This window comes from Centropristis striata, chromosome 9 (assembly GCF_030273125.1).
Source record: "Centropristis striata isolate RG_2023a ecotype Rhode Island chromosome 9, C.striata_1.0, whole genome shotgun sequence".
Classification (NCBI taxonomy): domain Eukaryota; kingdom Metazoa; phylum Chordata; class Actinopteri; order Perciformes; family Serranidae; genus Centropristis; species Centropristis striata.
Genome location: NC_081525.1, coordinates 32,684,440 through 32,972,797, shown reverse-complemented (window position 1 = coordinate 32,972,797; position 288,358 = coordinate 32,684,440). Strand labels below are relative to the sequence as shown.

Sequence of the window (288,358 nt, the reverse complement as noted above, 5' to 3'; positions counted from 1 at the left end):
GTTCAGAGGGTTAATGAGTAGGTCATGTTTGGTTTCAAGGAATTTGTTGCCACTGACACAAATATAGAATATCACCAGTCCTATGCTTTAAATTAACATGCTTTACCAGATACAAACCATGAGGTCACTCAAAAGTTCCTTAACTTGGTCCTTCCACTCCGTTTGAGTACATGATCCTCACCACCATCATCGCCAACTGTATCGTCTTGGCTCTGGAGCAGCACCTTCCTGGAGAGGACAAAACCCCCATGTCAAAGAGACTGGTGAGATATTCACACAAAGTAACATCTGCAAAGACAACAACACTTCACACTTTTCTGTCAAGTTGCTGAAATTAAAAGACAAGTCTAAACTGGGATAGAATGTACAGTTCTGAAAGATAATTATCACTCTTGTTCTCTGCTTTGCACTAACAGGAGAAGACAGAGCCCTACTTTATCGGGATGTTCTGTTTCGAGGCTGGCATAAAGATCATCGCCCTCGGTTTTGTATTTCATAAAGGCTCCTACCTCAGGAACGGATGGAACGTCATGGACTTCATTGTGGTCCTCAGTGGGTGAGTCGAACAGTGTGTGTGTGTGTGTGTGTGTGTGTCTGTCTGTTTGGATGCAGATCTGTGAAACAGGATTAGCGTTCTGAATTCAAAGGGACTGTGATTCTGTGAGAATCAATGTTCTTAAGCTATGTTTAAGGCTCCCAGTTATTTCTAGCTGGTTTGGTTACTTAAGGTTGGTGGACAGTTTCCTTGTTGCTTGTTGGTCTTTACAATGATACAGTGTTTCATTTAACGCTTTTATCCAAAGCGAAGTGCATCTGATCAGAACCAAGAGTGGATAACTTAATATGACATTACTGAATATTAATAGAGATTTTGGCCTAAATTCTTAACTCAAAGTCAAGTTAAAAGGGATCCAAGGCCCTTAGAGAGAAGCCAAACAAGGAGGTTGTTATGGGCATCTTTATATTAGGTGTGATTGATTCGTACCGTGCCTGAGTATGGTTGGTCCACCTCTCCACACCGACCCCGCCCTGTTTTCACATTATGTTGTTCTGTACCTGAGTATAGGTGTGTCGTCATTGATGTGATACTAGTGTGGTGCCTGTTCACAATGTGCCTGTTTGGAGCGGGCCGAATGCTTGGCCTCTCCTATTGTTGCTTGTAATTTCAACACTGGTGAAATACTCTCTGGTTCATATTTGCGGCCAGAAACAACAGTGAAATACACATAGTAGAAGTATTAATTACCAGATAGGTATGCTGTAAAGGAAAAGGCTGCAGTTTTGTTGAATTTACGCTACTAAACCACTTCTCTAGATTCAGGGCAGAAAAAAAAGTCCTGGTAAGGCTGGAAAAATAATAATTCTTTAACAAAAATAAAAGACATTACTTCTGGATGAGAACTTCAGGGAGTCAGCAACCTATAACAAAACAACAACAACAACAAAAACAAAAAGGATCATATCAGCCAATATCAGCTAATTATCATGATTTTATTGTAATTTGTTTTTGTTTTTTTATAACTGTCTTTATTTCTTTATTTCCTTTCCAAGCCTCTTCTGCCGTCTGTTATCAATCTCTATATTCACATTAACCTGGTGGCCTTTTCTTGTATTTGGTACAGACTATGTCAAAACACACAATATTTACAGATCTGTAAATATAGCAGACTATATAACATAGCCTGGGATTTTGGAAAATGCCTCTTTAACTAGGATGTGCCACTACCTGAGCACAATGTTGGATTAATGTCCAGATGCGGACTGTTGTGGGGTAGTTATAGCTTGTAAACAATCAGCTTGCTCTGTGTACTTACAACCCATCAATTACATGGCAGTTAAAAGCTCAGGGGGGATTACCTTTACATTAGTCTGTTCTGTGGGTTAATGTGAGTTATACTTAGGGGCATTTTACAGCAGTTTCTGTACTAGAGAGGTAGGTGCTTTACCGTCAGAGCAGAGACAGAAAATGTTTACGGTTTCATCAGATTAACCTCTCTCTCTCACACACACACACAAAGTCACACACAAACATGAATCAAATATTAATTCTCCGCGCAGAAGTACAAAGGGTGGCAGCCAGGTTTCTCTGAGAATCCTACATGATTCTGAGTGTTCAATAATTAATGAGCCGAGCTCGGGCTTCTTAGCGATACTCCACTCGCTGTTAGAGAGAGGAAGGGTGCGAGATTGGAGAAGGAAGGAGGAGGAGAGAAGAGAGGGATAAAGAAGACGTGCTGTGGAAGACATTAGATAAAAGAAGATATGGTCAGAGAGCTTCCTGTCCCTCTTGTCTGTTGATCAGTAGACATGTGACAGTGGCTGAGGACATTCAACCCCACGGCATGTTACTATACGACCAAAATTAGAAGCTTAATTAAAACACAGTGAGACAGACACATGCTAATGGATTGTTCTAATCTCACCTGCCTGAATGGGGACAGAGAAGAAGAGAGCGAGTCTTGTCAATGCCTCCTCCCCAAGGGTGACAGATGCTGTAATCAGACTTTACCTTTCTGTTAGCTCTGCGTATAGATCAGGCAGCACTTACTAATGTATTGGCTTCTCCCTCTATCGTCGGTCAGTGTGTGCTGAGGCTGAAATAATTTGACTCAGCCAAATAATGTAAACTAATCTAGGCTAGGCTGACACATAGAGACAGACAATTATGCTCTAATTCACACCTATGGACAATTTAGAGTCACCAATTAAACCTAAGCTGCATGTTTTTTCGGGAGGAAGCCGGAGTACCTCGAGAGAACATACAATTCAGTTTTATTTTATATATGTAGCCCCGAATCACAAATCACAGACTTTCCTCGAAGAGCTTTACAGACTGTAAAGAGTATGAGACCCCCTGTCCTTGACCCTCATAGTGAACAAGGAAAAACTCTGCAATAGATGTCGTTTGTACAAAGCAGATCAACAGTAATAGTAATAATAAAAGGAATAGGACTAATGCTAATAGTCATAGTAGCAGTGAAAATAAAATGACAGCAGAAGTGTCTGCAGCAGTAGCAATGACTACTATTCACCTAGTACTGATGAGATAATGATAGTGGGTGTCTAGCAGGACTGCAGCAGGTGCAGCAGCAAGTCAGTGACCTATACTTGTTATTTATTAGCAAAAGCTCGAAAAAAAAGTCAAGCAAAGCAATGTTTTGTAGTTTTAAGGAATGAATGAATGCTGTTTAATCATTAAAATACAATACATCTTCTTTGTAGAGTCTATTTCCAATTCTCATGAAGATAATCAAGTCAGAAAAACGACTTCCCAACTCACTAAATGGGACCATCTCAGGAGCTTGTAAATGAGGCATAAATGCATCCGCCTGTTGCATCCAAAATAGTTTTTAAATGGCAGATGTTCATTTTGCAAACACAAACTCAAAATGTTCTCTGTAATTCACTGATTCGTTATTTGGCAGTAAGATGGCAGGCATCTTTAGTTGTGGGTTGAATTTAAGCTGCCGGTTGTGACTTAGCGAGAAGACATGCTCGATCTGGATGAAATAGCCTTTCAGGTCTCATTTTATTAATATTCAGCATGATGTAGTGAGCTGCAGATAGATTCCTCTCTAAATTATCATTCTGGCCACAGCAAAGACAAATTAATGAAAATGTTCTCGCCCCCCTGCCCCCTCTCTGAAACACACACTCACACTCACACATTCACTCACCTGCAGGCCATCACTCGAGGTTTGCAACCCTATTAGAGAGTGAAGGAAGATTATGAGAGCTGCTGATAATATTAGATGAGTCACCAGTGCTGTCTATCAGTTAGTAATTAGGAGGCCTCTGCAGACGGGAAGGGTCACAGTGTTACTGATACAGACATAGACCCCCCCAAACCCCTACACACACACACACACACAGACACACTGAAGCCTTTACATTAACACTTTTACAGTTTAATGATTATTTAAAAGAATAATCAGTTTTTAATCATAACCCTTCAATATTACTGGAAAAGTCTCCCTGCTTTGAAAAGCGTTTTATAACCATATTTTGTGCTCTTAAAATAAACTTGCATAAAGCATTGAAAGTACCAAAGGGGGCCATGTGGTGTGAGCTTGAGTGAGAAAAAGACTAAATGCAGGGCCTGACCTAAAGTGCAAGAGCGGCAAGAGGATTAAAACAGAATCCTATTGAAGACAAACTATTTAAAACAGATATTCATTTTGTGCCATTATTAGAGTTAGACAACAGAGTAGAGAGATAAAATGAGGTCGGGACAACATGAAACAAAGGCAACTGGTCAGATTTGAACCAGGAACGTTGTGGTTCACGGTCAGCATACTAACTTGCAATTTTATTCTTATAGTAGTTTTCAATTTTTAGTCTTATTCATGTAGTACAGAATCACAAATTAGTTTTGAATGATTTTACCAACCTCACAACATATGACAATATTTGTCCTTGATTTCGATAAAGAAATGGGAGAAAAGCAAGAAACCTTAGGATGAGGAACTAAGCAGGGCTCCCTCTTACAGAATAGACAGATATACAGTGTATATTGTATATTACACAGTAGACACAAACAACAATAGTGAATAAAAACAGAAGCTGAGACTGACACAAGGTTTTAGCTGATTCATTAAAATATTCAAAAGTATGGATTACAAATATTGCCTTTGCACCAAGAACACCATGTGTAGAACAATGCTGAAGAGGAAAGATAAAAAATTAAGTTTTCAGACAGCAAGCTACAGGTCCTGACTGACAAGGTGCAGAAGTATTCCTCCAAACATCATGGACAGACTTTAAACATGGCAGGGTTTTGTAATTTAATATCCCTGTCTGTCAGTACTCTGTCAGTTCATTGATTTTGAAAAAGCTTTTGACAGCCTAGACCGGGCAACACTGTGGCAAATAATGGAACACTATCGAATCCCCGCAAAGATCATAAACCTCATCAAAAACTCGTATGATGGCACCTTGGGTAAAGTCATGCATGCAGGCCAGCTCTCCCGGAGCTTTGAAATCAAGACAGGCGTCAAACAGGGATGTCTTCTATCACCATTCCTCTTCTTTCTTGCTAACGACGTGGTCATGCAGGAAACAAGAGAAATGGCATCCAGTGGACAATGTGGGAGCAGCTGGATGATCCAAATGCAAGAGAAGACAGACAGACTCTCAATGCAACTGCAATAAAAGTTGGTCTCAGTCCCAATATAACAAAAACTCAAGTGATGAAGATCCAATCCAAAACCAGAAACCCCATCTTGAACAGCACTGCCCTAGTGTGGTGGATACCACTGGATGGACAGAAGCCGACATCAGAAGCAGGATTAACAAGGCTAGAATAGTATTTAACATGCTCAGAAAGATCTGGAGCTCAAACGAGTGATGCTGTATGGATCCGAAACATGGAGAACAACAAAACACACAACACACAGGCTGCAGACATCAACACCTGCCTCAGAGGGACACTAAATATCTGGTGGAAAGACAAAGTCAACAATCTGGACCTATGGAAAAGAACAAGCCAAGACCCCATAGACTTACAAATCCGGAAGAGGAAGTGGAGTTGGATTGGCCACACCCTCAGAAAGCCTGTCACAAACATCTCCCGACAAGCCCTGAAATGGAACCCACAAGGGAAAAGGAAAAGAGGTCACCCCAGGAACAGCTGGAGAAGAAGTGTGGAGACAGAAATGGCAGAGAGTGGGCTCAACTGGGGAGAGCTTGAGCCAAACAGAGCGAACAAAGTGAAATGGAGGATATTCGTTAGCGGCCTATGCACCCAAGAAGAGCAAAGGCCTTCAGTCAAGTCCAGTCTGTCAGTGCTGCTGGTAGACGGTATGATTTGAAGCAGAGGATAAAAGTAAAAATACCATTTAATGCCACTCCTTACACTCCTTATGAATGCACTTCAGTTACCTATACCTTCAATTAAACTGTCTGATATAAGGTAGTTTAGTAATATAGTATAGTAATTTAACCATCTGGAGTCTACGAATGCACCGGCACATTACCTCTTCATGATGTCACAATGTAAAAATGAAGTAATATCAAGCCCTGCCGTCAACTTCCCTCTAAAGTACTGGCATGAAATTCCTTGGGTCAAACTCCATAAGGTCAAATATATATAGTATAAAAATGTAGAATTAGATGTTATCGTCTTTTTACCTCTTGTATGTTATATTTGCGACCTGTATTCACATTTACATCATTTTAAAAATCTAATCTTATTGTGTCCTTTTCTTTGGGTTCAAAATGTTGATCCAGTAAGTCAAAGTGAAAAAATAATTATCAGGTCATATAGGTGAGATTTGGCTGAAAAAGTGTACTTTATTGTCAATTGAGAAATAATGTTTATCACAGTCCCACAGTGTGTAAGAAAAAAAAGATAAATAACAAAAAGGATAAAATCAGGAAACATGCAAAATATACTATAAAAACAACAGAAAAAACAGAATAATATAGAATGTGCAATATTTAAAATAGAAACAATAAACAACACAGGTAGTGCTCGACTGTAAGAAAGTATTGTATTAGTATGAAATGGGTATCATAGTACAGAAAGAGGTAGATTGTCACATAATTTGGCATGGTAACATTATTAAGTGGTAGAATGAAAAGTACTAAAATAGCCCAATACTCTAATGGGTCTCTTATAAATCGGGAATCAGTGTTTATTTACCTGTCAGGGTCCACACTTTGAGGGATTCTGGTTTCAGTCACTACCACCACTGACTTCCAGTTCATTAGATATAGCTTCAGTAGTAGTGGCCCTGCAGTAGCTCTTATCTTCTGTGCAGATTATAATGTTCAGTCTTGTTGACAGTCTCACAGAGGTGTTCATTCAACTCACATGAGCTGACTTTGATTGAAAGTTTACATGACAGCTTGAGTCACACAGGCAGGGACCCTCATTTAATTGTTCTGTAGGAAACGTTGCCTTCGGAGGGAGAACACACGACTGTTCGCTCAGAAGCGTGTGAACCTTTCCACAGTGGATACCCCTGACTCACTCAACATTATGTGTGAACATGTGTAATTATGGAACCATTTGCTAACGGTGTCAACGCTGGAGGCCATGATTACCTCAGCAAGCTGCCTTGGTGTTTCAAGATGGCCTGTATTACACACACAGAGAGAGAGAGAGAGTGAGTGGGAGGGAGGTATGAAAAACCAGATGGTGCTTGCTGTTTCCTTAAAGGCTGTTATCGTGCAACTGAGGATTGTTGTGACTGATATTCAAATAGAGGGTCTGTGGCTTCTTTTTTCTCAGGCCAGCATGCACACTTCATCAGGTTGAGACTACTGCTAAAATGGCAAGTTGTGAAGGGAAGTCAGAGAACAGAGCAGGAAAACAACAGAGAGAAACAAAGTAAAGAATAGAAATGAGAGAAGATAGAGCTGCAGGAAATGAGAAGGATGCCTCTATGCGTAATTGTACGTACTAATTGGCACCTTGGCAATCTCATTCGCTGGCAAGCCCTCCATTAGACTGGCAACAGTTGGCAGGGGGCGACGCCCACCAAGAGATTGTGTCACCACTATGTGCAGACACTTGGAGGGGGGATGGGAGAGAGTGGAGGAGAGATGGAGTCAGCTCAGAGGGAGCTGATGAGGGTAAAGATGACGAGACTGGGGAAAAAGAAGAACATATTCTTGTCTCTATTTCTGTTCTACAGAACAGACATTTCTGTGAATTCAGGGTGCTTCAGCTTTTCTTCTCTTTTACTTTGGAAATTGAAGCTTATTCTGCTGTTCAAATCAACTGAATACCAGAAAGGTTAAATTCCAAATGAGAAAAGAAAATGAGAAACAATTCTGATCAGGCGAAGCAACAAGAAAGGTCTTTATGGATTAGTTTTATAAAGCCTGTAAAGGGAATACTGAGAAGGATCAATTTTACACGTTAACACTTTGAATTCAAAGATGCATTAAGATGACCATATTACCAGGACTTTGAGAAATTTGGGAGATTTGATTGACATGAAGCTAATGATGTTTTTGCAGGTTGAGTGTTAATATTTATCAAATTGCATTTGTTACATGACAAGATTTGAAATGGTCTCAAGAGTTAGTTTTCTTCTCACTGCATTGCAGTTTTGTTGCAAAATAGGCAGAAAATACAACTGTAACGGTTTGTTTACCATGATAAACTTGCAAAACATGAGAAAAAATATTTTTAACTCCCCAAAGTCCTATTAAAAAAATTACTTTTTTATGCATGAGGAGAGAGAGATGATATGCAGCAGACCTCCTCAGCTGGACTCAAACTGGAGGCATTTATATTATAATTAATATTACATATTACACTCTAACTTGAACCAATAAACCAAGAAGACCCCTCTGGAGTTTTTTTTTTCAGGGAAAATCAGAAAATCCACTCAGTGAATCTCCAAAAACCAGCACATTATATTTTTGTTTTTCAAACACACAAACTGTTGGAGTCAATTCAGAGTTTATTTTCCTTTTATATAATCAGTATAGTCAGTTTTGGTGTATACCTTGTCATGTGGCCAAAGTAAGATTGGTAGAGTTTTATTCAATCCTTTCAACCTCCAGTGTTAATGAACAGAGAGAGACGTATCCCTTTGCTGTGAGGACATAAAGACACTGCAGACATCAGTCCTTATTCCTCCCTGGATGTAAAAACTGGACTATTTCTACTCGATTACCACTGCTGGTCAGGAAGTAGCAACATGAGAGCCTGCGAGTATCTAACCCTCAATTTTGTCTCAATCCTCTCTTCATCCCCATCCTTTCTTTTTAATTCATTCAACTTTTATTGAGATATCAAGAAATATTTAATGGCATGCCCTCATTTCTATTATGTCAACTCGAGAGTACAATTAAAACAGAATAAATACACATGGAGGATTGGCGTTCAATACACATTTAATTCACACAAGCTTGGTTTCAATTCTCTCATGCCCCAGAATGAATGAAAAATACATGGCAGAATGATCTTATATAGTCATGGCTGAGAGCCAGCTAATCTCACACATTTGAGGTTCCTAAAGTAAGAAGAATCTATCCAACCTGCTTCATCAAGTTTGACACTTTAGGTCTGTTCCTGAAATACACACATTCTTAAAAGCATGTATTACTGGTAGAGCACTGTTCATTTAGTTTCCTTTCATTTAGTTTAATTTCCTTTCCTTTTCATTCCTATTCCCTTTCTCTCCTCTAGATAAGTTCCTCCAGTGTTGCTCAGGTTCCATGATATTCTTATCTCAGAGAAGTTGTCAGGGTGTGAACACACTGTCACTGTACCTGACTCACTGAAAGCTGAAAGCACGGCCTGTCTGATGTGTGTGTGTGTGTATGTATGTGTGTGTGTGTGTGTGTGTGTGTGTGTGTGTGTGTGTATGTGTGTGTGTGCATATGTGTGCATGTGGCTGCGTCTGTGTGTGTGTGCGTGTGTGTGTGTGTGTGTGTGTGTTGGTGCATTCATGTGTATGAACCAAATGTGCCACGACTGCATGTCTTTTTAGCCAACAACACCGTCTGTCTGTTTGGCAGTCATACACCTGGTAGAACTGGCTATCTCAAATTGACACACACACACACACACACACACACACAAACACTAGCACAAATACAGATACACAGACAGACCTGTCCTATCCAATCTTATTTTCCATCTGCTGTCTGATCGATTGATGAGTTCAGACACAGCATGGGGTGGGCATGTCCCTCTGAGCTGTTACCGTGGTGACAGAGGACCCCGCCCCAGGTTCGGCTGTCACAGGCTCGAGTCCTGCTGCTCCTCTGGTCAATGTCTCTACAATTAGACAAGACCAGGATAGATTTTCTTATAGTCAGATAGAGTGTGTGTGTGTGTGTGTGTGTGTGTGTATGTGTGTATGTGTATGTGTATGTGTATGTGTATGTGTATGTGTATGTGTGTATGTGTGTATGTGTATGTGTATGTGTGTGTGTGTCTGGCAGCACTCCTCTTTCTCTTTTCAACAAACCTTGCTTTCACAAGTCAAACAAAATAAAACATGAATATGTACGTGAGTAAAATGAAGACAGAGTGACATTCAGATAACTCCCTCTGAGGAGAATGGTGTTTAAGCTTCGATCCTGAATTAAGTGAGTGAATAATGATAATGGTGTCGAGGAAATTGTCAGTATAACAAGCTCACTCTCCTGTCCCTGTGCGCCCGCTCTCTGTCTGCACGTTTCCAGCCATTACACAGAGGCTGTGTGCGGCGTGAAACAAAGACCTTGTCGAGGGCCTTTATGCAGTCTAGTCTGGTATCTGATCAGAGAAGATGAGGTGCTACACTGAGATGAAAGCCGTCCTGTTACCTGGTGCTCACTTCAAATTAAATTCAGTTCACCTACAAGGGAAAGTTACAAAAACTGATTCACAGGAACATTTCTCAAATTTGCACTGGCAGTTTATCTTAACAAATTCAATATCAGGCAGACAACGGTTTTGTGAGTTCAGTCTGACATTTGTTCCTTAACAGGCCTCCATAAAAAGCTTTGATTAAAAAAAATATGAGGGGAACACAGTCTTCCCACAACTTAAATCACTGTTGAACCTTTACAGACAGATCAGAATGAAATTACAGGTTTCAGAGACTGGGTGTCAGCACCGGGCAGGCTGCACGCTACACACCGCGACCTTCACTTTACAGTGACACATACACACACACTCTCACAATGCGTTGTATTCATTTCAATGTATATTACTTGATATATCATTGTGACTTCTAGAGGTGTTGTGCAGTGAAACTGTGCTATGCAAATAATCGCCTGTGGGTCTCGCTGCTCAAACTAAAGTTAAAGTCTCCCTGCATCAAACCTTGTGCAACATTTGGGAAATATGGCAGCAGTTGCCAAGCAACAAGATGAAACTCCAGGAAGTTAAAGCCTCCGGCCAAGAAATAGTCCAGCACATAACCTCCTATGGAATAGCAAATTAGTTGTTTGTTACAGTTTGGTTTGTAAGGCTAAACAAACAAAATGCAACATCTCAATTAGTAAGCTGTGGATGTGCTGGTAGACACAAAACGACCCCATAGTTTGCAACTTACTAAAACCCACCCGCGAGCAAAGGAGGAGGTGAAGGGTTGTAGTATAAAAATCAACAAAGTCTGCATAGAGACAAATAAGCAAAACACAGAAAGATTGTCAAAAGCTGCTATGTGGTAGAATGCACTACCAACAGGCTGAAGAACCCAGAACTTAGTTTTTATAAATTGCCGGACCCGGGGGGGGTTTTAGAGTACGGCGCGTGGCGTTCTGTCTCCGTAGGGAGGAGGTCACGGTGGTTGGATGTGTCAAACAAACACAGGACTTTGATCCAGGAGACTGCTGTTCGCGGGCCGTGTGAAACCAAAATCAATGTTGAGTTATTTTAACCTATGCATTAACTAATGTCGCATATGAAATACATACAGTACAGGCCAAAAGTTTGGACACATCTTCTCATTCAATGTTTTTCCTTTATTTTCATGACTATTGACATTGTAAATTCATCAAAACTATTCTGAACACATGTGGAATTATGTACTTAACAAAAAAGTGTGAAATAACTGAAAACATGTCTTATATTCTAGTAAGCAAAGGGTGGCTACTTTGAGGAATCTAAAATACAAGACATGTTTTCAGTTATTTCACACTTTTTTTGTTAAGTACATAATTCCATATGTGTTTATTCATAGTTTTGATGCCTTCAGTGAGAATCTACAATGTAAATAGTCATGAAAATAAAGAAAAACGCATTGAATGAGATGGGTGTGTCCAAACTTTTGGCATGTACTGTATATATTAGGTAGTATGTATGTATGTGACTTACATTAAGGTAACTTAAAAATGTTCTTATATGAACCCCAACTACGATTTTTTTAAAACTTTAACAAAAACCAACCAAATTGCGTCTGTTTGATTGGTTAAGTTGTTTAACTAACTAACTGCTGGCTTCATACCGTATCTACTGTACAGACATTAGAGTTGTAGCAATCCTCACAGCAAAAATTGTCATCATATAAATCAATAACAAAAATGATTAATAAAAATACACTGCTCATACAATCCTACTACATATTACCTTGTAACATCTCATTATATTGTAGAGAGATATGCAGAGCGCAAATGTAGCTGCTTTTTTTAAAATTTGCTTCCTCATTTGCCATTTATGTGACACTTTGATGCTTGTACTGGTAAAACAAGTTAAACAACACAATGCAAATCAGTTTTCACCAGATGGAAGAATGAATTAATTCGGGAAACTTTCTAGTAAATCTTGTTTTTACTTTTTGTTCAGTTAAATATAATCTAATTGGGTACCATCACAGTCACAAGCCTGCTGCGGTGCTCCACACGCTGACAAATGATGCTGAGAACAGGCCAGTGGTTGAACCTAATTGCTGTGTGTATGAGTTGAACCTTGCAGTTGTTGCTACAAAGAACCTGATTTGAAAAAATATATTTTTTATATGGTCTTTCTCATTTAAAATAATTACTTTTCTGGTGCAGAATTTAAAAACACTGGGAGATGCAATATTTATATGGCAGTCAGTTTTGTTTCATCAGAGGTTCTACTGAGAGGCGTCAGAATCAACCATCAGTGTTGCTGGCAGGAGAAAAGCATGTGCTCTCTTACAGCCACAGTTTCTCTGGAAATGCTGAGGGTTTGTTTTTTTCTACACTGTCCATATGGGAGTCTCGAGCAGAGCTAATTTGGAGGAATTGTTTTTGGGCTTTTATTATCCCAGCCAACACCCGTGTCTCCTCTCTTTACCTGGTTACAGGCCAAGGATGTTGAGAATTATTGGAGCGAGTGCTTCTGACAAGCTGCTCGATTGAATGGATGAGTGTCCAGAGGGGAGGGATGTTAAGTGCACCAGAGAGAAATTTAAGAGACTGCTGGTAGATTGAAATACCTTCAGCGTTCAGTGCAGTGTGGTCCACTGTGTAGAATTATCAGGGGCAGAAAATAAAGTAAAAAAGGCAAAGCCTCAGGATAACCTAATGAGCAATTATACAAATAAAGTTTGTCTTTACTTTAGGGGCATTTTCACAAGCCAGATGATACCTTTGATTTGTTTTGTATTTAGTCTGGTTCTCTTTCACAGCGCATAAATGTAAGTGGACCGAATTTTTAAAAAGATATGTGTAGGGGCGTGTCTATACTCACAGTATTATTTCTTATTGGTTGGAAAGTTGGTGGTGGAAAATGTAAACAAGGAAATAAACAAAGCAACAGAACTCTGATCTACATGAATCTTTTCTCCTCCAGTTGATCTCAAATGATTTTATAAACTTCATTGTTTTTGTGGACTTTATTCAGCATCTCCTTGTATGTGTTCTTTTTGTCATTCCTAACAAGCTGTGTGTTGCATTTGGCTTTTATTGTCCACAAGAGGCAAAACAGAGCTCCAAGCCATCATGCTGTCGTTTTTATGTCTCTATATTTTAAGAGTATGCAGTTTCAGAAATGTGATAATGACAAATAATTTTATTTCTCTGGATGTTTTCCAGACTCGTAGCTCACAAAGAAAACCTGAAAAGCCACTAAAAGTCATCTACATTTCAGAGAGAAATAGTGCACTACAATCATCTGACAGCTATTGCTGCTCTACAGAGGGACTTAACTAAGTCAACTACCGACAATCTTACCTTGGTGTGCTCAATAATGGATCCTACTTGATCACTCTTTATCTGAATAGGTAACGTCCCTAAACACTATTTAAGGGCTTTTTAAAAAAATAAAATAAAAGATCTGGATACTTCCCCCATTCACAATCCTCCTCTCAGGACCATAAAAACTAACATTTGCCTGTTGATAGGGTTTATAAATATAAACGTACTGTAAGAAGGCAGTTTGATTATGACATTATGCAACATTTTCAATTTTCTTTTTGGTTTTACACGCTGTACGTGAACTTCTGAGACCTTGAAAGAGTTGGTGTGCCAACGACTCATCTCTGCACTGAATTAACATATCTCACTCACTCACACTCTGTCTGTATCTCTCTCTCTCCCTCTCTCTCTTCTAACAGATGGCTAATAAATCATTTACCAAAATCAATTATTCATTCTGGCCAAAGAGCAAACATTTACCTAACTGACACATAAACCAATATGCAGGATGATGCTCAACTGATTCATATAAAGCCAGGCCAGCATCTCAGGCTGTCGATATAAGGAGTGGTATCTTTTGATCTTGCATAACAACTTCAACATCTTGTGTGTGAATGTAGAGGGTTCTGTGTGTGTGTGTGTGTGTGTGTGTGTGTGTTTGAGAGAGAGAGAGTAAAAAGGATGAGGGGGGAGTTAAAAATGAGAGAGCACACTGTGGGAGGCAGAGAGGCTTATATTAACTAAACCAACCAGAGCAGCACTGTGGGAGTTGCTCCACACAATTCCTTATTCTGTCAAGACAATCCGCTGTACACACACCACCCACTGTACTGTAGGCCACCACAGCCGTTATATGAATTCCCCGCCTTGCAGAATCGCAGGTCTTCATCAGTGGAAATGTATGAGGGGTCAGATTGTAGTGTACAGTAGTGTAGGTGCTAAACTTTGGAGGAAATGTTGACAACTCACTCAGTTCCCCTGAACAAACTTTATAAACTCGCAAAACTGAAATCTAATCAGTATAAATAGTTTCAAGGGTTGGACCAGTGAAAAAATTATCAAATGGGTTAGATGTTAAGCCAAACATCACCTAGGACTGGTATACCAAATTGTAGACTACAGAGGCAGTGAATTGGTGTGTCAACTCCAGTCCATTTGATGGTGTTAATGCGCATCTAAACACGCATCTAACACACTGCGCCAATAAACACTACTACTACACTAAATAAGAGGTCTATATTTGTTGGTTCACCTCTTTCATCAACTTAAAATGCAAAATGTTTCAGTCGGAAGCAGTGGTGCAATCTTTTCTTATCAGCCAGAACACTGAGATCCTCCAATCAGCTGCTACTGGCCACCCCCGAAACTAGACTCAAAACCAAAGGTGACCGTGCTTTGTGGCAGCCGAGGCCCGAGGCTCTGGAATAACTTGCCGTGGCACATCCCATCTGCAGGATATTTGAGGTTTTTAAAGCTTCCCTCATAAAAAAAACACTTTTTCTCCCTGGCTTTTAATCAAGTTTAAGTGGACATCTGGCAAAGAAATGATTTAAATTTAAATTTATTCTATTTTATTTTCATTCTATTTAATTGCTTTGTGTTAATGTATTTTAGTTTTTTTTTTAGTTTTCACCTTATTGCCTGCAACTGCAATATCTTAACAGCACTTTGGTCAACGCCGGTTGTTTTAAATGTGCTTTATAAATAAAGTTTGAGTTGAGTCGAGTTGAGGCAAATTCTCCTGTGTCTGATCTAGTCACCCCAAAAACCCATGAATTTTCTAGCACACAAACACAACGTGTACCCAGTGCATCTTCCCCCTCCCACCTTGGCTGAAATTCAATCATCAACCCTTCATGTTGCCGGCCTTGTCTCAGCATTAGAATATGCAGATTCTGTCAGATCATAGTGACTGTGTTAGTCCTTTATAAACAAACTAAACATTGTGTAAAACTTGCTATCATATTTGGATAAACAGTTATGGATAATGAGAACCAGAACGGGCCAAAATGACAAATGTCGGTTTAGCCGATTTTCATGAAATCAAACCAGACATCAGACTGGACCAGCAAAAACAGAAATTGACCCAACTCTATTTTGAACAGACGTACACAGTTTATCAGCCAGAAATGAGTGTGGCCCTGCGGCTGAAATGCTCTTTGAAATGTCTTAACTGCAGAAGAATCTATTATTCATATCTCTCTTTCTCTAAATTGTAATAGATGATTGCAACAACTGAGGCATTCGTGGTAGCCTGTGACCAGCAGATCCTCCAGTCCATTGTGGATGAGGAAGGGAGAGGTAGTTATTATCAGAAAATATTTGAATACCTACAAGCCAAATGAGATTCCCCCATGGAGTGGCTGGGCTCAGTCTTGGAGATCTTGTTAGGAGCTCAGATATCCAGAGGGAGCTCAGATTAGAGCTGCTGCTCCTCCACGTGCAAAGCTGCCAGTGAAGGTGGTTTGGCCATCTGATCAGGATGCCTTCTGGGCAACTCCAGTTGGAGATTTTCCAGGCACGTCCAACCGATAAGAGGCCCAGGGTAGACCCTGAACATGCTGGAGAGATTATATATCTCGTCTGGCCTGGGAACGCCTCCGGGTTCCCCAGGAAGAGCTGGAAAATGTTGCCGGGGACAGGGACGTCTATAATACTCTACTTAATTTGCAGTGAAGGAATATGGCAACAAATCACTGTTTAACAAACAAAACTTTGAAATTAATACAATATTAAGCCCTCAACAGGTGGGAAGTTGACAACTGAGGACAGACAAGGAAAACTACAAAACTTTTGCAGTAAAAGCTGCTGTCATTCTTTCATAATATTACCCCAAAATTGCACAAAAAATCGACATGAGGGGGGCGAAAATGCTTTGCATTAAAGTTTACTTTTATCTTAAGTTAGTGTTTTGTCTATGCAGTTCAGTTACTATGGTTGAGTTGCAGATGTTATACTGTAATATTTTATATCCACATCACTTAATGCAGCTCAGCATTACCATCACGGATTGTGTCTCTCCATAGTGCTTCGTGCTGCTGGATTTTTTCCTTCTGATGAAATCTACTGCAAGTCATCCTGTTGGATTGTTCACACTGAAACATTAATGACTATATACTGTATGGGATATTGCTTTTTGTTGGGTGGAAGACCTCCTAGACACCACATTTTCAAGAACAATATCAGTGTGAACACTATAGGGATCAACAAATAGCTTGCACAGAACTCCTCCAACTGACTTTAACGAAATCGTAAGAAGAAAAATTAAAAGCAGCTATTTTGATATGTTGTTGCAGGAAAAGCACAGGTGTAATCAATAAAATGTATAATGGCAGACTCTTTTTCTTGCAGAAATATGCCTCTTGTGATACACCCACATTATCCTGTCACCGCCGAGCTGAGAATCAATGATGTAAATAACACGTGCTGTGGAATTATTATCCCTACCATAGTCAGGTGCGCTCATATCATATTAGTTAGCAGCTTGACAGTGACATGGAGCATAAGTCACAACGTTATCAGTATCACAGCATGACGGTTGTCACAACAGATTTGTCACGCAGCAGCAAGCTGTCAGTTCTGCAGGGTATGTCATTGTTACTCACTTATCATGGCTGACAACTCTGACCAGAGCATCAGCTCAGTTCACTACACTGTGTCTCACATAACGCCTGCAGATATGTGCAGGGTGAACAAAGATGTTTTTCTGTGCAACAGCTTCCGGTGACTAAGAATGACTTGATTAACTTGCACCAGCCACGTGTCGGATGTGTGCTGTCTTTGAGATCAGTTAAGGTGTCTGTGATTGGGTTCAACCAATCCAAGACCCTCTTATACCCATCAAGCCCCAAACTGCAACATAAATGGTTCTATATTATCTAGAAAAGAAACTGGGAGAGGTGTGGGAACTGTGGGTTATAAAAGCCATTTCATCTTGAATTTTAGGGCTGTTTCTGAAATGTAAAAATGTAATTGTGCAGGTGTCCAGGTGGATCATCGGTAAAGTTCATACCATTAAGGCCTAGTCCTTGCAAGACGGTGGGCCCATGTTCGAATCCAGCTCACAGCCCTTTCCTCTGTGTCCCCCTTTCACTCTGTATTTCTAGCACTATCAATAAAAGCCGAAAATATGTATCTTAGAAATGATTGTAGACTAGCAAGAACATCAAGGATACTGAACAAAAGCCTTTTTTGGCAGTCTTAATTATTTTTGTTAATTTAATTTAATATTTTAGCTTACGCTGCCATCATAACCACTGAGTTTCTTTATGAATAAAATAGTACCAAGAGTGATACTATTTTGATCACAAGATGGACTTAATACAAACAACAAACACTAAAATGAATTGTCCAACATTAGGGAGAAGGGAAACTACAGGGAGGAAATAAACTGTCTGCCAAATCTTTCATTTGTGCCAAATCAGCCATGTGTTGTGCTTCCCTTGGCTGATTTACATCTGCCAGTTTCTGAGGCCAACCTTCACCGTCCTCATCGTGGTCATATAGAGGGTGCCAATGTCCAGACGGCAGTAGTGTGAAGCATAGCTGTCATAGTGATGATAGGAAAGCACTGTGATGGAAGATATGTAAGATGTTTATATACATTTTTTTTTTATTTACTGTGGAGCAGGGTTGGGCCGAATGACGGTATAAAGGTATACCACAATATTTAGAATTCAGGCGCTGCTCTTTTTATTAAACCAACAGTGATTCTGTATTTAGGTGATGTGTAGTGCACAGCACGCACCAGTGTGGTCAGTCAGTCTGTACTGGTGGAACAGGCAGATGAGCTGAATAAGATGGCATCTGTGAGTATAGCTGATAATGTTGAAGGACCAGTAAATGGTAAATGGGGTGCACTTATATATCGCTTTTATCCAAAGTGCTTTACACTACAGACTGCGCTCATTCACTCATTCACACACACATTCATACTGGTGGCCGAGGCTACCAGGGCACATGGTGCTACCTGCCACCATTGGGAATTCATTCACACACTGATGAACGCAGCATCGGGAGCATTTTGGGGTTCAGTATCTTGCTCAAGGATACTTAGATATGTAGGCTGCCATGGTCGGGGATCGAACCACCAACATTCTGATCAGAAGACGACCTCTCTACCAACTGAGCCACAGCAGCAGTAAAAAAAGAAAAGAAATTGGGTTTAGTTACATGCATACATACTAATTCTATCAAGACCAAAAAGCTATACACAAACACCATTATATACCGTAGACCTTGGTGCAATGTCAGTTGGCGGTACAAAGGAATAAAAATAAAAAAAAAGATCAAGACCAAGCCGTCAGTATAAGTAAAGTAGTAATTTCTCTTCTTTGATAGAGAACGTTAAGTTCCTGACCAAAACAGCCTGTGCAAGGTATGTTTAACCAAAAGGTCAATAACAAATCAGTGAGGAGGACGCGGGTAAGCACTTTTATTTATTTTTGTGTGTGAGAGACCCAAATCTAAGCAAGGGGAAGAGAGCAGAAAGGCCTCTTATGTTGCAGATTGGCAATCAGACCAGACCACGTCCACCTAAAGAGAAGGGACAGGAAAATGAAGCATGCTGGCAGCTCCGACTCTAAATATAGTGACATATAAAGAAAGCATTATAACATAGCACAATATGATGTATTTTACAATGCTGTTTATTGTGTGTTTTTATTATGGCTTTGTATTTGATGTGGGTTTTTTTCAAAAAGATGATAAAAATGTGGACTTCAAACAGTTTAAAAAGACAGTTTTCTATAATATAATACAATATAATACGACTATACTATACTATAATACTACAATATTAATTTGTCCTCTTCTTCAGTACCACAGTCAGCTCTTAACAGCTTTGCTTCACTGTAATTTTGTAAAATTTTATGCATTATTCTCACAACCAAACACACATCAGTATACCAGTAAAACAGTATAAAATTGAGAAATTTGATACTTTCTGAATATTTCAGTATACATTTACATATAGAAATATATACTAAATAATCAAAACAGTTTTTTCTAGTGTGTATTTATAGGCTTCAACAGGAGCTGACACTTTTATATTAGCATGGTGTAGATATTGATGTTCAGACAGCAGCCCGAGACACAGACACAAGAAAAGAGTCTCAGACTGAGAACTAACAGCAAACATTACCTTTCTGTTATGTCTCTTTCTCATTTGTGTGCACAAACACATGCAGTATCTTGGCTTAAACAAGCTGAAGACATTTTTTTTACATGATTTCTGTTTGCAGAAGTAAATGAGTTCAGTTGGACGTTCAGAGCAAAAACACTTTTTAAATTGTACGTTATTGGGGGAAAAAAAGGGTTCCAGGACATCCACTGAATAACAGCGGACTAAATGAGGAAGCCATTTTTAGACCCTCCATCCCTTTGTCTCCATAACAACTAAAGAGCAGCCAGGACTGACTAATGGTCTGAAGGAAGATTGAGAGATGGAGGAAGTGGGGGGTGAAATGACAGAGGTGGCAGGAGGCAGCAGAGGGAGTGATTGGAGTAAAAAGGAGAGAAGGAGAACAGTATAAAGAGTGTTGGGGCTCGGGTGAGAAGGGAAAGCGGAGAAAATCCAAAGGGGAATAGTTAGAGGTGTGAAACTCATGAGGATAATTCTATTTCTGTATTTGTGTGGATGATGGTGAGCTATTTTAATCTTTCTCTCACCTCATTCTCTCTCCCCCCTTCTTCTTCTGTTAATTAAATCAGATGACGCTCTGTGTCTCCTATAACACTATGGAAGGGAATAATTCTCACCACTGTATCACAGGAGTGTAATTGGGTCTGTGTCGCTGTTTTTCAAGCTGTGTGATGGTGATCAAGTGTGCCATCATCTCAGAGCAAATTACAGTGCTGCGCATAAAGCTGGTTCTTTAACATTATACCAAACATTAATCATGTGTTTACAAAGCTGCAATCTTTTTACATATCAATTACCAATTATTTAAAAGGATTTTTAAAAAATGTTTTTGTCTTCATTTTTGTTCTCACTTCATCATATATGTCATGGATGGATTACTGAAAAGGCCAAGTGTCAAGGACCCCCTGACCTTTACCTAAAAAACACAGTCCCTCAAAGAGACACATACCAACCAGACAGAAAGAGAAGCAAAATGACCACAGAAACATTAAAAGGCGAAGAACAAAAAAAGACTACAATAAAAAGGGGCCAAAGAGCCTCATAAGGACCGTAAAGAGTTACCAAATAACCACAAAGAGAGACAAATGACCACAAATAGATACAAAATTACCACAAAGAGAGTCAGATCAAACACAATGAGGGATTTAATAGCTAAACAACCTAAGGTGTCTTGCTCCTATGTAGGGGAAGTGTTGGGGCCTTCCAGTGGTGCTTTTTCTCATCATCCGCCCATGATAGAAGTGAATTTCTTACAATTACCCTTTTCATACTGCGTTTCTGCAAAAGTGTCGTAATGAGCATTTTGCCTGTTGCACTGATTGTACAACGTAGTAATTTTGGCATCCATTCACGTTGCAACCCGGCATCGTGGAACGAAGTGGGAGGAGACGGTAGTGCCGTGTAACAGAGTAGCGACAGTATCTGTCCAATGAGCGACGGCAGTTGCGAGTGCATTCAAAACAATGATTGCAGAAGTACTGCCTGTTGTGCTGTTTCTCGCTGAAGAGATTTTACAGACTCAAGCAAAGTTGTTCTGTATTTCGTACATGATTCGAATACTGTCGGACTGAAGTGAGAGATGTGTTTCTGATGATACGGTCCATTTCCGGTTCACAGTGATCCCACCTTGAACATTTAAAGCCTCTGTTGCTACCTCTGAAGGCGGTACAGAGCCGGGATCACTTGGGCTCCACATTACGCCTCTGGGACGTTCAGACTGAAGGCTAAACGTCACAGAGGCTAACAGAGGCTTAAATATCACAGTCTTATAAAACTCAAAGTCTGCAAAGTCTTGAAATAAAATGCTGCTTTAGTTTCTCCTTGGCAAAAACATTCCCTCAGCTTGCTATTTTTCTTTTGTTCCCTAAATCACTTATCCATCCATCTCTGTCCTTCTCTCAGTAGGTATCCAGGTGAAAGGGGAATAAATGTGTTCTCAGGTCAGTGGAAAATGGATAAACAGAGTCAGAGGTGCCCGTATAATTGGGAAGGAGGTTGTGAAAACAGGTGGAGGAAGAGGGAGATGAGAGGAGAGAGGTTTAGGGATGAAGAGCAAGATATGACGATATAGAGAGGAGAGAGAAAAAGCAAGCAGGAGGGCAGACTAATGAGGGCGCGGGCACTGGCTTTCTTTTTCTCATCAGTGTGAGGACTGAAAGCCACAGAGGTGTATTTAGAGGGCGGGGGAACAGACGAGAAAAGACAAAGTAAAAATGGAACTTTTGTCCGACTCTGCCTTTGTGAAGCAGATAAGAGATCGATGTGTTTGCGACATGTGTGTGTGTCCACGCATGTGTTTGTCCACAAGCTTCATGTCTCTCCAGCCTCCAGGGTGTCCTGCCTTCCCTCGACAGAGCTGCTTTCTTTGTTCTCCTCCTAAATAGCAGTTGTCACAGCCATCCTCCCACACACAGCGAAACAGCCAAAAGCCCCCCAAAACATCCCCGTTGTTTTCTCTCTTTTCTCACTGTGAGCTGGAGACCCTCACACTCTATCTAAGCACTGCAGCCGTCCGCCAACACTGTGTGCGATGGCCCTACTGTGTTTATGTGTGTGTGAGTCTCCTTTTTGACACCACTCTGCAACAGATTATACAGCGTGAAATTGTAGCATTCATGTGCATCTGCAAGACAGTTGACACAATTCTGCTCTGAGACTCTGTTTGTGTTTGTGTGGGTTTGTCTCTGCAGGATCCTGGCAGCAGCGGGGACACACCTGAACATCTCAGTGGACCTGAGGACCCTGAGGGCGGTGCGAGTGCTCCGACCCCTCAAACTGGTCTCAGGCATCCCCAGTGAGTAAAACATATGATTCCATCAATATATTTCTGTTGCTAAAGAGCCGAAGGGTCAAGTAAAACATGTTATGACGCTTCCCTAGTGCTATTTAGCCGTGAAGATAATTTTGGTGGTATTTGGTTTTCAGACATCGCCTCTGAAATGTTTTTCCTTCCATTCTTTTGAATGAATGTAGTCCTCAGACACACTAAGATATTCTTTTATTTATCCCACAACGGAGACATTTTCAGTGCTACTGCAGCAAGCTTATAGCAAATAATACAAAGAAGTATCAATAAAAAACAATACATTTTTAACAAGCAATATTAACAAAAAATCAAAAAGTATTAACAATTTAAACAAGAAGAAATATAAATAATTAGGAACAGTATATACAATATAGACGGACTCAATAGTTGAAATTGCAGCATTTACACAGAGAAAAGTATTAATATTGCACAATGGTATGATAACACACCTGACTGAAGTAAAGAAATATATATAATTCTAAATATTTTTCAAAAAAGGCTGCAACTATTGACCATTTCCTTTCATGATTAATCTGCTGATCATACTCTTGATTAATTGATTAATCATTTGGTCTATAAAATATAAGAAATTAGTAAAAAAAAAATAACAACAGTCATAATAGTAATCCAAGTCCAAGGTGATGTCTTGAAATGTTTTGTTATGTACGTCCTAAATGGCAAGAATTGACATAAAAAAGGAGGGAAGCTCAATATTTAAGAGGCTGAAAACTACATTTTCTTTAATTTCTGCATGATTTTTAAAAAATTATTATTATTATCAAATCATTAATGAATCAGTGATGTCCTCTTTTAAATTCCAGAACAAAGTCAGCATGAGGTATTGGTTTCTAATAGCTAACATGTTTAAATTGCTTGTTTTGTCTGACCAGCATTAAAAAATACAAAGATGTTCAGTTCATAATCATAAACGAAAACAACAAGATAATATTCACATTAGAGAAGCCTAAACTAGTGAATCTTTAACATTTTGTTAAATGTAATTTAATTGTTTCAGGTCTACCTAAATTTCTCTTTGTCTGCTTGTCACTGTGTGCTCTGCCCCCAGGTCTGCAGATAGTCCTGAAGTCCATCATGAAGGCCATGGTTCCTCTGCTGCAGATCGGCCTGCTGCTCTTTTTTGCAATCCTCATGTTCGCCATCATCGGCCTGGAGTTTTACAGCGGCAAACTGCACTACACCTGCACACCACAGCCTGGAATACTGGGTACACACACACTCATTGTACAGTGCGTTAAGGAAGTGATGACAAGTGTCCGTATTAGAGCCATGTGGAGGCCTCGAGATGCTCTGAATATCTCTTACAGCGCCTTTAAGAACATTTCCATTATGAATTATTTCAAAGAGATTGAAAGTGTGTGTTACAGTTCAGTTTAGATGAACACATATATTTACACAGTGCAGTGATTCATCCTACTCCCACTAATTTGTGTTGGTAGTGGATACTGACATATTATGATGTCTGTTATATGATACTGTTATTGAGATATTTGAATCATCTTAAGCCAAGATCTGATTTGAATTGAGGGGAATTATCTCAACACCTCTGTTGCACACTGATGTCATGGATGAGACAAAAGAGAGTAGTTTGTAAAATCGGCCTAAAGGGTGAATAATTTATAGAAGTGAACAGATAAAGGACCAATTTTAGTCTCATTTTAATTTAAAATGTGATCTGAACTGCATCTAAGTCCCACTTATGGAAAAGCACAATGTGTTTCACCTAATACCACACAAACAATTATAACATTTCATGTCTTTATTGAACACATCCATGAAACATTCGAAGAGCTGCTGGAAAAGTAAGTGAACCCTTAGGCATAGAACTCCATAATTTGAGTCAGAAGTTAGCAAACCTGGAGTCCAATCAATGAAAAGAGATTTGAGTGAGGTGTAGGGATACTTTGACTTTTAGAAAACACTCAGACTTTTTGAGTTTACTCTTCACATTAAGCATCTGCTGATGTGTACCATGCCTCGCAAAAAAGAGATCTCCGAAGACCTACATTCATGAGTTGTTGATTTGCATGAGACTGGGAGGGGTTAGAGAGTAATCTCAGTCTTACATTCCGTTTTGACAGCAAACTGCATCAGACAATGTAAAAAGCAAAGTGTCAGGACTGAGCTCATTGTGCTGCTGTTGTTATTGAATGTGTATCTCATGTACTGTGAGTGGCTGTGTTTTATGTACATAGTTCTTTAGGAAGTAGGGTCATTGTCATAATCACAAATGCATACACACGTACAGTATGCACAATGGCACGCCAGGCTGCACCTGCATGCTTGATCAAACCAAACTGACAGTGTTGTCCTGTATAATTAAAACCAACAATATGCTGTGCCACAATGGCTCATTGTACATTCACAGCTGTCATTAACCTTCAAGCTTCTCCCGTTACGCTGAAGCTGAACAGACAGTTAGATAACTGAAGTGAGTATTTTCTGTCACTAAATGGTCATGTTACTGTACAGACAAGCTCTCTGCTGCTGCATACAGAGGGTTTTTTTGACATGTCATTGTGACATCTTTGAGACTCAGAACTCAGTCAGACGACTCTACTGCAGAGCAGTAATGAAGGGCATCGACACTCACTGGGTACATCGACTAATATAGACTTTCTGTGCTGGAGTTTAAAGGGATAGTCTGGATTTTTGAACATAAGATTGTATGAGGTTCTTATCCATAGTACACCCTCTGTTTAAAAATCAGGCAGGACTAGAAGATAAACGATGTACTGCTGAGGACCAGTGCGGCAGCAAAAAGTATTTCAGCTACTTTCAGTATAAATGATCGTTATTTTGAATAATTTCTTGGCGTCACCTTGCCGTGGGACAGGCATGGTCTTTAGGTAAAATACCTGTTTTTATCAATGGAGTCTGATGCTTTGAAAAGAGCGTAGATAACAGTTTCAAGACCTGCCATGTAAACTTGAACAGGGCTAAGTAGGTCTGGGCAATATGACCTTATTATTACGATTTATTGAATATTTGACCTTGATTACAATTAATAAACAATTATTTTGTTTCTGTTTTTGCCCTTGTAGGTCAAAGACATGGTCTATACTGTAAATATGAATATGAATAACTATTAAAGTTAGAATTTTTTCTAATTGAAGAGTGCATACCTTTGTGATTTTAAAGAAATGATGGAGACACAAAAAATGTTTTTGTTGTTATTTATTGGAAATTTCAAACTAAAATCAAAGGATCGCTTGAAATAAAAACGTCACTTTTAAAAAAAAGTAGAAATCAACTTCTCTAAAACAGTAGGAAAATGAATGACTTGTATTTCTTGCAAACAGTTTTTCTGCAGTGTTTTCATTTGACTTCTTTTTGTTTAGTGTTGTCTTCCCTGAAGCCAAACGTGTCCAAACAGCGGGCATGTTTTCTCGCAAAAAAAACGCTTGAGTTGCTCAGTTAGCTCGGTGATTGAGTCCTGCTCAATGTTGCTTCGGTGTCGCGAATTGGACAGGGAGGAGTCACATGACTCCAACCCGTCATGGGCAAGATTACGTTTTAATTTTTGATTAATTGCCCACCCGTAGAGCTAAGTGACTCATAAAAAAACACAAAAAAATATCCAAACTATTTCTTTAAAGACCAGTAGGCATGCAAACTAAAGATTTATACTATCAGATTATGTGTGAAAATTGTTAAATGCAAGATAGCTTTAAATGACACATAGTCATTAATTGATCAGGCAATGTCTCTTGTCTTAAACTTTGGTCTTACGTAAAACGAAAAACATATTTCAGCCTTTTTGTCTCTCTCTCTCTTTGCACTTTTGTGTTCAGCAAACGAGACGGTGGATTCCTCTGAGTACGAGGTCCCGTGTGGCGTGCGTCAGTGTCCGGCCAAATACACCTGCGGCGATACCTGGATCGGCCCTAATGACGGCATCACTCAGTTTGACAACATCCTGTTTGCTGTTCTCACTGTCTTCCAGTGCATCACCATGGAGGGATGGACCACTGTACTCTACAATGTACGACAGCTCACACACACACACACACACACACACACACATACACACACATGTGCCACTCATAATATTTCTCTGAATTTCTGCAAATTATTGAGGTGCATCAGTGTTTTGTCACAATTTGGACTCCATTAACCCAAAGAACAGAAGCAGCTTCAGCTCCAGCACACTGCCGGTGGCTGAGTGGAGGTCTTAGACTGTGCCTGTGCATGGAGAACATGGGGGACAGAGGTTACAGGCTTGTGATTTTAGTGTTGAAGCTGCAGAGTGCTATGTTGATTCCTGTTGTGCTCTCAGCTTGCCATTTTTATTCCATCTATCCGAAAAAAATGTGTAACCTGCTGCAACATGCTGCAAGGGCTGAAGAGAGATTAGACTGCCCACCTACTAGTTATGAAATATGGCACGCTTCAGAATCTCTTAGAAATGTAATGTAGGATTAATGACTGTGTAAACATCTGCTGTGTACTGTGTGAATATGAACATGAAGAGTCGATTGAATGTGTCCTTTTGGCTTCTGTTTAGCCATAATTCAACTATCATGCACAGTTTATTTTTTATCAGAATCCTTCAGGCAGGTTTAGCAGGAAGACAAAATATTTTTAATCCTCCAGGTTCATGTGATATATTGGATTCTTTGTATATATTGCCACTGCGGGTGTGTAGTTTTGTCATCCTGTTTGACATCATCAAGTCGTCCTGGTCAACAACTCAGAGATGTGACTGACCGAATAAAAGCCGGCTCAAGCAGAGAGGCTCTTTTGGATTGTCTCAAGTCTAGGAAACTGAACATTTTTATGCTCATGGACTCTTAATCTAGTAGCAAAAGCTGAAGGACGTGTTGTGAATTCCCCCACGGTTATATAAAAGCAAACAGGAGAATAGTGTATCTTGTTCATAATGAGTGTTGAAACTAGTAACAATGTGATTTTCTGCTGTCAGACAGGGATGAGGTGCTGCAGTGTGCTTTATGAGCGTCTATGTCAGAGTGAGAGGAGCAGACAGAGAGACTCACAGACAGGAACACACACACACACACACACACACACACACACACACACAGTGCATAGACAGAAAGGCAAGCAGTGGCACCATTTTCTAATTTGATATATCTGTTGCCTGTATGACCATCCAACAAATCAAGTCCAATCATGTCCACCTCTGGCTGCAGCTGAATTACAAGATCATGTTCGGATATGAACATTGTGCAAAGCCCTGCCCATGTGGAAAAAATAAAGAAAAAGCTGAGTATATTGCTGAACAAAATATCATTCTGCTCACGAAGGCCTTGCAAAGTCACATTATGCACAGATAAATTATGCGGTGTGCAGCAGTATTGCTATCACAACAACTCTTCTCTCAACTTAGGTTAATTTATTGAGGACGAAATGGACCATTTTATGAAATTTTGTGCATCTTACTGTGATTTGCTTTCATCTAAACATATGAAAGAAGATTTGGCACTGGTTTTGCGTCGATTTAAAGGAAATATGTTCAAACCCTTTTGCAGCCAGACATTTTTGAATGATTCAGGCTCAAACAAATAGGGAAATACACTAATGGAGGTCCAAAGTGTTTTCCAGACATTTTGCTGAATTTTAATTAAAGAGAAGATTTAACAGAATAAACGATAATTGCTGCAACTCTTCAGTGTCATTTAGAAAAATAACAATACTAATATGATGTGATACTGATAGCAACAAAGTACTTAATTTGATCCTTTTTTTCCCACTTCATTGGAAACCCACCATGTAAGTCCCACCAGCTCCCCATCCACACTATTTTTACACAAATACATTAGATGCTGGACTCCCAACTCAGTCAACTACACCACCCTCAACTTCACCACACAACCGTCTGTATGGGTTGTAGCTGCTGCTGTATTGGGTCAATCACACGTTGAATAAAATTAAAGAATGCTTGCGGAGAACGGCTGCAATCAAAACCATAAAAAAGCTTTTTCCCTCTAGATTTTGTTACAAAATGACTGAATGCAGGTACTGTTTGACTGGAGTTTGGATACTACTTATTTGAGTCAATAATTTAAATGTATTGAATACTGGTAACCAGCCCTGCACTCCCCCAAGGCCAGAAACACTGAATGTATCAGGCTTTCACACAACTGTAGTCTAAAGGTTTCCATTAACTGAGCCAGTTTTATTTAGAAGAAAAGAAAGAAGAGTAGACATATATTTACTGTAGGTCATACTACATGTACTTATCATGTCCAGAAATGCATGATTGTCAGAATCACACAGTTAAAAGTTGAGACTTATGAGCCTTAATCACCCTGCTAATACTGAATAATTGAATGATGTTAATATTAATAAGATTATTTAGTTTGTTTTTACTTTAACCTCAGATTATCTCAGTGAAGCAACAATCATAAAGATACACACACACACACACACACACACACACACACACACACACACACACACACACACAAACAAACCCACACACACAAACTGCTGTGCCAGGGCGTAACCACGGTCGGCTGTCTGCTCTTTCAGTTTTTATTGAGATGGATGAAGGCAGACGATTTGCCAGAGTGATTGTATTATGTTGTCTAAAGTGATGCTGAATGAGCTTTGCTGATGAAGAATAAAGGAGCGAGGAAAGAGGGGGACGGCATGCTGCTGCTGTGCTGCTGTAAAAGGACTGCTGACCAGACAGACTCACTGACTCAAGTAGAGATGCAATGTTTCTATATTGACTTCATACAGTAACTTCTCCGGTGTACCTCCACTCTCCTCCACACTCTTCCTGTGAGGCCAGAGTACATCAATACGCATGATGTCTCTGTTCGATGCCCTGCCTGCTCTCTGACTTGAACCTTCAGCAGCCACCCAAACACCTACACTTGTATATTTCTGTCTTGTATGGCAGCATGAGTCTGCTCCAGTCTGATGTCATTTTACTGAATTTAGACTTTATTTTCATGTTTCAGACCGACGATGCCTTGGGGCCCAACTGGAACTGGCTCTACTTCATCCCTCTCATCATCATCGGCTCTTTCTTTGTCCTGAACCTGGTGCTGGGAGTCCTCTCTGGGTAGGTGCATATTTAGGTTTAATCCTGGTTCATTTTAAAGGTGTACTATGCAGGGCTTTCCTAAAAAACAATCTATAGTTTATTGCAAGAGTAATCCCTGTTAATCACCACTTATGACCCACAACAAGTGTGTGGCGTCTGTATCAGCAGACAGTCTGCCCTTTTCCCTTATTTCAATATTTTTATCTAAGAAATGGAGCCGTCTTCTAAACAGATTTGCAGGACAAAACTGGTGTTGCATGTCCTCTGTGGCCTTTAGTTGCCATTTTAATCCATAGCATGGTGGTCAGTTGCTTAAAGGGAAATTCGCCACTTTTTGTGTGGATGTCCAATCAATGTTGATGGTATTTGTAGTCCACTAAAGTAATAAATTCCTTAATGTGTGCTATATGGACTGAGAAAGATGAGTTCTCCTGCTTGCAGAGCTGTGCTGGCTGTGCTTACATGTACCAAGATGCATTGTGCATTTGCTACGTTACACAAGCTCTTTAACTCAAACAAATAAGCTCACAAAAAGTCAAGTCAATATTGTTTCATCTAAACACCAAAATACAACTGTCTTGATTAAATATGAAAATAAATCTTAAAGATTAACCTGCTTGGGCACTTTTCACCTTCCACTTTTCCTCACAAATTACAATTACCTCTACTGCATTCATCAAAATATGATCAATTCTTCTTCTATACAGAATTTCTATGTTCAAAGAAAACAGCCTTTGAAATGGACTACAGAAGTTCTAGAGTCAGCCGGTTTTGTCATCCTGTTGATTAAGTACACTGTAACTTTGTAACTTCACTGACTGGTTGAGTCAAACTGTGCTGTTCCAGTACACGGTGTTAAAGCCTACACAAGTTAATTAGTGTTACAGAAAGGTTAATGGGGATACACATTATAATTATCTCAACAGTGAGGGAAAAAAGACTCTCCTCTCCTCTCCTCTCCTCTCCTCTCCTCTCCTCTCCTCTTGTGGTTGAATGAACAATGCAAAGAGCTTAGCTAAAGACAACAAGAGTTTTTCCCCCGGTGATTGTCTCCAAGAGGATTTATTTTTCCATATGACTGTAAATCCCGGCACCCTCAAAGACTAAAAACATGATTCTGTGGTTTGATTTTGTTCTTCAGGGAATTTGCCAAGGAGAGGGAGCGGGTGGAAAACCGCAGGGCCTTCATGAAACTGAGACGCCAACAGCAGATTGAGAGAGAGCTCAATGGCTACCGGGCCTGGATCGACAGAGCAGGTGGCTTTAGTCCCAGTCACGGATCAGGGAGACCAAAGATTTGGCTCTTAATGAGAAAAGCAAGATCGATATTTCACTTTAAGCTTTAAGACTAATCCTTTCCATTGTGGAACACAGGACCATCTGATGTTTTCTGTCAACTGTTTGTTCCACAAAGATACAGATATAGTAACAAAAGATGTCAGTATATCTCTTTCCATCTGAGCCGTCATCGGCTGCTCATTTCTGATTGTGGTTTCACCTATTTTCCAGAGGAAGTGATGCTTGCAGAGGAGAATAAGAATTCAGGACCTTCTGCCCTCGATGGTAAGTCAGCAGAGAACTTTTTTTCTTCCTATTTTCACTGTGAACATTGTCTTTCTGCTGTCCTCACATTGCTTTACATTCTGTCTCTCTTCGACTGAATCAGTTTAATACTAGCATATCAACTCTATTCAAGCATATGCCTTTAGAGTCTGTATTAGGTATTTGTCTGTGATTTGAGGTTGACACTATTTTTTAAAATATAGGAATAAAAATTCTATGTTTCAATCTAGTTGTTTATTTTAGCTATGTTAGCTGCAGGCAACAGCAGCGTAAGTAGGTCAGTCAGTCCAAGACTTTGAATTAAATGTTTAAACAACTATTGGATGGATCACTGTAAACTTTTGTTCAAACATTTCTGACTCTAAAAGAATGAATCCGACAGACCTCTGTGATCCTCTAACTTTTCATCTAGCAACATCATCAGGTCAAAATTGTCCAATACTTTGATTTACCACCAAATACATACAAAACTTATCCTGTCAGCCTCTGTCAGCTGTTACATGCTAAACAAGATGGTAAACATGGTAAACGTTATCCCTGCTTAACATCAGAATGAAGTCTTAATTAGATGTGGCGAAAAGTTAGATGATTGTTCCTATGAAGGTCTTTCAAATGTAGGTGAGAAAGAAATTAATGTTTATAAGCATTATTGTTATTATTATACTGCAAACGAACATTAAGAATAGGTAGATAGGTAGATGCAGGATGAAAAGGAGTAATGATTCACAAGCACACAGAGTTGAATAAAAGCACGGCAGTTTTAAAGCCTGGGTATTAATCAGAGAAAATACATGCACTGACATGCACGTGCGTTTCCACACGTTGTACATGTTTTGTAAAAGCTTCGCATAAATAGGTTGTATACATGGCCGTATACAGATCAATTATGAGATCGCTTCTTGGACAGATTCCTGGACGAACAGACGGATTATTTATTCATTAAGATTTTGATGAAGGTTGGTTTGTTTACTTTCATACCACGAATGAACCACACCAGAGTCCGATTGACAGCCAACCAAGACCAACCTTTTCAAGCTGTCTGGGTTCATTTGTTTGGTGCATACTCTGGATTAATTGACAGCTTACACATTACCCAGATAACCTGTACTTACTGGCCAAATTAAGTATTTTTTTACCAAAACAGGTTAGATGTGAAAGGACCCCAAATCTTGTTAAGATGTCACTAATTAAAGTAATTAAAAAGGTACCCCAATTGCAATAAAATAAGTACAGTGTATCACTGAGTGTGGTGATCTCGCACAGATCATTTAACACCATTACATCACTCTTTACAACTCTAGATGCCTCACAGAGAGATTTAGCACTGATAGTGATAAAGCTGCGCCCCACAGACATCTATCTATAAGTGCCTGCTCTGACCCTCTCAACTCTACTGTGACCTTTCCTCCTCGATAAACCAGCAGGGCTTTTATTAAATGTTGATTGATTGGCAGCTCTCAGGAGCCTCCCAGAGTGGAGTACAGGTGGTTCCTACGGTGAGAACCCTCCTCTGTTCTGCTCTCTGCCTCACCAACCTCACCACCTCATCTGCCACACGCACACACCAACACTTTGACACAGAAAAAGGAGACAATATCCTTGCTCAAGTGTGTTTATTGTTCAGTTTATTGTTCTTTACTTGAAGAACAAAGACACTGTGACAAGGTAAATAAAGGTTGAATGATGCTGATGTGTAGTAAAAACAGATAGTGTCTCCTGCTGTTGTGATGGAAATAAATGCAGAAGCTCGGAGAGCTTTGATTAAAGGAAAGGTGGTGCACTGTGGTTGCCTTAGCAACCATTGGTCTGAAAAGGCAGTAGCGTGCGTGTGTGTGTGTGTTTGTGTGTGTGTGTGTGTGTCTGTGTGTGTCTGTGTGTGTGTCTGTCTGTGTGTGTGTGTGTGTGTGTGTGTGTGTGTGTGTGTGTGTTTGTGTGTGTGTGTGTGTGTGTGTGTGCGCGCTGACAGGACTCAGTGTTTGTGCCTTTAACAAACACTCCTGCGTTTGTGTGTGAGAGTGAAATGGCAGCAAAATGTTTGTGTGTGTTTGATCAACAGCTTATTAAAAAAAAAAAGTCCCTAAGCAAATATTGACTGCAAGTAGATTCAGAAATCACAAGGTAGCAGGAGGGTTTGAGTAGGAGAAGGTAATCGCAAACACACGAGTCAGCGTAAAGGTCATAACATGCTCATCATACTTCACTCCGGCATGTGTGCACTGCACGGCGTGTCCCCTGATGCTCTATGGCAGCAGATCAGATAAGAGAAATGCATGGACCGTCAAGTCGCCGGGGAGCATGGTTTGCCATGAAGGAAATCATAAAATAGCAGCAGAAGGTTTGCATTCAGTTGTTTGGATCATTACACTGACATTAAATGATCATTTTTATCTCATTCAACTGCAGCGTTAATGAGCTAAACTTTCCCTCTCAGCTAAAACTCCACAGACATTAGCTTCTCATGCAGATGATCCTCATTGTGATTTCTTCTTGTCATTTGCTTCATCAGTATCTTTCCATTGCATTGTAAGTTTCCACACTTGCATACTGCCCGAATCTTGTTTCCTACAGTGGTGGAAGAAGTATGCAGATCCCTTACTTAAGTAAAAGTACTAATACCACACTGCAGAATTACTCCACTACAAGTTAAAGTCCTGCATAACAAACTTACTTAAGTAAAGGTTCAAAAGTATCAGCATCAAAATGTACTTAAAGTAAAAGTACCCTTAATGCAGAATGACCCCACTCAAATTGTTTTATATATATCATAAATGTATTATTGTATTATTATTATTATTATTGATGCATTTATGTTAGTTGCATTCCAATTTTCTCAATATGTGACTCATTTTGACTACTGAATATTCTGTTTTTATTCTGAGATTTCATTTATAAACATGTGTAGTCATTTTAAATTGATCATAATTTTTCAGGTAAAATTTTGACCTGAAAAGTAACCAAAGCTGGCGGGTAAATGTAGTGGAGTAGAAGTATAAAGTTAAATAACATTTAAATAGTTGAGTAAAGTACACATATCTCAAATTTGTACTTAAGTACAGTACCTGAGTAAATGTACTTAGTTACATTCCACCACTGGTTTATTAAAGATGTAAGGCTGTGATCACACCAAGACGCGTCGCTACAGTTGCAGCCACACCAAGCGCAAAAAAAGCGCGGTGTGTCTGTAGAGCTCTCTCACTCTCCCACTAGCCTATTTAACATAATTATACTCATCTGATAGACTCACCTGGCTAGTTGATCATAATCAAATACCTCTTATATCAACATTTTGTTTGCATTTATCTACCGGCAGTTAGTGGTAAAGTAAAGCCCGCTCCTGCTTGATTTGATTAGTTGCCTGGGCCAAGTGTGACATCATTGAGTGTTTGGAGTCCACACCTAAAACATTGAGAGTATTTTAAATGTTCTGCATATCTAAAAGTGGCTGGAACACACACTGGGTGTGCTGTACCTTTGGAAACAATGTTTTTTATGGTGACATTTTTCTAGCAACACATCTTGGTGTCATTGGGACATAATGGTGGTTTTGCACAAGGCAGCTTTTTGGGCTAAATTAACATACTACCAACAAAAAGTTAAACATCTATTCACTGGTTCTGCACAATGTGAAAGCAAACTGTGTTTTGTTGCCCAAAAGTCAGCTTTGTGTCAGTATCCTCGGAGTATGTTCCCTCTTATTTCACAGAACATATTGATTTTGCAATCTGCACGTCTTGATTTGGGACTTTTCATTTTCAACCTGTTCTGTGTGCAGTGTTGAAGAGAGCCACCACCATTAAGAGGAGAGGGATGGATGTGGTGCATCGAGGGCAACCAGGGGAGGAACAATATGGTGACATCTCCTCTGTGGGTGAGTGGGCGTCCGGACAGGCTCATGAATATAGGCACATAAAGTATAAGACATGCTTGAGTTTGGTACATTGAGCTCTGCTGCAGTCTTAGAAATGCATGTCTGACACCGTTGTAAACAGACTCGGGAGCTCAGTTCAAGATTCAGAACAGGAACATGCTGTACAAGCACTGTTAGTTAGACCACAATATCTCTCTCTATCTGTCTGCTGCTCATCCCCGCAGGCATCCCCATGGCCAGAGCAAGTATCAGGAGTGCCAAGCGAGGTCCAACAGCGTATTTTCGCCGCAAAGAGCGTCTCCTTCGCATCTCCATCCGCCGTGTGGTGAAGACACACACTTTCTACTGGACAGTGCTGGGCCTTGTGGCTCTCAACACGCTGTGTGTGGCCATTGTTCACCACAATCAGCCCCTCTGGCTGTCCAACTTCCTCTGTGAGTCACACTGCTAATCAGTACACCTTTTGTCACCACAGCCAATCATTCAAAAAGCTTTGAAAGGGGTTGCTTAATCGTATCATTTTCTATTTCTAAATCTAAATACCATTGTTATTCCAGACTATGCAGAGTTCCTGTTCCTCGCTCTGTTTCTGACTGAGATGTTTCTGAAGATGTACAGCTTGGGACCACGTCTCTACTTCCACTCCTCCTTCAATTGCTTTGACTGCAGCGTCAGTACTCCGCCTCCCTCTCTGAATATTTTCTTTTCCCCACATCCAACTGTTCTGTCCTAAAGTTATGCAGCATCAGCCCCTTCTTCCCCTGTATATCTCTCTTCTTTGTCTCTCTGTCACTCCGGATTTTGTTGTAAGTATAGACTCATTTGCTCCTGTGTGTTTGTAATATGAACATATATGTCTGTAGGTGATCGTTGGCAGCATCTTTGAAGTGCTGTGGGGTTTCTTCAGGCCTGGCACTTCCTTTGGCATCAGTGTCCTGCGTGCTCTCCGTCTGCTGAGAATCTTCAAGATTACCAAGTTAGTGCCGCAGCCTTCCTCGCTCTTCACCATCTGTTGAGATGTTTCATGTTATTCACATGAAGCATTTCACTGTTGGACGAAAGCTAGCAGTCATGTAAAGTTTGTCATGGTGATGTAATGTACATTTTTCTGTGGGGACATTCTGCATAACGAGTACTTTTGATACTTTGAGTACATTTTGATGCTGATACTTTTGTACTTTTACTTACGTTTTGAATGCAGTACTCTAACTTGTAGTGGAGTAATTCTGCAGTGTGGTATTAGTACTTTTACTTAACTGAGGGATCTGAATACTTCTTCCACCACTGGCAGGATGTAAGACCTCAGTCGACACTCACTCAACTGATATTACTAGAGGCAATTTATCTTCAAACACCTTTCTCTGGAGTCACAAAATACTTTTTTAATATTACAATATATTAGAATATTCAAGTCAAATTGCCCGAACCAAGTATTGAGTGATATATATAGATGGACATCTTTTCAGAGGCCAACCTTTCCATGTTAAACAATTTGGTCTTTTGAAATATTACTTTTTTTTTGAGACACTGAATTTCAGGTCTTCATAAAATGTAAGCCATACTCATTATAATGAGAAGAAATTGAATAAATGAAGACATCAAACCTTTCATTCTGTGTGTAATGGATCTATATAATGTGTTATTTCCACTTTTTGAATTTAATTACTGACATAAACTTTTCTATGATATTCTAATTTATTACACCTGTATGCAGTAGTACTCCTCAGTGTTTATTTTTTAAGAAGTAATGTTTCACTTTTTTCACATTTAAAAATCTATTTTGCACTAATGTGTTATTTTGACTGTAAAGGTATTGGGCATCTCTGAGAAACCTGGTCGTCTCTCTGATGAACTCCATGAAGTCCATCATCTCCCTCATCTTCCTCCTCTTCCTCTTCATCGTTGTATTTGCACTGCTTGGCATGCAGCTCTTCGGTGGCAGGTAACACTAAATATTCTCCCTCAGAGTGAAGTCCTGATTCTTATGATTCTGTGCATCACTCCATATGAATCCAAAAAGAGTCAAGTGAGGAGCCACCCAGGCAGAAAGACAAATCTAATCAATCTGGCAGGAAACAGACTGTTTTTCTCTCCCACTCGGCTTGTTACTCATTTCCTGTAGTTCCAGTAAAGACACATTCACAAACATAAAAACAAGGCTGAAGTAGGCTTCATGGATCAGTGGATTCCTCTTTATTGAATGCACACAGTTTAAGGGAGATAAGATTGTCCCATGACCCGTTCACAGTTGTTTTCATTATACCAACATTATACCGACTGTGAGCTCAGTGGAGATTTCAGACTTTCTTTGTCACACACACCGATTCTGTTGCTTGGTTTTCCCCTGAGTCGGAGGCTGTTTTTCCAACAAGCTGTCACTTCAATAAAGGCAGGCCTTGTGTATGAACTGGCCTCAAGAATACAGAGCACATGGAAAAAACCCATCAGCCAGCCAGTCGGAGAGGAGGAGAATTGATTTTTCTCCGCCCGAAAAAAATAAAAACAGAATAAAACTCGACCCAGCTGTGATTTTTAAGGACCATATGTGTGTCTTTCTCACAGGTTTATCTTTGAAGACTACACTCCGACAAACTTTGACACCTTTCCTGCTGCCATCATGACCGTCTTTCAGGTCTGGAAATAAACCTGACAATTTATTGCTCTCTACCTCACACGAGTTTAACACAAATCACGATGAACAGGAAATGTAATTTTGAGTTTAACAACATTTTAGCAGGTGTGGAGATTAGAGCTCATTTTAGGATGGTTTTGTGGATGATATTCTGTGTTTTTGTGTTTGTCTTGTGTGTTTTCTCAGATCCTGACTGGAGAGGACTGGAACGAAGTGATGTACAACGGTATTCGCTCCCAAGGAGGAGTGAAGTCTGGCATGTGGTCCTCTATCTACTTTATAGTGCTCACACTGTTTGGAAACTGTATCCTTCATTACTCATCTTTCAATTTAATATCAAATGCTTTTCAGTTTAATTGTGTGTTATATTTAGAATATTTTCACCACTTCACCTTGCAGTCAGATAGTCCTGTTTCAGTTTACGAGACGGGAACTGAGGCCATTCTACGCCTTCATCAAAGCCACCAGACTCCATTGACAAAAACAGAAATTTTACCTCACAGAGCATGGGAGTTAATAGTCTACTGTTGACTCAGTCGGTTAGTTTCTCCGTTTTATTGTGTGACTTTGGTGTTTTAAAGGGTTAGGTTGAATTCACTCAAGCTACATGATAACACAAACAAACTAAATTATTTTGGCAGCAGTAGACCCGTAACTCCTGTGTTCTCTGAGGTAAAATCCCTGTTTTGTCAATGGAGTCTGATTGCTTTGATGAGCGTGTAGGTGGATATAACGGCTCCAGCTCCCTGTCCCCAAGAAACATCCATAATCATCTGTATGTGAATAAATGAGAAGAAGAGCAGTGTGGAGGCAATCCCTGCTTAAACTCTGAATGTCCTGTACAGCACTATTAAGTAGGTAATCTTAATATACGACAGTTATTACAAAAGTAAAAAATAGCCTTATTTATTATTATTTTGTATGAATCATTTTGTAAAAGCAGAGGAGACATCATTTTTTTCAAATGGAAGAGAAAGTCTACCATTCTAGTACCACTATCTGTCTCTTAACAATAATTATTATATTAATAAGGCAGTCAGTATGTTTACATGCAAACAATAAGGGAATAAACATGCAGTTTAGTAATGTGATAACTTAAAAAAAAACCTAGTTGGATTTATTTCCAGGAATATGACGTAAAAAAACATGCTTTGTTTTTTTCAAAACTTGACATCCCGTCAACAGCATGCTTAACTGTAGAAAGTGTAATATTGGTTAAAAAATAAGCTGTGTTTATCAGATTTCTGATCATCATTACCCGATAAGGAATACATGAGCATGTGAATAATCGTTACCAGATATCAGATAATAATCGATTTATTAGTGTGCATGTAAACAAGCTCAGTCTTGTGTTTCTTTGGGGTTCCCCTGTTGAACTTTGAGTCCTTAACTCAGCTGTGACCAGACACACTGCTGAATGTCTTCTTGGCCATTGCTGTGGATAACCTCGCCAACGCACAAGAACTTACCAAGGTAATAATACAAATGAGAAATAAAAGAGGTATTATTGAAAGAACAAGCCTGGTCTTATCTGCTTTTATACTTGTTAGTCTGTTACTTAATATCAAATCTTCTTAATAATCTTCCCACTCCAGCTTGTTCAGTCCTGCTCTCATCTCCCCTCATTGCTTTGATTCTGATTAATTATTAATACTCACAGACGCTACAGTTGTTCAGGCACCTTTTGCTCTTTTCCTCTTTTGATCAGGATGAAGAGGAAGCAGAGGCAGCGTTCAACCAGAAGCACGCTCTCCAGAAGGCAAAGGAGGTCGGACCGTTGTCCTCCTTCATGTCTTCAGAGTAAGTGTTGTGTGCAGCTGCTCTCCCTGCCTGACCTCCTCTTTCTGTCTCTCTCTTCCTCTCCCTCCTTCCTTCTTTCCTCCAGGGATTGTCTATATAGGACTGACCCCACAGTGCCAACACTTAGGACAAGTTGCTGTAGCCACTAGCAAATGGCGAGTCCTTCATTAAGTGCAGTAGATTCGGCTTTCTAACCGCGTTATGCAGAACAGTTATAGATGGAGGCAAATGGTCGTCAATACAGAGCTTCAGGTTGTGCATTTAAATGTCACTTAGGGCCTGTTGAGGGAATCGCTATTTGAACTGTCCCACTAGAGACTTATTGATATATCTTTACTGAAAGGTCTACTATGTAGCTTCTGCCTGCTCCCAGGGCTGTAATTTGCTCCAAACTGAAGTCTATGTCTCCATGGGGGAGGTGCTTATGATGTTTTCATGGAGACAGAGCTACATAGTGTCCATATTAACATGGTGTGTCCATTATAGTGATATACTTCTGGATATTGTTGCTGGTAAATAGTGAGTGTAAGGAAGTAAAATAAAGTGCGAGCAGTGTGTTCTCATTTGTGGAAAATCTGATAACGTGACCTTGTTTTCTCAATGCTTAGGTTTCCAGCTTGCAGAATAGATTATGTGTTTTTTTCTCAGGGATTGATTGCACAGTGCCCTGTCGTAGGTGGTGGACGTGCATGTGCATGCACAAAAGTGAGGACCTCTGGCTCTGTGTGCACGCTGTGTACTGTAATGAGAAACAAGCAGTTTGTTGCATGGGCATGTGGAAGATTTCACAAGATAATATTTGACATTATGCACCTTATTCTTTCTTGCCTTCTGTCTTTCTTTCTTTCTGGAGGCCTTGCCACTTTCCTAAAACTTACCCAACAGAGAATAAATAAGAACAAAGCAGAAAGAAAACTAGAGATGTGCATCAGTTTGGGTTTAGCCGGCTGAGGGTCAGGCTCCTGTCAGAGCCCATAGAGCAGACAAGAATACCACGGGGTCATCTGGGCCAGCATCTGTATTCAGAGAGGACACTCTGAACTTTAAGGGTCTCCGGTCTCGTCTCCGATGTCAGCTGTGAAACCCCGGTGGTACCTGCCCCCGCTGACCTTGAAGAAACTTGCATGACAGCATTTGCTCAATAAAAAAAAAAAAGAAAATGCGGCATGTTGGAGGCTGATGATGATTTCACTTTGGGAACGCATGCATCTGGTCAGCATGATCAAAGGAAGAAAAACAGAAATTACACACACATAACCCGCCTTTCACAAGAGACACTTTAATATTTGGATAGTTTTTTCCAGTGTGTGTACAGTTTTTCTTCCATTGTGAAGTCTTTAATCCCTCTCCCAAATGCTCTTGAATATAAACTAATATTTTGAACTCACACATGAACTTCCTCATTGAGCTTTACTGGCATGTCCTAAAGAATGCTAATGTGAGTGAGTGCTCTGAGGTGAGGGTGATGTTCAGAGCTGCATCCCAATGTGGTGGTTTTGTCCAAAGGGTATCTGAAAATGTATTCTTTTCTTGTGTTTGCTGATGGAGCTCATCTCTGTGTTTTCTACCTGTGCCCATACTGTAGCTCAGACTGTCTAACATCCCAGTCTTACTTAAGATGTCTTCTTTTCAATGTGGCGCTTACTGTTGATGTTTATGAATGTTGTTTAATTGTTTCTAATATTGCTACCATCTTGTTTGTCAATGTGCCGCTTGGCTCAAGTGGAGACACACAGCAAAGCATCGAGTCAGTTTTTGACCTCCTAAATTTATCATTCATTACAAACATTTAAAGAAGGGGTTTGCCCAGTGGAAATACTCTGTTGCAGACAGAATACACAGTGTTGCAACTGAATATTAAAGAGCAATGAATAACAAATTCAGTTATAGTTGTTGTGATGACTTTGGTCTTTGTGTTTCTCTTTGAGCACCATTTGCTGTGTGTCTCCTGGTTTGTTTTGTCTCTGCTCACAAAAGCACTAATGTCTTGTTTTCAACCAATCGCTCATTGATAACACGGACCACACAAGAGTCCACGTTCCAGTAAGTAACACTGTCTGTTCAGCTCTCTGAATCTCTCACTAACGCCTGTCTGATTTTTCTTTTTCGCTCTGTCCTGTACCTCCAAACTCTCCAACCACATTTTATTCCACCTTTTTATATCTCTCTCTATATATATATTCCACTGGTTTCATTCTGTGTCTTACTCTTTTGTTATTGCAGTCACACAACAATTCCTGGTTTGGTTTGTTTATCACCTAACATCTTCATCGATCCAGTAAATTGCTTCATGTTTACATGAAATAGCTCTTTGTTGTTGATAAACTGCTCACACATCAGACCAAGGCACTTGTTAGTAAATGTACTGTTGTGTTCACGTGTCTTGTTTGCTAATTTACATTTTATTAAGACAAAAAGGGGAACTTGAAAAGTAGAGTTTTGCATCCATCAAAGCAGATTCAGAAAATCTGCTTTGAATCAAATTAGACTGTTTGTGAATACACAGCATGCAAGCAATAACAGTTTTAAACATGGATCAATAAATAACAATACAAGCTAAAATGAAATGTCTCAAACACAATTCTAACACTCAGATATTAACCTTTATTCAAACCATATGTTAAAGGCACAGTTCATCCCAAAAGAAAAAATACATATTGTTCCTCTTACCTGTACTTCTATTGGTCAATCTAGATTGGGGTTTTTTTTAAATATATTTTTATTGAAGTTTTTTTAGTACAAATATTATTGCTCATATACATTCTGTGCATATCTGCACAGAATGTATATGAGAATGTATATGTCTCTGCCTTCGCAAACACTGATCAATCAGCTGATCCACATCCTCAGTATGGGGTTGTTTTAATGACACCACCGTTTTAATGCACAATTCAAGACATGTATATTATAAATAATTAAATCAAATTAAATAAAATAAGTAAATTACATAAACAAAACATTTGAAAAGAAAAGGATGTCCTATGTTTCACATTGTGCTTCTGCTTATTAAAGTGATCTATAAACAGTTGCCACATTGAGTAAAATACATACCCACCCTCTTCATGAAAATTATTTTTCCCCCCTATAAGTGCTTCATTACATCAATCAGTAAGTGAGTTGGCGGGTTTTTCTTTTTTCCAGTTCAGCAAGATCAATCTTTGTGCTAATAATGTCACAAAGCATATCACATTGTTTTGGTTATTGGAGAGCTTAATCTTGATTGTTTTAATGTGAGTTGTCAAGCACTGATGTAAGATGTCTCTCAAATATAATGGAATTAAGTCACACTCAGTTACTTCACATATTCTTAAGACTTTGTCGTGCAGGAATTATTCTAGAAAAAATGAATAACTTTGCTTCACGAACTGAAGCTATGTTCTGTGGTGTTCCCCAAGGCTCTGTCCAGGATTGGATTCTGTTTGCTTTGTATATTCTTCCTTTTTCCACAGATGATAAGTCATTTTAAAGATATCGCCTACTGTTTTCATGCGAACGATATTCAATATTTATTGTGTTTAAGCCATAAAATATTGCAAAACTGTCTAGTTTACAAACTTCCCTTCACTCCATAAACAATGGATGGTAAAACTGAAAAGAAGCCTTTATTCTCTGTCCTTCTCACGTCTTTTGTTAAACTTACCCTCTTTATACCAAAACAATCTAGATTGATAAAAAAAAGCACTATTGGTAAGAGGAAATATTTGTATTTTTGATTTCAGGGCTGAGCTGGCCCTTGAAATGTGTCAGTTCATATAATTATTTATCTGCTTCAATATGCTAACATTTGGTCTTTTCTTTCTTCTCTCAGGGGAAGTCGGAGGAGGCGGCCCTACCTGTACAGGAAAAGAGCTATCCACCGCAGTCGGCCTACCTACTCCTGCTCCCTGGAGGAGGCGCAGGGCAGCATCAGGGAGGGCCGCCCACCCCCACCACTCAACCCCTCTAACTCTTTCATGTCCAGGAGAGAGAGAAGAAAAAGGATGACCATGTCAGTGTGGGAGCAGAGGACCAGCCAGCTGCGGAGACACCGACAGATGTCCAGCCGAGAGATCCTGTTCAACAGCCCCAGCGAGGAGAAGGACGCTCCTCCTGCTGCAGCCCAGCATGGACGTCCCGTGTCACTGCATCGCAAGGCCATGACGCAAACTCAGTCCGGGAGTTTGAAGGGTCTGACGGACCCCTTGGCCTCTCCATCCAAGAACCTGGCCTCAGGTTCCTCCATGTCTGTGGATATGCCACTGGACGCCGCCCTCTCCGGTGAAATACCGGAAACCCCAGTGGTGCTGGTACCAGAGCCGGTGGATCCTACCAACGCGCCCCTTCCTGATGCTTCTGTGTCCGTGGTTATACCGGAGCCTCCTGAATCAGACCCCGTCACTGACAGTGAAAAACTGTCAGTTAATCAGAGTCATAAAACAAGCAGCGAACGCCGGAGCCCCAGACTGAATGGCGAGCGTCAACACAGGGCGGTAAAGAAGTTCAGACCACCAGATAACCTCGACACACTGACTCCTGAGATGGGAGGTCATGGTGGGATCAGGGGCAGGAAGCTGCATCACTGTGACCATCAGAGCGGGGCCAGAAGTCAGGGGTCATCACCCGGGAATGGAAGCCAATTGTCTAGTCGCTCAGTCAGCAGAGAGAGGAGGAGAAACCCAGGGAGATCAGAGGAGAAGGAGGCGGAGACCAAGAAGGAGGAAGAGGTGTCCAAACCTGATGAGAACAGGTGAGACAGACCAACATTTCAACTTTCACTAGACAGGAATAATTTGAAGAGTGGGGAATAAGAATATTATTGATACTATTGATAAACCTTGATTTAACTATGTAAGTCCCATTGAGATTACAAATCCAAGAGGGTCCTGGCCAAAATGAACCCCCTCTGAAAAAGCCCAGTTGGTCGATGTTTCTGGATCACTGCATATAGAGACGGAGCACCACGTGCCATACTCCACTCCAAGAAGACCACACCCACCAGGGGGGAAAACAAACCATCACTCTCCATTGACTCTGTATTGACAATTTTGTCCTCTAGCAAAAAAAAAAAAGAAAAATGGTCAAATTCTGCTGTGTGGTGAAATGCACTAACAGCAAATTAAAGAACCCAGAACTAAGTTTAAGTTTTTAGTCTAGTTTTCTGGTTGACAAAGAGTGCTTAAATAATCAGATGATATGTTTAAATCTAATATTTTTTAGCTAAAAAGACTTTCTTAGCATTTCAGCCCATTGTTGTCAACAAGTTAACATAATAAAGTAGTTTCGGGATCGAACAGTTTTCCCCATTTAACTGCTGATATATATACGTCTGTATCCACTTTTGTCCTCTTAAAAGTCTTTTTTTGGGTCAGCAGTTTATAAAAACTTAGTTCCAGGTTATTTAACCTGTCAGTAGTACATTCTACCACACAGCAGCTTTTAGACATTTTTCTGTTTTTTGCTAGCAGACTGTATTTCCATACAAGGTCAATGAAGATTGATGGTTTGTCTGCTTTAAAATCAAAAAGCACATGGGAATCTCACTTTTTACAATCTTAAGGGGAATTGCTCAGATCCCCCTTTGATGAATTCATTAGTGGTTCCTGTTGTTTGGAGCTGTTGCTGGCTGCTGTCCTGCCTTCTGTCCAGTAAAGTCTTTGTCTCTGTATTTTCAGACAGGATGACAGGATTGAAGGGGGAAACACAGACCCACAGGAGAACCAGAGCCACACTGGTGAGCAGTGTCCTCAGAAGCAAGAAGAGCCTCCTCAGCAGTCAGACCCGTCTCCTCCTGCCATCCCAGAGAGCAACGAAGACGAGAAGGACCAGGACAAATCTCAGCTCAGCTCCAGTGTGATCGTTGAGGTGCCTAATGTTCAGTCGTCTCTGGAGCTCTCCACGATAACAGGTAAATACAGGAAATAAACCATGTAGCTGCAGAGTCATGCTTCACTACATATCTATTCCAACTCAATCAAATTGGTGCCTCCACAGTTCAGGCATTTTGGAAGTGGTGAGTCATGTTATCTAGCCCCATTGCTCACCAGCTGATAGGCGTAGTCTTTTTTGAGTGTATATTTTCCAGATTAAAATAATTTTGAAAACTAAGTTTGCAAGTTTTAAAGTTGCATTGTCAGGCCTCCTTCCTTGTTTGTATCCACTGTACCACGTTCTCATCTGGGCTTATTCTGCTGCTGCTCCTCACACTTTTCATTGCATCATCATCTTCTTCTCCTCCTGATTTTCTCCAGTCAACAGTAAAGACCCCGAAACCTGTAAGTCAGAGAAGGAGGAGGCAGAGGAGACAAAGCCTGTCAACACTGTGACTCCAGACAGCATGTTCATCTTCAAACCTGACAACCCGTAAGTTGCAACCACAAGGATGGACTTTAAGATACTGGGAAATGATACATTTCCCCAAATGGGACATTTAATCGTTGTGGTTAAGATTTGTTGCACCACATCCATGTGTTTTAACCCACATAACCCCTTTTTTCTTTTGTATTTGTCATAAATTTATATTAGAACATTGTTACACATTATAATACATTATACAAACAATGTATTACATTGCCAGCTGACTCAATAAATGAGATCTGATAAAATAAAGAACAAATAGGAATAAAATGATAATAAATAGCTAAATAGTTAGCTATAGTAATAATCAATAGTCAATCATAGTCAATTGCTTACAATTAAAAAAAGGAAAAAAATCAATAGCTAACACCAATTTCAAATCAAGCCAAGCTAAATTGTCTGCAATATATTTTGTGTTAAAAAAAGATTTCATAATGACACATATCAGACAGCATATACACCAATACTGTTGGGCCTTTGATAGACCAATATCGATAACAATATATCTGTCAGACTCTAATGTTTTTTGCCCAAAACTGCATGGGATTAGCATAAAGTGGGTATTTCTTTCTTTTTTTTAGATTATTTTTTTGGCATTTTTTTTGCTTTTTATTGAAAGTGATAGATTGAAAGGGGGTGATAGAGGGGAAGACATGCGGCAAAGGGAGCTCAGGCCGGATTCGAACCCGGCTCCACCGCAGCAAGGACTCAGCCTTAATGGTAAGCGCACCAGTGTGAGCCACCGGGACGCCCCAAAGTGGGTATTTCTATAAAGGGGAGATCTGTGGGTACACATAGAACAGGGTCATGCCGGTTTTAACCTCAAAATGTTCCTTAGCTTTGAGCAATCATTAGGCCTATCCCCAACAAGATATCATGTTTGGCCAGCAGTGGATTTAATAGGTCTTCTAGTTTCATATCAGTTTCTTCACTGCAGCGTTTACTTCTGAAAGACAGTTCAGTTGGCAGTACTTGTTGGTCACTCTGCAGGTCTCAGATGGTTAAGATTTGTTGCACATGTTGTTTAACCCTCCTGCCATTAAAGTTCAGCCAGCTGAAGCCTACTCAGCCTCACTGTCAGTAGATGGGGTACCTGACCTCTGCATCACATCTTCACTCTGCCGTCTGCTCTCCCTCAGGGTGCGTCGAGCGTGTCACTACGTGGTGAACCTCAGGTACTTTGAAATGTGCATCCTGCTGGTCATAGCTGCTAGTAGTATAGCACTGGCTGCTGAGGACCCTGTAGCCACCTCCTCTAACTGGAATAAGGTTTGTGTTTACATTTATGTGTATCACCTGTTGGACAGCTGCAACATTCATAACTTAATAGTAGCCAGAATATTTCTCCCATCTCTTGATTCACTCTGAGATATGGTTTCAATCATTGTTTATCTGTGCCCTGGGTCTCATAGCTTCATCTACTCTAGCAGCAAAGGTGTCTTAACTTTTTTTTGAAAAACCATTTCCTTAAATTGTTTTGCAAGAGGCCACTAATGTGACTTGATGGGGGGCAGTTAAATCGCTGATGAGTAAGGAAATTGCACTAGAAGACACACTGAGCCAGCTTCTGGGAGAATTGAGCTAATAATCCTGTGTTGTACTGCCATCGTTTGAGGGCTGTTTCATACTAAACCACCAGGATGAGATTATGTGAAGTGAAATAGCTCTAAATGTCATGAAATGAAAAAGATGAAATACTTCACTTTTAATTGTAAAAAAAAATGATTTTTAAATGTTTTTTTTCTCTTCGACTGATCTTCTGTCTCACGCTCAATACAGGTTCTGCGATATTTTGATTATGTGTTTACCGGAGTCTTCACATTTGAAATGATTATAAAGGTGAGTTACTGTGCATGATTCTTATATGTCATTCTGTGATGATTGGTTGTAAGAAATTGAGGAAAAATATACAGTAAATACACCCTCTTTTTTCAAGAGTTCTAAGATGGACCTAAACTCAACAACTTAACCAGAAACTAAAAGACTTTCTGTGGCATATTTTTAGTTTTTCTGCCAGTTTAGTTAACAAAACTATCCAGCTTCATTTAACACACAGTTTCCAACCATATTGACCCCTTAAAAATAAGCACCACTGTGACCTATGAGTGACCCCTCATCTTCAGTTGTATGTTTATTTGTTGTTCCCAGTTAACTTTTTTTTTTTTTTACTTGAATAATTTTCAGAATTCCAAACAAATAAAATTATTTAAATAATTTACAAAAAAAAAAAGGACAAAGGCTCAAGGATTGTCTGGGGAAAAAAAGCAATGTTGTTGTTTTTGTCTGGACCAGAGGGACCAGCCCTCCAAGCGGGGAAGTCCGTCACTAAGTGAATGTGTGATGAAGCTACACGTTTGGTAGGCGGTCAAGGTGGTACCTTGCCATTGGTTGTTGCACTTTTAAAATAAATCAGTAGGACGCAGTGGCGGTCTCTGCCTTCGCAAACACTGATCAATCAGCTGATCCACATCCTGAGTACGGGGTTGTGTTAATGACAGCACCGTTTTAATGCACAATTCAAGACATGAAAGGGCCCACAAGGCTCAAGGGGAAAAAGTAAAATAAAAATCACAAGGAAAGAAATGAATTGTCAATTGCTGTGTCAAGATCTTTTCACCTTCTGGATAACTATTTTTAAAGGTTTTAGAGAGATGTTTGACCCTGACCCAGTCTGTGCACTTTTGATTTTACAGTCAAAAGGAATCCCGTTCTCTCATAGCACAGAAAGCCGATCTGGTCGTAGCTTTCTCTACACTCATTGCACGTTACATGCTTTTTAAAAGGATCAGCAGCAACTCGCTCCTCTGTCCTTTTCTCACAGGGTCAGAGATGTTATGTGTTTCTTTAACATAAAAAAAAAAAGATAAAAACTCCAAAGGCCCTTTCAAACCTACTGAAGCCTTTTCTGGATTTGAAGATAAAGAGTAGAGTGTAACCAATAAATACAACAATAAAATACTGAGCAAATAGGGTGATAAGGTTTAAATTTGTCAAAATAGTTATAAAAATCTATTCACTCAAAGTTGACTCCCATCCTTGACACTCATCCTCAGATGATCGACCAGGGTCTGATCCTCCATGACGGCTCCTACTTCAGGGACCTGTGGAACATCCTCGACTTCATCGTCGTGGTGGGAGCGTTGGTGGCCTTCGCCCTCTCGTCAGTCTGATCATTTATTTTAATTAATCACATGCTAAACCAATCATATGTCGAAACATCGAAGTGTCTTTGAATCAGCTTTAAATCGGCCTTTACTTGCTGTTAATGTTGTTTCACTTCATGCATTCATCTCTTCCATTTTGTTTCTAACATTATAACTGTGGATATACGTGTCCCTCCTTCCTGTTTCTCTGCGTCTGTGGGTGATGATGCCCCTGTGGGATTGACCGGCAGCAATGTGATGGGGTAAAAGAAAAATCAAAAAGTCTTCCTCTCTTAGAACAAATACAAATGTAACACAAGTAGAATATGTCAGAATAAACTTACTGTAATGATGATGAAGTGGGTGAGTGTCTAGAAATTTTATTTTTACTCTGCTGCAATGATGTGATGCTCACACTGTTTGTCTTTCTGTACAGAAATAACAAAGGACGGGACATTAAGACCATCAAATCTCTGAGAGTGCTGCGTGTCCTCAGACCGCTGAAGACCATAAAGAGACTTCCTAAACTCAAGGTCAGACATGTTTCTTGTATATTAGTTGTATATTTATGTCAATATCTCCTATTAAAAAGATATAAACTAAGCTTCAAAGCTCAAACATACGCAGGCGGATAATTCAACAAATACAGTCGTCAGTGGAAAAAGAAATAACACAAAATGGAAACTGATTTGCAGACAGGAGAACTAAAGAGAATAAAAGTAAGGAGTGACAATAAGAAATGAGAGGAGGGAGTTTAAAGTCAAGCGACTGAGTGCCTGAGTGATAACAAGTACTCATTTTTGGATTGCGACAAGAGCTGTAAGTGATACAAACCTCTTTCTATTCAGTGTGAGAGTGCAGAACATTTAGTTTACCTCAAAGTTTTTCTTTCGTTGCTGTCCTTCAGTGCTGGCGTGAAGCTAAATATCATTACATTCATGGGCTATGTGGTCAGAAAACAATAAACATTACAAATATTGCATAATAAATAGGATTGTGTGTTTTGGTATTTTCTTAAATGAACAACAGCTAACTCCAGCCTCAGATGTCTGATTATTACCATATTTGCAACAAACAAAAGCGTGCGAAACCCTCTCTCCAATAACTGCATTACTGTGCTACTGTACCAAAAATGTAACTCAATAGATAGGATTATGTTGCTTGTTATGACAGAATCTGAACATCATCACAGACCATGAACCGGATCTCACCACATGCTTTTCATCTCCCTCTTCCAGGCCGTGTTTGACTGTGTGGTGACGTCCCTGAAAAACGTCTTCAACATCCTGATCGTCTATAAGCTTTTCATGTTCATCTTTGCCGTCATCGCTGTGCAGCTCTTCAAGGGAAAGTTTTTCTACTGCACCGACAGCTCGAAGGACACGGAGAAGGACTGCCAGTAATGCTCACTTTTTTCTCTTCCTTTATTTCTTCATCCAGATTTATTTTCATTTTTTTATTCTTTCTTTACCATCTCTCTCCCCTTCCTTTTTTTCTTCCATCCTTCATTCAGTCCTTTTTCCTTTGTCTGTTACTTGTTTTCGGCACTGTTATTTTTTAAATCTGTGTCTTACTAAACACTAGACCAGGGGTAGGCAACCTGCGGCTCCGGAGCCACATGTGGCTCTTCAGGCCATTTGCAGTGACTCCCTGTGGCTGTGACATCAAAATTATACGAAATGAAACAGTTATTTCTTTACATATTAATTTTCATTTATTATTGGTGTATGCCCAAAGCAATTTGTATTCTTCAGTTGTAAAAAATGTTTCACTTATATATGACATTAAAAAATGTTTTAACGTTTAGTCAACTAAAATGCTTATGAAAGTCTATAGAACGGCGCCTTAAACTCTAAATATTTCCAACTTCAAGTCTAGTTTTGAGTAACTGCATTCTGACAAAATCATATTAAGAAATGCTCATTATGACCTATTAGTGATGTTAGTAGGCTAATTTAAACTTAGTAGGCTGTTTTATCTTCATTGTAAGGCTGAAAATAAGGTTTGTGGCTCCATTACGACATTTTTTCTCTTTTTTTTTTGCCAACAGTGGCTCTTCTGTTAGTAAAGGTTGCCGACCCATGCACTAGACACTAAGTCAATAAAGTTGTTGAAAATGTTACATAATGATACAAAATGAACATGATTTTTATTTTTTCTTAATGTTTTTTTATTTGATATATTTTTGTAACATCTTTTTCCTGTTGTCCCTGGTCTCCTTCTTCTCTAGGGGCTACTACATTGACTACGCGAAGGACAAGAAAGAGGTGAAGAGAAGAGATTGGAAGAGACACGAGTTTCACTACGACAACGTCATCTGGGCTCTGCTCACTCTCTTCACTGTTTCCACCGGAGAAGGATGGCCACAGTGAGTGTCTGACTGGACTCAGCGGACGAGTGCCAACTGTCATGCTGGTTGAGGAAAATTCAGCAGGAGCTTTCCCGCATTTCATTTCCCCGTTCTTAGAGGGCTCATTAGCTTTTATAGGCGTTATAACCTTTTAACATCTGGCTTGTTCTTTGGTAATGGTCAAATCTGACCTTTGATGAAGGAAATATAATAGATGTGATTAACTTAACAAAGATTTTGCCATTCATTATCTCACAATAAGGTTACGCCAATATTTCTCTGACAATGCTGGTGGGTTTGTACTGTTCCAACCCTCGTTAATTGACTGCTGCTGTGGCAATAAATTAAAATAATATCCTCTTCCACACAGCAAATTGACATTTGATCTCCACCCCAGTGAACAAATACTTCCAAACAGTTTCTGCCAAAACTAATAGCTGCTGTAAGTAAGCAAGTGTCTTGATTTTATGAATGATTTAGAAGGAAGTTCAGTACGTTTCAACCCTAATGGGGGCAATAGTTTTTTGAAAGTGTTCCCGTTTTGAGCAAGAGTGCTGCAGCCACCAAACAAGCTGCAAGGCCAGTTGTGCAGCGTCAATGTAACGTTATGTCTACTAAAAGTGCTTAAAGTGCTAAAAAAGCTTGCCACTTTGTCTGGCAACATTTCACTTGATCTGGTCTATTTGTTACTGTGTCGAACCAAGTCTCGCTCGAGGACAAGTCTTGTTCTCTCCAACAGGTCAGAGGCGTTTTTCCTCTATAAGCAGAAGGTGACAGCACCCAGAGGGGCACCAACAGTCTCCCAAGCTTTGCTGCCTTGCATCAGCTGGTTCGCCGTCCTCGGCCTGTTGCCCTTCTCTTTCTCTCCTTGTCCACTCTTAAATTTGTAGGAGCTCTTTTATCCATATACTCAAGCTAAAATAAATATCTCATAAAATTCGAAGACTTAATCCACTTTGTAGAAATCAGCTAAATATTCAGCCATGACATTGAAAATACTTTAGATAAAAGCTCCTTTACAACAAACTTCCCAGCACTCCTATCTCCAATTCTCTGTTTCTGCTGTTGTCTTTTGGCAACAAGTCGCCTCCTGAGACTTCAGAACACGACTTCTCTCCACTTTTTCTGTAGACTCCTTTCTATAAAGTTGTCAGACACTAATAACAACATTCTGAACCTGTAAGTGACAAAATAATTAAGAGGTTGTAATGTTACATTGACACTGCAGCCCAACAAATCAGAATCAGATTAAATACCAAGTTTTCACAGACAAAGAATTTCCTGTGGTATATTGGTGCATAAGAACAAAGAAATAAAACTAATAAATAGAAATGAAGGCAAATACAGCAGCATAAATAGAAAATAAGAAGAATAGAAAAGCAACATACAACAAAACATACAAACATTTTAAAAATATATATGAAAATGTAAACAGTAGAAACAATATGTACAACTATGATGTTATTTAAATGAGGGAAAGACTGCTGCAGCCAAAACATAAGAAAATAGTTTCCAGGTTGAAAATGACCAAAGTTTTCTTTTAAGGAGATTGGTGTGTTCTTAGTGGCTGTTACAGTAAAATGATTTCTGCTCTTTTACTGTTTCTGTCTTGCCAAACATTGAACATTTCTTCTCTGTAGTTTCTCGAGCTTTTATTAGCATTAGCATTAGCATTAGTTAGCACCGTGTCTCTGCTCTTCCAGGGTTCTCCAACACTCGGTAGATGTGACGGAGGAGGACAGAGGTCCGAGCCACGGCAACAGGATGGAGATGTCCATCTTCTACGTCATCTACTTTGTCGTCTTTCCCTTCTTCTTCGTCAACATCTTCGTTGCTCTCATCATTATCACCTTCCAGGAACAGGGTGATAAAATGATGGAGGAGTGCAGCTTGGAAAAGAACGAGGTGAGGGAGGATTGATAGAAAAACAAACAAACAAACACTTTCTCTGTTTCCGTCTTTTTTCTAATGTGTCTAATGACCCGTGAGATCCTTTCTACTCCCTTTCCTTCTGTCTAATCAGCTTTTTCATTTTAGTTTTCCACACTTAATTTAATCACACTTTTGTCTTCCCTAAAAATAGATTTACATTCCAGTCTGTGAAGCCCAAATAAATAAAATGTACTCTATGTAAAACCATAAATATTCTTGTAGGAAACATCTAAAAGAAGAACTCTGTCATTAAAACAAGTTGGATGGTTAAGACTGTGTGCTGTTTATTTACATTTTCATTCCCTTTCTCATCCTCTGGTTTTAGAGGGCGTGTATAGACTTTGCCATCAGCGCCAAGCCTCTGACCCGTTACATGCCCCAGAACCGGCACACGTTCCAGTACCGCCTGTGGCACTTTGTGGTGTCGCCCTCTTTTGAGTACACCGTCCTGGCCATGATCGCTCTCAACACCATAGTACTGATGATGAAGGTAAATAGAAACAAAAAAAACAGCAAAACTGTGCATTTTAGAAGAACCTAAATAAGAAGTGGTGTGTCCATCATCTGTCCTCTCGCTCCTAAAGGTGCCGTGGGATTTTCCACATGTCCTTGTTTGCTAATAGGAAAGAACACACCTTGTGCTGTTTCTCAGCAACATATTCTGTCACGACCTTGCGACTGTTAACACTCTGGTTTTAAAATAAGCCGAGATGTGTCACCCCTAACTGGAAATACAAATGTTTAGAAGCTGATGTGTCCTTTTGAACACACTGTGATGTTTTCATTAAGATCTGCTGATGTCTCTTACAACTATTTATCTTGTGAGCTGGCTTTTCTTGGACTGTACTGGTTGTTCAGACAGACAGACAGACAGTCAGACAGACGCATGGTGACTCAGCCTGTATTAAATATTGATCTATAATGTCCAGGGGCTGCTATTTAGCATGACCTCATTAACTGTGGCTGCCGCCCCTAGAGGAATGACTCCTTTTATAGTGCGACAGATGAGAGGTGCGGAGACTGAGGCACTATTTATGGGTCTGGAGGAATCTTCCATCAACCTGTAGATCTGCAGGGGGCAGGGCTGAAGTTCACACTGTTATGGGAGGTTGCAGAGAACTGGTTAGGGAATATTCCACCTTTTTTATAACATATTTCTCGTAGTTTAACCACTGCTGCCTCTCTATTTTTCAGTATTATTCAGCCCCGCCGGCATACGAGGCCGTACTGAAGCACCTGAACACAGCTTTTACTGTTCTCTTCTCTGTTGAGTGCGTCCTCAAGATCATGGCCTTCGGCTTTCTGGTAAGAGAAAAGAGCAACGCACAGCCTGAATGTGAATTCACAATCCTTCTTTTGAAGTAGCTCAAAGCATCTTTCCTCCTCCTGCAGAACTACTTTCGAGACACGTGGAACATTTTTGATTTCATCACCGTTTTGGGCAGCATCACAGAGATCGTGGTAGACTTACAGGTAATAAGATAAACGTGATTAAAGCTGGAGTAGGCAGTTTTATTTGTTCAGTTTGACATCAATTCAGATGGTGAAAGCCTGATTGTGGAAACAATAGCAATTACAGTTTTGGCTACAATTGCCCACACTGCAAAACAACCTAAAAAAGTAAGAAAGACTCCTCAAAAAGAGCTTTACAGTCACACAAGTTTGTGAAGAAAGTACCTTTAGGAGGAGGGATATTATTTCATATTCTGGTGGTTTTTATTGTGTTTTTTTGGCTTTTCCAGAAAACTGCCTCCCTCAGCTTTGAGTTTCATCTCTTGACACTAAAAGACAGAGTGTAACTTTTTGACTCTCTTCTCTCCTGCACAGTTTTCTTCAGTTTTAACTATTTATGTGAACATTAATGCTGTATTGTTGTGTATGACAAGCCGACATCCCTCAGCAGCACCAGTAAACAACAGTTTCCCTCCCCTCCCCTGTGTCCTCACGCCAGTTTGTTGACACGTTCAACATGAGTTTCTTGAAGTTGTTCCGAGCAGCTCGTCTGATCAAACTGCTCCGACAAGGTTACACCATCCGCATTCTTCTGTGGACCTTCGTCCAGTCCTTCAAGGCTCTGCCCTACGTCTGCCTGCTCATCGCCATGCTCTTCTTCATCTACGCCATCATCGGCATGCAGGTTAGAACGACACACGCTTGATCGGTCTCTTTCTCACTATCTACTGTCAAATTTAAATGCTTGATAGCTAAATAAGAGCCATGTCATTTTGCAATTAATCATCCGATTAGTCAAAATCAAAATCAAAATAGTTGTTAGTTGAAGCACTAGACTCCAAAGGTTTAAAAAAAATCTAAAATCTCATCACCGTAAGCTGTGGGAACCCTGCAAAAGTATGTTTGTTTCATGGTTAAATATATGCACCAAAAAAAAAGGCAGGGTACGACACTGTTCAGGATTTTATGTGTATCTGTGTGAATCAGGTGTTTGGGAACATTAAGCTGAATGAGGAGACTCACATCACGCAGCACAACAACTTCAAGTCCTTCTCTGGTGCTCTGATGCTGCTGTTCAGGTAGGACACTTTGAACTGTTCAGTCCTTTTCTTCAGCTTTGGACTTTATGCTGTTTGTTTCAGATGAGTACTTTGTGGGAGCTATTCAGTGTTCCCATCCCATCCCAGCTCTAAATCCATTGGCCTGGCTTGAGTACTCATGTGTTGCCACATTTAAATTGAGGTCCAGCAGTGATTCAAACCAAACATGATTTGCAACACTTGGTTTGCTAAGTAACACTTTTCCTTAATTCAGTCTGAATAATGTTGCTGGAGCTAGTTAGGCTTTGCTTTCTAAGTACCCAGGGGGCTCCTCAGTGTCGAGTGGTGATAGATGCTGCAGTGTACCACTTACCTCCTCAGCAAACAGCTCTGCAGACACGATGAGAGTCGTCCACAGCCGAGGGGGTCAAAGAATTAAGTGGCTATCTGGACAAAAGTGTTGATGTGTTGTTTATCTCTTCGAGTTTAAGTTCAAGTTTTCATAAGCAGTGAAGAAAGAAAGATTTTTAATAATCAGAATCATATCCCTTTGGCTCTGGCTGTCTGAAATCTTTAAAATTACACATGGCAGAGTAACCTGCTAGATGCATTATACTCATGAAACGTTTTTTTGTATTTTAGAAGAACTAAAAAAAGAAAATTCAATATATTATCTGAGAGCAAATTTGATCAAGTTTGGTATCCCTTCTTAAAAAAATTTGAGAAACCAACTACAGTCATCTCAGAGTAGCTTCTTTCACTCCAATATTATTATTAATTTATCTCTTCCTTATCCTATTTATTCACCTGTGTATTTTTTTATTTCAAGGTAAAGACATTGGAAAGTAAAAGACTATGAAACATTTAAAAGCATTAAAGGTTCAGTAGGTAATTTTTTTTTTTAAGTTCAGCACTATTGCAGTCAGAGTGTACTGTAAATGTGTACATTAGACGACATAACTACTGTAGCTCTCACATATTGACCATCTTAAAGCTTCTCCTGTGGTGTGAGTCTCGATGCTTTGATGGGACCTTCCAGGTGGCAGACGTAACTGTGAATAAACTGTGAATAAACTGTGAGCTGGACTGCTCGAGTCCTAAGCGACCCGCCCTCCTTCCACTGGGGTTATGTAACGTGTGTGTGTGTGTGTGTGTGTGTGTGTGTGTGTCCAGGAGTGCCACAGGGGAGTCATGGCAAGAGATCATGTTGTCGTGTCTGGGGGGACAGAAGTGTGAGACGGACCACTCGCTTCCTCCTGCATTACCGACGTCCGACCAGGAGGGGGGCTGCGGCTCCGACTTCGCCTATTTCTACTTTGTCTCGTTCATCTTCTTCAGCTCGTTCCTGGTAAGACGAGCAAACAAATAAGAGTGAATAAATCCTTGAACCCATTGGAGATTTGGGCTATTTTGTCTGTTTTGAATCATTTTTCCTGTAAATGCCACTTAAAAAACTAATTTCAGCACAACTGCACCTACGTGACCTGATAATTATTTTTTCACTTTGATTTACTGGATCAACATTTTTAAACCAAATAAACACAAAATATTTTTGAAAATAATGTTTTAACACAATCATGCTCAGCGAAGAATTTTAAATGTTGCAAATGCAAAAACAGGTTGCAAACATAACATTTAAAAGTTAAAAAGATGATAACATCTAGTTCTGTATTTTATAACCAACAACAATACCTTTATTGATGTGTTATTTCGGTGTAAGAGACTCTCTCTGTCTCGTGTTAGTGACTGTTCTTCTTCTCTATTCTTATGTAAATAAATGTCATGGCTTCTCCTTTTCCTCCGCTGTTTGTCTGCTGTCCAGATGCTGAACCTGTTTGTGGCGGTCATCATGGATAACTTTGAGTATCTGACAAGAGACTCCTCCATCTTGGGTCCTCACCACCTGGACGAGTTTGTCCGGATCTGGGGGGAGTATGACCGCGCTGCCTGGTCAGTGTCTCTCTGTCGTTATGCTTCACAAACATTTTATCAAAAGTGCAGTTGTGCAGATACAAATTTTATATTGTTCAGTGGTGTCAAATGATGTCATTCTGTAAAATATAAACCTCACTATTCACTTCATGGTCGTCCACACCAAGAACTTAAAAAATCCTTCCACACCACAACTAAAGCGATTGAATGGATGATAGAGCAATGACAGCCAATCAAAATCCATCCTAGTTTACAAGGCACCACGTTAAACACATCATGTTTGAAGTTGCGGCTGGCATTGCGGAGAGACTCATCATTGAGGTTCAAAAAACTACATTTTCTGTATATTAATTTTATGGCCTCTGATGCTCTTGTTAAAATGGCAATTTGTCAAAAAAATTTCTAGCCATTATGTAATAATTGCTACATCTTGTGTCTCAAAACAAGATTTGGTGAATAATTATAAGGTTGACCTCTTCGCTCTTTTGTTTCTATCAATAGTTGTGGTTCCATCAATGAATTTGATTACTACTACAGTTGAAGATTTCAACTGTATTTTTCATATGAGAATAATGATAAATAAAGGCTCAATGCAGTGCGTTATTAATAGAAAATGTAGAGAAATACCTGCAGTTTTCTGAGATCGTACAACAGTAAAAGGTCACCAATGTCCATTTTGGGGACCCAACACAGCCTGAGCACGCAGCCAGTGCTTTGTTTACAGAATATTACCGTTCATCAGTGTGAATGCTTACATTGTTGTTGTTATTGTTCTTGGTGTGGAAGATGCTTTACACCGCTGGAAATAAGAGATACTCTTCTTAATCCACATCTAACGGCTCAACATAATAATGATCTCATTGAATGTGATGCATTGCTGTAGTTTAAACCACCCTGCAGTATAAAGGAGTTAACATTAAGACATTCTTAAACATCTATAGCAGTGACATGCAACATACACACTAATGAAGCTGTAATTATTCCAGAAACATCACATTTCATAGTAAAACTTTGACAGAGAATAGTTTACTGCACAATGAGTACTTTAACTTTTTGTAAATGTTAGTACATTTTGCTGAAAATATATACTTTTACTTTACTATTGTTTTGAATGCAGGACTTCTGTTTGTAGTGGAGTGTTTTTACAGCCTGGTATTAGTTCTTTTAATGCAGTAAATATGTGAAGAATGTTAATACTTCTTCCACCTCTGCCTACAATCACTCTTTTGAGGACAAGAGGTGTGAGTCTTCATTCACCGACACTTCAAAGCTGTATGACACACAACTAAAGACGTGTGTTCTTTCCAGTGGTAGGATCCACTATAAGGAGATGTACAAAGTTGTACGCACTATCTCACCACCCCTGGGCTTTGGAAAGAACTGCCCGCACAGGGTGGCATGCAAGGTTTGGTTCCCCCATATCAACAAACTCCTCTGCTTCTTTGGTGTAGGATCCTTCCTGAACTCCTCCTATCCCTCCTTTCCCTCCCGTCACCGCCCTGCTTGACCTTTAGGGGTGTGTTACTCAGGTCAAAGAATGACGACACTCGAGTCTCAGGGGTACTAAGGCACAGGACATCCCTCACTCATGTGAACCTACATCATTTTAATTTTATCAAGGTGCTTTAAAAGCTCACTTGTTGTACAATTTTGTGGGAAACCTGTCTCTTTCTACCTTTTGGATCTGGTTTAAAGATGATTTCAGTTCTCTCACACACACACAACAATAAATAACGTAAGTATGTGATATTTGTACCAGATCCAGTGAGGCTGTCATTTCTTTGCTCCTCCTGTCCGAGGTTTTCCCCTTTTCCCAGATTTCTATGCCCTGATGGCAGCATAGAAAGAATACAACCTGTTTTATTTTCTCCTACTTTCCTGTGTGATGCCTTGTTGGAATAATTATTTCTCTTGTATCTCCTCCATTCTCCTTCCCCTCCTGTGCTCTTTTCCTCCTCCATCCCTCGGGAGCGCACTCCCCAACTCCCTCCACCGTTAATAAATTTCTCCTCCACCTCCAACAACATCCCTCTCCCTTCCTCTCCCTCTTTTCCTCTTCTTTCTCACCCCCATCTTCATGGCTCCCTGGCGCCCCCAGTGGTCGCATCCATTACACTGACATGTATGAGATGTTGACCAACATGTCGCCACCTCTAGGCCTGGGCAAGAAATGTCCCTCCAAGGTGGCATATAAGGTAGACGAATCACTAGAGCCGAACAGGCACTGCCTTCATATTTTACTCGACGAGGACAGGCGCTGTAAAAGCTCATTCTGTGTGTCACACATTGGAAAAGCAAGCCATTTTTTCTGTTTGATGCAGTATTGCTTGTTGAAGTTCCAGTGTTTTTTCATCGGCAGGTGATAAGCGCTACAGTAATAATTTGCCTGTTTTGCTTTGCATCTTGGCAGAAAAACAAGACATCATTATCTGTTTGCTGTTACCTAATTAAAAACCGTCTTGGTGGAGTTTATTTGTTAAACCAGTTCAAGAACATCAGTCAGAAAGTTGTCAAACATCTACATGCTATATCTGTCTGCTGTCAAATGTTCTCACGTCCTTCATACTTACTTCTCTGTTTCTTACCGGTCTGCATGTGCCCAGTTTTACGTGTTGTAATATGAAATGTACTGTATGTGTGTGTGATTGTGTGTTTGTGTTTGTGAGCCTGCCAGCATGCTCCATCGCAGATGAACGCTGTTCTCTTACTGCAAAGTATCAGTTTGATCTTCTTTTTTAAAATTATATAAACAGCACACACTGTTTGGACTATAGGTCGACCAATAAATCAGTTTTCGATCATTAATCTGCGTTTTTAGGACAAACTATTGTTATCTGGATTTGAAGCCTCTCTTTTGAGCATGATAGGGTTGTTGCTTATATTATGGCATTAAAATAAAGATAATTGCTGCTCTGCCAAAAGCATGTAGTCTGCGTTTAAATAGGAAGCACGGTCGTTATAATTTAACTCACAGTAAGTGCAAGACTAGCACAACTACGGGTCACATCTGATCATCTGAGGGCCACTTGTGCTGAAAATATCTGTGTGCATGTGATTAATTTGACTCACCGGATGTAGAGTGTTACTATAAGCCTGGCATTTATCACGCGGCATTTTCCTCCCCTTCCGCCATCTCTGCTATCTATTTCTCAGGGACACAGCATCCGGAGCTTAGTGCCGTCCGTGATTGGTTTAAAGAAGTACAAACAAAGTGTTTATTTCCTACATTGAACAGCCATTGTTCAAAATAGATAGTGGAGATGGTGGAAGGGCTGGAAAATAGTATATGTAAGAGATGCGACCAATAGCAGGCTCATAGTAACAGTCTACGTCCAGTGAGTCCGACTACTCATAGGCACAGTTATTTTGAACAGGCATTGTCCAATGTGGACAACATCTGAGATTTTGTTATATTCTTCTCAGCTCCATGAAAAACCTTTCAGTGCATCATCCTAGCAGCAGGTTTAGACAGTGTGGGCTAAACCTTTGCAGTCCCGGGGAACCGATTGATTTTACAGCGAGACTGACGAGTAATATCGACCAATTAATCGATCAGCTTTCTCCTGCTTCAAACTATTGTTATATTGGCCTTTAAAAATCCACTATTGGTCGACCTCTAGTGTATACCTCCATTTACAGAAGGGCAGGAGAGGGGAAGAATAATACATGTTTGTTTTTTTAAATTTATTTTATGACCTCTGATTCTTTTGTTTAGAATGCAAAATTTACATTTTACATAACAAGTTGTCAAGACAGTTTTCTAGACATCATCGAATATATCTTATGTCCCAAAACAAGATATGATAATTAATTACAGGCTTGTCCTCTCCATCCTTCTGTATCTATCAGTGTAGTCTAATTTCCAAGTAAACCTCATGTAAACAAGAGATACTATGCTCTATACAATTGTGTTTTATGTGGAAACCTTTTCTTTTGTAATGATGCCCAGAAAGGCCATGGTTGCTCATCATTTTTTTCCCAAGCTAGTTGCCCTGAAATCATATTTTGAGTATTTGATTCTCTCCTTTATATATATATATATATATATATATATATATATATATATATATTTCCCTATAAGTCAAAACTATTCAAATGTTCTTTATAATAGAGAACTACGATGGGAATTCCTGCCTATGGTTTTAAATCTCAACTGTTCATTTTCAAGTTGTCAGCTAAATGAATCCTCATCTTGAGATAGCTGACATTAAAAAATATGTACCACTAAACTATAATGTGTTATCTCGGGATAATGAGGATATTAAGTCATTATGACCACAAGATAAGAGGACTTAAAAGCATTATGATCCACCACAGCTACTCTGGGCTTCCACTTTATCACACTGATAATAGTATAACAGTTTGTTTGAATGCCGGGTCGTGTCTCACTGTGATTCTCTCTCTGCTACCACCAGAGACTCGTCCTGATGAACATGCCTGTGGACGATGACATGTCGGTTCACTTCACGTCCACCCTCATGGCTCTCATCCGCACCGCCCTGGAGGTCAAGATAGCCAGAGGTTAGACCAAACATCTAAGACACACATTGACTGTGATATTAAACTCAATAAATCACATTTAAATATGTTTTTTCAAATCTCCAGGAGGAGAGGATAGAAATCAGATGGACCTGGACCTGCAGAAGGAGATTGGTGTAATTTGGCCTCATCTCTCTCAGAAGTCTTTGGACCTGCTGGTTCCCATTCACAAAGGTGAGCACAAAGCACTCTTAACATGCTACCTCCACTAAGGCCAAATAGCTGGTCTTTAATGTTATGCAAACCTGCAAGCACAACGCAGCATCTCAATATATTTTTCAAAACTATTAGTCTTTGTGGTTGTGCACTTTAATTATGTAATTGGAAATATTTTGACATGCTGCACATACATTTGTGAAATGTGAAAACACTTTATTAGCATCCATGCATTTGTGACTGCAATGACATTATGAATATAGCAGCTTATTATCACAAACTGTGTGTTCACAAGGAAGACATTTTTACTTGATGCCTTGCATTATACTGAATGTGTGTCTTTATGTTTCCATAGCTTTGTTTGAGGAAAAAAAGCATTGTTACAATTGCACTGGTCTTTCATGTAACCACCACCCCCAAGTGCTCCAGAATGACTTCTTTCCCTATGATGTCTTTCAGTGACTCGCAGACTTGTAGACATAAGTGTGGATTGTGATCAGCTATGGCATTTATTCCACCAATGTTAATGCATTATCTCGCAATGTTAACCACATGAAAAAAAAAAATTTATGCGTCAGCCCTGTGATTCAGATCCACTCCAAAATACAATGGGCTCCTTCTTGGCTCATGCTTCAACTTACCAACTTTCATGAAAATTGGGCCAGTAGTTTTTCTGTAATCCTGCAGAAAGAAAGAAAGAAAGAAAGAAAGAAAGAAAGAAAGAAAGAAAGAAAGAAAGAAAGAAAGATCTGAAAATGGTTTCGTTCGATAATAGTATTCATGTTTATTGTCTGATTCTTTCTCCTTTTTCAGCCAGTGACATGACCATTGGGAAGATCTATGCTGCCATGATGATCATGGACTACTACAAGCAGAGCAAAGCTAAGAAGCTCCGACAGCAACTGGAGGAACAGGTTCTTTTAATTTTTTTATTTTTAGGTGTATTATGACCGATTTTGGCTGAAGTGCATCCCCATGAAGCACCCAGTAGTCACTGATGTGCAGTTGTTTTATGGCAGAATTCTGCTCTTTTCATCTTGGAGATGATTAAAATAGATCCATGTCCATGTTGTGCATTAATTCCCCGTCTTCCTCTGTGTGTGTTTCTCCCCATAGAAACATGCTCCTATGTTCCAGCGTATGGATGCCTCCTCTCTGCCTCAAGAAATCCTATGCAATGCCAAATCCCTTTCGTTCCTCAGGCACAGCGCCGGATCTGCTCTGTAAATATCCAACTTTAATTTTCCCCATAGTTATTTATATTGGATTGTGCTTATTTATGCTGGAAGTAATGGAAACTACTTGTTTTCTGTAGATGCAGTCCTTGACTTTTTACTTGCCTTCTGGTCCTTTATCATTATCAACAGTAATTGATTTTGTGGGTTTATAATGCAGATGTCCTGTCTGTGTGTGTTTGTGCTCCTTCAGCACCAGAGGAGGATTTGTGGCTCTCAGCCCCATCTCTCCTCAAGAGATGTTCCTGCAGCCGCTGTCCTGCTCCAGAGAGGAGAAGGAGGAGGAGGAGGAGGACGATGAATACCGCTCACCCTACCACCCCTACCACCACCCCCATCACCACCACCATCATTTACACACACTGGTAACCACCTACATGTAGTACTGAGAAAGCTGAATAATCACTGTCCACCCACTTGCTGCAAGAGAAAAAAATACATTTAAATGAACACATGAACTACATGCAAAATCTGTACTAGGATACATTGCTTTTCGCTTAACTTTGCTATTTAAACTTTACCAGAGCATGATTTTATACATTATATATGGGCGAATTCACAGAGCATGGACTGTAGTCGCTGATAGCACCATAATGTGCATAACATGCAGAAGCTATCTGCTACATCTCAAGGTCTGATTTGTAAAGGATGTATTGCACTGATGATATTACAGCACAGCCAGGCATGTGGAGTTTTGCAGCTGACTGCAACTTGCCCCTTTTTTGCATCTGATTGCAATATGTGTCAGAATACAAATGTTGCCTTTGCACCAAGGACACAGCCGGTAGAAGAGAGAAAAATGAAAATTCAATTTTTAGACAGCGAGCTACATGCCTGGCCCCATAAGTTGCAGATTCATTACTCTAAACTACATAAAAGGAATTAGCAACGATCTTAGTTAATTGCATTGTTTTTGCAATGAGTCTTATTTGCATAGAAAAGAGTACATTTTGTGCAACAAAAAAAATATTATTTAAATACATTCAAATCCTAAGGAGCAGCAAAACGCTATTTGCTTGGCAGCACAGTTAAAGGTGCATTACACCCTGGGTACACTGGTACACCCAGGTTCTTTGACAGTTACTCGCTTTCTTTTTGTCCTACTTGTGCAGGTTTAGCGGCTGCAAAAGCTGCACAACCTGTTGTTAATTCGCCTGTCAGTCACAGTGAAATGTTCTCAGTTTGACTGTTGAGACTTGGAAGGAAAAATAAATGAGAAACAACTAGCCCTCTTTTCTATGGTATTTGTGTAGGTGCAAGACGTAGTGGAGTATAACCAGGTGATGCAGCAGGCCAGGCAGGACCCAACAGTTATGAAATCACCTCAGCGGACAGCATCCATCAGAGCGTCCTCCATGCCCAGACTGGCTGCTGATCCACCGGTAATAAAGAATAATAACCTTTGTTCAAACCTATAGTCAGTACCTCAAAAATCTTGGATTAGAAAATGATTTAAAAATCAATAAACAATTGAAATTAATTTATACAATTTGCTCAGCATAATGTGATGGCTGCATGCGTGTGTGTTTATGAGTGTTTTTGCAGACCAGGTGTCATTCAAAGTTGACTGTGTGATTTCTCCTCTTGCTGCTCGATGTGTATGTAGGCTGGGATGTCAGCAGACAGTAAGCTGATGAAGCGCTCCTTCTCCACCATCGGAGACCAGTGTGTGAATGGCCTTTGGCAGGAGCAGCACTCTCTGGAGAGAGTCAGTCCTGACGACACGTACAGGCCTCGTCAGAGGAGCTACAGAGGTCACTGAACACACATTGCACCTCCTTTTCTCTCATACATATTCATAGTAAAGTTTAGAGAAGTAAAATCAGCAAAATAAATGTACAGTATCATCTGTGACATTGAAACTACTGTGCATGAATGCAGCTGCTGTTGGATCATAGTTTATTCTAATATGATATCAGCTGCAGTGATCCAATGATTGAGTGAAATCTTTTCATTACAGACTGAATATTGAGTTGCATTTGTATTCAATGAAGAACCAAAAGGAAACAGTATTATCTGATTAGATTTTTTATTTTTCTCCTGAAGTGCACATTTTGAATGGATGTGAACTAAATAGAAACAGAAATGGGTCAGCAATGTGAAGTGCTTGATGTGTTTAAGTAGAGCATTGATATTGATAGGACATCAAAGCATACTGAATTAAATCTTTTTACTAATGAATAATTTCTTAAGCATTTAAGCATTTTCAAGTCTTCAATTGATATTGCCACAATAAGTTTAGTGTGTTATCCTGCACTTTCCTTAAATTTTATCATTGTAACAGTAATTTAGGTGGTGAAAGAAATACAGATTGGGCCTTTTAACTGGACGATTTGGATGAAGTAGGATATGTTTAACACTGGGATATCCATAAGGATGTTTGTCTTCACTCTTCTTCACACCATTTGAAATGTACTCACCTCTTAGGTCCTAGAATCAACCACAGAGAAACAAGCAGTCACGAGAGAGGGCGATCTAAGGAGCGGCGCCACCTACTGTCACCTGACGTCTCCCGCTGCAACTCTGAGGAGCGCAGTCGCGATCCGTCCTGTGAAAGGAGACGGTCCCGTTCACCAAGCGAAGGACGCACACACACCTTACAGAGACAGGTAGGAGTCCAAAGTTGTGTTTCAATAAACAAATTCAACCTTCAATAATACGCATAAAAGTTTTTACGCTAGCTTGAGGTGGATTTTGTCTTTTTCAAAAAATAGTTAATGTGCTAAACAGGAGATGGAAACACTTCTTTCAAATAAGTTCTGATGTAGCGGACATTTAACTCACATGACTGATCAGCTCTTTCTGCTCTGCCAGTCAAGACGAGCTGACATGAAAGAATAATTATAAGTTGCCCAATTGTATCCAATTCCTCTCATTCTCCTGCTTTCTCGTGTGGGTGGCCAAATTTGTCTAATTAGCAGCCTCTTTTTTATTGTTTTTTTTCTCTCTTGCACCATCTCAGTTTCCTCTACTGTTAACTGACAGATTAGCCTACAGCAATACATTAAACTACCATCTTCTGACGAAAGTAGGTTTTGCAGCTTTGTTTATTCACTTTAAACCAGTTGATGGAAATGTCCCTAATGTGTATTTTCTGTAATGCAACATTTTTATATTTTGCTTCAAAATTCGCTTTGACTTTAATGGAAAAACAGCTATTGACTACTAGAAAGAAGTGGACATAGCATCCGGGCCTGAAAAGTGAAGCTAATGCGAAAGTGCCTCAAACCTGCATTCTGTCTAGTGGCCAGCAGGGGGCGACTCCACTGGTCAAAAAAACAAGTCAGATTTTATAGAAGTCTATAAGAAAATGATCCCTCTTCTCACTTGATTTATTATGTCAGTAAACATTTTCCTAATGAGTTCATTTGTCACTAGTTTCAAGTCTTCTTCAGAGCAACATGATGTTCATTTTACAGCCCAAACTGCAGCAGAATGAGTCTATAATGGTACTTTGCTCACTGTTGTGTTTTTGTTGTTTGCAGGCGAACACGTCAGACAGCCCTGCCCATTCAGCGTCAGATTCTGGTACTCCTCGAAATCGGCGACAGCTGCCACAGACCCCCTCTCGCCCACGGCCGTACATCTCCTATTCCCCTTTGGTCTGCCAAGCCCAAACCACTCCCACACCAGCAGCCTCTGAGGGACCGGCCCAGCCTCAAGATGACGCTGCTGGCTCTACGGAGCCCTCATGGAGGCCCGACAAGGAGGGCGGCCCCCTAACTGCAGGTCAGGGGTCGTCTGGAGCTCAAGTTTCCGGACCAAGCAACCCATCCCCTCACCGCTACATCTCAGAGCCCTACCTCCCATTCCACGAGGACGTCAGCAGTGGAGTGGCAGGCGATAAGCAGGAAACGCTGACTTTTGAGACTGCCATGGCCACCAGCCTGGGACGGGCCAACGCCATAAGCTCAGCTCCTCAGCTCAGACACTCCTGGCAGGTTCCTAACGGGCATTTCCGGAAGCACTTGGGCCAAGGGAGTCCAGCTGGAGCCAGCGAGCTGCTTAGTGACACGGATGAGGACGACCGCTGCTAAAGACCACAGAAGAAGAGGATGCAACGGGGCACCTCGGAAAATCTCCACATGGGACCACAAGGCTTTAGCTCCTCTGTGGCTCTGAGAACTTCTATTCTCAGCACCAGTAGCATAACAGGCAGGACTGCTATTTATCTGGATACCTGGGTGTCTGTGTTCTTGTGTGCGTGTTTGTCGTAGCTGGAGGGAGGATGTGTGCGTGGACATGTGTGTGTGTTTTTGCGTGTGTGTGCTCTTAATAGAGAAAAGTTGCCAAATCAAGAGAACAGCAGAGACTGGCTGTGCTATAAGTAGATCACTGGAGGCAAGCCCAAGCATTGCCAAGCCTTCCCACACAAGTTAGTGTTTTGATTGTGTTATTTGAACAAAATATGGTGAGGCGTCGATCCAAGGTGTCTAAAAACCTCTTTTTGAATCCAAGAAACTGATGTAAGTGCGTTTTGTGTAGGTGAACATAGAGGTAGCGTGTAAAAATGTAATACGATGAATGTATTTTAGCTTTTGGTTCTGATGTTCAGGTCGTTTGAGAGGGTTGCTGTCAGTCTTGACTGTGCATAGCTGTGCAAGAGTAGCAATGAAACAGGGGTTGATTCAGTCAGATAACTGGCAACCAGCCATTCAACACAGTCCCTGTTTACAACAAGAGTATCCACATGGTTCATGGGCATTATACAGTCACAAATCTATAGATAGTCAATACTGGGAATCATGTTCCAGACCTTTAATTGAGCAAAACTTCTAGTAATGTTTATTTATGTGAAAACAATAATGTTGTAACTTCAACTGGAGGAGCACAGTGCAAGTTTATTTGATTCTAAGGATTTTGGGACTACAAATTAAGAGAACTTGTGTCTCAGAATGCAGGACCATTGAATTTGTAATATACCACCTTCTGGAAAATGTTCATCATTGGACCTCAAATGAAGACGTGAAAATCAGAAGGACTACAAGTGTCTCCTACAGGTCAGTCAGCATGATATGAACAAGGACTGGACCAGTGGAGGTCTCACACAGTTCCAGTGGTCTGCATCTATGCTGTCCGTGGACTATAACGGCTTTAGCTTGAGGGACAACCATCTGCAGGACAGACAGCCTGCATGAAGACAAACGGATGTATATTCTTCATGTTTCTGTGCTGCCGATGCCGCATCAGAGAGGTGACTAAAGCCATTTTCTTTCGGTACATAGATCCAGGGACGTGTCTTCTTCAGGCCTTCTTTCGTGCGATGATGAGAAATAAATGTCCTTTTTACATGTAATACAAGATGGATGCTTTTACAGAAAAAGAGGAATCACAGGCACAGTAGGGTTTGTTTGTATGTTAACTGCCACATTGTTTCCGCCACATGGGAGTCTGTTTTGGTCACGAGAAACAAGCATTACAGTAATTCCTGTGCTCCACAGTTATAGTAAGTTCCACATGCATGATCGTGGTGCTGAGAGGGATGTCTAAGAGCTGCCTGATTGTTCTTATTTTAATGTATCCATGATATTAAATGGGACTTAAAACCACTTCTCCCACAGAGTAAAGAAGAAAAAGCTTTTTGCAGTCCCAGCACCCACTGTCGGTATCTTTGAACATACCAACTTTCAACCATTTGTTGTTCCCCTTAAATAAGATGTATATTTATATCATGTGCTGTTTTGTTAATGTAATATGTTGAGTTTGACATGTTTCTGAAATGTGAACACAGGACTTACCTGGAAGGAGGATCCACAGGCCAGAAGAGGTCACACTCCCCAAACAGAAAGTCCTGGACTGAAAAAGATGTATTTTAGCAGAGAAACCTCCTTTGAAGTGTGCCGACTATAGTCGAGGCTCCATTCATACAGTAAACAGGTTAGGTTATAGGTTTATAGGACCGTGCTTAACATGTACAATGCAGCCTAGGACTTAACCTCGATGTCCGTCTCTGTACAGAACAACCTAATCTGTGCCTGGGGAAGCTCGCACAAAGACTTCCCTGTCACGCCAGGATTTCATAGCTATAGAGAAGCTTTCTGGTAAATATGTAGTATAAACTGTACAAAATAAATTCATGTTTAATTTATTGCACCGTTTATATTTCATTTGAATCATGATGCCTGTCTATGACTTTAACAAAAGAAGTGTTTACATATCTGTGCAAAGGACCATTAAAGAGAGATCACTTGTCTTTTTCTGTACTGACTGATGTTACTACCTTTAAATCATTCTGAATGTAACCATGGATATGTTGATCATTTTTTTCTTTTCTTAGCCAATATATCGGTTCTATACTTTATTAATATACCAATATTACCTTACTTTCAGACTCATAACCTTACCTTACCAGTCATAACAGCTACACGACTTCTCAGCTATGAGATGAGATTTTCAAAGAATTTTCTATCAACATGTATTTCAAACAAAGACAATATGTCAGTACTGTTATTCACCATGCATTGGTCAGATAGGTGGGAGCCATAGACTGTTTAAAAGAAATGGACGCAGCATTCAGGCCTGAAAAGTTAAGCAAATGCAGAAGTGACTTAAACCTGCATTCTGTCTAGTGGCCAGCAGGGGGCGACTCCACTGGTTGAAGAAAAAGTCAGATTGTATAGAAGTCTATAGGAAAATGACCCTACTTCTTCCACGTTTTCCTCATGTGTTTATGGTCTTAATCTATAGTTTAAGTCTTCTTCAATACAGCATGATGTTCACTTTGTCCAAGATTGTTATTCATTGTACATTGGCTCATAATGTATTCATAATTTAAATTAATTAAATGTGTTGCAAATCACAGGGAATTTGCAGAGACAGATATGAGGCATTTTTAAAATCAATTAACCGATAATGGTTTGATTGATATATCTTTTAGCATGTGATAAAAAGAAAACCCAAGTTTGACTGATATTGCCTGGTTTGCACAGACACACACACAAATGTGATTTATGAAAATAAATTAAAAAGGAGATATCTACTTTTGCCGACAAACCCTTCTAGTTTAGTTTGTACTATAAATGATGATTTCTCATTCTCAGAGAGCTGACAAGGTCACATGTGACTGCAGTAAACCTGTTTATCGAGGATGGTTTTTCTTTCCATGATGTGTAGGTTGGAAGGATTTAGCTGCAGGCTTTGGTGTTAAACTTGACCTTGACTGTTTACACACACAGGGTACTAATGCCGGCTGAATCTCTCAGCTTTGTGATACAGTTTACGTTCACACGTGAAGCGGCTCACTGTGAGGAAAGTCTTCAGTCTCTCTGTGACAACATGAGCGTGTGTTTAACATCCATACTATCCTGTACTCTCGTCCATGTCCAGTGAACAAAATGCGCGCGTGTGTGTGTGTGAGAGAGAGAGAGAGAGAGAGAGAGAGAGAGAGAGTCTTCTGTACATTTATTTGTGAATGTGCTAACATTTACATGACAGTTTTCCAGATGAGCTGAGTGTGCTGATGCGTCTGCGTCTGGGTCACCGGTGGTCAGAGGAGACGTCACTGTTGGTTATTTTAGGGCAGGAAGGGGAGGAGCTCTTTCAGCTGAAGGTGGGGCCGAGACTCTTCACTGTCGTTGGTGCCGCGGAGCAACTCTATGAGTGAGAAAACACACACACATTTACACTCATACAACCACAAAGAAAGACATAATGAGCCACAAAGTGACGTCCACCACTGAACGTGTTGTTTCTAGTCAAAATCTAGCTAAGCTTGATTTTGAATTTGATTTATTGCTTCTAGAAATATAAAAAGATATTAGTTTGATGATATATCCTGCACTTAAAACCCAGCAGAAGTCACATAGACCAAGTTCGATATTTCTTTTTTTATGAAGATAGTGACAAAGTTACTATGTAAGTTTGATTATAAGCATATTTTAAATGTGTGTGTGTGTGTGTGTGTGTGTGCGTGTGTGTGTGTGTACTAATGTCATTTTTGCATTAAAAAGCATCTGTTACATTCAAATTATTGCCAAACAAATGTGTTATTTTTATTGAACAGCAAAATTGGACAGAAAAGGAGAAAAATGAAAATTATACTTCACATTTATTCATTACAGATGAAAATCATTCTCTTAAGAAAAAGTTGAATCAAATATTTACAATCTTATTTACACATCTTTCATGCCTAAAACATAAATAATAATTACATCTTTAATCAATGAGATCTTTTAAATCCATTAAGTTAAAATAAAAACAATAGCCATAAAAAGACGTGTCGTGAAAACAAATGTACAAATATAAACAACACAAACGTCACTATAAAATGTAGTGTTAGCAAATCATCTGATCACCCACACTATGTGTTTTATATTGTTTATATGTGAAATAAAGAATATAAAACACAGTGTGGGTGCAGCAGAAACCTGCAAAGGCTTATATGAAAGGCACACCCAAAAAACATTAGAATAAGAAAAATCCAACAAAAATAATCACAACAATACAAAAATAATAAAAATCCGAAAAACAAAATACAAAACAATCAAATACATGTTTATATCTTTTACAAAACAATCTAAGTGTAGGAAGTATATGTGGGGTTAAAATTAAGTAGCAAATAGCAAAGAGTCTGCCTGAATGTCATCATGCCTGATGTAAACAAGAACACTTTTAGTTTGAACTAATTGCTTTTGACAGCAGAGCATTTCATAGTCTCTTTTTGTCCACAAACAATGAGACAGAAGAGTCTAGTGAATTAATGTTTGCATTCCAACTCCACCATATTTAATAAAAAACTGACTGCGGGAAGATTTATGCAGAGGGAGATGAAGATTTTCAGCCTCTCTAGTACTATAATGATGGAATTTTGAATTTTGAACAAAATAACATCTAAAACTGTAAATCTGTAATCGTATATCTCACTTTATAAACAAATGTGCAGATTTCAAGAATAATAATATGGAAAATATGGACAACAACTGTCTTCTATAAAAGAGCGGTGCACTTGGTACAACAGCTTTGTCTGTGTCTAGGAGCGGTCTAGCGGTCCCTCTGGGTCAGCCTGGCTGGATCTGGATCTGGATCTGTCTCCGTCTCCTGGATTTAGTGGGACTCACTCACTGCCCGGCACGTCTTCTTCCTCTCGGGGGAGACACAAGTTAGCAGGTTGTTGGTTTTCCTGGAACATAAAATTTTAATTTCAATTCTATTTTATTTACAAAGAGGTAGTAAAGAGTTTTTTTAAAGAAATTTTTTTCAGTCTTTTTTGAAGAAATATTAATGAATTATTCATTTATTATTGTAAACTGTATTCTTTGTATATGTTGAATATATGTGTTTGAGTATACATTGTTAAGCTTTTTCAAGCTGACGTGCATGCTCCACGGTAAGTGGAATTGTTTGTATAATTTAAGTAAAATTAATTTTTACAAAGGTCTTTTCAGAAAACCTGATAAATTAAGGAAATATTAGGAAGTTTGAACTATGCATTTGTAGTAACTGTACCTCAGTGCTGTCCTCCAGAGCCTGCATGATCACTGCCACCACCAGGTTCACCAGCACAAACTGGGCCATGACCACGAAGCTGAAGAAGCAGACCGGAGAGACCCAGGAGAGGTAGCTCAGACAGCCGTGGTCGCCGGGGCGGCACTCCCTCAACGTGTCCTCGAGAAGCGCAGAGAAAGACTCAGAAGTAAGTTTCACAGTATTTAGAAATCTTAACTGTTAATTCTAGTTATTAGAAACTTGAAAGAGCAAAGAGGAAAGAAATTAAAAAAAATTAAATCCCCTTTGCAAATGTTTTATGGGGAAAAATTAAAATAAAATATATTGATAATAAAAATTATGATATAGACATGATGTGGGGGATATAAACAGGATGTAAAGAGCCTTATTGCACATGGTTGAAATGCATATATTGCACATTATTATGAGAAAATAATGCACCAGAGTGGAGAAATATTTCATATATTCCACAAGAAAATTGCACATCTCACACCTTTTAAATATAGCATTTTGTTTAGTGATTTTGGGCACCAATTCAGGGTTTATATATGTGTAGAGTGTGTGTGTGTTTGCAGTGTGAGTGTGTGCATACTTTCATGATGACGCTCCAGTTGTCTCCGGTGCACACTTGGTAGAGCGTGAGCAGGGCCATCCCAAAGTGTTTAAAGTTGGCGTGTCGATGTAATCCCAGGCACGGGTAGTCTTCGGTGCATTCTGATTAACACAGACACACAGACAACTGATTGTTGTGCACTGTGGATATTTCTGGTTTACACCAATAAAACCCTGCAGGTATGTTTTTCAGTCAGCAACTAAAACTAAAGTCCACACAGTTTATTTATCCTATATGTACATATACATCCACCCGCCACTTTGTTACACCAATACAATGTAATACAACATCTCCATCCATAAATTATGCTTTTACCATAACAATAATAATGTTCAGTTATGATTGGCACTGTCAGTTATTAATTAACTACATCTCCATTCTAGAGGTTGTAGTTTGCAGTAGTTTTGAACTGGATTGCATTGTATTAAGAGGTGTTTCTAATAATTTGGCCACCCAATTTACATACTGTAAATGGTAGTGTATGTGTGACTGACCTAATTTGCCAAAGAGTTCCACTCCCAGCGCGGCGTAGATGAAAAAGAAGAACGCAAACAGCAGACAAATATTTCCGACCTGGAATAGAAAATGCACCACGTTACATCCTCCACACAACAAAAAATGCTACAAGGTAAATACTTTGAATCCTGTTAAAACAGCGATGTCATTGAGCATTTTCTTCACAGCCTCTCACCCTCAATCAGAACCACAGCAAGAGCTGCCGCCTGTCCATATTTTATGTTATTCATTAAAATCAAAGGGTACAGATACCAAAACAAAGGTTAGACTAAGAACCGTTATGAAGCTGCAAAACTGCTCCTCATGATTTGATTGGGGTCTTAATGAGCAGAGATCTATTCATACTGCTGTAAAGTTGTTTTTAAAAATTAAAAATAAAAGAGAGTTAAAAGATAATTACACTTGTTAACATATCATGTTCGTCATACTTGTAGTATTCCTGAAATATCTATGTTTTATAGTGAGTAACTAATAGTTATAAACTTAGAATAAACAATTAGATTAATAAGTTAATAGAAAAATAATAAGGTTGGAAAAAGAAGAAAGAGAAAGAAAAAAAGAAGGAAAGAATTAGAGTCAATTATTGTAATGATGTCCATACAGTATATACGCTTGAATAGTCAGGGCTATCCAATGAATACATAACTCCATATTTCTACATATTCATGAATTATAGGGAAGAAAATTTCAAATAAATAAGTGAAAAAACAAAAACAAAAACAAAAATTTTATTAGTATGAAAATGTAATAATAAAAAGGCAATAAAAAGGTTTGTGCAGAATTTCAAATATTTGCAAACAGAGATACTTCAGTTTCACTTTCTGCACACTGTAAAGGGCTCAGACATTCAAATATTAACAGCTCGAGCACAAATGCAGCAGGAGCATGTTTATCCCTGCACAAAACAAAATCATTTATAATGAACAATGCACATAAAACAATATACAGTGTTTACCTGTGACAGCGTCTTGATGATGGTTTCCAGCAGAACGCGTATCTTTTTGGCTTTCAGCACTGAAGAGAGAAACACGAGTCGTCATGAATAACTTACAGCTGTACATGTATATACACACACACACACACACACACACACACACACACAGGAAGATAACTTTAATACCAATAAGATTTGTTTGTTTACCTTGTGCCAGTCTGAGTACTCTCAGGACTCTCAGGATGCTGGGATTTATGGGGAATCGGTGTTTCATGTTCGTCTTATTGAAAATGGCGCAGATGATGGAAATCAAGACAACGGCGACATCCAGCAGATTCCAGCTAAACACACACACACACATCAACATCATGCAACACTTCAGATACTGACAACACCTCACACACAACAGCAAAAGAGGAAATTCAATTGTCCGTCATTCTCGTCTGTTACCTGATTTGCATGAACCTCCGTACGCCAAATGCTACGAGCTTCAGCAGGACTTCGACAATCAGGATGGCGGTGAACACGTAGTATGAATACTCGGTCAGCTTGTCTATATACTGAACACACACACATACACACATAAAGACACAGACACAGACACACACACACACACAGGTTTATTTCTAACCCCTCAGAGAGTCAATTCAAAGTTGTTTTTGTGGCAGTTCTGAGCTGTGGACAAAGTGTGTGTGTGTGTGTGTGTGTGTGTGTGTGTGCATTTACCGGAGGTTGATTATAATGTTCGAAAGCCATCATCAAGACACTGATGAAAATTATAAACGCCATGAAGAGGTCCAGGAAGTTGCTGGTGCTCAGAGTGTGGATAGAGCGACGCACGGGGCAGTAGTCCGCGTAATACGGCCGCTGTTCAGGCACTGCCACACACGTGTCTACACACACACACACACATATTCAGGTGTACACAGACAGAAAAGAGAGACACGTTTGTAACAAACACTCAAATCATTTAGATCACACTTTTTCTATCATTTTAAAGCAACAACTGACGATGGCTGCGCTCCAAATAAAATATGTTTTTTAACCTTTGGTTGCATGCAGTATGAATACAAATTGGGACTTTATAGACATGCTGTGCAGAGGATTGTGGGTCAAAAGAGCCCGCTGGCTTACATGCTGCAGAATGTGACCTGATGCAGTAGGACATCTTGGTGTTTTTGGCATACTGCATTTGACATACTGTGTATTGTGCAGTGGTCAAAGAAGTATTCAGATCCCTTACTTAAATAAAACTACTAATACCACTGTGAAATTACTCCACTACAAGTAAAAGTCCTGCATTCAAAACTTAATTAATTAAAAGTACAAAAGTATCAGCATCAAAATGTACTTAAAGTGTCAAAGGTGAAAGTACTCTAGATGCAGAATGGCCACACTCACATTGTTATATATATTCCAAATATATTATCTGATCATTTGTACTGAAGAGTTTTAATTTTGTCAAGATAGGGCTCATTTTATTTCCACCTCTGTGATCAGTCACTGTCGCTCTGCTGTTTCTGCTCAGAAAACTAGATCATCGACAAGCCCCTCCGTCCTCCTTACCCATGCACTGGCCTTGCAATGCTTCCTCATCTCCTTTTTTTTGCTCCTGCTGACACTGATGGAAGGTCTCCACCATCACGCCGATAAACATGTCGAGGAGAAAGAAGCTCATGATCATGAAGGTGATGAAAAAGATGAGCATCCACTGGTTGTGGTTCCTCACAGGCTGGGAGGAGAAGAAAACAGACAACGGATTTTATTTTCATGTGTATAAGAAATTACAAAAGTACAGGACAAAACATTGAACAACCTGCGCGGTTAATATATCTGTCCTCCCTTCACATGTAGATAACAGTGTATGACCACAGATCAGGCATACTGTCAGCAAACACACCTGTTTGTCGACTCCCACAGCATCCAGCCCGTCATACATGAGGTTCACCCAGCCGTCCTGAGAGTACATCACGAACAAGGACATCAGAGCCTGAAGGAAAAATACAGAAACAGCTGTTCAGTCAACACAGCAATTTTCCAGATCATAATATTATGTATACACATTCTTTACAATCAGCTCAATATGGAACTTTGTTCTCTCAGTGTGATGGTGTGTACCTGAGGCAGGTTGTCAAAGTTGTACGTCTTCCGTACCCAGCGATAGTTGGCCGACAGGCACTCCATCCTGTTGGTGATGTTTCTCGTATCCGGACCCACACAGTAGTAGAACTTCCCTTTGAACAGCTGCAGAATTTATGTGAGACAAAGACAGAGTGTCACCATTTGTCCTCATCACATCATCTCAATCATAGCTGTCGCCAACAGTGCCAAAGAAAATAAAGAGCAATACGTCATCCAAAGAGCTGTTTACTATTAGTGATGGCCACAGGTCATGTTCATTGTCATAGCTGGATTGTACTTGTTTTCTTTTAACTAGTTTTACTTTAACCGAGCTGGGAGTGCTTGAGAGTGCTTTGTAGGTACAGCATTTTTTTCAGCTGAGATGCTTTGGTGGCATCTGGTTGTTGATATGTATATACGTAAGAAGAATATCGGCAGAAAGAAAAATTTTGGCACAACTTGGACTACTTGCTACTGGCCCATGCTCTGGATTTAGGGGAGACTTAAGGTGAGACTTTGTGGGTTAATGAGACCCCACATAGACCTGGAAAGCTAAGGGACCAGCAGCATTAATTTTGCATCCATTCTTTGTTGTTTGTGGTATCTGTCCAGCCCCTCCTCCGCTATGATTGGATGACTTGGGACCAGTGACAGTAAGGATTGCATTTTCAAAGGCTAAACACACAGCACTCATCACAGGATAGATGCTCAACACCTCTTCACTCTGCCGTTGTTTGTAGCATAATAGAAACACACTGGCCTCAGGAAACAAAGCTATGTGACTTGCTTAAACACCACAGGGTCTGTGGGGTGTCGACGCTGGACTTTATTTTCACTCCATTGCTCTAAATGGAGAAGAAAATCCTTTTTCAAGATGGAATCCCTGTGTGTGTGTGTGTGTGTGTGTGTGTGCGCGTGCGCGCACGCATTCCTACAGTACCTGCACCCCAAGAATGCCGTAGAAAATGAAGAAGACACAGGAAATAAATACGATGTTCCCGATGGGTTTAACCGAGGCGATCAGAGCTTCCACAGCGAGCTTCAGTTTTGGGGCTCGTTTGATCACCCTGGAACACACAAACATAAAGAAACACATGTACACACAGACACACACTGACTGAAATCAGAAAGAAGGTACTCAGACAAAAACAGTGCATGCACATAATGTACAGTTATATATATATTATAACCAACACAAACAGAAAACAGACACAATGATTTACCTCAGAGGGCGAAGTGTGCGTAGCAGGCGCAACACTTTGAGGATGCCCAGCATGTTATTTTTGCCTGAACTGGCCAAAGACACAAAGATGTGGACTAAAGACAAGATCACCAACAAACCGTCCACGACGTTCCAGGAGGAGCTGCAGTAGCTGTCCTTCCCAAACAGCAAGCCGAGAGCGAGAACCTGGTGTTACAGCAACAACACGTCAATTCAAAACTCATTAGTTAATACAATGTTATACAAAAAAAATATATATATATATATATATATTTTTTTTTTTTTTTTCAAAAACAAAACTGATATTTACCTTAAAAAGCATCTCGACCAGGAAGACAGCAGAGAATACGTAAAGGGACACATTCAGGATCCATCGCTCCTAAAGGGTAGAGTGATTCATTTCTAACCTGCCTGTATGTTGTATTACATATAATCACACTCATTATTTGCTTCATGAATAGTTAACCCTCTCCAGGGTTAACAGTGACTGTCTGTGTCTCACCGTGCTCCTCGGGTCTATTCCAGGCCTCTCCATAGCGATGGTGATGCAGCTCAGGACGATGAAGAGCAGAATCATGTGGTCGAACATCTTGTGAGAGATCAAACGTTGGCAAAAGATGCGGAACCTGAACACAAACAATCACACTTTAATATTAAAGAGACAGTTAACCCTTTATCAGGCAAAAACTATATTTGGTACCTTCAGTTAATATTTCGAGAAAAAAGTTGCAAATTTACTAGGTTAAAGTGGCAAATCTACAAGAAAAAAAGTCGCAGATTTAAGAGATTTAAAGTGGCAAATCTGTGCAAAAAAAAGTCGCAGATTTATGAGAAAAAAGTGGGGAAAAAGCTACTTTTTTCTCCCAGATTCACCGCTTTAAATCTCATAAATCTTTTTCTCGTAGATTTGCCACTTTCATCTCGTAAACTTTTTTCTCAAAATATTATTTTCGTATGTTTGTTTTTTTTACACATTCTGGCAGTATGTAATATTCTCCAATATTCTCTAGGGTTGAAATTTGGAATTTGCAAGTATTTCGATGAGTGCCCTATTAAGGGTTAAAGTGGTGAATCTGGGAGAAAAAAGTTGCTTTTTTCCCATTTTTTTCTCGTAAATCTGCAACTTTTTTCTTGTAGATTTGCCACTTTAATCTAGTAAGTTTGCAACTTTTTTTCTCGAAATATTACCTGAAGTTACCCAATATAGTTCTTTGCCTGATAAAGGGTTAAACAAAAAAATGAAAGAAGCAGAAAAATCAAGTGTCCCTGTATTCATTGTTCATTGATCTTTTGGCATACACAATTATGCAAGAAACATTTTTGGACATTTTAATATACAAATCTCTTCCTTTCCAGTTCTTGTCTTGGCTACTTTGAACTCAGGGAAAAGCACAGATAAATGTTTTCAATCAGATGTGATTTGTTTGGACGTCATATTACATGGAGTTAAATACAGGACTTTTTACCAACACATATCATGACATTTTTTACCTGTTTCACAGCCACACCATATTTCTTATTATATCACAAAGATGATGATATAAATAATAAAATGGCAGAAAATTAAAAGATTGATTCTACTCGTTATTGCTAGTGTTCAGGTCTGATGGTGTTCATTGAAATGCTACGAACAAATTATTGAACAACCTCCTAGCGACTTGAAGGAAACAATGAAACAATTTAATTTCAGAACTTGACAGTGAATTTGTCTGTGTTTGTGTCTATGAGACTTACTTGTTCCTGGGAGACAACATGTAGAATGAACAGTCTTCATGCTCTTTGCACCAGCGGAGCACTTTCTGGATCATGTTCAAAGATTTCTGCGGGTGTGAATAGTAACACATCAGCCGTCACTCTTTATTAAAAACATGAACAAACAAACCGAAGATTATCCGAGCACTGGTCAACTCTGAGATTTTGGGCTAGTCTGCCTGCATGAGTAGAAGAAATAAAACCTCCTAAATACACATTTATTTTTTACTTGCATCTGTAAATTTCTCTTAAATTTACTGATTTACCATTAGATAATGCATCATTTTAATCGTTAAACAAAGAATTTCAGAAAAACTTGTAATACAAAAAATATTTATGAAGTAAAATATTACATCGATTCTATTCAAATAAAAGTTATTTAAATTTACATCCTGTTTACCTGTAGTGTCTCTTTTTAAATGAACCACCAAAACACTACAGAGATGCAGTACAGAAGCAAAATGTTGTTCAGATTAGAGGCAAAGAAACCAACGTGGCTTTGATCACGTCACTTTCTTCAACACCTTTTAAAATCCTCTCACCCAGGATTAACTCTCTGTTGAGTCCCAAACCAGACTTGCTAAAATATCACTCTTAGGAACTTACATTGTCCACATTGGTAGCTGAAGGTGCAGAGTCTTCCTCAGGGGCTGAGTTAACTGCAGCGGATCTTCTGCGAGAGCTCTGGAACAACATTGAAATAGAGATTTAACAAATTATTTGGACAGTTTGAGCAATGCAAGTCGAAACACTTACATTTTCCTCATTGTCATCTGCCTTTGAAGAGCTCTCAGGGGTCGAATTGGCCGGAGTGGAGCTGGCAGACCCAGAGGAAGACAGAGAGGAGTCTTGCTCTGAACTTGTGGGGCCCTGAAACAACAGGAACAGGAGAGTTTGGCTTAAGTATGCAGGTAAGTGTTTGAATAAAAACTCTTTTTTGGGGGGTAAAAAATCTCGCTTTGTGAGAAAACGAAAAAAAAGACGGGGGTCCTTACCCGATCATGGAAGCTCTGAACCACTATGCCCACAAGGATGTTGAGAAGAACGTGCTTTCCCACCGCAATGACCGCAACAAAGTAGAGAGAGGCCCATGGGGAGGTGGCAGCCATGGCGTTGTACAGCACCAGATTCCAGTCCTCCTGAGTCAGAACCTGGATTGACAGGTTTGATTAAAAAGTGAAACGCAGACAGAGATTGAGGCAGAAATTGCACGATGATGCCACAAATTAGGAAGCCAAAAACTAACCTGGAACACAGTGACCATCGACCAGACCAGAGTGTCAAAGTTTTTTCGGTCAACGATAGTGTCTCCGTGAGGTGTCTTGAATGTCAAATGTCCACCGAACAGGTGCATGCCCATTATACTGCAGAGAAACAAGAAAATTCTGTCATTGAAAAGCATGCATCTTGTAGGTGACCAGCATCTCCTGTGACTTTAACAGGTCTACAAGCAGATGCATGCAGAGGAAGGCTCCTTGTGCATACGTGCCTGAACATGAAAATGATAAAGAACAGGAGTATGCAGAGACTGGCAGCCTCTTCGATGGCCCTCTTCAGCACCAGCAGTTGTCTCTTCAGGTAAGGGAGGAAGTGGAGCAGTCTCACAAACCGCAGCAAGCGAAATGCACGCAGGACAGACAACCTGCCATCCGACTTAGCTATTATCTCCCACAAACTGAAAAACACAAACAATCATATTTTAATATGCTTTAAGCAACTTCTGTCTGACAACTGCAACATGTTTGTATTATATGTAGAACAAAAATGTTATATCATGTTTACTATATGATTTGGTCTTAAAGATGTCCCGATCAAGACGTTTTGCCCTCGATCTGAATAATTTAATACTGAGTAACTGCCGATAAAGCATCCTGATGCAATACTTTTATTTTTTTCTAGATAATATAGCTATATGCACACTTCAAGTACATTAAAATTATTAAAATCAGTCTAGTGCATATGCAGGACAATTGAATAGCTTTGCATTGCATAGTCCATCAAACCAGCAAGCACCTTCAGGGGCGTTGTTTGTTCCCTTCACATTTTGAGGCCTCATTTTGAGGCCTTGTTTTTCACTGCAATTTTGAGTCCCACACCTCTGTGGAAAAAGCACAATCATCGCTAGAAATAGGGGGAACCAATAAATCGTGTAATTTGATGATTCTTTAAAGAAATATAAATTCCAAACCAGAGCAAAATGCATGCACATTGTAACATTGTGGTGCAGCCTTTGCCTGGGTTAGCTAAATGAACTGTATTCTGTTTTGTTTTTTTGTCCTTTCAGCTAATTGAATTAGTCTACTCTTTTTTTACTTGCGGGACATTAGTTGCACTTGCAGTGGTTGTCTGCACTGCTTTCTGTACAACAGATACAACAGATTCTTGCACTCTGTTAAAAATGCATTGATCAGCCCTAATATTGAGTCTTTGAGATCGGATTGGGACAATGAGAGTTGAACTCCAAACAATGGAATATGGATATAAAGTGAATTTCAATGATGGCACATATTTCAGGACCAAGCAGGAGGCCAATGGACACATTACCTGATGATAACGATGACAAAGTCAAATAAGTTGTTTCGGTCCCTAAAGTATCTCCAACTGAGAGCCAGCAGCTTTAAGATCATCTCCACAACAAATATAACGGTGAAGATGATGTTACTGATCTGCAACATGGATGTTAACTTCTTAGGCTGCAGGAAGAGAGGATGGAAAGGAAATACAGGGAGAGAGGGGAGAAAGAAAAGTTGAGGAAGGAAAATAAAAATAAATTAGTTGATATATTACTTTAACATGTAAATGGTAAATGCACCTGCACTTATATAGCACTTTTCTAGTCGCTTTGCGACCACTCAAAGCGCTTTAGACTACAGGCTGCGCTCAAAAAAATTCACAAAAGCCAACAAACAGTAAGCAGACAAAACACTTTGCTCCTTACTCAAGGTAACCCCAAATAAACAGTTGATTTTTTTAATCTCTCCGAGGGGGATCAATGATCAAAAAAACAAAAAAAAGATGATGATTCATGATTCAACAATCAGTCCACTATCAGCCCTTCTACTCACCTGCTTATGATGCTCTATGACCATGGGGAGAATACTGAGGAAAACAGCAACCATGATCACTTGGTCAAAGAGTTTACTATTGACAATCTTCTTAACTCTTCTCAGGTATGGTCTACAGATCTGAAAGATGAGAGTAAGTGACCTGTTGTTAGTGAGGCAGCATGTCTGCTGCTGCTGCACAGCTGTGGACAGTGGTTGACTAGTCTCACCAGTGAAGCATCTATCCTGCCGTCGTCACTGTCATAAGGGCTCACGCTGTTACGTCTGTTGGTAAAAAAAAAAAAAAAAAAGGACATGAATAACAGTACATTTTGGTGTGTGGTTACAAAACGTTAATCCGGCAATAATTGTGAGATGCCACGAGTTGTAAGCAATTGAGAGTGAAAGTATTAAAAAAGGACTGTGTTTTATATATAATGAATGCATTATTTCATGTCACGTATGGGCCACCATTGGCCCACAATGCCACAAGCAACTATAAATTTAAGTCATATCCAAGATTTTTCTTTTCCTGGATTTTTCCAAGACTTTCTCTTCCTGGATGCTTCCGATCTTTGCCTGAAACTGTACGAGTATTAATAATGCTATAACATGAGGGCATTTATATCTAAGTTCATCCTGATTGAATTTGAAATGCAGAGTAGCTTGGCTGTCCTCAGATGACTAACACTCATATTATTTTGTCGACTTGTTGATTAATTGACTAAATTGAGAGATCTGTTTCTCCACAAAGAATCATGCAGAAGCACCACTATAAATCTTGCTTTTACCAGAGTCATTCATCATGAAAGAAAACATAAAAATGACTCACCAATTTAAGGAATCTCAGTCAACTACGACCAAAACAATCGATTAGTCAACTTATCTACTAAGAGGGGGCAGCAGTATGACAAAAACAGCAAAGTGTCTTGCATGCTACTTTAAAAGACTTCCAGGTTGTACATAGAGCCTTTACAGTGACTGACCTCTTGTAATCTCGGTAGCTTCTCTGCAGCCAGTTAATAAACTTGCGACAGAGCCGTGTGATTAGTGCAGCAGCAGCACTCTGCTCTTCTGTCTCCGGCCTCATGTGCTCTGAGAACTGGGTGGCGATGACGACTGCGCACACATTCATCATGATAAAGGAGCCCATCTAGTTTTCGAGGTAAAGAGTAGAAGTTCAGACCAAGTATGGAAGAAGAACAATATATAAGGTTTTAATTGCTAGACACAGGAATAAATACTACAGTTGTTAACTAAAACAAAGGTGTCTACTCACAATCGTGACGAGTATGAAAAATAGAAAACTCCAGAAGGAATAAGCATCCATCACATGAAACATGATCGGAGACCATCCTTCCAGTGTGACAACCTGGAGGCAGACAAACAGAGACAGGGAGCGGTGAAAATAAAACATTACTGCAATAGATAGATCGAAATGCAATTCTGCAAAATCACTGAAATCCCTTCTCACCTGGAATATGGTTATCCAGGCGTAGGCAATGTTGTCAAAGTTGATGGCTCCCATGTGAGGGTTGAGTTCCCCGGCACGGCACACGTTGTAGTACAAGTTCCAGTTCACACAGGCGTTCGCCACAGTAGGGAATAAGTCAGCTGGAGCATGGTGGGGAGCAGCCAACGAGCAGGTCTGCCCGTTCTCACTGTAAGGTGGCACATCATGGCAGTGCCGCATCCCGGTCTTGGCGTCAGGCGAACAGATAAATGGGAATTCTTCACCGTACTTGGTCATGAAGAATGGACTTAAGGACACGTTGTACATTCTAGATAGAAAAAAGAATGACAGTTTATACACACTATAAATAATTACCTGTATATGATAATCTCTCTCTACACATATATTTAGGAATGTATATATAATCTCGTGACATAGCTTTTAGATTTCACACAACAGCATCTTTTTGCACTGTGCTGAGAAAAAGAAGCAATATACACACTGCAACAAACAAGATAAAAACACTAAATCTGAGGGAAATGATCTTGCTGCATGGACAGATAATTTCACTTGACAAGATTTCTTAAATTAAGATTATTAAATCTAGAAATAAGCATGTTGAACGCTTAATATAAGAAATTAACTCTTAAAACAAGATTAATTATCTAACACTTCTTAATCTAAAGTTGTTGTTTTTTATCTTGATAAGAAACACATAATTTGCAGTGCACTCTGCTCTGGCCAGTTCATCGCTGCTTGCAGCTTTAATTGATCTTGTTTTAAGAGTTAATTTCTAATTTTAAGTGTTCAACATGCTTATTTCTAGATTTAACAATCTTAATTTAAGAAATCTTGTCAAGTGAAATTATCTTTCCATGCAGCAAGATCATTTCCCTCAGATTAAGTGTTTTTATCTTGTTTTTAGACACACCTTTTTTGCAGCGCAGCAAGTCCTGTATTTAGTGTAGAATATATACTGAAATATGAAGACATACGAAAACCTAATTTCCTAAAAACAGGATGTAGTATAACTAAATATTTGATGCTGTTATCTTCAAAAACTGAGTTACTTAGTGTTTGTGCTCAGCATTCTTTTACACATTAAAAGCAGAAAATCATTCTTCTCTCTATCATGATATTGATTTTAATGTAATTTATTTAAAAAATGAATTTGTGTGTGCTAGAAATAATTTTATTTATTTATAAACAAGCAACTCACCTTTGGAAAATAGGATTTATTTATTTATTTTTACTCCTTTTTGACAATTTGTGTAATTCTCTTTGACAATTTTGAGACCAAACTGTAATCAACAACCAGGAAAATAACTGGCAGATTATTTGATCACTGGCAAAGTTGGAATAAATATGCAAATACAGTAAAAAGCAGACCAAGCCATGTCCTTACCCAGGAATGTCCTCCCCCAGGAAGCAGCGGTTGCGCAGCTGCCCCGCCCACAGCTGGATTCCCACCACGCCGAAGACGTGGATGACAAAAATGTAGAGGATGAGAACGTTTGCGAGCATCGGCATGGCGTCTATGAGGACAGTCATCACGCCTCTTATACCTAAACAGACGACCACAAGAAATGCTTCTCAGAAGATATAATACAGTAATGTGCGCATTTTAAATTTAAACACAAAATGTGTAATTTTTATTGCTTTCTTAATCAAACAATGACAAAAGACAGAATTGTGATGTTGTGAGGTAGTGTGGGATCATGGAAGTTGTTGTCTCAAGAATCTTTTTTCATTGTATTCAGCTTTTTTTCCAAGTATCCAGATTGTTTCTGGCAATGTCAGATAGTGGACATGTTGTTATATTTGGATTTAAGTCGTCGCCCATGCTTTGATACTGGTATTTGTCAACTGTACAGAGAAGCAGACAGCTTCAGGAGGTTTACCACAGTGATATTCTGATTCTCGGTGAAGGCTTGAAATCCTATTCTAATATAACTATCCACAATATAAACATGACTATGGCAGTTACTGTAGGTATGTTTGGAAAAATAATGCAATATACTGCTAAATGTTGAAATGTCCACTTACTTGGGACCCTGCTGATTAGTCGCATAGGCCCGAGCACTTGACAGAATTTCAGGTGCATGCCGACGGACTCCATTAAATAGTCCAACACCCTGAGGAGACAGTTGTAGACAGAAATGGGGGAGGAGAGTTTTATATTTTGTTCCTTCATTAAAAAAAATAAATCTAAAAAGCATACACATTCTGATACTGAATATGAAAACAGGCTGTTTATAAACAAGTCAAGAAAGTCATTGAAATTACTCTTCAAAAGGAAAAAAGATATTTTCCTAAAGTACTCCTGTTGTTTATCAGCAGATAAAGGAGCAAAAGACACTGTGGGATACTAACTCTCCACAGTTGATGAAGAAGTCCAACTTGTGCCAGATGCTGCGAAGATAACTCCCTTCATATCCAAAGGCTCCCAGGGCCACCATCTTCATCAGCATTTCCACCATGAAGAACACAAACACAACCGCATCCGCCATCTGGCACACAATAAAAAGAAAATATAAAGTTATACACTGAGTAGAAACAACAACGCTAATGCTAACATCAGTGGCAAACGTATTATTATACAGATGGACAATACATTACCCCTTAATGTTATGATTCAGCTATATATATATATACATATATATATATATATATATATAAAAATAAATAAATGAAAAATAAGTCAATAAAACATATAATAGTAATCATTTTTTTCAGGGTATGGTTAGTGCAAACAGAAAAAACAAAATTTTGAATGAGATGTAGAAATAATTTATTTTATTAAATATAATTATTTCAAGCTTTGGACTATTTCTCCTGATTCATTCAAGAACTACTGGAAAATCTGACTTTTGTTGTGTTTTTCCAATTTTGACTATGATAAAAGGCATAAATTGGCAATTTTTAAAAGAAGAAGAAGAAGTCCCTTGAACAGCCAATGCCTCATTACAAGAGTGCAGGGCTCACACTGACCTCTTGTATGAAGCTTTTCTCGACACCAGGCTTGTACATGGCCAGACTCCAACAGCTCAGCAGGACCATCAGTACGGACACATAATCCAACCACGTGGAGGAAATGGGGTTCAGGTCAAAACACATAGGATGGGATCATATTCATTCATTCATATAATTATTCAACAAATATCAGTAGTTAATTATAGCCAAATGTATATAGTGTTGTAAAGTTTTCAAATATGACAGCCTTTAGATACACTCAGAAATGCACATATGACATTTGCTCATATTTGGTCTTAGAAGTGTCAGACAAGATTAAACTTCCAGCATTAAGAAAGGATATGGACTACCGGCCACTTTCAGACACCAGTCACGGAGTCTTGTGGTCTGCCTTAAGCAGCGGAAAACCACAGGTGCCAGGGCGGGGTAGGGCAGCCGCTCCTCCTCCACGGAGACATAGTGTGGGTTGTGTAATGTTTCTTTGACTATAGTGAGCACCACCTCCCGCTTCTGCTCCTCCTGTCCCTTAAAGTCAGCCATTATTGAAGTTGTTGAGCACAGATGCTCTGGAGAAAAGAAATGGGTGAAGAGAGCGAAAAGAATGAAAGGAGAAGGAGAGACACACAGGCATGAAGGAAGGCAAGAATAACAATACAATGACTGAGGTTGTAAGAATCGTGTGTAAGTTTTTCACTAATGGATTGTATATATGACTTTAAAGCAATTTTAAGCTTGAAAATACTATATAAATTAATTTCTGTCGAAAATTACTTTATTCTAAAAGTCTAATGTAAAATGTTGCCAAATACAAACCATTTGGAATAACTAGCTACTGTTAAAAACAATAAATTCTGCTCTCCTCACTGAAGCCATGATTGATTCTGCTGAGAGGAACAATCATGTGACAAATATTCACTGAAAATCAGACAGAACTGCAGGCAGTTTACACAGAACAGAGAGGAAAGGACAGGAGAGGTTGCATAGAAGTTGTAAAAATGTAAATAGTTCAGTAATAGATGAAGACCCTATCTCCCCCATGACACTTGTGGGTACTTTAAAAATGTTGAATGTATATATTCCATTTTATTCCAATTCACTTTTTTATTTATCAGAGAAATTCAAGTTGTGTTTTTGTCTTTTTTTAATGTCATTGTAACTGTTATACTGCACGAAAGACATTGTTCACACAATCTCAGCAGATTGCACCAGACAGGTGTGCCAATGTCGGATTAAAGATTTTGACAGTAAACATTTTATTTACAATCCAGCCATTACTGTAAATCTGTTTATAATAATAAAAACTTGTATAGGCCATAAATACAAGGAAACCCATGTTCTTTTTCAAGCTAAAGTCTTTCAGTAAAGTTAACTGTTAATTGGTTCAGCAATAAACATTAACCTTCACGTGTGTTTCCAGGTGTTACACTAAATCTTGTCACCCATCAGATTATGCGACCATTTAGCTGAAATTAAAGCAGCTCAAAAATATTATATTTGCTGAAGTTGGTGAAACTTCAACGTTACTTAACGTTATCTGCATCCTTCTTGCAATTTGTGTGCGCTGTCACTTTCGATAAAAGCGTCGGTTGATTAAATTAATGTAACATAAGGTAACGTTAAGGTAACAGGATGAAGACGGTCAACAGTGAAGCTAACCGCTAACAACTTCTGTACTTATTTTTATTACTACAATGTAAGTAGGTATCAAAAGGTGTCACCCTATGTATTTATGTTGACGCACTTACCAGTAAAAAAAAAAAAAGACGATAACTTGCCACAATTGCTGTCCACTTGAAAATGTTTCTTCAAAGTCCGTTCAGGTTAATGTCAATTAAAAAACATGTTTATTTTAGCGCTATCAGGTAACGTGAAAATGAAGCAGTGATTACAGTCATGCTGAAATCCCCGAACAGAATGTTTTTTTTTAAATTGTTATCATTTAAATTGTATTTTAAAAGGCATACTGCCTGTAAATATTGATTATGCATTGTTATATGCATTGTTTTGATATGTATCTCAGGAAGTTACCATGTAAACGATGAGTTTGTATTTCTGTAGCATCCTGGAATGCATCACCTGATGCCAAATATAAAACAATAAAAAAAAAAAAATAAAAAAAAATTATATTATATATTAAAATTAATAAATAAATTGGACAGTCATCAATAAATATACAACAACAAATCAAATTAAGCGGATATTTAACTCACATGACTGATCAGCTCTTTCTGCTCTGCCAGTCAAGACGAGCTGACATCAAAGAACAATTATAAGTTGCCCAATTCCTGAAGACTTCTTTCATTCTCCCACATTCTCGTGTGGGTGGCCAAAGTTGTCTAATTAGCAACCTCTTTTTTATTGTTTTTTTCTCTCTTGCACAATCTCAGTTTCCTCTACTGTTAACTGACAGATTAGCCTACAGCAATACATTAAACTGCCATCTTCTGACAAAAGTACGTTTTGCAGCTTTGTTTATTCACTTTAAACCAGTTGATGGAAATGTCCCTAATGTCTATTTTCTGTAATGCGACATTTCAATACAATATTGAAATGTCGCATATATATATATATATATATATATATGTATATATATATATAATTTCAAAATTCGCTTTGACTTTAATGGAAAAACAGCTATTGACTAGAAAGAAGTGGACATAGCATCCGGGCCTGAAAAGTGAAGCTAATGCAGAAGTGTAAGAAAATTAATCACGAGTTTCAAATCTTCTTCAGTGAAACATGATGTTCATTTAACAGCCCAAACTGCAGCAGAATGAGTCTATAATGGTACTTTGCTCCCTGTTGTGTTTTTGTTGTTTGCAGGCGAACTCGTCAGACAGCCCTGCCCATTCAGCGTCAGATTCTGGTACTCCTCTTGAAACCACTTCTCCCACAGAGTAAAGAAGAAACAGCTTTTTGCAGTCCCAGCACCCACTGTCGGTATCTTTGAACATACCAACTTTCAACCATTTGTTGTTCCCCTTAAATAAGATGTATATTTATATCATGTGCTGTTTTGTTAATGTAATATGTTGAGTTTGACATGTTTCTGAAATGTGAACACAGGACTTACCTGGAAGGTAATCTTTTCTTAATGACAGACAGACAGACAGACAGAAAGCAATAGAAGAAGAAGAACTCTTGATGGAAATGATCTGCAACAATAACATCTAGTGCTTGTTCCTTTTAATGTTTGAACGCACTTTAGAAAAACGTCAAATGCATGTGCACGCCCAGAATTTTACCATACTGTGATATTTTATGGTTTTCACAGAACCCTCTGTATCCTCCAGTGTTTCCCAGAGTATTTCTGCCTCTATGCTCTCATATTCCCAAATAACCAGGTGCAAAGGTTCCTGGGCCCTGGATACAGAGCAGAGACGTAGGTGAGATATCTAGTTAGCTGTTGAGAGATCAGAACATAAGCCGAGTGTGTATGTGAGAAGACGGAGATGCCAGTTAGGCCCGGCCCTCTGGTCCATGTGTACCTGCAGCTGAGGTGTTCTTTCTCCACAGTCTATTGAGGACATGATGCTGAACTCATCTTTGCGTTCGGTGCTCTGGGTTCAAACCTGTTTGTTCATAGTGAAATCGGGTGGACTGTCTCGAGAAGTGAGCATGCCACAGCAGCGTTATCTCCATCCAAAAGCAAAGGATCATGGGAGGGACAGAGGAAATGTGACACTTGCAGACGTGAAAGGTAAGCAACTTAAGAAAAAGTACTAATACCACACTAAAGTACAAAAGTATCAGTTAAAGTACAAAAAGTAACAAAAGTATCAGCATCCAAATGTACTATGTATTGAGAGTAAAAGTACTTGTTATGTAGAATGTTTTATATATTCCAAATATATTATTGGATAATTATTAATGATACTTTTATGTAAACAGCATTTTACTGTTGTTAAACAGCCAAATTGTGACAGTAACATACTGTTATATGCTCTATTTACAAAAAAACTGCATTGTATACTGCAACAGTATTTCAACTAGCTTCAGCACTATACTGAGTTTAAGTCTACTGTAAAAATCAATGAAATGCAGGATTGTTCTGTAATTCAGTATGTGGTTTTATCACAGTAACATACTGTAAAGTAAATAACAGGAGAGGAACTGTAAAATTAACAGTAGAATGCTGGCAACCCTGCTGCCAGTATTTTACTGTTAATTTACAAGACAATTGTTTACAGTGTAGGGCTTATTTTAACTACGTAATATACTGTTATGTATTTTAAATGGATTGTGTGTTTTTTTTATGTTAAATCCCGACCTGAAAAGTAACTAAAGCTGTCAGCTCTGTCACCAGAGTAATAAGTACAATATTGGCCTCTAAAATGTAGTGCAGTAGAAGTGTAAAGTTACATAAATAAAGTAAAGTAAAAGTACCCTTAAAATTGTACAGTACTTGAGTATATGTACTGAGTTACATTCAACTGCTGGTAATAACCACATATTTTAGAGGTCAAAAACTAGTTCAGTCAGCTATGCTAGTTTGATGTCAAGAGTGCTGCGTTTTGTTTTTTATTTACTGCAGAACCTAGTAAACTTCATATTACCTCATTAAACTTTCAAGTGAAAAGACCCATGTGGAAAAATCTTAACTATTGTTTTTTCATGAGGTGTGAAGCATGCACCAAAACTTCCACATTCTCCAGTTTTAAGTAGCAAAAGCCCGACGTTTTTGCTTATAGTTTTGTGTATTAAAGTTATTTACTGCTAATCATTTAATTGTCAACAAATGTTTTTATTTACTTTCTATTTTCTGAAGCAAAGCAGTGCAGAATTCTGCTAGTGAATCTCACATATTGCATCAATAATCTATAATATACCCCTTGTGTTTGCAGAAGTGGATTTACTGCAGCTCCTGCACATGCAGTCAGCTGCTCATTACAACGTGTCAACAACAGAAGATGACCGAGGATGCTTGGCTTATCAGATTGGACAGTATGCAACACTGTCCCTACCAACAGCTGCAGTGTTCGGCCCTCTGTAAGTAACAAATAAGGCTTCAAGCAGAACCCACTGTATAACTTCACAGAGGAACTAAATAGGGTTAGGTTTCATTGACTCATGGCCACAAAACAAGCAAAGTTCTCAACAGGAAGTCAGCACTGATTGTGAAATGCTGATGGCAGTCAACAAGGTAAATATCAGCTGATACGGATCCTTAGCCAATATATCGGTTCTATACTTTATTAATACTACTCTACCAATATAACCTTACTTTCAGACTCATAATCTTACCTTACCAGTCATAACAGCTAAATGACTTCTCAGCTATGAGGTGAGATTTTCAAAGAATTTTCTATCAACGTGTATTTCAAACAAAGACAATATGTCAGTACTGTTATTCACCATGCATTGGTCAGACAGGTAGGAGCCATAGCCATAGACAGATTGTATAGAAGTTTATAGGACAATGACCCTACTTCTTCCACGTTTTCATCATGTGTTTATGGTCTTAATCTATAGTTTTAAGTCTTCTTCAATACAGCATGATGTTCATTTTGTCCAAGATTGTTATTCATTGTATATTGCCTCATAATGTATTCATAATTTAAATTCATCCAATGTGTTGCAAATCACAGGGAATTTGCAGAAACAGATATGTGGCATTTTTAAAATCAATTAACTGATAATGGTTTGATTGATATATCTTTTAGCATGTGATAAAAAGAAAACCCAAGTTTGACTAATATTGCCTGGTTTGCAAAGACACACACACACACACACACACACACACACACACACACACACAAATGTGATGAATGAAAATAAATTAAAAAGGAGATATCTACTTTTGCCGACAAACCCTTCTAGTTTAGTTTGTACTATAAATGATGATTTCTCATTCTCAGAGAGCTGACAAGGTCACATGTGACTGCAGTAAACCTGTTTATCGAGGATGGTTTTTCTTTCCATGATGTGTAGGTTGAAAGGATTTAGCTGCAGGCTTTGGTGTTAAACTTGACCTTGACTGTTTACACACACAGGGTACTAATGCCGGCTGAATCTCTCAGCTTTGTGATACAGTTTACGTTCACACGTGAAGCGGCTCACTATGAGGAAAGTCTTCAGTCTCTCTGTGACAACACGAGCGTGTGTTTAACATCCATACTATCCTGTACTCTCGTCCATGTCCAGTGAACAAAATGTGCGTGTGTATGTGTGTGTGTGTGTGTGTGTGAGAGAGAGAGAGAGAGAGAGAGAGTCTTCTGTACATTTATTTGTGAATGTGCTAACATTTACATGACAGTTTTCCAGATGAGCTGAGTGTGCTGATGCGTCTGCGTCTGGGTCACCGGTGGTCAGAGGAGACGTCACTGTTGGTTATTTTAGGGCAGGAAGGGGAGGAGCTCTTTCAGCTGAAGGTGGGGCCGAGACTCTTCACTGTCGTTGGTGCCGCGGAGCAACACTATGAGTGAGAAAACACACACACATTTACACTCATACAACCACAAAGAAAGGCATAATGAGGCACAAAGTGACGTCCACCACTGAATGAGTTGTTTCTAGTCAGAATCTAGCTAAGCTTGAGTTTGAATTTGATTTATTGCTTCTAGAAATATAAAAAGATATTAGTTTGATGATATATCCTGCACTTAAAACCCAGCAGAAGTCACATAGACCAAGTCTGCATATTTCTTTTTTTATGAAGATAGTGAAGCATATTTTAAATGTGCGTGCGTGCCAAACAAGTTAACACAATGCTGATTAAGCCTATCTTGGCCTGGGAAAGCTCTCTGTATTTGGCAGTTATGGTGATCTAGTATCAGTGTTGACTTAAAGTGGTGCTTTTATGTCAACCAGCCAGAGCTAAAGGCGACAGGAAGGGAGGAGAGACAATAGCGATGGAGCAGCAGCTGGGTGTATGGCATCCAAAGAAAATTAAAATTAAAAATTAAAAAGGAAACTGGGTGTTCAGAGGAATAATTAAAGCCGATCAATGGAAGAGAGGGGTCCTCATGGGGGCAGGTAGATATGATGAGCTCACCAGTGTTTGTGTAATTACTCTCACTGCCAAAGGGGGGAGACAGTAGTTCCACACAGCAGGTTTAACTTCTCACCCTGATGCATTGATTTAGGAGTTTACTCCAGGACAGTAAATGCAGTTATTCATCTGGGTGTTAAGTTACTCTGTCAGGTAGAGAATCAACCATGTTTTTGTTGTATGTGACAGTAAAACTCTCACGGGTCTGTCTGACAGGTTTCCTGCTGCTCCTCTGTGGGACGGACTGTGGCATACCCTCTCGCTGTCCGTCTCTCTGTCCAGACTGGAGTTGTACCTGGACTGTTGTCTACAGGAGAGCACCCCCTGGCGTCGAGGCTTGGGATCACAGATCAGCACTTTAGGCCTGTCGCTGTTGGGAGGAGCTTCTCATCCTCAACACACACCCTTTACCGTAAGTCCCGACCTCACCCAACACAACCGTCCTCAGGCAACAGCCCCTCGCTCTTCTGATCCTCATGTCACATTCCTCACCTGGGCCACAGTCCTCCCCTCCTGACCCTGGACGGAAAAGGGAGGAGGGATGCCTCAATGTGAAGTTCAATGGCAAATTAAGCATAGGCATACTGTATAAATAGGTTTGTTTGTTACAAATTAGGGGCCAAATCACTGCACATTTAAACATTTTAGGTGGTTGTCTTATAGTGACCCTTGAGCTGGCAGATCCAAATATGCAGGTCTTTTGTGTGGACTGATGAAGTCGGAGTGGGAATAAGACTTGAATGAAAGGAGGCTGATAAGATGAGCTCCTCCGGACAGGAAGTTCATCCCTCATCTCAAGCCCACATCAGTGACAGCTGTGTTTTCTATTAAGTCTCACCTTCGCCATCAATCTGCTCTGACCACAGAGGACTTACACCCAGTAGACAACACACAAGTCTTTGTTGTTGTTGTTCAAACTCTCTTCTAGCTTTCTGAGTATTAAGAGGTGAACACTGACCTGTCTGGTGCTGCATTGTAACAGGAAGAACAAGATATATGTATTTATATGTGGATGTGTGTGGATGTGTGTTTGTACTTTGGGTGTCTGGTTTGGTTTGCTGAGTTCATCATCTTTCTGGGCTGTAAATGTGTGTTTAGCCAGGCCAGCACTGGGCTCAGTCCTGCAGGGAGGGGTGTGTGTGTTTTTCAAGTTCAGCCCCTGAACTTACAGTAAGTGTGTAAGGCAGTTAGAGTCAGAGGAGTCCAGAAGTTTCCTTTATCAGAAGCCATGCAGGGTGCTGTGGTTGTGCTACTGCTACTGAGCTGCGTAAGTCTTACTGTCTGTATCTTTGGTTTCTCTTAAAATGATGCTGATGGATTCAGGTTAAATTTGTCGATGGGGTTCAACTTAGAAGCAAAAACATTATGTGTGTATCTGTTTAGATTTAGATTTTTTATATAAAGTATTAATGCAAAGGACTGTGTATAACCTGCTTCAGTTCAACACAACGTTTTTTGGTACCTTTTTGGTTTTTCCCTCCTTATATTATGCTTTGAAAAGGCTGAGCACAATTTATATACAGTACCTCATGTTTTAAGCTTTGGACCATCTCACTAGCTTTTCTGTTGTTGTCATTAATATTGGCTGTGCACCAGTTTCTTTGTGAGTTACATGGTGTTTCACCATTAGCTCAAATATTTCTGCCTCAGCTTTGGGGGGTTCTTACATGAACATGTGAGAGGAAGAGAGGCAGGAGAGAATTTTCAATTCAACAAGTAAATCTTGTCAAAAAGCCTTTCTTACCATGGGGCAGTGCAGAAAAAAGCATTCGACCTCAAAACAAGTGACATGTATTTACAAAACAGCGGATAAACTTACCTAACATAATAAATGCTTCATGTTGAGGGATGACAACTTATTATGATGGTTGAAACAGTCCACTTTTTGAGTTTGAATTTGTCATCAGGCCTGGTTATTATTTATTTATTCAATACAATTTAGTTACTAGAAAAATTACTTTCAACAATGTCAATTTAAGGCAATTTCAAAACCAAAGGAAGGACCAAAGAAAATGCTACCTTTACTATCAAGCCAGAATTGCCTACTGTTTGCTTTTTCTTCTCCACTTTTTCTGTAGTATGTGACCCACAGCACAGTCAGACCGAGGGAAAACGAATGAAGGACTCCAATTCTGATTAAATTATTGTTTTTCTTCAAGTTCTTATTCCTGGTCGTTTGAATTTGTTTCTGCTGCACCACAGTTGTATAGTTGTTAAAGTTCAAAAAATGATGTACAACCTTTAAAGGTGCAGTCAGTGGTTCCAATCCAGTACACTTTTTTGTCAAATTCAGAAGCTATCTCCTCACAGCCCTGGCTCTGTAAATGGGAAACAAAGTGACTCAGACTGAGCCACTCAACACTATCCCAGCCAATCAGCAACAGGGGAAAAGACATGGATGTATGAAAAGAAAGACAGTGGGAGCAAGAGGGACAGTAAATCTTGAGCACTGACAGGAGGGGTGTGTTTGTGCCCCCTTGTGGTAGTATTAAAAAGGACTGTAGCAGAGAGCAATGTCCTGGAAATAAAATGAACTTCACTGGAGCTATAAACCTGAGTTTGGAATGAAATGGTAACCTTCTGTCTCTTGTGTTTCTGTGGTGCGTTCAGGGCGCCCTTCAGCAGATGGTCTTTGTCTTAGGAGATCCGACAGCAGCAGAGCAGCACTGTCGAGATCACAGCAGCACCTGCTCAGCCCTGAGTGACACTCAGGTACAAACAGCACACCACTGTCTGATAAAACACTTGTCTAAACTATTGGGTTTTTCTCACAGGGTTTATGCTCCGAGAACATCTGCTTTGTTGCTCCTTTATCCTCATATTGGAAACTTTACAGACCGGCACTGTGCTCAATCAAGCATAACAGGCAATTAAAAAATATTTAATTAGGAATAACTTGGATGCTGTTGCTGTTGTGCTCATCAAAAAGTATACTATTTTTTGTTGCTTTTTATGTGTTATATTGAATCACTAAAGCTACTGTATTATAGATTACACGTTAAAGGCCTGGCACACATACACAGGTTTTCATTTACCATTTTACAAAGATATTCTAGATCGGTCTGTAGTCTGTAGTTTTAGGCTAGTTTTATTTTTGCTGTTAGATTAATATAATGCATGACATTTTCCCAGTAAACTTGTTGCATTCTTTCACAAGGACAAACATGTTCTGCCATATTTGCTAGTATTAAAAAATCCTTAATTAAGCCAGAAATCAAGGCAAAATTGTCAGACTTAATGAATTTCACTGGCTGAATTTCCTAAATTGTCCTCTTTGGCCACTGAACAGGTTGAAATAAGGTGAAGCTCTGCTAGAAATAATGTGAGCTCACAAAACGTAGGCAGAAAATTAATAGGCAGTTCAGGGATACAGTAATTAAACTTGTTCACTCCCACACAGTCTCAATAAAAGAGGTCTAATTAGGCAAAAAAATAAGTGAAAACACCTGTGTTTGTTAACTGATTTAATAATCTCCATTCATCTGTAAATCTGTGTTTCCTGAGGTGGTAGTGATGCTTTTTATTTATTGATGACTTGTAAGGGTAGCACCATTCCTGTCTGTCTGTCTGCCTGTCTGCCTGTCTGCCTGTCTGCCTGCCTGTCTGTTTGTCTGTCTGTCTGTCTGTCTGTCTGTCTGTCTGTCTGCCTGCCTGTCTGTCTGTCTGTCTGTCTGTCTGTCTGTCTGTGGAAGCCTCACAGGGAGAGTTTGTCTCAGAGAGGTTTAACATCATAAAAATGTGATTTGATTTGGACACTTACTGCAAGTTATACTTGTGTGTGTTCCCGCCAGAAGCATTTTCTGTGAGAGTGTTTACATTTCAGACAGCACAGTACTGAACTGTAATGTCTGCCTTTGTAGGCATGGTTGTCGTGTATGTATATACATTGTAGCCTAAACACTTTCGGCATACATTTTATGGTACTTTATACTTTTTTTACACTGCCTTTCAGGAGGACAAATTTTACTATTTACTCAACTACATTTCACACTTGGTAGACATCTGTGGCAAACACTTTTTAACAGAAAACAGGCACAGCAAATTGAACCTTTAACTGTATGTTTTGAACTATATGAATTACTGTATCAATGAACTAAAAATACAAGAAATTAACATTTTAAATATTGCTTTTACAGAATTAGAACCAGACAACTCATGATTAAGCTGATGCAAAACTGCAAAGTATCTTAATTACTCAAAATATAAAGTGACTAAAATGGAATCTATCTGGGTTATTCTTACATAGGATTGTAAAATGTAGACTGAGTAAAAAAGAATTCAGTACATGCAGTGTAGGTAATGTATTTCCTTATGTAAACCTTTCTCAGGAGAGTGCAGCTATAGATGAGCCAGGGATCGGAGTATCATCAAGACCAGAAAATCCCCCCCAAGTCACGACGCTCCAGGCTGCTCCCACTGAGCAGATACCAAGGGTGGATCCAGTGAGCAGCACTTCCCCTCCAGAGTCACATCCTGATTCAGAGGATGTAAAAACTAAAGCTGCAGTGGAAACCCACACTGACAACGACACTCAGACTATAGGCTCAACCAACGCAAGAAAAGACAAATCAGCGGCTGTGAAAAACAAAGTAAATCAAGATGGAGATACTGAACCACAGCCTCCCTCTTTGACTGGAAATGAGAAGTTGTCTAATGTGCATCCTGACATATTAGGGACAATTAAGGAGCTATTGAGCACAGAAGGAAGTATCATAATTCCTTCAGTCCACACACATCAGCCGTTACTTGAAGCAACGGAGGGCTCCAGACTAAGTAACGCATCTGTCTTGGAAAGTGTTGAGACAGCCGTTTCAAGTGTTAACATTCAACCTGAGAAACCCACAGCTCCAGGTGTCTCATCACAAGATGCAGAAACTGCAAGTACAGAGATATCTTTCTCTAATGAGCCACAGTTCTCTACTGGATCTACTCTTATCTCAGGCCCCATCACAGAATCAGGGTTTGTCAATTCAACTGAAGGAGGAGTGAGGGAGGCGAGGCAGGAGGCATCACCACTAGTCATTACGCATCCACTTTCAGCAGGCCCTCATACTATACTCTTAACAGTGGCAGAAGACAACGCAACTGAGGCGGAATTTAAAAAAGATCCACCCCAAAATCTGACTGTTTTAACTCCCACACAACAAAGTGGAGAAGCACTAAGTACCAGAAACATAGAGGGTGGGATGGGTAATGTTTCAGCCAGTGAGATAAAAGAGGGAATGGAGGGCACAGTGCAAACTGTTTCACCCAAAACAGAAACATCAGCCCAGCAACTAGGCCCAGGTGTAGAGGAGGGGAGTGGGACAGAGATAGATGGAGACGAGATACATTCAGAGGAGGAGGAAGTGCAAAGACATGCAGAGATGGAGAAAGAAAGTTATGATAATGACACTGACATCTTTGAGAGTTATGATCAAATCTTACCTGATCAGATCTCCCACTTCAGCACTGAAGACTCCTTCATCCAATCAGAGGATGAATCCCCGCAGCAGACTATTGAAGCAGCCAATCAGCTTCCTACATACACAGTCGGACACAACGGGGCAGGATTAAGACCTAGGATCAGAGGTCAAAGGGTAAGATTATTATGATTTACATTTAGCAGTACCTGTGTACATTTTCATAATCTACAATCAAAGCTGGATTTCACATTTTAAGTTATTTTCATCATTATTGGCCTTGGTATACTTAAATCATAAAATGTATTCACAGTGACACTGAAGACTGAGTGTTAATGATGTTATGAATGCATAAACAATTCACATTGGAAATCTTAATCACATTTATTTGATATTCTCATCTCCTTTTCTGTCATAACCTTGGGTGAAATTGAGTTTGCGTGGAGGTGATTTGATGACTGGGATGGCGACATATATCTGTGTCAATTCTAGCACCTTGAAAGCCATTCAAGTGTGTATGTGTGTTTGTAGTAGAAAGTGAAAACCATTGTCACCCTCCTCTGGCAAAGCTGTGGTACTGTAACCCCTCTGGTAAATCAGACTGAAAACTGAATTGTGTTTTAATTCCAGAAGTTTACAAACCCCCTAAACTCTGACCCATATTTTACAATTACAATAGATTAATCAGAATTTCGACCTAATAACCTTCGTTTCTATAACTTAATTTCTGCCCTAGTTTCTGTTTTGTTATCCCACTCTGCTTTCATTTATGAATACTAAAAGGTTACAGTACATTATTTTTTGGCAGTGATTATTATCCTCCTCACTCTTTCAGCAGGGGTTGCAGGGTCCACCTGGAATAACAGGACCAGCAGGGCCTAAAGGAGACAAAGTATGTATTAAGTTAAACCAAATCTATTTTATATCAACATTGAATCAAAAGATTGTTATTTGTATTGCACAACTCATAGTGGTAATTAGATACTATCCAACATATTGCCCAACTACACAGCCCTAGTATGCAACTTGAAGCTGATGGTTTTAGGTCATTGCTTTGGTTGACAGACACTTGTCAGTCTCCAATAGAGAAGGCCAGTGATACCCAACATGAGGTAAATGTATGCTAATGCTGTGGGGAAAAACCCCCAGATAAGAGTATTTCTTGTGATAGATAAACAGATATTGAATAGTACTAAATTTAATCTTTTTTCTGCTTTCAGTGCCCTGATAAAATCCAAAAATGAAACGATTGTTGAATTAGAACAAAATAAAATTCAGGAACATTATTATTTCCAACATTCTTTTATTTAACGAATTGAACATCAAATTGACTGAAAAGGGAACAAAAAATGTTGCATTTTAAAGTGCAGTTTTCTACTGATACTCAACTGATCATCATGAACTGATTGATCGACTAATTTAAAAAAATAAATACATCAGAGTGCAATATTAATTTTTCAAGATGTGTTTAACACAAGTTGATGACGAAATGTAGTGTTATTCAATCTTAGTTGGAAAAATATAAAAAACAACTCAGCTACAACACCTGAACGCCACATTGCAGTGTGTAAAAGCTAGCACGCAAGCAAGGAGAGCAGTTAAATCAGTTAAATCAGTTGGCAAGAAAAAAGGATTAAAGCAACACTGTTGTTAACACTGTTAAAATAGTAATATTAAAGTTAAAAGTGATTAATGATGTAGTTGATGTAGTTAATAGTTACATAACCTTAGCTGTTGTTAACGTAAAGCATTAACCGTTAACATATCAGTTAGCGAATGATTAACGTAATGGATATTGGAAACTAACGTAACTAAAATAGTTTTCTAAAGGTAATGGATACAACTTTGACACCAGTTGACACACAAGCAGTTTTTACAGGAAACTTACTTAATAATATAACAACAAAGAAATCACAATGTAAAGCGGTGGAAGGTGAAAAGATGAGGGGAATAGTTAGCTTAGCGACACAAAGCTAACTTAAGTTAACATGACATATTTCTCAGGAGTTGGTCAGTCAAAGTGAAGGTAAGAAATAAGTGAATATTAGCCTTATATTTGTCAGGTGTTTTGAAAGACGTTTGACTCAGATAGGATTTAGCCCCTTAACATTAGAAACAGTTACTTTCCGTTATGTGCTAATGAGAACTCAGTTAAAACCATAGACTGTATGGTTAAAACAGACCACAGTTAAACATAAACTGGACTGCAGCTTCACCAAGTGTCTATCAAAGACTACTACTAGTCTTGCCATGCATCCCTCTCTATAGGCAACTGTAGGTTCTCCCAAAATTGATTAATGTAGTTAATACCCTATATATTTGATACAGATACAATTATATCCTTACTTCCCTCAACTACAAAATACTAGCGTTCAATATAAGTTTAAATTCTCTCACAATATAATTTATAATCCAGTCAATAATATTTGATTGCACATGTGAGCCCTCAAAAATTGTTGATTGGTGTACTTCATTGAAACCAGAGGTCCTGTTTTTCTGTTTTTTGATGAAAATTGGCCTCTTCACTTTGTTAGATAATCAACACCTCCAGGCTGGTAACACCTGATACAGTCATTTTGGTGCCATGAGAAGTGAGTTCTGTAAGACCGTGCAAATTGGTTTAGACCACAGTTTCAGGGCACCACAGTCAGATTTAAGCCTTATTTTCACATTTCACGGTTTTAAATCTCCTTAAACTTTTAACCTAAGCTGCACTGAGCTAAATGACACTTATCTCAAGGACATTTCTGTCGGCTTTTTGTGGAGATCTCCTGCCCCCTAGTGGTCAATAATGGCTTTAGCAAATGTGATTTAATAGATAATTATTTAATTATAAATTGTATTTTTTTTCTCTGTCAGTATTGATCAGAATATAGACAATTTATTTTAAACTCATTCAGTTTCCCCCATCAAAGAGACATATTGTTTTCTGTGTACTTAGGGATATCAAGGCGTTATGGGCAGGACTGGACGGACAGGATATAGAGGCCCCATTGGTCCTCCAGGGATGCCTGCCATTGTTGTATTTAAAACCTCTGAAGAAGAATGGGAAGCTTTCAAGGTAAACTGCAGCTCTGACCCAGTATCCACTCTCTCATTGGTGCTACACACTTGTTTGACTTTTGATATGGTGAAATAAGTCATGCTAGTATTCTAGCTGTTCCAAATATTTGATACAGGTAGTGCACCTGTTGTTTATATATTCATCCCTCATAAAATAGCAGTTTCATAGTATGATTCTGTATAAGTCATTGGAAAGGCATTTAATATACTGCAAAACGTATAAAGGTTTAACAGGATTAATAAAGGCATTTCTTATCTCATCATAACTTAAGATCAGATGACAAATTTGCCAGTTAGTTAATCTTTTGTTGCTAATTATTGCATTTGTCATGTTTGATATTATTTTTATTTTTTTGAAAGGTTTACAATTTAAAATATATATATTTTCTATTGTCATGCCCTTGCAGAAGAAGAAGATCTATAAAAAGCTGATTTCTTCCTGGCCGGTAGGAGTAATTCTTTTTTCAAGTGCACTTAAAATCTTTTTTTCCCCCAATAAATACAAGTTTATTGAAATCAGTTTCTTTGAAATCCTACACGGCTGCTCAATTAATACAAAAATAACAGCTGTTTCACTTATTCCAACAACTTACTAAATCATTACTTTATTTCCAGTGTGAATACAGTCTAGCCTAAAAAAATAGAAAACAATAATATGTTGTGACTGAGGTGACCTTTTTATCTTTAGAAACTTAAGGGGCCTCCAGGGGCCCCTGGACCTCTTGGAGATGAAGGATCAATCGTAAGTAGACAAAAGTGGTATGAAGTTCATGAAAGAGAAAGTTTTAAAAGCTACCCATTTAGACTTTATCATACCACGAGAATACCAAACATAGAGAGAAAATGACTCCTTATTTTATATTCCAGGGGCCACCTGGAATTACTGGGAAGCAAGGACGTAAAGGAGTTCAAGGGAATATCGTAGGTATCTCCAGTTTATTTGCATCCTATCAGAGTCTAGGAGGCTTTATGTGCTGTCTTACTGTATCTGCTCACTTCATCAATCAATACTTTAATAAAGATTATTTTACTGCAACTTTGTCAAGGGTTCATTTAGAAAGACAATGCTAATTGTCACATACTTTACCTGACTATAGTCTCTGTTATCCTTGAGACACAAACAACTCACTGAACTCATAACTACAGAATGTAATTGATGATAAATTACGCATTGAGTTGAGTGATGTAGACCACATGGAGTAGGTTCGTCTATAATAGTAGCAGTGTACTATTTGGCAACTTGACCTGATCTGTTAGATCAGTTAAAAACAGAAATTATCTGTTTTTTCACAACAGAAGTTCTCATCAGACCAGGCAAACTGCATTCTTTGTTGTGTTGTACATCAGGGCAATCCTGGACCACAGGGTATGCCGGGTCCCCAGGGCCGACCTGGGCGAGACGGGACCCCAGGAGAGGATGCTGCTCCGGGCCCTCCAGGCTTACCTGGAGAACAGGTAAATCTACTAATAGACATGTAGTATTGTGTATTTTTAGATTCTGCTGGAAGAACATCATACTATATTTTGTGACTACGTAATGTATCGAACAGGGATGAATGATTGGGTGAGAATGGTAAACCAATGGCAGACCATTTCATATATTCTGGGTCTGATCTCTAATCAATTCATATTGCCAAGAGATTGACAAAAAAATAAGGAATTTTTTAGATAAAAGTTGCACTTTTGTCACATATCTGGGCAAAATCCCAGACAATCTCATGGCCCTGGATGAATATCTTTAAAAAGTAGTTTTGGTTGTGAGAAAGAAAACCATCGCACTGATGTGGCTGCAGGCAAACCTGCCATCAAAGGAAGACTGGATCACAATTGTCAAGTCAATGACACATGCTGTATTGAGAAATAAAACTTTTCCCTCAGACTATGATTTAAACAACACATACAATAGTGGAAAAAAAGACATTTTAAAAAAAGACATTTAGCCATGTTTGGTACAGAGCAGGGGTTTTTTATCTACCTTATGACTGTCTCAACCCGTTCTTTTCCCTTAATTCTCATTAGAAAGTTGGAAAAATCTGTATGTATATTCATAGTGGTAAGAAAAATGTATTTAATATCTATAATACGTACATGTCAATATTACCCTGTTCATCGTATTCATCCCAATAGGGTCCCCAAGGCTACAGAGGAGAGAAGGGCTGCAAAGGGGAGCCGGGTGAGTGGGTAAGAGTGGCCTGGACTTCTAATGTTATGGGGATTTAAATGATGGTAGCCCAGATATACATGTGTATCTATGTATCCATCCATCTCTCTGTCTACATGTATGTCTAAGTATCGTGGCATTTAGACAAAGACTAGTTTAGTTGCTAGTTTGTTACTCTTTTGTAAACTAGAGCATTTTCTTTAAGTTATTTGTAAACCCCCTATTTCTCTGTTGTTAGGGTTATCATGGGGAGCTTGGACCACAGGGGAATAGAGGAAGAAAAGGAGACAATGGAAATAAAGGAGTCAGAGGCATTGTTGGTGTCCCTGGATACATAGTAAGTACGGATTACTATACTAACTTTAATGACAGCCCCGTTCCTGCCCCATCATTAAATGTAAAAGTCATTATAAAGTGCATTTTAAAATACAGTAGAATTTTTTTTTTACCATGCGTCAAACAATGACTTTTATTTGTTTATTTCTACTTTGCAACATCTGAACTGTCACATTTTAACAGGGACTGCCTGGAGCCAGGGGTCCACCTGGATTTCTTGGACCATCAGGTTCTCTGGTCAGTATAATAAACAATAACAAGAATCATATTAATATACATAATCTTAATTATCAGACTCACTTCTTGTTTGATGCACTGCTGATTGTTTTCAGGGAGAGATTGGAGCTCAAGGTTTTGGTGGACCACCAGGCCCACCTGTAAGTTTTCTAACACAATATACCTATACAGTATTTTCATAAAATGTATTAAAAAAACAAATACATAATGGAGTAAGAAGTGCATTCATTAATCTGTCTTCTGCTCAGGGCAAAATGGGGCCCAGAGGAGTAAAAGGTGTTTTGGGAGTTAAAGGACCTCCGGTAAGTAAACAACAGATTGATCAAACTCTAATCCAAACTGACATAACAGACATTTGTGAAATTATATTGTATGATGTCAGGGTCATCAAGGTGAAATTGGAGCCAGTGGAGCGGCTGGACCACAGGTGACCAGACGCTTTCAGATGTACTCTCTCACAGAATAAACTAATGGCATTTATGCATTATGCATTATTTAAATGCATAATCTGTGTAAATATACTTTATGTGTTTTCAGGGAGAGCCAGGTCCTGATGGAGTAGTTGGGTTTCCTGGTGTCCGTGGCCCTCAGGTTTGACAAAACCATATATATATACACGCCTACTATTGGTATTTAACCAGTCGATCTTGTAGGTAGACTTGGGACACATCATCAGTTGTGTTCCTCAGCTTCATGGGGTGTTTTGGCCTTTTATCACAATACACCCTCTGCTGAAGCAGGCCCATCTCAGGCTGATCAGACCCAGGTGTGTGTCCCAAGCCACCTGGGTCAGCTGGTGGCCCAGCTGGGGTCTTTCCTCTTGATCCAGAGCCAATGGCTGCCTCTGTTAGGGTCTTCACGGCTCTTCCACAGGCCTGCCCCCTATTTCAAGAATCAGTTTGTTCAGTGTCAGAAGCAGAATCAGTGTGTAACTTGGACGTCTGGTCTCGTGTAAAACATAAACATCAGACATAATGCTCAAGTTCTGCTTAAAAAACCCGAGACAATTCTTCTGTTTGAGTAGAAGAATATTAGTCCTCTTTTCCTTTAATTGTGACCAATAATGTGCTTTACTTCCATGCAAATAACTTTTTTGGCAAAGTGAATGGTAGGAATAGTTGTGTCTATCTCTTTTACCAGTTTTGTTCCAACTGTTGTGATTGTATCAGCCAAATATAAATTGGTTTGATACCTGAAAAGTTGGTTCCCCTCTGCACCCAATAGGTTGGGCATGTCATGTTCTACAATTTAGAAAAAGAGGATGCAGTAAAATAGTCTTCAACGTCTTGTTATCATTATTAGGAGGTACATGCTTGTTTTTTGGATAAAAATTAACTGAATAAATGCTTGCAGGTAATCAATGTGTTCTGCTGTCTTGCCAAAACTGTTTACTACTGTTTACTGTACCAAGGTTCCAATAATCTTGAGTGAAACTGGTTCCAACCAGTTAGAACCACAACTAATTTAGTGGAAAGGGGGTATTTATCATACAAGAGCTATACTTCTCAGTTTTATCACATGAAATCAAAAATGTATGAATAAAGAAAAACAACAATTTTTTTTTCTAACAGGGAAATCCAGGACCAGATGGTCCTCCAGGTCCGAAAGGAGACCCTGTGAGTACATTTAAGGAAAACAAACATACATAATCAAAAGCACAACCTCATGGCAGAGGTAACAACTCAGAAGTAGATAGCAGCCATCGTTTTAGGGTCACTCTGTCATCTGGGCTCTTTGTTTTTCATCAGGGTGATCCCGGAGATGAAGGGGATATAGGGGGACCTGGACCTTCTGGACTTAATGTAAGACAAAAAGGCCAAAACCTCTGCACAAGCAACCCTAACAAAATAGGATGCGAACTCAGACATGCTGGAGTTTAAAGTTGATTAGATGAGTAAATGTTCTTTCTTTCTCACTTCAGGGAGCTTTTGGGAATCCAGGGAAGCCTGGACCCTCAGGTGATCCCGTAAGATTACTTAAAGCAATTTATTTCTTTACTTCAGTTATAATGAAAAGCTTTTTGGTTCCTAAATACTGAGCTAATTATGCAGGTGTCTGTGTGTGTCTGTGTGTGTCTGTGTGTGTTTGTGTTTACATTTTTCTCTCCCAGGGGGCTAAAGCCAGGCGGGGTGACAAAGGTGGCCCAGGGTTTAAGGGAGACCTGGTGAGCTGGGTCCTTCCTGTCTATATGTTCAGTTGAGTATTGATCAGTTTATTGACCAGATCGATGACTCTATTCAGTGACTTGTATTTGTTTACAGGGACCTCCAGGGCCTGCAGGTAAACAAGGATTTAAGGGGCATCGAGGCCCTTCAGGACTTGAGGGACTTGGAGGACCGACAGGGCCACCTGGACTTCCTGGACCCAGTGTGAGTAAAATAAACATGCTGAATTCAGACATGTTCATGCTATAGCTACCACGATAATTTTGTGTTGTTTACTTTCCTGTATGGTTTTAGGGCTCAGATGGCATCATGGGGGAGCAAGGGAAGCAGGGAAAAGATGGACTGAAGGTGGGGTTTGAAAAAAATGAAAGATAACTTGTACGTTCTTTGTTTTTGAAAAAGTAAATGTTTCTAAAAATGTGCATGTGTGTGAAGGAATACATGGCCGTTCATATATTGTTTTTGTAGGGAGATCGGGGTCCAGACGGTGTTAAAGGAGCTCCTGGACCTCGGGGTGGCAAGGTACGACAAAGATAGAAGCTGGATATTTTAATTCATGTGCAAATTTGATAAAAGACCAATATCATGCTTTATTTTAATGTTTGTGTCAAATATATACATTCATTGGTTATTGATATGTCAGATAGCTACCACTACTACTGAGGAGAAACATGCATGTCTTTATTTTCTTAAAAGCATTCTAACTGTTTCTGTGTTTCACTTTGAAAATTGGTGGAAATATTTTGAGTGCAACAGCATAGAGTGGGAACTCCTGGAATGGATATTACATCCTTAATAATAATGGTAATTTTTCCTGTCAAAGGGTCGAGAAGGTCGAATAGGATTTTCTGGATTGCCAGGTCCAATTGTGAGTATGAGCGAGTGAAGAATAAAATAGGAGTCAGCGATAATTGAACTCAACACCCAAACAAATACACGCCTCCTATCAGTGCTCCTTTTCACCGCCCCCTCCCTCTCACTGCTTTTATAGATAGATAGATAGATAGATAGATAGATAGATAGATAGATAGATAGATAGATAGATAGATAGATAGATAGATAGATAGATAGATAGATAGATAGATAGATAGATAGATAGATAGACAGACTTTATTTATCCCAAGCTGGGAAATTACAGTGTAGCAGCAGCATTACACACAGAGACAATGACAACACAACTACATAAAAAGAAGAACAACCTAGGCATACTTCAAGCAATAAAATATAAAAATACAATAAAAAATATAGTGTCTAAAGAAGGAGTATGTATTAAGGAGTAGAATAAAATATCTTTTTTCTTTTCTCTGCATATCAATGGCAATGCAACTCTTTTTGTTTGAGTGGAATAATGTTGACTGTCAATTTGACAAAAACATTTTTTAATTCGTATGGCAGACACCTTACAGTTTATTCTTAATGCTGATAATGGTTCTGATTCCACGCTACTGATTTGGCTGTTTTCTGTTTGCAGGGAGAGATGGGAAAATCTGGAGAGAGAGGACGTGAAGGAGAACCTGGTATTAAGGTTCCTATATGGCTACACTTCTTATTCTGTCCTTTACGTGACGACGGAGTTCAGTCCAAACACTTAATCACTAATACTTTTCACTACTATTTTTGTTGTAATGGCTTTAATCAACAGTTTAACGTAGATTTGAAGCTGTTAAATATACTTTTACAGTTATATCTGTAGATTGTACACAAGAAAAAATATTCATGTGAATTTATGATGACCTGACAAAACAATTTTGAACATTAATTTCACATTTATAAGTCTATACAAAAAGAACATGTTTATCCATTTAAGGATTGTATCTCTTAAATTGCTGCTAATATAGATGTTAATGAGGCCATGTGTTTTTTCTGTGTAAACCTTTTGTTCAGGGAAACCCTGGACTCCCTGGAGCAACTGGACCTAAAGGCCTAAAGGTGATAAGAATTGTATAAATAATGTCAAATAAAAGTATTGCAATAGTTTCATTTCAAATTTAAATTCTTGGATGGTGATTGTGTAACTATTTTTGTAATTTAAAGTTGAAGTCGCTGAATGTCATTTATCCTTTCATTCCAATATAGAAATAGAGACATTTTAAATTTAATCAATCAAAGACAGAAAATCTTACTCTATGTTTCGTCTTAGGGATTTCAAGGTCATTTAGGTAACAGGGGGCAGGATGGACCTCATGGAGCCTTGGTGAGTCCAAACAACAATATGTTATATTCATTTTTCCCACTTTGTCCAGTCTCATATCAACTCAGAGTTGAGAGTTAATGCATTCATGGCCTCCAGACGAGAAAGACCTCGATACAAATTAATGAACTCGATTTTTCCAAATAGATGAAGAGAACGAAGAATTGTTTTTGCCATAAGATTGGTATTCCTCGAGATTTATATGAAAAACTAAGTAAAAACTGTTGAGTACACCAAAATTAGGATGATCAAACAGCCAGCTGCAATAAACCACCGCTATCTTAAATTTGCTGAACTTTTTTTTACAGTCTATATTTCTCCAAAATTGCTCTTCAGTGGGGCCGGATTACCCATCTAACCACCCTTGTTTTCTCCTTGCTTTCTTGTTTGTTTAATGCCAGGTACAACTAAATGTACATTTGTTTGGACAAATATAATGATAACAATAAAAATAGCTGATAAGAGTTTAATTTAAGAGCTGATATCTAGACATTTTCCATGGTTTTCTTGATACTGATTTTGGTTATTATCAAGAAAACCATGCAAAATTGTTCTTAAATTAAACTCTTATCAGCTATTTTTGATGTTATCATTATATTTGCCCAAACAAATGTACCAGTTGTACCAGGCATTAAATGAACAAGAAATTGAAGAAAACAATGGTTTAATATTTTTTTCCATGACTATATGTGATAATCTAATATGACTCTTCTATCAGGGACGCATTGGTGCAAATGAAATGAGCGGGAACACTGGACCTCCAGGACCAAAAGTGAGTTATCCTCTTTATAATCAACACTGAAAAAGTACATTTGCTTGCTAATTGATACTCTACTGAATATTTTCCACAGGGATTACCTGGGAAGACAGGAGCTCCCGGCCTCCAAGGACCCGTGGGGAAGAGTGTGAGTGTTTATCACCTGACACCTCACCTCACCCTCTCTAGGGTGAAATTTGATTGTTTAATTTAATTAAATAAAAGAAGATGGCATCTCAGTGTTGCTGTAGGTTACTCAGCATTACAGAGTATATGAGTTGGTGGTGTAGATAAAATGTTGATTCACATAGATGTATAATTGTTTCAATCAACAGGGAGAAGCTGGTGCCAGAGGAATGAAGGGGACACCAGGAAAACCAGGAGAGAGAGTGAGTTACAACATCACCATAAGGTTTTTTTAGGATGTAACAGATCAAACTCTTTTAGTATCTGCGCTTAAAAAGTCTTGTAGTGCCATATCATATTTTTGGAGTGGGATGATGATGTTGAGATTAAAGGACTGTTGGTTTTCTTTAGGGGGTTAAAGGTAAAGAAGGCACAGGAGGGCTTCCAGGAAGTGAAGGCTTAAAGGTATTTAGTCCTTATTTTTTGTCAATGCTTGAATTTTTATCAGAATATACTGTACATTTGTCATTATTATAAGATGCCTCATTCTGTCATGTTGGACAAATGTGTCCACTCATGATAATACAGTACATCCTGCAAACTTGACATGGAGTTCACCTTGTTATGTTTGTTGTGAAGGGTAAGAGAGGTGAAGAAGGACCAAGAGGTAAACAGGGCAGTCCAGTAAGTGAATCATTTTCTGTTTTATTGTAGCCTTATGTCAATGTTGTCAAGTTTTGAATACAAATGTTTTACTTTTATTCTGTGCTCAGGGTGAGATGGGCATGCCTGGACCACGGGGATACAGAGGATCTCCTGTAAGATGATCTGTATTTTGTTTATTTCAGCATAAAATGCAAACAAATGTAAGAACTATTGCACAAATGTTGAGCTTGGTTCAAAACTTTTAGAGAGAGAGTGAAATCTCTCTGTTACGAGGCTGAGTAGACTGTTGTACGTGTGCTAGTGTAGCATGTACTTATTAAACTGATCATTGATTTATCACCTTGCCCTTCTTCTGAGAGCCTTTCTGTGCCACAGCTACACTCCTTAACACTTCTATGCAGATGACACTTATACATGTTGATCCTGCTTAGTACTTAGCATTCTCCAGGCAACAATAAAAACTGATTTTACTACAGAGAAAATGGGTTTATCTCATTTTTCTGAATACATGTTTTCTTTCTTTCCTCCAGGGTGTCCAAGGTAACATCGGACCATGGGGTGAGGTTGGGCCCCGTGGCCTCCAAGGTGACCAGGGGCCGCGAGGTCCAGTTGGCCCTCTCGGAGTTACAGGTTACCCAGTAAGTCTATATATATGCTTTTGTTCTTAAGTATAAACTTGGGATGTACGGTATGTAAAGTAACATGTTGCTAATAGCATGTGCATGCAGAAAATCAATGCTTAATTAATTTAACTATATATATATATATATATATATATATATATATATACAGTACAGGCCAAAAGTTTGGACACACCCATCTCATTCAATGCGTTTTTCTTTATTTTCATGACTATTTACATTGTAGATTCTCACTGAAGGCATCAAAACTATGAATAAACACATATGGAATTATGTACTTAACAAAAAAAGTGTGAAATAACTGAAAACATGTCTTGTATTTTAGATTCCTCAAAGTAGCCACCCTTTGCTTACTAGAATATAAGACATGTTTTCAGTTATGTCACACTTTTTTGTTAAGTACATAATTCCACATGTGTTCATTAATAGTTTTGATGAATTTACAATGTCAATAGTCATGAAAATAAAGGAAAAACATTGAATGAGAAGGTGTGTCCAAACTTTTGGCCTGTACTGTATATATATATATATATATATAGTTAAATTGATTAAGCATTGATTTTCTGCATGCACATGCTATTAGCAACATTTTCTCTCCAACTCCGAAATGCTTGTTGTACATAGCAATGTAGAGCCTCGACTCTTTAAAAGGAATAGTTCAGAATTTTCCAAGTGGGTTTGTACGAGGTACTTACCCACAGTCAGTCATTACCTGCAGTAGATGATGTTCTGCATGTTCCCAGTTTGGAGAACCATACACACGCTCCAGGCATGAAATGAATGAATGTATAGCTGCAGACAGGGACTGACACAAAACGTTTTTTTTAACCACGTAAACAAAGGCTCACCGTAAAAATGTTAATGTGTATGCTTTATTTAGAATATGTCCTCCAATTACTATTGCTATCCACAGCCGATTCATTTGGCACTACTTTTGCTCAATCATAAAACTTTCTATGTTCCTATGCATAAGAAAACTTGCTTCGAGCCCTGCTGCAGATCAGCTGTTTTGGACAGAATACGGTGGTGGTTAAAATACGTGTTGTTGCCGTCCCTGTCAGCAGCAAAACACTCATTCATTTCCTGCCTTGAATTTTATCCATCTCATCTGAAGGTTATACAATGACAATGGGTAAGTACCTCATGCAACCCTACAGACTATCTCTTTAATGGGCTTCCACGCAACAGGATCTCAATCACGATCAGGATGAAACTGCCTACTATGTAATGTATTACTCCAAGCACCAAGCTCACCATGAACAAGTCTTCCTTCGGGGCACCTTGAGAGTGGGTTGTACAGCAGGAATATGAAGTCTTTTTTGAGCAGTTGCTGCTTTACTCTCTCTACATTTAGGGAAAAGATGGACCTCAGGGAAAAACTGGATCAGCGGGTGTCAAAGGAGACAAGGTAAAGCTTTTCTTTCACTGAGCTACTTTGAAGATGCTCCAGGAAATGATGTGTACAAGAGTAGCATAGTGATGGATTGGTCTGTGAAACCATTTCAGAAGCAGTCAGTTCAACGATTCATCACTCAGTTGTTTCTGTCATATTTTCAGGGATCCGGAGGAGCTCTGGGGCAGGAGGGAGTTGCTGGTCTCGATGGTGAGGAGGTAGATTGATTAGACTGTGTTTGTCACAGATTTGATTTATATGTTTTCTCATTTAACTGAATCCAAAGGCACTAAAATGTCAGACTTTCTTAAAACTCAGGATTAGAGATACAGTATGTAGCTTGATCATGTGTATGAGTAACTCAGTGCTTTTTTGTTTAGGGTCTGGTTGGACTGAAGGGACCTGAGGGGCCAACTGGAAAAAAAGGCAGATCTGTGAGTAAATGTCAGCTTGTAAATGTGTCCCTTTATTGTCAGAACTCTGGATAAAAGTTTCCTTTTTCTACTACACATTCATCATGGTCCATACTATCCTGCATGGAACAAATGCTTTCGTCAAACTTTGGAAACCATTTGTTTTACTTACATTTCAGGGTGAAAAGGGAAACACTGGTCCTCCTGGACAGAAAGGGCCGAAGGGAGCCGAAGGCAACAGAGGCAACCAAGGGCCACAGGGAGCAAAGGGGCCACCAGGGAAACAGGTGGATAGGAGATTTTCTAAAGTGAAGTTTACTAGAATATTGTAGCCCTTATCTCTTACAGGCAATTGTCTGTTTCTGCTCTGAAAGTGCATCAGTCCTCCTCAGAATCCAAATGTCAGGCAGCCTCACAGGCCCTGATATAAATATTGATGCAGTCTTCTAAGGCGTGTGAGAAATATGAAGTAAAGCAGGTCAATGTGTCCCCTCTGCCCACCATTAACCCTCTTTTGCAGGGATACCGCGGTTCTTCAGGGGACAGAGGACAACCAGGATTTCCAGGACTCAAGGTCAGAAGCCATGTTTGACTTGAACTGAAACGATGCTGTAGTCAAAGTCTGCAAGTGAACTCTTAAAGTTTGGTTTAAAGTCCAAAATGTGTGGTGGTGGTGGTGATGATGATTATGCTTTCACAGGGTGAGCCAGGTACCAGAGGTACATCAGGCCTGTCTGGACCATTTGGACCAGGAGGAAACACTGGGGCAGCAGGGGCCAAAGGCCAGAAGGGACTTTTGGGACATACTGTGAGTAACACAGCTGGACTCTTTGATCGTTATTGACTACGTTAACATTTACAAAATATTCATTTTTTTGCCTTTATTACGACAAAAATAGGCAATATTCCTACTAAACTATTTAAATGGTTAAATAAAAAATAAAAATGTATATTCCACTATTATTTACGTATACGTCCCACTGTGCATACTCAGATTAACGTGAACACGTGAACGTTATATAACATATACCCCTATCAAATTCTATTTTCATATTCAGTATAATAGTAGAATATTAGTGTGCATGTAAAGTCACTAATGTCCAAAATACTGTATGGTGCTAATACCAACCATGATGAGCTTTATGTTAGCTATATCTGTATGATTGGTCTCATGTGGTAACTAAAATTTTAGACATTCATTCTATATTTAGTTGTGATGCAGATCATTTATATTGAGAGATGCTGTATATCCTATTGTTTCACAGATCAAAATAAACACTTTAATTTTTATCTCTTGTGATTTCAGGGCCCCCCTGGCAGTATCGGTCCCACTGGACAAATTGGACCATCAACACCAGTATGTGTTATTTGACTTAATGTGGCATTAACGTATTTACCAAATCATATTCTATAGAAACTCCACACTCGACTTTTGTAGCCTTATAAAGTGTTTGTGTTGACCTTAATGAGCTGAAAGTGTCAACGTAGTTACATCGTCACCCAGATTTGTAACGAAACATTTTATCATGCATGCACCATGTTGACAATTTAAACCACTAGATGGCAGCAAAAGCTGTTTTTCACTTTGTTTTTATTTACGATGTGAAATACATAATGCCTTTCACAAAGATTGAATATACGTGCCTTTCATTGATTGGTTGCCACACAAAACAAATGTGACTTAACTTAAGGCTGGATTTGTTTATATAATTCTTAGTGTTTTTACACTTGATTGTCACTTAATTCATGTGTTTTTTCAGGGTTTGCCAGGCGAGAGAGGTGTTGAGGGAAAAGCTGGAATCCCTGGAACAAAGGTGTAGTGTCCCGATGACTAATTCTGATGCAGTGAAATGCTTCAGTGCTGCAAATGTGATCTGTCAAACTGAAATGGGTTCACTAAGTACAGTCAATGCTGTCTCTGCTGTGTGTTTGTGCAAATCAGGGCAGTCACGGTGAGACAGGCAAGCTCGGTCTTCAAGGCATCAAAGGAGACATGGTTGGATATCTTCATGTGTTCTACTTCCTCAGTCTGATCAGGCATTTTTTAATGATGCATGTAAAGAAATAACCACACTGACGCAACGACTTTTTCTGTATCCCCCAGGGCATCAGAGGTGAAAAGGGTGCAAAAGGAGAGTCAGGGACAAGAGGCACAATGGTGAGATGGAATATTTGAAGTCACAAGGATTGGAGTTTCCAACTCTAAGCCTTTGCAATGAGGTCATTCAGTGTTACTGAATTATATCAGTACCATAAGTCTGTTTCCCCAGTAAACAGGACATGTTATGGTTTCATTTATGTGTGACTGTATTTTTAGGGGACTGCTGGGAAGATGGGGTTCATCGGCATTCCAGGAGCTAAAGGTCGACCTGGACCTGCTGGTCCCCCCGGTCTTCCAGGATTTAAAGGAATTAAGGGGCCAAAGGTAAGTAGAGGCCATTGCTTTTTTCAGATGAAAATCTAAATCTAGTCAAAGAAAATGTAACAGTGGAGATTTTGTCCCTATAAAGGGTAAAAGAGCCCAGCCTGGAAGGAAAGGAAACAAAGGAGCTCCTGGAAAAACTGTGAGTTTAATTTTAACCTTCAGATATGATTGTTGTGATCCAGGTACCCTAAAACAAATTTATGGTTTAAGTCTGCCTCTCTTCTTAGAAATGGAAAATCAGACAACAGACATGACAGGGCTGAAAACCATAACAGACATCTTATACAGTACTCCTTACTAACATATCTGGATGGGTATAATGTGTGTGAATGTTTTTCAGTTTTCTTTAGTTATGCACTTCATGTCTCTTAATGCAAACAATCGCTTTCTAATGATATTTAATCTAATTAAATTACCCAATCAATATTAAACTCTGTGCATCACCATCTTAGTTTTGGCAATGAGCTTATCTTAAAATCTGTTGTTGTTTTTAGGGAAATGAAGGACTTCTGGGTAGACCAGGACCTGGAGGACGACCTGGGAAAAACGCAAGTATCTTTTCTAACAGAGAAAAAACATACGCTATATCTATTACTTAATCCATTACTACTACCTGAAATCACTGCTCAGTTCAAGTATTAACAAAATAATAACATGCAAACCAAAAAGTTTACACTGTAACATGTGATGTTGTTTTTCTAAAGTGAAAAATGTGTTGACAGAGGTTTCTCATGTGATCTGTGTTTCAGGGTCTAAGTGGTTTGGATGGGTTACTAGGAGTTGAGGGTAATGAGGGTGACCCAGTAAGTAAAAATTAACAATGCAACAATTTAGCCTGTTATTACATTTATTTATTTTTTTTTTTACTAAATTGAATCTCTCCCCGCTCCTCTCAAAGGGGGATAATGGTTTCATAGGAGCTCCTGGAAAACCTGGCAGGCCTGGCAAAATGGTAAGCTCCAAAACAGACGTGAATAATGTGCGTCCCTACACCATAAAACCCTGTGAATAATCTCTTATTCATAAATATCTTTCTATGTTTGGCCTCTGTGACATTAAAACATTATGTTGTAGGGAAAACCTGGATCTCCTGGGATCAGGGGAAACACTGGAACTCCAGGGTTCAAGGTACATTATGTCATTTATTTAAATGTTATACAAAACTTGTAATTGTAAGAACAGTGTGGCCATATGTATATACCTTTAATCTATCTACAGGTGCATCTCAATAAATTAGAATATCATAGAAGTTTATTTCAGTTATTCAATTCAAAAAGTGGAAATAACACATTATATAGATCCATTACACACAGAATGAAACATGTCATGTCTTAATTTATTTTATTTCTTCTAATTATATTAGATTATGTCTTACATTTAATGAAGACCTAAAATTCAGTGTCTCAAAACATTTTTTTTTTTACAAAAGACCAATTTTAAAAAGTATGTTTAATATGGAAATGTTGGCCTCTGAATAGTACGTCCATCTATATGACTCAATACTTGGTTGGGGCTATTTTACTTGAGCTACTGGAAATGAACTTTTCCATGATATATTATTTTATAAAGATGCACCCGAATTCACTGTGCTGGTATTTAACATGTCTTACTGATGTTCTATTGTGTCTCAGGGGAAAGCTGGACGAAAAGGAAAACAAGGACCACCTGGACCAACAGGGCCAAAGGTCAACACGTTAGTTGAGCAGCATTTTATTAAGAGATAATAGACCTAACATAACACCTTGTCCATCTCTATCATTGCTGGTCTTGATACAGGGTCTTCCAGGACTAAGAGGAGAGAAGGGCGAGTCTGCAGTTACTGGTCCCAAGGTAAAAGTCAAACGCACAGTGCACCACCTCACCTGGATGAGACAGTAGTACACTTTCTCATATTCATTTAATCCATGGTTCGTTCCATCAAGTGTGCTGTATATACATTTAGATCATCATCACATTAAAAGAGGAGCACACATTACGCCTAGGAATGCACGTTATTATCAGCACGTTCTGGCTTTAAAATGAACTATCAGACATCAGCCAACGCACTGATATCCACTGATCATTTACTGTCAAAGAGAACACCATATTATTTAATTTGGGTTTAATTGCTGTACAATCGTACAACGCACTTCACATGTTCCCAGTGAACAGAGGTAATGTTAACTTGCTTGTGCGTATTGGTATGATTGTCTCAAGAAGAGCATCATCCAGGTCTATAAGTAGGTAGTTTTAGGTATCAACTATGTTCCTGTTGTTAATTCCACTACAGAAGAGACGTGATGATCACTGCAATTGGGCGCGGGGTGAAAAAAATATTGGTATCAGTATTGGTTCAAATGAGGTGTAAAATATTGACATATCAAATATCGTGCATTCCGATTTAAGCCTATTTTCTAAGGTCTTACTAGTTACCTGTTTTGTATAGATTTTTAAATTATTTTATTAGTTTATAAGGCACTACATGCAGTGCACCAGACTGTCTGTCTGAAATGCTTTTGGTTATTGAACCAGAAAGGCCCCGCAGATCCAGTGATCCCTGTTTAAATTCCCATTGTCAGGGAATCACGTAACTATTAAAGGTAAAGCAGTTGTTAACTGTCTTCTTTACCTGAAGGGTCTCCCAGGTGCCATGGGAATACTTGGACCTATTGGGCCACCTGGACTAAAGGTTGGGTGAAGCGATTTGAAATATGAAATAATTTAAATTTTAAAAAGGGCATCATTTCAGTTGATCTTTGACATTTCTGACTTTTGTCTTAGGGGAATCCAGGTTTACAGGGGCTGAAAGGTCGAAAAGGTCATAAAGGAAAGCGGGTGAGTTTAACTCTTCTCTTCACACTGATATTAACAGAGAGCAAAGTGTTAATCAACTGACTGATTTTCACAGGGGGATAGCGGTCCTCGTGGCCCACATGGACGAAAAGGCTCCCTTGGACTCGCTGTACGTAGCTTTGATATTACATTACATTACATTACATGTCATTTAGCAGACGCTTTTGTCCAAAGCGACTTACAATAAGTGCATTCAACCTGATGGTACTAGACATAGACCATAGGAATCAAGTATTCTTCTTCATAAAATTGTTTACTGACATTTTTTTACTGAAATTATTTCTGTGTTTGTTCTAGGGCTCGGTTGGACAGAAGGTAAGAAATTATTTTTATTTAAATTTCTCTTAATGATGTTGCATTTGTTTCTATTTCTGGTTCAGCAGAAATATCAGCATCCTGAAATCACAGTTGTATAAGAGAGCTTTTTGGCAAACAGCTCATCAACTTCAAATGATTTCAGTGTTTTTTCATTACTTGTAGTTGGTTCTGGAATATAATAATAATAATAATAATAATAATAATAATAATAATAATAATAATAATAATAATAATAGTCTTTATGCATTGTTTATCCTCAGCCAGAGCCTGACTGTGTTTGTGTCTTTACAGGGAATGAAAGGTGTCGAAGGCAGGAGAGGACCAAAAGGAGTGAAGGGCAAGCGTGGACCTCCAGTAAGACATTTTGTTCTTACAATGCAAATAGTAAAATGAAAAAAATATTTGACAAACTGCTGATAGGTCTGTACCATGCTTTGTACAGGGAAAACCAGGTGCACCAGGCAGGCGCAGGTCAACACAAAGACCTGGATCAAAGCCGGAGCCAAAACCAGATCGAGGTAATGAGCGGAGGCCCAAAACCAGACCGAGCACAAGATCAAAACTGAAAAATGTACCAAGATCCAGACAAACACTTGCCCACCTGAAGCGAAGGAAAGGACCACAAAAAGTTGGTACAAGCTTTCTTCTGAAATACACTTTTATTACACAATGTTCTTGTTTTATTGTGATAGTCTGGTTGACTATCTGAATGATGGACTCCTCTGTAGCAGCCCAGGTCTGTGTCCAGGCGCTGGTCTGAAGTAGAGGAGACTGAGGAATCCTTCAGCTGGCCTCAGGGAACCAAAGATGATCCTGCCACCTCCTGCTACGAGCTGGGACTCATACATCCACATCTGAATGATGGTGACGCTCTCACTAGGCGCATATGTTTATCTGTTTTAATGTATACCGAGTGAATCTGAGTGTTCTGACATGACGTTGATTATCTTTCAGGTTACTTTTACATGGACCCCAACCAAGGCTGTCCCTACGATGCTGTGAAGGTTTTCTGTAACTTCACAGCAGGAGGAACAACCTGCATTGAACCTTTACAATCCCAGGTACCATTTGTTTTCAACTACAAGGGTTTTTATTTGCATGCTAAACATTCATTCAGACTAAAACAACAGTAATCAAATTTTTTGAATGTGGGTAGTGTGTGCAATAGTGTGTTTAGGCTGGAACAGGGGATGCCTGAAAAAAAAACAGCAGCCTGCAGCACACACATTGGAACAGACGCTACTTTGATGCAGCCCTATGTCACGCTGTAGTGGCCAATCACATAACCAGCCAGTGGCTCAGAGAGTTCAGGAATCATCTGTCTCTCCCTGCCATGGGGACGGGGAAAAATCAACTTCAAGGTTTAACCCTTTATCAGGCAAAGAACTATATTTGGTAACTTCAGGTAATATTTCAAGAAAAAAGCTGCAAATTTACTAGATTAAAGTGGCAAATCTACAAGAAAAAAAGTTGCAGATTTTAGAGATTTAAAGTGGCAAATCTGTGCCAAAAAAAGTCGCAGATTTACGAGAAAAAAGTGGAAAAAAAGCAACTTTTTTCTCCCAGATTCACCACTTTAAATTTCATAAATCTGCGCATTTTTTTCTCGTAGATTTGCCACTTTAATCTCATAAACTTTTTTCTCAAAATATTATTTTCGTATTTGTTTTTTGTTTTTTACACATTCTGGCAGTATGTAATATCCTCTTATCGGAACTAATCGGCATACATAAAGCTGTTTTACCCAAAGCAGTGTGGGTCCATTTATAAAAATACCTCCTGGGAAAGAAGGGGATTTCTATTCAGACTTTTTGGATGGATGTAAATACACAAATTTGATGGTATAAACAACGGTTTTAGAAATATTGTTGATATTCTTTTATTTAGATTAAATTATGTTGGGAATCAGAAAAGAAGACATCTGTCCAGTGGTTCAGTCAGCAGCCCAATGGAAGCAAGGTAATGCCTTTGTAGATTAATTTAGCAACATTTAGACAATCTAACATAATCTCCTCAGACTTAAACTGAACAATTTCTGTCTCTGATAGTTTGAGTACCCTGGTCTGGATGTTGTCCAGCTGAGGTTCCTGCGGTTACACAGCCACACATCTTTCCAGCGCATGACAATCGGCTGTACAGCAAACCAGTCCAGTACTGCTGAAACACCTAATTCAGCCAACAGGATGTTTCACGTACTGGGAGACTCTGGCAACGAAATCATTTCACACCTCGCCATAGTGTCCAAGAAAGGCTGTGAGGTAAGAATTAAATATTTGTAGTTGTTCTATATTATATATTTTTGTCTATTTAGCAACTGTTAACAAAAAGATACTGGTGATGTTTGTACTTGTGTCAAATCAAAGTAATTTCTTTTTAACCCTTGGGTTTCTCATTTTAAATTTTGACTGTGTTATTAAAACCATAATTTCTGACCCCACGGTCCTTACAGCATCAAATCCTGCTTTCTGTTAAATCAGGCTTTCTATCTCCTAAAATTGTAGTTTTTACTATTTTCCACCAGATTAAGCCATTTTAAAGTAATTAATAATTGGTAGTGATGATCAGGACTGATGCTGGTGAAAAGGTTGAACTCAATAGAAAGGGGAAAATATATATACATGTCTTTTCCGATGCAGACATGTTTTTTCCTCTAAGGCAATTTAAGTAACTTTTTAAAGATATGTACAACAGTTAATAACAATACCAGATTGAAAATTAGTATAAATGGGGCGTTCCCGGTGGCACACCTGGTAGAGCGCATACCACAGAGGCCCAGTCCTCATAAGCGGGCGGCCCAGGTTCGAAATCTGGCTCGGAGCCCTTTCCCGCATGTCTTTCCCTCTGTCTCCCCCTTTCACTCTCAATATCTCTCCTATCAATAAAAAGCTACAAAATGCCCCAAAAAATATCTTTAAAAAGAAAATTAGTATAAATTAGTCCAGTATGAACAAATCACATCTGCTGTCATTCACACTGAATGTTTCCAACTTAATCACCTATGGATGTGGGAACAAAGGGATTTAAATGAAGCAATAGGAGATTTTACATTGTTTGTAGATGGTCGGTCGCTGTGCTGAAGGCTAAACATGTTCTCTTCATGTCTCTTCTCTCTTTCTTTATCATTTTGCAGGTGGAGGTGGTTGTGATGGTTCGGGGGAGCACGGAGCTACACCGTGGTGATATGGAGTTACTTCCTGTCAGAGATCTGGGTGTAGAGATTAAGTCCTTATGTCCCATAATCCCTGAGGTCACTGTTGTTTTGGGACCCCTCTGCTTCTTGTGACTGATGAAGAGTGCGTGTGTGTGTGTGTTTTTGTGTGTGTGCCTGTGCATGATGAACTGTAAATATCTCTTTTTTATAGAAAGCTCGGATTTTTGGTGTCTAGATATTTTACATGAACATTTTGTCAGGATTAATTTGCTCAGTGCTGTACTGTTTTTGTGTATATTTATTGAATTGTTACAGGCTGAATAAATTGTTAGATTTTATCATATTAATTATATGAACTTATTAAATGTTTACGTAGCACCAAATTTATTTGTTTAGGTGAGATTGACTTTGAAATGAATGTGTTTATATCACAACTCAGTGTATTCACCGTCCTCACTGGGGGAGGATGTGTAGCACTATCAAAATAAAATGACGACATTGATCATGTGTAATAAAATCAAGCTGTGTGCATCTGTTGTATTTTTAGGTTATGATGTTAATTCAGTCCAGTTCATCTTTAACTTTTCTGAGTTCAATTTTGAGGTACTTGTGCTTTACTTGATTATCTCCATTTATGTAACTCCACTACATTTAGCTGTCAGCTTTTTTATATAAATTACACCACATAACAATATATTAAGTAGTTAAAATTAGCCCTATCTTAACAAGAGTTAAAACACTTAAATGTTGACATATATGCATCAATAATAATAATCCAATAATATATTTGGAATATATAAAACAATCTCAGTAGGGCCATTCTGCATATCGCATACTTTTGCTTTTGATACATTTTGATGCTGATTATTTTTGTACTTTTTTTTTTTTTTACTGGACTTTTACTAGTAGTGGAGTAATTCTGCAGTATGGTTTTGGTACTTAAGGGATCTGAATACTTCTTCCATTACCGTCAGAAGTCGTCACAAAGTGGCCTTGTATTGACAGAAAAGGCCTGCAGCCAGAGTCAAAGTATATTATATGACTGCCTTTTACCGCATATATTTTGAGACTTTCTCCGTCTCCCTCACAAATTCACCCATGATCCTTTTTTGCCCTTGTGCAAATGAAAACAGTCCAGAAACAAATCTGTGGTTATATCAACCTTAAGCCAGAATGGTTGCCATTATATTAGATGATGTTAGATTCATTTTTTTCATAAATGCATCCCTGTGTCTACACGGTTAATTGTGTTTGCCACACTCAACTCACAAGACCAGTTTAGTTCATGATTTATGAAGCATCATGCCTTACTAAGAGGATAAAACTGGTCAAAGACGTACTACATTTCAAATGATTAAATCTTCACATGGCCCTTTGTTTGTGACACACTTTAATTAGCAACACTTTGACTTCGTTGATCATGTTTTCTAATTCTTGGAGTTTTACCCCTTAACATTTGTTTCTGAATTTGGAAAAATGCTGTATTACCCAGTATATACACCTGAGCATGTTGTGACATTTGTGTTTTTAAACAGTATTAAAATTAAAAACTAGGCCTGCAAGCAGGACTGAACGGGACCGTAAAATTAAAAATCAATTTGCTAAAGCTGTTGAGTTGTAACATATAGCCCTGTCTAGAGACAATAATAATAATTTAAAAAACATTCCCCATAAAATAATTTTGTTTTCAGACACAATCTTCTGTTAATTGTGGTTTCATTTTCATTGTGATATGTTTTGATGAGACTGATTAATAAAGCTTTGAGAAGATATACACTTTATCTGTCAAGAATAAATCACACTGTGACAATAAATAAAGAGGTAAAAAATTATATGAGCAACTGTGTAGTAGTCAATAATAATAAACAATACAATAAAGGGATAAAATGTATATAATAATAACAGAAGAAATAAAAACACAGACTTACAAGGCCCATGATATCATTCAACTACTTGTTGTTATCTACCACCATTTTCTTCCTCCTGGATGAAAATGAAAGAAAAAAGGGAATTCTAGTAATTAATTTAAAATAATAATAATAATATGGGACTAATGGGGTTACTCCAGTTCAAAGCTTACCTGCCCTTTCTGCATGGGCAGCTGTTTAAATGAGCCATTAACCAGACCACATTGTGGGCGCTGGTGACGTCAAAAGGAGGAGAGACTTTGGACCAATGAGCGGTCAGCCACCGCGCTCATCACCTCCTGTGTTGACACCATAGACTGTATGGTTGATAGCATGGGGATGGTGAGCAGCAGCCGGACTGTTGTCACTGGAGGAGTTTGACTCAACGACGGCGGAGGTCCATTTCACAAGACAGGAGCACCCAGCGGACTGAAGCGAGTATGTATCCGGGAAGTCAATAGATAGATATTTGTTTTGTTTTTTACAGCTCCTCTATTGTTTTCGTCAACCTGTTCCGCAGCTAACGTCAACAAGTGTGGGCTAATTTGACTAAAGCTCAGCAGCGCTAGCAGGGCAGGTGTCACCAGGCAGACGCTTTAATGTTGGAGTTAACACTAAACCGTGTGGATATTTAGCTCAAACATGTGTATTTAACTCATTGATGTGACATACTGACTCTTATGTGGGCTTGTGGGAGCTAACCACACTGTTAGCCGTCAGTCTGCTGCATGCCCGCGTCATGTGAGGCTGATTTGACTGTCAACTGAGGTTTGCTTTGTTTGACAGTCAAAAATCCTCCGCATTCCGACCAGCAGCTGCTCTGTGTGTCCTCAGGACACGTTTCACCTTTTATTTTAGTGATGCTGCCTCTGATTCTGTTGTCAGGAATCAGTAAGAGCTTTATTGTCATTATACTCAAGTTCAATTTCGGATGATTTCACTTCATGCGTTGAGAAGAAAATTATGCATGTATAAACACAATGTATAAAAAATATAGTAAATAGGAAAACAAAGATATATGATAAAAAATACAAGCAGTAAAGGGCAAACAACAGTTAAAGCAGCTTTAAAAAATGACTCATACATTTGCAGGTTATTTACAGGGAGGTAGCCTACTTGGTGAAACCTTAATGAATAGTTTTTATTTACAGTTTCCTACAAAAAATAAATGAATGTGGTAACAGTCTCTTTGCTGTATGTGTGTGCACACTGCAGGCTGTGAAGGGGGATGGGTATGCATGTCTTTCGCAGTCCGTTGATGTGTTGTTATTATTATTATCCGTTGTCGAATAGTCAAAATTGTGAAAAATGTCTCAGCATTTCCCAAAGCCCAAGATGATGACCTCAAATGTTTTGTCTGTGACTCAAAGATATTCCACATTATTTTCATAGAGGAGTAAAAGAAACCAGAAAATGTCCATATTTAAAAGGCTTGAATCACAGAGTTTTGAGGGTTTTTTTCTTTAAAAAATTACTTACTGATTAATTGTGCATCAAAATAGTTGGTGATTAATTTAACAGTTAAAACAAATAGAATATTTGATAAGCTGTGCATGCAGTCCCATATACCATTTTGGGAAAAAAATAACATTCATTTGTGGGAAAACTGGGTTGTATTTAAGTTACCTGTCTTTTCTTTAGAATGGAGAGTGGGGATGACACTGTCCTCCGGTCTCGCTGCCGAGCTGCCCCTAAGACGCCCACCTTCTCTGATTTAGACAGCTCTTTGGAAGGAGACGGTAGTCCGGGACAACACAAGCAAGGCAACGGAGGCAACCACGCTACCAGCAATGGTAAGAAAACCTCAACTCTCATCATCCTCATCACCATCGTCATCATCGTGGCTCAGAGAGAGGACATTGACCTCTTATTACAGTGAGCTAGTTGATTCATCCCCAACCGTTTTTTTAATTCTAGTAAATTTCCCTGGATGTATGAGTCATTGAAGTCATGTGATGATGTGTTTCCTCTTAAACAATGTGATGTATGACCTTTGACACAGTTAGTGTGACGATCAATGAACTGATAATGAGAAATGACGACTGTAAAACAGCAGTGTGGCATGTCTGACAGAATAAAAATAAAATACACTCAAAAAACATTAAAGATGGTGAAAAAGGTAATTTTAAGAATATCCGTATGGCCCGATATTTTAGCTGAACATTGTCCGATATGTAACTACTTGCATCAGCTATCATCCAATTTGTAATTTTAAAGATTTATATCGACCCAGAATTCAGAATCAGTGCATCCGTCAGTAAAATGTATATTACTAGCCTTCATGGGTTCATTGTCAAGTACAGTCTGCTCTTTTCTATTTGCTTTCCTGTGTGTTAATAGTTGGGTGGAGCGCTGAATGTCGTTTGAATGATTGACCTCAGTAACTGAAAGAACTTGTTCATCAGCAGACAACTGTCTAGTATCATAATAACCTATAGTAACCTTAACCACAAGTTGTCAAATAGATGTCATAGGCGTCTCCTTTTGTCATTTGCAACATTGTATCTAAAAGCCGGATGTGATTTGACTTCTGCTATTTCCCAGACTGCTCCACTCTTGCAACATAATGACAAATGTACAGTACTCAACTATTAGCAACACGTATTTCAATCACTGTTGAAAATCTCAACCTCCAGAACGAATAGAATGTCTCTTTGTGTTTAGGAAAATAGATTTTAATCATATGTGAGAAACAAAAGCAGACAAAAGCGTCTCCTCAAATGCCCCACAGATAACCAGCCTGTAGATTATCTGTTTGTCACTTATTGAAATATTTGACATGGCGTGAATTGATGTTTACCAGGTCGAAGTTCTGTTGAGGCAGCTGGTAACCTGGCAACTCTGTTGGCCCTGTTGTTAATTTGGGCACGTCCAGAGCGCTTAGCTTTATAATGATATTGGAAGATTACAAAGGAGCATGTTGACATGTTTTATTTCATCATTACGCTCAGAATTGTGTTCTCTCTTTCCAATTTCAGGAAAAATCGAGGTGGAACATGTGATCAGCAAAAAGTTACAACTGAAAAGGAAAGCAGAGGTTTGTAAGGCATTAATTTCAGTTAGTAAAAGTGCTTAACCTGGCCTGTCAAAAATCCACCTTTAGTTCATGAATTATCCAGACCCACTGCTGATCAAGGTTATAGTTTTAGATTTTTCATTAGTTTTAGTTTTAATTTAGTTATGATTTTTTGTTTTCAAATTCAGTTAGTTTTACTTCGTTTTTAGAGTGAGTTTGCTAGAATTAGTTTAGTTTTTAGTTTTTGAAAATTTTTGTTTTAGTTTAGTTTTTATTAGTTTTAGTGTTAGTTTTAGTTTTTTGTAACGGGGTATTCGAAGAAGTCACAATAAATGTTGCCTTTATTTCCTTTTATTATCCATCTCAGCCCCAATAAGTTCATTAAGTCATAAAACCAGATAGATGAAATAGATTTCATATCAACCAAAAAGGTTTATGTATGAAAAAATTTGACAAAGACGAAAACTAAGGACATTTTCAGTATAATTTTAGTCAGTTTTAGCTGGTTTTGTAACCACACAATACAGTTTCAGTTAGTCAGTTTTTATAAATACTCATGCTTTTATTTTTATTTCAGTTAACGAAAATGTTTTTTCAATTCTAGTTTTCGATATTTCGTTTCGTTTTTATTTCGTTTTTGTTAACTATAATAAGCTTGCTGCTGATGAGTAAACGTTTCAGTGGGTTGCACAAGGAACCATTCCTCTTCTCTCTTGAGCAGAGTTGGTCAACTGTAACTATGATCCTTCTCATCTTTAACACCAAGATATTCCATATTTGATCATGTATTTGCAGACTATGAATAACAGATCTTCCTTTTGTCTTTTGCTCTGTTGCTCAGCACCTGAAGAGTGACCTGATGCATCAGTTTGACAGTCAGGTTAATGACTTCATGGACAGTCTCATCGAGGAGTCGGCCAGCCTGGAACCTGCACCTGTTCCTGCTGTCTTCTCACCTCCACTGTCAGACAAGGAGAGGAGTAAACTCAGGTGCTGCCATTCAACTTCTACTAGTTTATCAAAGCAAATTTTGCATTAAGTTGCAGTAAATACTAGGGATGGGACGCCCATATTGTGGATTATGATTAAAAACATTCACAATAAGCTGAATGTGGTGCCTACTGTATACCCACAAGTAAAAGTTTGATTTGGAAATTTGTGTAGAAATGTGCACGATCAAAAGCCCATCACTCCAGTGTGTTTCAGTGGATAATATCAGGAATGTAATGATATTATCCAGCATATTAGTGACATAAAATCATCCCATGCCTACTATTACCAGATTTTGGGTTTTCAGCACACATGAATAACCTTTTCCTGTTTCTGTCTTGGTCACACACACGCTGGTCACTGATGTCACTCTGATGTCACTCTGTTTTCTGTTAGGTATTTCCGGCCTCCTCATGGCCAGGGCAAGCAGTTCGTCAGTCGCAGGTCCCTCTTAGAGTAAGTTTCATTTGTTAGATTTAAGAAATGTAAATAATGTGTAATGTATAATCATTTGTTTATCACTGTCAGTGAACTTCATTGAGATTTCTGCCTGCTGTCTGTTTTTGTACAGCGAGCTGTTTGAGGTGAACCACATCAGGACCATCTACCACATGTTTATTGCCCTGCTCATTCTCTTCATCCTCAGTACACTGGTGGTAGATGTCATTGATGAAGGCAGGTAATGTATATGGGTGATTCCTTCTGGTTTTATAAACATTTGTTGAAGTCATTAATTCCTAAGCGCTTTCACTTTTAACTTTCCTCTCTCTACTTCATCTCCTCTGCCTCAGACTGGTGCTGCACTTTGAGCTCCTGGTCTATGCGTTTGGACAGATCCCTCTGGTGGTGTGCACATGGATCTGCATGTTCCTGTCTGTGCTGCTGGTTCCCTACTCACTGTTCCACCTGTGGTCACAGACCCAGTCTGGGTCTTACAAACACCCCAGGTTGTGCACTTTGCTATTTGGCACTGTCTTTCTGCTCTACCAGGCTCTGGGTGTGGGCTTCCTGCCCACATATGTGGTGGTGACCAACAGTTTCCCACCTGCATCCTGCTTCATCATCATCCTGGAACAGGTAGATCCACAGTTAAACTAACTAACTAACTAGTTGTGTTTCTTGCCTTGGGAATTTTGAAATAGCTGTAAACTCACTTTACCTTCTTGAATTGACTCATTAGATGGTATTTTTAATTTTATTTCTGTGTTTGTTTTTATGATTTGTCTGTTTCCAGGTGCGTCTAATGATGAAAGGCCACTCCTTTGTCAGGGAGAATGTACCAAGAGTACTGACCTGGACTAAAGAAAAGACCAGTATGTCACTTTTACAGCAACAGCACATTTTTTCCCTCAGTATCCATGTGGAGTTCTGATTTGCAGAACTGCATTTGTTACTTTTCCTTATGTCCTTATATTGATAAGCAGTCTTTTCTCTCATCTGTAGCCCCCAGCCCGGTGGTCCCTCAGGTCTCTCAGTATCTATACTTTCTGTTTGCGCCCACACTCATCTACAGAGACAAGTACCCCAGGTAGATAGACACCCTTATTGTTTTGCTTTTATCCCGTACAGTAGCTTATGTCTTTGGTAAGACCTTGTTTCTCACTTAATGCAGGAACCCAGTGATCAGATGGGGCTATGTGGCCACTAAGCTACTTCAGGTACCAACCTCTTTCATATTTTAAGGCTGGCGTTATTGAAAACTGCAAAATATATTAGGAAATCTTTCTAACAGATTCATCCATCCACACCCCACAGGTACTTGGCTGTCTGTTTTATGCCTACTACGTGTTTGTGCGGCTGTGCATCCCTCAGTTCCGCAGCATCAGCCTGCAGCTGTTTGACCTGAGAGCCATGGTCCTCTGTGTCTTTAACTCCATCTTGCCAGGTAAGATCAGCTACTAGTTTGGATCCTTATCAATAAAAACCCTTTCATAAACCCATAAGTCTCACTCAGCTACCCTTACATTTTGGGGAATGCGACACAGTGTTATAATGTTAGGCCACTCAAAGGACATTATAATGGCTAATTTATGTTTTTACTGTTTTTAGGCAACACAAACAGAAATTTATCATATTAAAGTGAGGTAAAAAACAAATCTTAATTACCCAGGCTTTTGTACAAAATGTTTTTTGTTGTAAAACAAACAAACAACAGTATTCACTTGTTTGTGAAAAAACAATTCCTAGTCCCAACAAGTAATAAATATGTAAAGCTGTTAAAAAAAAACAAACGCACAAAAAAACAACAAAAAAGAGAAAATAAAACAATTGTAGAAGTTGTGGTACTCCCTACCATTTGGAGAATATTATACTACCATTTAAACAGACTACTATTAATATTATTATAACATAATATTATTTATATGATATATTTATGTATGCATATAATTATACAATTAGATGTATCATATGAAAGTGAGAAAAAACAACAACAATGTAAATATGAAACATTTTAGCTTGAAGCAATAATTCAATTTTCTTATTTTTTGGCCAACATTCACCTTTGTTCTTTATTTTAATATATTCACATTCAAAGGGATGCAGTAGTAAAAGTGTGTCTTTTTTATAATTTGCAGGAGTGTTGGTTCTCTTCCTGGGGTTCTTCGCCTTCCTCCACTGTTGGCTCAATGCTTTTGCTGAGATGCTGCGCTTTGCTGACAGGATGTTTTACAAGGTACTTCTGTTACTGGCAGCTACAGCAAAATATAAATTAAGTTCTTATGTTGTGCTTTATACTTGACTTGATTAATTTTGATCATGCATCACAGGATTGGTGGAACTCAACCTCTTTTGCTAATTACTATCGCACTTGGAATGTGGTGGTCCATGACTGGCTGTACTACTATGTGTACCGGGACTTCCTGTGGGTGAGTGGTTTTTACTAATGATACAATATTTTTGTGTGGAAAAACAGCAGCTGCATCCTGTGTTAAGACAAGTTTATAAGGGTTTTTATGGACTGTGATGCAGGCAATTATAATATCAGTGTGAAAAGCAATTTCTAAACACATTTTCAAATGTATTGCTAAACTGAAAATGAATGGATCAAAAAGAAACTGAAAACAGCAGAAGAATTGTTAAGAATGAATATATGCATAATGGAAGCTGTCATAAAAAAACAAAACATGGATCAAATTAAGGTGACACGCTTTAGGCAGAATATCGTTTTTTCATGAACAGGTCAATTTTGAGGTTTTGTGCAATAATGAAAACATCCGAAACAAACATTTAGGTTTGTATACTTAACTGCATTTTGTAGATTTCTCTTAAATTCACTAAAAGTCAGCGTTCTATTGTAGCATGTAGCACCACGAACATAAACCTCATCACAGGCATCGTTAGAAAGCTCCCACTCTCCTGCTCAATATTATGTGTTTTACAGGTTATGTATTGTCGTTGCTAAGAATTAGATTCAATATTTTGTCTTCAGATAGTAATTTCCAATAAGAATGTCTTGAATTGAAGGCCGTTTTTTCTTATGCTATGAGCCATAAATCTCAACTTCAGCTACACTTACGGACACCAAAGTTAAGAGTTTTACTCCTAACTATATTCTGAAGGTTTTCACAGAGAGGTTTGTCAATATATCATTGAGATTCTGATTTATAACATTTTTTTCCTAAAATCATGACATTTTTTTTTTTCTGATGGTTTTTGACAGTATTTTCTGATTTATGGAATTGTTAAAGGAGATATCCAAATGACCTTTTGTACAAAAAAGTTTTATTTTAATATATCAACAAAGTAAAATAATAACTTTGAAATGTGCTTCATCTAGTGTTCAGATTCATGTCCTGGAAATTTTTGTAAATTTGCGCACATTTAATGTGTTCACGCTTTATTTACATATCTAAACATAACATTTCAGAAAACTTGTAATGCAAAAAGATATTTTGTTAATGTAAATAACAAACTTAGGGCGTTTGGTGGTGATATTATCTATAGGTTAAAATAGTATCCTATTCACCTGTAGTGTCGCCACTTAAAGCTGTATGCCACTGTTGTTTTAAAATGTCTGTTCTCTTCACTGTTGTCATTCCAGATGTCACGGAAGCGTTTCAGACCCGCAGCCATGCTGTTTGTGTTCACAGTGTCTGCAGTGGTCCACGAGTACATTCTTGCAATCTGCTTTGGTTTCTTCTATCCTGTGCTCTTCTGCCTCTTTATGTGCTTTGGAAGTAAGACAACAGAACTCAGCGCTCCACCCTATTATCACACCACTCTGTTTTTATTGTATATCGGTCTCCCACACTTGCTTTGAAATAATATTATTATTCTGTCTGTGTTATGACACACAATATTGTGGTGAGGTAATATCTTTCCGCATTTATTTTTCATTATGCTTCCACCCTTGTCTTCCAAATTTTTTTCCCCTTACAGTGATGTTCAACTTCATTCTGCACGACCAAAGGAAAGGTCCTATCTGGAACGTAATCATGTGGACGTCCCTCTTTCTGGGTCAGGGAGTCATTATCTGTCTGTACTCCCAGGAGTGGTATGCCCAGCGCTATTGCCCCTTGAAGGAGGTACCACCTGCAGCAATTTTATATATGTTATGCTGTTTATTTAAACACAATAATTCAGAAGAAAGTTATTATATCATTATGTATTCCTCTGTTTGATTTCAGCCTTCTTTCCTTGAGCTACTGAAGCCTCGCTCCTGGAGCTGTCAGAGAGGCCTGACGGCGGACTGATAGGTTGTGATCTATGTTTGGACTACTGCCGAGGATCATCCCTGATCAGACCAGCCTTTCTGTTACTGTCATAACTTCTGGTCTTTCAAGTTTGTTTTATGTTTTTGCACTAAGGTCATGACTGAGTCTGTGTATGAATGTATCGAGGAGATTTAATAAGTGTCTGCCAAAATGTTCTTTATTCGAACAGCAAAGTCACAGTGATGCCTTATTTACCACTTTTATGTTTCAGAAACACACCCAACAAATTTAAAAGTTCACATAAAATCTGAAATTGTGAACTCATTTATTTTAATGTTTTTTTTATTTTTCAGATGTTATCGCATTAATTTTGCCTTGATCAACTGTGAAGCCACTCCATGTTAGTGGCAAACATGATATGGCAGCGGAGTACAAACAAATACACTATACAAACATTCACATGTGCAGTAGTGATTAATTTTTAACAAAGTTTGCAATTACTGCTCTATTACTAAAAACTTTCAGTATGATTGGAAAGCCTTTCAATGTTTGTTTTGTTTTCACTGCCAATACGATTTATTTTGATTTTTTTTTAATAGTAACTGAAGCTATCAAAATAAAAAAATCAAGGAACTGAAAACAGAAAACTAAATGTTAAACAAGACAGCAATGACAAGTATGCAGTTTGAAGTGTTGACCGCTGAATGTAATCTTGATGATTCATATATTTTCAATTGAACATCCATCTTGCATCATGGATGGAAAGTTTCCTGTGAACCTAAAGGATGTTTGTCAGTTTGTTCATGACCGATGTTGAGAGTTATGTGAAGGTGTAATTGTTGCAGCTGGCTGCTAGAACGTTATGACGTTGAAATAGTGACGATACTTTATTAGCACTAAGGGCTACAGAATGCTTTATCAGACACTAAATTAAGTTAGATAGTGTTTTGTTGTTCAAATCACACCATGCATTTTACAGAACAGTAATTTACATGCCAAACTAATGGAAGAAGGAATTTGTTCTGTGTGCTTTTAGTTCCTGTGGGTTTGAAATTATGTGTTTACACATTTGTATTATATGGGGAAATTGCAAAGTTAATGCAAAGTCAAAGTTGCCAATTCTGACATATTTCAGTGCAGGGAGATTGTATTTTTGCTTGAGAATATTAATGAGATGCACAATTTGAAGTAAAAACCAGCAATGGAAAACTCAGCACTTCCAAAAACTGTATGACCACAAGGTGGCACTGTATTAAAAGCTTTTAGTTTAGATTCTTCCTCTGCTCAAGTTGACTGTGAATTGTGGTCAGGAGCCAGAGAGATTTCCACAGAGTCCCTTATAAATTTTATATTAACAAACACATGTACCAGCAACTTATTTTTTATAGTGTGTACAGATAATAACCAAGATATTGGAAAGCCCTTATGTACTTATTACTAAGTAACTCCTGAGAACACCACAGCTGGCTTTTATGCCTTTGAGATTTTGTTAATGAGGATAATATTTATCGTAGTAAAAAGAGCCAACCTGCGGAAATGCAGTTCATTAAAATTAGATATTTATTTTGGGAGCAAATTGTTTTGTCTGCTTACTTACTGTCATATTTTTGTTTATTGTGATCTTTTTTTCTGGCCTTGAAAAGCTCATTGTGTCAGGTGACAATTTTGTGAAAAAGTATGTTGTTCTATCACCCGATGTAGACAAATGTCTGAATCATTGTTGATTAAAGACACATTAAAGTATAAGAACCATTATGAATAAAAACATGAAGTATGTTCGCTTGACCTCTTATTCAACTTTATGTTTGGGTATTTGAAAAATATGTATATAATGGCCAATGTGCAAATCTAAATAAAGACTATTCTTTATTTAGAGTTGATTTGCACATAATTAGAATACATGGGTTAGTGTGTAGCATACTGTCTATAACCTAGAAATTTGGTAAATTTACAAATCAATGGTTTGACAGATTGATTTGATTGATGTAACAAATGTGAAATATAAAACAAAGCAACAAATACAATAAATTGTTGTATTAGCAGAAACTTAAAAAAAAGAAAATATATAGATATTACATGAGCAGCAAGGGTTAGAAAGCGCTATACACTTATTATATCTTAACCCTTTTCCATAAATCAAAGTAATGTCGAAATGTATCAAATATAGGTTACAGGTATTGTTATTAATTCTAAGTAAGTTTGTTCTGCAATTTGAGTCCAGTCACAATGATTTATCAGCCACTGATTTCTGCAGAGTTGGTACATTTGTTTAAAGGACTTTAATGCATTTTTGTAATTTGAAATAATTCAAAAAAATGCACACCTAGACAGACCATATATTGGGCTACAGTTTTATAGAGCAGTGCTTATTGAAGCACTCTTTTATATCAACCTTGCATTGCTGGATAAAACAATAGCTGATAGTTGTGTTTAAAGCTTTTTGGGCATTATTCTCAAGGACGCCGGGATCAGACGTCAAACGTCGGACCCCTACCCACTGGTGCTCGGAGCCCTTTGGGCTTGCCATCAGTGTGTGTGCTGGAGAGGTGGAGGATCGCGGTGACAGGGGATCGAACCCCCCGCCGCCTTGTGCAACACATCTTCTGTTCTGCGGTAAAGATGGCGGCGTCAGAGGGGGCGCGTAGCGGCCGGACAACGGCTAAACGATCCTGAAAAGCTCCAGATTTGACCGAATCTCGCTCGTCGGGTACCGTTATATTATTCTCGGATACCATCTGGATCACCGGGACAGAGACAATCGCTGTCACACGCAGGGGTTGCGGTTTTATTGTTAAAGGCAGGGTGGGTGGGTTTCACTGATAGCTGCTAACGTTAGCTAACGGCTAGCCAGGCGAGCTAATAGGAGCTAGTTCACGTTAGCTCGGTGAAGAAGAGCGGGGAGGGGAGTGAGGAAGACTATTCGGGCCAGGCCGTTCCAGCTGGGGGGAATGTGAGCCAGAGGTGCCAGGGGGTGTTCTCGCTTCGTCCCAGACGTCCTTACACCAAGCTACCGGGATGGGGCAGCAGGTAGGCCGCGTCGGTGAGAGCACATCGACCGGACTGCAGCCACCACAGCCCCACGCGTCCCAACCGCACCAAGGGAAGGGGAACCGGGGGAGCGGCGCCGGGAGGAGACCCCGAGAACCCGGCAGTAGCACCGGGACACCGCCAGGCAGGGCTGCTGCAGTCAACGTGCCCGACCCAGGGATCAATGTCTTCACACAGCATTCAGGTAACGACTCTTTAGTAAAAGGAGTGTGGTGACGATGAAGCAGTCCGTTTTTATTTTATATTTGTTTGCTGCTGATTAGCGTTTGCTAGCCGAGTCCATGCTAGTTTGACAACGACGCGTTAGCGGAAATAGCCATGCCAAACAACCTTAGCTTTCCATATCTCATCCATTTTACTGTGTGATTGGTAATTTGTCCATTGCATGTGTATACAGACAGGAGACCTTTTAATCAGAATGGATATTGCTGAGATTTGACACAGATTTAGCAGTGCGTTGGTGCATATGTATGCGCTGCATGTGACCTAATGTTCCCAAAAGGAGAAACAATGTTTTTGAAAAGAGGAAGAGTCTTCTGTAAGGGTCATGACTGGAGGTTAGCTGGTTATCTTTTCCTCTAAGGCCCCTCGATGTGATACATGGTTTAGTAAACAGTGATTCTTGCCTCCGGAGGTTGAGTAGCAATTCCACCCCATTAACTCACTAAAGCAGCCACCACAGGCTCACATTACAATACCTAGTGGTTTTCACATGCTCACTTACATCTCCTGTCTGATAATGTATACAGTTACAACACACTCAGCAAGCTGACTGCACAGTTTGATCCAGTGGGAAATGTATGTGAATTATTTAAGTCACCTTCTGTCATTTTTTATATATATATATGTATGATTGCACTCATGCAAACATCAAAGTCTAGAGCTACTCTTATGTGATTATATATTAATATCCTCTCACTTTAGCAGCAAATTCATGAGATCATTCGTGTTACAGGAATAATGTGGGTTAACAGTCGTATAAATGATAGTCACACAACAGAGGTGTGGCAGTACTTCCCATCACCCATGTTCCTGCTTTAGAGCAATAGCCATGCATTGATATTGCTATCTGCTCTGTTAGTCACAGAGAACAGTGCAGATCAGCAGTATCTCATGGAGAAATAGCCCAGCACTAACTCCTCCATGCCCTTTATGGTCCGTCTCCTTCCTCCTAGCCGTCTTCCCTTAGGCAAGGTCTCTTAGTGGCTGATCTGGGCTTATCAGAAATGGTAATGACAGAATGCCTTCTTGGTAGCGTGCGTAATATCATTATTGGAAAGCATGTTATTCATATAGGGCTTTTCTTAATGTGTTTTACAATCAAGAAAGCTTGCACACATTGGTTACCCTTTTGTTCCCTGTGTGTGTTTTTGTGACATCCTAAGCTTTGACATGACTGAACACTCCTGAGTGTCAACTTGGTTGAATGTTTAATGTCTGTCTACCTTCAGTTGGCTTTGTTTCTCACTCGTCCTCCAGTGGATGTCACATGTGCTGCATACCTACTGGCATAACTTGGCCAGTTTCTGCTGATATCCCAGACCCAACGCCCTCACACCATTGCAGAGAGCAAGGACATGTAGAAAGTGCACACGATTGGGAACGGGACACTTTTTCGGTTCCTGGCTTGCACTTCTCAGAAAGTAACCCTCCTTAGCTCGAAGCAAATACACAGACAGACCGACCTACTAAGTGCAGCACCACTCAGTGTCGGCACTGCTCTGTTCTCTCCGATGTCGGGGCAGGAGTGGCCTTTTTATAGCAGCCAGGATGCAGTCACACAGCCACTCTGCAGAGAGACTGCTACTCTTCAAAGCACACAATAATAGAACAAAGACTCTTAAGCAAGGAAGCTTGGGACTGTGCACTCTGTCTTCCACTGACTATCAAAGTGTCATTTTCCTTGTAGTCTATTTATGTGATAATGCTGAAGCTTTGTCTCGCACATCTTTGTGGTTGAAATTTTGACTTGTTCTTGTAAGGAGGCTATTTTGGTTTTTAGGAAGTCTGTGTTCATTAAGGCTAAAACGAAAAGATATTTTCATTATTTGTCAATCAGTTTTATTTTCTATGAACCACTTTGTCATTTAGATTGTAAAATGAAAAATGAAAATCTATATGCCTCAGATTGACTTCTTTCAGTTGCTAATTTAGAATTACCAGAAGCCACAAAACAAGTATTTAAGATTATATATTTTTTAAATTATGTATATAATGATAATAGCAAGAGATAATACGAGGTTGGGCTGCCCAGTTTATGGCAAAAATCACAATTATTTGGTCAGTATAGAGATCACAATTATTTAACATGATTAATCATTGACTTATAAACCTCCTTTTAAGGAACAGTAAGAAAAACACTAAAGTTTTTATTTTAGCAGTGATCTTTTCTCTTAGAATGCAATTAAACTAAAAAAACAAATGCATAAATGTAAAAAACAATAGATTTATACAATGAATACTGAAAACATATTCAGTATTTTGGTAAGCTATAAGGGGGTGGAAGGGGGTTGCTGAATTTATACCACAAGATAAATTGAGAGCATCATATCAAATAAAATGTGACAAAATAATCATTTTATCTCAATTATCTTGTTTTCATAAATGTTGGAAGCCAAAATCCTAATTGAAAATATTATTTGATTCATCACCCAGGCTATATGCAAGCAGCGCCTTGAATATATTATCCACAGATATTTCTGGGATAAATGACTGAATGGATTCAATTAATGAATCTGTTCAGCAGTAGTGTTGATTGTATTTATCGGATGGCCAGATTTGATCTCAGTGCATTTGACAATAACATCATGTGACCAGGTCTAGTCAAGAGGAAGTTGAGATAAGATAAAACTTTATTGATCTTATGAAGGGAAGTTAAAGTGCGACAGCAGCAAAAGGAAGTACAAGAACAGATGGTATGGCTGTGAGTCAACCGGTGGGACAGAGTGTTGGTTTGTCAACACATCTTATTAAGCGTTGGTGTGTGTTTTAATATCTATTAGTGTTTGTGTTTTTCTTAAGAGGAATAACTTCAGTCTTTCCAACTGAACGCTCTCAGAGATCGACATGTTGAAGTGGTTTTATTAATCCAGCCTCATACCACTTTATAACAGACTAGAATACTTCAGAGGCTAAATTATGCCCTCTTGGGATGTAATTGAAAGGTGCCAGTCTGAGGAATGCGTTTTTGTCTGTTGAACTCATGCCTGTGTGTCGCTGCCTGCCTTTACAGAGAGTATCAGTGTGTGTCATATGTGAATATGCACTAGAGTTTCTGTCAGTATGCCTGAAACCTCTGATTCATTTGAGGAGGATAAACACGCGGCTGGAGGCTGTTGGTGTAAATTAGACATTAATATGCCTGACCCAGTGGTCTCTGCCTCCGCTTTCCATTCCTCTTCCCCCTTAGTGAAATTTCCGTTGTTTTCAGCTTTGTGCTGTCTTTCTCCTTCTCCACTTTTAAGGCAAGTCAGCTCCTGTCCCCTGCTCAGGTGTGCAGCAGTTCTCCTCAGCTCATCACTAATTGAGCATCACAGTCTCCCAACAAGACACTGTTCACCCCACTAGACAGACAGGCCAGCTAGAAAACACTGAGCTAAACAAGGACAGGCAGGGAGCAGACCGCCTCTGTGCTGATTCAAAGGGAGCTGACCACACAGCCACCTCACTGAGTATTGGTTGAAGTGCAGTATTGGTGAATCAGTGGCTGCAACATATTGATGGTTTCACCCCCTTTTTGCGTTGTCAGTAGTTCAGAGATCTCTGTCTCTGCAGTGGGTTCATCTGATACACACACTGCAGTTGGAGAGTCCTTTGAAATGACCCAGAGAAAAAATTGCCCTCATTAAGGTTGCACGAGAGTTTATTGCTTCTATTTTGTCTTTCTTAAACGTGGAATATGTCATTTTCTGTCAGAACAATAACAGAAGCAGCCATTGCGCTCACTTTCTCCCAGTTAGGATTCCTTTAGTGTTCATCGTTCAGGATGTTTTTACTCTGAACCAAATTATCCGTGGCAGTCTCCTCTCCAAAACAAATGAACCATGTGATTAAAACCAGTATAAACACGGAATAAGGCAGATTCACATACAAAATCAGGGTTTCTTTAATTCTGTTCTGCATGCTGTCTGAGGTTTTCTCAGCTTGTTTCAAGCTCTCTTAAAATCCAGACATCTAATGACTAAAACCCTTCATCTAATTAAAATGTACAGCCAAGATCTAAAAGGTCTATTGTAAAAATGTGGCTTAAAACTCGATTTATAAGGCCGGATTGGTCAGAGTGACTGTTGTTTTGACTGTTTGAAGAACTGATGACGGTCCTTCTGATGTTTCGTTTCATAAAATCAACAAAGTGATAGGCTAATCTATTTTTACTCTAAACAGATCATAGAAATTGGGGCAGATGAGCAGATTGGAATATTTTTTGGCAGCAGTACGGATACTGAATGTAGAGCCGGCTGTACCTAAAGTGCAGCGTTGTTAAAGCTGCCTAGAGGAGAAGAGAGATGCCTGGATCCAGGATCCAAGGACGTAAGCTGATTTGCATCACGGGTGAAATTAGATTAGAGACAAATCCACTTTTCTGTGGACTCTATGTGCTAAACCCCCAACAACCAGGATAAGTCACACAGCAGCCACTGTGATATCTGGGGAAAATCAAGTGTCAGGCGCTTCAGCAGCTATGAGTGAGAATTTAATAGGCTTTAAAAGATAATATCCTGGAGTAAAGATGATTTGTTGATAAAAACTAGTTAGTCAGTCCTAGTGACAGCCAGTAACCACTAGGAGGAGCCATGGCCACACCTCTTCTGGGTGAAACTGGCTAGAAATTAGGGCAAAACTGATGAGTTTGATTGTGTCAGAGCTGGGAATAAGCGTGATCAGATGAATGTGTTTGAAGCATAGAGGGCTTCTGTGCAAGTCATTTTAACACCCTCAGATATGCTTTATGTCTGAAGACTGCATGTACCATTGTGCACTCTGTAATGGTTGTATGTTAAATAATTTATGTTTCTCTGTGCCTTCGTCCTCTTCCCACGCTTGCTCTGTACTACGACTGGCTGCCAAGCCTCTCTATGCCCCAGTCTGAGCCTCCGCTGTTAGTCCCTGCAGTTTACCAGCTCTGCCTGTCCACAAGCCTTGTCTCTGTTGATTTCTGGCGATGGCCTTGAAGCTCAAATATTTCAAAGAGTTATCCCATTAAAATCATTAAAAATGGCACTGATTCTGTGCCATAATCTAATATATGACACAGAAAACACAATTCTGGGATTTAATTAAGTTGCAGTCATATTTTAAGAATTTGAACAAATAATCAGTTCATATTCTGAAATATTGACCCTGTTAATGCTTTTTTTAAATTTGTGCCTGTCATCCCTGTGGCCTTATTTCTTATTTTCCATTGATATATATAAGTCCTGCACAATCATGGCTAGATGGCATGACAAAGAACTCAAAAATGTTTTTTTTGTGGAGTTTAAAAGCAAAAAATGCAAGTTGAATTTCTTTGCTTTATTTTTTACAAACATTTGAATAAAATGGAATCTATACATACATTTTCCCAAGTGCCAACAAGTGTTTCCAATATTTTGGAAGCTACCTATGTTATACATTAAAATATTAACATGACTCTTGTCCTCTCTCCTGATGAAAGCATTTGATACATGTGAGAAAAGCAAAAATGTGCCTTTTTAGGGGCTCAGAGGGTTAACAGAGCTGAGTTTTTTCCCCCAAAGTTTTTGTATTGTTGTGAGTGCATGCTTCTGCGCCCAAGCTCCCTGTAGCCTTGAGCATTTGCATCTGCTACAAGTCAACCTTCTGTATTTCCCAAAACCACAGTCCTAGTTTCTATTCCTTGGCTTCGTCTCTCTGCAGCTTATATCATTAAAGAGTGAGGATTAATCAGAACAGTGAGTGATTGGCTGTGCAGATGGTAAAACCATCCCTTGCATTTGTCAGTTTAAAAAAAGCACCAAATGTTTTTAAAGTTGTGTAGAAGTCAGGCCAAATTGTTGTAGTGGCTTCTGGTTAAATCACAGTTTTCACTCTGAAGCTGCAATGGTGCAGCAGGGAAAAAATTAGATATGGTGTAAGAAAGGGGGCCAGTCGCTGTGCCAAGTCTGTTAAGCACTGATTCGCTTCCAGGATCAGTCCTCTGTTGCTGGCATTATCACTGCTGCTTATCTTCTAGGTTGCAGACTGGAGACTTGGCTAGAAATGCTCACACTTACTGTAAACACCCACACATGCATGCACATGCATATACACATTCACACACACTCTGTCCCTGTTCTTGTGAGTGAAGTTGTAATGTGGTGCTGCTCTTTCGGTGGATTATTCAGCACGTCCCACTCCTTCAGTGTAATAGCCCACCAGCTGACCAGTCAGTCAGAAATCCTTAACATGGGCACCCTGTGGCACTGCTGTCCTCAATTATCCTCTCTGATGCATGTGATTCTTCTGAGAAAAGACCGTTAAATTTTTCGATTTTACATATCTTGCCTAATGAAGTATTGCAGGTGACTATTCAACCTCGGTTATATCATGCAAATAATGGATATTTCTAATAATATCTCAACCTTGGTTCTGTACTGTCATGTGTTATCATTCTTTAAGATAATAATGCAGTTCATCCAATTTAAATTGTAGATGGCATATGTAGAGGAGTAGAGGAAGCATATAAGTGAGTACTGGCATCATGGCATAAAGCATACATTGAATGTGGATGCTCTGGGCTGGTTTGGCAGTCAGAAGTATCTCAGCTATCTGACTAAGAGCTCTATAGATATAAAATATCCCCCCCAGGCTCTGGTCAGTTCTTTAAACTGAGTCATTGTAAAGCAGTTTAAATCTACACCCTGGCACAGCTTAACCACACACAGATTAGCTGTTCAGACATCAAGATTAGCTCTCGGGTGTTTCTGTAAACCCTCTTCACAAGAAAGAGGGGAGAAAAAAGGAGGAGACAGCAGAAGGATTTTACTTTTTGGCTCTTTGAAGGAATCTGATGTGGTGAACACACCTCTTTACCTGTGGTGAATTGAGAGCATAATCGCACACACCTCAGCCAGACATTTGACATCATCCGCACGCATTGCATAATGTGTTGGACAAGAGCAGGCAGATCTGCAGTGAGGATGGTCCTCTGACATCCTCTGTAGTCATGTCAGCTAAATGTTTCCATTCAGTGTACTTTTCTGTTTGAATTTATGGCTTCTGCTGGACAAAATAACACGCTTTCTGTTTGACTTGGGGATAGAGTGAGGCTAAAGTAGAAAATCTTGTTAACAATCCAAAGGCATGGTTTTGCTTTTCTTTTTTTTTGCTTTTTTCTTAATTTTACATCGCAAGGACTGAATGGTATTTTTAAGCACAGGCATCAAACAGGTCAGAGACCCTGAATGACTTTAGATTAACTCTATTAAATTGTATCAAAATGATATGGCCAAAATCATCTATCCTGGTACAGATAATTTATTTCACTTTATATTTTGATACAGCTTATTTTCTTCTAATTCAATAGATAAATAGTCCATATGAAATAACCACATAGTCAAGCCTATATTTGTATACTCTGTACTCCACATTAGCAAAGCGGTGCCTCTATTGTTTGCTCCTGCTTTGCTCCCACATGCAAGCATCAGAACTAAATGTTGTTTAAATGACGTAAATATTAAGGGTGAATTGGGAGTACAGTACACATCATATTTTCATGATATTTTGTATGGAAATATTGTATCCTGTATTAACAAAAAAATAATTATCATTTTAATTATATAAATTAAACCGTTTAGTGCTAAAATTTGACTTTAATAGTCATTTACTTTCATACCTCCAACAAGGGGCTCCAACAACTTGCATTGTTTAAAATACCTGTACAGCAGGCCACACATGCTCCCAGTGAAATAAGTTGGACTAAGTAAACTGTATACAAACAGTTCAGTTCGTCAGGTGCTTGCAACATTTGTGACAGGTGTTAAGATGTTGACACAGTTATTCTTTGGGATTTTATATGCAGTTGAAAAAGGTAATACATTTCAATGTATTGTGATATATTTTACAATTCTCAGCATGTTACATAAGTTTGAAATCTCAATAATAAGGCATCATGACTCAAGTATTGTGATAATATTGTGTTGTGGGGCCTCTGCTGAATCCCACACTTTGTAAATGTTTCTGTAATGCTGCGCAGTTGCTAATTTTTTGACATCCTGAAAGAACTTTTACATTTATCATTTTGACAATATACATTGTCCAACCCTATGTATCATGATCTAATAAGTCTAAAGACATATATAGAATTGGTCTTAGCATGTCCAGCTGTATATTGACCTTATATGTGAATAAGGTTGTCACGATACTAAAATTTTCCACTCGATACCAATACTCAGGAAAATATTCGATACTCGATACCATTTTCGATACCGCAAGGATAAAAACAAAGACCCCAAAATTGAACAGAAATATTTTTATTAACAAGAAAAATGCAACATGTAAAAATTAACAGAACAACAGGTTAAATATTTATAATAAACAGTTGTGCAAAACGAAACTGCAACTATGATAACAAGCTTCAGGTCTGAGGTAGTGCAAAAAATAAATAAATACAATAAACAATAACAATTAGAACAATATTTGAGGTTGTATGCTGTGCGGGGGTTATTGATACTTTTGAAAATGAGTATTGTATCTTGATACGTTTTAGTGTCAATACTTTTTTGAGTATCGATACTTTTGGCAACCCTATATGTGAAGCAGACCAGTCTAGTTTTTATGAGGAGTTTTTCAAGTCATTGTATGCCACCCAGCCTCTCTGCTGTCACATAAAGGAGCACTTAGCTTTGTTGCCAGCACACCTAGAGGGAAGCACTTAGAGCCCATTATTAACCCATAATAAGCCCTGAGAGGGGCAGGGCAGGGTGAGCCGTGGGTTAGGGCTCCATTCTTCTCCATTCCAGGATGATCCTCTGGCCCTAAGGCCCCGACTGCTATTTGTCCACCCCCTAATTGATGTATTCCCATGTAGACAGCCGACATGGTGACCATATAAACAGAGTTGAAGGGAGAACATTCACAGGCGTTCCCGGCTGCGGCCGACCTGTATGTGCCTGTACGATCATTTACTCATGAATGGTTTGCAACACCCCGATGTGAAATGAAGGAGAAGACATCTGAATCTGCCGCTGTGGATATGTGTGAGCTAAGACAAGTGCATACATGTATGTGGTGATTGGGTGCATACAATAGTTCCACTGCTGAAGAACTGATAAGGTGTTTCGGAAGCAAGCAGAAGCGCTATGTTTTCACACGTCCTCATAGACAAGGGAATATCTTTCCGAGCCAGTACACACACACACACACACACACACACACACACACACACACACACACACACACTTGTGATGTGGCATTAATGAGGCTATTGTCCTTTGTCCAGTCCTCTTGAACAACAACTGACTCTCTCCTCTCGAGCTATGGACTGCCTCTCAAACTGTAGATGGATTGCTCATTAATTCTGTTCGCAGGGTTTCTTCTGGTGCTGGAAGTCCTTGAAAAAACTATAAATTAATATAGTGTGTTATAGAGTGTTTTCAAAATAAGAGAGTGCTTGAAAACAACAGTTGACCACAAATTTGTTAGCCTCACCAAAACACAGTACTGGTTCCTGTGTTCTGCGAGGTAAAAGGAGTGATTTTGTCTAAGGAGTCTGGTAGATTTGTAGAGAGAATAGACAATGGTTTTCAACCAGAAATGGCTGTCTGAATGTCTGTCACTTGAAATGATACTTTTTTTTAAGTGACTAAAATATGTTTTGCTGCTGCGCCAGTAGCTTCTGTATCCATACTCCTGCCCGCTTCTCCAAACTGGGGGTGTGCGAACACAATCTACTGTAGGTAATACACTGACTATGGATAAGTACCTCATACAACCCCACTGTAAATAATCCAAACTATCCCTTTCATTACCAGGACTTGAGTCTTGAGGCTTTTTCCCTTGCATCAAAGTGTCATTCAAATCTCCATTACTGATATTTCAAACTGCATGTCCATGTTTTTGTATTTATGAGGCAGTTTGAACAAAAAAAAGAGCTGTTGATTTATCAGTGAGGCACAATGTGATCATCAGTGAATATCAGAAAATAATACTTGTTGATTACAACATACAGTAGATTACTGTAAACCAGTCTCTCAGGCTCCAGCTGCTTTTTTCCCTATTTCCTATGACTCTCCTGTCTTTTCCAGCTTTTCTGCCTCTGAGTGTGCCAAAGGACTGATCTGACCTGTTCTATAGCATTATGTAATGTCTTGTGTACGTGAGTCTCATCTGCGGCATTGTCTCAGCTTTTTGTGCGGGCTTCCTGCAGGCAGCCATCGGTCTATCTGCGCACCACCATCACTATGTGCTCTGCGGAGTTATTTCTGGATGTCATGCTGCTCTGTTTTGTTCTCCAGCTGCTAAAATTACACCCTTACCTCGCTGGTCATGGGCTTCAGATACGATCTGTATTGTTTTTGATTAGGGTGTGTAAGTGATGTTATTGTGTTGTTTAATACTTTGGCACAAGATGGTAGGCTGGTGAAGTGAAAGCATTTTAAACACATGGAGGCACAAACTCTCTACAAACAGCTGCGGGAGAAGCTGCAGGGCTGTGGGGGACAGCCAAGGAGATAGTCTCACCACTGATATGTGTGTGTGTGTGTGTGTGTGTGTGTGTGTGTGTGTGTGTGTGTGTGTGCGCACGTGTGTATGTGTGCCGTAGGACCAGGGTCACCTCTGTCCCAGCTGTCTTAGGGGGTGCAAGCTTGTCGTGCCCCTCAGACTTGTACATACCTTTGCTGCTCCGCTCAACACAAAGCCGTCGTTTCTTCAGAACGCACATGTGCTACACTTCACAGCACACACACACACTGAGGCACCCGGACGGGCACACGACATACCCCACGCAGACCAACTGCTGCCTCAATCAAACTGTCCAGCACATGAGGTTTGAGCTCAGCCAACAGCATCTTGCTTTTTCTCTGGCACAGGAAGGATTTAGAAGCCATTTAAAAATATGATTGACTTAATGAAACTGGATCACGCTATGAAAACAATTTGAGGTAATTGGGTTATTTGATTTGCACCTTGGAGTACTTGACAAATCAGTGATTGGGTTTCTTTTTGTGTCTTGCTGTTTGTCTGGGATGACGGCAATGGAGATTCCTCAGATGGAGACCTTATGACAAATGTGTAAGGCATAATATCACTATTTCATTAAAAACATTCCTAAGAAGAGTGATGTGATATGTAAGAGGAGCAGCTTTGACAGTTGGCTCAGCCTGCCTACAGCAGTTGGAGTCATGCACATTTACACACACACACACACACACGAAAAGTGTGTGTCAATAGGACCCCTTCCCCTCCCCTGGGGGAACAAGACCAGCCATCTGCTATTGCCCACAGTGCAGGTCCAGGCCTCACACACTCCCACACCGCACATATACACACACATGTCACATTCAACTTTCCTCCATACCATACACCCTGCCAACCCCCCAACCCCTGTATATACATGCCCCCCTTCCACCACACGCTTTTCTCACTCCCTCTCTGCCACGTTTTGCCCTTACACTGCGTTAAACCACAGAGAACATCAGTCATGGATGTCTGTGCTCTCCAGATGGACCTTGGAAATCTTGACTCCCCTAGGCCACATCAAAGCTGGTAGGGAGTTCCCAGCAGGAGGCCGCTAGTAACTACTGTAACTTCAGAAGTTAAGGTGGTTTGATTCAAGGACAGCGTGGGTAAATACTTTGTCTGGGGGGTCTCTGTCTCTCTGATTGTTTCGCGTAGAGCATTTGTGCTCCTGCGGTGAAGGAGATGGTTTAGAGGAGTAGCCCGCTCTTCAGGAGAATGTACACTTTTGCTTTTCAGTCTACATAGACACAGTGGAGCTTTAAAACAACTGTTTGGAGTCTGCACCGTGGATTGAGAAAAAAGACAGCGTTTCTTTGGATACTGGGACTGGTAGCTGACCAGATCAGGGCAGAAGATGTACTGGGAACTGTGGCTGAGCCAGGTCACAGCCAGTGCTGCGCTGCAGTGCATGCTGGTCCAGAACAAAGGTGGGCAATTGCTGTTTATATGTGGATAGATCACACAGTATTGAGCTAAATTGTCTGGCAAAGGAGAAAGACACTGAGTGCTGATTTGAACACAAGTCAGAAAATCTCTCAGCTCTCATCTGCATGCATGGCATGTGCCTGCCACATGATGTGGACTAACAATGGGAAATGCTTAATTTCTTGATGAATTTCCGCCAACTTTGCAAGATTAGAACAATGGCACACAGATTTCACTCAGTACTTTTTGCATTGGCCAACCTAAATTGTTCATAGGAAAGATTAAGTATTTAACAGTTTAATTACAGTGTCTCAGAAGTTTAGAGATAAAAGCATGTGCCACTTTCACAGTCATACTCACTTGTGTTCTTAATTCTCAAATGAAATACTAAATCTGATAGAAATGTTACCCTTCAAGTTGTGTGGTTGTTTTTACACATTAGCTGACCTTAGAAGCCAATTTTCTTTTTTTGGTCCAAAAAACCTACCACGAGTTTCCTTTTAGCTTAGTTGCATGACATTGCTTTTTGTGAGTTTTGGTTGGCTGGTCTATTACTAGACCTAGAATATAGTATGTCCATATTATCTTGTCATAGTGTCTTAAAAGTAGTTTTTGGTGATTCTTAAACGCTGCATTACAGTTGAGAAATGGAAGAAAGAAGAAGGAATGTGGAGGTGGTCACAGCTCGAAGTGACAGCAGATGTTGAAAACCAGAAGATGACCTTTAGCTGTCCTCATAAATGCCTTATGCTGTCTCTTTCTGTTCCCCAAATCATAGCCATGTGATCAGTTTCTTAATCTTGCACTTCAGCTTTAGCTATTTAGTTGTATTTTTACAAAAATAAAAATACAGGATTCATGACCACAGCATTAAAGAAATAATGAGTAGTCTGTGCTGATGTAGTTCACTGCCAAACCTCGTTTTATTTTGGGCTGCATGTATACAAATCATACAGCTGCTATTTAAAAATGATGCAGCCTGACCATGTTGATGGTCTCTGCATTATTTTGGCATTTGTATTTATTTCCTTATTTTTTTAAATAATTTGCTCACATGGATGAAATATACCACTCAGTATAATGCAAATTTATACAAGTAAATCACAAACTGCAGCCCCAAAAACAACCATAACACCACTGTTACACCAAAACTAAGTACTTTTATAAATGTAGGGCTTATTGCAAGGCTGTTTATTTTGTGTTTCACTCAATTGTGTGTTCGCTTTAAACAATAGAAAGCTAAAGTAAACATGAAATAGTCATTTCTTTTAGTAATAAAGTTGTATGTTGTTTTTTTATTAAAGATATCTTTTGAGTTTTAAGTTTACAGATACTGCTTCCTGTTGGCAGAGTAGATAAGTAGGTTGTTGTGTATCCGCTAAGGAAAGTTTTTATGGTTATTCTAAAAAAACATTCAAGCCTTATCACTATGTTGATGTTTGAGTCATGGCTTGTACCTTATTGTAAGACAAAACCTGCTATGTCATAACTTTTATGTTATAAAGTTGCTTGTACTGCAGTGCTTCTTCTCCGTTCTCCACCCTCCTCTCCCACTCGCGGAGCAGCTGTCCAGACATGTAGAGAGTTTGGCAGCAGCTGTTGAGTTTAGTACGTGTAAGCAACGCATGTACTCGGTCATGGTGTGTATGTGGGTGTGTGTTATGTAGCTATGGTAATCACTGCACCTTGTGTAGAGAGAGAATCGTTCCTGCCCTGATGTCCTAGCTCCTCCCTAATCCTCTCGGTATAAACACACATACAAAAACACTCCCACCTCAGATCTTACCTGGCTCAGACTAGATACGACAGGCCTCTGTGTGTGCAGCCGGCGATAACAGTGTTCTTCAGCGAGTGGATTGGTTAAAGTAATGATTTTGAGGTGCCTCCAGGCAAGCAGCAGTTTTGACGAAGAGTGGGCGGCTCTGAGCGGCCGTAATCTCCACACAGGGATCAGGCAGGCGAAACAGCCTGGACAGACAGGTAGACGATCTGCGAAATGGACTCTGAGAATTATAATTGAATCTGTGTCATTTGATTAGAGGACATCAGCCTGTCCTCTTTTACTTTTTGCGTCAAGACAGTACTGGAATACGACCACTTTTTGTGATCAGTTTGTGTAGCGATTAGACATAAAACAATATTGTAATTGGTTGAATGATGTTTGCATTGTCAGTCACATGTGTCTAATAGTTTTTGTCCTCTCTCCCTGACCCTTGCTCCTTCTTTTCCTCCAGAAGCTCTCCACCGGCCGTTCGGCCTGGACTCTGCAGCGCTGACGGAGGCGGTGCGCTGGAGCTCCAAGGAGAACCTGCTGGGGGCGGCCGAGAGCGACCCCAACCTCTTCGTTGCACTTTATGACTTTGTCGCCAGTGGAGACAACACGCTTAGCATCACTAAAGGTAAACAATGTGTTTTTTTTTCTCATTCACTGTAAATAACTTGCAAGAACTGAAAATGTTGATGCTGTTTGCCAATTAAGTGCCTCACCACTTCAATTCTGATTTCACAAAAAAAAAGGTTTCATCACGGAATGTGCTGGAGACTTGAATTACTTGTCCTCTGGTACAATCTGTCCATGTACCATCCTTAAAAGTTGTGGCTCCTGTTACTCCTGTAGAGATTTCTCCATGTCATCCATTATCTCCACCACGCCTTCCTAAGCATCACTGTTGACATTTGTTGCGACAGAACAGAGGGATCAGCTCACATGGAGTAAAGAGTCATCAGTAAAAAGCTCAAGGCAGTGTTAATGATTGACAGGTCAGAGGCTCCTAGAAAGGATGTACGATGAGTAAAAGTGAAGTTATGCCAGAGGAATGTCGTGTGTCAATAGAGCCCCGCCAACCGCCACTATTATTTCACGAGGTGTGACATCAGCTGGTATCGGACCCCCAGCCTATAGCTTTGTCATCCGCCCACACATCCACATTCTTCTTTTACTATAGTATGAGTGATTCATATCAGGGTGGTCACGATACCAGAATTTTAAACTGCTATACAACACTCAATACTACTTCTGATATTCAGGCAAAAAGAAAAAAAAACTCCTAGGCTCACACATTGGATATTTTCTTTTTTTAAATATGGCTTCAATACTTGAAGCTAGATGCTATCAAATGGATAAATAACAAATTGTATCATTTTAAACATAAAACAAGTATCAGACTATTGATACTTTTAACAACCTCAGTGCTTATACTATGTTTTAATCGTTTCACTATTTCTTATTCCTCCCTTCTTTATACACTCTTCTTCAGTTCAGACCTCCTCCTCAACCAGCAGCACTCAACCAGTTAACCAGCTCTCCCCCGAGTAATGAGCTTAAAATATCCCCATAACATTATCCAGAGACGGCCAGGCTTGTGTCCGCAACCGATTTAAAACATTAAACGTGGCAGAGTGTGTTAATTAGCCATCGTTTTAAGACTTCCACAGCAGCTGCCTGGGATGGAAATGATGTTTAGACCCTGACTCATGGAGTGAATCTGAGATTCCTGCCCACATGCAAGCACATGTGCACTCCCAGGCTCTACTGCACTTTTCCTATCGGTCCCGCTCTTTGCTCTGTCGCATGGAAACGCCCCAGCATGCCTCTAATGCCGCGTTAATATGGAATATGTTCAACTGTAATAATAACAGGTGGATGAGCACAGCGGGCAAGGGCCGATCAGAGAGAGCGGCTTAGCGGGGCCGTGTCTGGAGCTAATCTCTGTCTCTTGGCCGTGCCAGGGCAAACCATGCTCGACCAGACCAGGGCCCGGCTTCAGGCAGGCACACATGGCTCCCAGTGTGAGGCAGGGAGGCAGTCAGTGTTTCCACTCCCACAAAACTTAGACACAGAGGAGACAGATGTGTTGGTGGGCTGGATGTGGATAACCATCTCTGTTTAATGTAGTGCTGTGGATCGGTAGCATGCAGTGTTTTGCTTTTCAGAGCAAAACCTGAAGCTCTGGTTAGTGGTTACAGGTTAGAGGGATTGTGTGACTGACTAGACTTAATGGAGTTAAATGTCTGCAGGTTTTCACAGTTTAGGGTATTATGCGACCGAGTCATGATATCCTAAAGCCACATCAGACTGACTCCAGCCCTACATAAACTGGTGGATATTTTTGAATGCTTTTTTTACATTTTACCTTGCGTCGAAAGATCTAATAGTTGCCGGTGTGATAAAGTTCAAGAGTTTGAGTATTATAAACTGCTGTGCATTGTTTTGCTGTCTGGCTTTAAAGGCATTCATTTGTTGCTCCATCTGCACTTCATGGAGCAAATTCAATTGTCTCACCAGTATCTAAAGCAACATGCAAAAACCAGCGAAATCTCCCCTCCAAAAGGCAACATACCATTTAAGTCTTTCGACATTAAAGATTTACTTGGGTTAAGGGATGCTTTGTAAGGTTCTTACAATATCTGAATTTTAAACTTTAACACTAAACTTTTTGACAAATCAGCAACTTTTTATTAAAGCACTTGATATCTCTTTAAAACCACAACAAAAAGAAAAAAAAGTAAAGGCACACAAAATAGGAATTTCTTTTCTTTTCTTTAAAAACCTGGTGCAAAAATGTCACAAAACACATTAATGCTAGTTCTAGACTTACTGTGGTAACAGTAACAGGTCAATTAAACACTGCTTGCTCAAGGACAGAATGGTGTAACTGCTACAGGTTGAGGACCAGTTGACTTTCCTCAGCGTCGTTCTATTTGTGCAGCATCGGTTTGAAAATCTGATTATTGCTGTAGACTCTATTTAGTTTTAAAGCTTCATTACTTTCGAGACTATTGGATGCATAATTAACAGACATCGTACTGTTTTAAACATAATGCTTTGTGTTTAAAACTTTGATTCTGACTGGTTGGAGAGATAATGACGGACATAGACAGGAAGAAAAGGCAGTGTAGACGTTGTGTGGTGGAAGTGCGAGGTAGGTACACTAATGCTTCCTCCACCCTGCCGGGGCGGGCTGAGTGCCTGATTTCTGCTCGACCAACCCCATCTCCTTGTCTTTTTCCGAGTCTCCATCAGACTGGCCGAACTGATCACTGCTTCATTCCTCGTTTGTTACACTTATACACCCCCTCCTTCAGTCTCCAGCACATCAGCCGCTCGGCTCACTCATGTCTCCTTCACTGACGTCAGAGACAGACAGAGATGGAGACAACAGACCAAGTTACTACATGCCTGGCTTTGCCGAGCCTTCTATGACAGATATGCAGCTCACACAACCCTATCATTGTTCAGTAGCTTTTGATGTAGTTTCAATCTGGGGCATGTTGTCTCCATGACTCCTCTCTCTCTCCTGGTATCAAGGCAGGATGACCAACCCGGTGACCTGATGAGAAATTCCCTTCTTTGTTGTGAAATTAAAATCCAGTAATCAGCATCAAATATTAAACCATGAAACTGCTTCTCTTTAAACTCAAGTCTTTTTTTTAACTAAAAGGGCATATTTTTAGCTGTACATGAGTAAGATAAAAGTAACAAATGATTCGGAAACGGTCTGACAAGTTTCTCCTCCTTTGTCCAGGTGAGAAGCTGCGTGTGCTGGGCTACAACCAGAATGGAGAGTGGAGTGAAGTGCGCTCTAAGAACGGCCAGGGTTGGGTGCCCTCAAACTACATCACGCCAGTCAACAGTCTGGAGAAGCACAGCTGGTACCACGGGCCCGTGTCACGCAGCGCTGCAGAGTACCTGCTCTCATCCCTCATTAACGGCAGTTTCCTTGTCCGGGAAAGCGAAAGCAGCCCTGGACAGCTGTCGATTTCTCTCCGCTATGAGGGGAGAGTCTACCACTACCGGATCAACACATCCTCTGATGGAAAGGTAGAGTGTAGGGTTGATATTTATGATACTCTTATGTTGTCTGGTTCACTGTGGTGCAGTTTGCTGTAGCTGTCTTGACAGCATCTTTTCTCCTCGTCCTTTTTCCTTTGTCCTCACTCCTCCTTCCTCTTCCCCCCCTTAGGTGTATGTGACGTCTGAGAGCCGTTTTGCCACCCTTGCCGAGCTGGTCCACCACCACTCCACTGTAGCAGATGGCCTGGTCACCACCCTGCACTACCCAGCACCCAAATGCAACAAGCCCACAGTGTACGGTGTGTCACCCATCCACGACAAGTGGGAGATGGAGCGCACAGACATCACCATGAAGCACAAGCTGGGAGGAGGCCAGTATGGAGAGGTGTACGTGGGAGTGTGGAAAAAGTACAACCTCACCGTGGCAGTCAAGACACTCAAGGTAAGAAGTCCGTCTTATAATTCAATTTCACTGAGCTTTAAAGTAGAAAGCTGAATTGTAAAAGTGGTTACAGTTCGCCACCTGCAGGAAGACTTTGGTAATACACATGACTGCCCCTTTGATGCTGTTTTTACTTACCACGGCTGTCTGTCCAACCCACTGATGAAATTTTGTTCTTTTTGCTTTTTTCCTTTCGACAGGAGGACACTATGGAAGTTGAAGAATTTTTGAAAGAAGCAGCAGTTATGAAGGAGGTTAAACACCCAAACCTCGTCCAGCTGCTAGGTCAGTATTTATAAACGCCATTGATTCTACACATTTCTGTGCCTTTTTACAAAACCAGTTGTCAAACAATATTTATCTCAATATGTACACTTAACCTCCTGAAACTACCCACACATTCACTCTCAGTGGTTGTTGCCATCTGTATTCTAACTGCTGCCTCTCCCACAGGTGTGTGTACGTTGGAGCCACCGTTCTACATCGTGACAGAGTACATGCCACACGGCAACCTGCTTGACTACTTGAGAGATTGTGACAAGGAGGAGGTGAATGCTGTGGTGCTGCTGTACATGGCCACACAGATCTCCTCTGCCATGGAATACCTGGAGAAGAAGAACTTCATACACAGGTGAGGGGACACTCTAGCTTTGACTGTCTTGCACATTTGTCCAGCTCATGTCAGAGTAATGTAACTCCTCTGTCTCTCTCTCTCTCTCTCTCTCTCAGGGATCTTGCAGCGAGGAACTGCCTGGTCGGGGAGAATCATGTTGTGAAGGTAGCAGACTTTGGTCTGAGCAGGCTGATGACTGGTGACACCTACACTGCCCACGCAGGAGCCAAATTCCCCATCAAATGGACCGCACCAGAGAGCCTCGCATACAACACATTCTCCATCAAGTCTGACGTCTGGGGTGAGCAAGCCATTAGCATACGTTTAATGAGTGTTCCTCCCTTATACCTCATTTCCAATGTGTGTAAGTTTGACCCTCTCATTGTTTTCTTTCTCTACAGCATTCGGGGTGCTGCTGTGGGAAATTGCAACATACGGCATGTCTCCATACCCTGGAATCGATCTGTCTCAGGTCTACGACCTCCTGGAGAAAGGTTACCGCATGGAACAGCCCGAGGGATGCCCACCCAAAGTCTATGAACTCATGAGGGCATGTGAGTATTCGCCATCTTATCTATACTACATCCCTTTTGCTTATTCCTCAAGTGCTTCCAGTAGGAACATGAATAGAGGTTGACAGCTTTTTGAAATTGGGCTTTGCACATTACTTTTCCTTAGATTTCTGTTAAATCTTTGTCATGTTACAATTCACTGTATCCTCTTTACTTCTGCCTTAAAACTCACAATCTTCTTCTGAGAAAGAAGGAAAAAATGTATTCAAATTGTCAAACACAGTTCTTTCTTCTAGTGACATGTCTTTTTGTCTCTCTCTCTACCAGGCTGGCAGTGGAGCCCATTGGACCGGCCTTCGTTTGCAGAGATCCACCAAGCATTTGAAACCATGTTCCATGACTCCAGCATCTCAGAAGGTACAGTTACATGTAGTTTATTCTCAAAATTCTCTAAAATTGGTGCGGTGATAAAGCTGAACAGGGAAACTCAGTTTAGCTTCTTTGAGAAACCTGCTATAGGATGAAACTTTATTAATCTGCATAGTAAGAGAAGTGTAAAGGTAGAAAATACAAGGTTGACTATGGAGGGTTAAAAAATTGTAAATGAATGTAGTTGTTATGTAAGATGTATGATAATGTAATGTATTAATGTAAAGGAATGTTGTTTTATTTGAATGTGACTGCCTTCTAATTGAGTTTTTGTGTTTTTTTCCAGAGGTAGCAGAGGAGCTCTGTAAGACGGCCTCCTCTGGTCACTGCGGACCACTGCACCCTTTCAGTCATGACATGCCCCTGTTGCCTTCCAAATCCCGCACACTCCACAAGCACACAGAAAACAAGGAAAACATTGAGGGTGGACTCGACGGGCGATCTGACCACGGCACGCACGGTCACTCAGGTACAGCCAGACACGCCTCCCTTTCTACCAACCAGTCTGCTGCACCACATTATGATTCTGCAGGTACGCCAGAGGACACAGATACACTGAGCCGCCTGCAGCGCCGCCAAGCCCGCCGCCAGAAAAGAAAGGCCATGATTTTCCATCACAACTGACCACTGGTGTCGCCACCTGTCTGGTATCCGGTCGATCATCTTCTGCTACCTCATGGCAGATCTGCAAGCCCAGCCTGACATAGTCTGTTTACACTGGGCTAGAATTACAACTGTTTCAGCACTCAGAAGTATTTGATTTCTGAGGTTCAAAGTTCTGTTTATTCAGCCATGAAGCTTCAATGCTCATGCCCATGTCACCCAACACCAATTAGGACATGTTAGATAAAATGGACTGTAATCAAAAATATAAATACACAGAATAAAGATTTATTCCCCCAAAAACTAAAAATAATCCTCAACGAATTCTAGAATAGCTGTAGTTTCTGCCATCATTACCAACAAGAGATAAATTACTATTGTGTGAGGCTAATGTATCCTGCTTTAACTGGTCTTACATTCACCTACCTCAACATGCACCAATATTTAAAAATATTTAAAGTATTTAAAAAAGCACCCAATTTCTTAGCAGAGAGTTCAATGCCTTCAAGTCTACCACAAACACAAAAATAACACTAATATGTTGAGCGATCAATGTGTCTCTTTTTTAAATATTTGGAAACTGTTTGTTGTCTGTGATCATATTCTGTCTCGTCCCATTTGTTTTATCACTGCTATATCCCAATCAATACTTGGATAACATCATGTATTAATATTTGCTCGCCCTAATATTAAATTTCCATAACATTGTCTGTTGTTTGTCATGTCTCGTTTAAGTTATTGCTTATTTATTGTTTTATATTAAAAAAATAAAATGTTTAATTTGTGTGTTTACCTGCTGTGTAAAGGAGACAAGCTGTTGTCCAATGTCTTTTTCACCTTCTTACTACTGCCACTGTGACCATTTTGTTCAGCTTTTATTCACCAGTGAAGAGTATCTTTCATTAGGTCATAAATTCAATAAAAGAGGTTTCACAATGTCAATAAGCACAACACATCAAACACCACCAAGTATACATTTGATATTAATGAGGCCACAAAGATTGCGACCACAGTTGTATTTTATGTTCATGTTTAATGCGTTTTATTAATATTTGTTTGTATGCATTTATATTTACATGCAAATGCTATCGATGAAGAGAGAACCATGCCAAGTAAGAAATACTAAGTGAATTATTAGTGCCATTCTTTTCACATTACTTTTGTAGATATAATGGATTTGGATATGCAGGATTTTCCTCAAGAAGTCATAATTCATTCCCTGGTTAGAGAAGATTGTGCACCATTCTGTATTGATTTAAAGTCCAGCAGTGTGAAAATGTATTTCCCTCAGAGTTATGCAACGGCCCTCCTAGTAAAAAGGGGGCTGGGCAGTTTCTGTTTGGCACCACTCCTGGAAGTGTATTCATCATCCCATTTTTTACAAGAGCAGCTTGTAAATCATTGAGTTAGTGTTTGCATGTGCATGACTGGCATGGCCTAAAAACTTTCCATCCCTTTTCCTGAAATGCTTTTTCCTTACTCATGAGTCCCAACGGAGGAAAGAATAGCTTTTAGTGTGAGAGAGAGGGGGGAGTCCATGTTTTCGTAACAGCACACTGCTGCCTGATGCACTGAGTGACAGTAATTGTAAAGAGAAACATATTGAGAGTCTAATGGAGTTCGGAGCAATATTCTTCATGACCTGTTTGGTGTTAAGTAACGTTTAACAAAGATAGATGTGTTCCTGCTAAGCCCAGTTTTGTTGCACAGCCTTAATCCAGCCCTCTCGTCTCTTTCCAGGCTGGGCTTCTACATTGTTAGGAGGGGATGGCCGATCAGGCAGCTCCCCGGCTCTGCCAAGAAAACAACAGCCACGAGATAAATCTCCCGCGAGCCTTTTAGAAGATGCGCAGGATATGGGCACATTTACACGAGACCGCAAGACTGGCTTCTTCAGCTCCTTCATAAAGAAGAAATCTTCTTCTTCTTCCTCCTCGCCATCCTCTCAGCTGCAACAGAACCTCCCGACGCCACCCAAGAGGAGCAGTTCTTTCCGGGAGATGGAAACGCAGCCTCACAAGAAATACGAGCCTACAGCTGATTTCAGCGCTCCTCCTCCCCTGCCCCAGTCGGACAGTCTCGGTGGCTTCTCCGCCTCTCCCTCTCACTCCCATGGAGAACCCACCCAGACTCAGTCGCGCTGCTGTGGAGCTGCTTTTGGACAAAAACCCTCTGGCGGGGGGCTTGCTTCACAGGTGACTAGCGGCAGCAGTTGGAGCGGGTTGGCGGGTTTTTTTACCCCTAGACTCATTAAAAAGACCCTGGGGCTACGGACAGGAAAGACAGCCTCTTCAGAGGAGGGTGGAAGTATAGCTGGAGGGCCTAAACCCTTCCCTAGGTCCAATTCTACCTCCTCTATGTCAGCTGGGTTGCCAGACTTGGAGCGCATGGCTTTGACTTTACCCAGGAACCGTGCGAAACCCCCTCTAGAGAGGACTGCCTCCACCACCTCCCAGCCAGAGAACGGGGCTGCACGGCCCTCAGAAACTCTGCAGAGGAGGATGGATGAGGGGACCGCACAGATCAGGGAAAGGCCCAAAGCCAAGCTATTACCCCGCGGTGCTGCTGCAGGGATGAGGGCACCAGGGGTTGGGGGGGAGGTGGGGGAATCGGACAGTCTGTCTCGGGTCAGGGAGGGCAGAGAGGAGAGTGGAGGACTGGACAGACAGCAGAGTTGGTCATCTCCCTCTAAGTCTTCTAGTTCGAGTGCTTCATCGGCTGCAGCAGGTGCGCCAACTCACAACCACAAAGTCCCGGTCCTGATCTCCCCCACACTGAAGCACAGCCCAGCTGACGTGCACCTGGTCGGGCTGGACTCTCAGGGGAACCGATTTAAACTGCTGTCTGAGCACCAAGCAGACCGGGACAGGCCTCGACTTGTTAAACCCAAGTGTGCTCCTCCTCCTCCTCCCACGCTGCGCAGCCTGCAACACTCGTACAGCGGCGACGGAGAGGAGCAGGTAGGAGGAGCACCTGTGGAGGTAAACGGAGACACATTGAAAGGCCACCGGTCAGGTCGAATGTCAGGAGGAGCGACGACGGGCAGACCGTCAGTGCCACCACCACAAGTGCCTCCTGGATCTTCCTCTGCCACCAACACGACTCCCACCAAAATGGCAAACGGAGCCGCCACCACTGCCTCCTCTTCACACACAGCAACATCTGCCGGTTCCAAAGTGGCCCTGCGGCGAACCAGGCAGCAGGCGGAGAGGGTGCCCCTGGAGCGAGTTAGTCGTGAGGCCCTGCTGGAGTGTGCCGAGTGCCTGAGCAGCGCCCTCCACGCCAGCTCCGAAAGCCCCTCCAGCAGCCAGGTGCTGGACGCCGGCCACCAGCTGCTAGACTACTGCTCAGGTTATGTGGACTGCATCCCTCAGATGAGGAACAAATTTGCCTTCAGAGAGGCAGTGGGGAAGCTGGAGCTCAGCCTGCAGGAACTGAGGGCTTCGTCCTCAGGAGGTGGAGGGCTGAGCGGCGCGGGGCCCAACATTGTACTGGACAACCTGCACAGCTGTATCAAAGAGATTAGTGACGTAGTACAGAGGTAGCCACTGTGACAACACCAACTGTCAACTCTAACTACCCGACAGACTGCTTATATTCCCTTTTTTTTTAATGTTTCCGGTTCTTTTGACAGCTTTTTGGGGGACGAAATGAGAAGAATCTCTAAAGTACCTCAGAGAAATCACTACAAAATTTATTATTTTTTACTGTTTACAAACAACTTTTTCATAAAATGCCAGTGTGGACACTAATTTTGCTCTGACCTGTACATATTCAGATATGTTTATACCAAACTAAATGTGGTTTAAGTCGCACCATGAAATGTTTAGATGCCCCATGTCTCCACCTGGCCGCGATAAAGGCCTCTTTGTCAAATGAATGTCGAGTGTATCAGCTGTGTGTAGCCGGCCCAGAGAGTAGGTAAAGTCTGAGCTCACTCTGCTTATCTGTCAGTCTGTCACAAACTGAGCGAGAACCATAGCGGCTGCGCCCAGCCTTACTGACAATACTACACAAATGTTTTCACTTACGAAGCTCAAACAGTGTTTCACAGAAAAGTGAATCATCAGTTGGGTGTACTGTGAGTCTGGGAAACTGAGTGACCATAAGCCATTTTTGAAGCCATTAATGATTTGAAAGTGTCAGGATTCAAGGTTTTGGGGTCTCAATTTGACACTTATTTTGTGTGCAGATGTTGTTTTTTTCTTTTCTTTGTTTAGTTTTCATGACAGTCAGTATTTTTAAGAAGATGGACAAATGTGATCAAATTATAAATAGGGGTGTCACGATCCTCTTTTACCACAATTCAATTTTAAGGTCATGATTTTTATTTAATTTAATTTTTCCAACAGTGCTATGCCATCATTCAGGAACAAAGTCTTGAAAGTTTGGAAAATTATGATTTTAACTTTAATTTTTAAGGTTGAAAATATGCTTGAATTTAAATATCTAACTTGAAAAAATTCTTGATTGTACACATAATTTGGTGATTAATCTTGTCATGTAATCCAAATCTTTTAATATTTCAAATGAAATGATTCAGTTATCATATTTGTTTGTTGTCTTTGGGCACCAAAATTAAAAGTGGGCAATTATTTTGTTCCACTTTGCAGCATCATGAGAGTGGCCATCCCCTTTTACTCCACGATGTTTTGCAATTATAATTATAGTATCAATTAAAGGTGATGATATAGACTTTGCATCTGGACACTCGGATCACCTGAAAAGTGCTTACAATGTTTGAATTGTAATTCTAAAAAATGTACGAACCCTGCATAGTTAGATTATGAAGCCTTGATCCGTAGAGATGGACAGATCAATGGTTTTATGCCCTTGTCATTCACATGTCTTATCATTCTTTTTTAAAAAGAAAGGTGTCAAGTGTGATATAACTGCCATATTTTTCTGTAATGTGCCCCACTGAGGCTTTACGTTTAGACTTCTGGTTTCAATGATCCAACCTTTGACTTTGTTACTTTTGACTTCGATACAACTTTCGAAATTGTAAACTCATTTCAAACATTTCCCGATTTAGAATAGAAATCGTGACACCCTTAATTATAAGGTTTTTGAGAATAATCAGGTGTTTTGACTGACATTCCCACGTGTCCACACCAGACGAGACTGTCGAGAAAGACTTAAGGGATCACTTACACCATTAAAAGTTGTGTGCATTTGAGAAGCGTGTAAATAAGCTCAAATGAAACCCTGAGTTTTACCAAATACATGCTTATCAAAAAAGAAAAAAAAGATTTATATCAATCTATTTTGTTTATTCCCCACAGAACAAAAGCATAGTGAATGAACGTGGGGCGTCTTATCATATGCACAGCGTTTGTCTTTGCTTCAGTGACGTGACTCATGTTCACACTTTAACACAGTGCCACAGAAATGGGGAAAACGCCCCATTCTCCTAAAGCATTTCAATATTTATGTCCAGTTATCCTTGCACACTACATTTCTTTCTTGTATGATGGAGCATTAAAAAGAGTGGCAGGAGGAGGAGAGAGGGGAGGAGAGAGCACAGGGTAGCGCATGAGCAGGTGAATTGGGACAGTATTTCTATAAGTGTCCTTCCGAGTGTGGACAGTGCTGGATTCCCTGTAGCCTTGTCGTGTCCTCAGTGCCTCAAATTCTTCCATGTATGAATGAACACTGCGAAACGCAGAGACCTACTTTACACTAATCACACAGTACTGATCTCTCAACAAAACAAACTGCAGTATGTCTTCAGCACATGAGTGATTTGTACATTATTTGGTTTAAAGAAAAATGCTTTTTAGAATGTCTATGTATGAACTTGAATTTTAAATTATTCCTGTTTTTTTTTTTTTATTAAAAGCACAGACCTATTTTGAGAGAAAAGTTATGTAAATATTTGATTTATTTCATATCCAGGAAACAAAAGATTTATGTGTGGTTACAGCATAAAGAGCAATGTTTTTGACTGAAGAGATGTATTGCAAGACTGAGGCTCATCCACCCAGATCTGAATATCTGCTTTATGAATGTATTATTCTTCCGTTCTGAACCCGGTCGAATGTTCATCTGCATGACTCTTTAATCTCTTAAGGTGCCATTTTTTTATTTATTAAAATCTCTTTTTTTTTATTGGCCCATACTTCTAATTTTGGTCTCACTAAATAATAAAGTACAGAAAGGCTGCTCTGTTTTTTTGAGCACAAACAAAACTGTGTACAGCGCGCACACAGCTCACACAACTTTCTTTGCTTCGGCTCACATCTTAATGTACACTGGAAACGGCCTCAGACACATCGGTTCATCGACACATGTTGCATCATGAATACTACAAAATCTGTAAACACTGCAGGTCCATAACACTTTCAAATGCCTGTTAATGACACTTGATGGTTTGCCAAGTAAACGTTTTTTGTCAACTTGTGTTGTGGTGCGTTTCATATCATCATTTCATGTTGTGTGTCAGTATTAATGTCCAATTTCTTGCCAAACAACTTTAAAGACAAATGATTCATTATTTTATTCACAGTGAGTTTCAAATAACATGGATGAAAAAAAAAAAACCTCCATCAGCTTTTCTTTCATGATTCTTGGTGCCTTTATCGTGAACAAATTATTTAAGTATTGCAAGTATTCACAGGTATGGCAAAATCCATCATTAAAGGAATCATTCACCAAACAAAATGATTTGCATATAAATTACTCTCCCTGTGTTACCTTGAATGCTTAAAGAAACACTTTGTTTTTGTATGATGCCTCCATGGTAAAGAAAAAAATCCAAAACTACATCAAAACATCTGTAACAAACTTTCACACCACTTGTGGTTTGATTTATCCAATTGGTTGCTCTATACTTCCTGAACACATGCATTTTTGCTAAAACCTTACTATTTAAATCACAGGGACAAGTAGTGTGACTGTTTAGGTTGAAGTGTGTAAATCGTTTTGGAAGTACTGGGCATAAAACTGGATACATGGGATTATACTGAATGAGTTGTGAGAAAGTTTGTAAATTATAGTTTTGCTGTTAAATGTGGTCCCCATAAGAGTTTTCTTCATTAACTGTGGAGGCACACAACAATGGTTTTCTTCAACAAATTTAAGATAAAAGAGAGTGATTAGTTGATATACAACTGATTATTTTGAGGGGTGAAGTATTCCTTTTAAACATGTTTTTTTATTTTTTTTACTTTGCTGTGAGATTGTGATTAACATATCATAGCATCACTACAGCAGACCTTTCTGTCATGTGGAGGTCAAAGGTCAGATGCAAACTTGAAACGGAAAGATGCACTTTGTCTACAAATATTATGTATTTAGATACTTGGTTACTAAGGCCGTAAATAAGTGGCCATTAACTCTGTTGGTGCAGCAACATCTGGTTACGTTTCCTCTAACAAATGACACACGAGTCTGCTGCTCTGTTGTCTAATTATCTGACCACATGTCTAAAAAATAACTTTTTATTTTTTATTTTTTTAGAATTTCAAACTTTAAGTTATTGTTTGTTTTTTAGTGCATCTCTGTGGAGCAGGTTTCCCAAAAAGCCTTATCAAGAAAAAATGTAACCCACAGAATCAAACACATTTCCATTTTTATTTTTTTTTATTTTCAGATTAAAAACATGTTGATATTCAATCTGTGATTACAGTCAATACATTGATTGTTTATTTGAACTGACCACAAATCTCTGCTTCTTCTCATCATCAGTCTTCTGCATTGTAGTTATTTATGTTGCCTGCATTTATCCTGTATATTTGTTTATTTTTTCCTCCTGTCTCTGTTTTGGAGAACAGCTCTGGAGAACGTGTGTACACATCATTATACCAAAGGCCACTTCTTCAGTTGTACGAGTGCAATGTAAAGCAACACGCAAAATAATGGAATATGTGAATCTAAACAGGGATTTTAAAAAATGGCAGAGATGTTAACATTAACTTTTTTATTGTACAAAATATATATTTTGTGTTTTTGTTGTTTTTTTTTATTTAAAGCTCACGTTATATTACTGTGAAGTTTTGCTTATCAGTGTTAAGCCTATTGTAAATAATAAAGATATTGATGAATACTGTTTTGTTTTTGGTTGTTTATCTGCCTACAACACATTTAAAACGCAAAGGAAAGATTTTTAAAAAAGATCTAAAAGCCTAAAATACATGAAGCACAAAATTAAAATTACAAATTATATCCAAAAATTATTATTAAAAAATTAAAATTATCAAAAAAATTATTATTTATTATAAAATAAGACCGATTCAGACAATAAATGACTGTAAATGTTAAAGCAGGAAACACATGATCTGTGAGATGTAATGTGGTAATCAGAGGCATAATTAAATGGAAAAACAAACAAAAAGTATATATTTAGTAAACACTAGTTACCCTAGCTATTATATCTAGTCTATTTACTGTACTCAGTACAATGAAAAAAAAATCACTTTTTAACTCCACCCCTTTTTCTAATAGAAATAGTAGTTTTTCAGATTGAGAATTTATATACAAAACATGAATATTGGGAAATGTTAGGATCCTTTACTTCCTATTGTCTTCCCGTTGACATCTTTTCTCCTCCTGTGTCAAAGATAACTCTGTGTTTGTTTGATTTTAGTATAAATTATTACCTGATGCTGTGTTACACCTTTCTAGCCAACTTCATTCCAACTAATTTCCAAAAGTTTCACACTTCTTTTTGGAATTTACCCATGTTATTTTTAGGTCCAAAAACACCCCTGTCCTATTTGTGATCATGCATTTTCCAGCTGATCCAAGTGGGGTTCTTAATGTTTATTTAGCTTGAGAAGTATAGGAGGAATTTCTGAAAACATAAAGACACATTTATTCGCTGAGTTTAACCCGAAAAAAAATGAAGACATGGTAGGCAGTGGTGAAATGTAACTAAGTACATTTACTCAAGTACTGTACTTAAATACAATTTTGAGGTACTTGTACTTTACCTGAGTATTTCCATTTTATGTAACTTTATACTTTTACTTCACAACATTTTAAGGGATATATTGTACTTTTTACTCCACTACATTTAGCTGACAGCTTTAGTTACTTTTCAGCTTGAGATTTAAACATAAAAAACATGATGTGTTTAAACTTTTTACACACACACATATATGTATATATATATATATATATATATACACACACACACACACAAGCCCTATATAATTTTTAAATAATATTTTTTATTGGAAATAAGCATTCATAAGCATCAATACAAGACATAAGTTATCCCACAGCTGTTTTCCACATTTTTGTTTTTTAAATGGTACATTAGAACGAAGAACCACAAAAAAGACAACCCACAAAACAAAAAGAGTAATAGATACAATACAATAAAAACAGTATTATAATAATATAAAGGGAGGCAAAAGAGCAGAGGAACAGAAACATTAACAATTATACTTACAATAGCAATACATAAATAAACACAGGATGCCGAGTGTGCACAGTAACAAAAACCTTAACAAAATAAATGAAAATTGGATGCATCAAATCGACTCAGTTGGGGTCCAGGTAGGTGAGGGTACTAACATATGTGATGAGAGGTTATGAGCCGTATATTTACCAAATAAAAGCACTGCTTACATAAATGCATCAATAATAATATTCCAATAATATATTTGGAATATAAATACCAATCTGATTGGGTCCATTTACTTGCTTGATGCTTTAAGTACATTTTGAAGCTGATACTTTTGTACTTTTACTGAAGTTAGTTTCGAATGCACTTTTACTTAAGTAAGGGATCTGAATCCTTTTTTCGACCACTGACAGTATGAACAAATGTAGTGTGAAAAGTTACATAAGTTAAATTTACCACTGAGTTAAGTTAAATGTACCACTGACAGGGACTATTCTACAGTGTACTCTTAATTTTTTAAAAACTTTTAAACTGCACATTTGTTGCCAATATACTATCTTCATCCCTGATATGTAGCACATCATCATCACCATCACCATCCTCCTCCTCTTCATCAGCAGCACCCTGTTGGCGGCGCCTGCCTGCCCACACCTTATCCGACTCCTCCCCACCCGGAGCCAATTGTAAAGATGGCGTCCATCATGGAGGGGCCGCTCAGCAAGTGGACTAACGTTATGAAAGGCTGGCAGTACCGCTGGTTCGTCTTGGACTACAATGCCGGCTTGCTGTCATACTACACGGTACGTTCACGTCCCCGGGTTGTAAACTGAGCGGATCATGTCGGGAGGTCAGATTGTGTGAGTTGTGTCTGGCTGTCAGAGTGAGTGGGATATAAGGGCCTTGTGTTTGTCAGGAGTTACAGTCTCAGCTGGTACCGAGAGGCGGGACTCTCTCATGACAGATCCCTGCCTGAGCCAATAGCAACGCTCCTCCACGACCAACTGACCAATCAAATGACAGTATTTCTTTTCTACACTTCCGCTAATGCTAGCTAGCTTAGCAAAGCTAAAAGCTGAAATGCACCGACTCGGCGAAACATTATTGTGACTAGTTAACATTATTCGGTGAGAGAGATTTATTAGTATATATGTTGGCGAGATGATATGTGTCTTTGGTAGTTAAGTGAAAGTCCAACACTCGCTTATTTGCGAGCTAAATGGCTAAAAAGAAAGAAGGCACCGCGGGGGGAGACTAGCTGCTAGTTAGATTTGTGATCAACCACACGTCAGATAATCTATTGTACTCTGGTTGGTGATGTCAAGAGGAAAGCTGTCAGTGTTACTGTCGCTGAAACAACTTGTAAGAAAGATAAGAGCTGTCAGCTCCTCTCAGTAAGTTGACTGAGTCGTTAAAGCGTTAATTAACTTATTTATTAGTACAGTAGACAGAGCAGGTGTTGTGTTTTAGTAACTCTGATGTCTTAAAGGGGTTTGAACCAAAAGCCTGAGCCCTGACTCATGGTTGTGTTTAGATAGCTGCCTGAAAGTGATCACTGTGATGGTCAGTCATACTGTCACTGTGATCTGTGGTAAAACTCAAACTCTTTCAGTTCACTGTGTTTTCTAGTAGTTCTTCTAGTTTTCTATTGTTACTTTTAAGTTTACTGTTTATTCTTTCAACCTCACCTGTGAGCCTCCAGCCTCTTCTCCTCCATCTTCAACTTCTCCTCCCCTATCTCCTCCAGCCTCTTCTACTCCATCTCCTCCAACTTCTCCTCCCCTATCTCCTCCAGCCTCTTCCCCTCCATCTCCTCCAGCTTCTCCTCCTCTACCTCCTCCAGCCTCTTCTCCTCCATCTCCTTCAGCTTCTCCTCCTCTACCTCCTCCAGCCTCTTCTCCTCCAGCTTCTCCTCCTCTACCTCCTCCAGCCTCTTCTCCTCCATCTCCTCCAGCCTCTCCTCCTGTATCTCCTTCTGCATCTCTACTATCCGCCACCTGACAAAAATATATTGATGCGTGACATGAACAGTGTGACAATTTGCTGTGTAATAATCATTGATTTTGATGATACGGTTATAGAGGGAAAAAACTCAGTTTTTCCCTAAATCTTTTATTGTTGATGTTTTTTTCAACAGTTGCTGCCTTTCAACACACATGAAAATAATGAATAAAAATAATCAAAAGTGTATCTCTTTGGCATTAAATATAAGCTTTTTTTAAAAAAAAATCTCTGCATTGTTGAGATACTACAGTTAAAATAATGATAATAATAATACATTTTGGTTGGTCCTAGTGCCTGACGCTTCTCTTTTGGAGCGTAAAAACTGCAGATGACAAAAAGGGCCTTTTGAAAAAAAATTCTGTCCACGGGTAGTGTTCATATCAGGGCAAAGCACCACTGATCCAGAGATGTGAAGAAGTCAGTTTTGTTTGAGTCTAAAGTCAGACTGTCGTCTGGAAAAAGTCCTGAATCTCTTAAATGTAGGCAATAAAGTCAGAGCAGGACAAGAGTCTAGTAGCACCTTAATACAATATCTGATGTAGAGCTGAAACAATAAATTGATTACTGGTTTGACTGGTTTGGTTTAGAAAAATAGGAGCTATTTTGATAATTGGTTAATCATTTAAGTCATCAAATTATCTTGTTTCACTTTCTTTATTGTGCGTATTTGTTTCATTTTCTATTTCTTTATGATGATAAACTGTTTATCTGAGTTGTGGACTTTTGGTCAGACAAAACAAACCTTTTAACTGTGTCACATTCAGTTTAGATATATTCACAATATTAACTTTCTGCCTTTTTGTAGACAGTTTGGTTTATTAAGAAAATAATTAATTGTTAGTTGCAGCTCTAATCGGATGTATAAAAATGTATTTGATTGTTTAATTGAGTCCATTTAACAGCAGGAAATGCTACATTTTTAAAATTAAGTTTACATCACAAAGCAAAATGTTCTCAGGGCCGACACCGATAAGATGACTTCAATATCACATTTTGTATTTTAAAACTAACCTGTCATTTATTCACACCGAAAGGTACCAGAAGCTTAGATGTAGAGAGCAAAGATGGATGATTTGATATTTCCACAGTTCGGATCCAAATCTAACTGACATCACTATAGTTAAAAAACAAAAAACAAAAAGAACAGTTCTGACCCATCAAATGTTCTTTCTTTTCATATAAAGTGCATCAAAACCTTCCACAAACAACAAGTGTCTTTTTGTTTTGTTTTGCTGTAAAGCATTTGTGAGTAAAGTGTGATCTAAATGTAATGTATAATGATTATTATTATCATTATTTTTATTATTGTTATAATTATTATAAATGCTTTGGTGTAATCTGTCAAATAAGATTTGTCAATGCAAGTAAACAATACAGAAATGAAGGCTTTTGTAAACCTAAAAGACTATGGCTGCTCCGTCTGCAGATAAGTGACAAAATGTATATAGTATAATGTTGTGCATCCCAGGAAATAGCAAGAGTCACTTCGGCGACTTTAGTTTACGACTTCATCCACCTCCTCTGTCTGCATCCAGTGCATGATTTTAGTCCAAACTTCCTCTATTTTCTTGATTTTGTAGTATGTTTTTTTTTTTTAAACTCCTCTCTATGCAGCACAAAGCACAAGTTAAGAGTCTTCTCTCTTCACCCGTATTTAGAGCAGAGACTCTGAGACTATAGTTGGATCAAATTGCTCAGAGATAATAATAGCCTTATGACATGCAGTGCAACCTGACTGTGTAGTTTATATGCAGAGAGCCTGCATACTGACTGTATTAATCCCTGATTTGTTCTGTTGTTATTTTACAGTCAAAGGACAAGATGATGCGAGGATCCAGAAGAGGCTGTGTGCGACTCAGGGTAAGATTCTCAGGATCAGCACCGTCCTGTTACTGACTGACAGTTGTTTGATTAACTACATGCATAATGTGCATGCTTGGCTGAGTTGCTGTTCTGCTTCACCAGATATTTGAAAGAATTTTGACAAGTTCATGGGCACTGTTGTCCATAGTGCAGCACAACACATCACATATATGACTTTCTGACAAGGTTTGCTTTGTCAATGCAATTTTTCTGACCCGTAAAAGGCAGGTAGGTACATTATGTGCAGCATCATGACTTTATGCATTAGCTGCCTAACTTTTTTACCTTGTTGGAACCATGTCAAAAGTTTCCTGCAGCCATATCCACAGGTCCACTTTTTTAGCTCTCTGTGTTGTCAGTATTCAGTGATTCCACTAGATGGCAGCAGTTTCCCTCTTATGATACCTGGCTTACCACTTGTAAGGAGAAGATAGGAAGTTTACTAATGCAGTAGGATTTTCATGGACTGAGCCTACATTCTTGCTGAGAGAATGAGCTTTCATTTTTTATAATACAGGGAGTTGTCTTTGTCTTGAGAGAAGGCATCACAAGACCAGGTCTAAAAGGTACGATTACATACATTGGTGGAAGTTGAGTTAAATATTTGTTTTTTCTTTTATTTATTGAGGCAGTGTTGACTTTTTGTAAAAGGTGATGTGGAACTGGGCTTTCCTTCCTCGTCCAAATTCCCATGATTAAACATTGTTAACTTTTAGACCCACAGCAGCATTCCTAAGCCAGAATGTGTACCTGCCCACCTAACCCTTTCAGCCACATATCAAGTGTCTCTCAGATAGTTTATTATGAAATCAAGGAGGTTGTTTTTCATGACTTTCCACAGAAGAAGTGGTGAAAGCTATGTTTTGTGCCACCACACCTTTTTTGGGGATAAAGGGTATTTCCAAACACTCAGACAATATATCTGTTGATCTCACTGAAGTTTAAGGAAGTATCTCCTGAAACTACCTGAAAAGAGGATCCAGTTTATCCATTTACGAACACCTAGTCATGTGTCAGAGGTTTCGGTTAAGGAGCAGCAACCAAAGCTCCAAATGTTAAATAGTGAATCGGCTACATGGCAAGTATGACAAGGATACATAGAAAATACACTCCAAAACTTCTTATCTATTGTGGACAATTATTATTATTATTATTATTATCATTATTATTATTATTATTATTATTATTATTATTATTATTATTATTATTAATAACAAAAAAAATTAATGCCCACAATAAATAAAAATATTTTTGGATCAATGTGACACAATTTATTGCGATACAGTTACACACATTGGTTATTGAAGCTTCTCTTGGACTTTCTTCCTTTTACAACTTTGAATCGAGATGTAATTCGAATTTTTGATACTGATCAACAGAAAGAAAAACGTTGATGTTTAAAACATCTCTACACATAGAAAATTGTATACATTTACTAAACATAAAATATAGTTATGCCACAGGAAGAATTAATAACCTTTTCTTCACATATTGTATCAAAACCCAGAGCTGATGGTGTCAGTTGTGTTGAGTGTTGTTACAAAAAATGAAGACTTTACATTTCAGATCATGTATAATGTTTCCTCATTGTGAAGTTCAGCTCATAAAAGTGTTCATGCAGACCTGAATGTACAGTATGTATTAAATATAAAATATCTAATATTGTTCTTTTTCCTTCAACAATAATCACCTCCTGTGAAGGACTGCTTAGTGTATTCTACTTCTTTCACAATCAAAAGATCAATCATTTACTTAATTACTTTACTTATAATTGTTAGGTTTATACATATACTTGTATTACTTATAAGTTATTGATATTTACTTTTCTTGTGTCCAATGTGAAGACAGTAACAAAGACAATAGAGTAACACTAATGGTTACTGTTGTAATATGCCAAAGTGTTATGCTCCATTTAGACATTAGTCATCTTTTGAGATTCTACCAGACTAGCTGAATTTCCCCTCAGGGATAAATAAAATGATTTTGATTGATTGATTTGATTTGATTGATTTTAACCATTCATTTCCCGTCATTTAGCTAAAGACCAGCTTGTTTGTATAGTGGGAGATTTCCCATTGAGATATCTTGATGTTCAGAAAAAACAAGCATGATGCCACTTCTGAGGATATGGATCTTGTGTTAAATAATTTGTTGAGCCTCATTATTAAAACAACAACACATCATCAGAAACTGTACAAACCAGACCTCTTTTGGGTCATGTAGGTTGACTGTCGAAAAAATCTATTTAAAAAGGAAAATGTTCCAAGACAACATTCAGAGCGTATGCAACTTAAATCACGCAAAGATAATAAGTAAATCAATACATAAATAAACACAAATATACAAATAATGTAAAATAATCATAGTTAAATAGAAAAGAAATAAGAAAAAGAATACAAAAATAAAATGATGATGCTGAAAATGATGTATTTAATCATAATTGGGTTTTCAATTATACTTTGGGGTGTTAATTGCTCACTGAGACTCTAGAAGTGTAAGTTTCTTAAAGATGGAATTTCTGGAGTGATATTGTAATAACTGCAAAATATTTTGCTCATTTCAGATGTCCTTATCCAGCCACTGTAGTTGTTGTTATTTTTTTTAGCTGTATAAGGAAGCTGTGAGTCACACACCCTGTTCTGGTTGCTTGGAGCTAATGTCCCAGCTATCCAGCAGGCCGTTTCTCTGCAGCTCTTTCTCTCCCGTCGGCTGCTAGCTGCTGGTCCCCGGTGTCCGTTTCTCTCTCCACCCTTCCCTGCGTTTCTCCTCCTTTTGCTCTCCCAAATCCCACCTCCTCCTCCTCCTCCCCTCCCTTCTTCTCTGCCATGTTCCAAAAGGCTGTACTCGCATGTGTGTGGAAGAGAGAGAGAGAAACAGAGATTGTGAGAAAGACACAATAAGGGAAGAGGAGATGCTTTTGGAGGGGAGAGAGTGAGGTGCTGACACAGACCAAGGGTAATTTGTGAAAAAGAAAAGGAAAAAAAGAGCCAGTCAGGGATTGCTGGAACATGTGGAGGGCATGAGGATAGAAATGGAAAGTAGAGGCTGACGTGTCCCGCTGTCTGACTGCCTGCTTTTCCTCTCTCTCTCTCTCTGTTTGCTCAGGGAGCTGTGATCGGCATTGATGACGAGGACGACAGCACATTCACCATCACTGTGGACCAGAAGACTTTCCATTTCCAAGGTGAGATGTCCCCCTTTTTGCTTTAGTTCTCTTTTCGCCCTCTCTTCTGTGTTGCCATCACTGGCTTTCTTTCCCTATGATCTCTTTTGCATCAGTCCTTGCTGTTCATTAGCTCTCTCTGTCTCCCTCTCTCTCTCTCTCTCTCTCTTTCTCTCTCACTCCTCTTTTTTCCTCCCCACCTTTTAAAGACTTGGATTGGTCTGCTCTAATGCCAGGAAACACATGCACACAGGCATCTACACAATGTCAAAGCGTGCTGCGTGCATTTGAGCTTTTTCTCCCTTCCTGTAGAACCTCTTCAAGCTCTGTGAAGTTGGACTGACACATATTTCTATAGATAAACAAGATTTGTTCCACTGCAAACTAGACAGATTCCTCTGGAACAGAACGATCAAGTAAGGCTTCCTTTTTTTTCCTTTTTTTTTTTTTTGTGCCTCGGCTCTCCCGACTGTGCTGAGGAGGAGGATTGCTGCTTGTGTGTCTCTGCAGTTGAGCCTCTGGGAATAATAAGGGAATACTGCTGAGGTGGAAGCTGAGCTCAGGGCTCTCCTGGCTGCTGCTGCCGTTCGCCCTTCGCTACACCGCTGCTGCCGCCGCTCGCTATCTGCCCACCAGTCACTCCGTAGGGACAGGATTGGCTCCCAGCTACAGCATCGCCCCCCTCCCGTCCTGCCAACGTTTCTCTCTTTTTTGACAGGGAGCTTTCCAGTCCAGTACACCGCAGACACTCTTTTTTTTACTCTATCACTCCACCAGGTCTTTAACTAACCTTCTCCACCTTTTCATCTCTGTCTTTCCACCTGTCCATTTGTATCCATTTCTCCCACCTTAACCCCTCACACTTCACCTCCAGCACCCCCTGCTCCCCCCCTCCTTCACCTCCTTCTCGAGGGTCACCAGCCACAGTCCATGGGCCCCCCGCCCCTCTCACCTCCTCCATGCCCTCTCCCATGTCTGTGTTCCGAAGCTGTATGCTGTGGTTCTACAAACGGAAGGGTAAGGAGAAAACTGTGCACGTCTCATGGTCCACATGCATGCCAGTCCCGGGCAAAAGGATCGAGAGGAGGCGTTGTTTGTTTGTCTTCTGGGATGTGCAGTTAGGGTGGAGCAGTATACTCCGTAGCGCTCGGGTGTATTGGTTCGTTATCGAGGTTCAAGGACAGTTCAGAGCCGCGTGAATTAGACTGTTCGGTGGCTGTTGGCTGTGAGAAATGATTAAGCAGAGAAGAGTGTGTGCATTATCCTGAATCAGTGAGATGTTTGTACGGACTAGATGTGTTATTTAGATTATTTGTTGTTACTGGTGCTTGTTCTGCTTTTTTTTTTTTTGGTTTGGCGAGACAATTATGTAATGTTTTTCCCCTCCGGATGGTAAAAAATGTCAAAGAGATGCATTTGTCAATGAATAATAGCTTAAATGTCAGGGTCTTAATTTATTCTGGAACTTTCTGTGCCACAGTTTAATCAAAGTTTTTTCCATTCACTGTTTGCCTCAGTGCATTTGTGTTTTATCAGAATAACCTGAGTCTGAGAGACGTCTGTATCCGAGAACAGGCACACAGCAGCAATGTATGCACATTTTTATTGAATGAGTACATTTTTAAAAGTATCATACAAACCCTTCATAGATGCAGTCAAAAAAGTGAAAATGGCTGGGTGTTTATCTTTCATGGAAAGGGAGCTCGGATGAAAATGCCGATACAACTCTTGTAGTAAATATGACAATGTAACACTACTAGATATGAGCATTTGTAGAGATCATATTTAAAAGCGCAATATGTAATTTCCTGCTGCTGGTGCTCTCAATCAAAACAATAACAAAAGATGGAGCAATGCCGACATTGCAGTCAGCTTCTCCTGATTAGAATTCCTTCAGTGTTCATTGTTCGGAGAGGTTCTTTACCGGTAGCCAAATTATATGCAGAGGTCTCCTCCTCTTCAAAACAAATGGACCCGCTTTAGTAAAGACACGTAATTAAGCAGTGTCATGTTACAAATCTTTTTCTCCAACACTGTTTGGCACGTTGGTGGAGGGGATGGAAACTGAGTTGCAGCTAATGTTTGTTCAGCCTTCTCTGATAACTTAAGATCCAGACGTCTGATGACTAAAATCAATCATCTGGTTAAAGTAATGAATGACCAAATTCTAAAATAGATAAAAAGACAACTTCTGGCAGACAACAACAAATACTGACGCATGTGGAAAGGGCAGCGGCGATCACATGACATAGACCGTGTTCTTGATTAAAAAATGTTTTCATTTAGTTTGAACATTGTTGGAAAATGTTGGGAATAATGTCAGTACGCAACTCAGCAAGATATATAACATAGGTGTCGTCATTTATTGGACATTTTAATTCAGAAATGTTGCATATTACCTGTGTCAAATTGTCTTAAAATGTTTTCGTTTTTTTATTTCAGTCAAATCAGCAGTAGGGGAGTCGTTATGTTTGAAAGCAGCAAATTCCTGCACAGGCGAGTTTGAAAACTCGCAGCACATTGTCTTTTTGTTTGAGAGATGTCACTGTAAGACACATCTGTTCTCCAGATACTTAGAGAAGTGCTGAACCCTCTAACATGTCACCACTGGAGGAATGGGCAGAGAATTAGCACTAAAAGTGTGCTGAAGCTGAGATTCTAGATAGAGCAGCTGTTGGCGTGGGTATAAAGAGTTGCACAGGATGTTGGTCAGGAGAAGATTTCTCTGTTGCTGTAAAACGATCCTGGTCTGAGCATGTTATGCAGTCAGTCTCCCAGGATTCACAGCAGCGTCTGAATGTATCATATGTATATATGTGTATCTATATGAGCTGGTGCGTGGGTAAGCTATGGACTGTCTGACGGGTAGAGCATCAATGCCTGGATTAAGCGGGGTAAAGAAAGGCGCATTTACCAGAATTTAAATTTCCTGTGTTCAATACACATTATCAAAGCGTGTGTCATGATGTGATGTAAAAGAATTTCCAGGATTGCGGCATGATTCGTCCTCTTACGGGACAGTCCAGCTCACAGGCTGTAGTTTAGTTCTGAGCCGGCCGGCCACCGTGCTAGCCTGGAGTGCAGCTCTGTGCTGTCTTTCTATTTAGAGAAGCATCCATTATTCATCGGCCCCTCTCCCCCGGCGGTGCATCAGAGTTGCCTGAGAGCCCTTTAGCATTCCCTTTTCCTCTTTCGCCCTCTCCTCTCTCACTCGCTTCCTCTTATGTACAGTAGCTATCAATCTCTTGTCTTCTCCTCCCTCTTTGTCGGGCTGTAGTGGCTGCCCGGAACATCAGTCCTGGCAGAGAGACCCTCTCATGCTCCCTTGTCTCGCGTCTCCAGAGTCCTCCCTCTCCTTGGTATCACCTGCACTGTCTGCTGTCATCTCTTTTTTAGATTTCCCGACTTGGTCATCATGTTTTTACCACTGTTTCAGGACTTGAATATATCTTCAGACTCAATCAATCCAAAGCAATGTGATGAGTGCAATTTTCTATTTCTACCCCACACTTCAAGCAACGTAGATTAAAAAAACAATGTATTAAATCAAGACAACCACCAGGGTAGCTATCACCACTTTATTGACAGGTTGCAGTCCTGTACATCAGACCCTCTGTCCTCCCACTGGAGCTTGTAGTGAAATATTTCATCAGCTTGTCTGAGATGGCAGGAGGAGAGAGAGAAGAGGAGAGGGATGAATAATTCACAGAGGCCTTTTGGAGGAAGGAGGAGCAGCATTATGGGGGAGAGGCTGAACATTGTAAAGGGAAATCTTTGTGATTTGATACCCTGACCACTTAGACGGTAGAAGAATCCACGGGTTAATAATGCATCACTGAAGCCTTTAGTATGTGTTAATGTATCTGTTCATCTGCTCATGTGTGTATGTGTGGTGATAGTTCTGCCACACTTATTCTTATTTGCACCATCCGTCATTTTCTGCAGTCTAGGTGAATGTAACTACCACTTGCTTCATTTATGTACATTTAATTCTCAATCTTGAGCTTTCTAATAGTCTGTGAGATGCAAGTCAGAGACAGAAGAGTACTTGGATAGAATCATTGGAGAAGAAGATGGCTATCTGGTTAATAACCTGCCAAAGAAACAATTACAGAAGAATTAAGGACATATGAATAGGTGAAAAACTGGAAAAGATTTACAGGCTCTCTGTGGCTTAGATACTTTTATTGGGTGGCAGTAGTATAAGGTGACTTATTCTTAGTAGTAAAGAACTTAGTATCAGCATAAAAGAGATAAATATCTTTGGAGACATTTGAAGACATCACCTTGGACTTTTTGGGAATTTTTCACGATTCTTCTGAAATATTCAAGACCAAACTTTGAGTCATTACCTTTCATATGCTCTCACTATGATTGTTTAGTTAACTGTGTCACATATCTTGATTCAGATGGCCTTCACAGTATATTGTTTTAGATATTTGTTGGTTTTCCTGTTGGTTTTGGCAGCCTTACTCATCACATCATCCCAAGCAGGTTCGTTTCCTGTTTGGTGGTGTCTCAGCGGGTGGGTTTGTATCATGTGATCAAACCGCATCAACACATATCCTTTATCGGAAATGTATTACTCTGGTATCAGTTATCAGGTCATGAGGTGACCTCCACGGTCAATGGTGACATCACAGCTGCTCTGTGTTGGCTGTATGTGGAAACCTTTGTTTGATTTGGCATCAGTATTCAAGAAATTTATTTTAAGAAATTTGCAAGTTTGCAACTGCAAAACAACAACAACTCCAGGGTTCCCACGCATCTAGGAAACCCTGTAAAACATCATTAAAGTTAAGTCATTGAAAACACACAGAGAATGAGAGATAAAAACACTCTCCTATTTTCTCTTAGCAGAGAATAAGTTAATCAATTGTCCATTAGAGATTACCAAAAGGGATACATGGCCATCTGGAATAATGTTCAGGATCCTATTAACGTTCGAATGACAAGATATGACATCACACCTTTAGTGCCAAAAGTTACATTATCCTCAAATGTAAATATTAGTCAATGCTGACTGGTAAACTCAAGACGTTTCTTTTTTGGTTTATAAATTAACATTGCTACTGTTTGGTTCAATTGCTCCGGTTAACATGTTTGCTATCTTATTTTTCCTGCAAACGTTCTGGTCTCCACTGGAAAAGTCCTGGGAAATAATCTCAGGAAAAGAGTGGGAACCCCACATCTCTCTTTGTATGTCCGTATCTGTCATCTGATTAGGAAAGTGTGTGTGTGAAGGTGGACTGGTTGGAGTTTATTGGTGTGAGGTACAGTATTTCCTGTATCTGCTTGTTTTTCTAATAGCCTCACTATGCCTCTCTGATTTCCTCTAGCGAAGAAGCATCAGCGCTGACAGTAATGAGGTTTTAGTCAGCACACCTTCCTCTGTTATGACACTGCTTAGCAGCTGGGCTTTCAGACTGTGCCACCCTCTTGCAGGGTTAAGACGGCATCATTCAAACTCAAGGGTGGGTTGTTAACGTCTGACGTTTGTGCAATTATCGGAAGAAAAAAAAAAGTGAACTTAGTGACTGTTAGACTTTTGCCCCATTTGTTCCTCATAAAATTTTTTAATAATGCTGTAAAAGAGCATATAACAAGCCCTTTACACCCTTTTCACTGTAAAAACTATGAACTCAGAATAAACTGAATGAAAGACTCACATTCTAGATGTCTTTTTACCCTTAGATATACAATGTCCGTATTTCATAGATCTATTCTTTATGTGCATCTTATACAACTTTGTATCCAAAAGACTTATTTCTAAAATGCATTATAAACATACTTAGAATTACAGTCGTCTTATAGCACTGTATAATTATAAGCACTCACAGATATTAATAATGCCTTATTACAATAATCATAAAACATTTTATAAAACTTAGACGGTCAAATATCATAATACTTTATTATTGCTGATCACTTACTGACATTGTTTTTTCACAAGCTGTTGTTTATACTAATGTGTTATAGGTTGCGGATTAACCCTAACCCCCTTATTTAATATATAACCCTATAATCACACTATGCATTATTGCAGATATTTAAATGCATTATCATCTAATGAAACCTATTATCAAATCTATTATATCTATTATAGAAGTCATAATAAAGGCTTATAATGTGACAATTATTGGTATAAAGCATTATGAATCTTGTGAGTACCGGTACTTAACTGTATAATTATACAGTTCCATAAGTATTATATTGTAATGTATTATCATTATATTAATAATGCATTCTAGACAAGGGTGGTATAGAAAGCCTTAAACCTTAACCATAAGCCTCTAAGAAAAATAATTTCCATTCTTTCTTGGACTATTTTATATATGCACCTTATGATTAAAAGTCTTTAAATCCTTAGCACCACTAACTTTTTAGTAACACTCACCAGGTAGCAGGGAAGGGGATTTATATAGTTGTCCTTTGTCTATCAGGACAAACAACTTGCTATTGTTTAAAATATGTAATATAAGGTTCCTGTCAGATGACGGTCACTGTCATGACTGGCAGTGTGCTGCCTCATGTGACTGTGGGACAGGCCAGCGCTGTATATCTGCTGAGTTGGCTAACTGCTCGTACCCACCTAGGAATATAAATCATGGCTTATGTGTGAGCCGCAAACTAGGACAACAATTGGACTTGCAACACAGTTCATATAGTTAAAGCATTTGTTTTTGTTGAACGGCCCTGCCACTACCTCTCCTCTGTCATGAACGGAGCTAAACAACATTAGCCGCAGTAATCTGTTCCTCTGGAGAGTCTGTTTGGCTGAGGGGAAAGTGAGAGGCCAGTGAGGCGCTGTCTGAGTGGATTGGCCTGAGCCTTGGCTGCCTTTTAATGTCTTTAAAAGCTTTTCTGCTGTAGCACGAGGCACTAGCACAGCCGTTCATCTGCTATACTGTCTAGTTTCCAACTCAATGAAAAATGACTTTTACACAGAATATAGTTTGCCAGCTAATTCAGTGGCACACATCTAATGTCTTGATTTCACCGCTTCCAATTTGTTTTTGACTGTGCTAGAATACACATGCACAAACCTACTTTCTGTGCAAAAACATCTTAATACTATACAGATTACATACAACACACATGCTATACCTGATCGTATGGATTAAATCCTGACAGAAGTGTTCGAGAGCACAAAATATCGCATCCCCTGTGTTGGCACCAAATGTGTGCATGTGTCCTCTGCAGTATGTGTATGTATGTGTGTGTTGCACGTGTCAGAGCCTGTATTGGGGTCACTGTTTAATGTCACTGGCGGTCTGTTTGTTCTGTGCCTTTGCTCTGACGGTGCAGCATCGTGCGGCTCAATTTCACACTCCGACCCCAAAGGCTCAGTGTGAAAAAAGGCTCTACACTCTTTTTTACAGAGATCATAGGGGTATTTATTGTTTTGGTATTGATTCACCCCTCACTATCTCACATAAGGCTGGATATCAAAACTGAACAGTCTGAGTGCTGCGTTAAATGAGTGTTTATGTAATCGATCAGGTACTTCATCATATCTTCTTCATACATTTTTATTATATTTATTTACAGCCCTAATAAGCCTCATCTTTACATTCACTGATGGGATAAGATGAGATATGTTTATTGTCAAAGTACAATGAAATGCTGTAAGAGCTCACTTACAGATGCAATAGAAAATATTTACAATAAATTACTTTTTATTTTATTTTTAGAAATGATATGTACAAACAGGTTAAAATGCAAGTATACTATAATACACAAGAGTAGAATATAAAAACAAGACAGAGTGATGATGCTGAAATGTATGCCTGAGAAAAAATAAGATAATGATGGCCGTGCCTTACCTACTTGTGGCTTAATGTTAGCATTATAAAGTGTATAGTAGGTTTTTTTTTTTTTTTTAACTGGCTGGTTAGCTCTGGTTTAAAGTCATGGCGCCATCAAACCGGGGGCTGCAGGTTTGACTACCCGCTGTGCAGTGGATAAACATGTATTTTTCAATTTCGTGTGGATTGGTGGGAAAATGGTAAAGGTTGTTGATGGGTTGCAAAGCTATCGTCAAGTAATGGTAACTTTTTTGGTTTGGTGTATAGTGCTCCTTTACTATGTTCATGCAAGAATGACATAATAGGTAGAAATTAATACTTCTGGATGTAATAAGTCACTTTTTACTTATTGTTCACTTAAAACGTAATACTTTATTACTTGTTGGCTACGGACACCTGGGTGCTTGTTTTTGCCATGATATACACCTGGGTGCAAATGGCATCTGCCAAATTGGCCACATCATAAAGGGACAGTCAGGAGACAGTTATTTTTGCATTAAGACTGAAAGGGGGGCGGGGGACTGGACTATGTCTTGGTCGGACACAGCAACACAAAATGCAGAACCGTTCCTTTTCGGGAAATTGATAGACATATGCCATAAACAAAGACAGACATCCAGACATCTTTCAGAATTTGATTTTTAGATCTGTTTCTTTTTATTGTCTTATTTGGTTTATTGTCTTCTCAGTATGCTGTCTACTTCAGCTGTAAATCACAATGTTTCCCTCTTTAATATGTACAGTGTACTCTACAAATGGAGCTTATGGTTATTGTCTTATTTGTAAGACTGCACATACATTTTGGATTCTTCAGCCCTGAACATTAGTGTTAGGCATAATTAAAGTCTAAACTATAATTTCTAGATAAACCCAGCGTCTCTCACTGCGTCACCAGTGCTCATGTCATTTCAGTGTCGTGTCTTGGTTTCATTAGTGTGTAACTCGAGTGTAATGGCTACTGATGGTGTCTGTATGGAAAACGTGGCTCACTGGGTGTGTCTGTGTGCTTCTGCCTTCAGCCCGAGATGCAGACGAGCGGGAGAAGTGGATCCACGCCTTAGAGGGAACTATCCTCCGTCACACCCTCCAACTCAGAGTATGTAACCAAGCACTCTTTCAATATGTGTGTTTAAGTGTTTCAGTTTTTATTTTCACTTTCTACAGTAAGAAAAACAGTTTTGTCGCCATGTTGCTTCTTGATGTTTTTATGCTAATTCATATGTCAACATCTACATAGTTTTATATTCATATTTATTGTATTTACCATCCATTTCCTGAAGCATTTCTGTCTAAATATGGTTAAAAGGAGGACTGGTGATCACATTTGGAAACCATAAAGTGAAGATAAATATGTTACCTAGACACTAAAGTGTTCTTTGTGAGATTTTTATTGAACCTCAGATTGCAGGCATTTGCATACTCTGTAAATCATGCACCGTGCTTCACCACAACACCCATATGATTACTTTTTAAAAGGGACTTTGCATCTCAAGTCTTCTTATCAGCACTTTTTCTTGCTCACACCTCATTTATTTGCTCAGCAGAGCAGTTGATGAGTTTTTCTTGTCAGTATCAGGGTTTGTTCAAAGTCTCAAAGATCAGAAAATGCTTTTATTTTAACAGCTACATTTTCAATTCAGAAATATACTTCAATTCGGTGGTGGAAAAAGTATTCAGATTCTTTACTTAAATTAAAATACTAACAGCACACAGTGAAATTACTCCACACAAGTAAAAGTACTACAATCAAAACCTACTTAAGTAATAGTACAAAAGTATCAGCATTAAAATGTACTGAATGTATCTAAGTAATAAAAGTACTCGTTATGCAAAATGGCCCCACTCAGATTGTTTTATATGTATTCTAAATATTTTATATTATTAGATTGTTTATATTGATGCTGATTGATGATTTATGTAATCAGAACTTTAATTTTGTAAAGATGGGACTTATTTTAACTATTTAATATACTTTTATGAGGTTTAGTAAAAAATAAATAAAACCTTTAAACACTTTAAATTGATCGTGTCATAAGTTAAATCTTGACTTGAAAAGTAACTAAAGCTAAAAAGTACAATATTTACCTCAAAATATAGTGGAGTAGAAGTATAAAGTGACATAAAATGGAAATACTCAGGTAAACATACCTCAAAATTGTACTTATGTACAGTATTTGAGTAAATTAATTTAATTACATTCCACCACTACTTGAATTTGAATACACATTTATTTTCAACATTATCTGTTGTCAATCACACAAGCACTCATGTAAAACCAAAAATCTTTTAATAATTGAAATTGAACAACTCCGTTTTTGTTTGTTTGTTGTCTCCTAGTGTCTTGAAGAAAAATAACTAAATAAGTTGTCATGCACACTAAACGTTTCAAAGGTAAATATGTAGATATTTACTTATATAAATATTCTTCTGAGATAATCTGTTTATTTTGTTCATTTCATTCTTTTTTCCTTTAAACAGACAGATATTGCTGTACTCACTGTTCCTTGCAAACATGTAACCTGTTTTTTAAAATTATTCCTTGTGTTTACGCATCATTCATAGCTAAATAAGTCCGCCCATATTCTGGAAACTAGCAAGTGTTAATACTTTGTTTGTTATGGTGTTACTTGTACTTTAAACCTCACTTTTCAAAACTGTGTTTATAGTAACAACTTAGATGTGATAATAAAGGCTTTGAGAGTCGGGAAGTTTGGTTTGGTCTAGGAAAGTGTTTGAAAAGTGCTTGAATTTTACTCTTAAAAGGTGTATGTACCCTTCAGTATAAATGGAAATAAAGGTGACATTCATGTCATCATAAATGGAGGATGTTATGGCAATATGTGGCTGCTTTGGTTTGGCATCTGGACCAGGTTTAGTTTTAGTGAAACACTGTTTGTTTTTCTGCAGGCAGCCTGTTTATGATGTTTATTATGAGCTTTGAGACCGAGTGTAAGTCTGCCAGTTCTTGTTGCTGCTCTCCAGTTGTTTCTCTTGCCAACCTTATTTCAGTGCCTCATTCCCTAGACCAAACCTTCCTCCTTGTCCCCCTCCCATCATCCTCTGTGTGCAGCTCTCTCCACCCATCTCCTCCTGTTCACCCTCATGACCAACCTTTTCATTTGCTCTCCCTCCCTCCCTTCCTCCTGTTTTTCCTCTGCCTTCCCCTCCCTCTGTGGCAAATCCTTCTGATGTGCTACGTGTGCCTGCTTGCTCAGTGCACACACACACACACACACACACACACACACACACACACACACTCATGCGGTGATAGTGCGCTGCTGTCGTAGCGTCACGTGACCCAGCAGTAGCCAACCCGAGACCTGCTTGCTCGATCAACCAAACATCTGCCTCTGCGGGCTCAGCCAATCAGAGCGGCGGTTAATGCTTGTCCCTGTCAGCACTTGCTGCTGCTTTGTGTGTTTTCTCTTCTGCCTGCGTGAGAGGAAGTGTGCCTTTCCTGCCAGGGGAGGGTCCTGGATTAACTCAGCTCTGTCTGCCTTCATACCAAACGCTCAGCTGATAGCTGCTGAAGGATATACAGTGGGCAGACTGACTGCACAGCTAACTGCTGCTGTGGTTTATGTTGGCAGACTGCAGCGGAGATTGTTTTGTGTTTCTGTGTGAAGGAGGGAGGAGGGAGAAAGAACGCTAACTTCACCAGAGCAAGTGGCTTTTTTTGCTGTAGGGAGAGAAAAACAGAGTAACAGAGGCAGAGAAAGAGAAAGAGATCTTGTGTCAGGCTAAATGGCCTGATGGGGGAGATGTACAAGGTTTAACGCAGCATGTCCATTGGAGCGAGGCACCCAGTAAGTAAAACACACACACACACACACACAATCACAAACGCCACTGCACCAGAGCAAGGAGAACTTTAACGGCTGCAGTGCGCTGCTGGGGCAGCAGCATTTTAAAGTGGGTCACACTGCGTGGAAAGACAAACAGAAACAGGAGGGAGGGGGAGGGTGTGAGGGTGTTGTTTGTAGAGTCTGGGGCTGTAGGGTGGGTTTGTCTGTGTGTTTATCTGTGAGACTTTGCGAGCTGCTCTAAAATATTCCCACAATGTCACAGTCACGCACACAGCATGCATCCCTGTGTGTGTGTGTGTGTGTGTGTGTGTGTGTGTGTGTATATGTGTGTTTGTGTGTGTGTGTGTTAGGAATGAGTGGGAGTGGAGGTGCAGACGTCTGGAAATATTTCAGGAACAGTGGAGAAGTGAGCACTATGACGTGGTGCTACAGTGTCTGTTTATAAACCAACCACCTGCATCTGAGTTTCTGCTTCCAAACTTATCTGCTCTGTAAAAACTGCTTCCCCTCCATCGTGTGTGTTGACAAAACATGAGATATTGTTCACTGCATAATAATAGGGGCTCTGGTTTATATAAATCATTTGGTTTTCACCATGTCAGCTTCATTTCCCTGCTCTAATTTGTTTCTTTTCACATGTATTTAAGCCTGTACTGCATGCCTGGCCAGTTGTGATGTATGCTACATAAGACCTGTATGAGTGAGTGCAGTCTAATTTACAGGCCCTGTTGTAAATACTGCCTTTAAGATGTGTAACGGTTTTTAATTAAACTCTCTTTGTGTTTGCATTAGGGTTGCATGATATATATCAATACTTTTATCAATATGTATAATTCCAATAATTAAATTAGGGCGATTGAATAATATGAAGCAAAGTTTCCTTAATTTACCTAACAAATGCAGCTTCAAAACAGTAGGTGGCAGTGGCTAGTCAGCTTTATTAAGTATTTAATACATGTATTAATACATAATGACATGTCTGATTAAATTAGTAAGTAAGGAGTAAGTAATTTTAGTTATTTTGCATAATGCTCTACCCGCCCAGTGTTTTGATGTACTTTACTAGTAGACAATAGTGATGTCAGTTAGATTTAGTCAGAGCTGTGGAATATTACATCATCCATCTTTGCTCATTTTTATTGTTAAAATCTTATCTGTATCTTTCATGACAAAGCCGATGATTATTGGGTATTTGTATTGGCTGAAAAAATTCCATATCGTGCACCCCCAGTTTGTGGTATATTGTAAATTGTGTTGTATAAGAGCCGACTGTGTGGAGTTAATCACTGCAAATACATAGATTCATGTATCAATATGAATGACAACACTTTACTGTGAAATTTAAAGATAACAAGGTTATATGAAGGTTTTCTCACTTGTAATGCTAACATTTTCTTTCCAATCAACCAGTCATTAAACACTTTAATTGTAGCCGTTTAGTGTTTACTTCAAGTCTGTCTTCAGGTATTCTTCAGCTATTAGCGATGAATCAAAGGTTTCATTCTCTTTAAATATATTAAAATTATTAGGAAATGTTCCATGATGGGTTTTTTTAATAAAGAAAGTGAAAGCTAATGTTTTTTGCCACAGTTGCTGTACTTCTGTCTGTGGATTAATGATTCGACGTGGTCAAGCTAACTGTCTGTTAGCAACAGTCTGCTCTTCAGAAATTACAGACCACAGAGTGCCGACTCAATCAGAAATTTAGTATCCAAAGAAAGCCATTATTTTAAGAAATATGGTTCAAAACTGTACAATGTAGCATCAAAGTATAGTATCACAGTGTGTTGTTCCACATGAAACAAACTCAAATGCTCTGTCACATGATAAAAAGCTATAGGGGGCGAGGTCACTTTTCTGATGTAATGCCTTACCAGAAAGATGGCAGCTCTTTTCCTAATAAAGTGCAGGAATTTTCCAGGGTAGTGTGAGTAAGCAGACAGAGGATGTTGCCTGCTGTGCCAACCCAAACACATGTACCACACATTGATGCAAAACATACACACCCACATCTGCATCAGAGCCGTTTCTCATTTTTGATCAGGCCCTCATGTGGGCAGCTATATTTTGCAATTGCAGTGAAAGCACCTTTGATCCTTTTTGAGGAAGTCAGCCAAGTTAACAGCAAAGGCTTCAGGACAGCAGAGTGGAGACTTTGTTCTCCATAAAACTAGTATGTTTTTACGGTTAAAACTTTATCAGTTCTCCGGCTGCTAATGGCTTTTCTTCACTTTCCTGTGAGGTCGTGTGTAACAGGAAGAAAACTCCCCACTGACTCAGGACACAGCAGGACTGTGCGACGCAGCGGTGAAACCAGAGCAGCTGTAGCACCCAACAACAGGGTTTGATAAGAGTTTGATTTACTCACAGGACTTCTGTTTGATTGTGATCAGCTTAACTTTTACTCTGCTTTTTAATGCAAGAGGTGTTGTGTGTTCTTCCATGTCAGTAACTGCTGACACACGCTGTGTTTGTTATTTTACTGAATGATTTAGTTTGGCGTGGGATAGAGGTGTTATTGTGCTGTCATTGGTGCTCAGTGTCCTTGCTATCGACAGGCTGCAGCATTAGATATGAGGTGATTTATTTTAAGGGCGTCTTGTCTGTGCTCATTTAGCTGTTTTTGGTTTCGTGTCACAGCCGGCTGGATTGTTCTTGGTTGGGTGAGATCAGACAGATGGAGACAGATGCGACGTCATGTCTGCCCCTCCAATAGTTTAGTAATTACCTTTTAATGGATATTATGTAATTAAATTGTCTGTGCCTGAGTTTCTGTGTGTGTGTGTAGTCTGTGTTTCTCATTCTGATGGGGGCATTAAGGCCCGCTAATTAACAAACCATGAATTTGAGTGCACCTCAACCCATTTACACACATCTCTGTGTCAGTAACTAACCTCTGTGCCTCACTGGGGACATTTTCGGCTTTTTCTTTTTTAATTTTTCAATCATTTGGGCTGTGTTAACAGGGTTTTCCCTTTTTTACATTTGGGAAGCTGAACCTTAGCTGCTATAATACGTCTAAAAAATAAATTTTGTAGCCAAAATACAGACAAAAATGACAAAAAAAAACACTTGTTTTTTTTTCTTTTTTCTATCTCACAGCCATTACAGGTTGAAATCAGGGCATTCAATTATTATCAGGCTTTCTATCTAGAGCCCTGGCCATTTTCTCATATTTGGCCAAATAAAGGATATTTTCTTGATGCTGCTGTATTGTGGAAAAATAAACATGCATCAAAATCAATGCTGTTGTAGCTTACATAAAGTAGTATACAGAAAATAATTACATTTTTGTTTTGTTTTTTCATAAAATCAATGGTGGCATTAAATAAAGAAACCTTTATTTTAAGAATAAAAAATAATATTTGGTTAGTATGTTTAGGACTTATGTTGGTTAAAAATGCAACTCAGTGAAAATAATAATAATAATAATAATATATTGTGTTTTTCTAGCAGTTTCAGGAAGATAACACTTTTTATTAACCTGACTGCAAAAAAGGGTCAAAATCAGTGTTGTTGGTAATCATCATGACATTTCCTAGACTGTGGAAAAAAATGTATCTTGGCATTTAGAATTTAAAAAAATAAACACATTTTTTCCTTTTTTTTTCATAAAAAAACAATAATGGTGTATGTAAACAAAGTGGCATTTAAATTCTTAAAATTCTAAAAAAAAAAAATGAAGTAGCTATAATCAGGACTGAAGTTGGTTAAAGATGCTTGTAAGTAGAAAATAATATTGATATATAAATGTAGTTATATAAATATATAAATGTAGTTAGATTTTGCAGTTTAATGACATTTTTGTCAGCTAAAAACACCAAAATAATTGTTTTTAAATTGAGGAACAAGAGTTAAAATCTCTCCAGACTTAATTCAGTTTTGTTTGAGCCTGAAATTTGCTGGCCTCCAGTCAGCCAGGCAGGCAGACAGACCTGCTGGCCTTTCATGCTGGCGAGCCTTCGAACAATAGTATTCATGTCTCCCCTCGTACAGTACGCTGCTGGAAGATTCTCCTCAACTGTTGATTTTTCTGTCCACCATTTTGTGTGACAGTTTACAAAGGCCACCTGGCCACGAGGTGACAGAGACCAACTCTTTTTTTTTTCATGAATGGATAATCAGTGAAAACATGGCTCATATTATTGATAGTGGCTTTGTATTCTACTCTGAATATGCAAATACGAGCACAGTGTTTGACTTGGATTTGGTTCGGGCTGCACTGATGCGTCTGTGTTTATATCTCCTTCCTCAGGAGGCCGAGACGGGATTTGTTCCGAGTGTTCAAGACTTTGACAAGAAACTCGCTGAAGCAGACGCCTACCTGCAGATTCTGATTGACCAATTAAAGGTAAGACTCACTGGAGCAACACTTAACCCAGGGCTGTACCCAACAGGTTGAAGCAACAGTCATAATGTTGACTTTTAAATTCTAAATCAACATTTTAATTCTGCACAGCTTCTTCTGTTTTTCCTTGTCCTTCGTTCTATTTAAACCTTTTTTTCTGCACAGTTGCAGACAAAGAATTAGCCACACTAATATTATTAGTATTATACTATTTGTAGAATTAGATTGCAGTGGTGGCTTGGAAGTCCAAAAGCCAAAATTTAAATTTATCAAAACTGGCACCTGTGGCAGCCTCGCAGCAATTAAACCGCAATCAATTTGAAATGTTCTGATTTAATTTATTCCCATTTCAGTTGTAGCACAATGTTGCTATAGGCAAAAGGGTGCAATTAATATTACATTATTATTTTATGCCTCTATTGGATTAATCTGCTGCTTACATTTATTAATGTTGACAAAACTGACGAGTTATATTTATGAAAGAAAGTTGATTTAATAAAATATTTTTTATCTGATGAAACACTTTATTCAAATGAAGATTTTTCTTGAGGGATTTTTTTTCTTTAGGGTGATGGAATCATAAAAATCAACCTCAATAGAAGCTCTGAATGTGAAATGATGACATTCAGTACAGTCCTCATCATCATTTCATCTTAAATATTTTACACTTTCAAGTCGATTTGAGAAATATAGATTATCTGCCAGTCACTTTGACATGTCTGGCGAAACATTCAGAGGTAATAAAGTACATTTAAACATACTTCCATTTTGACATTTTATGTGAAATTTATCATAAACATGACATGGTTTTCTTTTTTTTTTATATACTTATATTTTTATTAGTTTTTATGTCAGGAATAGTCAAACATGACAACATCACAGTACATTCAAATGAAAAATAACATAGCCAGGCAATTGGATCACTTGAGGACGATCAACATATAAAATTTTGCACTACTCAGTCCAAACAATATATGTCCCTTGGAATGTATCTGGCGGTTATACACCACGTCAAACAGAGCATTAATGACATGGTTTTCATTTGAATCTGCATCACGACCTTCCTTTTTATTTCGTCTCTTCTTGTGAACATCTCTCTGCTGATGTCACTCATGACTTTAACAAAGCAGAAGTTATAAAAAAAGATTTGTGGTCGCATGGTGATAAAGCAGAAATCTTGTATTTAAAGAAGCAGCAGCGTATTCTCACAGGGAGAAAATCATAATCAAAAGCAGTTATTCTTCGTTGGTGATAAGAGATTGTTAGTTTCCACCATATTATCTTAAGCTGCATCATCTGTACACATTCACCTTCTCATCATTTCAGTAGTCATTTGACTGTGAACCCGTCTCGGCTCATATTCCATCTCCTTTTTCTTCCTTTTCATCTCTTGTTCTCTGTCACCCTCACACAGCTGTTTGATGAGAAGATCAAGGACTGCAAAGAGGATGAATCACGCAGAGTGAGTACCAGCAGTGCTGCTCTGTCCTCACGTCTCTGCTCTCTGCTCCGCTGTCCTCACGCTCATTAGAGCCGAGGCTAACAGCAGGCGGACACGCACCCGTTTGATGTCTGTCACTTGCCAGTTTTAAGCCTTCAGAATATTTCTAAAGGTTATTACATTGGTTCAAAAATAACTCTCCCTTATGTCCTGCTCCTCTGAGTTATCAATGTATCTTTGTATTTGAAAAGCTCATAAAACGGTTTAAAGCAGCTGCAACTAATGATTATTTCTTACTATTGATTACAGGCAGAGTACAGAACTTTAGTCTCGTCCCTCTGAGAGTAGTTACACAATCACTGTTAAAGTCTCAGCCACTGGAACCAATCAGAGAGCCAGAATAATCTGCTACGCTGTTAAACACCGTGACTGAGAAAAGTTGGTTGATGGAAATTTGTGTAGACCGATATGGGATTTTTGAGGCAGATACTGATTTTAGAGGGAGAAAATTCATTGATAACCATAATGGTGGCTGATATATTATTTTTGGAGCTGGAATGAAAATATACCTTTTTTTTATGTGGATTGTGTGATTTTTTTTTTACCACTCTGCAAATGTACTTAATAAACTTAATTCATTAAATAATATTTAACATTATTGTGTTAGCCAATTCTAGAAATGATAACTGAGAAAATAAAATAGGAAAAAAATAAATAGCTAAATAACAGCATTATTGTTCAGTTTGAGTCAGTTGTTGACCATTTAAAAAAAATAAAAATAAAACGAATTAATAGCTAACGCCATTTTTAAATCACACTGAGCAACATTTTCCGCTTTATATATTGTGTAAAATAAGTTTTCATAACGACACATGTCAGACAGCATATACGCCGATACCAATTCCAATAATATCAGTCAACTGATTTATCTGTCGGGCTCTACTTTCATGTTCTTCATGTTCTGATAAAGTGAGTACAAATAATCTGTTTTAGCATCTTACTTGTGCGCCACAGAAGTGACAACTCCTGTTTACTGAGAAACAGAGGGAGGTGTCTGTGGCAGCAATAAGTTTAATCAGCATTTAGTGAACTTTTTAGTGAACGTTTGTTAACAGCATAAATGTAAGAGATGTTCAATTATATGCAAAAGTCCATCACTCTGACTTTAATTGTTTGTCTACTCAATGACACATGCCTTTTGGAAATTCCCAGAGCTCAAATATCTGTCTTTAGATTTGTTTTATCCGATCAGCTGTCAGAAACCCAAATCTGTTAATTTTACACACATATAAAATAGAGCAAAGCAGCAAATTTCTTTTTTTTTCTTGAAAAATAACTGATCAAATAATATGCTCAATTAATTATCAAAATAATTTCTGATGAATATTCTGCCGATCGAAGTTTAATATGACACATTGATGGTTGCTGAAGAACAAGAGGAAATGCTTGTTTATCAGAGCAGAAACATAACATATTTAGGGAACCATTGTTTGAACCATTATACCAGTCACATTTGCTTTTATTTTTTTATGGCTTTTTAAGACCATTAAGTCCACAAAAGCAGATCTTTTCTTGCAAGTTAATGATAATAATATTAGTAATAAATCAGATTTATATAGCGCTTTTAATGCTTCTCAAAGTCGCAAAGTTAAATTCTTAGTTACAGCAGGTTAGCTAATTGAGGTGTTGATAGTGGTTGGAGGAAGCAGTTCAGTTTCAGGGTGTCTTGTTTTTTGTTTTTTTACCAGCAGCTGTGTGATTCACTTCCTCCCTGAGAGATGCTAGCTTTGGGTCACTATGACTCCACTTTTCTCTTCACAATGGTAAACCGTCTAGTAGTTTTCCAAAGAACAAAAAAGTTGCTGCAGTAAGTTAAAAGTCGTTACCTCGATGTTATCGACTGGTTGTGTTTTATTTGTTGTGACACTGGTTGAATCAGAACTTTCTTTTAAACCTATATTTTCAGGATTCGTACAAAGAAAAATGTTTTCAAGGAGTAGGAATATGATTGAAGTGTTTCTTCCGCACAATTAATCATCTGTTGATCGCTTAGTCTTGGGAAGTATTAAACTGACAACCACACAACATACAATAATGTGGGTCAATTATAATGTTATCCTTATAACGTATATATTGTATATACCTACAGCGTTTTCTCATTTGTTGTGTTTTCATTCTATTTCATTCATTAATTCAATGTATCTATTTTTTATATCCCTGTGTCTTGCTGCCATAACACACTATGTCTAAATAAATCTGATCAGATTAAATATGAACAGCTAGTAAAGTGTCGGTATATTTTGACTGCTATGGGTATAATTAAAGTCTAAATTATATTTTTATTAATATCAGACATTTCTGTTTAAGTGCCTTGAAAGTTCTTGAAAATTGCTTGGGAACATAAAGCTGTAGGAAACCCGTACTGTTGGATTTTACAGCCTGTTTTCTTTTCTTTTTGCAGAAAATTGAAAATTTGAAGGAGACTACTTGTGTAAGTCAGAACATTTTCCCTGCTGTGCTTGGGTTTAAAAGTCAGTTTTTAATTACTGAATCCTTTTCCTCTCCATTCCCTTTCAGAGCATGGTAGAGTCCATCAAGCACTGTATTGTACTGCTGCAGATCGCCAAGGTAAACACAGTGTCAGCACGTTTAATTCATCTCTCTGTAGTTTGGTCTGATATTTCACTATAATCATTGTTCTTGTGAGACCACAGCGGTGTGCTCTGTGTCTCTGGGGTAGTTCCCTGCTTACAGTTGCTATCTGGGTCGGTGGTTGATGAGGGTGTAGCCCAGTACTCGTTTCATCACATGTTCCATTGAGCCCTTTGAAAAGGAAGTGGAGCAATAATTTCTGCTTCATGTTGTTGTTAGGTGGCTTTTTTTTTTAAACTCAAAACTATTTTACTCATGACAGGGTTTGCACAATGTCATTAAAGGTTGGAAATTACTTTTTTACTGAATATGCTTGCCTTTGGACTTGAGAAATACTTGATTTTTCATCATAGTCTGGTGTTTGGTTCTTGTGTTTCCTCCTCATTCATAAGTCCTCTTACTGTGGACTAGCAAGCATTTAATAATCATTATAAAAACCTCCAAATTTAATATAAACAGCTGGTAAAAATGACAATACGCATTTACCACTGTGGATATAAAGGAATCTGCAGACTATTTCTTTGCATGAATGCATTTATGGTAACAATTAAGATGTGATGATAAAGCTGTTTGAGAATCTGGAAATTTTTGATCTAGGTACCTTGAAAGTGCTTCAAATGTGCTTGAATTTTACTCTGAAAAAGCTGTCTGAACCCTGTCATGTTACTGAAGGAAATGATTAAGGGTTTTCCCATGTGATGAAAGGATTACTGCACGTGGCAAGTTGGTGAATATTCAGAAGCTCCATGTGATGAGAGGGATGGGTCTCATTGCTCTCCACACCACAGATGCTTTATGAAATGACTCTTCAGCCTTCCTTCACAAATAGTCTAACATTGTCTTTTCAAAATTTTAAGGACCAAAGTAACGAACAGCAACACGCAAACGGACTTATAGTAAGTTTGACATTCTCCGTCCATGACAAAAAATCCAATCAAACAAACTGCTAACTTTCTTTTCTTGCTTAATATACTCTCCACTGTGGAAGAATCAGATGAATCAGATCTCTTTAATGCATGCCGTCTAATTTGGAGATAAGCTCTTTCTCAAACTCTTTCCCTCATGTCTTCCACCACTATCCTGTTAATAATTTCCTGATTTCATCTCAGATTTAAATTCTTCTAGCAATAGTTGGGAACTATTCTTTTCTGTGTACGTATGTGTGCAGAACATGTATGTGTATATGGACTATACATGTGTGTTTGCATGCCTGTGTACGAGAGAATGTTTCCCTTCACTTCACCAACTAATTAGAGTCAACTAATTCACCATTGATTTATCGTGTACACACTGCCTGCTTATTGAACCATCAAGGATTAATACGTAGCTGGGAAGCCTTTCAGAGAGCACTTTGCTGGCTCTGCAGGTGTCTTCGTGTCAGGAGTCATACTGAGAGGTTTGCATGTTTTTGAATACAAACCACATGTGCTTTCAATAACTCACATTTATTTTCCAAAGAATTTAAAGGGACAGTTTTTTGAAGTGGGATTGTATGAAGTACTGACAGAGAAGCTAAGCAGTGTACTGCTGTGGACAGGGGCAGCAGCTATACAAACACCTAAAGAAAAAAATATTGGTTTTAACGTATGCTATATTTAAAATATTTTCACTGTTACCTTATTGGTCAGGCAGGCAAAGGAAACTAAAGCTGTGCTTTCTTTAAAGCCACCAAACCTCAGACATTTTACCTCCCACACCACGAGAGTTCCTGGTTTACTGCTGCCTCGATCAGTTTGGTAGTTTGTGTGTGTTACCTTTGCTGTTTTAAAGAGTTAATTTAAATTTTCCAAGGTCGCACATTAACACAAACTAACCGATTGAGGCAGCTGTTGACCAGCAACTCGTGCTCTCTGTGAGATAAAATTTCCGGGCTAGGAACAGGGCTATCTGACGGCAAGGTAAAGCAGTGAAAATGTCCTAAATATAGCATACAATTTAACAAATATAGATTTTTTAATGCTGCTCCTGTCCACAGCAGTACATTACGTGCCAGTACTTCTGCCTGCTTCTCCAAACTGGGGACATGCTGAGTGCCATCTACTGTAGGTAACACACTGATAAATACCATACAACCCCTTTTAAAAAATCTGAACGATCAATTGCAGCTCAATGAGAATCTGTATTTGGTTAACCTTTTCAACTTGACTTGAACTGGAAGTACAGTCAATTTTGCAAACACTCAATTTAAACGTTCTGATTTAGATTCTGATTTCCTTTTCGTATGTTGTCAATATCAACGTGAAGAAATAAATCATACATTAGCCTGATGATTCATCACAGTAAACGTGTAGTCTTCTTTATTTTGAATAACATTGTAGTCGTGTGGTTAGGTAGTTGTGAGCGTGGACTCCTCTGAACTCTGGGATTTCAGAGTGGAGCTTTTAAATGCAACAAACAGCCACCGAACATGACAGCTTGGACGTGTTTAAGAAGGGATAATGTATATCGCTTTTTAAATACGTCCAAGCTGGTGTGCTGTTTGACTTACAGGTTCGATTACCAGACAGCACAAATTGTGAGTGCAGTGCTTTCAGCCATCAATTCTTTATCAGATACTGGAGCATCAAAGGAGCATACCAAAGGAAATTTGTAATCCAGAATTTTAGGAACAGTCCTGACTGAATGACATTAACATGACACAATCTAATGCACAAAAATGTACAAGCGGACTACATATTCACTGAACTGTGATGGGTTGCATATCTATATGAAGTTTTGTCCAAGTACCTTTTATACTAATGCAAAGAGTGATTGAGTAGAAAGGAAATAAAGGAAAGAGGGAGAAAAATGGATGAAAAGTAAAGACTGAAGAGCAAAGTAAACATGTAGTGAGAGCTTAAACCGCCCACTGTGTACCTGCAAGGTAAAAGATCAATCTAAAAACTCTCAGCATGCTTTGGAAAATGGTTTGAAAGTAACAGTTTGAAGGTAATGAACTAACACAAGGAAAAAATCCAGTGTGGTCTTTGAATCAAGAATCCCACCGGGGCCTGTGAGCTGCTCTTATAGCCGACTTAAGCTCCCAGTCATTAAGTACAGTATTACGTAGTATAAATAGCATAAGCTCTGTCTATACTTCCAGCTGCACATGATTTTTTTATGTCTTAAGCTTTGTGCTAAATATATCTTCACAGCTTTTGAACGTCTGTCACGCTTGTACACATATAATGTGAGCAAATAAACGGACGCTCTGTAGACCTTTCATTTAAAATACTTGAAACAGTAGCAGCGTGTTTGATTGACCTAGTCGTAGACTGCACCGCCAGGGGAGTTGCAGTAAAGTGCAGGAATCATTTTAAATCGAGCACACTGGAAGTCTGTTCAGTATTTATCTGTCAAAATAATTTATGTGCTATGATTGGTTTAGGGTTGCTCTGCTGCTTGAACTTCCTGCTGCATTAATATTACATTCACTACGAAAACTAAAATCGATCATGACACAGTGCTTAAAGCTTTAGCTTTAGCTGGGACTCTTTTCCTTTACTGATTTTGCTTTAGTTCCTGTTTGCCAGGCCACAGGCTGGTCCCACCATGGCTGACCAATATTTCTGTAATTGGCTATAATTAGTAGCCCTTGTCTTACTTTCATAGAGGCACGTGGACTCTGCAAGCATCGGGCAGTGCGGAGGGGAGGAGGTAGAAAGGAGAGAGGAAGCTTGACGATAAGAGAGAGAGAAGTGTGAACAGGAGCGCAGATTAAGTTGAAGCTTCTCTGCGTGACTTTTTTTTCACCTCTGATCATAACATACATCCAGACACAAAGAAAAACAAGCTCGCAGAAGCATTTTCAATTCCATAGAAAAGAATTCGGAACATTTCCCCTTTCAGAAAGTACTTCACATCACAGCTTCCTCTGAAGTCAGTATCTTTATGTAACATTCTTAATATTGCTTCCTGGCATTGTGAAGGCCTGTGAAGTATACGAGTCCACTGGTTCCCAAGTAGTATCAACAGTGTGGCTGTCTGAATAAAATCTTATATTGTGGCTGATATCCTATTTTTTTTTAACTAGAATGAAAATAGACCTTTTTAAAGTGGATTTTTCACTGATTTTTCACCACTCTGAATGTACCCAGAGAACTACTTACTCAAACATAAAGCTTTATTAAATAATATTTAACATTATTATACCAACAATGCATCACACTGTCAGCCAATTCTATAAACGAATACTGAGAAAATAAAGAATAAATAGGAATAAAATAAATAGCTAAATAAATATCAATCGTAGCAAACACCATTTCAAGCAACATTGTCTGCATTATATATTATGTTAAAACAAGTTTTCATAATGGCACATATCGGACAGCATATACACCAATACCAATATCAGCTGATAATATCAGTCAACAGGTATATCTGTCAGGCTCTAGGTTCAAGCCACATTTCTACGATACACTTTTAAGATGTTGTTCATTTTTAACTGCGTCTCTGAGCAAAAACTGTATTCACAAAGCCTCCAATCTCTTCCATCCAGTTCTTAGTTAAAATAACCAAAGAGCTAACTGAATAATTGAGATTCTTCAGGGAGAAAAAACTGTCAATTTTGTGAAAAAAAGAAGCCTAACTTAAAATATGACACAATACTCACAATACTTCAATATTCACAGGAAGTAATCTGTTCAAAATGTGTCATTTACACAAACTTCCTTCAGTTATGCGTTGATCAATTGTTTTGTTGTTATTGTTTTGCATAAAATATAAAATGTCACTTGGTCAGGAGTTGTCACTTAAAAGGTTGGGAACCATTGTTCTCGTCCAGCTGTGGTCCTAACATCAGCTTCTGTATTTTCTTGGTGTCAGGTCACGTCCTCACTCACTGACCATGTTCCTGTTGATCTGAAATGACTTCATAAAAAACTTCCCCATAGTCACAAATCACAGATGACAGGTCGAGATTGAGTAACAGGATTAACACATCACATTGACTAGATCTACTTTCAGTGTCACCAAGAGCCCCGAGGGTGAGTTGTTGGTGAATAAGGGTCGATGTGCTTTTGTTTTAGCTCGTGTCGTTGTTTGTGTTTCTGTCAGTTGGGTCATTGGTGCCGGTGACCCCATTACACCAAGCCAACAGGCTGCTTTTCATCTGTGTGTTTGTGCCTGTTTTCAAATCATCGGACACATGTTGCCGAGGTGCCACTGCAGATGAGAGCGTCCCCGCTGGGTTTTACCACAGGGGAAATCAAAAGCTTGACTGTTAAAACATGTTACAGATTTAGTCTGCAGCCCGATGGAGTTAATTAACTCCTTTTTAGACATGAAGCTCGCTCGGAGGTGCAGAGGCTCTGTGGGTTACTGTGTAAAGCCGCTGCTGGTGTTCAGATTTCAAGCAGCGTTGTTGGTTTCATATTGATTAGATTAATGAAACCTGGTAACGCTCTTTCCAGGAAATGAAGTGAAAGGAAATTGATCTGCCCAGGCTGGGTGGTGTATATATTATGTCACTGTTCTTGTTGTCGCGTAGGTATACCATTAAGCTGATGTATAACAGTGAAGCTGGTGCCTAATCAAGGGGAGAGCTAACATTGACATCTGGTGTGGATGTTGTAGGAAATGGTTTCATTGTGGTCATAGCTGATTCATATTGTAAATTAAAATAATTTGATGTCTTCCGATGACTGTGGCCAGTTTATCAGCCAAAAAATGCAGCTAAACTCTCTTTTGCAGAATTTTAATCTCAGGGTTTATTGTCTATTTGACAACACTTTAGATTAGTAAGCAGGCAGTGGCGTGGGTGTGCTATTGTTGCAGCAAGTGTCTGATGTGTTTTGCTTTTGTTTGTTTCCTGCAGAGCACCATAAACCCAGTGGATGGGATCTACCAACCCCCTCTGGACACTCCTGTAGTCAACACCACGATGCCAACACAGACAACACTACCCACAGGTACCAGACGTCCTATTGACACTAAGACACCTCTGTTCTTGTGCTAACACGTCTGTATATACTCATGGGCTGAGCTCAAATAGTCAACAAAATGACTTCCTATGTCTTTTCCTAACCCATTCAAGGTCAAGGAAATAAAGAAAGTCTTATAAACAACAACAAGGGTGCTAGTTACCCTTTTTCAACCAAGGCATTTCCAGGGCCGGTTTGTCGCTGGTGTCTAGTGACGATAATCTCCTAATCTTGGGACAGGACTATCGTGACCAACAAGACCGACTAAAACGTGTCATTCAATCATCATCATTCAATTTATTTTATTTTTTTAACGTTGGCTTACAACGAAGGCTAACATCAACACCGTTCAGTGTAAATAACAACGAAATCGATGTCCATACCATTCAAGACGAGCAGCACAAATGTGTCGTACCAGTCGTGTTTGGATGCCAATTTAGGCTCGAAAAGCCAGGAGCAACTTGAAGTCAACCATTGTTGTTATCATACTTGTGGAGACTTAAACAGAGGCGAGATTACGTGGCTCTCAATCCTGACGAAAAGCAAACGGGTTCTGAGAAGGTTTGCAAGCCAGCACCAGCCCAACAAAACAAACTAGGTCCGCATTGGTGAAAAACCAAGAGAATCTGACTGTGCTGACATTCGACTGTGGTGAAACTAAAATGTTAAAGATGAACTACAGTAGGTATATCTTCAATGTTTTTACAGTCTTGTTTGTGGACAGCCCATTGGAAATATTTCACATCCAGGTTGGAACTGGAATAAGAAATCAACTAATTTATATATTATCCTTCCTAAGTTTCAAACTTGTTTCATTAAAAACATAATCAGACTGAAAATGTCTCAAAAATTTTGCATCGTTTAAATGTTGCTGTTGCGAGGAGTGATGTGATGGCATTATCTCCTCTTTTTCCGTCGTACAGGATGGTCCAGTGTCCTGTGCTAAAGGAGATAACAGGAACTATTGAAGCATCTTTCTTTAGCATTTAGATAATTAAACTGCTCTTATCAAGGCGGACACTTTTTTTGGGTCAAATCACTCAGTTAGCAACCTTCCTAATCAAAAAGGAATATTCGACCGCAGCCTCGGACTTCTTGGACTAAATTCCTCCATAGAGGCTGACATCAGCTCCCCCTGTTGTTCACTTTAATCTCTCCTGCTGACAGTCCTCCCTCTGTAACACAGTTGATGAAGTCACAGAAATGTCTGAATTTCTTGCTGACAAATCCTTTTTTGGCACTTTTACCAGAGAACAAAGTCTATGATGAGTCAATTTTCTGTCACATTTTTAGTTGTAGTGTTTCACTTTGGTGTTGAAGACCACAGGATGACATCATTGATCATCATTCAGGCCAAACGCGAAAATCCTGCTCGGGCTCTATCTGTTTGCGCTGACACAGCCTGATGTCATGCTGCAGTGGCCAATCACGAGAGAGTAAAGTAAACATTCCTGCCTGAGCCTGGTGCCGAAAAAACAACTGTTGGTATAAAAAAGTTTAAGAACTACGATGGTAAAAAACAAAACAAAAGCACTTCCCTCCAACTGCTCAGGCGTTTGTGTCACCGCTGACTGATGATTGGTGATTTTATAGCGTGTTTCCTGGAACAAGCTCACACAGAGCCTCAGTCTGGGTTTTTTGGTTTTTTTTTAACTAGCTGCTGTGACATAAAGCTTTGTAGCAAGAAATGTCAAGATCATAAAAACTCTCTGACAGAAAACAATAATAGTGAAATATAAAGACTGCCTGTGCTGCATTTGGGGGTTAAAGTTTACAACATGACTTCACATTAATGAGCCATTTAGTGACGATCTAACAGCGACGTCCGACCCCGCGGCTCATCTCTGCATTGCCTGATTTGATGTGAATGCAGCTTCAGGGTTTCGATAATGTAAAAAATGTTCTTTTAGTGTTTGAAAGTATATTGATAGAAGTTAAAGGCACAGTTAGTAAGTAAGTCAAAAGTCCAGTGTTGGCCCCTCTTACCTGGCTCAAACAGGGAGTTTAGCAATTTTCTCATTATATTTGTGACAGGACAGGAGAATTTAGATTCCCGAGCTTCCAACCCTTAAATTCTACTCATTGGTCTTTCACGTCCCTGACTGCTGCGGCTCTACAGCAGCATCCAGTCACATGATATATATTTATATTGATTATCACGTGTTAATATTATTATATTTCTTTCTGAAATTGAATTCACTAGTGTTGTTCCTTTTTAAAGCAGATTCATATCCTTCAGTGTAATTTTAAGTCGTTTTAGTCAGTAAATAATTGACTAAATGTAACTGAACGCCGTGACTAAGATCTGACTAAAGTTTTTAGTTATTTCAGTCAGATGACTATGACTAGACTGCTGTAAAAAACGAGCTGTGCAAAGTAGGCCATTCTAATTTCGGTCTCTTAATCGACTGTGTAATCCCCCACACAACTGCCGCTTCTGTCTGCAGCGTGCCACATCACTTTCTCAGCCTGCTGTTTTTTTAATGGGATTATTTGGCTTCATTTTGAGGGTTAGGTCCTAAATCATCTACTTTCTCTTTTTGCTAAAGACGCTTCTCAGGTGTGTAAATCAGACCAACGCCCCTCCACGTTACCTGTTGGTCCCGTCGTCACCGTGATGGGCAGTCTGCAGACCCCAACTCCCAACAGCACAGGTGAAAAATCACTTCACTCATACCACGGCATATTTGGTAAAAAATAATGCATTTTGGCCAGCGCGTTCTGCCTCTTTTGTTCTGTCACTCAAACGTGACTGGTCAATACTACTCGGACGCTAATCTAACACTTCTGATATCAAAATCTTGTCGCCTTGCAGACAGATTCTACATTCATTTGCAGATATAACATAATTTGGAGAAACAACACTGCGCGTCCTGATCAGAATATGGTTGTTGGATCCTTTAATGCACAAGCTACGTCAGGCCAATGCAATAAGAACTCAACCACAGGAGGAAAAGAACATTAATTATTAGTGTACTTCTTCGAACTGGAGTGCTGCGTCCACGATCATAGTAAATAAAAAAGCTGAGTAGAAAAGCACAGGAAAGCAGAGGTTCATGCCTGTTCGTCTTCTGTGCTGAGGCAGCAGTATTAAAATGCTGCGCTGTGCATTAAGGAGGCCGCATGCTGGAGAGCACTGTCAATATATTCTGCAGAAGAAGCCGTCACTATGTTAAAGACCGCTTAATGTTACTGTACACAGCCAGCTGGACCGGGCTCAGAGATGACTGCTGCAGTCGAATAACATCATTTGACCTGTATACTGTGTGAATGAAATCCTTTTTTTCGATCCATAAAATTAAAAGGAAAACACTGCAACAGAGCGCTGACATGACACATATCTTTATTTTTTATTCCTCCGGCAGGGAGTGGCCCGTCAGGCCCCAGCAGCGGCGTCGCCTCCCCGGCTCACATGCCCCTCCCCTCGCACTCGGTGCCAGACTTCTCCTACTCCTCCAGCGAGGACGAGTTCTACGATGCTGACGAGTTCTACCAGAGCACCACATCCCCCAAACACTGCATAGAGTGAGTATAGTAGCACCCCGCCTCCCTGCAGCCAACACCGCATGCAGTGAATCTTATTGTTTCACAGCTTGAAAAAAAACCCTGTGATTATAGCAGGTCAGGTGGGAAAATGCTGCTCAGTGCAAATTAAAAAATGAAGCCCGAGAAGTTTGCAACAATATTTCCTGTGAGTTCTCCTCACTCTTTGTCTCCTTATCTCTCCTGCTTCCTGCCTCCTCCATCCTGTCCTCAGTCCCTCAGGGCCTCAGGCTGCCTTGCCCCTCACTAATGAAGCAACAGCACTGAAACGACCAGACACCACAGAGTCCCTCAACTCGACCATGTCCAATGGCACCACAGATGCAGGTAAAAGGGAAAGCAAACAAGACGCACATAAATTTATTACAACTATTTCTCCCAACTGTTTTTGTGCCTCTTTTTGCTTTGAAGCCACTGACTAAAGAGTCTTACTGTCCCAACAAACACATTCACAGACTGGTCTTGTCTAATCGAAATTAATTCCACAATAATTCACCCCGGAAAGTCTTCCCACAGATTAGATGCAAAGATTGCTCTATTTCAGTCAATATAAATATCCAATATAGTCCAATATAAAACTGGCTCGGACCCTAACAGCCCAACCCCACCAATTGCAGGTTAAACCTGATTTTAAAATCTTAATGCAATCATTATCACATAAAAGTGTGAAACAAATATAAAATGCAAAAGATCATAAAAAACGTAGCAGGGTAGCATGAATTCAGTAATAAAAAGTGCAGTGAAGAGCAAGTGCAAAGCTATTTAAATGAGTAAAGAGCTGTGTTTTCAGCTTAATTTTGAAAATGTACATTACTGTATAAAAGCCTTAGGCAGGTGTGGAATAAATGCCTAGAAGAATTCATGCTGGTTCTTCTGTTCACTCACTTTCTATTTTGTGAATTGATAAAAATAAACTATTAACATTTATATTTTTGAAAGCATTCTTATTTTACAGCATTGTTTGACACCTGCCTAAAAACTTTTGCACAGTACTGTATATACATATACATATAATACATTTATTATCTATCATAAATATAATATTACATTGTCGGATAAGAGCAAAGATCAAGTAATGCAGTAAAAGTGATCCCTGTGAGCATAAACCTCACAGTAATTTAGAGCGTTAAGATTTGATTTTGCTGAATGTTAAAAGATAAGTGGAACATAATCTTCTTACAGCCATATGAGACTTGTTTTCTTCTGACTTCAGATCAGTTTGACAGCCATGATGACCGCGATGATGAAGGCGAGGGCGAGTCTGTGGAGGAGCACAAGAGCGTCATCATGCATCTTCTCTCTCAAGTTCGTTTGGGCATGGACCTCACCAAGGTAAAGACCCCCGATCAGCCCGTCTTCAGTCTGCCATTCTCTCACTGCAGGGCTCCTTTATACTTTTTGCTCACCAACATCATCTGTGTTTCTCTTGAACAACCCACGCAGCAACAGTTTTACAGCTTTTCTCCTTGGTTCTATTAAACAGGTGGTGCTGCCTACCTTCATCCTCGAGAGGAGATCTTTGTTAGAAATGTACGCAGACTTCTTTGCACATCCCGACTTATTTGTAAGGTAATGTTGCAAGCTTTTATATCACACAGATATTTAAACACATCCAAATATAAAAATGGTTAAATATGATGTATTTTAACTGGTTTTTGTGACACCCACCAGCATCGCAGAACAGCAGGAGGCTCAGGGGCGCATGGTCCATGTGGTAAAGTGGTACCTGTCAGCTTTCCATGCAGGGAGGAAAGGTTCAGTGGCCAAGAAACCTTACAACCCAATCCTGGGAGAAGTCTTCTACTGCCACTGGGATCTGCCCAGCGAAACAGAGGAGCCTTCCCCACCCACGGTGAGACCACACGCCTCAGCAGCCCTGGGTGGTTTTGGACTTCTTGGGAGTATGTGAATGAGCGTCTGTGCTGGGAATAAACTCTATAATTGATAGGATTTATAGAGCACTTTAAAGGATGTTCAAAGGGGCTTTCAAGCTATGGTATGACATTTATAATTTTCACCGCAGATTAATGTCACGAGTAACACAACATCAGTGGTGGAAAAGTATTCAGATCCCTTACTTACAAATGTACTAAACCACACTGTGAAATAACTCCACTACAAGTAAAAGTCCTGCATTCAAAAAATAAAAGTCCAAAGGTATCAGCATCAAAATGTACTTAAAGAATCAAAATTAAAAGTACTCATTATGCAGAATGGACACACTCAGAAAGTTATATATTTTCCAAATATATTGTGGGATCATTTGTATCGATGCATTTATATAAAAGCTGTTTTACTGTTGTCGAAGTAGGGCTCATTTAAAAAAATATTTACAGTTGTGAGCTTTAATTAAAAAGTCTAATCACTTTAAATTTATCGTGTGCTGAAAAGTACCTCAAAAATGTAGCTTAGCTTAGCTTCATTCCACCACTGCACAACTTGTACACATCCTTACTAAAGTTTATTTTTAGTTCTCACCTTTTTTATATGAAAAAATGAATGTGAAGAATGAACCACTTCATATAAAAAGAAAATATAATAATAATGAACTTTTACTGTCACTTAACTATGGATAAGTGCAACACCACTTCAAAAAATATGTAATATCCCTTCAAGCGCTTTGAGACTCTATTTGGTTATACAAATACAAAAGTTGACTGAAGTAAGCAAAAGCCCTTTTGCAAACACTAGGTGAAACAAACTTCCTTGGTGTGTGAGAACTGGTTTTCCTTCATATACATTTCTGCACACGTCTCACCTTTCATTCATATACTGTTTACATAGTCACTACAGTGATTTAGTTCTTCCTGTTTTCTTAATTAGTTGCTTTGAAAAACATCAGCTGTTCTGACTCCCTCTCCTCTCCTCGGTCCTGCAGGAGACGATATCAGAAGGTCCCGTACCGTGGTCTTCGTCCAACAGTGTGTGTTTTGTGGCAGAGCAGGTCTCTCACCACCCACCCAGTGAGTGTCCAACCATCCTCTGCAGAGAAGCACAGTAGAGTATAGTTTGCTCTTCATTGTTGGTTTGTTTGTCTACAATGTCTTGAGTATTTCCTCTTGTCTTTCTGCAGTTTCTGCATTCTACGCAGAATGTTTAAATCAGAAGATCCAGTTCAACGCTCACATCTGGACAAAGTCTAAGTTCTTAGGCATGTCCATAGGTGTCCACAATATTGGCCAAGGTACATAATACACTCCAAAATATGACTTCTTTTACACACTTTGCTTCTTAAACTCCATATAGATGTCATAATAACCCTGCTGGTCTTATTTCAGGGTGTGTGTCGTGTTTGGAGCATGACGAACATTACATCCTCACCTTCCCTAACGGATACGGCAGGTTTGTGTTACTATCCATGTCCTCACTTAATTACACGTCTCTGGTCTTTAATATGTGCGTCACTGACCTGCTACTGTTTGTCTGTCCAGGTCGATTCTGACGGTGCCGTGGGTGGAGCTGGGCGGGGAGTGCAACATCTCCTGCTCCAAGTCGGGCTACAGTGCCAACATCGTGTTCCACACCAAACCCTTCTACGGAGGAAAGAAGCACAGGATCACTGCTGAGATTTTGTAAGAGGAAAATGGTTGCACAATACATTTTAAATCACACTTGAAAAACCAATTATAGATGAAAGAGCCTGACCTTTCAATGACACAGTTCTTTTCTATTGCTTTTTCAGTGCACCGAATGATAAGAAGTCTTTCTGCTCCATTGAAGGCGAATGGAACGGAGTGATGTATGCCAAGTGGGCAACCGGAGTGAGTCCTTCCTTTTTTCTCTTTTCTTTCCATTTCTCCTTCAATGGGGAGTTTGATTGTGTGAAATTACTCAATAATTACATTGGGCAAATAAGCAATCATCTATTAGTTGAATTGAAATGTTATAATACTGGAGAGTAAATTTCTATAACTACATGGATGAATGTGTTGTGTTTCAGGAGAACACAGTGTTCATAGACACTAAGAGGTTAGGCATCATTAAGAAGAAAGTGAGAAAGCTGGAAGACCAGCTCGACTACGAGTCCCGAAGGTGAGAAATTTAAACAAAGCCATCTTCCATATCATGAACTGAGGGAACTGTCCTTCACTCAGAAACAAACTCTCGTCCACCAGATTGTGGAGAGACGTGACGTTGAACCTGAAGCTGAAAGACATCGATGCAGCGACAGAAGCCAAACACCGGCTGGAGGAGAAGCAGAGAGCTGAAGCCAGAGAGAGGAAGGAGAACGAGCAGCAGTGGGAGACCAGGGTGAGCCCGTCTGTTCTTCAGCTACCAGAGAGAACACCATCACTGTGTGATAATGATGATAATAGGCTACACTTTTACAAAATTGCGACACATTAACAGTCATCTTTTCGCCTATAGAGCACTTAACATCTCTCTTCTTTTGATGTTAAAATTGGTAGAATGTAACTAAGTACATCTACTCAAGTATTGCACTTAAGTGCAGTACTTAAGTACAGTACTTGAGTACTGTACTTAAGTGCAATTGATTAAGTGCAGTTGATTAAAATACAAACATTTTGAGGCAAATATTTTATTTTTACTCCACTACATTTAGTTGCCAGCTTTAGTTACTTTTTACGTCAAAATTTAACATGAAAAAATATGATCAATTTAAAATTACTCTGCATGTTTATAAATTCAAAACACATTAAAGTATATTAAGTAGTTGTAATGAGCCCTATCTGGACAACAGTAAAATGCTGCTACGTAAATGCATCAATAATAATAATAATACAGTTATGTATTTAAAATACATATAGTAGTAGTAGGGCCATTCTGCATAAAGAGTACTTTTACTTTTAATACTTTCAGTACATTTTGATGCTGATACTTTTGTACTTTTACTTCAGTGAGGTTTTGAAGGCAGGACTTTAACTTGTAGTGGAGTAATTTCACAGTGATGTATTCGTACTTTAACTGAAATAAGGGATCTGAATCCTTCTTCCACCACTGGTTGATTGTACACAATCCTTGTTTTTGCCGTAAAGGCAGCTTAGTCTACATCAAAACTGATGGATCAAACACCTCTGTTTCAGCTGTAGATAAAGATCGGTGTTCAAAAAGTTGCAGTTTTATTTTATGATCAGTTCAAATGTTTGAGAGTAATAAATGATTCCTGCGTCTGTGTTTCTGCAGCTATTCCACGAGGACGGGGAGTGCTGGGTCTACGATGAGCCTCTATTAAAGAGATTAGTCTCTCAAAGGCAGTGAGCAGACGACGCACACTCTGACACACACACACCATACATATGCATAAAGAACTGCACACACGACAGAGTCTTCATAAGAACTCTTTTGCAAAACCACTTGTTTTCCAAGCCTTGGAATGACTGATGATTGAATATGTACACAGCTTTGCATTTGACTGTAAAACAACAATATGGAAATGAATGAAAACAAACGGGAAAAGCATCTAAGATGTAACATGAAAACTAGTAAAGCTCCTCTCCTTATTTGGGCAATGTCACTTCCACCGATACCCACCACCAACACCACCACCACCACCCGCCAACACAAGACTCGGAGTGGAGACGGAGGAAGTCTCGCAACTGTCCGTCAGCTTCACGACCTCACCTTCATCAGCTCCACAGGACGAGCCAGAGCAGCACTCGTTTCCCCACACACGGGGGTTTTTTTGGGTGGGGGGGGGCAAAAGGGGGTTGATGAATCGAATACAAACCTTGACGAATAAAACGGCGCTCTACATCTCAGGGAATCTGGTGACTGAGGAAAGAAAGCTGCTGCCCCCTCCAAGAGTCTGACAGCCTTATAACGGTGGAAGGGATGAATCTTAAAGGGGCGGGGGAGAAGTCCTCCGCTTGCCTGCAACTAGTTGTAACTGTTGTTTATATATAGATATACATATGATGGATATATATAAATATATATTCTTTTTTTTTATTTTCAATGCTCTTTTTGTTTATTTTTCTTTCTGGCAATAGTGTAAAATATTTGAGAACTTGATGGCTTTACATCTTTAGGAATCATTCCATTTTCTTCCCATGTCGCCGCCTGTTTGGTCCTCCACACTGTTCTGTGTCTCGAGTGTTATCAAGAATCAAAGCCCCGCATAAGCCATAGCATCTGAACTCGCTGATTGGGAGAGTTGTGATAGATATATGCAATATAGAGATCATTGACACGCCTGTCAAAGGACAGATGTAGGTGTCCATTATGCCAAAAAAAGTTTAGATAAAAGGCTAAAGGGACTTCAATCTGGACAGAGAACAAACAATCCGATGAAAATGTTTCCATGTTACCTGAAGGCATTTAAAGAACAAATGATTGTTTACATATTTTTGTCTTTCTGGATCGCTGGTTCACGACAAGCGCGCAAGGCCAGGACCGAGTCTTCCTTTTTGTCCCACACATCACCCTGTCCCCCGTTCCCTCTCTGAAGGAAGAACCAGAGTAGACGTTTGAAACACTGATGCTGTTTCATTATGCTGCTACGAGTCCAGACTGTGTTCTACCCGTTCAGTTTTCTTGTTTTTTTGTCCAATGATAACCACATAGAGGGCAATATTTATCCTACTGTACACCTCTGCTTTCTTTCTTAAACCACCATTCATTCTCTTATTTACAGCTACATAGGTTGGATCTAAATGCAATGATATTTGGATGAAATAAAAAAAACAATTCTCACCTGAAAATGCACAAGAATATCTCTTAATGCAGTAGCTAGCTTACAACAGAGTCCCTTGTTTGATTGTCGTCTGTTCTAGATGTTTGGCCTGTTGGAATCGGGTTAATTTAAATGAACCTTCAAAGTCTTAAAATTAATCAATTTGGTGAAGGAATCTATAAAGGAAAACATATCCCTGGTGCTGTATGCAGGTTAAGTGGAAAACTTGGTAAAATCTTGAATTCAAATTGTTTAAATTTCCTCTAGCGCATATACAAATGTCTTTAGAAACAAGCCAAATGAAATTCAGTGTCCAAGCTAAATTCTGTTAGTTTTCACTTTTTGTTTTTTTCCTCCATGTTATGTCTTTGTAAATTATATTGAATCGAGGCCTTGCCATACATTTCAGTATCACTCGCCTGATAGAGAGCAATCAAAATGTATTTTTTATTTCATTTTGATCATAATAACCATTGATTGTATCAGATTTTCCTGTTTATTGATGCATAATATTAAATCTCCATGAGTTTATTCCTGCGAGATTTTGTCATGTTATTTCAGACGAAACGTTATGACACGTTCAGAGATGAAAGATTACATCACAGCTTCAGTATTGGGACAGAAACCAACCAGAACTACATACTGGAATAAACACTAACACTAACTAAAGTTATCCTATTAAACAGAAGTTTATTTGTTGATATACAAGCTATAATATTACAGAACCTGCCTGACTTGATATTCTGCTTAAATCCAGCATGACATTTGCAGTAAGTCTGGACCTGCGGAACTGACACGTTCTCTTTTAAAGATCGCCAAAAATCAACGGTTTAGAAACTGTAAAAACAGGCATTATCGTTGAATTGTTATCGTTCAGACAAATTCAACTTGCGTTTTTTTTCTTGTTTCATGATTTATGTCATTTTAACTGTTGTGCTGCACAAAATACATTTTTGAGTTGTTTCCGCTTCTAGCCATGATTGTGTTGATTCCATTGAGGTGCAGTGAGTAAAATGTAAAAACAGCACACACATACAAAAAAACCCTGAAACAGCAGTTCAAAGGGTTAAATTACAAAAAAAATTAATTTAAATTTAGTTTCAGGTTCAGGTTTTGTTTTTTCTTCGATTTCTGGAGCGTTGAACTGTAATCACATACCGTGTACAACATACAAAATAAATGTACAATCGCTCAAGAAATGTCCTAAAAAGTACAAACCGTGTGTATCTTTTAGGACAAACTGAGCTGAAATTACCAAGCCACTCCTCAGAGAAACTATGGTGCAATCCCAAACGCCACACTCAAGGACTCACTGGTAAGTCTGTGAGGGCTTAGGGATGTCAAACTGAATTAAAAAAAGGTTAATTAATTTAAATAAATAAAATATATAATTCAATGACACTTTTCATAAGCCTGCATCTCTGCAGACTTTGCCTGAGAGAATTACCAATAATTCTTTATGTTGTGATGTTAAAATACAGAGTAACCATTAAACAAGAAGGACTGGCACAGAGATATTCAGTCTTCCATTGGTCTCTGCTGGAGGCAGAGGGGAAGACATGCAGTAAAGGGACATCAGGCTGGATTAAAATCCGGGTCCACTGCGACAAGGACTTAGCCTTAGTGGTCTGTGCTCTACCAGTGAGCCACTGGGACACCTCCAGTCTTTCATTTTAAATTGACACAAACACAACATAAACTGAAGATGGTGCATAAAAAACACATGGAATCAGAGTGTAAGCAGAGCCTAATTACACATCTAGTTTATCTATCATTCCTGTCTTTTCATTTTGCTTATTGGTGCAGTTTTGACCAAAAAAAAAAAGTTTGGAAGAAAAACCTTCCCAAACCCACAGCTGTACATGATGTGTTCTGGCTTCATCCAGGTAACATAGCATGCTGCTGTCCAGTTCCTTTATACCATTTCAAGCCCTCATGAACTCAAACACTCGAGCACGACATCTGCAGCATCACGTTATCGATTTCCCCTCCTTTTCCATCTCCTGACTGCCACAGCTGCTTCTCTTTCCTCATCTGCTCTGCGGTCACCATCGCCCAGCTCCTCACCTGCATCTCACTGCCTCATCACTCACTCACTCACTCACTCTATGATCGCTCAACTTTCTGTTTGTTTGTCTTTGTTGCTTTATGGAGTTTTGTTACCAGTCACCAGCTGCCTTTGGACTCTCGCCTGTAAGACTTTTTCTAAATAAATCAATGAACTGCACTAGTCAGCCTGTTTAATCTGTATTTGGGTTCTCCTAACACTTTAGCTGTGATGTTAAGTATGTATATTACATGTGAGAGTGGACTAATCCTCTGAACCCCAAGCCATTTCGAGCATTTTTGCTCTTTTAACATTTTACTCACTGTGGCCTTGTATTTCACTGCAATATACAAGTCCTGCACCTCTATGGAATCAGCACAATCATGAAATAGAATAAACACTTTTCTACTCAAGTGCCATGCATGTTGGAAAAATAAATTGTCTCCACATCCTATACATGTTTAACAATTTGCATTTTTACAGCCTCTCCTGTCCACTGCTCTCTGCTCTGTGTAAACAGTCTGCAGTTCTGTCTGATTTTGAGTAAAACATTTTTTAAAAAGTCATTTGACCTATCGTCTCAACAGAATCAATCATGACTTCACAGCAACACTGTGGAGGGCAGAATATAATGTTTTTAACAGAATCTAGTTATTCCAAGCGGTTCATTTTTGGCAACATTTTAAATGAGACCTGTAGAATAAAGTGATTTTGACAGTAATATCCCAATGTTAAGCTTGATTTTGGTTCCTTTTTCTAATTACTTTCATAACCTATGAACCGTCCAAGGACTGTTGGGAGGTTCAAATTCCTGAAATTCTTCGTTTCATATTTTGGGCGATCTTTCAAAGAAAACATAAGTTTGGGTTCAGAGGGTTAAATACAACACTTGATGTGTGGGAGTACTGTTAAAATGTTACACCATGCAATGCACAGAATGAACAATGGATACGTTTGTAGCTGAAAACATTTTGGAGAGTAAAACGCCAATTTTTTCCTTTGCAGTAGCATTACAAGGTTGCAGTGTGAACAGTGTCATGTTTCTGCACATATTTCATCATATCCTGAAGAAAACAATGATTTATTGTAAACTAATTGAAAAACAAACAGATTAGCCTGACAATGGAGGCTACACAGATAGTATGCAGTATGTAATCCAGATCTCTGTCTCCCTCTGGAGGAGAACAAGGTGCAGTGACGACCACTGTCCTCAAAAGTCCAGCATGGATTCCCTGTTAAAAAGGTTTTGTCATGCTGTGTATTTGTTACGTTACCATCTGGACCACAGTCCAAAGCTACATCATTTAGGTGTTAATACCTTTCTTTTTCTTTCTTCTAAATGTGTTATTTTTATTGGACTGCAAAATTTGACAGAAAAGGAGAAAAATGAAAATTATACTTCACATTTATTCATTACAGATGAAAATCATTCATTAAGAAAAAGTTGAATCAAATATTTACAATCTCATTTACACATCTTTCATGCCTAAAACATAAAAAATAATTACATCTTTAATCAATGAGATCTTTTAAATCCATTAAGTTAAAATAAAAACAATAGCCATAAAAAGATTTGTCGTAAAAACAAATGTACAAATATAAACAACACGAACGTCACTATAAAATGTAGTGTTAGCAAATCATCTGATCACCCACACTATGTGTTTTATATTGTTTATATGTTAAATAAACAATATAAAACACATAGTGTGGGTGCAGCAGAAACCTGCAAAGGTTTATATGAAAGGCACACCCAAAAAACATTAGAATAAGAAAAATCCAACAAAAAAAATAAAAACAATACAAAAATAATCAAAATCCGAAAAACAAAATACAAAACAATCAAATACATGTTTATATCTATTATAAAACAATCTAAGTGTAGGAAGTATATGTGGGGTTAAAATTAAGTAGCAAATAGCAAAGAGTCTGCCTGAACATATAAACAAGAACACTTTTAGTTTGAACTAATTGCTTTTGACAGCCGAGCATTTCATAGTCTCTTTTTGTCGACAAACAATGAGACAGAAGAGTCTAGTAAATTAATGTTTGCATTCCAACTCCACCATATTTAATAAAAAACTGACTGCGGGAAGATTTATGCAGAGGGAGATGAAGATTTTCAGCCTCTCTAGTACTATAATGATGGAATTTTGAATTTTGAACAAAATAACATCTAAAACTGTAAGGTAAATCTGTAATCATATATCTCACTTTATAAACAAATAAAGATATAAATATGGAAAATAGACAACAACTGTATTCTATAAAAGAGCAGTGCACTTGGTACAACAGCTTTGTCTGTGTCTGGGAGCTGTCTAGCCTGGCTGGATCTGGATCTGGATCTGGATCCTGGATTTAGTGGGACTCACTGCCCAGCACGTCTTCTTCCTCTCGGGGGAGACACAAGTTAGCAGGTTGTTGATTTTCCTGGAACATAACATTTTAATTTTAATTCTATTTTATTTACAAAGAGTAAGAGTAAGTAAAGAGTTTTTTTTAAATACATTTTTTTCAGTCTTTTTTGAAGAAATATTAATTAATTATTAATTTATTTATTGGAAAAATGTATTCTTTGTATATGTTGAATATATGTGTTTGAGTATACATTGTTAAGCTTTTTCAAGCTGACGTGCATGCTCCACGGTAAGTGGAATTGTTCAGTGGTGGTTCTACACAGGGGGCCGACAGGGGCCACTGCCCCTGTGAAGAAGCCCTTGGCCCCTGCTGTGGCCCCTGTGTCAAATTAATATTTAAATGAACAATTTATAACGATGAACGACGGAACAATTCTTACCTATTTTTTTTTTCAAACAATATCTCATTGTGCACAAAAGGAACCCAGAATGTGTCCACTGTATAAAAGTTTAATTGTTCAATAAAAGCTTGTGAATATACATATAAAAAAAGATCATTCTCACTATACTGCACTTTCAAAATAAAAAAAAAGTAGTTGTGCACAAGAATGAGAAATGTCATTGAAGTGCAAAAATAATTATTGTTGGTCATTGTTTCAGTCAGTGTATTTGTATCTTCCAAATATACTTCAATGAGATTTTTAAATGAGCTAAAATAAAGGTTTTGAATGCTTAAATATAATCTTTGCCGTTTTTAATGGGCCCCTCTGATTAAACACTGGCCCCTGCTTGGCCCCCACAGTAAAACTGGTCTAGAACCGCCACTGGAATTGTTTGTATAATTTATGTAAAATACATTTTTAAAAAGGTCTTTTCAGAAAACCTGATAAATGAAGGAAATATTAGGAAGTTTGAACTATGCATTTGTAGTAACTGTACCTCAGTGCTGTCCTCCAGAGCCTGCATGATCACTGCCACCACCAGGTTCACTAGCACAAACTGGGCCATGACCACGAAGCTGAAGAAGCAGATTGGAGAGACCCAGGAGAACCTCAACGTGTCCTTGAGAAGCGCAGAGAAAGACTCAGAAGTAAGTTTCACAGTACAATGTAAGTAGGTATGAAAAGGTGTCACTCTATGTATTTATGTTGAAGCTCTTACCAGTAAAAAAAAGACGATAACTTGCCACAATTGCTGTCCACTTGAAAATGTTTCTTCAAAGTCCGTTCAGGTTAATGTCACTTAAAAAACGTGTTTATTTTAGCTAACGCTATCAGGTAACGTGAAAATGAAGCAGTGATAACAGTCATGCTGAAATCACTGAACAGAATGTTGTTGGTTTTTTAAAAATTGGTTGGTTTTTTAAAAATATTTACAGGCCTACTGCCTGTAAATATTGATTATGCATTGTTATATGCATTGTTTTGTTATGTATCTCAGGAAGTTACCATGTAAACGATGTGTTTGTATTTCTGTAGCATCCTGGAATGCATCACCTGCTGCCAAATATAAAACAATTTAAAAAACCCCAGAACAAAACACCTTGGCTGCTTTTAAATTTATTGTATAGTAGGTAGTAAATTGGACAGTCATCAGTAAATATACAACAACAAATTAAGTTGTAATAAAAACACATGACATATTTATTTTTTCCCTTTCTTCTTTGCATCTTTGCCTTTAACCGGTGCTTCTTCTTCTTCCTTCCCTGTGGCAGCTTTAATTCTTTTCTTTCCCAGGGGGGTCTTTGCATACCAGTTCTGGTGATACAAAAGAAAGAAAAACACAAAATTAAAAATCAGCAAAGCAGATACTAATCATGAAAATGCAACAGGAAAACAAAATATGATGAATTCACTGTACTTTAAGGGCCTCTTCTTCTTCCTGAAACACAGGATCAATCTTGGCTAGTGGAGCGACAAACTCAGCAGCAGTCAGCGGTCTGTTGGCCTGCTGCAGGATGCGACGCTTGGTGACCACGCTCTGGATCACCTGGACCATGTGACCTGGTGTGTAGCCATCAGAAATCTTTGCAAGAGAGCTGAGGTCCAGGGCCCTGGTTACATCACCTCCCTGCTTTTTGATCAGTTGCTTCCACAAGACTGAAGGCAAACAGAGTCAAAAGTAATTGTTCATCCCAACAACCAAAACATACTTACACTGTTTTCCAATGCATCGGTTCTTACTGTATCTCGAGCCGTAGTCAGGTCTTGGGATGAGGATTATTTTGCTGTACATTTTACACAGTGACTTGATATCAGCAGTTAGGGGGTCTTTAGTTGTTCCTACTATCAGAACACGATCCTCCCCTTTGATCAACTTCAGAGACTTGGGCAAATCTTTCTTCAACCGTTTGGGATCCAACTGTGCACAGAATGGTTAACTAATTAATTAACATGCAAACATTAATTATCATGATATTGCTGTTGAGCTTTTCTGCCCAGAAATACCTCTTTTTCTTCCTTGGGAACTTTCTTGTAGAACATTTTTTCTGCATCTTCAATCCATATTACCGAAGGTTGCAGCAATCTTGCAACCTGTGCAAAGATGATCATGAAAGAGCTGCATTTTTACTTTCTGTACAAGGGTTAGTAGGTCAAAATGAAACTTCACCATGAAATATTAAAATGAATCCATATTGTTATGACAGGTTACAACATGAGAACAAACTGCCCCACATACTACTATACTATTCACTGTTTGCATTTTGGGTGGTATTTGAGTTAAGTCATAAGATCTCTAATGAGATTAGGCATTACGTATATAGGTCGGTTTATGTTATGCTTCAGTATTGTAGATGAGGATTATGACTTTAAAATACTCGTATGGTTTTACAGCAGTCATTAAAAGAACTTTGGAATAACCACATTAGAGACTTGAATGACAATGCCACTAGAGTTGTTTAAATACCAGTGTGTTACCTTAAACACCATGTGAAGCATCATGGCGAGGCCACTCTTGCCTGGGTACTTTCCTGTCGTGTTCAGAGGAGACAGATCAAACAGATTGGCACCCGTCTCCTGGCAGATCGCATGGACCAACATCTTCTTTCCGACACCTGCCGGCCCCGCCAGTAGGATGGCCTTTATCAGAGGAGCCTTCTCGTGTACCACCTGAGAGCCTGCAACAACACACGTCTTATATTCAAACCAGAAACAACATTTTCAGTTATATATATTTAATCTTCATGCCTCACTTTAAAAGAGTTGCTCGAGTGTCCTTGTAGGACAAAAATGTCTGTCAATATGATTTAAATCTTTTAACCAACATTATGAATGCTAGGGGGAATTTTATTTAGACAGATTGAAAAAAAAACTCCCACTTGTGACCTTAGACGACAAAATGTCCCCTTCATAAGACTGCTATAAAGATACTATATTTTATTATTATTTTCCACTTTCATATAGTTGCATTTTTAACCAGCATCAGCCCTGATCATAAGTAGCAAATACATTCATTTTCAGAATTTGGCCCCTTTAAATGCCAGTTTGTTTAGATAACGCCACTGTTGTTTTTATGAAAAGACACAAAAAATGTTCTGCCTATCAAATGCTTGGAGGATTTCTTTGGTGACGATGATCAGCAACAACACTGTAGTGCTCCATAATAAGCAGCAGTAACTATAAAAAATAGTATGTATTTGCTCAATAAATGAATACAATTTTAATTAAATAACTTTCATACCTAATGGTAAAATTGCATAGAGAGATAAGACCTGCCGCACATCTGACAATGATGGCATGGGCTCAATGTCATTTTGCCTCAGTGTGGTCCCGAGGTAGCTATAGTCACCTACCAACAAGAGGGAATAAAACTTATTAATATGCACTGTGAATCATTGGGAAAACTGCAAAAATAATTTCCCTATGCACAAATAATAATGTGCCTGTTAGAAATTATTAATTTAGATCAGTGTTTTGTCTATCACAAACCAGAAGAGGGCAGCACATCAGCACTAAAGACTTTACAGTTACCTTGACTTTAAAAAGTGCTTGATTATGTGTACAGTTATAATCAGAATGATGAACACAGTGAGATCTAAAAGATGGCACAGCAGTTTACACAACATTAAACAACATTCAAAGTCTTACCCATGTAATCCTGCAGTCTAACATTATTTGCCTGTTTCAACAATCCCTGTTCCACCAGCTCCTGACACAGAGACTCAAGAGTCCTAGTAGACGTGAATAAATGATGTGGTTGTTTTTTCCATTGACCAATTTATTAACTTCATGAAACTCAATTTAATAATCAAAATGTTTCATTCACGCATCCTCTATGTGACCTCACCTATCAGATGTTAAATCTTTCTCCTTTTTTTTCTTCTTCCCACTTTTAGATCCTTTCTTTTTCTGTGAAGAATAAAAAATGTTGTAAGGACACAGCGAAAGGTAATCAACGTAAAGTGAGACCGAACCTGACAGATATTTCCACTCACTTATTACCTTGGCATTTGCTTTGGTTTTACCACCCCTGTCTTTATCCACAGCTAGCTTCCATTCAGCGAGCTCTTGTCTCATTTGCTCGTCTACCTGATAAAAGCAGAACAAACAAAAGAGTGCGACTACAGGTGGTGCTGTTATTAGTTTTTAACACCAGTGACTTAGAAACAAACGACAGATTGGCTGTTAAATTCCTAAGATGTGTTGTTTAGAATTTAAAATGTTTCTTTTTCTGTAGTTATCAGTATCACCTGTACTCGGATCTCTGCCTCAATGACTTTCCTCTTTTCTTCCTTGATCAGCTCCACCTCGTGCCTCTGGCTGAAATTTCTGGACTCATTGCGGGTTTTCCAAAAATCTGTGAATGACAAATATTCAGTTCAGGCTTTAATTATGTGAATGCAATATACACCTTTATACACAGAGAGGTCAAAAAACAAAACAGGAAAGCCTTGATGGTATGTTACATGCCTGTTCCCATTTTATAGGTTTACATCCAAACAACAATATGGTTTCAAACTGGTTTTTAACTGAATATGAAATCTTTTTTATACTACAAGTGTTGTCTCCTAATAATTTGAGAGGCTACACTTAAGAATTATAATAATAATAATGATAATAATATCCACACATTTAAACATACCTACAAAGGTTTTGTTTTCCACTACCAAGTCTGACAGAAACGCAGAAGGTAGCATCTTCAAACCTGCCTCCTCTTCCTGCGGTTCAGAGTAAAGTTACACAGGTTCACTGAATATGCAGGTTTCGAAACAGCAGGAAATGATTAGTTTGAATAAGCAGAATCCTACTGATCAGCAGAATTTACTGAATATTATATCAAGAAGTTCTTACTTCCTCTTCATCCTTTCCCTTCTCCTTTTTTCCCTTTTCCTTCTTGTCCTCTTTCCCTTTTGGTTTGTTGTTGGCCTCCTCCTCTTCCTTTGCTGCAATTTCTTCCATCAACTGAAAAAAATATGTGCACAAATATGATTCTCCTTCCAAAAACTACTGTAAAAAACGTACTTTTCACTCAGCGTGAACTTGACCTGCTGAGGGTTCTTTTCAGCAAAAATGAGAGCTGAGCCTCCGTCCTCTGCATCTGGGAAGTCTGGAAACACTCCTTTATCATTACTATTTAAAAAACACAAACAGAAGGAAAAACAGTGAGAAAAGCACAGCTATATGGTTTATTTAATGTGGAAATAGTCCACTGAAGTAACAAAAATTAAAACAAGCCCCTTACCGGCAATCAATGAACCAATGTCGGATTTGCTCTTTCATGGTCTTGCTCATGTCGTGACCCTCTACATCTCGTAGCTGGTTTGTGGTCGCCACTACAGACTTCTCATAGTCTTCTTTGTACTCCTCCTGTTTAATCCGTGTACAAGCTTCACTGGCCTGGGCAGTGATTTCTGCAGGGCATGGCACCTGGTATTTTGGGTCAACGACCTAACATCAAAGCAACCAAACATAATTTATACACTCTTTCATTTGAAAATCTCTCAAAAAGAAATTTAATCAAGTAGAGCTGCAATGAATGGTCGACTGACAATGTTAATCGGTTATGGGGTTTTTTCTTGCAAAAATTGCCGAAAATACTTTTGTCATCCTCTCAAACATGCTTCTCTATTGTGTTTCATATTGAACTCCATATTTTAGTTTTGGACTAACAAAACAAGACATTTAAAAACATCACATCGTCTCACATTTTATTGACAAATATTGGAACACAGCTTTCATGGTATATTTGTTCCATTTTGACAGAAGAAATGTGGAAAATGGCATGTTAATGATAATCTCAAGTAAGACAAAAGATGACATAAGGTATACAGATCAATTAGCTTTTAGACTGGATTAATTAGAAGTACTGTTGGCTTTCTTTTAATAGCTGAGTACCTATTTTTGCAGTTTAAGATAATTAGCAAAACTGATGATCAGTGTAACTCACCATTCCCAGAAAAAACATTTCTTCATCCCGGGCGACCTTTGTCTTTTTCCTTTGTATGTAGCCCCTCCAAACCTGCAACATTTCAACATGAAAGATGACTTAAGCAAAAGAAAGAGGAAAACAAGGACATGTGTAGGATTATGTTGAAAACAGAGGACCTTCTGAATGCAGACTGTGGCTGACTCAATGGCAGCTGCTCCAGGATCCTTGGCCCTGTACATACTGTTCATGTTTCTGCTTTCTTCATTCAATTTGGCCCTCAAGCGTCCTTGGCGGGCCCTCTCCGTCACTTGAATTATCTTAATGGCCTCCTCCTGACTCATGTCCTTGACCATTAGGAGCTGTAGGTGCAAAGTAATTGAAATGGTTCAAGCTTGTCATTGACCAATTAAATATAACAATTTAGGAATGAAAACAATATTTTTTGTTTCCCAGTTTAAGCCTTCAGGTGTTTAGCTGTCACTTTATTTTTCCTTAGTGTGTTTTTGTATATATATGAAAAAGAAATGAACAAAGAATATCAAGTCTACACATACATATTTTAAATAAAATGTGGCCATTTTTTTACTCACTTCAGGGCTTTCAGTAACCTCCACCATTTTAAGAATGTCTGTTAGCATCGTCTTTCGTTCTTGAAATTCTTTACTGCGATCACGGATAAAATAGCGAGGAATAGGGATGTCAAGGTCGGCCTACAGTGACAACAAAGAAAATAGCTGTTGAGAAACATCATTATTGAAGGGTCATCCCAGATATAATGGCTAATATCTGCTGTGAATAAGTCAATGTGATTTTGTTCAGGTCATTTCAGCAATCCAATTTATATATATATAATTTATACATAATACTTGTTCTTAAAAATGAAACTCACTGGTGTTAGCTTCAAATCGTGAAGAACATCATCCATGTAGTGATACTCTGAAAACTCTTTTTCCACCATTTCATTCTTCAGCTCTAGCACCCTACCGATCACACCATCGAGAATCGCCCGAATAACTCTTCTCTTCTGAGGGTGGACCACCAGGTCGTAGATCTCCTCAAGCTGTCTGAAGATTTGGAGGTAGCGCACATAAAGCATGGCCAGACGCTGGAAGAACACCACCCTATCCTTTTCTGGTCGAGGGGGCTCAGCAGGCAGTTCTTCAGTTAGCAGACGGCTCAACTCTAACTGAGCATCTGCCCACAGCTGGTTGTATGTCCTGAAACAATGTAAACAATCTGATGAGCTGACTTCACTGCAAAATCAAAAATACACTTTTTCCCGCTATTTATCAATGTAGTGTGAGTTGCTGAGTGTCGGAGATTGAGTGACATTGAGAGATGTCTATCTTCTCTTTAAAATAATGGAATTATATGACATTTGGCTTGTGCTCAGAGCACAAAAATATTCATGTTAAAAAATTATAGCAATGCCCCTTGACCCCCTCTGTGCCCCCTTGGATGCCCCTGTGGTAAAGATAAAACATGATGAAGTGCCCTCCAGGGTGCCCTTTTAGTTGCCCTGGTGCTCCACCACATACAGCAGGAGCCATTTTTATTGTTTTTTATTGCCAGTGACTTTTATAATTGCTGATACAATAAAGTTTAAAGAAAAAAAATGTATGTCTGCCATTTCTTAATAATAGAAAAATAACGATGAAGCCCTCAGAAGATGAGGGTTTTTTTTGTTTTGTGGTATTTGGGTATTTGTTTAAAAAACAAACAAACAGATAGATACAAATGCTGAAGGCAGTGGTGGGAAAAAGTATTAATTTCCCTTACTTAAGTACGAGTACTCATACCACACTGCAGAATTGCTCCATTACAAGTAAAAGTCCTGCATTCAAAACTTACTTCAGTAAAAGTACAAAAGTACCAACATCAAAATGTACTTAAAGTATCAAAAGTAAAAGTACTTGTTATGCAGAATGCACCCACTTAGACTTTTATTTGTATTCCAAATATATTGTTGTATAATTATTTTGGGGCTAATTTTAACAACTTAAAATATTTGTCTGTGGTTTAATTTAGAAATGTGTAATCATTTTAAATTGTAGTATTTTTTTTATGTTAAATCTTGACCTGAGAAGTAACTAAAGCTGGCAGCGAAATGTAGTGGAATAAAAATTACAATATCGGCCTCTAAAATGTAGTGAAGTAGAAGTATAAAGTTAAATACACGACAATACTCAAGTAAAGTACAAGTACCTCGAAATTGTACTGAAGTATGGTACGTGATTAAATGCACTTAACGTTAGTTACATCCCACCACTGGCTGAGGGTAACAAAGCTATGAATGTAAAGGCCAGCAAACAACTGCTAAATAGTCAAATAGTCAGTGGAGCAGCTCCAGTGTAAAACCAGCAGGAGTCTCATTTGCTAACAATCACACGTGTCATCATCGCTCTTGCCATGTATATTAGGCCAGGGATGCGGAACTGGAGGCCGCATACGGCCCGCACCCTCACTTAAAGTGGCCCTCAGTACAACTGCATGCTTCTGAGCATGAAATCTTAAAAGTGCAGTGTACAAATGCACAAAATGACTTCTTGCAATTATTTTTGGTCTGCTGTTCTTGCACTGGAAAAAAAAAAGAAATCACAGTAAGTGGTTATTTTTTATTTGCTTCAAACCTTTTGTATTCTTATTTATTCTGTTATACGTGCATTTGAGCATGAACTATGTTAAGTTACTGCACTGTGAACATATTTAAAATTGCAGTTTCATCATATCTGGTTAATTGCACGGTCCTATGGTAGTGTTGAGGAAAAATTGTGGCCCACTCCAGCATTTAAGTTGCCCATCCCTGTATTAGGCCAATAGTACCTGCTGCCACCCTGCTGCCATGAGCGAGGTTTGGAAAACATTCTTTAAAATACTTATTGTACTCTTATCGTAGCTACATGTTGCTTGCTGTGGTGTTGTTGGATGCTGAACGGTCAGTGTTGAGCCAGTTTTACATTTCTAAAGTGCACGCTGAAGAGTCATCACTGTAAGTATTGCTTTCAAATGTACTTTTGAGTCACAGTACTTGTTTGTTGCGCTATTGCAAAATGCATTTGTTTACGTTTTGTTTGTTTACATGAAACCAGCCGAGCTATATTAGCTAACGTTAGCTCAAGTTAAAATTGTCCGGCCAAAGTTAGCCGCTGATGCTGCGGCAGTGACGTGTGTGTACCTGGGAAGTTTACCTTTGCGACATGTCTCCAGAGGAAGTGAAAATGTACTCAGCGTGTCTTATAAAACAACCAAAAACATCTTAGAGAGTGTAAAACTAAACTAAGTGATAGCTACAGGACATCAAACATGAGGTCAGCTCTCAAAGTTGTCCCGTCTCCATGGTAACAGTCATTCCGGAAGTCGCTCACCTTTATTATCAATTCTTTTTTTTTTTTTTTTTTTTTTTTTAGAAATTATGGCAGAAACTGAAAAATAGAAACATATTTTATATAATAATCTAATAATTATCTGATAACGTGAATACTGTAAGGGTATTTTTTGTCTTTTACACAAAAAAATACCTTCATATGCTTTACTGAAATGTTATATATTAATGGGATTATTGTTATTAAGCTACTATTTAGTGTTTCCCCCACTTACTTTCTTTTTTTCTCAGTCTGTACTAGAAAATATACATACAAACATTGCAGACATATACTTGATTAAATTGAGTTAATTTCCATCATTTCAAATTATGATAAGAACAGACAGAATTTTAACAGTTTCATTACCAAGAATACTCTGAATTCTTTAAATTTACATAAAAATCCAGTGTTGGGAGCATTTGTTGTTTTGCATTTATATATGTCGTATCTACAATATATAATCAATACGTTACCAATGAGGTAAATGTTTGTTAACATGTTTAAAAAAATCTATGATGACATTTTCACACTCACTCGCTCACTCACTCACTCACTCTGGTTCATCATTGCAAATATTACATTTATTTTCAATACTAAAGAATTTGGAGTATTATCGATTACATCAACTCTCTGTGCAACAAGTGAGACACCACTAGGTGACGTCCTTCCTTTATTTTAAAGTCTATCAGTAATGATGAGTTTTTTCGTCTAACCTATTGTATAATGTCAATTAGTTGCATGCAAAGTCCACATGCTGTGTTTAGCTGCCAGTGCCAAATCTCATCTCGGCAGATAAAAATTAAGCTGTTTCCTAATAAACTCTCATTATAAATGAAAATGTGAAAAAATATGCAGACTTCATCCATTAATTAATTGTTGCATTCATTTACATTACGCAGGAACCACATTTTGATTATCTGTCTTTAAAGAGGGGTTTTTAACTTACACAGCCGAGCCAGCAGTCTAACTTGTTTGGCTCCCTTTCAAATACATTTTAAACTTACCCACGAATTGAATACATTTTTTAAAGCTCTACCACAAATATAGGTTTCTATTCAGCAAGGGGTGGAAACTGCCGGATGGCTGCTCCTGGAGGCGCATTCTCTGCAGCGCTTAGGCGGTCACAAGACTTGGACATCGGTGAGCAAAAACATCGACACGCTGACAGGTCAGCTAGAGGCTTACAGGCCCACAGATTCTTCTCTCCTCTGCATCCAACATCCAACAAGTTGCTCCAAAACTACTTTCATGCGCGCTGCGCGCAACGGTCCTTGTCGTTTATTTTTTCATTGGAAATTTAAGCAAGGCTCTTTTTTTAGATGGTAAACCATTACTCTGTCTGGAAAGGGTAATTTGTATTTGAAGCCGAATAGTCCTGTGAAACTTCAACTAGTGATGTTTCGGTGCGTAAAGGAGGGGTGCATGCCAAAGTGAGCGAATGCCACTGGAAGAAATTGCACCAAAGATGTCAACATTGCTTTACCACCCACACGAAATCGATTGTATTACCTTCAAGAAGGTGGTTCCTCGTATAAATAGGGACGCATTATTTCAAGAAAGACGGTGGTGAGCGCAATCGTCTACTCTCTCTCTCTCCTATCCGGACCACAGACAACGCCTGGAAGAATTTGCTGAAGACAACTGTGTCCACACTGCAGGACATAAGCATCTTGTGCTCCAAAACTAGTAAGTTTAAAGTTAGATTGAATCTATTTGTTTTACCTTTTTTAATAATTTAGACCAAAAGTGCTTTCTTGTGATTAATTCCACTTTTGGAAGCTATGTATGTTTTCTCTGACATGGATATATATATATATATATATATATATATATATATATATATATATATATATATATGTGTGTGTATATATATATATATAATTTATTTCTTTTTTTAAATGTGAAGGATCTACATTTACAAGAAATTCTGATACATCTGTTGGTAAAGTGTACAGCTATCTTTTGGGGTTTTAGAATTAAATAGACTGTAAAAAAAAAGTGTATTGAAACTTGTTTGCTTATGTTTTCAGACAGTGAAGTCATGCAGGTGGAGAGGAAATGGCACATTCTGTTGACTATCTTCTTTCTGCTCATCACCTCGGGCGAGTGCATGGACAGTAAGGATGTCAAGCAGAAAGAAAGAAGGACCCTGTTGGATCTAATCTTACAGGTTATCAGAGAAAACCAGCAACGGGACAGACTCGTCTCCAGGCGCTGTAGCAGTGGACTCTTCACCTCAGCCCAAGACATGAAGTTCTCCTCCCGTGAAAAGCCTTTCTATGTTCCTAGGCTGGATAACAGTAGACTCATAGGTAAGCTGATAAGATTTATTTTTAGGTCCTGATGATGAAAGCATAATCCCCATTTTACCGTGGGAGACAGCTGTCATTGGTCTGGTCTGTGCTGTGCACCTTATTTAGGAGCCTTATTTAGTTTGTCTGACAGGTGTATGCATGTTGATTTAAAATATGTGGAAAAGAAAAGGAGGTTCATAAATGTTATCTGGCAAGAATATGCTTCAAAGACAGAACACAGCGTTCAGATCTTTCTGTCCTAAAATTCCTAACTCAATTTAAAGTGCTTATATAATGCATATACTGAAGGTATGGAACATCTTATGTAGGGAAAAGGAAAGGCTACATCACATTTATCATACTTGGTGTTCTTATTTCTACATTTTCTCGGACATATCACTCCCTCATTCAAACTGTGTCTGATTGAGACGTGTAAAGGTAGTCGAACCTGATGTAGGAGGAGCATCCTCGCACCAAACTTGTGAATGATTCATTCAGTGTGATTCATTGTGAAATCTTACACACATGAATGGTGACCACCCCGCATGCACAAATCACACTGTGACGTCCCAGAGAGCATCTCCAATCGCGAGCATCCCCGCAAGACTCATCAGGCAGAGGAGAGAGACAAAGGATTAGCTGTGATTGTGTCACATTCACGTAATTTACAACGCTGTATCAAAGTCACTGTTACTCCTTTTGACTGTAATTGTGGAATGAGACTATATGAGAAGACCTCGGAACAGCTTGGTTTCTGATTTGTGGTATCTAAATATTATTAAATTGAGGCGGATCTGCCGTCTCTGACAAGTGAGAAGGAGCTTGGTGCAGCTCTGCCTTTATTGGCCTAAATGAAAGCATCATGTCCAGACTGAGATTAAGTCATTTAAGCTACTTTCTGATACATACTTCTTCAATTATTTGAGGTATAAGATAAAAGATACAGATAAAATCCTTTTATGTACAATAACTGCTTTTACGGCTGAAGAAAACAAGGTTAACACTGGACTGTAGTCTAGGATTGTGCCTGACTGGTATGTGCAGTGGGAGTGAACATAATGTGTTTGTTTATCTACAATATTAGATTCTCTCCTCCGTCACCATCAATTAGATCATGTTTGAGAGATGTGGCACAGACATCGGTAAGCTTAAAGTCTTGGCCCCAGCTTATGCAATTGGAAAAGTACCTTTTTCAGACCACTGGCTGGGTGGAATTTATCGTTTGAGGTTATTAAAAGCAGCATATTAGCAACTGGTGCGTGTGACACTACCAAAAGATCCATGGTCACGCAAGGATAGATGTTTTCAACACGATGAGGAGGAAGGAGAAACATCTGTAAAGCCACTAATGTGTTCACCCTGTAGTTGTCTTTGCGTGTTACTCAGAAGCCATGGCTGTGTCATCAGAGTGACAGCTATTGTAAGACAGACAAAATACAAGGACACATCTTTATTTAACAACTGGATTAATCTGGTGCAGTTTCTCTTTCCATATGTATGGCACAAGAAATAAGCTTCAGATTGGCAGCGTTGTGTCTTTCTTCTTTTTTTGTCATGCTGTATATATTAATGGATGGGAAAGATAGTACAGTACAAGCCACATTAGCTGGCTTTGTTTAATCCAGGCTTCCATTTTCATTCTTGACATTTTTGTCTTGGCTTGATGGCAGCTTTACATGTTCATATCTCTTTTTAGAATAGTAAAACAAAGTTGTGTTTATCTTTTTGATTATTCTTGATAGGATCGCTTGTTTTGGCTTCGCTGACTATCTGGACTTTAAATGTATTTTTTCTTTTTAAAATTATCTACGCTGGTGTCTTTCACCCTCCTGCTGCATTGGCATCCAGTTACAGACTTACATGCTCCTGGGTCTGGGGGCTAATGTAATGTTAGCCCAGTAACTACTTGCATCTACTTATTCTGATGAGCATTAAACTCCCATATAATAATCCCTTTAGCCTGTTAGCGTGGCTAATGTGTTATCAGACACCTCCATGTGTTGCCTGCATAGACATTGAGTGGAAAGGGGGTACTTGATTAGAGCTGTACAATCAATAGAAATCGCAATATGGACCATTGCAATATGCAAAAAGGTGCAAGGATTGTTCAAGGCAAAATACGGGTTAAAATATGATTCTGAATTAAGTATTTAGAGAGATGTCCTGACCTACAGACTGAAGAGTAAAATCTTTGTTTGGTACAGATCCTCTCAAAAAATCACACTATCACATAATAAGAATAATTTCCAATGCAAATTAAAATAATGATGCAAAAAATATTTAATTATTATAAAAAATATTGTGAATCATATTGCCACAAATGTGCTGTATATAGGTAGACAGTGCTCATTCCATGTATGAATGAACAGAGCTGGATATCGGTCATAAAGGAGGCGTCTATTCAGTCCAATGAGAATTGTTTGCAGAATTGAGAGAATTTCTCCTTGGCTCATAGATTTTACATTTTCATGATGTCACAGGATTTTAAATAACTTTTCTTGGCTCAAGGGAAGTTTTATATATGAAACATCCAGGGATCAAAAAGTCATGACAGTAATGAGAGTCTCTAATAATCAGAGTCTCTTTTATAATGTCGGTCTTTGGGGGAAATTGCTTTGTGGGCTGCGGGTGGATGTTATCAATGCAATACCTAGAGTGGCCACCTGAGGAATTGGCTGCATGGCTGAGTATCCAGTTCTATAATTCATCCATTGTGCAGATGTGGAAAACACAGAAACACAGGCCAATCAAAGCAGACTGAGTTTTTTTCAGGAGGAGTGGATATTTTCAGACAGACAATTTGAGGAAAATTATGTTTTCTAAACATTAAAGCAAGTAAATATTTTTAAGTAGAGACCCAAAATCCAAGTATGAACCTGAAACCTGATACATGCAAGTGACTTTAACAATGACAATCATATTCATCGTGATTACTGACAAGTTCTCCCTTGTTGTGAAATGATGATTGACATACTAACAGTGCTTTTCCTTTCCAGAAATTGTTCCTAGAGATGTAAACATGAAAGGCAAATTCATTCAGCATTTCACAGGTAAGAAAATCCCCATCAAATACTACGCATGAGTGTAAAGTTTCAGCCTTGATTGCATTCCGCTGATCTCCTTTCCAGACATTATAAAACTGTTTTTAACAGTTCAACATTTTAAGAGCATATTTGGCAGTTTTCCCAAGCAACCTTTGGCTGGAAGTACGTAGTTTTGCCCCCTTTGAGAAAACTATTCCTGTGAGCCACATATAGTATGCTTAAGTCTTCTTGAACACTGGCACTGCTGTGGGTCAGAGGAAGGCTGCCTGGCTTAACTGTAGGGCAGTAGTGCAGAGAAACAGCACATGGTCTAAAGCTGACAGAATTAAGTTGAAGGCAATGCAAGGTTAAGCTGATTATTTGTCTCAGGACCTGTGAGTAGACGCCATTATTGGTGTGAAAATCTGAAAGTTTAAAGTTTAACCTCTCAGAAGTGATTATAACTGAGTCCTCTGTTCACTCAGTCTAGTTGAACACCGACTCCTTAACCACGTCTGATCAGTGCACTGTTCACTTTAATTTTGTGATCTATCTTTTATTTCTCTGTTTCGTACTTACATATCCACTACAGGCTTAGGTGCAGTTATGCTGTATACTTGCAAAGTAACTAAAGAATATATAAATAAGCCCTTGAAATTTTTTTTCATTTTGCCTGATAAGACCTTTTCTATTAAGCAGGACCAGTCAAGTTCTCGTCGGAGTGCAGAACACACTTTCATAGACTTTATCACAACACAAGGGATTGTTCCAGACCAGCATGTATGTATGCCTTTCTTCCCTCACATGTGGCTCTTTTTATAATGTGCTTAATGTCTATTGTGCAAGCTTTGATCATATAATGCTTTAAAGTCCAGGACATATATTCTTTCAATCAGCCTCTTACTGTGAGTGATTTGTTCCCACACAAAAACATTTTTCCCCATTGTTGGATCTGTTTTGGTTATTTCAATTGAGTTCAGTTTTTCCTTCTTCTTTGCTCTTTTCACTGGGCAGGGCTTAGTTGATGTTACACACTTGTTCAAGTCTAATGGGCTGGTTGCTGCTGTCAATCAAATCAAACGCACACACAGTTCTAGTGAAGGAGGTTAGCTGAGTTTTTGAGTGTTAAATAAATGACAAGTAACCTTAACTTTCATGACATAAATTGCCCCTTCAAGGGGTAGTTCACCCTAAAATCCAAAAATACACGGTTTCTCTTACCTCTATTTTATTTGTAATAATCCCAAGTCTGTTATTTGTCATGATGAACTCCAGTAGTACTCCAGTCTGGCCTCGAGACCAGTTATTTTTTTTAAAAGTCTTGCACTTGTCTTGGCGTGTTGCGCTTGAAACTGTTGTCTTGCTCTCAGGCTCAGATATTGAGAACAAGTCAAGTTGTTCCTGGCCGCTGATCAGGGATCAGCTGTACTGAACGTTTCCTGTTTGGCTGACTTTAGCAACATGGTCTGTGAGATTAGTCTGATGCTAGAAGATGGATCAATCTTGTTTATAGATACATTAATTTCCTCGGCCGGACCAGGTCTTGGACTTGGACTTGACTTGTACTCGGTTAAGTCAATCTTGACTATAGCAAAGAATGTAGTTCTATTCATCAATCTAGATTATTTTGATGTGAGTTGCCGAGTGTTGGGGAAATTAAATGGATCTCAACATAAGGACATGGAAGTCATGCGCCCCACTAATAACTATCTGACAGCCAACTGATTTAAGCATTCCTCATCAGCCACACCCACACACCAATTCTCAAAATAAGGCAGTCCTTAGAAATATTCCATCCTCACTGATACCTGCTACACCAACGCTGTCACACATTGTTGTGCTGCTGCTACTCGAAATAACTTTCCTCCACCACCCCAGCATCCACCTTTCTAGTCCTGAGTCCTAATGGCTCAAAGAAAACTTTAAAATGGTTTTAATGTCTTGTTGACCGTGGTCTGGGTCTACATTATATTCCCTGTTTTGGTTTATCATTGCTGCTTAGTCAATCCATTCTGTCACAGCAAGTCAAACTGAATTACATCTGACGCAATAAATGGTTAAGTCTATGAGGCAAGTGTTCCAGTAGCGATGTCTACCTTCTCTCCAATATTTTATACTTTGCATGTGGTGCTCAAAGTGCCAAAAAATACAATTGAAAAAAAAAATCCACAGACCTTGTTGTTAGCTGTTTCATACAGGAACTAAAGAAATAAAATAGCTCCTACACAAGGAGTATCTTGAGTAACAGGATTTTGATTTCTTGAGAGAGACATTACTATTGAGCTTTTCTAGAGAAGTGTCTAATTTAGTCTATTATAGTTCCATTATATTTACGTATATCTATGGCCGATATCTCCAACACTCTGCAACTCTCACTGAAATACTAGTTTGATAAATAGCACTTCAAGTAAGAGGTACAAGAAGTGAAAATGTGTTTTTTGGATTATGATGAACAATCTCTTTAAAGAATACAGAGGAATACTCAAGATTTAAAAAAAAAATCAGAAGCTTAAAAGTGCCCCTGAAACACAAAAGCCGATTTGATTTGCAGATCAATGTTCTTTACTAAAATGTGTTGGATTTATAGCCACTGTGAATGTGCCTGGTTGCAATACTGTGCAGTATTTGAAAAGCTGAAAAATTTGTATAATTGCTCAGATCTATGACAAAATGATGTACATACAGAGCGGTGTTTCCCAACTATTTAAGCATATGATCCTTTTGAAGTAAAGTTATGTCTATTTCTGACCCTGTAACAAGTTGCATATTTCTGCAATTTGCTCACAGTTCAACCAAAAAATAGACCATCCCTTCACAGATTATTTAGTTAAATTGTTTTTAGAATTATAAAGATGTAAACTATCCACTATTTAATAATATTAATAACACTAAGATTAGGAAAATAAACAATTTCTGTAGCAGAATATGTTTATTTCCCTTTTTTCCCAACCCTTTTATCAGCTTGTGGCCCCTTAGATTTACCTTGTGACTCTGTGGAGGGTCTCAAACCCCAGATAGTGAACTGCTGATGAAGAAGCATCCAGAGCTATAAACACAGTTTCCAAACTGATGGAGCAATCCTTCTTTCTTGGATGTTTGCTTTGGGGAATTGAGGAGATGACGTCAAGCAGACATCAGAAAACGATTGCAGACCATGCTCCCTTGTCACAGATGGATATCTGTTTTGGCTTTTTTTTGTTTTATTTTATTGTGGAGTGAGTTAATTAGAGAAAGAAGTCCCTTATTTTGGATTGCCCTTTCCATCTGTGATGCAGTCACAGAGTAAGCATCATGTCAGACTTGTAGCGATTTAATCAATGTCCTGTTGTGATATACAGCAGGTTAGTTAAAGCCAGACAGGGAGACATGGTGGACTCAATCAGGATCCATCTGTGGGTCTGTTGGATTGGGATGACGCAGTTTACTCTTGAATGTATGCTTCGTTTCTCATGCTAATGTTACTAATGATGAAAATTAGAAAACATGAGTGATTGTTTACTATAAATTATGCTCTCTTAAAGGAACATTTCAAAGTTAACTGGATATTGAAACACCTCTGACGTCTGCTGTGCCTCATATCTTTTGTTGTTTATTAATAATGCATTTTATTTGTGGGCCTTCCTAAACACAATAGTTAAATGTATAATGGCACATTATGATATAAGTATATGAAGTTCATTCCCATATTCACTTATGTCTGTTAAGTTGTTGCAGCAATTTTTATGTTGACGCCATTTGTTACACAAATCAGGTGCTAAAATTGACCATGTATGACCACTCAAGAATGGATAATAATTGTGAAAAACCCTTTCAAAATACCACATAAAGACCTTGAGGATCACCATAGAAATATCCATGCTGTGATTTGTTTTAAAAAACTGCATTTTTGCCCTAGGTCTCTATTTTATTATTGTAAAGTTTCATGAGGCTGTGATTATTCTCGAGGTCACAGCAGGTAATTTTATAGAGTGAGGTAAAGGTTCGGGAAAAAGCTCTCACTACAATAAAATACTACTATGGTGACATCACACACAAGAGTCTCAGCTTCCCAGTGATATCCAATTTATTTATTTCCAAGGCTGTTTCAGGACTCCAATATGCAGAAATATTCAAATACAATAAGCCAACATAACACCTTTTACTGCATGAGTAAAACGGCATGGTTTTGCCTCAAACTACATGGCATTATCATCAAATGAATTCAGATATCCTGAGGTCAAAGTTCAAGGGATCCCTTTAAAAATGGCAATGTTAGTTTTTCCCTTGCTAAAATATAGCATACGATTTTCAACAGTCAAGCTATGTGGAGAGGCAATTTATATTTTGGGCTTTAATTAAAAGAGTGGCATGATGTTAACATTCTTTACTTCTTCTTTTTTCAGATTACAAAAGATGTGCAAGACTTCTTACACGATTAGCGATGAGTCCACTCTGCATGCAATCGTAGACATTGCACGTGAGTAGAAGTGTTTTTTATCTTGTTGGGTGGGGCTCAGTCTGCTGTCCATGCATGCATCCTCCTTGTCAATGTCCTCTAATGTGTCAAAGTTAGAATTTTAATGGTTAACTAACAACTCATTAATCCCCTGTCTATGCATTTACATACTCTTCTCTCAGCTTCACATGAGAATGGTCTGATTTATTCTATATGTATATATGTAACTGAAGAAAACTCTAGCTGACTTTATTGGAAACATGTCTGTGGTGCATCTGTCCAACATTTGTATGAATTAAGAATATAAAATTTCTTGGACACACTGAAACACTTTCCTGTCAGGGAGAGGCTCTTATGTATTCAATCTCAAAGGGAAAGTTGACTCCAATGTCCAAAATACATAGTTTTTTAGTGTGAGTTGGCGAGTTTTGAAGATATCAGCCGCTTAGATGTCTCACTTCTCTCCAATATAATGCAACTTTGAGAAATTTCATGTAGGAAGTACACTGAAAAAAAAAACAGTTCTGGCATTAAAAGTGTTCTCAACAAGGGCGTGGATTATCTTAAATTGTCAGGATATGATTCCAGGAAAGAGACCAGTTGTTGACTTAGTAAATTTTTGGCACTTTGAGAAAGGCAGACATCTCTACGGCTGATATCTCCAACATTTTGTACAAAAACAATATAGATGACAAACAGAACAACAGGTACATGTCAAAATATGTATTTTGGATGTTGGGGTGAACTGCTCCATTGATTTAACCTTTATCCAGGTTTACTGCTTGTTGGCTTAAGTTGCACAAAAATCACATGACAGACAGTGAGAGACAGAAACGAACAGATTTCACACATTTATTACACTGAGATCATATTTAAAAAACATATATGACATAATTTCAATTATCCTTTTCATCATTAACTTTTAATCCAGTGTCTTGTGCATCCTGCTGGGAAGAATATTATGTATTATGTTCTTCTTGATATTTTTTGACTGGTTGCAGTCAACTGCAGTCTGCTAATCTAACTGTCCTAACTGCAATAACAAAGATAATCAATTGCTCTGGTGATTATTTTTATGATTAATTATTTAGTCATTTCAGAAAATTTTGAAAAATTTCCATCACAGTTTCCCATGAAGTGAGCTGCTTCGTTAAGTAATCTAATCGATTAGTCAACTGTCAGAAAAATAATCAAAGACTATTTTGTCAATTGATTAATCCATGCAAAAATACCAAACAAAATTATTTTTAAGCTTCTTAAATATGGAGATTTCTGTTCTTTTTGGTTTTATGACATATTAAAGTGAATGTCTTTGGACTAACAAAACAAGACATCTAATGACATTTCTCACTATTTTCTGTCATTTTATTGACCAAATGATTGTTCAATAATCAAGAAACTAGTCAGCGGAATAATCAATAATGAAAGTAATCGTTAAATAAATACTTCATGTCAGAGCTGCAAGATGCTCAGTTTAAAATGATATAAAACAGAGAGCCCTCACATTAAAGACGTTGGGTAATAGTTTCTTTATAATCATTTAAATTATTACATTTAAATAATTATACTAGTAATGTGTGTTTATGTCTCAACTCGAATGTATTTTAGAGAGAAGCCACTCGCTATCTTTTAGTCAACTGACAAATTAAAAACTCTCCTTCAGATTTTCATAAACATTAACATATCTGTAGGTGGATATATGAAGCTAAAACAATGACGGTAGGTTATGGCATCAAAAAATTCATTAGAAATTGAACCATAAATATATATAATAATTATATATATATTTATATATTTTACCTCTTTTCATGAAATGATTGTGACAATGTGATATATTCTTGACAGATAAAGTGTCTATCTTCTCAGAACTTTATTAATAACTCTCTTCCAAATGTATCACAATGAAAATAAAACCACAATTCACAGGGTTATGTATTAGCTAGCTAATAATTTCATGATAAACAGTCAACTAATCATCACAGTCATCAAACTTCCAGAACTTACTCTCACTGCTCTAGCTCCACATATACAGTTATGGAAAACAGGATTAGGCCACCCTTGTTTTCTTCAATTTCTTGCTCATTTTAATGCCTGGTACAACTATTACTAACTTATTTAAGAGCTGATATCTAGCCATTTTCCATGGTTTTCTTGAATATGATTTTGGTTATTATCAAGAAAACCAAGTAAAATGGCTAGATATCAGCTTTTAAATTAAACTATTTTGAGGTATTTTTGTTGTAATCATTATATTTGTCCAAACAAATGTACCTTCAGTTGTACCAGGCATTAAAATGAACAAGAAATTGAAGAAAACAATTGTGTAATCATTTTTTCATGACTGTATAAAACAAATAATTTGATAGGTAATGTACTGTCTGAGGGCAAAATAAGAAAAGTACATAAACCTGAACATATTATGGATTTTTTTTTCAATGATTCAATGGTTATTGCGAGGAATACAGCCTTCTTACGCTTACGTTAAACACGCTGAATCTAAACATAGCCGTTCTCAAGAAAAAGGTAGGATTCAGACTATCGTCAGTGGAGTAATTCTAGACGCAGTCAGAGTCATCCCTTTGTTAAGGTGATCTTCGATGACAGCAGGTCTGATGAGTCTCGCTGCGTCTAGTCCGAAATCCATTGCGTTTGCACTCAGTGAACGCAATTAGGTCTCTCTGGTGAGTGATGGCTGTGAGAAAGTTCATACACACAGGTGGTCATTTTGAGTGTTCGTGGTATAGGACTTCTGAGGATTATAAAAAAGGAAGAGTCTGACACATTCTCAGGTATTCAGATTATCAAGTGAATCAGATAATAAGTCTGCACCGTTCTGAGAAATCTGACAGATGTATATCACAATCGAGGAGGCTTTTGAAGACGTATTAAGTGATTCATTATTTCATTATTTAGTCATCCTGATCATTTCTGAATGAGCTAAGACATAATATAGAGAAGCGCCACTTAGCAGGACAGTAATGACCCTCATTAGAAGCTGACGATATAAGCTTTAAAGCATATAGAAAACTCAACATGTTTTACTCTAATCATTGTTTAAATCTGTTTTTTTTTTTATTTCAGGTCCCAAAATAACGGAAGAGGGATCAATGTGTTGCCAAGGAAGTGCCTTCAAATCCACAGCAGTCATAAGAACATTGTTGTGCTTATAGTGTTCTACTTTTTGTTGTTGTTCTTGTTGTCATTATTGAAAAAGCTGATGGACATTGATGGTTTTTGAACGGATGTGCTTTTTATTTTAATGTACCTGTATGTACCATATATTTGTAAAGAAACATTAATTTAATATTCAATACGCCTATTTATTGAAAGGGTATGTATATAATAAGTTCACAACCATTCAGAATCAGATTATTTTGGTTATAAAAGTCATATCTGATGGAGAGGAAGCTTTTCTTTTTTTCTCCTTATATATATATATATATATGAATTTCTTTTTTCACTATTATGCTGATGTTGTATTTTGAATGATCTGTCATGCTCCGCCGTTGTCTTCATTACATTTTATTTGGCACTTGAGTGATTGCTGACAATGAGAACATATGGAATGTCAGTGGTGATTATGCACTGCAGTATTGAACAATAAAGAATATTGAAGCACAGCATATTTTGCTCTTATTGGAGATGAGGGGGTGAGGGAGGATATAGAGAGGATTCACATTAAGTGTGTGTTTCCTTTAAAAGGGAAACTTAACACCTAAATCAAAAATACACATTTTTCTCTCACCAGTAGCGCTGTTCAACCAATCAGGATTGTTTTGACGTGAGCTGGCAAGTGTTTGATATGTTGGTCGTAGAGATATCTGCCTTCTCTCAAAGCCTCAAGATATTAAAAACTCATCAGCTTGTCTCTTTACAGAAATCATATCCTATCATATCCAACTCAAGATAATCCTCAGACCTTGTAGTGAGCAGTTTCATGTAGGAACTATTTTCTTTCTAGTGTAGTTTCTACATGAACCTATTCACAACCAGTGGTGGGGAAAGTATTTAGATCCCTTACTTAAGTAAAAGTACTAAAAAGACACTGTGAAATTATTCCAATACAAGTAAAAGTCCTGAATTAAAAACTTACTTAAGTACAAAAGTATCAACATCAAACTTAAAGTAGTCAGCAGTGTTTCAATTGTGTAAAGGTAGGGCTAATTTTAACTATTTATTATACTGTTATGAGGTTTAATAATATATATTTTTAAATCACCTCAAATTGATCATGTTTCTTTATGTTAAATCTCAAAGTAACAAAATCTGTCAGCTAAATGTAGTGGCCTCAAAATGTACTAGAGTAGAAGTATAAAGTTATTCTTCCTCATACTCAAGTAAAGTACACGTACCTCAAAATTGTACTTAAATGCAGTACTTGAGTGAAAGTACTTAGTTACATTCCACCACTGCACTAGGTTTGTGGATTATCTTGAGTCATAATTTCTGGTTAATGTTGTGAAACAGTTTCACTTTGTAAGGTTTAGGTAATAAACTCTTTCTTTTTTCTTTATCTTTTTTATAGGAAAAGATAGTTAGAAAAGTGTTAGTGAGGTTGTTACATAGGTGATATAGACGTGACGTAGCTGCACCTGAAAGTTACAGAACTTCAAATAATGTCTACTTGTGGTTGACATTGTGGAACATCAGTGTCCTGGGTCAGTCATGTTTGTTTGATCCATCTATGTTCCCTTCCTTCTGCCTGCCTGCACAACTTGGACATTGTTGTTCTTTATACTTTGCTTTTACACTTTGTGATGTAATTTCTGTCTTGCTGTCTTACATTATCACCACAACCACATGGTGGTACCGCTAACTACAAACATATGGGTTTTCATTGGGTGCTATATAAACAACACGTGGAGTCGTTTTTTGGAGTCTGGTAAAGACACCATGTGCCTTTTTTGGATGTCTTTTTTGGCATTTGGCAATCTGATATCTCCAACACTCAGTAACTCAATCTAGATTGATAAAAAAGAGGAAGTAATGTATTTTTGATTTGACCAGCCAACAACAACCTGTCCTCTGCTCAGTGTCATTTACGTTTGTAAAAAGCACTGAACAAACTGGATTTTATCACAAACTTGGTGGAGTGGGAATATTCTTGTCTTCTTTTTCATGGCAAGAACATTTTTTAGCACCTTAACGATGCAGTCCTGTGTGCTCTCAGCAGGTGATTTCCACCGCTGTGGTTTCTCGAGCAAGATTTTGTTACAAAGGTTCATGGCAGTAAATCATAGCTGTCAGACATCTTGGATTTGAACAGAACATTGAGCAATTCAAGCTCAATAGAACAAGATATACAGTACTTTGGATAAGATCAGCAAAAGCTTAACAAATAGCTTAACATAATCACATGTGGAAGGCATTTAAAACGCGCATAGTTTCCTTCAGAGATTAAATTGTGTTGCTATATTTCAATATAATTGGATAATCATAGTTTTACTTCCTTCTTGAAGTCGTTTTTTGCCGTTTTGAAGACTTGGCAGGAGTTTCTTTTACAATTGACAAATGCAGTTAGGAGGCATAACTATTTCAAGCAAACCTGTTCCAGATCCTCATAATCCAATGAATGAAGTGTGCCTGGCGCTGTAGAACAGACCTCAAGCCTCAGGCCACTTGTTACATGTTTGAGTGAACTGGAGGAAATCTGATATGCGACGAACATAATGTCAAACTTGACGTGTCTTCGTGACCGATGAGAAAAGTGTCAGCAAACAATATGGATGGAAACTTTTGAAAGAAAGTAAACAAAGATGTCATGTCCTTAGATTGGCTTTTTCTAATATAATGCAACTCCTCTTGATTATTGTGTATTTCTATAGAACGTTTAAATGACAAACTCTTACAAAAACAGGGCACCACAAAGTCCTGGCAAAACAAACAGGATCTAACATTCTTCTTCTTGTCATGTTGTATCGTCTTGTTCTGAGATATGTGCCTGGGGAATAGTTACAGTGATTGTTTTTAGAGGTAGCGAAGTAAATATTGAGCCATATACACATAGGGATGCTGATAAGACTAGATTCTGAAGGAAACATCAGCTAAGCCAAAGATTACAACAGCTCAGTTCTCACGCCAGCATGTCTCTGAAGACTCAGCAGGACTCAACAGTTTGTAACACTGGATCGTGCATTATTCATCACAGTTTGGCTTGCAGGGAATGAGTCAAAGGTTCTGAACTGAACAGTTTTCTTTAGATTTCCAGATCTCAATCCATGCAGCGTTTCAAACTTGATATACTATGTGAGATTGCTTTGTTCTGAAGGGCCATAAAATGGATTCCCTCCCATCCACAAATCACAGGTTTCTCAGAAACAGACAAGCCTATGTTAGAAATGTATGCTCCATTAAATTCCTGAATGTACCTCCTTTCTGGCATATCGTAGCGTAATTACCTCCGACAATTAATGGAAACGGGTGGTGTTTTCTGATCAAGCAATAAAAGGATTAGGAAGCTAAAAATAAAAAAGCTTGCCCCTCACAGGGATGCACTGGGGATGCCTTTTCCTGCAGGTGGGCAGGGCAGGGACACCGGATCCTAATCTGCGGAGGATATCGCTTATCTGGAGACAAACAGCAGAGATTAGGAGAGGAGACAGAAGATGCACTGGGGACAGCATGTGGGAGGGCTCTAACACAATTACACAAAAGCACCAAATCCCTCCTCTGATACCTCTGAGAAATGCTGCGGCGATAAATAGTAAATAGAGACCAAAGCCGGGTCATTTGTTTCCTGTCAGACTGCACCCGGATGCACCAAAAGCTCAGCAGCAGAGAGAAGACACACCTCAATGTTTTAACTACGAGTTAGTCGCCTCCAGCTGCTGTTCTTTGAAACAGAGAGGAGGAGAGGCAGAGTTACAGATGTTTGAGGAAGCTGTGATTTGTAATAACATCACAGTCTTGCTGACTTTGGACCTTTTTAACCTTTTAATGTTTTCATGAAGACAAAAGCAATTACTTTTTTTCTCAGCATTGTTTATTTCCTTGGGGCAAGTTTATTTCATACAAATTGTCAATTTATCATCTTAGCATTACCAGCCTACCCTACTAAATCCCTACTTACGCTAAATTAAAAATGAACTGTTTGGTCAAGCAAGTTTCAGACAGGAAAAAATCCTACTTATGAAATTATTTCACCATACATCATGGAAAATAACTAAATGTGTCATATTAGCAACAACAAATGATAAGATTAGTCAGTTTTAATAATATTTGGTAAGCATCATAACCTTTACCACAAAAAGTGTTTGGTAGATTTGGCAGAGAAAATACTGGAAATTCAACTAAATCAGTCTCATAAAGTTACGAAACTATCAAATTGGAACTCTGATTAGTGCTTAACTTAATAATTATCACCAAATTACCATATTAATATTTAGTGATAGATGAAGGAAGAGGTTGGCATCTTACTCATACATGTACAACATTAAATGGACCATATGTATATTCCAAATGTAAAGCCAAACAAAACACACAATGTCTCATCTAAGCAGACAATTTGGGGATTAGTTCTGCCTTACAGAACAGAAGACCATGTGCCAACTTTGAATTCCTCTTCAAAGTTGTTTGTCTGTGTTAGAAAACCAATTTAAAGTATTTGTGTGAAAAATCACGTGCCAGGTTTGAAATAATTAGTAAAGCAGAGTTGAACTGCATGCAGGTAACATCCAACTATAAATGGTGTGACAAAGCCTAATACCGCTAACCTGCACAGATATCATAACATAAAATCTTGTGCTTAACCTTTTTTGCTTGTTACAGTATGTTAACAGTCCATAAATGGGAAGGATTGTGAAGAAATTAAGTTGGTCCTTAATGAAGTCCAGCAATCCTTTCCTGGATGTGGTCGCAGACTGGTTGCTGCTGTCTTTGAAGTTAAGCCTAACTCTGGGCTCATTGCTGTTGTAGTAAACTTGGTGTCCACTGATCTTAATGCACAACGCAGTCTGGAAGAGGGTAGGGTGTGTAGCTGCATGCCCTCTTCTCTCTGGAGGGAGGCTCCAAGCCTATCCTCTGGGCCTGTGTGTCCCAAGCCAGATGCTGGAGGAAAAAGAGAGAGAAGGTGGAGGCTGCAGGCCTGGTCTGCCGAGGCCGGTGTCCCCAGGCAGATTCTGGAGAAAAGAGGATGAAGAAATGGAGCTGGAGGGTATTTAGCACCATTGAGACGTCCTGTGATGACAGTGGTTCTTTCTGACCAATGATGTTATCACAGATCTGTAGGGGCAATAAAACGTAAGGCCTCGTGGGGGAGTTTGCTGGCTATTTCCTTGCAAGATAACAAAGGGGATCAAGGAACTGTTTTTAGAGGCTGAGACGAAAAATGTTTTTGCATTTCCGTTCAAGTCAGTTCAACATCAAGTCAAGTCCATCTGTGGCATACCTGTGGTCCCGAGGGTTGCTGGTCTGGACTGACTTTTGTGTAGCTAACTCCCTGTAAGGAGGCAAACTATGAAAAGTAGTATTTAAAGACAGAACAACATCCAGTGATTCTTTTTAGCATAACATGCCTAAACTGAATGGCTGAGATGCTTTATCATCTTAAGTTCTACACATTTTTCGATAACATATAGTAACTCAAAATTTGCTCCACCAAACAGTCAAGCAAAACATTATAAGGTTAACCAATTCCCAGTTGACACCAGCTCACCAAGTGAATGTTTTGTCCCACTTCCATGTTTTAATTGACCTTACTTATCATACACACGTGTAATTTGATCAACCCTTTGGCACTTACTGAATTATTTCACGCACAAACTATTCAGGGCAGATTATGATTAGCATATAACCAAAACCTAAACATGGCTCCTTATGACGTATATCAAACTCCCCCCATCCGCAGCAGAATTTTGTGGCAAAGGTAAACACTTTAATCCAATTTCTTAGACCCCAAAGCCTCATTCAAGCGAGCCACCTTATTTATAGTGATCGCAGTAGCCTTGATGGCTGTAAAATTGTTGTAGAAGGCTCATTGATTCGCTCCATGTCTCATGATTAATTCATGGCTCTTCCTGTGTCTTTTGTCGGATGCATAAATCCCTACATGAGTCACCAATAATATACATTGAGATAATACAGCCTTCATTAGGAATTTGACAGCTGAAAGATGAATTGTCATCGTCACTTGGAGCCCCTCTCCAGCATTTCCATTGCACCAAAATGGAATTGTCATGGATGTGATTTACTCTGACGGGTTTAATAAAGAAAGCGGCTTCTATTGTTTAATTTTGTGTCCTTGCCAAGATGTTTTTGATACATCTTGACCCCCATATTGCACTTCCCAAGATATTGTGGAAGTGGACTCTGCTCCAGGTTGCACAAGACTGTTTAATGGAAGTGAGTTGCAGCAGCCCTGTCTGTGAGCCAGCTGCAGTGTCTTTGATCCCATGTGCTGGAGGTGTTGGCACGGGTCTCCCTGCCACCCCCTCTGCATGCCCCACACTGTGTGTGCTCTGACGCCTGTCGTGGCAAAAAGACTAAAAACACAGATTCACTGCAAGGCATCTTTCAGCTGAATCTGTATTTTCACCCTGACATGTGACATAGTTAATTCACAATTAGCTTCGAGTTTGTTTTCTTTATTTAGAAAAATGTGTAAGAATTACATAAATTAGTTAAAAATAAATGTTTCAAATGCAAAAAGGTTTTTATTTTTTTTAAATGAAAGCCAATAGTACATCTGATCCACCAAGCTGTGATGTTTCCAGTCATTTATATATTGGTTTATTGTAATCATCAGTCAAAAATTAATGCTTGAAAATGAATGCCTCATTTACATTTGACAGACAATTAAAAATCTATCAGAAAAAAAGATTTGCTGAAGTACACAAGTTGCAATGTTAACACCATCCGAAGCATCAAGCAATCTCTAATTCCACAAGATTGCCACCTCCTAAATCACACTCTGCTTTATTGTCTATTTTACTCTAAATAGGACCATTATTTACAAGACTCAAAACATGCTGTATTGAAGACTTGACACTAGTGATTGAGACCATGAACTCAAAATAAACTTTACTGAGGCAATAAATCATTAAATGAATGCCTCATTTACATTTCAGTTCAAAATCTATCAAAAAAAGATTTGCTGAAGATACATTACACAAGTTGTAATGTTAACGCTCTGCTAAATATATCAAGTAATCTCTAATATCAGTAAAGTGAAATACTGTGGAAGTCCTTAACAGCCATAATTCAAACATTTTATTTCCTTGTTTTTCTATTTAACTTTGTTTTCTCAAGATTAGAGTCATTAGTCATTAATGCCATGTTGACGATGACGTGACCTCTCATGTAGTGGGTAACTTTATATATTCAAAATTATTTTTGAGAGAATAAAATAAAAGCTTATATACCTTATTATCTTTGGGAAAACATTTATCTCAAGATGATATATATAACTTGTGATATTGAGAAAACAAATGCGCAAAATTAGAGAAACATGTTTGAATCAATGACCTTTCCACAACCCGCCCACCCCTTTGTACATCTACAAGTTGCATTTATTCATTTATTTTTCTTTCAAATAAAATAAATACAATTTCAGTTTTGGGAAACTGAAAATGACAATGCAGAAACACAAACAATTTTTATGTAAAAAGCTTTGGCAGCGTGTGCTGTGTTGTAAAAGACTATGTTCTTTTCCCAGGATAACTGAAGTTTCGCAACAGTAGTCTGTCTTATATTCAGTTGGCAGTTTAAAGCAGCTTCATAGGAAAAGGTACATAAAATGAGCACAAAACAACCATCACTGTGTAGAGACAGTTGAGGTATTGAATTATTTTATTTTATGTTCCACATGAGAAGTCCGTCAAAAGTGAAAATTAATCAAGGCAATTATAAGCAATGAAGTACAATATTTACTCTCTCTGACAAACACACCAGTCTGAATATATTTAACCTCCTGACAACACATCAGAATTATAATTGAAGCAATGAAAACAAATACAGTACAACCTGACAGATAATCTCATTTGAAGCATGCACATTATAAAAGGCAATATGATTTAAGGCCATTCAAAACCAAACTGTAAAACAAGATTATACAGTAAGTGACAAACAAAAATCAGTTAAGACATGATATGAATTTGTAATTTTTCAACCATTATGTAGATTAAAATAAAGCATATTTTATTTTTCAATAAGTAGTGAAATCATATTAATCTAGTGCAAAATATGGACACAATATGTTATTTCTTTCTGTGAAAAATACACGTCAAGAGTAAAAGGCCACTGCGGTCAATACTGCAACTTGCTACAATTAGCATTTCATCAGCAACAAATCTCTGAATTTCCCTTCAAACTTCTGCATTTTGAGAAGAAGTTCCTTATGTTTATTACTTAACACTGGCACAGTTTATGTCTGATGATATTCTATATCCCAGTTTGGGCCCAACCTTTTTAGCTACACATATATTATATCATATATAACATCTAGGCCACATGTCATGGAAACAAATGGCAGAACAACATTGTGTCACTATGACAAGAAAATACTGCTAAAATATATGGGTGAATAATATGAAGAAAACTTCATAAAACGTGTTAAAGCATCTTTATTCTAAATGCGTTTTAAATAATAAATGTTTTAATGTCAGTTAATGGTCTATAACGAAAATAGCATCCAACCATGTGATCACAGAATTGGCTCGGTGTCATTCCAGTTGACAGATGCATCTTTCCACCTGAAACAAAACAAACAGTTTAAGGTTCTTAGAGCTGACCCAGGTACAAACGGCATACTGCAATAGTGCATCATGTACACAAGTTGTATCTGGAGTTTGAAAGGAATCTGAACACCAGCACATGATTTGGTTGTTTTCAGGACCTGCAGACGTTCCTGTGCATGTGTGTGTATTTGAAAAGCTGAAAGATCCTTACCTTGTTCGGATACAGTGATCCAGAGGGGGAATGAGATCAGTGTCGTCATCTTGACAGCTCAGGGACGATTTTCCAGGAGCTATACATACAGATGCTTAATTAACATTTCAGTAAAGACACACAAACAGTGCAACAGCAAAATAACTTAACAACACTCAAGGATTATGATCACATCATAATCACAGAAAACATCTGTTTGTCACTGGGGTGAGGGGGTGATGAAACAAGGGATGTTACATACAGACAGTGAGGCGGATCTCCTCCTGTTGATTGGCCAGTCCGTCATAATAGTACAGGTCAAACTCCAGGTCTGCATCCTGATTGGTCAACAGCACCCTCTGCAGGCCAAACAGCACGCTGAAGTGACTTTCACTGCAGACCACCCAGATTGGGTAACGGGGAGTCTTCAGGTAAGCTCCTACCTTAGATGGAAGAAAGTACAAAACAACAGAGCAAAGTCATCTCACACAACCAAAGCAGATAAATGGAATCCAGTCATCATCAGTTTTATTATTTATAACATATCAAAGTGTTGAAAATGCCTTGCACACAATCTTGAGCTGTCACAAACTAGAAATATAGTTTTCCAGAGTGAAAAATTAACAGGATCTTAATAGGAATAATGCATTTTTTACATGCATTGGTCTATCATTAAAGCTTATAAATGGTTCATAGCTCTACTTCAGGTTCTTGTAGATACCACCCAGTACCAGTTTTCTCTGAGTTCGTGCGAGTTGAACCGTTTGTTTTTCATTGAACCTTTAAGCTTTTACTCAATTCCAACTGGATGAAACCTTAAACACTAATATAAGAAAAAAAGGCAAATCTGCTTTTAATGACTTGATGCTGGGAACAAGAGTCTTACATTAGACAGGTCTCATCTAAACATATCCACATTTCCACAATGAGCTCATTGATCTACTAATAAATATTTCACTGCCCCTGTTCGATTTGATTTGTTACTGTGCTGCAGTTTGATAACAACAGCGGTTGGGACTTCTTATTTCCTCCGGTTATCATTTTCGGGTGTGTGAAGTACTTTGAATAAACATTTTCAGGCAGTGTATGTGCTAGTAGCATTCATAAATCCCATAATTTTCAGGGGAGCATTCTTTTGTATCATTATAGACACATTTGTGCCATCAGCAGAACAGATGGGTCTACAAGAATGCAAGGGTTTTTTTTTCAATTGAATCTGGTTAGTATTTGGTCTGTCCATGGTGAGGTGACCAGAGAGTTGGCCGCCAACAGTTGAAATTCTGTTGTCAAGGTCATTTTGAGCAAACCACCAAGTGGTGCGGTGAATAAACTACGCTAAAGGGTAGTTGTGTCAGAAGTTCTGGTTTATTCTCTGTATGGGCTCCGCATGGCTGTAATCTACCAGTAAACACAATAGAGGAAGTAGAGGTTGCAAACCAGAAAAAAAAACTCTTCAGGAATTTAGTTTACTCGGGAAAAATTTTAACTTTTTTTCATGTCAGCTACGACCCCTATTTAAAAAAAGTTGGAACACTGTAAAAAACACAATAAAAATCCTGAAAAATCCTTGTATGCAGCACAAAGACAAGCTATGTAATGCTTTTATAAATTAATTCTGAATTCAGTTTTTATTAAGGTTTTACAGTGTCCCATACAGTGTTTTGGAATCAGGGATAGAGAATTTGCCAAGTTTCATGCAACACACAACAAGACGCTGACAGCAGAAACAGCTGATCAGGCATGTGAGTTAAATGTTCGCTACGTCAGAACCTATTCGGCAAATCAATATCCCACATAGCGCATCAACTCTTTTTCAACAAAGGCAAAAACTGTGTCAAGTTACAAAGTCGTTTACATGCAGCTTTTCTGACACTTAAAATACTTTCTAAAATAATTGGTTGGAAACAGCTAATGTCACTCACCTTACAGATGTTATAGTGTTCAAACAAGGACAGCAGGCCAACGTCACAGTGGCCTTTGACTCCTTTGAGAAGAGTCATGTTGCCATTGCCTGAGTCTAACTCCATGTCATCGTCAAAGACATTAGAAACTGCTCTGCCGCACAGCAGCAGGTTGACCAGCTCCTGGTGGACAATAATACATAAAGGGCAATCTTAGTAATGAGAATATATTTTGAGTATACATCAGTTACAAACATAGCAAGTGTTCTAAATCAATTCAGTCATCATTTTCTAGTTTCATGTCAAACCTGAGTGCAGTAGCCGTGGGCTCCTATGAGTGTGGTGGTGGGCACGTCCATATCGTCTCTCACTCTAACGAACGATAAAGAGAAAGAATAGGCATGATGTTTCATCATATGGCTAGTAGTGATTTTTACACAGCATGTATAAAAATTATACATCTTGTTCAGTGATAGAGCTAAATTTTTAAAAAGTATAACATACTTTTCAATGGATCGAGAGAGAACAGCAGATATGGTGAGCAGTATACATCCTAACCCTCCAATCTCAAACTGTGGAAAAAAAACATTAAAGCAAAAGTTGGCAATCATTTGTACATGTGACAGGCAAAATTAATCTGAGGATATCAATATTGAGTTTCTTGCCTGATCAATATGCTGCTCCAGAAGCAACTGCAGGTCCTTGATGTTATCCACGGTAAAACATGTTATCTAAAACAGAAGTGGTTATAATACTTCAACAACGTACAAACAACTTTTTTTTAAATCAACAAGCTACAATTTGTTTACTACACTATTATCCACTATTAATCAGTTCATTCCAAATACAAACAACAACACAACAATACATACAAACATTTTCAAATCTAAATATAGCCATAAATCTCCTACAATAATTTTAAACAGACAACATGTTTCCATTACATGTTGTGGCTCTGGGTAACTTGATTCTTTTTTCTATTTCGTTTCCCACGTCAGATAGTACCCGCGTCATAGCACTGCCACTTAAAACTGCCATGAAATCATCTTTAACGCAACACTCACTAAACCGACAAACAAGCAGAGGAACATCTGCACTTTGTCAATTGTATGACGTAATGTTGCCGTAGATTTGTCGGCTGCCCTTTTTAAAAAAGCTTGGGCAAGTGAGTAAAAATTTGCAGTTGCTTTTGACACTAAATTAGCTATTTAAAATTACAGGTTTGTGCAGGACCTCCCATCTCGGAATTAGTGGAGGTTCCCTCTGACCAATCAGTGGTCATGCAGTGTTTTAACTTGACCTTTGAGTATCGGCTCGGTCAGGTACTTTTGCTAATGGAAAACCAAAGAAAGGAATGTTTGATGCAGTCAGCAAATACTGATTATGATTTCATTAGGAAACTACTTGTCTACATGCTGCTAAAACCAATTGAATTATATTTGGTCAACTTGAGTGTAACTTTATGACCCAGATGTGAGGTGGTGTGTATGCAGTGGCATCTTTATACCTTCTCAAGCACTCCTTCAGATTTGTATTGTCCAGTTGGGGTGAAATGATTTCTCCCTGAATTTCTGTTTTAAAAAATAGAGGTGAAATTGTAACATATAATCAATAATTGTTTAAATCAATGCTGCACCTGAAATAAAGGATTCATCGGGCATTTCAGGGATCAACAGGTATTAGTATTTCTCAGCCAGGTATTCACATGTATTCATTAGTCAAATACTAATGAGTTTGTGTGTATTGGTCTGGATGTGGAGGATTACACGAATAAAAGTATTATCTTACATTGCAATTGTGGCTTGTTTTTCCTCGCCGGCCCTCCACAGTATTTCAGCCAGCGCCAAAACAAGACACTTTCTTCTGGTAGTGTTGGAGGGTCTTAACCTCCTGAGAACAACGTGGCATTTGAGTGAAAAGCGGGATGTAAGACAATACAGTTAATACCAAATGTAGAAGTCTGTTTTTAACAGTGGCTGCAAAGCATGCCTTAATCTGATTTAATGGCTGTAAAAAGCATCCAAGTGATTGCAAAAGGGCACAATAGGGCTCAGAATTATGAATTAAAGTTCTGAATTAAAGGATAACGTACTGAAGGCCTGTATTACTGCTTTCGATGTTTTCAAACAGCAGTTTCTTTAGAACAAAGGCTTGGACGGATGCCAGAACTCCACAAGGACCACCCTAGAAAATAAAAAAAAAAACAGATACCAAAAATATATGAATCATATGAAAACTCCTTTTCTGGATTACTGAATTTTAGTAGGGTGGGACAGCGGAGACCTTTTTCTGCACAATTCCGTATCTCAGGTCATGTGTTTCTGAGAACGTGAAGCTCTGATTCCTCCACTCAATACTGAAACAATTTAGGCTGGATCCAAGAAGAACAGCTTTCAAATCCTGGAGAAAAGGAAAAACAGAAAAATAGAAAATCAAAAGGCATCAGTAACTATTGCCAGCATTTGAAAGAGACACTGGTGTTAATCACTGACTATGGCCGTGTGAATGTCTATTGCGCAGTCTGCATTGCTGTGCTCTTGAACGTTTCTCTGAAAGCACACCCTGGAGAGCTCCCGCACATCTTCATCATCATCAATGTCATCTGTAAATTAATAACACATGCCATTAGCTTTGGCTGATACGAGGTGACAAATAAAAAAAAGGCAAAGCCCACAGATGTGACCATTCTTTTATATAATTCTTACCTAAAACCATCTCAGACACATTCAAATCAGCCACATTTGGCATGGTCAAAGACTTTACTCTGAGAAACAGAAAAAATGTACATAAATGTATGAACAAAATCTGGTAGGAAAATAATTTAAAGAGTATAAAACTGAAGTTGTGACCGACACACTACCACTATTTAAAGCTATTTACTTGGTAATCTTTAGTCTGTCTTGTCGCAGTTTTTCAAAGCTGTTCTCCCTCTCTGGTGCACACCCAAACTCCCACTGCACTCCTTCACAGTCAGCTGAGCTGATTTCACTTAGGCCGCTTTCTGAGCTTTTTTGATTTACGCCAGTCACTAAAAGTCCATCCCAGGATGGCCTGTTTGTTTCTTCTTTTCTGAGAAGCTGCTGGGGCACTTCTGCTCTTCGATTCTGCCTTTTTTTGTTGGATTCCTAAATGGAAAAACATCAGTGAGGGAACACGGTATGAGTAATACAATGAATATGGTTTTTAAGAACTGCATAAGTACTCCAGTACCTGAGGTGTGCTAGCTATTGGTCCAGCCATCATGCCACGTCTAATTCGATTAGTTCTGCTCCTTTGGGTGCTCTCAGTGATCTTTCTTTCTGGTTCTCTTCTGATGAAGCTCTCGTTGTTTTGGAGGGAAGTTATCAGTGGCTGGCCTCTTTGGTCTTCTGAGTCGTAACCCCAAATACCTGACTGATTTTGACAGGACAGTCTCTCTGTCTCAGGCAAAGATGATGTAGGCTTAGAAGCACTGGTTTCTTCTATATCGGACCTGTGAGAGAGATGAATCCAATTATTTTCAAAAGAAATAAAAAAAAAAATATGAAAACAGCAAAGTGAGTCAAAAACTTGTGAAATACCTTAATTTGACATGTTTGCGAATAACAGAAGCCGTTGTGCTTTTCTCTGTCTTTGTGTCATTCCTCTCTGTTACTGCAGGACAACTGCCAATCAAGCTGATCACTTGAGCAGACTGCAGAGGATCACTTTCACTGCTGGAGAGCTTGTCATTTTTAAGGCTCTCAATATGGTGATTTACAATAATCTCCAGTAGTGTCTTCAGGGGGGAGGTCTGAGCCTACAATTACAGAAAAAGTCAGCAACAGACTTTCTTTGTTATCCACTTGCACATAAGCCAACCTCCAGCTGCAACACTTACTTTGTTCTTTCTATATAGATCCTCCATGTTGAGAATCTGCCTTAAGTGTGATCTGTTGTTGATGCTGGCCTCTGTGCGTGGATGCTCCTCATCCATGCAGGCAATTGTCCTCTTGAGTCCCTGCGCATTATCACATTGTATTCTGTGTTTAACATGGTCAGTGTGCAAACTAAACAATGGATTTGACAGGGGGTCTTTTTTTATGAGGGGACTTGTGTGTACCTCAAAAAGAGGACTGACTGTGACTCTTGTTGCAAAGAAACATTCATAGCTGTGGCAGGGTTAGGGTTAAGACATGGTGGTTACCATATTAAACATGCACACAAGTTTATAGTGCATTCTATAATCAGCACATATAACTCACATGTCAAATAGGAAAACTGCCTGTAAACACACAAATGTTTGAGCATTAAATCAAAAACTGATTTGCCAAGCTGTCTGAAAGCAACAAGTCCTCTATAACAATGTTTAAAGTTACCTATCAAACAGATGAGCATAATAATTTAAAGAATAGTATGCTGCTATCTTTATTTAAGTGAAATGGTGTTAGATCATCAGCATGCATGGATCATACATCAATAATAACCTGATTTGGTGCATGAACTATGAGTATAATGATAGACAATAAGTGCAAAGCAAACAAAGCACACTATCAATATTTAAGAGACATTCCAAGATTTTACAAATCATCACAAAGCACCCTGGACATGGACATGTGATCAGTATAATCTGAAACTGGTTTCAGAGTTTAATCTCTGATGTTTGTGGCACAGAATCTGAAGTGGCACATATTTCAGTGTAACACCTGAATGAGCTAAACTACCTTTGCTAGACACGTGCTAATGCTGGCCAGCTCTTGTCACGGTTTTTCCGGTGTTACGGATTAAAGAGCGACCATGTTATCCGGCTACTTTCAGCTGAATGAGTCTGTGGTTGCCGTATTTATGACAGGTGTTGGGACAGGATTTACCACTCGTACGTTTATAAGAAACTAAATAGCTAATCCACGTGATCACTCATCAGAATCTCAAAAATATGTTTGACTCGGTAACGTAAAAAACAAAGCAAGAGGGAAATTTCAGCCGCTGCAGGAACTACGACAAACACAGTCACCATATAACTGGCTCACTGGTCAGTCCGTTACTAGTCCATAGACACATATCGTCACACTGTCAAAATAATCGCCTAAGTCATTTTTTTGTCAAAATTGGGTTTTTTTTGTTTTGTTTTTTGCCTAAATCATCTCCTCATGATGCCGGCCATCTATGGTAAAATCGCCCACATCACCAGTTGATCAGATCATGTGATTTTATCCCTTTAAGATAATGGCCTATGTCAAGTATGTAAGTAAGTCAAAATAAAATGTGACTTAGGCAATTTTTTGAACATGCCTTTGTGACTTAAGCAAGATATGGTAACACATGAGCGTGTCATAAACATGACATGGGATGTGTCATGAACATTAATGACACTTTGAAGTAACATTAATGCTCATGATACTTGTCATGTCGTGTTTCTGACAGGCTTGTGTGACTCTTATGTAGACACCGTCAAAATAAAGTGTTACCATATCTTGCTTAAGTCACAAAGGCATGTTCAAAAAATTGCCTTAGTCATTTAATCTTCTTAACCCTATAAAGCCTGAACCATGAAATAATTGCCAGAAAATTCAATTTTTGTAAAAACTGAGTGCTTATTAACCTGCTGACGAATTTTAATAAATAAATAAATTGCATATATGAATTCTAATTAGTATCATATTTTATACATCAGGTCTTTTTGTGCATTTTGTTGCTCACAAAGTTTGTTTTTCTCAAACTAACAAAAACATATAAACCCTAACATTTTTAACCTATTAAGACTTTGACTTTTCCTTTTTCCTCAATCATGCAAAATACATATTTTTTCCATATAACACAACATCATACATCTGCAGATATGAAGTTTTTTAATGCAGCAATGACTGATCCATTCGTGGAACCTGCATATCATTTTTGCTACATCTGGTATTTTTGTGCAATTTGTTGCTCAGTTTGTTTATCTTCAACACATGTATACATCAGGTTTTTGATGATGTAGAGGTCTCAAAAATAACTGTATCTAATATGATACACTTGGCTTTATAGGGTTAAATTACATACTTTACACACAGTGTTATTACTATGCCAATAGCCATCCTTACATCCTTTTTGAGTGAAATTATCAATTAATGTCATCTGTTACACTTCTGGTGAAGCTTTGTGTTTCCTGCAAAACTTGAAAAAATGAGTTAGCCACCTAGCCACCTAGCATTAGCTACACTAACTTACCTTTCGACTCAGATATTCCCGTACAACGGACGACGACACGTCTTCAACTGAAACGACCATAGTGCTAGGAACGTTTCCGTCTCCCTTCACATATATAATACGTACAAAAAGTTCCCTTCATTAGCCTTAAGCCATAAAAGGGCTAAATGGTGTGCTGGACATTTCAGAGACCGACCAGATGTGTTGCTTCTCGGCAATGTCTGTTACCATGGCGATCATAGCTGCTGCAGTCTCCCGCTCTGTGCAGTAAGTGAATAGTTACACAAATACGGCGCCGTTTCTTTTTAACCAACCAGCCCAAGTTTATCAGACTGCGTCCGTACTCACAAACCATGCACTACATACGTGTACTGGTTCAACATGGCTCAATTTAGGTGAATAAACACACGTATGTATGTATCTCTTTGTATGGGCCGAGCAATTCTTCTTCTTTGGGTTATTACCGGCAGCTTGCATCACTAATGTTGCTCTACTGCCATCTACTGGAGTTATTTAGGCAAGGCCAGGTAAATTCATACAAAAGGTAATTCATAGAAATACATGAAAAATACAACAGGCATTAAAATAGTCATTAAAAGAATTAGAAGCCACATTAAAAGCAGAATCCGTATTATATTACATCAGTAAGAGTGTTATTAGATGGTAAAAACAATTGAAATCAGTAGGCTACTTTAAAGGATTAAACAAGATATATTTTGTAAATATGAGAAACTTATGTTTTCAGACCTAAACTTTTGTTTTAGAGTCCTAAACAAGTCATACTCTTCACAAAATGACATTATAACGACAGAGGAGGTTGAATAGTATAATGAATTTACAAAAAAATGTGAATGCTTTCAGAAGAAGTTGATTTATTGCTGGTATTCTCCTGTAGTTTATTCAGGAGATGACTTCATTCATGCCACACTTTTTGAATAACATACTTTTTGATCTTTGGGCTTCTTTTGGGTAAGGTATCAGGTATTTACAAGTCAAAAGTTTATTTTACTTTTTTTTATAATTTAAGATCAGATATAACCTTTCCTAAGTTTCTTTCTTGTGAAGAACATAATTTTTGTCTTTTCCACTGAAAATCCCTATTTTGTGCTCCACATTTCAATTTGGAGAATCTCATCTTATATTTTCCTCATTATATATTCCATATGTCTCAGCTTTCCACAGAGCCCCGTCATCTGCCAAAAGCGATCTTCCCATGTCCATTGGCATTTTTACATATTCATCACATAAGATAAAGTGGTACTTACACTCCACTGAGATGTTTAATTTTCTGCAACATGTTTGCTTGACAGTTCTTGACAGTTCTGGCACTTCTTTCTGGATGGATATTCTGCTCAGAAAGCTCATATCCCAGTTGAAAACTATCCTTCCAAATCCAATTACATGTAATTTAATCATCAGCTCCTCTCCATAACATGTCAAAAAACACTGCCACCACTCTCTCTTTTTTTTTACTTTAACTTTTCTTATCTCATCCTCCAGACACCACACTGGTTCTATAATGTGTCCTTCCTCCCCAAAATCCACTTTGGTGTGTAGCCAACCTACCTCTTTTCTCCAAGAAATACATTAGCCTCTTATTGACCATCTGTCCCATCAATCTACAGATTTGTCAAGGCAATAGGCCTGTAGTTTGTTGGCTGACTGGCATCCATCCCAGGTTTTCTTATTGGAGGAATTATTTCTTCCTCCCAGCTCTCTGAGGTTCTTCTTCTTCCTCAATATTATTAAATAACATGAACGACTTCAACATGATGCAAACATGATAATAGGTCTACATCTACACTACCACTCAAAAGTCTGCCCTAAAAAAAGGAATACAGTCTAGACATTGTTAATGTGGTAAATTACTATTAAAGCTGGAAATGGCTGATTTTGAAATATAAAATATCTATTATTGTCAGCAACCATCAATCCTGTGTTCCAGTGGCACATTGTGTTAATCCACATTTCTAGTGTTGAAAAGCTAATTGATCATTAAAACACCTGTGCGTTATGTTAGCACTGCTAATTTGAGAAGCAATAAAATTATCTTTCCTCAGGCTAGTTGAGTATTTAGAGGTAAAGTTGGAGATTTGTATTTGTAAAATTATTATTTCTACCCTTTTCAATGTCTTTACTATATTGTTTATTAATTTTGTAACTCATTTCATGGATAAGAATGTCTGTTTTCATGGAAAACAACACAGACATTTTCTGGGTGACCCCAAACTTTTGAGCGCTTGTGTGTATTCAGAGGTTCCTACCCTGGGGGTCTGGATGTCCAAAAAAGTTGCAAGATAATTCTAAGGGGTAATTTAAAAGGTAATTTCCTGAGTGTATCATATATTTCATACTGACTTATAGTGCATCTGTAAAATTACTATTGTTTTTATAAATTAAAGGGAGAAAAAAACTTGTGAACTTGTCACAAGTGGTGCATGTATACAGCCACCAGAATTAACAGCTGGGCAGTAAAAACTCTAATTTCTCACTTCTCATTCATTTACTTTGTAGCATTTGATGAAATGCTTTATTTGGAAATGCATTATATGAACACAATACTATTTAAAGTAAAATATTAAAGCTTTAACAAGAGGTCCATCCACAAGACATGGCCAAAAAGTCAGCTAATAATTCAGCACCCACCTTAGATGATATTACACTTTTAGATGTGTAAATTCCCCAACAAATTTGAAATCAATGTAATCACCAAGACTGACTGACATGTAGTGAATCTAAGGCAACGTTCAGTTGGAAATCAAGTCTTGATGAGTTGGAGTTTGTTTAAATGTGTGTAGGATTTAGGGGCATCTATAAGCAGAAATCTAATATTTCTAAAAAGTTTTCATGAGTGTATAATCATCTGAAACTAAGAATCGTCATTTTTGTTACCTTTGAATGAACAAACATCTACATCTATATGTACCTATATATCTTCTTCACCATTGCAGTTATTGCAACTAAGTGAGGCTTGTCTGCTAAAAAAAATTAAGTCATTTGTACAAGCCACTTATACCGACTCCATTTATGTCTATCATTGGCATCTACCTCTAGTGGTTGTAGTAATTATAACAGGAGCCCGGCAGGGAGTCATGATGAAACATAAACAAATGTACTTATTTTAATCGAAACTATGATCTTTTCCTAAACCTTACCAAGTAGTTTTGCTGCTAAGACGTGTTGATCACTGCTACCAGTAACGCCGATAACTTAGCAAATGCTCCTGTGGATCATGTAAGAGGGTACAACAAAATCTATATAATGTTGGAGGACGAGTGAAACACAATATTATCTTGATTGAAGTTTACAATTGATATTTTTTTGTTGTGATTTTACAGAAATGTCATTTGTAATATATGGCCATTGTATGTCCCAGTGCATCTTCTCCCCCAACCAGCCACTTTATTAAGTTTGTGTGAATACAATGATAATAGGTCCTTTAAGGAACAATTCACCCAGAAGCAAAACATGTAAAATGTCCAACAGAATAGGCAGCAGGCAGCAGTTACTAAAGTCCTGCCCATGCAGAAATAAGACACCTAATAAATTATGTTATTATTTTTGTTAATTTTATTAAAACATTTTCATTTATAATATACGACAAATATTAAGGCTAGTCTATGTGTATTTTTCGTTATCAAACCATAAACCTACTGTCCAGCACAACTGAATTATGACAACTGTATCAAGAGTATTACATTTAACTCAAAACGAAAAAGAGGGGTTGGTACATGAAAAATCAACATACTTATCTTTTTTAGGTGCTGCAGATTTAAAAACAGGAAAAAAAATCTGGCCTTAGAGAGTCTTATTAAAAATCAGGATGTACACGTGAGTTAAAATTGTTAAAACTGTTCCTGCAATATAGTTGTCAACAGACCCTTCACTGTGGATTTCCAGTTAAGTGATGATTGATGTTACCCCTCAATATAATACCAGTCAAGTCTCACAATACTGTTTACTAATATGGCAAAAAGAACAAAACGTTTATTAAAGATACAATTTAGATTTTTTGAGTGGGGTTGTCTGAAGTTCTTAACCACAGTCAGTGTGTTACTTACAGTAGATGGAGGTCAGCATGCTAGTTGCATAGTTATATATAATCAGTTCAAGTGTACATCATATTTAGAATATTTCCACCACTTCACTTTGTTGAAGTTTACGCTGAGGGAACTGAAACTGTTAAAACTCATTTCTATGTGGATATAGAAATGGATATAGAAATATACGCTCGCTTGCGGTGATTTTAGTTCTTTTTGGAAAATAATCTAAGCACTAAGCGAGAGATGGAAACAATTTTTCTGAATAAGTTCTGATATAGCGAACATTAAACGCACATGACTGATCACCTGCTTCTGCTCTGCCGGTCAAGACGAGCTGACATGAAAAACAATCATAAGTTGTCCAACTGAATCTAATTCTTGAAGACTTCTCTCCATTTTCTCTCGTGGGTGGCCTCTTTTTTCTCTTGCGCAATCTCTACTTCTACTTTTTACTGACGAATTAACCAACAGCAATACATTACACTGCCATCTTCTGATGAATGTACGTTTATGCGGCTTTGTTTATTCGCTCTTAACCAGTTGATGGAAACGTCCCTAATTCGCATTTTCTTAAATGCAACATTTCAAAATAATGCTTTGAAATTGGCTTCAATTTTAATGAAAACACGTTTATTGTGTGACCAGTTCTGATTAACTGAAGTCAAGCAATGGTACAAACAAGCTAACCAATCAAAGCAGCAGCAGACCAGCAACTGCCGGGTTAAATCTTCAATTACTGTTTTTTGTCAATGGAATCTGGTGGCTTTTACTTCTGTCCCCATCCTCAGCAGTGCAATGATTTGCTTCCCTGTCAGTATTCCTGTCTGTTTCTCCGAACTGGGGGCGTGCAGACAGCCATCTATTGTGTCTAATACACTGACTATGGATATGTACCCCATACAACCCAACTTCATTAAACCCAAACTATTCCTTTAATATTGCTGAAGCTGTTGATCAGCAGAGGAATACCAGAGCAAGATGTTTTACTGATATTCATGTACCTTGTTCTTTAAAATTAGTACACAAGAACATCTTACTTTTTACATTTCAGTGCCTCAAACATAATGTATGGACTATCAGCTGTGATATTTACATTACAGTACTATGATACTTAAAAACTGCTGGTATCACAAATATCGTAAGGGCCTCGCAGCAAAGATCGCCCCTGGCTTTGGAACAAGAATTGTGTTTGTTTTTGGCACAAATATATCATCGAACTCTCACAGGGAGTGCAGCTTTACAAACGTAAACAACATGTTGCATTTTTTTTGTGTTGTGTATCCCTCCCTTAGGAATGCCAAGCATACTGCTGCTTTCTTCCCCCTGCTGTTTGTTTTACAAAAGGAGTGAGAGACAACAGGGAAAGTTTCCAGAACATGGAAGGGCATCAGTAGTCATAAGCTGCAAGAAAGAAACAGAAGAGCAGTTATCCACATCGGCATGAGCTCATGAGGAAGAGGAGCATGCGATCCACTTCTGAGAAAGAAGCTGAAATCCAAATAGGAGGCATGCAGTCACAACAAGGTGGTCTTACTTTCTATTGTGAGGATGCAGGTGCTTGCTGCTGTGCCTCTGCTGTTCACAGCCTTGCACATGTACTCTCCCTCGTCCTCTGGGAAGGTCTCCGGCAGGTAGAGGCAGTACGTCTCTCCTCGATCTATATACTGATAGTCCTCACAGTCCTGGAGCATCTCTCCCTCAAACCACCAGGTCACCTCCGGCTTGGGCTCCCCGGTGATCTTAACGGTGAACCGAACTGGCTCCGAGTCCACCACTGATTGATTTTTAAGGGGCTTTTTAAACCACGGAGCCCCCGATCTGGCGTGATCCTCCTCATCCTCGTAGGCTGCAGAGCCGTTGATGATGCTGCCCTCGTCCTCCACATCATCCTCCTTCTTCTGGAAACAGATTAGAACAGAAAACAGTCAAAGGTAACTTAAACCAAACTCTTGCTATGTCACCATGCAGAGGGAATGATTTTTGCATGAAGAAGAAGATTTACTTTTTGGAGTGCAGCATCAATCTCTTGCTGCTCGAACTGCATCCTCTGCAGCTTCTGCTCCTCTATCCTCCTCCTCTCCTCGTCCTCTCGGGCTTTGGCCATTTGTTGAAACCTGGCTTTCATATCCACCTTCTGTTTGAATGGCGACTCCTCGGGTCGCACTGCAGTTGTTTCTCCTTCCTCATCCTCCTGAAAAACACAGCAACTAAAACATGTGAAACTGAGATAATCAGAGGTGGAATGTAACTATGTACAGTTCCACCAGTACTGTACTTAGGAACAATTTTCTTCTACTCCATTACATTTCAAAAGGAAATATTCTACTTCTTTTTACTTATATGCAGATTAATCCAGAATGATAATAATTATTAGTTGCAGTCCTATACAAAATAGTAAAAAACAACTTTACCAACTATATAAGTAATATCCTGCTTTTATTGTATTAATGCATGAGTAATAATAAACTGCTGCTACAATAAATATTGGTATAACAGTCACAGGGAGTTTTTTGCATTATTTTTACTAGTTCAAGAGACACATTCATGGTCCAGACCAGTAAAGGTATTGCAAAAAAACTCAAAATGTTTCTTTTACTGTAAAGAATTATATTCTGAAAACATTTACAATTAATCAAAACAGATGAACAGCCTGAGATGTCTTAAGAAAACTAAGTGCAATTTCCACAATATGATACAGAGGTGTCATTTTTCTGATCATTTTAACATCTTAAGTTATTGATGTGTTACCTCCTGGAACCTCTCAGCTTCTCTCTCTTTAATTTCATCATCAACGGCCTTCCTCCGCGCTCTCTCCATGTCAATCTTTTTCTGGATTTCCTCCTCAGTCAGCTGCTTGATCTTCTCGAATTTGGACTTGAGGTTCTTGGCCTGGATGGAGCCGGTCCTCTTGAGCTTGGTCAGTTCTTCATACTCTTTGCTCACAACATCTGAGCTCTCATTCACTTCATCCTGTCAGATAGAAGCCCATTTAATTTCTATTGTGAAGACAACTCCTCAAATGATAGAAAAATTGTATGTAAATACTGTATTTATGAAGTACAATTGGCGGATAAAGTGATGCTCCTTCATAGCTTTCCATCCGTTCCAAACTGACCTCGCCCATCTCTTGTCTGAGTTGTTCGAATTCCTGCTTCTCCTGCTCCATTTTCTTTTTGCGTTCCTCCGCTTTGCGTCTCCTCTCGGCTTCCTCCTTCTCTTTCAGCAACTCTTCAAAGTTCATCTCCAGTTTTCTCGGGTGCAGTGCTTCCTGAGATTCACTCTTCACCATCCCCTCATCCTCATCTTGTACCTGTGCACACAAGGGAAGAGATATCTGCATGAAGTGACTGACTGCATCAGGTTCTTATGTCCATAACAGACCAAAAAACAACAACAAAAGTACTTACCCAGCATTAAATAATGTCATAAAACCAGCAGGCGCTAAGCAGGAGCCATTTGCACTTATTGCTGCACACAGCATTTAAAAACAACACGCACCCCCTCCCAAAAACACAAATCATAAAAAAACATTTTTCCTGTCTTACAGGGAATACATTTATGATAGAATATTGTAAAAACAACCGTAGTTTCATTTGTAATTGAAAATATCTTACTGTTTCATCTCCATATGCAGACTTTTCCTGATCCAGGTCTGGTCTCTTAAAGAAATAATTTGGACAAGGGAATAGTTGTGCACGTGTAGCATTTGAGCCCATCAGAATGATTTACAATTAATCAATCATTATCCAATTAGAATCCAATTATTGATCAGAGTTAGAGTGTGTGGCAAAAGTTAAAATAGAGCGAGAGTTTAACGAAGACAAAAATTGCTTTGGTTATATTTGTTAATAATGAAACACATAACATACATAACGGGTATGTATATGCTGTTTGTATTTGTTTTGGGGCAATTTTATATTTTGTTATAATGAACTTTTTCAGGGGAAACTCTTCAGTTCAGAAGCAGCAAAATAAGCCCAAGCACCAAAACCATGCCTTGTTAGGGATTAGTAAAATACATTAAGGTTCTCAAAAGGATAGATACTTCAAAACCTTTTCAATACCATGTGTTTAAAAGTATACAATCTATGTTATTTATTCATTTGACAGTATCAAAAAGCTATTAAAAACCCCAAGAAATATTAATAAAAGTATTTTAGTAGGCCTACAAGGTCAGGAAAACATTAAAGAATAGTAATAATAAATTAATAATAACATCATTAGAAAGGTGTTGGTATCAGCAGTGGTGCAGGTTGTTCCTTCTGCTATGGTATCAAAAGTGGTATTGAGAATAGTTTTTTATTCTATTACTGTATAAAAAAAATAATTCCTTGTATAGTGACAACATTATCTACATGCAGAGTATAATTTGTAGTCACTGACACTAACTTACCATGCTCTTGCGGGCCTCAGCAAAGAGCCTCTTCTCCTCTTCCAGTCTCTTCTTGGCCTCCTCCTCTTTTTTCTTCTGCTCCTCCTCTCTTCTTTGGCGTTCCAGATCTTCAAAACTAGCGCATAACTTCCCGGGCTTACTGCCCTCCAGGTTCAGTAGAGCCATTAGCACCTCGTCATCTTCATCTACGAGCTAAGTAAGAACACAGCGGGTTACAGCTAGCGTTTTAAATTTGGTTAATTATTTGTGTTTGAGTTTAGATTTATTTATGGGAAGCATACTGACCATGCTCTTCCTTGCTTCAGCGAAAGCCCTTCTCTCCTCCTCCATTCGTCTCTTGTACTCCTCCTCTGCTTTCTTGCGCACTTCTTCGACCCTCTGCTTTTCCACCTCTTCAAAGCTCAATCTCAGTTTTCCAGGACGGAACTCCTCCTTATCTTCGTTAGCTGGCTGAGCATCCCCCTCCTCGTCTTCTCCCTGATAACACCAAACATAATGAAAGAAATGATTAAGTCACCTCAAAAACAATTCAGACATCAAGATTGATTCTTCAACAAATGCATTGTTAATGCAATAAAAGTTCTAATACCACATTGCAAAATATAAAATATAGATAGAAGTCCTGTATTGACTTAAGTAAAAGTACAAAAGTACTAGCATCAAAAATAGAAGGATTTATAAAATGTGCAGCTTTTCATTGAAATCACTCTTGTGTTTTGAAGTCTTGTTTACCAGTCCCAGCCTGGCCTCCTCGAAAGCTTTCTTCTCGTCTATCAGGCGGCGCTTGGCTTCCTCCTCCGCCTGCTTCTTTCTGTTCTCCTGTCTCTCCTTCTCCAGCTCCTCGAATGTCATCTTCAGCTTTCCAGGAACCACCTGGGCCTTCTCTGAAGGCTTCTCCTCGTCATCCTGAAGAAAAAAAATGACAGTGACAACACATTGTTTACCTGTGATCTCCAATCATTAAGCTGGTTGTAAAAACAAGATCTTATTTAACATTAACAAACATGTTTATTTCTTCACATTCTTACCTGCTCCACAACTGAACGTCTCTTGGCGTCCCTAAAGGAGCGTTTGTTTTCATCGTACCGTCTCTTCTTCTCGTCCTCTGCCTTCTTCTTTATCTCTTCCTCTCGATTCTTCTCCATGTCTTCAAAGTTCACCTTTATTTTGCCTGGAGGTCGAGATGACTTTGCTGGAACCACCCGGACCAGGATTGTGTCATCTCCTTCCTAAAAGGTGTTTCATAATGTGAGCAAGTTATTATCACAAAGGCAACTAGTATCAAATTCTAAAAACAAAACAGCACCTCTATGGATTTAGGACTATCATGGATAGAATTGGGATCAACTCAAAAGTGTCTTTGGTGCAGAATATAGCAGACATGATGGCATATAAATCATAAAAAGAAAAAAAAGGTATATTTTTCTGATAAAAAACATTTTTCCAAGCACCCACAAGTGTCTCCATATGCTATACATCAGATAGAATCAATTACCGCTTCACAGTGTCGCTGAGGATCAGAATTTAATGTTTTTAACAGGATGTAGTTATTCCAAAGGGGTTATTTTTGGCATTCTTGGCATATGACGTGTAGAATAAAGTGATTTTGACAGAAATATCACAATTTTAAGCTTTGTTTTGGTTTCTATTTCTAACAAAAACTTTTGTAACCTATGATCTGTTGAAGAACTGTTAGAAGGTTTAAATTCCGATGATAATGCCTGTTGTTAGCTTGTTTTTTTAGTTTCTTTCTATGACAAACTGTGTTTTTTTGACGAACTGTCAAAGAAAACATACTTTTCAGAGGGCTAATTAAAAGTATGGATTTTTTTTTCTCTGCTTGAAAATTGTAGGAAACATATAGAATAATGTAAGTTCAAAGTGTTACATGTTACACCGTTAAATATGATTTTAAATGCCTGACTTACAGTATAGCTGTAAGTTTTATATATAACATTGTTATATACTTTCATTCAAGTTCTGGGTCTGAGTACTTTTTCAACCACGCAGTCTTGAGGTGAAACGTAAACGATTCAGTGGTCGAGGGGAAAAAATATTCAGGTCAATCTCTCACACTCAGACTGGGAATAAGAGCCTGTGGGTAAGGGGCCAACTCTATTGGCCTAATGTCGCCATTCGCAGTAGGTCAGAGTATAAGTGTCGGTCTAAGATAGCAGCATCTAATTCAGTCACAGTAAGGAGGTCTCAAGCTAATTTAATCACTGGGAGGTGTGGGAAACAGTTGCCAGTCATATGCTGTCTACACCTGGCAGCGACGTAAGCGTGCTGTTCCAGTTGTTTCTAGATCAGCAAGTCTGTGCTTCTTTACATTCAAACAGATCATTTTAATCATGAGACATGTCACAAGTCTGTTTTTCCATTTGAAGATCTAAAGCATACTTTTTAGTAGTAGTTAAGTAGTAAAGAAAAAAATTGGAATGGGACAAGCTAAAAAATTGTGGTGTGATGTACAAAGAAGCTCTCTCTGTCATTGTAAAAGAATAATCCTTTAGAAGACAGGACATTTGGAGTGAATGCCGTAAATGACAGCATTCACTTGACTTCCATATTTTTTTGGCAGCATTGGGGTTTTTTTCATAGTTAGCTTTTCAATTTAATTTTCTGGTAATTTTTTTAAGGTAAATCCTCTGATATGAAAAATTGCTTCTAATTATAAGAGAAATGACTAAACTACTGTCATTTTCTCCATTTGCCCTATAATTATGATATAGTTCATCACAGTAATACATTCTTTTCCAACATTGTGATTTTAAATGCTCTTTCAAAGCCCTCTCTGGTAGAGAAAACTAATAGGAGTTCTTAAAACTGTGTAATTAGTTAATGAATTTATTAAAAAAATGATTAGCTTCAATAATTTCTAACTTTAGAATGCTTTTTAATAGTCGTTGCAAAAACACAAATGATGTGACCTCGGACGACATTCAGATATTTTGGTTTTACATGAATTCTCTAACGGCATTTAGCTATGACATAACCATACCTTTAGAAATTCAAAATAACTGACAAAAATGGCAGCAGAACTGTTGTCGGGTTTGTATAACAACAACAATGAAGATGGGAACTACGATGAGAAGGCTACTCAAACCATATGATGATGCTAATTATACTATTAGTAATACAAATTAAAAAGAGCAAATACTTTAAATATAACATATTTGTCAATAATAATATTTAGTTATATATACATTACTATTTTTCATGACTACATAATAATAATTCTTTTCATTTTTCTCAATGATAACATGCTAGCCAATAACAAGTGAGAGCTGTTGATATTATGGCTTGTCCATCTCGAGCAGCCCACCGGTACGCTCTAAACATAGATTGAGGCATGTTAAGTTAAGATAGGAGGTCTGAGGAAACATGACGCCATGAGTTTATTCAGTAATATTAAGGCGGGATATCTTTGAAACCTGGACAAGCATACAGGATATTTTTCTGTAATGAGGTCCCTAATTAGTATAAATGATGATAAAGACATATTCAAAATAAAATAAAAAATGGATGAAATAATTAATATTAGAACAATGCAGTGGTGGAAAAATTATTCAGATCCCTTACTTAAGTAAAAATACTAATACAGTGTAGTGAAATTACTCCACTACAAGTAAAAGTCCTGCATTCAAAACTTAATTAAAGTAAAAGTACAAGTTCAGCATCAAAATGTACTTAAAGTATCAAAAGTACTCATTATGCAGAATGGTCCTCCAGATTGTTTTTATATATTCCAAATATATTATTATTATTATTATTATTATTATTATTATTATTCATAATGCATTTATTTAAGCAGCATTTTTATTTTCTCAAGGTAGGGCTTATTTTAACTACTTAATATACTTTTTATGAGGTTTAAATTTATCATGTATGTTATTTTAAATCTTGACCTGAAAAGTAAATAAAGCTGTTGGCTAAATGTAGTGGAGTAGAAGTATAAAGTTACATAAAAGGGAAATACTCAAGTCAAGTACAAGTACCTCAAAATTGTACTTAAGTACAGTAAATGTACTTAGTTACATTCCACCACTGCAACAGTGTCCTGTTAAAGACTTACAGTACACAGTCTTGTTCACATCTGACTGTTCTCAGCATTAGAGCAGAATTAGTGCAGGTAGAGCAGGTAATTGCCTGTAATTATCTATCTGGTACAAGAATAGTTACATAACCTATTACCAAGAATCACACTGCCTTATGGTCTTCTGTCTGTTTTGTCCTGATTGGAAATACTCATTTGTTACATCATTCACTCAAACTCCCTCCAAACAGTAATTACGCATTTACCTGGAGTTCACATGCTGGTCATGTCAACAATGCTACTGGTGGTTTCAGACCTATATCCAGCCTCTGCCAACTGTTTGGATCTTAAATGCCACTTAAAATAACTCATCCGAGTGGCAGCTGAGGATTACCTGATACATTACTGATACAAGTACTCTGTTCCTATCAGACAGGCAGTGCAAGACATGTTGTCCCCCACCAGTTTACTTACCTCAGCTGCTTTCTGAGCCAATTCCTTCTTTATTTTGGCTTTCTCCATGTTGTCCTGGGCTTCCCTCTTCTTCCTCTCTCCTTCCATCCTCTTCCTTTCTTCCTCCTGTCTTTGTTTTTCCATTACTGCAAACTTCCCCTTCACACTCCCTGAGGATTTCACAGAGCACAACAAGCCTTCAGCCTCCTCTTCCTCCTCCCAGATCCCTCAAATCTCCTGACCTTTGCATCCCTTACCTGTGATTTTGGGGACGTAGGATTTCTCTACCTTTGCTGGCTTCACCTCTTCTTCCTCATCACTGGAAGCGAGCAGTTCCTTTATCTGTGGCGGATCAGATGGAGAGCCCTGGTGAGGTTACGGTTTAGCTGGGATCATCTCCTTTGCCACTCAGGAGCCATGCTGGTCCCAGCAAGTACACAGGCCTAATCCCTGCTAATAGCCAGGTCATGTGACCTGCAGGTGGGCCTGTGATTGGGCCGTGGTGTTGTTGAACAGATAGGAGATGAGTGTAGGTGCCAGAGCCATGCACCAGCTATGCCACGACTGTACACAAGGAGGTTGTTCTGCCTGCGTATCACTGATAATCCACTCACATAACCCCGTATCACTGCGTTTATTTCACCACAGTGGATCTTAAAGAAGCTGTCTTAACCTGTTATTTATTATCTGATATTCCCCTATATCACCTTTATCATCAGTTTCTTCTGAAGAAAATCCAAGACACCATTTTTTATGGCTTATAATGTTAGATTACATGAGAAGAAATGTAGAGCACTTTGGAACAGGCACTGCACCAGTAACACATGGTCATTCATAAAGTTGGAATAATTTTGTTTTCCGGCACAATCCTCTGTTATTCGTGGATTTATTCTCATTGTGATATGTTTTGAAGAGATTGATTATTAAAGTTTTGAGAAGATATACACTTTATCTGTCAAATATTTTGTTCCAACTTTATGGGCGACTGTGTATAAAACAGAGAAAATCAGCAAATCATTACATTTAAAAAGCTGGAAGCAGATAATGATTTCATTTTTTCCTGGGCATTTTCCTAAAAGATTACTCTATTTTCATATTGTAAAAGAGTAAAAGAGTACTCCATGTGATTTATCATCACACTCAGAAAAGAAAAGAAAAACGCGGATATACGGAGGATATATATACATATATATATATATATATATATATATATATATATATATATATATATATATCCATATGATAATATAATGCAATAATCCGTTGTTTTTTTTCAGTTCTTGCTCTGTCTCCCTCCCCCAGTTACAGACTATTTCTCAATACACTTTTTTTTAAGTAAAACACAATTATTATTATTATTTAAATTTCTTTAGATCTTTTGGCCATTATGATTGTGAAGTGAAAATCTGATATATGGACAGCCCTAATCGACACGTTCGTCTTTCTTGACTACATTACCCACGATGCAACTTAACCACTGACAGTCAGGGGTTCTCTTCAGCTTGGTTATCCTCGTAGCGTAAAATTGTGTGAGCAAGCCACAGAAGTGTAAAATTGGTGGAGTTCGCCTTGAATTTTCTGTTATTTGAATGTGGGATTAATCAAGCACTAATTTGGATACATTTTCTGTAAATCTGTGTATATATGGTAGGCCTATGTGTACGTTTTAGGATCTTGATCACAATGGAAATGAGCACAACATGCGTTTAGAAATTATGAAGGATCAACTGGAGGACCAGTTCAGTCCTTTAGAGTTCCTTTAGCACATTATTAGAGTTAAAATGATCTTTTAAAGTTAAGCACAAACCAAAGTTGAACATAATGTTATTATTATTCGGTTAATTTGATAAAAACATTGTGTGGTGTATAGAAGACATTGAATTCTCACTCAAACTGGCAGCCTTGTCACCCCGTCATGCCTCATCATGCCATGCAGGCCACAGTCGGAGGTTAGTGAGGTTATCTGTCTTTGACCTGCTGCTTCCTGCGGTTCCACTCCCTCTCCTTGATGAACTGCTCCTTCCTCTTCTGCTGCTCGTCCTGGTTCCTCTGCCTGCTGCGCTCCTCCCTGGCCTTCTGCATGGCCTCAAACTTGTTCGACACATCGCCCTTCTCTTTGTTCAGCTTTGGCACGTAGCTTCTGGCCACCGGCTTTCTGGATCGGAGGAGTTTCTGCATATCACAGTGAGAGAAAAGTATGTAAGGTCTCTGTGAAGGGAACAATCCATATCTGTATCTGATCACTTGTGATCTGAAATTCCTCACTCACCTCTTTCTTTAATGCCAAATCAGAAGTACTCTCGTTTGTGTCCGGTTCTGCATCCTCCTTCGTCTCTGTGTCCTTTTCTACACCATTTACAGCTTCTGAGCTTTCATTTTGCTTATCGGCTGCATGCTTTTCTTTCTCTTCCACGCCGTTTGTCTGCGACTTGTCAGTGTCATTACTTTCTTTCTCTTTCATGAGGCGAGGCTCTTTGTCTTCTTCTTGTGACGCCTCCTCACTTTTCTCCTCTGCTGCGTCGTCTTCATCAACCGCCACGTCATCTTCCTTGTTTTCAGCATCGCTCATGTTGAGTTCGCTCTCATCATCCATGTCGTGGGCGAATATATCGCCAACCTGCGCCACCTCAGTCATGTTTATAGGACAATGACAAGTTGACAAACAGGCTCTCTTCAAATGTTCAAATGTTACCTACAAAGCAAAGGAGAAGATGACTTTCTCATTGTACTTTTCACATGTGAATGACACTTTGTTTGTATGTGACAATATGACATAAACAATCACATTTTCATTTAAATATCCAGGCTGTTCTCATTCACTGTTCATATTATATAACCCATGTAACCATGAGCCAGGCGGCAACGCTTATTATGACACAGATTGACATTATTGTGAGGCAGCGACCTCTAGTGTCTGTAGTTTATATGACGGGAGTAAAGGAAGAAGACAGACGATGCAATATAAAGAGAGACAAAGTCCAAGAAGGGAGGAGGTCGATCATATGTACAAAACTTGAGACGGTTTGTGGCCCCTACGAAATCAAAAGTCAATGTTGATATTTTAAGTTACGTATGTAAGTTCACGTCAACGTCATATTCTATGTCATCTATATAACCACATCAAACCGTCACAGTGGTTATTTTATCCCAAACACTGTAATAGTTTTGGTGCACCAAGTAGTTCTGTCTCACATTAATGAACATTAATGAAGTAAAACAGTGATTGTGCAACAGTTTCACAACATTAAATGGAACAGTCATATTTATTAAGATATCATATGTGTTGAGGATATGATGAAATATCAGATGTATGGATGTGGATGGATAAAAAATAATTTATATATATATAGCAATGTATTAGCAATACATATTTTTAATAAAAGGTAAATACAACTCATAGGGGCAAACTGCAACCACACATGCCTTTTTGTGGACTTCGCATTAATAAGTTGCCCTCTAAAGCTCTTTTTTTCTGCCATGTTTGTGACGGCGTTAACAATGGAGAGCTGGAGAGACTCAATGGGGGACTGGCAGGTGAAATGGCCGTTCTACTGACACAGAGTATGTGGAGGTGGAGACACAACTGACAACCTCACACCTTGACTAGCACTGGAGACTTGGGGACATGGCTGCAAGACAATGCAGTCAGCATTATGGCTGTGTGACATGTCCTGAGCTGTCCACGATCAAGGAAAGTATGTTAACTCTCTAACGGTTAACAAGATCTTCTAAAGGTCAGAAAAAAAAATCTAAATTAGCATCCCTAATCAAATGTATTTCTTTTTAAATACATTATTTATTCCCATATGGGAAATGTTACTGATTGACACTTCAAACAAAAGTGTCTGTTAAAAATCATTCGCTGATCAATTTTACAGTGTGTTTATTATTTCATTGCAGAATATAACAAGAGCTTTCATTGTCTGTCCCCAGATCTTGTCAGAGGTCAGTGCCTGCACACTTTAAAAATTTAGATGAGCAGAAAATATTTACTTCTTTTAGCAAGCTTGTGACATTTTTTTAATCAAACTGATCATTTTGGTTTTCAGTGATCCATATTTTTATCCTTCAGTTCATTTATTTACTCCCCCCCCCCCCTTTTTTTAACTGTTAAATATCAAGAGTTTACAGCCATTTGAATCTAATTTTCCTATTTAATTTATTATTTAAATGTACAACATGCACTTATTGACTACAAAGTTAGAGTAAAAGCTGCTCCACTTCCCAGTACTGTAGGTTAAGAAAGAGTGCAATGGAAGCTTGACCTCTATTTATAGTCCACTTGTGGGTCCAGGACATGTGATCATGGCTATTTCTGAGGAGTGATAGGCAGTTGGACAGAGCTCAAGTTGGCACCCACATGTCGCCCCACAGACCCTTGACAAAATGAGGCCAGACAATGAGAGCTGTTTGAACTGTTAGTCATCCAACACGAGAATCTGTTGCTGTTTATCAGTGTCCTCACATACCTTTTATATTCATCTATGAAGCTCAGAGTGGGCCATGAGGTAGTTGACCACTTCAGTGTTGAATGTAATACATGTGGAAATATAGTTTATCTTATATTTCCATATCAGATTGATTGATGAATCAGCCAACTCTTAATCCAACCCTCAGTGTGAACGCTGTGTGTGGTCAAAAGTGTCCAGGCCATCGAGACCAAAAAGTCTTCTAACAAGCTTTAAAACACAATCTTCCAATAAAAAACACATTTTACTTTCATTTTCCAGTTAAGCACTGATGCGATTATGTTTTGATCCACACAAATGTGAGTTTCTGGAGTCAGAATAACATTAAAAATGTAAATTTATAAGTAGGCCAATACAGATAACACTGAAAACTGAATTGAAAGCATCCTGCATGTAATGTGGCCACATGTTCATTATGAAAAGTTTTGTATTAATTCTGATTATTGTGATCCCCATCCTAATCACAGTAACAGGCGACTGACAGAAACACAATCTGACAACTGTTTCAGATCCTCACCTGCCATTTTCAAACCGCAGCCTGTAAGAATGTTTCTTCTGCTGTGCATTAATACAATACAAATAATATTTAAAGATGAGTTCTTTGTGACTTGAGGGATAAACTCTATTAAGGCTGATGTTGAAAATGTTAGCTATATGTGGAAAAAGATCTACTTAACATGTTGTTTATTTAAAAAAAAAAAAAAACCCACAGACACACATCTCGCTCATGAATATTCTAAAATGTTTCTGTTTGAATTGTACATCTGGTAAATCAATACTTAACTAAAGAAAAGCCAGTTACTAGACAAACTTCAGGTTTGGCTGGTGATATTTCTATTTCTGTACTCAGCTGGCACAATTTATCATGACAGTGTGTGTCAGACAGTTTGACTACTGGACAGATAGTATATAAATGTGATAGTTTTACTATTATAACCTATCAGATATATAATGGTCTGTATCATCTGTATCTGTGTGACTCACCACACAGGTTATTTTGGACAAGACTTGTAACTGCTACCTGTAGCTTTAACTTAACCAACTAAACTTAATATTAAAAAAGTACACTTGAAATAAGTGATGTGCACCTAAATTAAAACGTATTTCCCAACAGTTCATTAAACTCAAAGCTTTGACCTTGCTATATGTTGATGAACAGACTATTTTATGAATTTACAAGCCTCCTCTTTCTTCATAATCTATAAAATCTTGCCTCACCTCTTCCTCGTGCTGTCGTCCTCTTGATTTGTGACTTTTTAAAATCCTTGGGGTCGATATAAACCAGAGGAAGCGAAACGCAGGACAATCCGAGATGCGACCACCCGGTGCACCAAGCCGACTGACTGCTGGCTGAGTGTCGGTGAGCCGTTTCCATAAAAGTACCGTTACTTTCTACCGGATACTGCATTCCGCGCGCGCCTGCCGCAGGTTCAGCTGTTGCCTCGTGCGCGCGCACACACACACACCCTCACACACTCTCATCCGGATCATTTGCAGTCACAGCTGCACAAATACTGTTAATAATTGGCTTCAAAAATCACGAACGATCTTGTACAGATGATTAGAACCTATTATCGTGTTTAAATGGTTAATTTGCAGTGATTTATTGTACAGATTACCGTATTTATTCTAATATCAGGCGATTGACCAATGAGGTCATCATCATGGATGGATTGCTGAATGGGCCTACCGGGCAAAGGGACCCAAAGTATCATCAAGATTAAAAATAAAAAAATAAAAAACGACTACCAACAGATGAAAAAACTACAAAAGACATAAAACAACTAGGTCTACAGAGAGATGTAAAAAGACTACTAAGAGACGTAAAACGACTATGCAATGAGATGAAAAGCAACTACAAAGAGACACAAAGCAACTACAAAGAGATGTAAAATGACTACACAGAAATGCAAAAACGACAGAACTAGACAGACAAAATTAAAAAACACCCAGAATGATAACAAAGAAACACAAGACCAATGAGAGATGCATAACAACCACAAAGAGACACAAAACAACAACAAAAGGGGCAAAATTTAGTCTGTGGGTCTTGCTCCTTTGTAGGAGAGGTGATGGGGCCTTTTGCACGTCTGTAATATTTTTATATTCTGTGATATCACTGAGCATAGCCATGATGCAGAGTCGTCAACTTTTTAACTGCAGTAATTAAGTTGACTGTTATCGGTGAGTTTATAGTGACCATATGACTTCCTACAGTATCATTCTGAAACTCTTCTATCATGCATTTCTGGTTTCAGCTTAACTGTGTCTGTCCATTTATTTATTTTCACCAGGAAGGTATCAGCAGCTGAATTGTCTGGTTCAAGAGAAACTGGACACTCTTCTGGTCAGGTCTGTTTCACAACCTAAATACAGACACATTATCATTATCTGCCTGTTGGATTCTCGACTTATCAGCACCAGCTCGACCTTTGTTTTCCCTGACCCAGATATTGCTGCCAGTCTGCTATGCAATGACGGTTGGAACTCATATCGTCATGCCAGGACTGTGTTTAAATATGGTCACATCTAGTCAGAGACCATATTCTTATATACCACACATTTTAGGAAGTATAAAGTCTACCCCACAGAGTGATGTGTCAGGTTTTCTTCAAACTAAGATGAGAAAGTGTTTCTCTCACTGTAGGAGGATGTAAATAGAAACTCTTCAGCAGACACATTTTGTCTGCTCTAATGGCTCCATGCACAGCTGCTGACTCACTGACCCAACAGGCCGCAGGCAGAAAATCCACCAAGTAAAGTCCCATTTCAAGTATTCTAGGAATGTTGTAGAGATTTTTGAGAGTTGCCGCACAACTTTATTGATCTTGCTGTCAGATATTCTTCAACATTGCCTGAACAGTCATTCGCAATATATACTAAACAACTTTTTTGGCACTCTACTTCATGAAATGATCATCACTTTACAGGTTGAAAGTGTCTGTAAATGTTTCATATTCTCAGAGCAATGTTCAAAGTGTCCAGTTAGAGGTGGTGAGGGCTTGGGAAACCCCCAACAAGAGGGCCAAAGCTCTGGCTAATACTGTACTTAGAAGTGAAACCTGAGAGCTGCAGCGTCATTGGAAGAGAAAGACCTGGAAAATATTGGGGATTCATTTGCTAAAAGAACCCAAAATCTAGTAGAAGGTCCTTACCTGCAAAAGTAACACCTACTGGTGCAACAAACTTGCACAATGTAAATATGAGAATAGCTGTAATATAATACTGCAGGCCAGAACTTCAGGCTCAGTGTAGTTCCTGGAAGCTAGAATCTAGAAACTTCTATTTTATGTTGTTGCACATGACATTTTTTTTTATCTACATATGGACAGTGGTAGGATGTAACTAAGTACATTTAGTAAAGTATTGTACAATTATTTACATAATAATTAGTAAAATTCTGAGGTACTTTTTATGTAACTTTATACTTCTACTCCACTACATTTCAAGGCAAATATTGTTATTTTTACTCCACTACATTTGGCTGCCAGCTTTAGTTACTTTCCAGGTCAAGATTTAACATAAAAAACATGATCAATTTAAAAATGATTGGACATTTTTTTTAATTAAATTTCAGTAGAGTTAAAATGAGCCTCCCTTGAGAAAATTAAAATGCTGCATCAATAATAATTTATAATATTCGGGCCATTATGCATAACGAGTACTTTTACTTTTGATACTTTAAATACATTTTACTTGTAGTGGAGTAATTCTGCAGTGTGATATTAATACATTTACTTAAGTAAGGGATCTGAATACTTTTTCACCACTGCATATGAACATGACAAGAAATTAAGCTGCATGAAATTGGTCAGCCACAGACATGTCAGTGTTTTGGAGAGGCTCTTTTTACACTGTTATTTGTTCACTTCCTGCTCAGATTAAGAAGTAAATTGGCCTGGAGGTCTGTTCTGTGAACTCTTGGGGCAAAGGGGCTCCGTCCTCCTCTGTTCTGAGTCCTGCAGGGCTTCAGGGACAACAAGGGGACGGCTTTAAATAGCACTGCAGTTGTGGCCACTTGTCAACACTATAAGGACAGCTACCCTGAGTCAGACTGGGCCTTAGCCTCAGCTGCTGCTGCTCAGCCCCGACACCCCTGTGAATATTTTATGGTGGTACAGCCCAGACACACCTGCTGAAGCCCCAGTGGACTTGCTCAGCAGGTCAAAACTGTGCTGGTGGATGGACACACCAGTGCCAGCTGTCCACACCTCTACTCAAACAGTCTCAGTCCGCAGTAAAAAACAGACCACGTTACAAAAAGGAGCTCAGCAAAGTTTATTCTGTGAACAATGACTCGCCCTCCACTTTTATCACCCTGCACAAATGACCAATAAATTATATTCATCTAACCACCATGACACAAACATCAAAATATCATCTCTCACTCAGTTGCTCATTGAGGCGCTACAGCGGGGAGACTCAACTTGCTTTCCCCTGGGGACACTTTTGCAAATTGACAGTATGTCTGTTAATTAAGAAACAATAATATTTATCAAATATATACATGTATATTTATCAGCCCCGTGCAGCCAGTCACTGCAGCCTCGTTTCTTATACAACTTGAATCCAAAAAGCTGGGATGTTTTGTGAAACGTGAATAAAACAGAATGCCATAACTTGCAAATCTTTTGTGACATATATTGAAAATTGTACACAGTATATTTTATATATTCAAACTGATAAACTTTTGCTTTTTGTAAATATATACTTCGAATTTCTTAATTTAAACAAGCTACATCTGTAAACAATCTCTATTTTGATGCTGTATATGTACTCCAGTATTTTATCAACATTCAAAGTACAAAAAAAGCTGTATTTGGCCCACAAGTTATAAAGGGAATATCACTACTGCCTTCTTCCCACAAAAACATCTCATCAAAACTATTTCTCATTAATGTCCAACATATAGTTTTCAGGCATTCAATCAGATCAATCATGCTTTACTTTATTTTATTGCCAGATTCAGGACTCTCTGTTTCGTCCTTGCTTCCATGTGCTAACCAGACTAGACTATGACCAGACCCCAAACTGTGATTGATGAACTCTCCCACCTTATATGATGCCATGTCATAATGCCCCAGCTGTGCCTGCTGAATGCTTAGCTGTTAGAAGGAGAAAAAGCAATCCCAACAGGTGCCACCTGTAGACAGCACAGAGCACACTCTTGCCAAGCTGCTATAAAGGCACACAATGAGTCTTTTTACTTGAGAGATGATACCCGTTTTTGCTAAAGCAAATTGTAGTAAACGTACAAAAATATTACAAAAACGGATCGACGTTTGGCATATAATTGAGGATGTGGTTCTCAAATGGTCTAATCCCCTGTGTCCTTTCCCTTTGCAGTATTCACAGACCTAATGTCAGCCCTCTCAGCTAACAGCCGTTGGCATAAGCGTGGCATAACTCTGCATCACTGGCTTGTTGACAAGCTCACCACAGACAGACTGTTAACAATCCCTTTACAACACCAACCAACGCATTATCCGTGATTACTATATAATTGTGCACCACTCAACACTCGGTCACATGCTCAGACTTTTTACTGTTTTTGCCTTAGTCTGCAGGAATCACAAGATAAGATGCATGTGTTTTGCATCCTCAACTGTTAAATCAATTAAATGATAATGTACATGTTCCTTTAGAGGAACATGCATGCATTGTTTCCTGTTATTGTAGCAGAAGTGTGAGTGCTTTTGCAGAAGTCATGGGTCTTTCACTGCCCCCTGGTGTAAACACGTGGACAATTGCACCGAATGACACAAATACTGTCTTTGCTGTTATTGTATTTAATAATCTTTACTGTTGGTCCATTTGCCAACAACCAAAACCTCTTGACAATATAATGTTTTGTACTTTGCCTCTGTGTTGTTTAAATTGAGCTGTTAATAGATAAAGTAGACTGAACAACTGAATTTTTTTTTATTTGAGATAAATAGATACTGAGCGTCACAATTACTTATTGTATCATATAAAGCTTGTTTTTTTCTGTAAATTTTTACACATATTTTCAGTGTGACCCTCAGTTCATGTTAGCGTGGCAGAACCAATTACCAAGTCATGCAAAATGAATTTAGATCAGGTGACTGATCTCTTCTCATGCAGGCTGTAGACTCACACAAGCATGTTAAATATGACATATGATATTATGGACCTTTCTTTAGGATTAATAAACTCAGAGCTGAGCTCATCCTCATCCATCCAACAACAAAGTGTAGAATATAGAAAATTTAGAGCTGATGCTTTTTAGCTGTGGGAAAAACAAAAAAAATTAAATCGCTAAGAAAATGTGGGTAAATAAAGGGAAATCAAAATAAATTTAATGAATTCTTGTGTGTCTCAATCTTACTGGTTACTCTTTAATCCCTACTTTCAGTGTTTAACATGTTATGTGCAGTGTTTAAAATTTAACTAAGCACATTAACTGTTCAGATATTTATTACATCTTGGTTTTTCTGTTAACTTCCTTTTTTAAAAACTGTTTTCTTGCAATTCGACTGTTTCCACATTATATCTAGCTTTTTTACATTTTTATTTCATCTTTGCTGTTTTACTGGCTTTTAAAAGTTTACTTTTTATTATTATTATTACTATAGGCCTATTTACTCAGTTTAAGTATTTTTTATGTCTACCCTGATGTGCATTTGTATTTTAGATGTATATTTGTATTGTATTGTTGTTGTTTTTCTACCGCAAGCACGCACTATGATAAATGAGCCATGATAATACATTATTGAATTTTGAATATCTTGCTTTTTCTTTTTTTAGTTCTTCACAGTTTACTTGCTTTCATTGATTTTTAATTGTTATTTTTTTTTATTATTACCTTATTTATTATATATTGTATTTTTTTGTATTATCCCCTTTGCTGCTAATTATCTTTTATCGTTTATCTTATTTTTGCAATATCGTCTGCTATTGTTTATTGGTAGGGTACTGGTTTAGGCGAAATAAATGCAAGTGCTCTAGTGTATTAAATCACCCTGTATTTATAGGGATTACGCATTTTTAGGAGACATCTATGCACGACACGCGGACATGCGCGTCGATCCGCCGATTTGAACAACTTCCTGGTCCGGGAAAACCTGACAGTATCGCGATAGACAGCCTGTGCAGCTCCGCGGCAGCGGCCTGACGCTGGAATGCGAAACTATAAGTTATTTAGTCAAAACAAATCATTGACAAACCTCTGCGTACCATTTCAGAAGTATCGCAGCTCTCGCCGGGACTCCGCTATGGTCCGGGACTTGAGGGAGACTCTCAACATATGGTAAGTTTTATGAAAGCCGTATGTGGCTAACGCTAAGTGACTGTAGCATGGGGAGCTAGCTAATCCATCAACACCAGGCTTGTGACAGCAGCTGACCAGCCAGCAGGACCAGGCTAAGGATAGCATTAGCACAGTTAGCTGGCAAGCAGTTGACGAATTGAGTTAATCTTGTTTTAAGAGGTGACTTGTTTAGGGGATTGTGTTGCTTATTTAGTTGCGGGTGACATAGGACAACCTCCCCCAGACTGGTGGTGTTGTTTCCTGTCGCAGCCACACGCTACACCGGTGTGGTGGCTTGTTTGAGTGATGTACGGAGGCTAACAGATGCTGAGAGCTAGCCTGCTAGCTAGCAATGGTATGTCGTCGTTGCTTGGTGCAACAGTCTGGCTAAACAAACAACAACAGAGTGACATGCAGCTTGCTAGCACTCGTGTGCTAATGTGAATGAATACCACTAACGCTGGCTTGTTTCCTCAGTGTTTGTGTGTTATATTCATGCTATTCCACCTGTAAGAAATATGTTTGTAAACAGTGTTGAAATGACCCACAAAGATTATTTAATTGATGCGTCCGCTGTAATTACTGCTGACACATTGGGTGTGTGTAGCAGACATTTGGCAGGCCGACAGTACTAACAGGATTATTGCAAGCATTCCCATTGCATTTGAGTTTTGTGTTCAGTTTTGTCTGTCATCTCTGGATCTTCAGGGGATGAGACGAGCTCGGATATTTCAGCGTTTGCAGCTCTGGGCTCGTTGACTCTCTGGGTTGGCTAAGGATGGCGCAGGGAGGCTCTCAACTTGACTACCACATCCTGCAGGACCTCAAGCAGCGGTTCCCAGAAATCCCAGAGGGGGTAGTGTCACAGTGCCTTCTGCAGGTACACACACACACACACACACACACACACACACACATACACTTCCACCTACTTGCACCTGCATATGCTCAAACAAGAACGTGGAGGATGTTGGGGAATGTTGTTTTGTTTAAGGATATTTTGCTATGTTTGCACTACCCGATTATCCACCTTTAGTATTAACTCGTATGCCGTATCTTTAAAATATCTACAGTGTCCTTTGACCCTCACTTTGAATAAAGAACCCCCCCTAAAAACCCTTTAAACTGGGGTAAAGGAATAGAAAAAAGAGGGATTGCTCTCCCAGGATGTAGTGAAAGGAAGAAGCAACTTGACTGCCTCCTTTCAAAAAAAGCCCAAAGCAGGTGACCTTACCTACCACAATGTGTCAGCCCACTTGTTAAAGCCGTTAAACAAAAACCATCGGGCCAACAAAAAAAATGAGGAATGAATGAAAATGAAAGTAAAGAAGATCTGCTCTAAAGACCTGCGTGGTGGTATTTCACGCCTACAGAATCTGCAGAATCTTTGAATCATCCACTACTTGAGGTTCAAGGCAGTCTTTTAATCCACTCTCATTCTCCCACTTGTACTTTTTCATATTTTGCCTGTAGCTAAAGAAACGCCATTAAAAAGGTTTTAAAAAAAAAAAGGCCTAACTCACTGACTGTCAGTCACCTTTGTGTGCGTGGGGGTAAGGGAGGGGCGGAGCAAACAAGGTTGTGGACTGATCTTGCAACAGGACAAACTAGACAGGCCTGGTGGAGAGAGTCCAGAGAGGGAGCAGGCCTCTAACCAGCACCTACACTTTAGAAACAACTCCATAAAACTGCAACCGATAACTAATACTAATATTTATCCATAACTTTGCAGAAAAACAAGCCCAAAGTTGTTTATAATAAGTGTACTTGGCTGCTGTTCTTATCACTGATCAAACTGCATTACTGACACTGTTCTCTGTTGCTGTCTCAGAACAACAATAACCTGGATCTTTGCTGCCACCTGCTGGCTCAGGAGAGTAACAGATACCTGTATGGAGAGTTCCATCACAGCCCAGAGGAGGGGCGGCTGAGTCGAAACCACATGCTGCATATAAGCCTATACCCGGGTTCAGAGGCAAGCAAGGCAAATGGGGGAGCAGCAGGAGCAGGGCGCTCCCTTGTGCACAGCACCAGTGACAGTCACATCGAACCCCAGCGGCCCAGCTACCCCGAGCCGCTGTCAGCCCCTGCCACCATGGCCCCCTCCCCAGGTTACAATCCTTTCTTTATGAACGATCAGAGCCGCTCGGCTAGCACTCCCACACCTCCACCCACAATGCAGGGCATGTCGCCCACATACGCCCCTGTCCCACGTTACACTATGAACCCTATAACAGTCACACTTTCACAAAATATACCCAATGTTCCACAGGCTCTACAGATCCCCCCCGGGCACTATGCTAACAGCACCAACACAACCCTTTATATTCGACCCTCACCCTCCCAGAGCCCACAGCCAGCGCCCTGGTCCTCCTCAGGGGCGCCTGTATATCAGCATCAGCAGTCCCCTTACAGTACTCCCACATACGGCTCGCCTTACAGCTCCCCGCAGCATCAGGTTCAGCCCCAACCACAGCCCCAGCCGCAACCCCAGCACCAGCAATATGTCTTCCTCCCTATTAGCTCGCCAACCGTTCCCAGCATGCCCTACCATCACCAGCAACCACCCCAGCAACAGCCTGCTGTTTATAGGCCGTACCACACAAAAAGCTCCCTCAAGAACCAGATAGAGATTACCCTGGAGGGTCCACGACCTCGCAGCAACTCACCAGTTCACACGGCTCACCCCCAGGGAGCGCTTTACATGGCCACCAGCCCTTCGCCCAGCTCCCCTTCGAGGGGCATCACTATGAGTGGACCTTCAGGCCCGGCATCTTTCCACCCTGGGATGTACCTGCAGCATCAGGGCCCTGCAAGGCCACGGCCTGCCTCCTCGCCTCAGCCGGGCCAGTCAGCGTACACTTTCAAAATCAAAGTGTCCCCAGGAGGGCAGGCTCAGAGACCGCTCAGCTCACCACCTGTGGCCGAAGCAGAATCTCTTCTCAACATAGTAGATCAAGGGGAGCACAACGCTGCCCCTGCACCCATCCTGCCCATATCCGCTCTGCCAGGGAATATCATCAGTCAGTTTCAGCATATGCCCCGACGTTCAAGCTCAGGCTCTGATGACTATGCCTACACACAAGGTAGGGGATTCTTGTCTTTCTTTCTTTTTATTGCTCTGCTTTACCTTCTGTCTCAAGTGTTTTCCAGCTTGAGTTGAAAATTGATGTGTGTTTGGGGCTGTGCTGTCTAAAACAGAGAACAAAAATGTTCAGCCTGAGAATAGCTGACTTCATCTTAGAAGACTTCCTACTGTTGTTCATAAAACTGCTGTTGAGTTTATAGCTGCATATCATCTTAAAATCTGATGACTTTTTTTGTGCATTGCTGGTTAAGACATCTCTGTCTCTGCATGTATCTATATCGTCATGAATAAGATGAGAGAGAAAAAACATTTGCTGATTTTATTTAAAGGATTACACGGTGAACCGAAGTCGTTAATTTTCATATTCGTATATATTCATACATATATATGCAAATATTCAAGATATCACACTGATTTTGCCAGTGTGAAAATCAAAACCTCTTCTTCAGTTACTGTGTCTTTGAGCTTTCCTTTAGAGATCAACTGATTAATTGGTTTGGCTAATGAATCATCACAGATAGGACTTTCTCAAACTTTTACTGTCAGCGGGACTTGGCTTTGATAGCTTGCTGTTTTTTAACTATTTTTTTGTTTTCTTGTGCTACATGGTGTTAAACTGGTGTTGGTCAGACTTCTTTGAAAGCCGAAATACTGCGAGCTGGTCTATAATTCACAATTTGTCTGTGTTGCTGTCTTTCCATTTTTTTGTGAGATGTGTTGGTCAGTGTTGGGCTTTTATATTTGCATGTAGTAGAAAAAGAACACTCAAGTGAGAGAGGTTTTATACAACATTTTATTTTTTGAATTTCAAGTATTTTGTGCATGTTATGCTTCCCTCCAGCTCTCCTGCTCCACCAGCGCGCCAGGATGGAGCGTTTAATGAAGGAGCTGCTGATGGAGAAGCAGAAACTAGAACACCTGAAGTCCGACGTCAACAACATGGAATATGACGCCCTTCAAAGACGCTTTCGACGAGTCAACTCCTCAAGTCTCATACCCAGAGTAAGAGATCTGGACATAAACATTTTCTCTTCTTTACTATTCTGTCACCACACATCTTATGTTTTTCACATTCTCACAAAAAAGATGATTTAAAAGTTCAGAATTAACGGTTCAGAATGCAGCTACAGATGGATGACAAATTTAAGGAAAAACAAACTTGAAGTGTCTTAGTATGTAGTCGTGCCACCACGAGCCTCGAGAACAGTAGTCTTTTCAGCAGTCTTTGCAAATCTGTGCAATTTAATTAAGGGCTGAAGATCATTTCTCTGCAAGATATTTTTCTCATTTATATATACAATGTTCATTTTTAGAGGTATTCTCATTGAGATCAGGTGAGATCTCATAGCCAGATATACCAAAAGAAAATAAAGCCTCATAGGCAATCACAGACATCATGAAGTGGTTTTGAATAAAAGTTTGTTTTATATAATTTAGTCTTGTGAAGATGGTGGTGAAGAGTATTGCCCATGTTCTCTAATATCTTCTGTAGGTGTTCAACTGGTTTGAGATCTGGTGACTGTAAAGACCGTAGCATTTTATTTGTCTCATTCATACTCACCAAACCATTCAGTGAAACCTGGTGCACGGAAGCCTTTGAAATGTTTCTCCACCCTTTTATTTAGGTTTTTCCTTGAATTAGCAGCCCTTTTCTGCACATTTCTACTGACTGTCTGGGTTTGAAACTGGCTTTGGATCTAGTCTTGTGTGTTCAAAAGGTAGAAAATAAATCAAATTGTTCTTGAAAACAATCAAACTAAACAGCCAGAACACAGCAATAATATGACACATTTCTCTGTAGTATCATACAAAGTGATGTGTAAAAGAAGTTCTTACCAGTCAGAAGAAGTTTGGGGAATACTTGGGTGTTTATTTTTGTCTAATCTAACTGGGTTGTGTGTTTGCAGCCTGAAGAGATGACCCGATTGCGGAGTCTGAACAGACAGCTTCAGATTGATATCGACTGTACCCTGAAGGAGACGGATCTACTGCATTCTAGAGGTATACATACACACACACGCCACACATAAATGCACATTTCTACACATAAACCTTTGAAGTGTGTCTCTGATTTATTTGAAAGCATTGATCTTGAAAGGGCCAAGCCCAGAAGCAGACAGAGTTGGGTCCAAAGTGATGGATGAGGCTCCATCATGCTGCATACAGATGCAGCGTTCTAAAATGACCGGCTGGTCCGTGACAGGACCCGGGACGATCCAAGCTTGACCCCCACTGGGCCCGTACACAGTGTTTAGCTAGTACGTGATCCTCGTTGATAACGTTATTGATAACGGCATTGCCTCAACATGCTTTTAATCAGTGTGTGAAAATGAGTTGTCATGGTTTATATTTTTACCAGAGAAGGTTGTTTTTGGAAAATGAAACCAGTGACCAATTCACTAGCTGTCTGGACAGCGCCGCTGAATATTCCTGCACAATTTGTGTCGTATTCTGCCACTTTGTTTCACTCATGTCATAGCTGGCCTTCTCTGTGCCACTCCTTAATAAAACTGCAAATGGTGAGGCATCTGGGCAGAACTTGTTGTGTATACAATGTCTCTTTCTGAGTCTTTGAACGCTGACTGCTGACTGCCACTCTCACACTCAAAAAAAGCTGCTGCAAAATAATTGCATTTTCTGGTCAGCCTCAGTTTTTTTTATTAATCAATTTAGTCCTTATTGCTTTTATACAGCCACACTTAAAACAGAAACATGACATCTAAACTTAAAACAGCAAAGAGGAGGTAACTGTTTTAACTTAGAAATAACCTAATTTAATCCCTTTTTTCTAGCGATATCTCATAAAATCCCTGTATTCTGCGTTTGGAAATTTGTTCCAAAGTAAACCGTTTGCAATAACCAGATCCTGTAAAACACAATAAATTTTGCATTACCCAGCACAACAGGGAAGTCATGTGACAAATATTAAATTAAACATGGACTGAACTGTGGGCTGATTACACAGAGGATAAGAGAGGTAAAAAGGTTGTTACATTGTCAAAAGTTCAATATTTAAAGCATGTGGAGCCCTTTTCTATATACAATATTGATAACACTGGGTATTTGGAAAAATGTGTGTGTATTTATGTAGATGGATTGATGCCATTATACTGCTCAAAACACATTTTTCTCAGAATTCAACTTACTTCAAGCCACAATTGTGCTGTTTTCATGGAAATGCAGGTCTTATCTATTGCAGTGAGTAAAGTGAGATGGGCAAAAAAACACCCTGAAACTGCTTGGGGTTCAGAGGGTTAATAGTGCTTGAGTCGGCTTGTTTATTGTAGCATTGGTGCTTGCTCATGCGGCCGTTCACACCAACTTAAGCACTACGTTAACAAAACACAAGCGTCGGTTGGGGAGTGTTGCTTCAGGTGCCTGTGAGATGATTAAATACAATCAGCATGGTCAGTTTGAGTAATGGATCATGAATTTTAAGGCTTTTTGGATGCCTAAACACTGCAAGGTGCTTTAGAGGATTTTACACCTTTGAGAAGTTATTTCAGCAACAGTTATTTTATCAAACTTCTGAAGTAAACAGGATTATGTTTTTCATGTTAAAAATGAGTCAAACAGTGTGCATGAACTTGCATGTATTTGATTGACCGAGTGTTGTGTATCCAGATGATGTTTCATTACATGGCTGCAGAAATTGAGCAATATTCAACTTATTTGCCCGTTGACCATGCTTTTTTTTTTTTTCTTTTGGAGTCCTCTGTGTTGCAATGAAAGGAGAGGCTATTATTGTAGGTCAGTCAAGAGGCTCAAAGAGAACAGCTGGAAACTTATCAGACTAATTAGACATCTGTTTAGCTTCAAACCAATCTCCCAATTTTTTCTTTTTTTCCTCCACAGGGAAGTTTGATCCAAAAAAAATGGGCTTTTATGACAACATTCAACCCGGTCCAGTTGTGCCGCCCAAACCCGGGAAGAAGGGTGAGAATTTTCAAGTGCACTTTTTATAACATACAAGTGACATTTTCAAAAGGACGTGTAAAGAAGAGAAGAAAAATATATGTTCTACATGTATAACCATTAATACATATAGTGTTTAGTATAGAGTATTTAGTATAGAGTTTAATACTCACATACAGTAATTTTGCTTATTTGGCTTCCAGCACATTGAAGATATAAAACACTTTTATTTGAAGACCAAGACCAAATAACTTAACTGACATTTGGTCTGTGTTTATCTCCACAAATGCGTTGGCATAGAAACTAGATGAGAAACCTTTTTGTTTAGTGAACGATCCTGTCTGTCAACATTGATACTGAATGGCTGAATGCATGTTTCACAGTGTGAGTGGCAGCCATTGTTAAATTCAGCCTTGAGATGATAACGCATAAAGGGACAGTTTGGATGTTTTGAAATTGGGTTGTATTCAGTGCTTATCTGTCAGTAATTTCACCTTGCAGAACACGGGAGTTGCTGGTCTTCCACTCCCTCAAAACATTCGTTACTTTTTGTTATTGAGTGACTTTGTTGAATCCAAACTGACCCCTTAAATATTCCGAAGTCACATGGTATCTGACACCCTCACTGATCAAGGCAGCGGTAGAGCAGCAACTCCTGTGTTCTGCAAGATAAAAATAACTCTTTCTAAATGGAGTCTTTTAGCTTTGAGAATAGCTTCAGTTCCTGCTGTGTAAACTCTCAAGGCAAGGTAAAGCAATGTTTACCTTAATAAAATACTTAGCTTCTGTGCCGATGCTTCTGCCTGCTTCTCCAAACTGTGGGTGTGTAGACTGCCATCTGTAGGTTATACCCTGACGATGGATATCCTACAACTCCACTTCAATAAATCCAATCTATTCCTTTAAATTGTTGCGTTATGCACTTTACCATATAAACAAACAGCCTTTTTTTCATGTAGTGCTTTTCTCTGTTCTTATTAGAAGGGGAGCAGGGCTCCAAGCCAGTGCCGGGGCCCCAGAGGGACGAGGACTTTGAAGGCGCCCAGTGGAACTGTGAAAGCTGCACCTTCCTCAACCATCCTGCACTCAATCGCTGTGAACAGTGCGAGATGCCGCGCTACACCTGAGCTTAGTTCTGCGCTGTATTGCCCACCCCTGCCCTATTCCCTGCCAATCCTTGGATAGTATAAGCCCCACCCCTCCAAAATCTGCAGAATCTGTCTCAAGGTCTTCCCCTGTCAATCAATATACAAGCCCCTCGTACCTGCTGAGGAAGAGCCACTATCCCTCTCTGCCCACTCGTCCTCTTCCCGTTTCCTACTCCTGTGCACTTTGACCCTTTTATTCCATTGGAGGATGATGATTCTTATTCAGGACAGTTGAAGACTCTTTTCATGGCAGATGTATGAAAGAGGGACGACACACTGCGACTCTGGCAGTGGTTGGGTCGGGGCTTGGGGAAGGTTCAAATGATGAAGGATTGAGGAGGAGGAGGAACTACGGTTTACCTAGAGAACATTCCACGCAGAAAGAGTGACTGCCCTGTTTACACAACTGCGCCCATTCCTGAACTCAACATGGAGGCACTTCCACTTTAATCTAGGACCTGTAACCTGCTCTCTGACAGTGGAACAATGAAAGCAATGGTATATACACTCTGACTAATGCGAAATGTAGACTGTACACTGTATCTGGCTCTGTATTAGAGCTCATTTCACTGAAAGAAGAACACTAAAGACATTTGCATACGAGTATATTCCTGGTACTTTTATGCATATAAGCCACCCTGTATTATGTCTTCAGAAGATGTTGATTTCCTGTGCAAATGCCTCAACTTGCTGTACTCAATAAAGGAGCTGATTCTATGTGACTTGACCACGCACAGCGGGCACGTCTGCATAGCTTTTTTTAGCAGAGACCAGCAGCTCTTCGGTCACGCTGTCGGTTGGTTGCTCTGTTGGTCGCTCACTCTGGGTGGTTTCCCCACCTTCTAGTGTTTTCTAGCCCTAGGAACTTATTTCACAGCAGAGCTCAAGTGTGTGCGTTTGTGGGAAGACGGGAGTTTTCATGCCAGTTTATCCTGTTGCAAAAAAAAAAAGGGTGAACGGCTTTCAAATGGATTCAGACTTGCACAGGAAAGGTTAATCATGAGCCAAAGGACAGCTGATTAACTGTACAATTTGGCTAACAGAAGGTGTGGCAGTTGGAGTGCCCTACAGCAAAAAGGTGCATAACTTCAAAACAGGTTCGCCAGTCACCAGCTGAAAATTATGGAATTGTACATTTCTTCAAACCGCAAATACATTAATGTGCAACACTTCTCTGTCTGGTGACGAAGCAATATGTTCACGTCCTGTTGGAAGTTTTGTAAGGAAATAGTGTTTTTGTCTTCTGCTGTTGGAAGTTACATTTGGAATTAGTGATTTTTAAGACTAACTTATTTTTTTCCCCTAACCAATTGGTGCCTGACCTTAACCAAAGTGTTTTCAAAGTGTTTAAAACAGCGATTGTCACATTTACAATGTGTCACGGTCATCATATGTGTGCAATGTATTTAAAGCATCAGTTGTGTTACAGTGAGAACGGGTTGCAGCTGTTCAGAAACATTCATATTTAACATATTTGTGGTTAAAGACTGTAGATATTTGATGTCATCTGTGGTTTGCAGAAATTTACAAAACCAACATTTATTCTGGCGACTGGGTTGCACGTACCACGGCCAAACTCATGAACTGTTTGTTGTAGACACTTATGGGAGGCATAACTGGTCTCAGCAGAGTTTCTGTTTCGGGTGCAAGTTAACCCCGTCCCTTTCATAACTCATAAACCATTTGTCCTTTAGCCTTGCAGGAGGTGTCATTGGACGCAGTAGAGAGCTCAAAAATGTACCCAGCACTTGGTGGCCACAGTTTTTATCCTAAGAGACTGACATTTTGCATGGAGGTCAACTGTAAGGTTGTGTGTGTGAATGCATGAGTGTGTGGATGCATTCAAGTATGTCGCTGCAGCTATTGGAAATTCATGCTTGTTATACTCCTTTTTCCCCCCACATGAACCAACCACACCTTAGTTTTCCCAGTACATGTTTATTATGTAAGTAATCAAACCAGTGGGAATCAGAAACACAGCAGCAAAAGGTAGTAGCATGCGCACACTTTCACTAATGTTGCAAGAACTTTCTAACCACACTGAAAGAGCTTTGAGAAGACGGTTATTACCAGTGCAGGCGCCGCCACAAGTCTCACCTCTCCTGATCACACTGTTGTCCTTCGGGTTTGACATTTTTTTTGCTTGATTGATCCCATAGTCTTCATAATACTACTCATGCACAGCACATTTCACTCTAGCATATTCTAAAGTACTTCATCATGGACCTTAACTTAAAACTAAGCATATTGACCTTTTCAATA

The 288,358-nt window shown here is 38.9% G+C and overlaps 12 protein-coding genes and 1 long non-coding RNA gene across 23 annotated transcripts in view; 9 read left to right on the top strand and 4 right to left on the bottom strand.

Annotated features, from left to right (window-relative positions):
* Window positions 1-69,607, top strand: part of LOC131977188 (voltage-dependent R-type calcium channel subunit alpha-1E) — an 80,861-nt gene extending 11,254 nt beyond the window's left edge. The window contains exons 2-46 of the mRNA XM_059340388.1: window positions 158-263; window positions 417-556; window positions 22,393-22,496; window positions 23,575-23,733; window positions 26,321-26,511; window positions 29,459-29,562; window positions 30,686-30,801; window positions 31,054-31,107; window positions 34,880-34,975; window positions 35,200-35,409; window positions 35,533-35,645; window positions 35,839-35,951; window positions 36,786-36,917; window positions 37,538-37,607; window positions 37,794-37,911; window positions 39,013-39,080; window positions 39,316-39,383; window positions 43,216-44,133; window positions 45,059-45,291; window positions 45,635-45,746; window positions 46,880-47,009; window positions 47,520-47,579; window positions 48,794-48,900; window positions 49,135-49,146; window positions 49,320-49,416; window positions 50,122-50,282; window positions 51,114-51,251; window positions 52,937-53,138; window positions 53,491-53,655; window positions 54,360-54,470; window positions 54,558-54,638; window positions 55,117-55,302; window positions 55,605-55,696; window positions 56,831-57,005; window positions 57,480-57,607; window positions 59,688-59,784; window positions 62,005-62,110; window positions 62,195-62,302; window positions 63,098-63,198; window positions 63,401-63,507; window positions 63,713-63,884; window positions 64,773-64,901; window positions 65,126-65,273; window positions 65,947-66,128; window positions 67,005-69,607. Coding sequence (XP_059196371.1) covers window positions 158-263; window positions 417-556; window positions 22,393-22,496; window positions 23,575-23,733; window positions 26,321-26,511; window positions 29,459-29,562; window positions 30,686-30,801; window positions 31,054-31,107; window positions 34,880-34,975; window positions 35,200-35,409; window positions 35,533-35,645; window positions 35,839-35,951; window positions 36,786-36,917; window positions 37,538-37,607; window positions 37,794-37,911; window positions 39,013-39,080; window positions 39,316-39,383; window positions 43,216-44,133; window positions 45,059-45,291; window positions 45,635-45,746; window positions 46,880-47,009; window positions 47,520-47,579; window positions 48,794-48,900; window positions 49,135-49,146; window positions 49,320-49,416; window positions 50,122-50,282; window positions 51,114-51,251; window positions 52,937-53,138; window positions 53,491-53,655; window positions 54,360-54,470; window positions 54,558-54,638; window positions 55,117-55,302; window positions 55,605-55,696; window positions 56,831-57,005; window positions 57,480-57,607; window positions 59,688-59,784; window positions 62,005-62,110; window positions 62,195-62,302; window positions 63,098-63,198; window positions 63,401-63,507; window positions 63,713-63,884; window positions 64,773-64,901; window positions 65,126-65,273; window positions 65,947-66,128; window positions 67,005-67,556 — 6,772 coding nt within the window. The 3' untranslated portion in view covers window positions 67,557-69,607. The remainder of the gene's footprint in view (window positions 1-157; window positions 264-416; window positions 557-22,392; window positions 22,497-23,574; window positions 23,734-26,320; window positions 26,512-29,458; window positions 29,563-30,685; window positions 30,802-31,053; window positions 31,108-34,879; window positions 34,976-35,199; window positions 35,410-35,532; window positions 35,646-35,838; window positions 35,952-36,785; window positions 36,918-37,537; window positions 37,608-37,793; window positions 37,912-39,012; window positions 39,081-39,315; window positions 39,384-43,215; window positions 44,134-45,058; window positions 45,292-45,634; window positions 45,747-46,879; window positions 47,010-47,519; window positions 47,580-48,793; window positions 48,901-49,134; window positions 49,147-49,319; window positions 49,417-50,121; window positions 50,283-51,113; window positions 51,252-52,936; window positions 53,139-53,490; window positions 53,656-54,359; window positions 54,471-54,557; window positions 54,639-55,116; window positions 55,303-55,604; window positions 55,697-56,830; window positions 57,006-57,479; window positions 57,608-59,687; window positions 59,785-62,004; window positions 62,111-62,194; window positions 62,303-63,097; window positions 63,199-63,400; window positions 63,508-63,712; window positions 63,885-64,772; window positions 64,902-65,125; window positions 65,274-65,946; window positions 66,129-67,004) is intronic.
* Window positions 69,608-72,524: 2,917 nt separating this feature from the next.
* On the bottom strand, window positions 72,525-87,735 carry LOC131977734 (voltage-dependent T-type calcium channel subunit alpha-1H-like). The gene is made up of 31 exons (XM_059341161.1): window positions 87,610-87,735; window positions 86,992-87,128; window positions 86,665-86,753; window positions 86,024-86,183; window positions 84,640-84,946; window positions 84,445-84,537; window positions 84,152-84,318; window positions 83,396-83,450; window positions 83,187-83,306; window positions 82,666-82,814; window positions 81,611-81,796; window positions 81,368-81,485; window positions 81,117-81,272; window positions 80,878-80,991; window positions 80,728-80,805; window positions 80,104-80,189; window positions 78,872-78,995; window positions 78,680-78,748; window positions 78,371-78,555; window positions 78,088-78,214; window positions 77,145-77,270; window positions 76,927-77,016; window positions 76,593-76,758; window positions 75,753-75,919; window positions 75,477-75,586; window positions 75,234-75,367; window positions 75,048-75,106; window positions 74,071-74,149; window positions 73,556-73,677; window positions 72,964-73,122; window positions 72,525-72,637 (listed from the first exon to the last, which is right to left on the bottom strand). Exons 1-31 carry the CDS (start codon window positions 87,733-87,735, stop codon window positions 72,572-72,574), a joined length of 3,924 nt encoding a protein of 1,307 aa, XP_059197144.1. The 3' UTR covers window positions 72,525-72,571.
* Window positions 87,736-100,831: 13,096 nt separating this feature from the next.
* LOC131977418 (uncharacterized) lies at window positions 100,832-103,790 on the top strand. Its single transcript, XR_009394888.1, has 4 exons — window positions 100,832-100,876; window positions 102,926-103,045; window positions 103,455-103,493; window positions 103,736-103,790. It is a non-coding gene; the product is annotated as an uncharacterized LOC131977418 (long non-coding RNA).
* Window positions 103,791-110,120: 6,330 nt separating this feature from the next.
* Window positions 110,121-115,953, top strand: LOC131977185 (collagen alpha-1(XXV) chain-like). The gene is made up of 11 exons (XM_059340387.1): window positions 110,121-110,140; window positions 110,989-111,042; window positions 112,217-112,324; window positions 113,682-113,735; window positions 113,885-113,930; window positions 114,101-114,154; window positions 114,313-114,420; window positions 114,654-114,707; window positions 114,834-114,941; window positions 115,440-115,490; window positions 115,894-115,953. The coding sequence occupies exons 1-11, from the start codon at window positions 110,121-110,123 to the stop codon at window positions 115,951-115,953; spliced, it is 717 nt and encodes a 238-aa protein (XP_059196370.1).
* Window positions 115,954-117,056: 1,103 nt separating this feature from the next.
* Window positions 117,057-123,371, top strand: LOC131977184 (collagen alpha-2(XI) chain). Its single transcript, XM_059340386.1, has 14 exons — window positions 117,057-117,110; window positions 117,308-117,361; window positions 117,457-117,510; window positions 117,633-117,686; window positions 118,190-118,243; window positions 118,335-118,388; window positions 119,319-119,372; window positions 119,688-119,705; window positions 120,000-120,062; window positions 120,437-120,572; window positions 120,663-120,769; window positions 121,596-121,667; window positions 121,757-121,966; window positions 122,839-123,371. The coding sequence occupies exons 1-14, from the start codon at window positions 117,057-117,059 to the stop codon at window positions 122,989-122,991; spliced, it is 1,137 nt and encodes a 378-aa protein (XP_059196369.1). The 3' UTR covers window positions 122,992-123,371.
* A 1,707-nt stretch (window positions 123,372-125,078) lies between these two features.
* Window positions 125,079-135,203, top strand: soat1 (sterol O-acyltransferase 1). Its single transcript, XM_059341849.1, has 16 exons — window positions 125,079-125,204; window positions 126,408-126,559; window positions 127,745-127,803; window positions 128,624-128,772; window positions 129,169-129,228; window positions 129,344-129,451; window positions 129,564-129,849; window positions 130,007-130,085; window positions 130,216-130,300; window positions 130,385-130,430; window positions 130,528-130,657; window positions 131,349-131,446; window positions 131,541-131,639; window positions 132,815-132,950; window positions 133,153-133,298; window positions 133,401-135,203. Exons 2-16 carry the CDS (start codon window positions 126,409-126,411, stop codon window positions 133,464-133,466), a joined length of 1,698 nt encoding a protein of 565 aa, XP_059197832.1. The 5' UTR covers window positions 125,079-125,204; window position 126,408; the 3' UTR covers window positions 133,467-135,203.
* Window positions 135,204-135,980: 777 nt separating this feature from the next.
* abl2 (c-abl oncogene 2, non-receptor tyrosine kinase) lies at window positions 135,981-165,020 on the top strand. Of its 2 annotated transcripts, XM_059340788.1 has the most exons (12): window positions 135,981-136,659; window positions 150,812-150,976; window positions 154,103-154,398; window positions 154,541-154,813; window positions 155,014-155,098; window positions 155,267-155,444; window positions 155,543-155,727; window positions 155,828-155,980; window positions 156,266-156,355; window positions 156,654-156,836; window positions 158,068-158,082; window positions 158,711-165,020. In XM_059340788.1, the coding sequence occupies exons 1-12, from the start codon at window positions 136,443-136,445 to the stop codon at window positions 160,513-160,515; spliced, it is 3,645 nt and encodes a 1,214-aa protein (XP_059196771.1). In that variant the 5' UTR covers window positions 135,981-136,442; the 3' UTR covers window positions 160,516-165,020. The 2 variants fall into 2 exon arrangements, with proteins under 2 accessions (XP_059196771.1, XP_059196772.1); XM_059340789.1 differs by lacking the exon at window positions 158,068-158,082.
* Window positions 165,021-167,002: 1,982 nt separating this feature from the next.
* Window positions 167,003-210,015, top strand: osbpl9 (oxysterol binding protein-like 9). 7 transcript variants are annotated; one of them, XM_059340684.1, is made up of 24 exons: window positions 167,003-167,122; window positions 170,133-170,183; window positions 173,292-173,370; window positions 182,177-182,253; window positions 189,222-189,317; window positions 190,729-190,776; window positions 193,217-193,246; window positions 193,333-193,383; window positions 194,265-194,303; window positions 199,202-199,295; window positions 201,857-201,961; window positions 202,673-202,832; window positions 203,065-203,177; window positions 204,064-204,182; window positions 204,334-204,419; window positions 204,522-204,702; window positions 205,729-205,813; window positions 205,924-206,034; window positions 206,129-206,192; window positions 206,282-206,422; window positions 206,533-206,611; window positions 206,791-206,882; window positions 206,966-207,101; window positions 207,996-210,015. In XM_059340684.1, the coding sequence occupies exons 1-24, from the start codon at window positions 167,012-167,014 to the stop codon at window positions 208,068-208,070; spliced, it is 2,223 nt and encodes a 740-aa protein (XP_059196667.1). In that variant the 5' UTR covers window positions 167,003-167,011; the 3' UTR covers window positions 208,071-210,015. The 7 variants fall into 7 exon arrangements, with proteins under 7 accessions (XP_059196667.1, XP_059196668.1, XP_059196669.1 ...); XM_059340687.1 differs by lacking the exon at window positions 167,003-167,122 and adding an exon at window positions 167,569-167,713; XM_059340685.1 differs by lacking the exon at window positions 194,265-194,303.
* A 5,453-nt stretch (window positions 210,016-215,468) lies between these two features.
* zgc:153738 (uncharacterized protein LOC558115 homolog) lies at window positions 215,469-223,596 on the bottom strand. The gene is made up of 19 exons (XM_059341438.1): window positions 223,446-223,596; window positions 221,147-221,474; window positions 220,848-220,967; window positions 220,434-220,616; window positions 220,276-220,347; window positions 219,571-219,776; window positions 219,374-219,458; window positions 219,180-219,290; window positions 218,971-219,046; window positions 218,579-218,685; window positions 218,331-218,417; window positions 218,176-218,237; window positions 217,977-218,059; window positions 217,570-217,677; window positions 216,807-217,006; window positions 216,336-216,422; window positions 216,072-216,249; window positions 215,749-215,987; window positions 215,469-215,645 (listed from the first exon to the last, which is right to left on the bottom strand). The coding sequence occupies exons 1-19, from the start codon at window positions 223,454-223,456 to the stop codon at window positions 215,532-215,534; spliced, it is 2,457 nt and encodes an 818-aa protein (XP_059197421.1). The 5' UTR covers window positions 223,457-223,596; the 3' UTR covers window positions 215,469-215,531.
* A 1,445-nt stretch (window positions 223,597-225,041) lies between these two features.
* Window positions 225,042-236,972, top strand: alkal1 (ALK and LTK ligand 1). Of its 2 annotated transcripts, none has more exons than XM_059341789.1 (6): window positions 225,042-225,305; window positions 225,650-225,931; window positions 228,910-228,963; window positions 229,636-229,716; window positions 233,319-233,392; window positions 236,453-236,972. In XM_059341789.1, exons 2-5 carry the CDS (start codon window positions 225,661-225,663, stop codon window positions 233,381-233,383), a joined length of 471 nt encoding a protein of 156 aa, XP_059197772.1. In that variant the 5' UTR covers window positions 225,042-225,305; window positions 225,650-225,660; the 3' UTR covers window positions 233,384-233,392; window positions 236,453-236,972. The 2 variants fall into 2 exon arrangements, with proteins under 2 accessions (XP_059197772.1, XP_059197771.1); XM_059341788.1 differs by having other exon boundaries at window positions 229,633-229,716.
* A 6,950-nt stretch (window positions 236,973-243,922) lies between these two features.
* mindy4 (MINDY lysine 48 deubiquitinase 4) lies at window positions 243,923-253,687 on the bottom strand. 2 transcript variants are annotated; one of them, XM_059342086.1, is made up of 18 exons: window positions 253,303-253,675; window positions 250,994-251,113; window positions 250,695-250,912; window positions 250,345-250,606; window positions 250,015-250,259; window positions 249,840-249,898; window positions 249,627-249,736; window positions 249,418-249,534; window positions 249,227-249,318; window positions 248,923-249,024; window positions 248,642-248,705; window positions 247,800-247,865; window positions 247,639-247,706; window positions 247,443-247,506; window positions 247,156-247,317; window positions 245,496-245,676; window positions 245,255-245,333; window positions 243,923-245,058 (listed from the first exon to the last, which is right to left on the bottom strand). In XM_059342086.1, the coding sequence occupies exons 1-18, from the start codon at window positions 253,360-253,362 to the stop codon at window positions 245,010-245,012; spliced, it is 2,118 nt and encodes a 705-aa protein (XP_059198069.1). In that variant the 5' UTR covers window positions 253,363-253,675; the 3' UTR covers window positions 243,923-245,009. The 2 variants fall into 2 exon arrangements, with proteins under 2 accessions (XP_059198069.1, XP_059198070.1); XM_059342087.1 differs by lacking the exons at window positions 243,923-245,058; window positions 245,255-245,333 and having other exon boundaries at window positions 245,533-245,672; window positions 253,303-253,687.
* Window positions 253,688-258,838: 5,151 nt separating this feature from the next.
* Window positions 258,839-272,043, bottom strand: nexn (nexilin (F actin binding protein)). The gene is made up of 13 exons (XM_059342100.1): window positions 271,894-272,043; window positions 268,476-268,898; window positions 268,181-268,378; window positions 266,464-266,548; window positions 266,228-266,376; window positions 262,746-262,946; window positions 262,450-262,623; window positions 262,003-262,194; window positions 261,718-261,909; window positions 260,440-260,634; window positions 260,073-260,294; window positions 259,327-259,515; window positions 258,839-259,222 (listed from the first exon to the last, which is right to left on the bottom strand). Exons 2-13 carry the CDS (start codon window positions 268,839-268,841, stop codon window positions 258,839-258,841), a joined length of 2,547 nt encoding a protein of 848 aa, XP_059198083.1. The 5' UTR covers window positions 268,842-268,898; window positions 271,894-272,043.
* A 5,724-nt stretch (window positions 272,044-277,767) lies between these two features.
* On the top strand, window positions 277,768-286,813 carry tab3 (TGF-beta activated kinase 1 (MAP3K7) binding protein 3). Of its 2 annotated transcripts, none has more exons than XM_059340879.1 (7): window positions 277,768-277,945; window positions 278,654-278,825; window positions 279,777-281,031; window positions 281,875-282,035; window positions 282,941-283,034; window positions 284,889-284,969; window positions 285,930-286,813. In XM_059340879.1, the coding sequence occupies exons 2-7, from the start codon at window positions 278,724-278,726 to the stop codon at window positions 286,073-286,075; spliced, it is 1,839 nt and encodes a 612-aa protein (XP_059196862.1). In that variant the 5' UTR covers window positions 277,768-277,945; window positions 278,654-278,723; the 3' UTR covers window positions 286,076-286,813. The 2 variants fall into 2 exon arrangements, with proteins under 2 accessions (XP_059196862.1, XP_059196863.1); XM_059340880.1 differs by lacking the exon at window positions 277,768-277,945 and adding an exon at window positions 278,140-278,300.
* The last annotated feature ends 1,545 nt before the right edge of the window (window positions 286,814-288,358 follow it).

Excerpts from the sequence above, each read along its gene's own strand:
- LOC131977184 (XM_059340386.1), top strand. The coding sequence starts at position 117,057 with ATGAAGGACTTCTGGGTAGACCAGGACCTGGAGGACGACCTGGGAAAA. Across the intron at positions 117,511-117,632 it reads CTGGCAGGCCTGGCAAAATG|GGAAAACCTGGATCTCCTGG; the intron begins GTAAGCTCCAAA and ends ATTATGTTGTAG. Across the intron at positions 121,967-122,838 it reads TGTCCAAGAAAGGCTGTGAG|GTGGAGGTGGTTGTGATGGT; the intron begins GTAAGAATTAAA and ends ATCATTTTGCAG.
- mindy4 (XM_059342086.1), bottom strand. The coding sequence starts at position 253,362 with ATGGTCGTTTCAGTTGAAGACGTGTCGTCGTCCGTTGTACGGGAATAT. Across the intron at positions 250,607-250,694 it reads CGCAAACATGTCAAATTAAG|GTCCGATATAGAAGAAACCA; the intron begins GTATTTCACAAG and ends TCTCTCTCACAG. Across the intron at positions 245,059-245,254 it reads GATCACTGTATCCGAACAAG|GTGGAAAGATGCATCTGTCA; the intron begins GTAAGGATCTTT and ends GTTTTGTTTCAG.
- abl2 (XM_059340788.1), top strand. The coding sequence starts at position 136,443 with ATGGGGCAGCAGGTAGGCCGCGTCGGTGAGAGCACATCGACCGGACTG. Across the intron at positions 154,399-154,540 it reads ACACATCCTCTGATGGAAAG|GTGTATGTGACGTCTGAGAG; the intron begins GTAGAGTGTAGG and ends TCCCCCCCTTAG. Across the intron at positions 154,814-155,013 it reads TGGCAGTCAAGACACTCAAG|GAGGACACTATGGAAGTTGA; the intron begins GTAAGAAGTCCG and ends TCCTTTCGACAG.
- zgc:153738 (XM_059341438.1), bottom strand. Across the intron at positions 219,047-219,179 it reads AGGGAAAGGATGAAGAGGAA|GAAGAGGAGGCAGGTTTGAA; the intron begins GTAAGAACTTCT and ends TCTGAACCGCAG. Across the intron at positions 218,686-218,970 it reads GGAAAACAAAACCTTTGTAG|ATTTTTGGAAAACCCGCAAT; the intron begins GTATGTTTAAAT and ends TGTCATTCACAG.
- nexn (XM_059342100.1), bottom strand. The coding sequence starts at position 268,841 with ATGACTGAGGTGGCGCAGGTTGGCGATATATTCGCCCACGACATGGAT. Across the intron at positions 268,379-268,475 it reads ATTTGGCATTAAAGAAAGAG|AAACTCCTCCGATCCAGAAA; the intron begins GTGAGTGAGGAA and ends TGTGATATGCAG. Across the intron at positions 259,223-259,326 it reads TTGATGCTGCACTCCAAAAA|AAGAAGGAGGATGATGTGGA; the intron begins GTAAATCTTCTT and ends ATCTGTTTCCAG.
- osbpl9 (XM_059340684.1), top strand. The coding sequence starts at position 167,012 with ATGGCGTCCATCATGGAGGGGCCGCTCAGCAAGTGGACTAACGTTATG. Across the intron at positions 167,123-170,132 it reads GCTTGCTGTCATACTACACG|TCAAAGGACAAGATGATGCG; the intron begins GTACGTTCACGT and ends GTTATTTTACAG. Across the intron at positions 206,883-206,965 it reads CTCGACTACGAGTCCCGAAG|ATTGTGGAGAGACGTGACGT; the intron begins GTGAGAAATTTA and ends CTCGTCCACCAG.
- LOC131977185 (XM_059340387.1), top strand. The coding sequence starts at position 110,121 with ATGGACCTCATGGAGCCTTG. Across the intron at positions 110,141-110,988 it reads ATGGACCTCATGGAGCCTTG|GGATTACCTGGGAAGACAGG; the intron begins GTGAGTCCAAAC and ends TATTTTCCACAG. Across the intron at positions 113,736-113,884 it reads CGGGTGTCAAAGGAGACAAG|GGATCCGGAGGAGCTCTGGG; the intron begins GTAAAGCTTTTC and ends TCATATTTTCAG.
- soat1 (XM_059341849.1), top strand. The coding sequence starts at position 126,409 with ATGGAGAGTGGGGATGACACTGTCCTCCGGTCTCGCTGCCGAGCTGCC. Across the intron at positions 127,804-128,623 it reads AACTGAAAAGGAAAGCAGAG|CACCTGAAGAGTGACCTGAT; the intron begins GTTTGTAAGGCA and ends TCTGTTGCTCAG. Across the intron at positions 132,951-133,152 it reads CCTCTTTATGTGCTTTGGAA|TGATGTTCAACTTCATTCTG; the intron begins GTAAGACAACAG and ends TTCCCCTTACAG.
- alkal1 (XM_059341788.1), top strand. The coding sequence starts at position 225,661 with ATGCAGGTGGAGAGGAAATGGCACATTCTGTTGACTATCTTCTTTCTG. Across the intron at positions 225,932-228,909 it reads GGATAACAGTAGACTCATAG|AAATTGTTCCTAGAGATGTA; the intron begins GTAAGCTGATAA and ends TTTCCTTTCCAG. Across the intron at positions 229,717-233,318 it reads GGATTGTTCCAGACCAGCAT|ATTACAAAAGATGTGCAAGA; the intron begins GTATGTATGCCT and ends TTCTTTTTTCAG.
- tab3 (XM_059340879.1), top strand. The coding sequence starts at position 278,724 with ATGGCGCAGGGAGGCTCTCAACTTGACTACCACATCCTGCAGGACCTC. Across the intron at positions 281,032-281,874 it reads TGACTATGCCTACACACAAG|CTCTCCTGCTCCACCAGCGC; the intron begins GTAGGGGATTCT and ends GCTTCCCTCCAG. Across the intron at positions 283,035-284,888 it reads GGATCTACTGCATTCTAGAG|GGAAGTTTGATCCAAAAAAA; the intron begins GTATACATACAC and ends TTTCCTCCACAG.
- LOC131977734 (XM_059341161.1), bottom strand. The coding sequence starts at position 87,735 with ATGTGTTTTGACCTGAACCCCATTTCCTCCACGTGGTTGGATTATGTG. Across the intron at positions 84,319-84,444 it reads TTTTCATACTCGTCACGATT|ATGGGCTCCTTTATCATGAT; the intron begins GTGAGTAGACAC and ends CTCGAAAACTAG. Across the intron at positions 80,190-80,727 it reads CAGCTACCAATGTGGACAAT|AAATCTTTGAACATGATCCA; the intron begins GTAAGTTCCTAA and ends TCACACCCGCAG.